Source organism: Urocampus carinirostris, chromosome 4 (genome assembly GCF_059441175.1).
Source record: "Urocampus carinirostris isolate Australia breed hairy pipefish chromosome 4, RoL_Ucar_1.0, whole genome shotgun sequence".
NCBI classification, from domain to species: domain Eukaryota; kingdom Metazoa; phylum Chordata; class Actinopteri; order Syngnathiformes; family Syngnathidae; genus Urocampus; species Urocampus carinirostris.
The window spans coordinates 14,002,538-14,229,415 of record NC_142352.1 but is presented as its reverse complement, the minus strand read 5'-3'; the positions used below and the strand labels follow the sequence as shown (position 1 = coordinate 14,229,415).

The window sequence follows — 226,878 nt, the reverse complement described above, 5'->3', positions numbered from 1 at the left end:
AGAGAGGGTTATGGAGTCATAAAGTGTAAGGGGATAGTGAGCATTAGACAGAGTTGAGAGAGAGGGTGAGAAAAATGAAAGAGTGATAGAGTGTTAGACAAAGTTAGAGAACGAAAGACAAAGAAGCGGGGGAGTATAAAAGAGTTTCAAAAAGGGAAAAAGAGAATAATAAATTATATGTAAACTATAATATTTTAAAAGTTGTTTTGTCTTTAATATTGATTTTTACGTCACCTATAATGTAACTGATATGTTGTTAGTTACTTTTTTGCCCTTAAATATTAAAATTAAAGATACTTTATTATGTTTTTATGGAGGACCCACAAGCATGAAGCAGAAAAAAACAAAAATATTGACAAATTAACAAACAATCATTTAAAAACAACAATAAAACTGCCTGACCCAAATAACAAACCTCAGAAACCAGGTGGAAAATTAAAATTCTACTTCCCATCATAGAAGAATTCGGCAATTTAATTTCACATAGTTGTGGGAACTGAAAAAAAAATTGAAATCTTTAAAAGATCGGTGTAATAGAAGAAGCTAATTTTCAGTATATAAGTAAGGGTTATTTTGAACATTTTGGAGAAGACATTTTATCGCCGGAAGAATATTTTCAGTGTAGAAGAAGAAAATTGTGCTATTTTATGGCAAAGATGGCACCAAAGTAGAAGCTAGTATTTTATGTAAACTATGCTATTTTCTGTTGTAAAATAAACTAATTTTCCACACTTAGTATAAGAAGACATTGCTAATTTTTGGCATAGGAGAGAAAGGTTATTTTCAGTGTTTTAGACATAAAAATAACACTACTTTCAAAGAGAAAAAGCTCTTTGATCATCACAACGCTAGTTTTCATCGTAGAACAAAAAGCTAATTTTCTTAGATAAAAAAAAACACTATGTTTTTGGCAAAAAGAGGACATTCATTTCTGGTATATAAGAAGAAGGTCATTTTAAGCGTAGAACATGACGGCCGCCCGAGTATTCGGCTGAGAAGATAACGCTAGTTTCTGGCACAGAAGGAATAGGTTTTTGATGCAGACAATAAGGGCTTTAGTTTTCATGGTTGATAAGCAAATTGTCTGAAAAGAAAAAAAGGGGAAGTTTTTCACACGAAAAAAAATAAATAAATAAAAAATTCTAATTCCTTGTTCAGGAGAAGAATGTAGTTTCCAGTGGAGAAGAAGACAACTGCACAGTAGTTCCTTGGATAGAAGAAGAAGCTGGTTTTCAACTTAGACTATTACAACGCTAGTTCTTATCATAGAAGAAGAAGCTTTTGCCGTGATTAAGAATAAGTTGCTAGTAATCAGTAGAGTAGATGACACAATTCTTGGGCAGAAGAAGCAGGCCAATTTAGTGTAGAAGAAGGATATGACAACATTTTTTTGCCAAGAAGAAAACGCTAGTTTCTGAAGAACCTGAAGAACTGCGCCTAAAGAACAAGCTAGTTTTCAAAGTAGAAAATCACAACACTTCTCATTCCAGACAGATTAGGAGCTTAATTCTAAAATTTTAAAAAAAGCTTTGTTTTCAGATGAATAGTCAGGGTTGGGTAGGGTTACTTTAACTTGATTACTTTCAATTACTTTTGGATTACTCCAATAACAAATATGCTAATAAAAGACAAAAGAAACTAAGTATGAATAAAATTACTGAATTTTGTACAGGCCTGGGGAGTAACGGAATACATGGAACGGCAAAAATGATGTTGGCAAGCTGTCCGGATTTATTTTCATTTTGTTTCTGTTCATTTGATGTTAGTTTTGCCGGAGATCAAAGAGATCAAAGCCAGGAGAGAAAGCTTACCACGTGTTGTGAGTCATCATTTTAAAAAAGAAGATATATCTCATCTCATTAGCTACACCGCTTTATCCTCAGTAGGGTCGCGGGGGTGCTGGAGCCCATCCCAGCAATCATCGGGCAGTGGGCAGGGGACACCCTGAACTGGTTGCCAGCCAATCACAGGGCACACAGGGACAGACAACTCACTCGCTCATTCACACCTTGGGACAATTTGGACCGGCCAATTCACCTGAAATGCATGTTTTTGGAATGTGGGAGGAAACCGGAGTGCCCGGAGAAAACCCACACAAGCACGGGGAAAACATACAAACTCCGCACAGGAAGTCTGGAGCTGGATTTGAACCCACGCAGGAGGTTCCCAAGACATGAACTGTGCCGCACATGCGCTAACCACTGCCCCGCCGTACTGCTTAAGAAAATATATAAAAAAATAAAATTATAGAGGCTCCAGTAACGGGATGGTTGAAGGTTCTTGCTGAAACAGGTAGCCGAAACGCCCAGGTCCCTCCATGCAGCTGTGGCAAGGATCCGAAGCGGTCCGGGACTCTTCTCGAAGCTGGGCCAGGAAGTCTAGTCCGCCGGGAACTCTCCACGCAGCCGGCTGGGAGCCGAAGCGACAAGGAACTCTCTTCGCATCCAGGACAGTGGGTGCTTCCCATTGTCCTTCTCTCACAGTCAGGTAATTTTCATTTTCCACCATTAAGATCACCATCACCCTTTTCATTGTCTTCCTGATTTGTTAGGTTTGGTTTTTGTTCCTGGTTGTGACAATTTTACTCTTGTTTTTGACCATGTGTTTGTTACTGTTGGGAATTATATGAAAATGTACCATTTACCAAATTGTTCGAATTAGTTATCTGACTCCATTAACCAAACACAACATACATTCACCCAACAATTTATGCGCGTTTGTTTCTTGATGGAAAAGATGAACAGGAAAGCCGACATTTCCTCACTCGGGCAGATTTAATCTCATTAACCATTTAACTACGTGTACTCCATCGAAGACGGCCGAATTAGTGTCGTTGGAGTCTCTGGGAAGCAAACAAACACCAGAGCGGTGGTAGGGAAGGCCCAGCAACGACTACATTTCCTGAGAGTGCTCAGGAAAAATCATCTAAAACAGCAGCTGCAGGTGTCCTTTTACAAAGCCACAGTGGAGAGCATTCTAACGTACTGCATTATGGTGTGGTATGCTGGGTGCACAGTAGCAGATAGGAAAACGCTCCAGAGGGTCATCAAAACAGCCCAGAAAATCGTTGGTTGCTCTCTGCCCAGTCTGGAGGACATTGCCTGCTCTCGATACCTCAGCAGAGCAGAAAACATCATTAAGGACTTTTCTCACCACCACCTCTTTGACCTGCTGCCTTCCGGCAAGCGCTACAGGTCACACAAAACAATAACAAACAGACTTAGAGACAGTTTCTTCCCAGAGCTATTACCACCCTAAACACACACCACACAAAAAATGGAAAACTCTTGCAAACACACTACCTCATACGAACGTAAAATATTACTCATGTCTATGTTTCTTGCACAATGTTGACTGCACTATGTTTACTACTCAACATTAAAGGACATTGCACAACGTTGACTATTTTTTTTTTTGCACTATGTTGACTATTTTTGCACCAAATGCATATTGCACAAACCCTTACAATACCAACTGTATGTAACATCCTACATGCCGTCATTTTTTTTTGTGTAAATATTGTGTAAATTATAACTATAACCTTATCGTCCTTGTTTTATATCCTTATCCTCTCTGTTCCTTATCTTTTTGGTTTCTTTACCTCGCTGTGACTGTGTGACACTGGAGTGTCAGGCCCAATTTCGTTGTCACAATATGTTAACACATTTTGTAACAATGAGAATAAAGGTATATTCTATTCAATTCTATTCTATTCTGAAGTCTTTTAGCTCTCTTCTCATTGGCCATCTCCCCGCACAATAGCGTGCCGACTCCTCCCATGGGCGCGCCAACGAAGCCCCCTGGGCTCCACCATCTCGGAGAAGAGCGCCGCGATGCCTGGAACACTCAAAACTACAACGAGCGTTTCTACGTCATCAGGGCTTTGTTCTCAAAACAAAATCTGCCATCCTCCGTCTGGATGTGCTGATTATCTTATCAGCATTCCGTCCGTTCTGTAAACATCTTCCACCACTCATGCCTGCCCTGAACTTTCACTGCTCATTGAATAAAGACACAGTCAGTAAATAACTACAGCATTAAACTCAATGAATGTAACTTGTATTCAATCATATAAAATCCTTTATAGTCAAATGTATAAAATCCTTTATTAGATTGTTGATGATTTTGTTATTAAATGCCATCTGTTTTTGAACACCTTGCCTTTTCCTGCTTCCTGCGTTTGTGTCCACTGCAAAATCACGCCACACTTACCGTAACATGACTTTTGTATTTTCTTCTTATATATTAGGATTTCACTGTCGTTTAGAGAAATAACTAACATCCACCGTGCACAATTCTGCTCAAATGCATGGAGCAAACCACCTCCAAAAACTGATAATTGCGTTTCTCCCGTGCTAGCGAGGGATGACTTGTGCAGTGACAGCGGCCATTAAGTTGTGTACGGGAAGCACAAGGCTGCTTGTCAGCCACCAGGGACGTATCAGAGCTTTTTAGTGGAAGGAAGGGCGTTTTTATTTTTTTTCTTGGGGAACGTGATGGACGACGACACCTTCGGATAGCTCCCACTCGATGAGGAGACGGGATAAGACAGCCGCCGCCCACCCCAAATCCGAAAAATGCTTGTTATGCTGTGAAAATTCATCAATAACACAACGTTAAAGTCATCAGGGAAACGTTGTCGTCTGGTAAAAATCACCAATCTGTTTTTGTGTGAGGGTGAATAATGTTGTTTTATATTTTATCAATTTTCTTCACCCCATTAGATAGATAGATAGATAGATAGATAGATAGATAGATAGATAGATAGATAGATAGATAGATAGATAGATAGATAGATAGATAGATAGATAGATAGATAGATAGATAGATAGATAGATAGATAGATAGATAGATAGATAGATAGATAGATAGATAGATAGATAGATAGATAGATAGATAGATAGATAGATAGATAGATAGATAGATAGATAGATAGATAGATAGATAGATAGATAGATAGATAGATAGATAGATAGATACTTTATTCATCCCCGAAGGGAAATTCACATTTCCAGCAGCATCCCTTCGCTGAGAACAATACAATAATAAAGCAAAAAGAATACAATATACAAATACCCAGTGTGACGTGCAAATGCCCACTGTAACGTGTTATATAGAATATCTAAATAGTGCTACACAGAATACATATTGCAATAAGATTCGGTAATATGCAATGTAGGTGGTGTGGTTTAATGTGGCCTTTTACTTTATCATTACTTTATGATAATTGATTTTTTTCTGAACGTATAGAGCCATAATAGAGACTTTGTTACAGTGTCCCTTGCAAACCATATTTTCATATTAAGTTGCGGAATAAGTTGCATTTTGGGCCCCGGGTTATGACATTTTCCTCACCATGCAAAATCAAGAATTGAATTATTTTGCATCCCAATAACTTATGACCAGGGTTGGGTAGGGTTACTGGATTACTTTCAATTACTTTTGGATTACTCCAATAGCAAATATGCTAATAAAAGACAAAAGAAACTAAATATGAATAAAATTATGACTCACAACACGTGGTAAGCTTTCTCTCCTGGCTTTGATCACTTTGATCTCCGGCAAAACTAACATAAAATGCGACAGAAACAAAATGAAAATAAATCCAAATAGCTTGCCAACATAATTTTGCCGTTCCATGTATTCCGTTACTTCCCAAGCCTGCACAAAATTTTGTATTTTTTAAATTTTTTTATTTTTTAGTTTCTTTGCCCTGCTATACGGTAATTCCAACCTCACAAATGATTAATGTCGTATCCTGGTGGTGTTGGGTCTTAACTTCAGCGAAAAGCATTGATATCTCTCTTCTGTTTAGAAAAAAAAATAAAAACTTGCTTTGACTTTGAAAACTGACAACCGTGTTCTGTATAACGCTACATATCTCGCATGACTTAGGGTTCATAATCCTCACAAGGCGGACGACAATAGCTCACTTTCCTTTTTATCGCCTTTCTGATGTCGCGCCTGCCACGCCATTCATATGCAAAATGGCAGATCGGCACATACAACCTATTAGCATGCCGACAAAATATCCATACACTTAAGGTCATTAGAGCAGATAAACACAAGCAACACATTTGCACAACGGTCTGCTTTTTTTTTCTCATAACATGTCACAGTCTCACATTACCATTTAAATGCCAAGAAACGGGAATAATCAAGAGCCGTGTTCTTCAGAGAGCTGAGAAAGCCCCACTCTGACACGATTAGCCTTTTTATCCCACTGCTTCACTCACTGTCATGCTGATGGGGGGAGCAAGGGGGGAGTCTTTCCTCAAGCCTTCTTGGAGATGGAGACATGCTAATCAGAGGTTTGTGTTCAGCATCCAGAGGCGACTTTGGAACACCCCTCCATGCCTTTTGACGTCAAGCGATTTGAATAATCACAGGCAGTTATGTAACTGTTGATTCCGGATTCTTTGGCTGGCTCAAAGAACTCGAATGAAGTGCTCAAGAAGAGATGCCAAATATCTGTATTGAAGGTTCTTGACTGTGATGAGAGGGGATTGGTACTGATTTAGAAATAATATTACGCATGTGAAAATGTAAGGAGCTTACACATTTAAGGTGGGATGGAAACAAAGTTTTTTGAGGTCTGTAAAGTAGGGTCGACGTCAAAGGATGAATGAAAAGAAGTATGGATGGATGGAGGGATAAAAAGAAATATTGACCAGGTTTCTACACCTTTCTCATAGCCATATTCAAGCACTTTTAAGGACTTTAAAAGCCAAATTTTCAGTTTCTCCACTACCATCAAAAGAAGAAATCCTGTGTGCATCATGTATTTGCAGATCCACAAATGTTCAGAGTATGAGATTTTTAATCTTGCGTGTGTATTTCTCAAGACATGGTATTTCGATCTATGGTAAAATGTCATTATTACCGATGTGAATCACCTGTGCCCGCCCATTTGGTGCCAACTGCTGCAGGTTCTGATTGGCTCCCTGTCCCTATATAAACCCAGTCCTGACAATCCCCTGGTGTCAGTCCGTCTGCGAACCTCTGTTTTTACAAGGCAAGCCTTTTACGACCCTGACTCCCGCCTGTCCCGTTTTTGCTCCCGTTTGTCTCCGGCTACAACCTGTTTTGATCCCGACCACGTCTGCTTTCCCGTCCGGACTTACGACCCGTTTCTGACCCCGACCACGTTTTTGCTCTTCTGTCCCAGCTATCGACCTGTTTTTCCCTTGACAGATCTCTGTATCGACATTATTCGACGGGATGATTATTTAGGCTCAGATGCAACCGCGGCTCTCACTCCCTTGCTTCCCCCCCTCTCTCAGATCCTACCCACTTTGCACCTCCTCATTGGATAAGCGATCAGGGGCCGAGCCACTGAAGCAGGAATAATAATATTAGAGCTAAATAAACAGCAGCATCTCTGCTAACTGCTGAGTCCCAACATGGCAGTCAAGACCGCTGATGATTTTTAAATTTTAAAAAGTTAGTGGAAGAAAAGCGATCAAAAGACAGCATAAAAAGTGTGGAGATGTTCGGGTGCAGACTGATATATTAGCTCTTATCATAACATTAGTTTGACAATTAAGTTGCTAAGCCTAATTGTATTTTTTGCACTGTTAGTTTTAGGTTTAAGGGAAAGGTAACCATGTTAGCTGTGTTGAGATTTTAATGTATTTACTGTAAAGGGTTTCAGAGAGATATTAAAGTTTGATTTTGAATTTATAACAATTTTTCTTTGTTTTTTGCATTATTAGAAATGTATTTGCCAATGTTTAAGCCATATTGGTCGATCAGTATTACAAACTAATGCCAGGTTCCCTTCTAAGCAGACATGTTGTGAAACAAGTCAACAACTTCAAGCATTTAAAAGCACTGCACCAAAAATTCAAAAACTCTTAAATCCTTGAAAACACAACATTAAAATTCAAGCATTTTCAATTATTTCAAGCACTTGTATCAAGACTGATGGATGGATGGATGAATCAAAGATAAATTGTTGAAGGATGGATGAATTTGTCAGGACCTGAACGGAGACAGGACCCACTTTCGTGCGTTTCTCTGGGTTTTATTGGGAAGAAGGGAAAGGATAGTACACACGATCCGTAGATCGCTGGTTGCGGGGAGCAGGTTGCTCAGACGCGGAAGTGGTATTTCCGTGGCGAGCGATGGCGGTGTCGAGAGCAGAAAAAAACAGATCAGTAGCCAGGACGGGGGAGCCAAATTGTAGTTTAGATCAGAAAAGGGGTCGGAGCCGGGAAACAGATGGGAATCAGAACAGGAGACAGTCAGGGTCGAAAAGCTTGCCTAGCGTAAGCTAAGGTTCGCAGACGGACTGACAACCGGAAAGACGGGGGTTTAAAAAGTGACAGGGAGCCAATCAGCGTCCGAGGCAGTTGGCGCCAAAGGTGCCTTGCATCAGTAATCATGACAGAATTGATGAATAGATCAATAGAAGTATGAAAGGATTGATGAATGACTAGAAATTGGAATACCGTATTTTCCGCACTATAAGGCACACCTAAAAGCCTTTATTTTTTTCAAAAGCTGACCATGCGCCTTATAATACAGTGCGCCTTATTTATGGATCAATAATAAATCGCAAAGTTTTCCAACTAACTTGCACCCGCCGACTAGATTTTCCCCCGAACGCCAAGTAGTACGCGGTGTATGCTGGGATTTATTTACCAGCGTTTCATTGGCTAACCAATGTGTCAATCATCATTTGAATCGATCACTATTGGCTTAAGTAATTCGGAGGTCAAGGGGCGGATCCTTTTTATCATTTACAGGCTGGCATTGGCTTAAACGGTGAAACAAAGCCTGCAATTGGCCGAAAAAGATGTGTCAATCATCAGTTGAATCGATCACTATTGGCTAAAGTTATTCGGAGGTCAAGGGGCGGATCCTTTTGATCATTTACAGGCTGGCATTGGCTTAAACGGCAAAACAAAGCCTGCAATTGGCCGAAAAAGATGAATGTGTATAGCACGTGGCTGACAGCATAGAGAAAGCATTTTTTTCTATTCTGTATTTGTAAATATTTTATTCTCCTGGATTTACTACCCTCACGGATATAAGAGGACATTGGCTGCACATTATTATGAACACAACGACTTCGGTGAGCTACTCCGGGTTTTATATTGTCCCTGTATCTTGTTTCAGACTGAACTCGATGTTTCTGTGATAAGCGATGCAGATAATGGATGGAATAGAGTGTCTATTTTTAAATTAAACTCAATTCCAAGTGTTTATTGTCATATGCACAGTAAAGTTGCGAGCGAAAAAGAAAATAGATACTAAGGAATGGTTAGCATTTCTTGAATCCCAAGACTTTAACCTTCCGAATGATGGAACGATGCATTTGAGTGACATCGTACGGACACCGCATCCGCACATGTTCTCGACACGTATTTGGGTCTTTGCAAGCTTTGGGAATGTTAAGGGGGTAATAAGTTTGACTGAACTATCTGACTGTTTTGTCGACGTTCCCATTGTAGCGCCTTATAATCCGGTGCGTCTTATGTATGCCAAAAATAGGACCAAAAACTATTTTTTGGGGGTGCGCCCTTTAACCCGGTGCGCCTTATAGTGCGGAAAATACGGTAATCAGTATTTTTCTTGACAAATAATCGATTGACCAATTAAAATAAAAAGCCGAGTGTTAGGTAAACGCGGACACTTAAGCAGCATTGACAATTTTATTTGGGGCAAAAGGGGAAACACACGTAAAGTGCTTCGCTCAGGGAGGAACGTAAAAAATGTAAAATATTGAAAACACAGCCTGAGTAAACTCACGGCTGGAGAAATAAAAGTCTTTTGGGTATGGCACAGGCGGCAAGTACGGCTCCAAGCACAACCATATGACAACTAAGGTTGTAAGTGTAGTCCATTTATACAAAGCCCCCGATGAGTAGCAGAAAAAGAGCCGACAATGTAGCAGGAAGCCAAGACTCTTAAGAAATCCCCCCTCAAAGGTTTTGGGATCACACGCATAGAAGGGGACCGGTAATGATTCGAGCTACTACTGGGAAATGCTTTACTCAAACACGGTATCAGCTTGTCCACTGTATGGGCTAATGTTGACAACCCCTGATGGGCAAGAAGGAGGGAACTTGAATAGAACACAAAAAAAAACCATCCATTATCTGCACCGCTTACCCTCACCAGGTAACGGGGTAATTGAGCCCTTCCCAGCCATCTTCAGGCAATGGGCAGGGGACACCCTTAACTGATTTTCCAGCCAGTCGCAGGGCACAAAGAGACAGACAACACACTCGCTCATTCAAACCTAGGGACACTTTGGACTAGCCAAATCACCTGAAATGCATTTTTTTGGAATGTGGGAAAAAAACGGAGTGCCTGAAAGGAAACCCACGAAACCACGGGGAGAACATGCAAACTCCGCACAGGAAGGCTGGTAGCTGAATTTGATCCAATGACTTCAGTGCTGCAGACACGCTAACCATTCAGCCGCCGTACCGCAGACCAAAACAAATCAGGAATGAGAAAATAGATCAAAGAAAGATCAAAATTAGTATTCTTAACATTGGCTTGAACTAAGTTGGTGCTAGGTATGATAAGCAAGCACCCTGTATGCTTCCGAGACATATTTATCTCTATGGAGAACGTTTTTGCTGTGTTAGTTGTTCTTTGTTTAGTTTGTTTAATGTACATTATATTTCATGAATAACACTATATGTTACAGCCATGGCCAGAAATGATGCATTAAGAATCATACGGGCCACAAAAGGTGAAAACCTATCACACAGAACACCATAGTTTATGTTGATGCAATTGGCCAGCCCCGAAATATTCCAGATAAAGATAAATTGCCAAAAACAGCTTTAACCTTTGTTCTTGCCTTTGTGTTGGCTTTTGCTTGGGAGGGGTTTCTGCCCTTTTTCCCATTGGGTTATTAGGTGCCAACTTTGCCACAACCCGAAAACAGGCCAGGAATCAGTCAACAGTGGAGAAAGCTGTCCAGAGTTGCATTGTCATTAGTGCCCCACCAACCAATGTGGTTAGGGATCCGATAATAGTGAACAGTGAGGGTTATTGATAGAATTCGCCCTCATCGCCACACCAATACCAATACTTAGCACGATGAACTGGACTGCAGTTCTGGTTCGTTGAAGGTGAAGATCCAGTCTGTATTTCCTCGGCGATCAAGTGGTGAGCAACCCTCAAGGCTGGAGACCCGGTCGGAAAGAGGAACCCGGGATGCAGCGTGAAGAAGCCGTGGCTGGCTGATGGTGGCTAGAGGCTTTCTTTGAGGTCGCTGGCTTGGTCCCACTGGTTTGTTCGCTGGCTCGATCAGGCTCGGCAAGTTTCTCTGATTGCTTGGTAAGCTGGAACTTAGTCAAAACTTTTTTCGTTGCCTATGAACCAGGATTTGGTCCTGTGCTGCTTGCTGGCTTCAGAGACTCTAGGTTTGTAGGCAGGTGGGTGGATTAGTGGACAGACGGACGGACAAATTGATAGTTGGATGGATGGATGGATGGATGGATGGATGGATGATGGATGGATGGATGGATGGAAGAAACAAAAGATGGTGAATGGGTGGATGGGTTGACTGATGAATGGATTAATAGATTGATGGAAGAATGGATGAATGAACGGATCAATAAAATAATGTGTGGATGGTTGGATGAATTGATAGAAGTATGGATGGATAAATGTTGTGATGAAAAGATTTATTGATGGATGGATGGATCAAAGTAAGTACGGATGGAAGGATGAAAAGAAAGATGGATAGAAGGATGGGTGGATGGATCAATAGAAGTGTGGATGGATAAATGTTGTGAAGAAAAGATTTATGGATGGATGGATGGATGTATCAAAAGAAGTACAGATGGAAAGAAGAAAATGATGGATGGACAGATGGATGGATGAAAAGTGTGATGATGGATGTATCAAAGATGGATGTATCAAAAGATAGATAGATGTACATTGTTGTACCATCTTGCATTCTTTTTGTCATTATTCAAGACAGGAGAGCAATTCTTTTTTTGAAAAAAACAAAAACAAAAAATAAATAATTGCTCCATCTTTTAAATTGGCGCATCACAGCTGCGATCACCTGGCCTACAAGTGCAAATTATTCTAATCAACTCAACTATGTCAAGTGTCTTCACTATTTTTGGGAAAAATGGAACAAACCAAATCCGATGTTGACGATGAAACACTTGATTGGCATCAAACAGACTTTGTGTACTTATGATTTTTAATTTCTCCAAGTAGCAAATACGATTAAATCCGGCCTAGAAACCCATTTTTGATGGAAAAATGCGTACACAGTATTAAATATAATATACATTAAAGTTGTGCACAATGGGTATAAAGTAAGTCATTCGTGGATGTGAGCGTGGTCATATACAAGTACAATTGTCTTGGCTTGTTTTGAACAGAAGCCCATTGAGTTTGGATTCACTTTAAAAAATGTATCTTTATGATTGATAAACGTTTCTTTTTTCAAGATTGAAAATACTTTTTCATCTTTGGATGTTAAGGGTAGGGTTGGAGATGTGAAACTTTGTTACTCTCTGCCGCCATCACCTGGCAAGAACATGCATTTCTTAGACAGACTTAAGTAAACTCTCTTTTTTGTCTTTAGGAGGGGTTGGGTTGGCGTTTAGACTACTAGAAGCAGGCCTTTTCTTACTTTCACCATTTTCAAGCTACACTAAAAAACAGAAATTAAAAAAAAACTGCAAGGACGAACATGATGTCTCTCTCCAGCATTCCCAACAGCCCCCTTTTCTTGAACATAATGTGTTCTTCCGCCCTGAATAGTTCTGTAAAAAGTGAGACAGTAACAGATAGGCGGAAAATAAAGCATACGAACTCTTTGAACTCAGTTGGGAATTGGTAACAAATACCTAATTGAGGAAATATTAACTTTCAAATTTTTAAGGACACCTTAAACAACGCGCTTGACCTTTAAAAATTAAAATAAAGTAAAATAACATGCAAAAAATATTCAAAATGAAAGATTAATATTAAAATTTAAATGAAGAAGTATATTAAAGAAAATAAAACAGTTGAAATAAAAATTCAATAAAGTAGAAAAAAGTATACATAAATTCATATATATGTTAAATAAATGATGAAATAATATTCAAAATAAAATATTACAATTTTAAATTAAAACTAAAAAAGTAGAATAAATAAAATAAAAATATATTGCCAGTTTAATCACAATGAGAACTTAGAGTAAAAAAATTAAATAAAAATATAAAGTAAAACAAATATACTACTATATGTATACTATATACTGCATATATATTGTAATGAACATTACAATCAGATAAAACCTAAAATACAATAAAAATATTCACAATAAAAAGTCAAAATGAAAATGAAGATCAAATAAAAGACAAAAAATATATATATATTTAAAGTTGAATAATTTTAAATGTATATAGAATGTCAAAATGAAAATCTTGATTAAATAAAAATCTGAAATAATGTTCAAAAAATATTTTAAAAACAGTTAAAATCGAAAATTAAATTAAATCATCAAAATAAGTAAAATAAAAAATATGAAGGAAAATATATTCTTAAAAATATTGAAAATAAAATATTATAATAATAAATCACATTTTAATTACTTAGAAGTTAATATTAAAATACACATACTTAAATCCAATCAATCAAACAGTTACAATTAAAAATAAAACAAAATAAAGTCAAATAAATAAAATACAAATACAAAGTGAAATAAATAACATTTACAAAAACATATAAAAAAAATATATATAATTCATCTCATCTCATCTCATCTCATCAGCTGCACCGCTTATTCTCAGTAGGGTTGCGGGGGTGCTGGAGCCCATCCCAGCAATCATCGGGCAGTGGGCAGGGGACACCCTGAACTGGTTGCCAGCCAATCGCAGGGCACACGGGGACAGACAACTCACTCGCTCAGTCACACCTAGGGACAATTTGAACCGGCCAATCCACCTGAAATGCATGTCTTTGGAATGTGGGAGGAAACCCACGCAAGCACGGGGAGAACATACAAACTCCGCACAGTAAGGCCGGGAGCTGGATTTGAACCCACGCAGGAGGTTCCCACGACCTCAGAACTTTGCCGCACTCGCGCTAACCACTGGGCCGCCGTGCTGCCTATGCTTTATAATTCTCATCCCATTCTCATTAGCCGTACCGCTTATCCTCATTAGGGTCGCGGGGGGGGCTGGAGCCCATCCCAGCCATCTCCAGGCAGTGGGCAGGGGACACCCTGAACTGGTTGCCAGCCAATCGCAGGGCACACGGGGACAGACAACTCACTCGCTCGCTCATTCACACCTAGGGACAATTTAGACCGGCCAATCCACCTGAAATGCATGTTTTTGGAACGTGGGAGGAAACCGGAGTGCCCGGAGGAAACCCACGCAAGCACGGGGAGAACATCCAAACTCCGCTCAGGAAGTCTGGAGCTGGATTTGAACCCACGACAGGTTCCCATGACATGAACTGTGCCGCACAAGCGCTAACCACTGCGCCGCCGTGCTGCCTATGCTTTATAATTGTTTTTCTTAAATTCATTTTCTGCTGACATTTTCAGTATATGCTGTGGGGCCCTGAGTTTTGCCACCCTCCAGTATATCTCAAAACAAAAATTTTCCAAAACATCTCATCATTAAAAACATTTATGCTCAGATATAAAAAAAAAAAAAAAGTGCAGTCACATCACGCCGGATGAAAAGTGCCTTTGTTCATCATTTGTGAATAAATAACGCTTAAGTGCCTCAGCTGTAATTTTATTTCTCTCCGGCACAAGCTCCGTGATATACAGTAGGGGTCTAAAAGGGTCAAAGCAACCTTGAAAGAAAAACAGCAGCCATTCAAGTCGGAGAGAAAAAGCCTCTCCCAGACATTTGAATATCAGGCAAGCTATAAGGGACAAAGCGAATGGAGCAGATAGTGATCTCTGAGGGGCTTCTGTGCAATGAAGTCATCTAAATGCATTTCTAGCCTGACGCAGCACACTTTCTAAAGAGGGGGGCTTGCTTTGCTTTATAGAAATGTTGCCATTGCCAAAATGATCAATAACCCCATTAACGGCACCAAAGGAAAACACTTTTCCCCGGGCCCTACTCCGGGAATTTGAATGGATAAAATGTGTCCACTTTAATAGAAGAAGGTTTCTCCATTTGGAGTTTTAATGGTTGGGGGTGCCCGAGCATTAACGGCCTAATGAAACAAATCAGACATACTCAGGACGTCGGGATAATACTTTACAGAGATTATGCGGTTTTCTTTTGCCGTTATTCTACCAAAGTTGTGTTTCCTAAATCTGTATTTTTTGGTTTGTGGCTATTTTGCAACCAAGTTTCAGAAATATTCCCCGATCCATTACCCTCTATCGTGTTTTGCTGTGGATCGGCATAGCGAACCTTTGTCTCGCATGGTGCTCCTTTTTGCCATTCTGCTAACAACAAAGTGAGCTGCACTCGTTATCTTTTATCCCCAATCACATATCGCTGAGAGCAGGACCGGAAAAAGCAATTTTGTCCAGCTTGGTGGCTCTTTTGTGCTTTTCTGTCCACCAGAAAGAGAACTGCGCTCGTGTAGCCAAGATCCGTTTTCCCAAATCGCAGAGACCAGCAGAGTACATTTTGTTGTTCTTTTTGGATTTCCGGATAAAATGAAGTCCATTATCCCCGATTACATATCAATGAAAGCGGATCCTTCAGAATGTACTTTTGTCGGGATATATGCCGTTATGGTCCGCGAAAATAAAAAATGCACAGTTGTGTCCAAAATTAATTACCCCGGATCCATTGTTGTTGCAAGTTGGGGCCAGCAAAGTGTATTTTTGTCGGGACTGGTGACTCTTTATGCCGTTCTGTCCACCAGAAAGTGAACTTCACTTTTATAGCCAAGATCCATTGTCCTTGATCGCATATCGCTGGGAGCGGGGACCAAGAGAGGGCACTTTTGTTAAGCCTGGCAGCTCTTTTTTGCTGTTATTGTATTTCCGCTTAAACAGAACTGCACCATAATTCCCGCATACATATTACTGCCAGCCAGGTCCAGCAGATGGCACTTTTTTGGGGAGGCATGGTCAGCCTAAAATGAAATGCACAGTTGTGGTAGTAATTATTGCCAGTCGACTATTTCTGAGAGCAGAGGTCGGCGGAGCATATCTTTTCTGTTTGGGACACCAAAGCCTCTAAAATGAACTGCGCTGTGATGGCCGCGATCCATTATGCCCAGTTGAGCAGGGGCCAATTGAGCACATTTGTGCCATGCGTGGCTGCAGCACCAAAACCGTTGCAACCCTTACGCCTGGTTGCTGCAAACAGGGGCCGGCAGAATGTATGTAGAAATACGGGTCAATTTTGTGGGTTTTTGCAGTACACCTTGATAAAGTGGCTTGCGAAACTATATGGCTCCCTTGAACTTTGTGACCTTTTGCCACATTTCAGACTTCAAACATTAAGATATAAAACTGCAATTTCTTGTGAAGCATCAACAATAAGTGGGACACAATCATGAAGTGGAACACACTTTTTGGGATATTTTAAACTTTTTTAACAAATAAAAAAACAAAAAAGTGGGTTTGCAAAATTATTCAGGCTTATTGAGTTAAGGCAAAATGTCTGGCTCATTATAAGGATTATTTTTCTTATTTCAATGGAGAAATAAAGCAGAAATACAGTAAAATAAAATAAATTAATCAATTACTTAAATAGTAAAAAAAAGTGATAAAAGATCACTATATAAAAAACATTCCTTAAATTCAGGTGCAATTTTCTTAAATATAAGAAGATATAATTTTTTTTTTTTATTTTAGTTGGAAATATTCAATGAAATAGGAAAAAAAAAGTAAGGACGTAGGAATTATTTTTTCTTTTCAAAATCATATTAATCATAAAATAATATTTAGAATTTTATTTATTATAAGGATCAATTCGGGTAATTTTAGCCATTTTTAAGGATTCTATTTCTGGTTTTAGTGGAGGATTAAAAAAAAAATGTAGTATAGGTAAGAGAAATATCACGTTTTCTGCCAATGGGGTAAGTATATAGTTCTTCTTACTTTTTTTCCCCAGTGTAACTTTCATGACACAATATGCTGAGTGCAGTGTAAAAAGGGATTTTAATCGATTAGTGTTATTATGTGACAAACGAGAAAGTACTCGCCAAAAAATGCCCTTCTTCCCTTATTCATTTTTACCCAGATGAGAAAAATTGCTTTGCTCGACCACACCTCGTAAGGTAAAGAAAATAGATGTTGCTGAGCAAACACTTTTGCAGGACTGCATCGTTTGCTGCGTTATATTTGCCTGTTAAATTAAGAGGCTATAAACATTGTTTGGAGTGTTTCTGGACTTTAACGATGTTGTCATTGCTTTACTGCAGAAGGAAGAAAACCTACTCTTTGAGAGCTGCCCGTTTTCATCATTTAGCTCCCAGTTTTTGATTAACAAAGTAAAAATCTGTAACCAGGTAAGCAAGGAGCTGACAAGGAAGATTATCGTCAATCTTTTGATGGGGCGACGCATTGTGCGTTCCAGTGACAGACACTCCGCTCGAGATTTCGGCGCTAGCATACTCCAAGACGTCTGCCAGACAGCAGAGATACAAATCGATTTCTTGCAGGACACCGCAGAGAGTGTAAGTGGATGAGGGCCTCCCTAGCAATGCTTTTATTAATTAATTGAGTCTCCGGGGGTGGGAGGGGGTAGCGTGATATGATTCTTGCCACGATTCCTCGGAAACTGACAATGGAGCGGATACTACAATTACATTGTGTGTGTTCAATAAATGTTTCATTGGTGGCAGGGGTGGAATATTAAATATCCAAATGCTGAGTTGACATATTTGAATGGTCACCAATGAAGCACAGTTTTGATATGAATTCCTCATACGTCAACTTTTCAAGTTATTACCACTATTCCTACGTTATTACCAGGTTTTTCAGTCGGTTAGAATAGTCACTATGTTCTTTACATAACCATTTTTTCTAAAATCTAAGGTTATCTTTTAAATAAGATATTTTTACTGTATTACTTATTACTGATTTCCTTTCTTGTGTATTGACTTACAGTGGAGCCTCGGTTTTCGAACGCCTCTCAGTTTGAACAAATCGGTTCTCGACCAAAAATTTCGAGAAATTCTTGCTTCGCTTTTTGTTCAAAAAATCGGAGTTCGAACGCCGGTACGCTAGGGGCGACGCTAGGGGCGACGCTAGGGGCGACGCTGAGCGGCGTACGAGTGTAGATTGCCCCCACCCCTCAAGAAGAACTGTTGTCACGGCAACGCGCACTCCTTTTCTGTTTTCGTTTTTCAAAAGCTGTGAAGGGAGTGTTTTAACCCCTAATTATGCCTCGGAAGAAAGTTGGTGCAAGCAGCAAAGTTGCTACAGGTGAAAAAAGAGGAGTAGTGCGTACAACTATTGCATTTAAGAAAGAAATAATAGCAAAATATGAAGAAGGTGTGCGAGTTTCCCTTCTTTCAGGAATACAGCATGGCTTCTGCCGACCGGTAAGAAATCCTATTCATAATTCTTTTCTTTATGCTTTAAGCGCTCACCACTTGTTGCGGAGACCCGGGTGCTAAATGACGTGTAAACGACCTGATTTTTTTATTTTTACACTTTCATGTTAGCGGAATCTTTCGTACGGAAGATTACGCTAACGCGAACGTACGATTAGCCTGGGTTAGCTTTACGTTAAATATTCAAGATAAACATTCAAGGTGTTGGAACGGATTAAAACAATTTTACATTACTTTTAATGGGAAAAAACGGCTTCGGTGATCGTACAAATCGGTTTTCGTACAAAGAAATGGAACGGATTATGGTCGAGAACCATGGTTCCACTGTATTTTTTATTGTTTTATTTATAATATTAATATTAATATTTAATGTATTTGTGTAACGATCTAATGAATAGTTTTTATATTTGATTAATTATTTGTCATGATTACCGATATGCTTCACCTGTGCCCGCTCCTTTGGCGCCAACAGCCTCGGACTCTGATTGGCTCTCTGTCCCTGTTTAAACCCACTCCTGTCCTCTGTTGTCAGTCCGTCTGCGAACCTCAGTTTACACGAGGCAAGTCTTTTTTTTTTTTTACCCTGACTCCAACCTGTTTTTTGCTCCTGTCTGTCTCCCGGCTTCGACCTGTTTTTGATCCTGACCACGTCTACTCTCCCGTTCTGGCTATCGACCTTTTTTGTCCACGACTACGTCTCCTCTCCTCTCCTGGCTTACGACTCGTTTCCGACCCCGACCACGTTTTTGCTCTCCTGTCCTGGCTACCGAACCGTTTTTCCATCACTCGCCACGGAAGTCCAACTTCCGCGTTCAGAGCGACCTGCTTCCCGCGCCTAGCGATCATCGGATCGTGGGGGCAACCCTTTCCTTTCTTCCAATAAAACTGAGAGAAGTGTATCGCAAGTGGGTCCTGTCTCCGTTCTGGTCCTAACATTATTTTACTTTTAAAATCATATTTATATTTTTACATAATTGTTTTTGTTTTTTCATTCATTCATTTTCTATGCAGAATTTTAAGAATTATATTTAAGTGATTTATTTAATGTCACATTTTATTTCATTATTTATTTTATTTCATTATTTATTAAGCGACTGATTTATTTAGTCGTGCATTTTAATGAATGTTTGTATTGGTATATTCGTTGTTTTATTTATCTTATTTTGAATCTCTTTTTCTTTATCCTTTTTCCCTTTTTGACTAAACAAACAAGTTAAAATGAGTAAAAGAGAATTAATATTTTCAAAAAACAACTATGTTATAACCATGTTATTATCCGGTAGTTACTATTAGAAGTGGGGTTTAAAATAGGCTCAGCACTGAGTATTTTACATTACCCTCACTTTCTAAAATCTAAGATTCATTTTTAGTTCAAAATATGCAACTGATGTCTTTAGCAAATCATCTCCCATTAAAAAAAACCTTTTTTTGTCATGGTTTTTGTTTTTAGCATTCATGGAAAGTTTTCAACAGAGACCACTACGTTTTGTGAAGCTGAAAACTGCTATTTTAGTATTTATTAGCAATATTATCATTAATATCTTAGAAAAACAAGTAAAAGCAAGTCCAAATATTTAAAACAGGATATATACCCAGAATCAAAAATAACTAAATAATATATATATAAATACAGTTGTAAGTTTGTAAGAAGCAATTTTTGTATTTTAATTATTTTATTTATGCGTGTTTGTTTCATCAAATAAAAAATTGTAAACGCACTATGAGTAAATATATGTTTTTTTGCAGGTAGAAGATTTTATTTTTGAGAATTATTTAGTCAATTCATCTAAAAAAAAGAATGCTTAAAATCCACCAATTAGGACAATTTTGCCTATTTTTATAAAAACAGTGAAATATAGTGAAATAATACAAATGAGATATAACATTAATAAGGCTTTGTGTGGTAACATATCTAGAAGTAGGGGGTTTTTACTATACCCTAAATTGTTTTTCTCGTAAAATATATATATATTTTTTAAATCCCTAAAATAGGTACACTTTCCCGCCAAAGGGTTGGATTTTTTATTTCTTAATACCGTCACTCAAAAATCGCCAATTTTACGGCATGATTATAGTTTTTGTGAAAAATATTTTTTTTTGTGTCAAAAATTATTTTCTGTTTGATGCTTGTTGGATGCTTACTTTAATGAAATCTTGTATTTGGCATCCTCCAGGGGTCAATCTTAGCACCAATTGAATTTAAGCTGATTAAGTTAGTTCCCATCTAATTTAAATATGTTTTCATATATTTAGTCTATTTTGAATGTATCTTATAAAAAAAAAATCAGGTTATAGGGCAAAAGGTTGTGATTAAAACCAATATAAATAAGGTCATTTTTAGAAGGGGCTTGTACATGTTTTATTTTTATTATGGGAAATATAGTTTGGTAACAATCGTGTCAGTTATTAAGTCATTCCAAAAGAATTCTACCTTGCTAAATATGATGCAATGGAGTGTAAGTCTCTCTTTGCAGGAAATGTGAGAATGTGAGCCATTTTTTATTCAACACGTCAAAACAGGGTGGTGTTTTGTTTTTTTTGTTTTTTTTTGCGAATTCGTCCACGCCGTTTATCACCTAAAATAGAAGCAGACAACACTTACACGTCTAATTCAGGAAACGCGCATGTAAAAATGAATTATTATTGACTGGTGGCGTGTGATGGCGAGGAGCTCCTGTTTAATATGAGTAAGCCGTGGCTGCAGGAGAGCAATTTCACGCTTGCGAGCGACCAATCGACTGCATCCTAATGTATGCTCTCTGTCGGCCTCCATCAGGACCTCCTTATTCAGCAACGTTACCTTTACGGTTACGTTCACCTTCATAGGTACCGACAATACACTCCCCCCCCACACATACACTCACTTTTTGCTTTTTCATCCACTTTTTAACCAGCTAACCCAAACTCCCATTAATTCATGATTGAATTCTGTTTATTGGCATTGATAAGAATGTAGTGAACTTTGTCTAACGAGGTTAGACGGGGCACTTTTAGTACTTATATTGGGTTATTTATGGGTATTGGGTTATATGCAATGTTCCCTCTAATTTTCCACGGGTCTGAGCATTCACACAAAGTCGGTGAGCAACGCTTGAAACAACAGTGAGCAACGGCAATCCCAAGTGTGGCAACTAAATCATTGTCAAACATGTCGAAAACTTGACATCATGTTACATTTTGCTGAGTTTCCGGCAATACAAAATAATTTTTCTCTTTTTAATGAATTGACTCATTTACTATTGCAATTGTTGTACGGCCTACAAACGTTGTTTGTTTTTACATTTCCTTCACAAGATATCCATTTCTTTTTTTTTCCTGATATATTTTGTCGCATAATACTAACATTTTTGGGGGCTTATTTACTCGGTTGCAAGATACAGAACTGTACTTAATCACATTTTTTATTGGAAGTACAATGTTGGCAACAAGATTCAGTTGATATAATTGGAAATTATTTGAATGCAACACAAACTTTTTCTTCTTTTTCTGTGTTTTTTTCTACTTTTTTTTAAATTCCTTTAAAAAAAATCTCAATGTGTGTATTTTTTCCGAGCTGTTACATTTTCTTTTTTCTCTTCCTTTTGTTTCTTTTTTTCTCAGCTTTTCACTACTTTTTCATTTTGGTATTTTTTTTTGTTCTATTCCCCCCTTTCTTTAAGTCATTTTGTGCATAATTTTACATAATATTTGGTCATGTTGGGATTAAAGAAACAAAAACAACCTAAAGAGCCGTTTAGGACCCGAAAGATACGGTTCCTTTTAGTGAGCCGAGCCGAAGAAGCCGGTTCTCGAAAAACTCTACTGACTTTACTCAACTACGTTCTACTTGGACTTCAAAATACAGCATTTAGAACACAGCGTCATGCACTGTAACTTTGACTTAATTTGCTTCTTAATTAGCAATTTTGAGCCCTCATTTTTGTGAGCTGGCTAGATTTTCTTGTGCGCTGAGAATGTGCGGGCAGTGCGCGATTGCGCACGCGGGCAGCTTAAAGGGAACATTGGTTATATGGATATTTTTTCTGTGAATTTTGTATTTTCCTTTAATCACAGGATGAATGGACACTTTCAACCAGGGGTCTCCAACGGGTTTCCCTCTGAAGGGAGCTCAAGTATCCACGGACCTGTTCTGAAAAAAGCTCAACAGTGCTGGGTCATTGTGATTTTCTGGTAAAATTATTTTGTTTTTAGCGGTTGACTGAGTATAGTTATCCCCACTTCCTATAACCTGGTAATAACATAGTAATAACATGATAAGTTGGTATTTTAGCAAAGCAAATCAAACTGGGTGCCCTTTGCACTAATTAGTAACAAAACTCTGCTCTCAGCTTGAAAAAGGTCAGAGACCCCTGCTTCAAACAAAGTTTCGTTTGTCTTGGACAATGATGATAAATATTTTAGATATTTAATGTATCTGAATCTGAGAAAGACTTTAAAGAGAAAAATGATGTTATGATGAATAGACAAAAATATTTACAAGGTAATGTTTGGAGACTGGCCGAATTTGTAATGAGAGTGCAATGAAAAAATAGAGCGTTCTAACAATAGTAAAATACTGGGTCATTATATGTATTGATTTTATTAATGTAATCATTTTATTCATTTTTTTTGTTAATTAATTCTAGTGTTTTGTTTAATGTTACCTATTTGAAGGTGTATTTATTTGGTTACCTATTTGTTTTTAATGTTTATTTGTTTGTTTATCGTTCTTAATGTGTTATTAATTGATGTATTTCTTTAATATGTTATATTGTTTTCTTTATTAATTTGTGTTTTATAAATTGGTTTACTTAATTTTTCTTTCTTTTTTTTCATCAATTTAATGTAATGTACTTATCTTTATTATCTTGTAACTATGTGTTTTTTTGTTTATGAAATAATTCAAAATATTTTCTGGGATTATTTTTCTGGATATGTATTTATTAATTTTTCTATTTATTTAATGTTTTACGTTTTTAATTACTTCTTTGTATTTAAGTTGTTATTTTTTATTTATTTTCTGTTTCGTTCCTGTTTTATCTTACATATTATTTTTGAGTGTATTCAACAGACATGGGGACTTGAGACTTAGTGACTTGGACTCGAGTCGACTCGAGTCGCTGTTTTTATGACTTGTGACTTGACTTGGACTTGGCAATCTAAGACTCGGGACTTGACTTGTGACTTGACTTGCCCAAGAAAAAAATACTTGGGACTTACTTGGGACTTGAAGGTGAAGACTTGAGACTTACTTGAGACTTGCACATGTGTGACTTGGTCCCATGTCTGGTATTCAACTACATCATTGATTTCGTTTTTTTGAATTAGTTGTATTTGTCATTGTTTTATCTATGAATCTTTTTCTAAACATTTTTTGATTTGTTTTATTTCTTATTTTTGATTTATTTATGCATTTTTCAATTGATTAATTTTTGTTTGATGTTATTAATTTGATTTTTTGTTTTCATATTCTATTTATGTATTGGCTGTTTTGTTTTAACATTTTTCAATTAATTTATTTTTTATATTTATTTATTTGAGAGTGACTTAATTTTATTTTATAATTGTTATATTCATTTAGCTACGTATTTGTTTTGTTATTTATTTTAATGGAAACCCTACTTTATGAACTGACATATTTATTGTTTTAATTATTTCATTTTTAATACTTTTTCGTTTGATATTTTTTTGCCAGACAAAAAGGATCCAATTATTACAAGATGAGATAAATAATACTTAAAATGAACAAATCTAATGTGCTTGTGGGACAAAATTTGGTACATGATTACTAATTAATCCATTCCTCCTCAACTTTTCTGTAAGAACTATGAAGGCCTTTGACCAAATTTTGCTTATTAATCAAACGTTTCACTCCTCCTCCCATAAGGCTCGAGCGTGTCGATCGTTTTTATGTGCAAAAAAAAAAAGTCTTTGGGCTTAATTATGACACACACGCGCCCACAACATCAATATGGACAGTTTTCTATGAGCCGCTCGATAATGTAAGTCAATATTCCCCCCTAATGTATGTATATGTTTATAAGAGATATTAAGACTATCATAAATTCAGCAACTGGCTTATATTCATAAACCCTCCCTTAACGATTGTGTTAAAGAAAAAAAAACACTCTTTGGGTCAAGAGAGGACAGGGTCTTTTCATTAATACCACCAAAAATATTATTGCAGTCTTCTTATTCAGACAAATAGACAAAATAATATAAATATATATATATATATATATATATATATATATATATATATATATATATATATATATATATATATATATATATATATATATATATATATATATATATATATATATATATATATATATATATATATATATATATATATAATGATTTTTATGCGTTCTTTACTTATGTACGGTACTGTATGTAACTATTTCATTGTATTTTTGGGTGATTTATTTATTCATTTTTTTACTTATTCGTTTGTTTGTTTTTAATTAATTTACGTCGTTTATGTATTTATTTAATAATTTCATTTTTTTGTGTTTCATGTGTTATATGTTTATTTACTCATTGTATCTTTTTTATTTCATGTATTTAATGTTTTTTTATTTTATATGTAATTAATTGTGTTTGTTGTTTTATTTATCAACTTATTTGTTTTTAAATAATTTATGTATTTTTGTGAATTTATCTGGCTATTTAATGGGGTTTAATATTTGAGTCCCATGGCATATGGAATATGCTCAATCACAAACACACACACTTGATTGACGAATTAATGTTATGATAAGAGCTAATAATTTCAGTCTCCACCTGAAAGTGATTTTCCTAAAACAAGTTTACTACACTTTTTGACCTCACTTTTAATCTCACTCACACGTTTCCTACTACTGAATTTTTAAAATCTCAATATCAGCAGCGGTCTGATTCACATACATGCTCGGACTCGGGAGCAGAGTTGCCACTGTCTACTTTGTCTAAGGTTTTTCTTCCTGCTTCAGTGGCTCTGCCCGGGTTGCTTATCCAATCAGAAGGCGCGGAGTGGGGCATCCGAGACAGAAGGCAGGAGAGAGGGAGAGTAAGGCTCGGCTGTATCAGAGACTAAATAATCGGCCAGTTGAATTAATCAAAATAATGATACCAAAATCCGTCAAATTCCCAAATATCGTGTCGATAATCGGCCTGCACGATAATCGGCACGCACGAAAGTCAGTCGACCTCTAGTTGTCGTTTTTTTTAATGTGTCATTATTTATGTTTTTATTTATTCAGTCACTTTAATGTGTCATTTATTTATGTATTCATTTAATTAATGTGTTTTTGTTTTATTTAATCAATTGCATTTTTAACATTTTATTATTTTCTTATTTGTTTTTTAATTAATTTTCTTATCTTTAATTTAGTTTTTTTATTCAACAGCTTTAAATAATAATTTGTTATTTATTTATTTATTTAATCATTACAATGTTTTTTTGCATATATTGTAATTAATGTATTTTAATGTAATTAATGTAATTTTGTGTTTGTTTGATTTAAATAATTTTAATGTTTTGTTTATTTATGTACGTTTATGTTTTTAAGGATCTTTAATTAATTTGTGTAATTTGTGGTGGCTGAGTGATTAGCACAGTTCTGAGGTCATGAGATCGAACCTTCCTGTGTGGAGTTTGCATGTACTCCCCATGCTTGCGTGAGTTTCCTCCAGGCACTCCGGTTTCGTCAGGTTAATTGGCCGGTCCAAATTGTCTCTAGGTGTGAATGAGCGAGCGAGTTGTCTGTCCCTGTGTGCCCTGCGATTGGCTGGCAACCAGTTCAGGGTGTCCCCTGCCCACTGCTCGAAGATAGCCTTGATGGGCTCCAGCACCCCCGCGACTCTAATGAGGATAAGCGGTGTAGATAATGAATAAATGTATCTATTTATTAAGTTATTAATTTAGTCATTTTAGACAACTCAAGTCAAGTCATGTATATTTGCATAACCCTTAATCACAAAATGTGTCAAAGGACTGCACAAAACACCATTGCACTGGCCCTTGATCTGAAACCTACATTAGGGTTTTCGTTGTCCAATGAGGTGCTGGCATTGAAACTAAATCAGTTTAGGAGAGAGCCATAATATAAAGCGAACAACATCTTGTTTACGTACAATAGTTATGAATTTTATATCACCGTGACCTAACATAACTTCTCTCAATTCTTAAACAGTAAAAATAAACACATACAAATGTATTCTATGCTATTTGTTGTTTGATTTGCGCATCATAATGTATTATTTGTTTAATTCATGTACTTTTTGACTTTTTCATGTTTTATATAGTTGATTGTATTTTTTTTAATTGTATTTACTCAGTTTTATTTTATTTTTTAAATTTAATTTATGTATTTTTTTATGTATTGAAGCATTATGCAAGTGCTGGCTCCCAATACGGCCAACTTTGCGACCCACTTTGGAGCAGTTTGTGTGGGTCAAGTGCAATTCTGAGGATGTAGTGCCTCCAGGAAATGAACGAGCAGAAAGAAAAAAAAAAATGAGTCTGACGCTAGAAGCTGTACTTTCACCAGACCAAAGAGCAGATAATCTACATTTTCTGACGGAAAGATGGAAAGTACTCTTAAATTCTTTGGTAAAAATCGTTGTTTCTCCAAAACCAGGGAAAAAAATATCAGATATATTCATTCAGGAACAAATGTTCATACTATATATACATGTATATGTATATATTTGTTTTCATATTTGTTTCCAAATGGATCATTTTATCAAATTGGTTTTGAAACACACAGAATGAAAACAAAATCATATTTAAAAATCCTTTTTGAATCGCAAAATTTGATAATATGCATTGAAAAAAGTGTTTTGTTTTGCAAGAGATTTGATGAATATCATGATATATAAAATACAAGATTAGAAAAATTATATATATGTATAAAGTACAGTTTAAAACACTAAATGCAGTTCTTTCCATAAGATTTGATCAAAATCTTAATAAATAATACATGATTAAAAAAATAGCAAGTATAGAAAAATGTATGGAAAATATTTTTTTTATTGTGGGGGTGGGACACTTGGGACAAGAATGGCCCCAAATAACTACAATTTTGTATGAACAGTACTGTTTCAACGTTATATATTTAAGAACATTAACCCTTTTTGAGGCAGTGGTCATAAAGTGAAATTGCCATAAAATTGTAAATAAATATACAGTACAGTAAAGGAAAATGTGACTTTAACTGTCGCAATGGAGTTAGCAGATTTGAAATTAAAACTTAAAAGGTTTCACTGACGAGAACTGCAATGCCCTGAATTTTTGTTGCTGCAATTTCTTCTTTATTATTAAAAATTCTTAATGGTAAATATGCATGTGCCTTTATCATATTTTTTACTTACCTCAAGCTTTGTTTCCATTGTTATCACGTTTTTGCCTCCTCTTTAGCATCACTGCAAGACTTGGGACCCACCCATTATTTTTTTAACTCCTGGCTGAGCCCCCTTAAAATGTTATAAACCAATGCATCTCTTAATCTTTGCCCACCCCTATGCTAGAGGGCGCGGATGACTTTTCTTATTTTATCCAAGAAACAAGGAAAACTTTTAAAAATAAGAAAAGGAAAACTTAAAGTAAGCAAAATCTTCTGCAGACAGGGAGATAACGTATTTTTTTGCAGTGCAGAGTTCTCCAAAGAGCAATCAAGCCACTTCTAAGTCCATGGAGTGTAACAACTTCCGAAAAAATAAGATCATTTGATGTGTTCACGGCAATTTCCTTTTAATGAAGTTATTATCTTGAAAAACCAAAACAAGGCCTTGAGAATAATAACCCTTAAGGTGTATTTACGTAATTATCCTTACCGCTTTGCCTTTTTGTCACAAAGATGGGATTAGATTTTGAATTAATCATCCCAGCCAGGATAAGCTTTCTCCTCGAGTCATCTGCTCCACAAATGTCACTCTCTAAAGTGGCCTTTGCAAATGAGTCAACCTTTCTCAAACAAATTCAATTACCGCTGATCGTTTTTCATCCTTTCCGGGAATCACAACAGTTTACAAAAACTGCCTCCGTCCTGTCTGTGTGTTGAGTTATGTGTGAGGATAAAAAAACATCAACATTTAGAGGAGCTACACAAGTGAATAAGCCCCGGGGTGTAATATTTTACCACTTGATGGCACCACATTGTTTAATGCGAACGAAAACCTGTGCCAAGAGTACAGCGTAACTGCAGGATGACAAAGATGGCAGTGACTATTCGGGGGTTACCTACACACTCTCAATCACTGGATATAAGAAGCACAACTCTAAAGTGGGGGGCTTCCTCGATGTGTGGACAAAGATCTGATCAAAGCCAATCCTGCCATCTAATTAATTAATTAATAATACTGAAATCAATCCCAGATGTCTTTTATAACTTAAAGGGACAGTGTGTATCATTTAACCCCTAGATGTCGTTGTATCGTGTAGAGCAGCATAAAACGAGTGTGATAAAGCACAATTATGAATAAAGACTACGGAGACTCTAAGTGACCAAACAACACTATTTTTGTTTTCATTTTTATTTTCCCAACGTTTCTCAAGGCTTTTGGTTTTTCAGGTTGTGGCACTCCAGGATAAACATAAAAATTCTAGACTTAAAACAATCAAATAAAAAGATGTTTCAGTGTCATATATGTCAGCCAGCTGAGGACAAAACATTGGCAAAAGTTAAGACTTTCGGTTATTCAATTACAAAGGAAAAAAAATAGAATTGTCTTTGTTGTCATTGATTACATTCAGTTATGTGGGGTATTGCTTAAGATGAATTTGTTTAATTTAGAATCGAGACAGTGGCCAAATCAGTGGGACTCAGCCAGCAAACTCAAAGCTCCTCTCGAGACTAAAAAAGGAACCACAGAGTCAACACCCTGCAGCCGGTGATTCTGGTCCAGGCCGGGCCTCCAGAACTGCAGCTCTACCACCTAGAACAGGGGTGTCAACCTCATTTTAACTCGGGGGCCACACGATAGAACAAACATTCTGTTGGGGGCCGGACTAGTAGATTAAAGAGAAAGAAAAAGAGAGAAAGAGAGAGAGCGAGAGAGAGAGAGCGAGAGAGAGAGCGAGAGAGAAATAAATACAAGTACAGTGTCTTTTATAGAGGCACCTGGCTTTGGCAACATCAAGTTGACATCCTGCAGCTTGTTTTTCTCTTGCACTTCTCTGAGTGTTGTCTCGCGGGACTGATTCAAACCCTTAGCGGGCCTGATTTGGCCCGCGGGCCGCCTGTTTGACACCTGTGACCTAGGACATCAGAACCTACCTGCAGCCCTACAGTGCAGAGGATCAGGGTTCTAGTCCAGCTACTGCAGCCTCCCCGTGTAGGTTCTCTCTGTATCCGCGTGGGTTTCCTCCGGGCACTCCAGTTTCCTCCCACATTCCAAAAACATGCATGTTAGGTTAATTGACCAGTTGAAATTGTCACTAGGTGTGAATGAGCGAATGAGTTATCTATTTGTGCCCTGTGACTGGCTGGCAACCAGTTCAGGGTTTCCGATCCCCACTAGTCGGAGTTAGCTGGGATGGGCTCCAACAACCCCGCGACCCAACTGAAGATAAGCGGTGCAGATAATGGATGGATAGGGAAATTCTATCAGATTACAATAACACCAAGTTGTCTTAAATTCTATCTACAGTACAAATTAAGCAAACCACGTTAGTTTTCTATCTGAATGGTGCCAGACAAGGTCCCAACTTATTTTTTCTTTGTCTTTTCTTATTATTCTTGTTTTGTGTTCTACTTAAATTTATTCTGTAGATGATTAATAAAAAAAAAGCTTTTAATCCGTATTCCTGATAAAATGATCTCCAAACGTACGTTGTACAGTACTCCAAAAAGGCGAGACAAGTTTTCTTCGGTAGACGATTAGGTCGGGAGACCACCGCTTTTGTTACGATTCTCCCGCCTACCGATCTGAGAGCAAAATCTACCGATTTCTATAAATTTCTTTTTTTTTTTGGGTCGCCGAAATTTTTATGTGAACAAAGTTTTGCCGATTAAAATGTAGCCGAATTATCCATAGTCTTTATCATCGTCTTTTTCGCCGTTCTGCACCGGAAAAAGCTTTGATCGAGACTCGGCAATCATAATCTCGAACTCCACGTGATCTCATTCCTTTGAGAGCAGCAGACAAAAAAGAGTGCTACATATGACTATGTTAAAGAACACCAGAAAATTTGGAATAATTAAACATTGTAATAATCACATGTAAACATAAACTAACAAAGTGGATTGAATAACGAATTTTATTGTTGTCTTTTCAAATACAGTGGAACCTCGGTTTTTGAACGCCTCTCAGTTCGAACAAATCGGTGTCCGACCAAAAATTTCGAGAAAGTCTTGCTTCGCTGTTCGGTCAAAAAATCGGAGTTCGAACGCCGGTAATGCGTGAGTGTGTCTGCTAGGGTGCGACTCTGAGCGGCGTACGGGTGTAGATCGCTCATTCCGTGACCAACTGTTATTGCGTGCGGACGTGCTTCGTTTTGCTTTCGCTTTTAATATAAGTGTACGAAGTGTTTTAGCCCCTAATTATGCCTCCGAAGAAAGTCAGTAAAAGCAGCAAAGTTACTACAGGTGAAAAAGGAAAAATAGTGCCTACAACTATTGCTGATCTTGCCTGCGCCTTCTGCTGACCACCACAAAGGTAAGAAATCCTATTCATAATTATTTTCTTCATCCTTTTTTTTTATTTTTCAGGTTCATGTTACGTACGAAAGATTACGATAACGCGAACGTACGATTAGCATGGGTTAGCTTTAAGTTTACGCTAAACATTCAACGTAAACATTCAGGGTGTTGGAACGGATTAAAACGATTTACATTATTTTTAATGGGAAAAATGATTTCGGTGATCGAACAAATCAGTTTTTGAACAGGGTTCTGGAACGGATTATGGTCGAGAACCGAGGTTCCACTGTAATAATAATAATAATAATAATAGCGTCGAAAAAAAAAAATCTCCCGATTTCCCATTTCTGAAACTTAACATGTATGGACGAATAGTAAAGAAAATGATTTTCTATCTGTATTCCTGATAAAATGATATAAAAATGTATGCTGTGCTCCAAAAAGGAGAGCCGAGTTTAAAAAAGAATAAACTCATCTCTTCAATTTAATAACTTTTGACGACCCAAATTCGCTTCATATTAAACTCAATATTGTTTTTTTTTTTGTTTTTTGTTTTTGCTTGTTTGATGAATTGAGATGTCTTGTTTGCCAACAGTAGGTGCTAAATAACACACTGTCCCTTTAAGCAAAATCTCCATTATACAAACAGAGCCTGTGGAGTGCACAGCAGACTATTAAAATCTCACCTTGGTTAAACTTCTCCGCCAGGGTAATTGTTCTGCAAATGTGCCCCGCGGTCCATTGTGGCACCGGTCCAGACCATTTCGGGCTCAAGGGGTGGACACAAAGCCAACAGCAGAACCTTCGGGACCTCTTCTGTGACAGAAATGATGGAGAGCCACATTTAGCAAACTTGTGAGTGCGTGCCAGAGAAATCTCCGAGGTCTAATCACTCATTAGTGCTGTTTTGTGTGCTGAGGTAGTGACAAGGATGAATGTATTGCTGCCCTTTGTCAGCAGCCATCACAAGTACAACAAATAATAGTGATGGAGTGACTTTGTCTTCTTCAAAATCATCTTTTTTCTAGGTTCACCACAAATCACAATGCCACATCTTCAGTGTAGTAGACTCCCAGGATACAGCGTCCCTGCGTTAAGACGTTTTTTCTTTAATATCTGGAACACGATTTTTGTTCGACCCTCTTTACGGCATTTTTCCTGCTATACAACATCAACAACAATTAAATGTTTGTAGTGACCGTTCAAGATGCCTGTCTGCAATTGGTTGAGGTCATATGAGATGCTGGTTTGTTTCAAAGAATCACGAAAATGTCGATATTTTAATAGCTGAGTAATAACACATTTTCACTTTTGAGACCAGTTTGGTAATTAAGATAAGATTTTTTATTTTAGAGAAAAGTGTGTTTACTGTGGTAGTTTTGTTTCGTGTAAAGTCAAGTCACATTTAATTGTATAGCCCTTAATCACAAAAAGTCTCAAAGGGTTGCAGAGACCACCAAATCCGATCCATGACCTGAAAATTTAAAGGGACAGTGTGTGTTTTTCTGACCACTGGATGTCGCTGCGTAGTGACGTCTGAAGCTAAAAAGCAAGAAGAAAAATGTAAACTATGGAGCCTTCGCTCTAAAAATGCTGGCCTACTAGTGATCCCAAGAGCCAAGAAGACATCCGCAGGTTCGAGAGCGTTCTCCATTCGGGGCCCGGTGCTGTGAAATTCTCTTGCCCTTGAAATTCGATCTGCAACCTCAGTGGAAATGTTTAAATCTAATCTTAAAACACACTTCTATTCTATAGCATATGAATAACCTATATTTTATGTTGACAATATCTGTGTATTATTGGTTATTGCAACATCCATTGCAGCCTGGTCCTCCTGGAAGGGGGGTTACCATATGTGCAGTCCCTTCTTATGGTTTTGCTTATTTTCCTCATGTTGAGGTTTTTGAGTTTTTCCTTGCCCTCATGTAGGTTTTAGATCAGGGGATGATTTGCAATAATCTGTGGTCTGTGCAGCCCTTTGAGACTCTTTGTGATTAAGGGCTATACAAATAAACATAACTTGACTTGAAACTTCTTACATAGGATGTGCAGATTAAATCAAGGCCTTATTTTTAGAATAAGGAATACAATGCATTTTAACACTTTTCAAAGATCGGCGGGAACCCTCAATACAATCCATTAGCGTATGTTAGCTCCTTTGACTGGCACTTTCTTAATACAAAGTGTGCAGACCGTTTCTTATTATTATTCTTGGGCTTGCTGCTGTCGCTCCGTATTAACCCACAATGTGTGCAAACTACTAAAGTTTTACCTGGTTTTGAATTTAAAAGTGATATCACCATAACAGGTGGACATATATGTGTCATATATGTATATATATGTCATATAAATCTTTACGAATCACTATCCTTGCAAGATTGCATGGCTGTATCCAATTGACGATCACGTCAATAATTAAAGGAAAATTGTGTGTTATTTATAGCTTCCTAGTGGTTAAAAATTATATTAATTAATTGAAAAACAAAACAACATTTATTGAATAAGAGGCAAAAATACATAAATGTGCATTTATTTAAAGAGCATAGGTTGAGAAATTAGTATTTCATTTTGTATAACATGAGAAACACTTAGAGGGAGATGACATAATCTTCAGCCATCTTTCTGCTACAAGTACCCCCAAAAAACAGTAACCTTTGAAGGATTTTATACATTTGACTATATAGGATTTTATACGATTGACTACAAATTATTCAGTTTAATGCAATACTCTGCTTTAGTTCAATGTACAAGGTCAGGGCAGGCTGGTGGAAGATGTTGTTAACAGGAACGGCAGGAACGGGACGTACTGCTGATAACACAATCAGCACACCCAGGCGCTGTTGACGCAGAAAGGCGCCGTTTTGTGAGAACGATGGGCGCAAACAATTCCCTGGCACGCCCATGGGAGGAGCCGGGACGCCATCTTGCAGGGAGACGTGGGCCAAGAAGAGAAAGTCAAAGGACTTCAGAAGAAAGCTTCACACAGACACAAACGCCGCTTCTTCAGCCGTCTTCGATGTAGTACACTTAGTTAAATTGTTAGGGAAAATAAATCTGCCCCCGTGTGAAAATGTCGGCTTTCCTGATCATTTTTCCCTCAAGAAACGAGCGCGCATAAATTTTCGAATGAATGTAGGTTGTGTTTGGTTAATGGAGTCAGATAACTAATTTGAACAATTTGGTAAACGGTACATGATTAAATTTATTTCCAACACCTTGTAAAAGGCTTGGCAAAGAAATGGTGCGGTTTGGTCACTTTCAGTCTTCGTAGTTTGCATTCTTCCTTGTGCTTTGTAGCACTCGTTTTTGATTGCACTAAATAATACAGCAAAATCTAGTGGAAAAATATTACACAGTGTCCCTTTAAAGATACGGATGCAAATCTTCTGAGGGCATGACTCACGAGTGAAATGTTTAAAATTAGTTTTCATTTAAATACACCATCGCCTCCCTCCTCTGCACCCACCCACTAACTCTTATCGACCAGTCATGTCGAAACAAAGGCAAATGGAATTTCATGCATATTTATTTGTTATTTGATTATATGTATTTATGTTTCATATTGTAAATTGTCTGTGTCAGTGGACTCTGCATCTGACAGCTAGTCAAGGGTGTCCCCTGCCCACTGGCTGAAGATAGCTGGGATGGGCTCCTTCACCCCCGCGACCACGAAAAAAGTACTTAAAAATACTGTTTTGTTATTTGAATTTTTTATCGGGGGCACAGTGGCTTTGGAAATCATTAGCTATGCATTACCATCGATTTCTATTCCCCGCAATACGGTAATTTCACATTACAACCAATGTTCCCTCGAATTTTCCACGGGTGTGAGGGTTAACACAAAGTCGGTGAGCAACGCTTAAAACAACAGTGAGCAACCATAATCCCAAGTGTGGCAAGATAATTAATTATCAAACATGTCCAAAACTTGACATCAAGTTACATTTTGCTGAGTTTCCGGCAATGCAAAATTATTTTTCTCTTTTGAATGAATTGACTCATGTACTATTGCAAAGGTTGCACGGCCTACAAACGTCATTTGTTCTTACAATTCTTTCACAAGATATCCATTTCTTTTTTTTTCCTGATATATTTTGTCGCATAATTTTAACATTTTTGGGGGCTTATTTAGTCGGTTGTAAGGTACAGAACTGTACTTAATCACATATTTTAGTGGAAGTACAATGTTGGCAACAAGATTCACTTGATATAATTGGAAATTATTTGAATGCAACACAAACTTTTTCTTCTTTTTTCTGTGTTTTTTTCTACTTTTTTTTAAATTACTTTAAAAAAATCTCATTGTGTTTATTTTTTCCGAACTGTTACTTTTTTCTTTTTGTTCTCTATTTACTTTTTTCCTACATTTCTTTCTTTTCTTTTTTTTCAGTTTTTTTTTCAAAATTGTTCCTTCTTTTTTTTCTTCCTTTTGTTTCTTTTTTTCTCAGCTTTTCACTACTTTTTCATTTTGGTATTTTTCTCTTTTTTTGTTCTATTCCCCCCTTCCTTTAAGTCATTTTGTGCATAATTTTACATAATATTTGGCCATGTTGGGATTAAAGAAGCAAACACAACCCGAAGAGCCGTTTAGGACCCGAAAGAGCCGGTTCCTTTTAGTGAGACGAGCCGAAGTAGCCGGTTCTCGACAAACTCTACTGACTTTACTTTTCAACTTCGTTCGACATTGACTTCAAATTACCGCATTTAGGACACAACGTCAGGGGAACCCGTGTATTTTTACCTTCATGCACTGTAACTTTGACTTAAGTTGCTTCTTAATTAGTAATTTTGAGCCCTTATTTTTGTGCGCTGGCTAGATTTTCTTGTGCACTTAGAGGGAACACTGATTACAACCCATACCTCAGAACTGATTAATAGCATATCCCGGGGATCTACTGTAAACTGAAATTGTTAAATGAAAGGCGTGTCTCATCCAGTCGTATCGGTTATTTTGACTTTTTTGTTTATCTATTTACAAGGAATATATTTTAGATGCAACATTTTAAACCGTTTGGTGTTAGCTTAGCATGCTAAGGTGACACCGTTTTCAAAGTCATATAACTCACCGAGTGTGACACAGGTAGTAAGATCAAAGTCCAGCGCAGTAAATGAAGAACAAACAGATCCTTTTTCGATGTTTCTTAGTATACCTCAAGTTGTTTTAGGGGTAAAATACAAGGTTGATATCCTTTGATTTCCTGGTTTGTCTTTCATTCGATTTACGTACTTTCTGTCTCTGGCGTTCGATTATGTTCAAGAAGCAGAGTGCGTGACGTTACCTGGCTGAATACACTTTATTAGTGCATCCCTACAATGCCAACAATGCAGTAAATTGAGAACAGATCCCCACAGATTAGAAGATATAGAATAGAATATGAGGTTTTCTCAACTTTTATTTCCAGGTTTGCTTTCTGTCTCTTTTTTTCAATGCCTTATTGAACAAAACACATACTATACACAATTTCATACAAAAATGTATTGCAACGTTTGTAATATTATAACCAGGGTTGGGTAGGGTTACTTTAACTGGATTACTTTCAATTAATTTTGGATTACTCCAATACCAAATATGCTAATAAAAAACAAAAGAAACTAAATATGAATAAAATTACTACATTTTGTGCAGGCTTGGGGAGTAACGGAATACATGGAACGGCAAAAATGATGTTGGCAAGCTGTTTAGATTTATTTTCATTTTGTTTCTGTCGCATTTTACGTTAGTTTTGACGGAGATCAAAGAGGTCAAAGCCAGGAGAGAAAGCTTACCACGTGTTGTGAGTCAAAATTGTATTCATATTTAGTTTATTTTATTATCATATTTGGTATTGGAGTAATCCAAAAGCCATTGAAAGTAATCCAGTTAAAGTAACCCTACCCAACCCTGCCATGTCCAGCATGGTCGCCGTGGCGACCGGCTGGCCCCGCCCCCTTGGCACCGGCTGTAGCAGATTTTCTAATTTGCGTGTGTGCTTCTTAAAGGCAGGCTTTGGGTATTGCCGGTTGCGGGTTCATTGCATTACTTTGCATTATTCTGTTCTGTTTGACTTGAGAAAACCTGTACTTGCCCGTTCTGAGTAAAAGCCTGTTTTGTGAGTATTCCTAGTCTGAGTTCCTGTTTGCCTGTAAGCCTGTTTTTGTTTTTATCCCTGAGTGTTGGACGACTTTTATTTCCTTAATAAAAGTAACTGATCGTTAACGCGAATGAGTTCACCCTTCCTGCCTCCTGCCTCCGATCTGGTCCGGTCTCGTGACAAACCCTGATTATAACCAACTGTACAACGACACAAATACAGAGGAAAATAATTAAAGATGGCAGGGGAGAAAACATAAGTTATATAAAAATACAGAAATGTTTACAAATATTATGAGTTTTAATGGCCTTTTAGAAATATTATGAGTTTTAATGGCCTTTTGGTCGGGGCAAAACTTGATAGAGAAGATTTATTGTTTTATTTCACATTGAAAAGTGATGAAAGAAATATTTCTGCCTTTGAATTTGCACTTATACAGCTTGTCATTAAGGTGTTGATGTGATGACGTAGAAGCATAAACAAGCGTGTCACCCGTTAGCAAAAACTGCGATTTAAACATGTAGAATGTAATTATGGAGCTCATAGTTAATCAAATTAACAGATTTACACACTAATCAGCATCATATTGTTTAAAATACAATGCTTTTGTCAGATTTCACAAAACTGTTGTTTTAATTGTTTTCAGTCCAGAGGTATAAGTGATTTACATTTACATTGACATGCTTTACCCATGCACAGTGCCTGAGGCTTGCGTGAAATTAGCGACTGATTCATTCAGTTCATTTTTCTTAATGAGGATGACATATATAAACATTCCCCATTATGCGTAAAAGGCCTGTCTTCTGCCATGGGACTGCGCCTTTTCCAGAGCAATCTCTGATCTATTAATCATGCCGCTTTTAATGAGGCTCCAGGTCTCGGGGCTCCTCGAAACAAAAACACAAAGACAAAGATCTGATTTTACATAGTGTTCAATCACAATGAACAAAATGCGGAGAATCGGGTTTTAAAATCCTCGAGCATTAGTAGAATGCTTGGAGAAAAATGCGAGCGGGTTAAAGAGAATATGGGGGCCAGTTTATTATTGGTATAAATAATTGATTGATAACTGTATTTTCATAAACATTAGGTGAACGTACTAAAAAGTGCTGTCTCTGTCACTATAGAATATAAAGTGTTGTGGAAAATAGACTTGCATTTGTAGAATAGAGTTGCATACATTTAGAAACGTAGAAAGACTTGCTTACATTGCTTACAGTAGTGAGGGAATGTTGACATCATTCGAGAAGATCCTTGGCAAGACAGTTGAGTTTCCCTAAAAGGGCATGGGACCTGCAAGGTCCCGCTGTGCAAGGTCCCTCTGAGCAAACTGAGGCGAACAACATGTCCTAATAAGGGTACGACAGCATCTTCCTTGTTTTTACTGAGGACTAGGGCCGCCTTTTGGGTTGTACTCAAACTGAAGCTATAAAAGAGTTGTTATGTCTGGAGTTTTCTGAGTTTCTTTGGGATGACGAAATAAAAGGCTCCCCCTCATGGCAAGCTCCGGTGCATTTTTATTAAATCACGTAAGAAGACTTAAAAGATTATCGAACCTACATTTTCTCCTGCATTTCACACTTAGGCCTTCAGTAGTGCTACGTCTGAATCAATCCAACACACAATAACTAATTTTTGGCTATAAGACATTTGCTGCAGCTACAGCTGTGACATTGTAGAGTAGAAGATGCATCAAAAATTAACCTCAGAAAATTGCAATATTATTTAGGAAAATCTTTAAGTTGGCCATGGTTCAAACATTTTTGTGTGTTTTTCACTACTTTTTACCTTTTTTATTTATTTTTTATTTTTCTATTTTTTTATTTTATTTTATTCTATTTTATTTATTTATTTTATATTTATATATGACCAGGGTAGATAGATAGATAGATAGATAGATAGATAGATAGATAGATAGATAGATAGATAGATAGATAGATAGATAGATAGATAGATAGATAGATAGATAGATAGATAGATAGATAGATAGATAGATAGATAGATAGATAGATAGATAGATAGATAGATAGATAGATAGATAGATAGATAGATAGATAGATAGATAGATAGATGGATAGATGGATAGATTTAGGAATATAGCCTCATTTTACTCACCAAAAATCTTTTTTATTTGTGTCCTTCCTTTCTACAAGAAAATTTCACTTACTCTGTCATAATTCTCTGTACGTTTCAGTTCCACCAAGTTATTTTTAATGGCCATCAAAGCTAAATGCTGAAAGGCGGGCCTTTCCTGTCATATTCCTATCAGATTTACGGCTGAAGATGTCCGTTCGACAGAAACAGTGGACACGGCAATTATTTCTTTACATATTTATAGTGAAAATTCTGTTACTACCACCTAGCCAATCATAGTCTCTGAAACAGATGACGTTTCCCTGGGCCAACTAGAAGACGCTGGCTTGCCAACTTGGAATCTGATTAAACCAATAGAATTCTAACCGGGGCAACAAATAATAGCGGAAATGTGATCGGTTAAATGCAGGAACAAGAAAGCGCACATCTGGAAGCAGGACAACCAGAGGAAAAGCATTGAATTTACACACCAATAAGGAGTCATGCAAGGCGCCTACCAGCTTATTGGGGGCAATAGGGATTAAGTGTCTTGCCCAAGGACACTTCGATATATAACACAGAGAGGCTGGGAGTCGAACCTGCGACCTCCTGATTCCAAGACGAGTGTTCTATCTCCTGAGCTAATGCCTTTGTGAAAAACACCTCATCCAGAAATAAGCACTGTGTTCCAAAAATAACATTTTCAGTTGCACAAAAAGCTCACGCTCACATTGATTTTTTTCATTATTTTTCCTGACTTATACTTTCCCCTGACCATGATTTTGTTTTTTTGCTCACGAACATGTTGCAACGTTACCTTTCCGAGGGTATCGATTCCAAATGCACCAGCAAATAATACACACGGCATAATAATCCGTCAGACTAAGGGCAGATTATTGATTCCAAACTAACCGCTTTCCTGTGCAGTCACTCCAGTCAACACAACTTATATCTTGGGGTTTTTTTTCTTAATTTTTTTTTCTCCGTTAATAAATGGAGGAATGGAGTGTTGAATTGTCGGAAAAAAAGAATGACTGGCAATTATATCTCAAGACCGAGCCTTTAAAAAAAAAAAGCCTTACTTTGATTCAGAACTAATGTCCTTGGCGTGCTAATTTATTCGATTTCTGTATTTTTATCGTGTATGAGACTCCCATTCATTTTTAATGCTTGATATTTGAATGGGTTTATGCACCTTGTAACATCAAAATGAAGTAAAAATCATTTTTAGCACTGTGTTTTTATGATGCAAGAACAAATTGTCAACTAAAAAAACAGTAGAGTGGGAAAAAAATACTTTTTAAAATTGTTTGTAATACAATACAATTTGAAGTTTTATGTTTTCTTATGTTACTAGAGAAAATACAGTACATTGATAAAATAATACCTTATGAAAAAGTAAAAAAAAAAATCATTTTATATATTTATTATTACATATTATATTTCAGATTATTTTTTATATTAAAAATGTGCTCTTATTTTATTTAGGAATTGTATTTAAATAGTTTGAAATAAGAAAAAAAAAGGTTTTGCACTTTTCAAGTAATTTTAATTATTTTAGGCAATATTCGTTTTATTTAAAGAAAACAAAATTCTAAAAGAAATTACCAAAACAAAAATTGAAAAATTTGAAGTTATTTTCTTATTTCATTCCAAAACTGTTTTTTTTTAAATACAGTAATATTTAAAGTTTTATTTAAAAAATACATGTAATAATAATAATAATAATAATAATTTCCTTGTATTGTCATTCTGTGTAACAATGTACACAGAACGAAATGTCGATTGCATCTGACCCGATGCAGCCGCAGCCAAGAGAGGGCGCCGCCGACCACTTTTTAAGTCTTAGGAATGACTCGGCCGGGGCGCGAACCCGAACCTCCCAGTCTCAAAGCGGGCGCCTTACCATCTAGGCTACTGAGCTGGTACAATGAAAACATAATACTTTATAAAAATGTATTAGTTTTAAGTATTATTTTTCTTATTTTACTAGATGGATTACAAAAAATACTTTATAATTGGAGAGGAATATGTTATAAGAAAAGTGAAAATACTCACGTATGTTTGTCAGGACCAGAACGAAGACAGGACCCACTTGCGTGCGTTTCTTTTAGTTTTATTTGGAAGAAGGGAAAGGGTAGTACACACGATCCGTAAATCGCTGGTCGCGGGGAGCAGGTTGCCCGGACGCCGAAGTGGTATTTCTGTGGTGAGTGATGGCAGTGTAGAGAGCGGGAAAAACAGATCTGTGGTCAGGACGGGGGAGCAAATCGTAGTCAAGTTCAAAAAAATGGGTCGGAGCCGGGAAACAGACAGGAATCGTAACAGGAGAGAGTCAGGGTCGAAAGGTTCGCCTAGCGTAAGCTGAGATCCGCAGACGGACTGACAACCGGTGACAGAAAGGAGTGGGTTTAAATAGGGACAGGGAGCCAATCAGAGTCCGAGGCAGTTGGTGCTAAAGGAGCAGACTCAGTTGCCTCGCATCAGTAATCATGACAATCTTAAATATTACTTTTCTTATTTAACCAAATAATGGGTCAACAAAAATACAGTATGATGAATGATCAATGAGAAATATTATACTTTTTAAAATAGTTTGTAATACAATACAATTTTAGGTCTTTTGTTTTCTTATTTTTCTAGAGAAAATGTTAAATAAAAATACAGTACATTAATAAAATAATACCTAATGGAAAAATTAAAAAAATAATATCATATTCATTATTACACGTTATATTTCAGATTATTTGTTAAACGAAAAAGGTGCACTTATTTTAGTAGGGAATTGCATTTTTAAAAACAGTAATAATTTAAGTTTTATTTTAACAAAATACAAGTAGAATGAGAAAAATAATACTTTATAAAAATACATTAGTTTTGAGTATTATTTTTCTTATGTTACTAGATAAATTACAACAAATACAATTGGAGACGACTATTTTGTGAGAAAATTGAAAATACTGTAATATTTTAAGAACTACTTTTTTGACTGAAAAATGAATGAAAGTGAATTATAAATACAGTACAGTGAGAAATATAATACCGTATTTTCCGCACTATAGGGCGCACCGGGTTATAGGGCGCACCCCCAAAAAATAGTTTTTGGTCCTATATCTTCCATAGATAAGGCGCACCGGATTATAAGGCGCTACAATGGGAACATCGACAAAACAGTCCGATGATTCAGTCAAACTGATTACCCCCTTAACATTCCCAAAGCTTGCAAAGAAGCAAATACGTGTCGTAGACACGTGCGGATGCGGTGTCCGTACGATGTCACTTAAATGCGTCATTTCAAATATCATTCGGAAGGTTGAAGTCTTGGGATTCAAGAAATGCCAAACATTTCTATGTTTCTATTTTCTTTTTCGCTCACAACTTTACTGTGAATATGACAATAAACACTTGGAATTGAGTTTAATTCACTCAACTCATCACAGCAACATCAAGATCGTTCTAAAACAAGATACCGGGAAAATATAAAGCCGCATAACTCACCTAAGTTCTCACGTTCAATAATGATACGCAATCATGGTCTAAGAAGACCGTGAGTGAAGTAAATCCAGGAGAGTAGAATATTTACAAATACAGACTAATGAAACATGTTTCTTTATGGCGTACTGTAGCAAGCTTGTTACACCATTGCTAAACTCGGCCGATTGCAGGGTTTGTTTTGGCCATCTAGCCAATCCGAGGCTCCGAATAACTTCAGCCAATAGCGATCGAGTTAATGGATGATTGACACATCTTTTTCGGCCAATTGCAGGGTTTGTTTTGGCCCTCTAGCCAATCCGGGGCTCCGAATAACTTCAGCCAATAGCGATCGATTTAACAGATGATTGACACATTGGTTAGCCAATGAAACGCCGTTATATAAATCCCAGCATACACCGCGGACTTGCTACGCCATTGCTAAACTCGGCTGATTGCAGGGTTTGTTTTGGCCATCTAGCCAATCCAAGGCTCCGAATAACTTCAGCCAATAGTGATCGATTCAAATGATGATTGACACATTGGTTAGCCGATGAAACGCCGTTATATAAATCCCAGCATACACCGCGGACTTGCTACGCCATTGCTAAACTTGGCCGATTGCAGGGTTTGTTTTGGCCATCTAGCCAATCCGAGGCTCCGAATAACTTCAGCCAATAGTGATCGATTCAAATGATGATTGACACATTGGTTAGCCAATGAAACGCCGGTATATAAATCCCAGCATACACCGCGGACTACTCCACGTTCGGGGTAAAATCGAGTCGACGGCTGTTGAGTACGTTGCGAGACCTTGTGAATTTAATATTGAGCCATATATAAGGCGCACTGTGTTATAAGGCGCATGGTCAGCTTTTGAAAAAAATTAAGACTTTTAGGTGCGCCTTATAGTGCGGAAACTACGGTACTTATTTTTCTTAAAGGTTTTTAAGTTTTTTTATATATCTTTTTTGTTTTAATTGAAAAGAATATTGAGAATATAGTAAAATAAGGATTTAAAAAATATGAAATATTAAACACATTCAATGCACTTGGAGTAAACAAGCATTTGCGTAATTCATGCGTTGTCTGCTTATGCTTTTAGTATATCTGCATTTTTTTTCTTCTGTATGAATGGTATATTTTCTCGCAGCCCTTATCGAATAGCGAACACCCACCCAGAGAGGCTAAGTGGTGATAAAAAAGAATCCACCTCTGCTCTCCTGACAAGCCATGTAAGATGCTTAATTTTTCATTTCACAGCAAATGTGAATCAAAGGACAGCTTCTTGATTTTTTTTTTTTTTTGCAGCAAAAATGTTTCTTATGACAGCGAGAATTTAAAAAGTGGCTCCCACAATCAAATACATTTCTGGATTTTTTTTCTCAGCTTCTGGTGATTTGTATTATATTCATTTAGTTTTATATTGTTTCTATAAGACATAACAAATGCAACTGTCAATATTATTGTCACGACCAGAACGGAAACAGGACCCATATGCGTAACGTTAACCACAAGTTTATTGAGAGAAAGAGGAAGGGCAGCGCCTGCGATCCAGTGCTTGCTGAACGCGGGAAGCAAGCCGCTCACAGAATCAGATTGTGTTCCAAATACGGAAGTGGATCTTCCGGAGCGGGGGATGGTGGTGCCGAAGACGGAAAAAACATGTCGATAGCCGGGACAGGAGAACAAAAACGTGGTCGGGATCAAAAACGGGTCGTAAGCCGGGATGAGAGCGCAAAAGTGGTCGGGGTCAAAAAACAGGTCGTAACCTGAGACAGACGGGGAATTAAGGAACGGACGGTGGAAAAACGGATGCAAAAATTCTGTACCGACAGGAGTCAGAGTCAAAGTGCTTGCCTTGTAGCAACAGATGAGTGGAAGGACTGAGCTTAAAAAGGACGGGGAACCAATCAGGTAGCCTGCAACGGCTGGCGCCAAACGAGAGGGCACAGGTGATACTAATCAGTCATCATGACAAATATGTTAGCTCTCGTAGTGTAAACGCGAATTTGTGCATCAATGTTTTAATCCGAGTCTAGATAGATAGATAGATAGATAGATAGATAGATAGATAGATAGATAGATGTGTATATATATATATATATATATATATATATATATATATATATATATATACATATATAATGATACTCGCTACAATAATTTTAATTCTGAAGGACAACGTCTGCGTTTTTTTGCAAATGGAAGATCGGAGGTCAACTGTGCAGCTAATGATCTCAAATGCGAGTAGCACGACCCTAATGATTCGCTAATGCAGTCTCCGCACAGAGTATAATATTACTTCATTCACTCGGGGTGTAAAATAACTCATATGACCCCTGAATGCAGAGGTATCGGATATTCATGGATGGGGGGGTGACGTCACAATTCATTCAGCAGCATATGGATATTTTTAATATAATTCAAAGGTTTTCTTTTTTTTATTTGTTATTTTTAGGGACGTTTGGGGAGGTTCCTTGTTGTGTGGGCCATGTCATTTCAACCTGCTTGCTGGTTGGGTAAATATCATACATGCTGTCGTCCCTTTTAATGTGGATGAGCCTTCTTCAGGTTTCTTTGCTTACATGGTTTCTCTATGCCTAGCCATATGTGTCCTTTTTCTATAATTGTATCTGTTTTATCATTTATTTTGGTCTCCATTTTATTTTAAACATTGTATGTATCTGTGTATTTGGTGTTATGGTTTGTTATTTTTTTGGTGCACTAAATCTTTTGATACAGCACTTTAAATGTCAAATCATTGAGTGAAAATATTTTAAATTACAATTTGTTTTAATCGTATTTGATTTGATAAATAATAAATCATACAAAACGTCCCCGTTCCTTCCAATAATCTGCAAGCAACGCCACACCGTCCTCTACTGATGTTTACCTAGAATTACAGCAACATCTACTGGTATATAGATAAACTGCAAAAACATTGGCAGAATAATTTGTTTATTTTACGCATAAATGTTGGGAATTGAAGACATTTATTTGCGTTCATTTTGGGAAAAACGAGAAAATGTTAGCCAATTTTTTCATCGTCATTAATTATTATTATTCAAAATGGTCTACAATGTGTTTGATTGAATCTAATTGAATTGAATTGTCTGTATTGTCATTGACATCAACGTTGTGAAACGTTGTATGCAACGAGATTAGACATAGCCTCCAGGGTACACATGTGATAAAGACTTTAAAGGGATAAAAACATTGTGAAAAATAGTCCATAATGTGAGAAAAAAATGACTTTGTGGTTTGCCAAACCAGCAGTCTTTGGGCAGTGGGCAGGAGACACCCCGAACCGGTTGCCAGCCAGTCGCCGGGGACACGGAACCAGACAACTCACTCGTTCATTCACACCTAGGGACAATTTCAACCGGCCAATTAACCTGACATGCATGTTTTTGGAAGGAAACTGGAGTGTCCAAAAGAAACCCACGCAAGCATGGGGAGAACATGCAAACTCCGCACAGGAAGGCTTGTCGCTTGATTTGAACCCATGACCTCAGAACTGAGCCGCATACGCGCTAACCACTCAGCTTGCATGCAATGAGTTTTCCCTATATAATTACAGACAGTAGGTAGGTTCAGGGTTCAAGTCCAGCCAAAGCAGCCCCTCCGTGAGAGTTTGCATGTTCTGCCCGTGGTTGTGTGGGTTTCCTCCGGGCATGTCAGGTTAATTGTCCCTAGGTATGAATGTGCGAGTGAGTTGTCTGTCCCTGTGTGCCCGGCAACTGGCCGGCAATCGGTTTAGGGTTTCCTTTTCCCACTGCCCAAAGATCGCTGGGATGGGCTCCGAGACCCTACTGAGGATAAGCGGTGCATGTAATTGATGGTTGGACTTTTGATGGCCTTCTTACTGTTGTGCTTGTTATGCCCATACAATACAAATTCAGTTTTCACGCAGTAAACACGCCATCTCAAACTGTTACAAATTCAGTTTTCATTTATTTCCATCACATGAGTTAATTGTACTCACTCTGACAGTCACTGGCTCAAGCAGAGAGGAGCTTTTGAAAATTAGAGTTGATAAAATCGTACCTGAGGCCAACCATGTCTCAGGAACGGTGGGGAGTAGTTTAGTTTAGAACCACAACTGTAGAAATCATACCTGTCAACCTGTACGTTTTTGCTGAACAAAGTATATTTATTATACATTTGAAGACGTGTACAATGTACAAGAAAATCTGTACGGAAAAAGGCAAATTTGTCAATTATGGGTACCATCCGGTATACACCGACTATCACGAAACGGCAAATCAATCAAGTCAAACGAGTTCGCCGCGGTAGCCTCTATCTCGGTATCGTTTTTTTCGTTGCAAACGAAGCGAGCGGTTTGATGCTACTGTGCGCATGCGTCTGCCGCCTCGGATTTCATGTGGTAGTTATGTAGTGAAAGAAAGTCAGTCTCTTTTTAGAGAACCGGCTTTATCGGCTCAACTTATTAAAGAGAGCCGGCTCTCAAACGGCTCACTTGCTTTGATGAATTATATTACGAATCATTATTGTTGTATGAAGAAGTTAAGGAAAAAATTAGTATAAAAGGAGAAAATTAAAAAAGACGTTTTTTGTTATCCCTTTCATCAGTATATTACTAACAATAATTTAATGCAAAAAATGAATTAATAATTTGAACGAGAAAATGTATTATTCTACTGAATTATATTTGCATGTATTTTTTCCTTCTACAGTGAACGTCCAAGCAACTTCATTTTTGAACTTTTTTTATAATTAACCTCATTCATTTTGAGCAATTCAGTATCTCACAACAAAATGTTAATTAACCATATGTATGATATAACGAAACACATGTACAATATAACTAGGGTTGGGTAGGGTTACTTTAACTGGATTACTTTCAATTACTTTTGGATTACTCCAATACCAAATATGCTAATAAAAGACAAAAGAAACTAACTATGAATAAAATGATGACTCACAACACGTGGTAAGCTTTCTCTCCTGGCTTTGATCTCTTTGATCTCCGGCAAAACTAACATAAAATGCGACAGAAACAAAATGAAAATAAATCCAAACAGCTTGCCAACATCATTTTTGCCATTCCATGTATTCTGTTACTCCCCAAGCCTGCACAAAATTCAGTAATTTTATTCATATTTCGTTTCTTTTGTCTTTTATTAGCATATTTGGTGTTGGAGTAATCCAAAAGTAATTGAAAGTAATCCAGTTAAAGTAACCCTACCCAACCCTGAATATGACACGTTAAACTACATAAATAAACACGATTGAAAAAAAAATACGGTGTAAAATTATTTTGTATTTTGTAAGGGAAAATACAACATTTTGTAAGGGGATGGAGCCCTGGAGCTTGACAGGTATGAGAAATGCTACTTTTGGGGGTGAAAACGAATTGGAAAATAATACAGTAATCAGCTACCTCTTTCTCCTTGCATTACCCCCAAATAGCCGCTAGGGGAAATCTCTCCACTTGTCTCTGCAAACTTTTCAGGGGGCATCAAAGTGGGCGGGGCTAAACTCCAATCCTCATTTTCTCATCTTGGGGGGGGCGACGCAAGCACTTCAGTTTCCGGACCGAATCGGACGCCAATTAATAAGGAACAGGTGAGCTTTTGCCAATTCCGGATTTTATTCCACAGCGTAAACCAAGACGTTACAGTTCTTTTATTCTCGTGCGTACAGTTGTATTGATTTAGATTTTGCGTAGAGTCCAACCGAACGGAACCGAATGGAGTGGCGCCAGCAAAGCACTTTCAGCTACGCCGATGCCTTCAACGAGGCTCGACGGTGGATTGAGGTGAGCGCTCTTCGCACTATTAACTCCTAAAACAACTAATTATTGATTTGAAACTAAATATTCTTTGTAACTAGTGTCAAACTAACCATTCAAGCTATCTTTATTAATCGAGAACTCATTAATTCAAATTTGGTCATGTGACGAATGTGCGTTGGGTGAAAGTAATTTCAACTGAATTTGATTGTTGCATAAAAACAAACCAAAACAATTTATTTATTTTTTGCTCATTTTGATAATATTCTCGATTTGTCTTAAACAATAGTTACTTAATACTGTTTGAAATTATTAGTCAAACGACTCAAATTTTAAAGAGACAATGTGTATTTGCGCCCCCTATTGGTAAAAAAAAATATTGATTTAAATGAGTTAAAAATCATGAACTTTTACATAAACAGGCAAGTCATGTTCATTTGTTCAGCCCTTAATCACAAGAAGTCTCAAAGGGATGCACAGGGGAAATTAAATCTGAAAGATATGAGAGGCAAGTCCATGCGCAGTTCTGTAAAATACCAACAGAACCATAAAATCACATCTTAAGCCGACAATATTCATGAACCGTACAATATATATGAAGGTTATTTCTGGTCAAATAGATTTCGGCAACCATCCATGCTCGTTTTGGGATCAAGAGGTCGTAGGTTTGATTCCTGGCTTATCTGTGTTACAGTATATGTCGAAGTGTCCTTGGGCAAGATAGTGAGTCCCTAAAGACCCCAATAAGCATGGTTGACGCTACTATCGGTATGTGAGTGTGTGGGAATGGATTTGGGAGTTCTTTATTGACTTGAAAAGCACTATATAAATGCAGTCCATTTACATCAGTGGTTCCCAAAGTGGGTGGTACTGCCCACATGGGGGCAGTGGAAAGATCTGGGGGGGCAGTGAGGAGGAAGGGGGCGGTAGGGCGGCAGCAGTTCGAAGTCAGAAGTTTGAACGTACGTTTGACGATTTGTACACAACACGTTAGGGCGGCACGATTAACTGAAATCGAATCGACATAGCGAAGTGACGTAGTGCGAATGTGAAACCGCAAAGCACTGCGTTTTTTTAAGGTTTTGCAGTGAGTGATGGAGTTTTGGCCAACCACAATTGTTATTGCTGGAGTTTTAAAAGCGCTGGCCAATCACAGGCAAATTTTAGTAATCGCACAAGCCAATAAACGCGATTCAAAGTTTACAAGCACCACACCATGCCACACCCATCTTGTGAGCTTATTGAGTATCATGGCGGACTCCATAAACATAGTCCCAGAATCAAAAAACAAGAAGGAAACGAAGCTTGCGCCGAAGAAGTCCGATACATCACCTGTTTTGGACCTATTTTGGTTTTGACGAAGCAGATGTGGAACAGAAGAAAATGACATAGTGCGGATGTGAAACTGTAAAGCACTGCGTTTTTTGTTTTGTTTTTTTTAAGGTTTTGTTATGAGTGATGGAGTTTTGGCCAACCACAATTGTTATTGTTCGAGTTTTAAAAGCGCCTGCCAATCAGAGGCAAATTTTAGTAATCGCACAAGCCAATAAACGCGATTCAAAGTTTTCAAGCACCACACCATGCCACACCCATCGTGTGAGCTCATTATCATGGGGGGGTCGAGGCGTTAGGGGGCGCTAGGAATTCCCCGGGAGCCAAGGGGGCGCCAGCCTGCACTGTACTGGGGTTGGCTTATTTGGTCTGTATACCATTTATATGAGGTATCAAATTTATACTCGTCAGTTGACATAACCTTAGCCTCACTTTAAAAAGAGCTGAATTAATTGTCTGTTATCTTACTGCTACGGGTACCCCAAAAAAAATAGGGAAAAAAGCTGGGCAAAAAAATGAGAAGAAGAATGGTGTGGTTTGGTCACTTTTCTCTGTAGTTTTGTATTCATTCTTATCTCATTTTTCTGTTGCACTACACAATAGAGCGACATCTTATGGTTAAATGATACTCACTTTCCCTTTTAAAAAGTTTAGTAAAATAAAAATATAGTACTATCAGTTTTATTTTTTATTATTTTGTTTAGTATTATTAGAAAGGAATAATTAAAACCAACCAAATTGTTTTATCTAGCAGATGATTTTACCTAGAAAACAAAGTCAAATGCAGGTTCAAAAAATAGAGAATTACAAAAACGACTTAAAATTGTGGTAAAATATATTTTTATTCACAATTTTTGAAAATATTTTTCTAAATTAAGTATATTCCTTAAAATGGGCACATAATTTGAATCAAATTTACATTTTTATTTTGATTACTCATTTTGAGGATTATTTTCTTGTTACTTTTTGAATAATTCTTCCCCAATAATTTTTTATTCAGCATTGCAATATATTGGGTTGATTATTATTTTTGGTGAACTTATTTTTGTACAATTTAACAAAAAAAATACGCAAACCATGGTTTGGTTGAAAAATATAGGCCAGAATTATCAAAAAAATTGTCGTTTACTTTTGTCATCTATTCGTTAAATGGAGATAATCGACAAATTGTGGGGGGAAAAAAATATTAAGGGCAACATTATTAATTTATTCATGTGTCTACCCAGTTAGCTTGCTAGCTAGCTGCTGCCCTTAACTTGTTTTGACATGCCAGCTGTTAAAGCAAAATGCAAATAAATGTATATGGTCAGTTAAATCCCTTGACCAATTCGGTCGTTGTGGCACCATTTCTCATGTTATGTCTTGGGCAACTACAGCCTGGTGGCGCCCATCCCTCTCCAGTCCAACATATGTTTCCACCTGGTCTTGAGCCGGGGACCTTTCGAGGGTAATCAGGACAATCATGCAATTGTAAGGAACAAACCCTAAGCGAGCCCTAAAAAGTTTAATTAGTTTTGAACAGCCAGGCTGATTTATAAACAGTGCTTTGTATGCAAAAATGTGGGACGTGACTATTTCTATTTATAGAAATTGTGGTTTGGGTGGGCTTGAACTTAGGATGCATTTCTTGGGGAGGTCCATTCCCACCTACAGAGCTGATTCAAATAATATGCATGGTAGTTAGTAATCTTCTTAATGGTGTCCTCATTATGATCATTGTCATTTACAGTAAACATAATTTAAATACGAGTTCATACCAATTTACACTCTCGCAATAAAGCGGTGATGTTATCGGTGCTATCTCTTCATGTCAGGAAGTGACTGGCCAAGCTTTTGGCTGCAGCGATTTCCGAGCCGCTCTGGAAAATGGCGTCCTGCTTTGCGAGTAAGTATTCTCTCCGATCATCTGCTTGTAGAAACAATAATTGTGTTCAGTTCAATTTTGTCCCTACCGACCACCAGTGGTGGTGCTTCAAGCACTGAATGTTGCTTTCGCGCATGCGTAGTTCGAGAAATGCTCAATTAAATTGCATTTTTTTCTGTCTCTTAGCCTGATCAACAAGTTAAAGCCTGGAATTATCAAGAAACTAAATAGACTGTCCACTCCCATCGCTGGCTTGGTAAGTTTTTGATACAACATTGCCAGGTGAAAAGATCATTTATTATTTTTGGGACCCTATTAAAGTAAGATGGCAGCAAATCCGCGGAGTACCTTCTCGTTTACAGCATATATTAAGTTGTTGCCGGTGTGGCTCCAGGCGGTAATTCAAATTTTTGGGAGTGCCCAGAGCAAGCCGAGGGGCTTGAGATGTTCGGGTTAACTGTGCTTGTATGCTGCAAATTATCCACACTAATACATTCAACATGGTACACCCTTTTACTAGCAATTTGTCATTTGCTATGTCATACCATCAATTTTGGACTATAGAGGGAACCTGATTAAAAAGCCACATGCTCAAATTTTAAAATGAAGCTTACGTTATTATTGTGCAGCACCAAATTTTAGGTGGCAGCCTTAAACAGCCATAAAAATGATTGTATTCCCGTTCATATGTTACATCCAAAGTGTGGCGCACAACTGGAGTTGTTTACGTCACATGTATTCAGATCATGTGACCGTTCAAGATGGCACATACAAAGATGAGCACACATATGTATCTGTGCCAAAAATAAATGTGAATGAGAGCTACCGAGTGTGAAAATGTGAGCTCAGGGCAACCATACTGTGCAGAATGGTGCGAGTTTGCAACACCTCTTGTGTTGGTTTCATCTATTGTAGGCATGGTAATGGACCAAATGACATTAGCTTGTTATCATTCCTCAAGGATTAAAGGAAATTCCAGCAACTTCACACTGACGCTGATGATAAGGAAAGAAGTGTAGCATTGTTGATAAATAACTTCCTGTTAGTGGGTGAAAAAGTTCGAAATATTGTGAATAGGTTTTAAATATTTAATAGAGTACTGTCAAACCTCCCGTCTTGCTCCTGTTATGTATTATATGAATAGTGTTGGCTAATTCCTCTTGAAGGCTGTCATTAATCGCTACATATGTCACCATAGTATTTTGTATTTATAACTCATGCATTGTGGAAAATAGCAGCCCGCTGCTTTCCTAAGTGTCGCCACGAATTAAAAAAAAAAAAAAGTGAGCCATATTTAAAGCCAGAGTGTTTAAAATGTAGTAAAAAAAGAGCGAAATTTAAGGTATATATCTGTTAAACTCCCTTTAGTTTTTAAGTGTTCTATTTTTAAAAGGACAGTGTATTATTTATTGCCTCCAAGTGGTACAAAATACTTTCAGAAAAAAAAAGATTTTGAATACTAGGCAAAAATACATGAACTATCACCCCAATGTTTATTTCTATATATGAAAAAAAATCATAGGTCGGGAAATGTGTATTTTTATTTATTTTTTTTACACAGTGGAATCCCCACGTAGGTCTCCGCTATTTGTGCGGCAGGATGCAACCAAGCTGTGCTCTTTGGCACTGTCTTACACTAGACAACGCAGTGCCATCTGGTGGTCAAATATTACACATTGGGACTTTAAGAGCCTGTTCCCTATAGAGCAGGGGTCAGCAACCTTTTCGGTGTAGAGTGCCACTTTCAAATTTCCTTGTAAATCTGTGTGCCACACCAAGATTAATGACTCGCACGATAATTTTTTTTATATCCATTTTGGCTGGCATTTTACCTGCCAAAATCTGACTCCCGTGCTAATATGGACCCAGTTTGAGATATAGACTTGTGACTTACTAGGGTAACCTGTGACATAAATATGTCAGCAAAGTTATTTTGGGGTTATTCAGACTTTTTATTCAGGAGTTAGCAGGGGAAAAGGATTTTGGCAGGCAATTTACTTCCCAAAATCTGACTCTACTGCTAATATGGACCCTGTTTGAGATATAGACTTGTGACATAAATATGTCAACAGTGATTTTGAAGAGTTTCAGAACGTTTCTCCTAATATTACTATTATGAATAATAATAGTAGTAATAAAACGAACTAGATTTGTCGAACACCTATTCAGTAACGCATCACAAAGTGGAGGTATTCCTCTGTAGTTGGATCCCAAAGCCAAAAAAAACACAATAGGTTTAAAGTGTGTCTTACTTTGCAAACAGTATAGGCAGGGAAGTCCGATTTTAAAAGAAAAAAAAAAACCCCGATTTGTTTACACCGCGGGATCCAATGCAACCAGGGTTTCATTCACAATAAATTACATTACATATGGCTATTATAGTACATCAAATAAAGGCTATTTGTGTACAATTAGTTGTGATTGTCGATATTATAGCATACATTGATTCGTCTCCGGTGTTTGTGACTTTTGCATCCGCGCTAACAAACTCATTTTGTAGAATACGATTGCGCTTTGTTTTAATAAACGTGTTATATAGACTACGATCGCTTAATTGTTTTAGTTAGCTCGCTTTATTGTTTTAATAAACTTATTATATAGAATGCTAACGCTTTTGTCGGAGCGCAGCAGAATGCCCGTTCACGCGAGGGGGAAGGATTTAGGCACTGAACACAGCGCGTTTTAATGTATCCGCCTTTTCAGACTCGTCCTTGAATTCATGTTCATATTTCGTCTCGTAATGACGTTTAACACTTGACGTGGGAGGTACAACAATCTCGAGGCATAATGCACAAACAGCACGGTCATTTTTTGCACAAAGCCCCATTCGTATGTCCCCGCTGGCTGGAAAGAACGAGATTTTTCAGCTCGAGGAGCAGTCATGATTTGGCTGTCGGGATTCGTTCATTTATCGCGCACCGGTGTTTCTGTGGGAGGGTTAAAACGGATCTCTCCTCCTCTGCGAGGCACCGCGCAGCTCACCTTAAAGCCGCTAAACAATGAAAGCGCGCAATGAAAAATGCCATAGGTTGCCGACCCCTGCTATAGAGTATAGACCCTTTCATTTGTTTGTAAACATTGTGACATATCCGGTGGGCGGAACTTAGCCTGCAGGCAAAAGTGTTCTCGCGCTGGTTGCAAGACGATGGAAAAAACACTGTTGTAGCTGCTAGTAGTCGTCATGTTGTGTGTTTGTGTACAAGAATCGGAAAAAAAACGTGATCGTAAATTCAAGTTTTACAGCGGACATTCCTGATCAGAGAAAAACAGTTGTACATTAAAGTGAAAACATTTGTTGGAGGCACTCAAAAATGATCGGGTTTGCAGCACACACTTCAGATCGAGTAAAGTAAATTAAACATTAATGATTGTTTCCATTTTGTCCATGTTCATCATAATATTGGCAAAATATCTTATTTTCTTAGCTTTAGCCAACTGTTGGGATTTAGCCTAAATAGCCTTGTAAACACTGCATGTGTCAATAAAAACACACGCATACTATCAGTGATTTATACGATACATTAAATTATTCATGCTTTTATGTATTTTTCTAATTTATTTTATTTATTGTATTCCCAAGGATTGGTCGCAATGCGTGCCTGTTTTTATTTTCGAGCCTCGTAGTGTTTACAAGGCTAAATTTGGCAATATAGGCTGAAGCTAAGAAATTTACAAGATACTTTTGCCTATACAATAAGTAATGTGGACTCAATAGCAACAATCATAGTTTAATTTCTCTTAACTAATTTGAAGTGTGCCCTGCAAACCCGAGCATTTTGGAAGAGTCCCTCCGTCCAATGGTTTTGCTTTCATGCACAACTTTTTTTTCTTAACCAGTTTTAGCTGGTTTCCTATAAAACTTTATTTATGATCACTAACGTTTCTTCTCCGCTTCTGCCACACAAACATATAACACGACGACAACAAGCAGCTACAAAAGCTTTGTTTTCTGTGTTTTCGAACCAGCGCAAGTATTATTTTGCCTTCAGCTTCGATCATGACGTCACATGTGACGTGGTCTATAATAACAGATTGGGTGTATATATATTTTCCTTTTTTAATTCAATTTCAATACATTGATACCTATTATAATCTCATCAAGTCTCATTTATTTGTATAGCTCTTAATTACAATATGTCTCAGAAGATTGCACAGGCCACAATTACACCTTCTAAGGTAAAATATAATAAAAATTGTGATTGAAAACTATGAATACTTTTAAAAGGATGAAAATAATGAATAGTAATTAAAATAATGTTATACAATAATAGATTTTTTTAATGTATACAGTACTTCATATAGTAAAATTAGAATTTTTTTTATGTATAATTTTATAAATATATAAAACGGTGGGTATGCAAAAATATAAGTAACAAACTAGATGATAAATTTCGATTTACAATGACAGACATGATAAATGGCAATACATCATATCAAATAAAAATCAAAATAGGAAAAATTTGAAAATGTATACATCAGGATGATAATTATTGTAATAATAGTAATACTAATTGAAGAGCATATAGTGAAAATAATAAAATTCTAAGAAATATAAACTGTAATGATGGGTATCGAATATAAGCGTTTGCTTCTGACTACCCCTTTTCGAACATATTATGTAGTATTATTTTGCTGTTGAGTTACTGTTTGTGTTCTGTTTTTATTTTGAATAAAGTTTTCATTCATAATTATATAATTGTATTTGTATATACAATTATATAATTACATATAATATAATTGTATATAAAAATACATTTAGACAAAATTTCGGTCTTTGTCTGATCTTTACATTCATGTTTACTATAGTGTTAACTTTCTCATTGTAAAAGCATAATATATTAGATTTCTTTTTATAGTATAGGAAAAAAATAATATGCCATATGATTTAATGACAAATTTCAGATACATTTCTTTTATGTAATTTGCAAGAAAAAAAACCTATTTCAACCAGCAATTTAAATTGGGAAAAAAAATAATTGTATTTGCAGTAAAAAGTGAAAGTGTGGATGTATCTTACTGTAACTTTTTTGTCACATTCACATTTTATGTTTTACATTCTTTCGATCCACAGGACAACATCAACGTGTTTCTCAAAGCTTGCGAGAAACTGGGACTGAACGAGTCGCAACTTTTTCACCCTGGAGACCTCCAAGACCTTTCGCATAGATCCATAGCCAGGTGCGCACGGTTCAAAATGACACTTTCTCATTTATCCTTTCTTATACTGTAATCCTTTCGCTACTTCACCATTCGTATTTTGCAGCATCAGTGCATCGCAGGTTGAAAAGTATTGTGCAATCTAATAAGCTCAATTACATATTGCTGCAAGCGTAGGCTGGCAGGAGGCACTTCTGTCGGGCCAGAAGGTTCTTTTTCGGCATTCTGTCCACCAAAAAGTGAAATGCACTTGTGCGGCTGCTATGTTATCGTTGATCACATATTGCTGAGAGCGGGCCCGGCAGAGTACACATTTGTCTGGGCTGACGGCTTTTTTTGCCATTATTTCTGCACAAAACAAACTGCACTCGTTTGTCTGTAATACATTATCCCCAATCACATTACTGCAAGCGGGGACCATCAAAAGGTTCTTATCTAGGAACATGTCAATCTGGCAAGCCTAAAACGAACTGCATGGTTACGACCGTGATCCTTTTATCTCTGGTTGACTATTGCTGAGCGCAGGGGCCAGCAGAGTGCATTTTTAGTGGGGTCCAGGCCACTGAAGCATGCCATTGTGACAAGCTTAAATAAAATTCATGACTTCGCCATGATCCATTATCCTCAGTTGACTGTTGCTAGAGCGATGGCTGAATAGCCACACTTGTCATGCTTCGCAACCTTTTTTTTTTTTCATTCCGTCTATAATGAACTGAACCCGTGTGGCAGCGGTCTATTATTCCCAATCCCATATTGCTGCAAACTGCACCCAAGGTTTGCGGTTCTGGCCTGCCTAAAATGAAATGCACACTTGTTGACTGGATCCATTATCCCTGGTCCACCATTCATAATTGCAGGGTCCAGCAGGGTTCTTTTTGGGGGGGTGGGGTGTTTCAGGCTGCTGAAGTATGTGTCCAATTGTGTCCCACCTAAAGTGAACAAAATCATTGCGGCCTCAATCCATTATCCCCAGTCAACTATTGGTGGAAAAAGGTATTTTAGAAATTCACTTGGAAAGGCTACTTCGCAGATTTATACCTAAAAGGAAGACGTGTGGTCCTCATTATCTGCGATAATTGAAAGATTACAGTAATATTAAAATATATATTACATTTATTAAAATAATTATATTTTGAATAAAATATGTGGAAATTATTAATTATACAATTGATTTTTTTTCACTTATTACAATCCATTATTGTGACCCTTCTGTTTATTGTAACTGATTTATAATTTGTTTTTTCTTCAGGCGAAAGGACAGCAGCCGACGACTGAAAAATGTAAGTCTTTAATTGTCCTAGTTTTATTTTATTCAAATTTTGTATCTCCTTTGCATATTTGTTTTATCTAATTTTGGTATACCCACGTGAATTCTTCTTTATTCTTGAATTATATTGATCTCAAGCATGTTTTAAAATCGCATAGATGATCATTTAGGAATTATTTTTAGTTATAAATAATAATAAATGAAATGATCAAAAAAATCAAATAATCTAGCTCTTTTTAAATAACATTTTCTTGTATTTGACCACATCGTTGCTGTGGATGGAGGAAAAAAAACACTTCCTCTACAAAACAAATTATTTTGGCCATTTTGTTTTTCTGAATGCAATGATACATTTTTATATTGACAGATTTGACAGCAATTACTCTTTAAATAACCACAGTTTGCCAATTTCTGTATTGCAAAGCCAATGATGCATGTGTATTGTTTCTTGACATGTTTTTCACGGGCACAGAATTCCAATTTGAATTCCCACACACGTTAATGAGGCCCTTTGTTAGGGGCCAGTCTCTTTGAAAAACCTTTTTTTCTCTATTAAGCAATTGGGGTCAATTTGTGTACAGTTGGACCCCGCTACGCTTTCATTTTAATACTCACAGTGAGTTTTGTATGCAACTCGTTTCATCATACAAATGTTTTTGACTCAAAAATGTTCCTTGTCAAAGTAATGAGCGTTCACGTTTTGTCCCTGCACTCTTCAGTCTTTGATTAAGAGCGCAGTTTTGACTTAAAATATTACAAGGGAGTTGTCTTGATCCCATTAAACTCTTTTGTCAACAAAGACAAAAGAGGGTAGTTCAAAAAGTGCTTTAAAATGAATAACCTGGCCCAGGAAGGGGGGGGGTTTTAAGGGTTATTGATCTATCTTCGTTATTCATTATCCATTATCCGTTATCGGTCAGTTCATAATACGCTACAAAGCCTAGGAGCCGGGACACTTACTCTCAGCCAAAAGGCTAAGCTAAGGTCCTAGCCCTAAAGCCTTGCTGCGATCATTGCGAATGCACCGTTCCCGGAGGTGCTGCAATACCGGGCCGATGCGTGGAGTGAACAGATACTACACTTGATCTAAAGGGGGGGGGGGGTTTAAGGGTTATTGATCTATCTTCGTTATTCATTATCCATTATCCGTTATCGGTCAGTTCATTATATGCTACAAAGCCTAGGAGCCGGGACACTTACTCTCAGCCAAAAGGCTAAGCTAAGGTCCTAGCCCTAAAGCCTTGTTGCGATCATTGCGAATGCACCGTTCCCGGAGGTACTGCAATACCGGGCCGATGCGTGGAGTGGACAGAGCAAGCTCTCATTCCATCTAAAGGGGGGGTTTTTAAGGGTTATTGATCTATCTTCGTTATTCATTATCCATTATCCGTTATCGGTCAGTTCATGATACGCTACAAAGCCTAGGAGCCGGGACACTTACTCTCAGCCAAAAGGCCAAGCTAAGGTCCTAGCCCTAAAGCCTTGCTGCGATTATTGCAGGCATTAACTTGGCCTCCAAAAACTTTGAGATGAGGAATTAACAGAAATGTAGGACAGGTATCAGGTAAACTGATGGTAGTGTCGTTGAATTTTAATCAGGCATATTTAGGCCACCATTGATGTATATCCATAGTGAGTTGAACACCTAGCTTAAATAATGATTATCCTAATAATGAAAATAATAACAAATGATAATAACCGAAAATGTATAGAAAAAACTATTACAATAAAAATTTGTATGAAATGATATAAATTGTGAAATTTAAAAAAAAAAAAGAAATATAAATGACGAGTAATAACAGAAATCATAATCTAAAATACTAATAAAAATGATAATAATTAACTAAAAAACAGCAAAAACAATATAAACAGTAAAAATAATAATGTTGTTTATGTTAATGAAAAAACATAAATATTTTAGAACTACAAAAATAATTTAAACTGTATTAAATAAATATAATTTATATTTATTTATATGTTATATTTAACCCTTTAAGGGACTGTTTAATATTTAGTGCCTCCCTAGTGGTACAAAAAACCCTTCATTCAGTGGAAATTAAATTAAAACATTGATTTGAAATAGCAAAAGTACATGAACTGTCATGCCAATGTTAATTTTTATGAGTATCCATCCATTGGTGGAGAAATTACTCTTTCATTTACATAGTGGATTCCACACCTAATAATCGCCGCCGTGTTTGTCTGGCATCTTGCTGCTACGCTATGCTCGTTTGGCAGTGATTTTCGTTCGCATTAGACAACACACTGTCATCTATTGGGTCAAATATTTCAAAATGTACTTTTTAATGATAATGAATAGAAAATAATGAAAGCCCCAGTGTGCAAGATTTGAACACTAGATGGCACTGTTGTCTCATGCAAAACCTGTGTCACAAACTGCAGAAAGACGCAAGGAAAAACATGGCAGAGTAGTGGGAATGGATTCCATCTTTGTAAAAGAAATGCAAATTTCTCAACCTATGATTTTTTTAATAGCATTGGTATGATAATTCATGAGCACTGCGGCGCAGTGGTTAGTGCGTGTGCGGCACAGTTCTGAGGTCATGAGATCAAACCTCCTGTGTGGAGTTTGCATGTTCTCCCCTTGCTTGCGTGGTTTTCCTCCGGGCACTCCGGTTTCCTCCCACATTCCAAAAACATGCATGTCAGGATAATTGGCCGGTCCAAAATTGTCCCTAGGTGTGAAAGAGCGAGTGAGTTGTCTGTCTCTGTTCCCTGTGACTGTCTGGCAACCAGTTCAGGGTGTCCCCTGCCCACTGCCCGAAGATAGCTAGGATGGGCTCCAGCACCCCCGCGACCCTACTGAGGATAAGCGGTGCAGATAATGGATGGATGTATTCTTTCCTAGAATTCAAATTAATGTTTTTTTTGTTTTGTTTTTTTTTGTTTTGTTTTTACTAAATGGAAATTTTTGTACCACTAGAGGCCCTAAATATTACACGCTGTTTCCTTTAATATATATAAATATTTCTTTTTAAAACGGGCAAACTTGTTTTTGTTACAAACTAGCTTTTTTAATATTTCATATCTTATCGTTAAATCCCGCGTGGCAAATGTGTACAATCCACAAAATATTTACACCCCTGTGCACCATTTTCAAGTTTATTTTATTTGTGTTACTAGAAAATGAAACGGTAAAACTGGTGTCAAGGTCTTTTCAATCCAAAAAGAAAACATTTTGTCAAACCTCTGCCAATGTTACAATATGTTTTTATGTTTTCTTTTTACAAGACAGAATAAAAGAGGGGGAAAAAAATACCTGCTTGTTTTTTGTTTTTCTATATAGGTCATGAATGCACTTTTAAAATTCGAGATCAGGGATCACCAACGGGACCACATAACCCCCAAAAAACAGCAGAGTAGCCCAAAGACCAGTTCTAAAAATGACTCACCAGTGACTGGTCTTCTGGGCTTTCTGTGAAATTAGCTTTCTAAGTGACATGAGAAATCATTGCCATGATCAGCGTCTTTAAATACATGTTCAATTCCCAAATGTGTATTTAAATCGGCTTACAATTGATGTATGTAAATCACTCGGTGCTCTTATGCAAGGCACATGATTCAGGGGTTGACTCAACCTATTATAACACTATTTGGAAGTAGAACACAGTAATAGCATGGTAATAACACTTTTTTCTTTCGTGTTCATAACGGATACTAAATAGTGCCATTTTTCAGGTGCGTCAGTGGGATTACTGGGCCTATTCTAACCTATTTGTAATTACAACGTGCAAACATAGTAATTACCTCAACTGTTTTTTTTAGAATATGTTTTCCCTTTCATCTGTAACTGATTCTAAATAACAAAGTTCCCTTATGGGAATGTGATATTTTAGTGGGTGACTAAGCTGATTATAACCCAGTGCTTCTCAATCATTTTCTGTCAAACCCTTCTTTTCATGTTCGTAAATGATTCTATGTAACTGTCCTGGGACGAGGCAAAAGTTTCAGTGATTGAGCCTATTTTAAACATTTTTACTGATTTACAATCTGCTAATAACTTGATGGACTTTTAAAAAAAAAAATCCTGTATTTGTAACTGGTCCTAAATGCAAAGTACCCTTATAAAGAACACTTTTCTAATGGTTGACTCAGCCTATTTAAACCCTAATTCCCATTATCTCAACCTGTATGTGTGCATTTTTTTAATGGCAATAACCTGATAAACTGTTGTAGAATTGTTTTTCTTTTTTCCGTATTCATACCCGATTTTAAATAGTGTCCTTTTAAAAGGCATATGTTTTTGTGGTTGCTTGAGCCTATTTTAACCCTACCTCTGTCAATTACAACGCGGTATTAACATGCTACATTTGTATTTCAGAATAGTCACAATATGTTTGTATGTATGTGTGTATAATATATATATATTAATATTCTAAATTGCCCTTACCATTTTTTTCGTGTTTGACTAAGACCATTTTAACCCTACTTCTGTTAATAACACCGCAGTAATAGCATGCTAAATTTGTATTTTAGAATAGCAATATCTATAATTATTTTTTTTTTCATATTCTAGAGTGCCCTTACCAAGAAAATATTTTAGTGGTTGACTAAGCCCATTTAACCCCTATTTTTAATAACAACCTGATAATAACATGGTAACAACATAGTTGTTAAATAAATAATTCATTGCATGTCACACTAAAGATTTTTTTAATTTTTGATTTATTTGTTTTTGTGCGGTGATATGAAAACTGGGGAATGATGGGTAAATAGTTTGTTCGGACTGGATAAGTCAGCTGAAGTTGCCAGGGCTGTTAGTGGTTATGTTTCTGTTCTTTGTTTCCTCACACTCCTTAGGGGTGATCTGAATTATGTATCGTTGAACATTTGTTATAAAGGGCTTTGGGAAGGGCCTTAAAACCGTTTAGCTTAGAATGGCTTCTCTCCCTTTCCTCATTGTATGTTGAAAATCCATTGATGTCTTCACTCCTTATTTTGAGTGTCTATAAGAGTTTAAACTTAACATTATATTGTTATTCATACTTTATATTGTATAGCATAATAACATTAAAAGATAATTAGAAGTTAATTTAGAAAAAAATGTTATGTGCCAGTGATACCAAATAACAAATTTCTTTTCGTGGACAATATTTCTGTATTATTTGTGAGTGCAACATCCTTTGCTGTCTGGTAATCCTGAAAGGGGGATGCCACATGTGCGGTCCCTTCTCAAGGTTTTTTCATTTTCCTCATTTTGAGGTTTTTGAGTTTTTCCTTGCCCTCATGTTTGTTCCAGATCAGGGGATGGCGTAAAAATAGTCTTTTTAATAACCTGGGAAGCCCTTTGAGACTCTGTGATTAAGGGCTATACAAATAAAAATGACTTGACTTGACTCTTGAAGGTTCTGATCACGTTGTACTGGTTGGGCCGCAAAGCCTACGCGGACGAGCGCTACCATGGCGCTCAGCTCAACTTCAAGGCCTTCGAGGGACTTCTGGGACTGGCTCTGTCCAAGGTACGATTCCGGTTTCTGTTTCGTTTTTTTTTTTTTTTGGGTGAGAAACTAACACTGAGCTCCAGCGGCAGAGAAAAACTAACCGTGTGCTCCCTTTGCAGACTCTGGACGAGGGCGGCAACGTCTTGATGAGGGAGGTGACCCACGAAACCAACCACCAAAGGGCGAATTCGTCCGACAGTTTGGACTCTTCGGCGGACTCGAGGGCTCCTCGTGCAAACAGTGAAGGTTAGGAAAATACATTTATTTTTATTTTTTTTTATTTAAAAAAAAAAAACATTTGATTTGTATTTATTTTTTAATAATTATATTTTAATATTGAAATGTTTTATTTATTTTGTTTTTAATGTAAACCTTTTATTTTGATATATTTAATTGTTTTAATTGTCATTTTTATTTATTTTTGATTAATTTTGATTCATGATTTAATAGTCACATTTATTAATATTAAAATTTAATTTTGTATTTAATATTTATTCAATGTACACTTTACTATAAGCAACATTTTTTGCTAGATTAAAATTATGTGAGAATAATGAAGCGATGGAAAACTTTTTAAAATAAGCTAAGAAATGTGAGCAAAATTTTGCCATTACATAAATAATTCGTTTTCTCATTTTTATTGTTCGTATTATACAAAACATGTTAAATGTTTAGAAAAATGAATACAATACCTGGTCATTTTATCTGCCTTTTGTACGTCAGAAATTGTGTTTACCTTTTTAAATGTATTTTATAAGGGAAGTTAAAGATGTGTAAATTTACATTTAACATAAAGTGAGCCCGATAAAAAAAAAAAATGCTGATTTTTTATTTTGCTAGAAATAAAGAAAAAGTAAAATACGAACCATACTAAAAATAAGCTGAGGTTTTATTAACTAAACAAATATTGTGTAATTATTGGCTTGCCCACCTTCTTTTTGCTTTATAATTGAATAAACTTGCCCTAGGTGGAATTTGTATTTTTTTATGAATATTTGATGTCCTTTTTTATGCCTCTTTTTAAAAGAACTACCTTTATGTTCCAAAGGTTGTGGAAGTGACGCCGAAGCCGAGCAAGTATTTCGGACAGAGACGACACAAATCCTACGCAGGAAACAAAAAGAACAAGATGAGAAAACTGACATTTCTGTCAGCAGGTCCTACATGACAACATTACTCAAATCTTTCAATTCTTGCTTGAATTTTATTTATTAATTAATAATAATACCGGAATAGCATTTTTCTCAAAAAGGTAAAAAGTGTGAGTGCGAGAGATGATATAATAAAAATAAAGTAAAATCTATAAAAATAATAATGGTAAAAAGGGCAATATACGCAAAAACAATCAAATCAAATGAAATGAAATGATTTGCATTTATATAGCGCTTTTTCAAGCCAATGAAGACTTCCCAAAGCGCTTTACGATGTGCTTCACATTTACCCATTCACACACACTCACACACCAATAGCGGCCGTGCCACCATGCAAGGCGCCAACCTGCTTATTGGGGGTATTAGGGGTTCAGTGTCTTACTCAAGGACACTTCGACATGTAACACGGAGGAGCCGGGATTCGAGCCTGCGATCCCTTGATCCCAAGCGCGCTACTCAAAATGAATAATAATTTTTAAATTGTAGAAATAAATAATAAAAACTATTTTTGTGAAAATATTGGTGTGTGTGTGAATGGGTAAGTGTGAAGCACATTGTAAAGCGCTTTGGGTGGTCTTCATTGAATTGAAAAGCGCTATATAAATGCAGACCATTTACCATTTGTTATACTTGTTTAATGACAATAAAGGCCATTCATTCATAAGAAAAAAATACCAACTGGATACTGTCAGAGAAATCCTTTGTTTGACAAATTAAACACACATTTTTACGCAGGTTTTTATTGTTAGATAGCCCTTTTTTTCCCCATAAAAAGGAACTCTATAAACAAACCAGAAAATAGTTCAGTATAAAAGGGGAACATTAGTATTGGTTTGTAAATCTCGCCACTAGATGGTGTCATTGTATTCTTCAAGGTTGTTTGTTTTTTGTTGATTTTTGTTATGCTTTTGATCTCGTTCAAGTCATTTTATCGAGTGAGTCTCTTGTCTGCTGTATAAAATTTGTATAGGTAAAATAATGATTTTATTGTGGGTCCAATCAACTAGCTGCTAACCTTTAAATACATATGTTTTTGCTTTTTTTTCTATGCAGCAGGAGCAAATCTTTAACAGACATTGCAGCGGTTTCCCCTCCGCGTTCTGAGGAAAACGTGTTTTTGGGCGCAGGCCAAGCCGTTAAATGGACTCAAGACAAAAAATGGAGGAGCTACAGTGCTAGCAGGGATGGCGAAGTTCGCTGGCAAGATGTACGTAGATTAATTGAATTACAAATGTGATTAATTTGTGGGTTTTAAAAATTATCGAATTAATGATATTCTAGTAAGTGTGAAAACGCATTCCTACGTATCGAATACAAAATTGACAATAAGTTATTTCGGAATTTTATGAGGAGTTTGGAATTCTGTGTTCTGTAATCCCTCTGTGGTTCATACTTTGCGGCCTCAGTGTATCGCTGGTTGATAAATATTCCACGATCCAATATCACTAATTGCATATCACAGCGAGCTTGTACAGACAGAAGACACTTTTCTTGTGTCGTTCTGGCTGTTGTATCTCTGCCTAAAATTAAATGCATGATTGTGTCCACAATCCATTGTCCCGGGTAGACAATTGTTAGGAGCAGGGACTGGCAATGCACTTTATTTCTCGGGCCACTGAAGTGTGACATTTTGGGTCACCTAAAATGAACTGCACTGTTATGGTCATGATCTGTCATCCCCGAGAGGATAATGCTGCAAGCTGGGAGTGGCAAAATCTGTTAGGCCTCGCGCCTTTTTGCTGTTACTGTTTTTTTAGCCTAATATTAAATGCACTTGTATAGCTGCGATCCATTATCACCTATCCCATATCAATGTGATTAGGGACTGGCAGAGGGCACTTTTGTTGGCAAGTGTGCTGATCAGGCCGACCTAAAATTAAATGCAAGGTTGTGGCCGTGATCTATTATCCCTGATCGACTATTGGTGAGAGCAGGGCTGTCAATGCGCTTTTTCTGTTTTGGGCCACTAAAGTGTGCCATGGTGGCCACCTAAAATGAACTGCACTCTTTTTGCTCTACTTGATTATTCCCAGACAACTATTGCAGAGAGCAGGGGCCAAAAGAGCAGATTTTTGTCATGCCTGGCGCCTTTTTTTCTGTTCTTTCAATCGAAAAAAAATACAACGATGCATCTGTGACCCATTATCCCCAGTTGACTATTTCTGTGAGAGGGGGCCAGCCGAGCGCATGTTAAAGATAATATTACTACACTGCTACTTTATGTATTTTAGCATATCGTTGGAAGCTCTGGTCCATATTAACCGCGATAAACAAGTGATTACAGTATCAGTTTTTATTATTTTGTGTCTTAATGATACTCAAACCCTTTTGGCTCCTATCAGGCCTTAACAAAGTGGAAGAACCTTCGCAAGAACGCCAAGTCCAATCTCCGTCAAAAGTCCCTGGAGCGAGAACCTGTCATCGACCTTGAAATAAAGGAAAAGCAGCAGCAGCAGCAGCTGGAAAGGTAAGTTGACCTTGTTTTTCTGGGCTGTGACATGTCCTCCATCTTTTTCATTTTTTTTTTCCCCATCATATTCCGATTCCCCAGCGAACTGTCAGTGCCAAGACAAGGCCCTGCCTCCCTGTGCCCACAATCGGTCTCCCTGCACCCTAAATCTGCTTCCCCTCCCTCCAAATTGTCCAACTTTTTTCTTCGGACGCTCGGTCGAGCTCCACTGGTTCGAAGCAATGCCACCGAGGGGCCGGGTAGCTCTACCCCCCCATCTTATAATCAACTGCCCGCACGAGTAAGTTTGGTTTGTTTTTTCTGGTTTGTTTTTTCTCTCTACATCTCTTAATTTCATACACACATTTTTTCTAACTTTCATTTTTCATATTTAATTGCATGTTATTTTTTTCTTATTTTGAATGGATTTAATTCTATTCATTTTTATATATTTGGGTTTTTTTTTCTTCATTTTATTTTGTTGGAACTTTTTCATTATGTATTTGTTTTTAAATAATTTAATTTTATTTATCTTTATTTTTTTCAAAATTTTACAATAGTTTCTATTTCATTATTAAACAATATTTTCATTTGTTTTTTATTTCTTTATAATTTGTTTTATTTTCTATTTTTTTAACTGGACCTTTTGCAGTGTGTATCTGCAAAAATATGGGGGGGATTCTAATCAGTTCTTTTCCAATGTTACCATTGTTTTTATCTTGCTATATTTTATTTAGGTTATTTTTCATATTGCATTTTTGCATTGTTGCACTGCAAGAATTGTATTTTTTTTTCTATTGCTCATTTTGCAAAGTTTTCAATTATTTTGTAATATTACCATTTCATTTTGGATCTCGAACATCTGCAAAAAAGTAACAAAACTCCAAGTAAATCTGCCCAAAAATTTTGCTCAAAATATTTTACCCTGGTTACTCTTGGTTGTACTATTTTTGTTTTTTTAATCTCTCTGCAGAATGGGTTTGAGGGTTAAAATGTCATATATCAATATGGTAAAAAATGATCATACTTTTTATGTTACATTTTTATGCTGGCGAAAAAGTGAACTTAATATTTTTATAATTGTTTTCAATACACAGAAGTAAAAGTGATGCATTTCCAACTTGCTATTGTGGATGATTCAGGCCCTGTCAGTGCGATCAGCGTCAGCTTCTGGCGGGAATGTGACAGGACAGGAAAGCAGCTTGTCATCTTTGGCATTAAATGGAGCAGTTGTGGGCACCCCAACGCAAGACATAACTAATTTCAACTCCCAAAAGTATTTAAGCCGAGCCTCCTCTTGGTCGGCCAGCCTCCCTCGCTCTTTCAAACGGGCTGAGGGGCCATCGCGTCTGTCGGCCGTCCTCACCCCCAGACCCTTCGGGGCATCCACGCTGCCTAGACTTCACACTGTGAGTATTGCTTTCTTTTTATTTGTAGATGGATTAAGTTGGTAAAGTATGTTACATAGATTAGATAAAATAGAATTGCAGTTTCTGGTCTGAATTCTATTAATGACCTATCAAAATAAAAAATGGCTTCTTTATTTTTGTAACACGGAGATTCCTCCCTACTTTGCACTTCTGTTATCTGTAAATCACTCCTTGGTGTGAAAAGATAAAAAATAAAGAAACAAAAATGCTTCCCGCACCCTCGAGGAATGTTTCGGACATCCAAGATTCAAGCTGGCCAGCACCCCTTTACTTGGACAATTCATATCGGAGCTACTGTACTGAGACCGGACACCTTCTCTGCATTCCTCTGCATAGCACTGAGAAGAAGTTGGGTCCTGCGCTTTTGTCATGCCGCCTAAACAATGCGTCTGTTGAACCCTCTGTTCGCTATCTCTCGCTCTCTGTCGGCAGGCCACCTAGCAAATTGAAAAATTTGCAGAATTTTCTGCCTGTTTCAAGATTGAATTTTCTGCAGTATTGTTATTACACTAAAAAATCCTTAAAGGGAACAAAAAACATCTGCTGCATCAGTTTTTGTACACAAAAAGAATTTCTTTTTGGAAAATATAAGTTTTGGTATATTTTTCCGTTTTTCTCATTTTGCATTATTTTTAGTTTATATTTGTCTAAATCATTTTCAACTCGTATCCTCTTATAAAATAAAAAGTATTTTAGTTATTAAAATGAAATTATAGGAACTTAAGCAACCCTTCCTGCCAGTGTCTAGATTTGTCTTTAATTTTTTTTAGATTTATTTTTACTTTTTGCCATGTATTAATCCCCAGTTCAAAGAGCCGCTGCATTAGCTTTTGTTCCTTTTAAGTATTTATTTGTATACATTTTGGTACAGTATTGCTATATATGTAAAACAAAAATATTATTTTTTTATTTAAAAATGTTATAGTAGTAACTTGAAGTAATAAATTTGACGAATATTCTCTAGTAAAGTAATATAGATGCTACCTAATTTAAATTATATAATGAGGAAAAAAATGAGCATAATTTCTTACATAGCTCTATACTATAAAAGACTCACTCAATGACATTTTATAGTTTTGTAATTTGTGTGGTCATGTAAAAAAATAGTATTTGTATTTAATTTTGCATTTTCTTTTTTCCTTTAAACTTCTCATACCGACAATTAACTAATGGTAATGGTCTGCATATACATATATATATATATATCTCTTTTCAAGTCATTGAAGACCTATCAAAGCGCTTTACAATGTGCTTCACACTTACCCATTCACACTCACACATCGATAACGACAGGCATGCAAAGCACCTACCTGCTTATCGGGGGCATTAGAACGCGTCGACATTTAACTCCAAGGACCCAGGAATCTAACATGCGACCTCTGTCTCAAGTTGAGCGCTCCACCTCCTGAGCTAATTGAGCAAATTTTCTCCATAGTGCTCCAATTTGATAAGGTCAAAGACGAGTTGGGAGTGAGCACAGCCGGAGCAATTTACTATAAATGGTGTGTATTTTTTTCACTCCCAGTCTCACGCAAGTCAGTATCCTGAAATGAAGTTTGAGCACAACCTGACAAGGACGGCCACACCTACCCCGCCAGCGCAGCCAATCCCAACGCTCAAAAGACAAACGGCAACGTCTTATCTACGAGTTCCTGTGTGGCGCCCTCCAGTGGAGGTCAAACAGACCTCGCAGAAGCTTTGCCGACAACTTCAAACCCAAAAAAGCGACCCCACCAATCTGTCAAGTCATCTCTGCATTGATGTCCCTCAGGTAGGTTAAAAATTAAGAATGCACGATAATTATCAGAGTGGTAACAGCCAATATGAAATCACGGTTCTTGGCTCAAAGGGAAAAAACCCTTGATAAAATGTCGCTCGATGCTAGGCTATATTAACTCGGGTGACACAACTTGTTAGATGGATATGAAGCGTTTATACTCATTAGTGTGTTTTTATTTTTTATTTTAAACAAATAGTCTCCTTTACCCTTCTCTAATGTACTTGTCACTAGAGAGCTTGGCCAAGATGCAGTATAAGTTTTTATGTTCCCCATTTTGATTTTCTATAGAACTAGTAACAACTTGATTTTGTTTCCACTTTACCTCTCCATCATGAGCATGAGGCACTTGAGAGACAGGATAATTCATGTCTCGACGCAGCGCAATAATCAGCAGACACTACTTGTTAAAAAAGGTTAAGCATTTTTGCACCACATTTAGCATATTTTGATTTTATGTACGGAAAGCTTCGCCAAGATGAGATTCTAAGCATTTATCTTCCTGCTTAGAAGAGAATATATTTTGATTTTTATTTTATTTTATTTCTTTATTTTTTTTTAGAAGTAGTACGATTTGGTCATGTCTCCTTTGCCTCTCCTTAATGTGCACTAGCCACTAGAAAAACCAAAATTTGTCTCTTGACGACACGCTATAATATCTAATCAGCCGACGTAACTTGTTAGAAAGATTCTAAGCATTTTTGTTGGTTGTTAGAATAGAATTTGACTCTATGTAAGTAGCACAACGTGGTAGTGTCTCCTCTTTACCCCCTCAGAATGTGAGAGAGGCTCAAGAATTCTGCCATAATCTATTGCTTGAAGCCACTTTATATTCACTCAGCTGACATAATTTTCAAAGATTCAAAGCATTTATGTTTCTGATTAGAATAGATTAGAATTTGGGGGTTGTAGCACAACTTGGTCGTGTCTTAATTATTAAATAATAAAAATAAATGCATATTAATAAATTTGAAAGATGTAAATAAATATAAATAAATAAAAATGATTACCAAAAATAACAAGTTAAATAAGTACATACAAAAAAAAGAATACAAAAATAAAATGGATTCGAGATTAAGATAATAAATGAAATACCCCCAAAAATAATTTTTTCTTGCAACTCTATTAAAAAATGCTGCCCGGATGCATTTTCCCACGGTAATTATTTACATTTCTATCATTTTTGTTTTAAGTCTTTTTGAAATTATATTTTCCTTCTCCGTTGTTCAGTAGCAACTCACCTGCTTTCAAATGTACCTGTTCAAGTATCCAATTTCCTTTCCGAAATGCAGGACATTGGATCCGTCAGTGCGAACTTGAAGCTTTTGTTTTTTTTTCCTTCCAGGTTTACCAGAGAGACATGGCGCTCAGTCTTGCACGCCCGCCAAACGCTGAACCGGACTTTTGTTTTCAGCCTTGTTGGGAAGCAACAAAACATACTCATCCAGGTAAATGTTTTCTTATAATACTTGAGTTATTCTCGCGATTTTACGGTTTCAACCTCAACAGGAATTTTGGAAGTTTTTTTTTTTTGTTTGTTTTTTGTTTTTTTTTTAAGCTGTGCTTCATTTTTTTATATTCGGTTTTAACATCTTTTTTTTTTTTTTTTCCCCAATGTTCGTAAGCTTGTATTACTCAAAATGATCCCAAATATTTTAAGAGACAAATCATATAATAATTAATAAAATAATAATGCTCGTTTTGAGTAATAGATCAAATGTAATTTTAAAATATTTAATCTATTTTTAAGATATTTCCAGTAAATTAAGAATTATTATATAAAAAATACTTAAAAGTATTGTAATTTTCCTTTAGTAAATATGTTGAAAGTATTAATATTTTTCATTAAAATGCTTGAAATAATGTTCTCATTTTTTGTAAAATGCAAAATAAAACTAAAAGAGGAAGTTCGGGAGTGACTTTATGCTAGTCATCGCCTACCCAAACCTTAGAAAATGAAAGAGTTTATTCGAACGCATCCAAGAAATGCACATACTTAAAAAGCTGACTTGTGCTGTGATCATGACTTTCAGCCAGAAGATGGCGGCATAGAGTAACAGTTTCAAATTCAGGACAGCACCTTTAAATATTTCCAGGAAAATATCAAAAATTTTGAGAAAAAAACTACTTTTAAAAAAGTTATTTTTACTAGATAGTGCATGTTAAGTGTTAAAAATATTGCACACAAATATTTTCTCATCAGTAAAGTAAGAAAAGAGTTTCCTTTTAAGAAAAAAGTCATGTTTGGAATAAAAAAATATTTTAAGCAAACTTAAATACAATGTAAAGGATTATCTGCATTGATAACAAAATTATATATTTTTTTGTTGTTATGGTTAAGGCAATTTTAGCATGACATAATCAAGTTCTGACTCTGGATTATTCGGCATCTATTGCTTTGGCCTAGTTCTCCAGTAACTTGACCAACTATATACCTTTTCATTAGGGGTATTTTTTTCTCATATTAATCATTTTTCTTTAAGAAAAAATATACACTTAGAATAAAAGTAGACTTATTTTTAATTTTGTGTTTTTTCCTTGAGTATTTTTTTAATTTTTTAGGAATTATATACTTTATTTACTGAAAAGTTTTAGTTTAGAATAGTGTTTATTATTTTAGTTTAGAAAAAAACATTAAAAATACTTTGTTTTTAACTCATTTAAACTTTTATTTTAAAATCGTACATGTATGTATACAGTTCATGCATATATATTATGCAAAAACAAATACAGGCATAATTTTACACAAGTAGAAGAAATTGGGAAATAACATTAATTATTATTATTATTATTATTATTTGTTCTTGCGTTTGGAAGGCAACCAAAAATATTAAAGCACACTTCCCTGCCTTCACAAGTTTGATTTTTTATTTTATTTTGTGTATCTGTTTTGGAATAAGTGTACCACAGCCTGTAAAAAAAAAAGAAAAAACACTACTGTACTAGAAAATGTGTTCAAAAAACACTAGACTCTTCAATAAACCAATTCAAACGCCCAAATTGTGCCTTTATTTTTTATTATTTAATCCATCTCTGTCCTTCCCCCAGCCGATGATGAAATCCAGACAGCCGATCCAGACCCTTGCTTATTTTCCAACCCCGGAGAGGACAGAAGGGTATCGGCCCAGCAAATCGGCTCTCTGGCCTCCGATGTCCGAGGATATCGAAAAAAAGGTAAGTTTCATCATCAAGGCTTTCCATTTCAAAAATACACTTTACCAAGATTAGTGTAGGCATTTTCAGTCAAATAAGCAGGTAACGTAGGTTTGTAATGACATTGTAATAACATTGTACCAATGTAACAACATACATAATATATTGGATATTTCACCGAGTTAAACTGATTGAATGCCTGACGTTTCTTGAAAAATGGAAAGAGTCCGCCAGAATTTTTGGCTCATTTTTAAAGGCCTGCAGAAAACTTCGCCAAATGGGGGCCACCTACACTCTTTCAATTGCTGGATACCCGTAGCAACACAAGGGAGTTAGACTTCCTGGAGGTGTGGATAATCTGATCAAAGCCACTCCTGCCATCTAATGGGGATTTATTATACTGAATTCATTCCCAGAGGCTTGATACTTACTGATGAGCTGCACCAAACCCTTTGGTTTTTGGGGGAGTTTTTTGTGTGTTTTTTTTGTTTGTTTTTTTAGATAAAACCAAAAAATGTATTTTGCGTTTTGGCACTGAGGAACGATGTTTCCGAAAACTTGAACTAGTTAATGTCACTCCATTTTTGATGATAATGTCTTATTAACTAACCGAAGAGACCTATGTGTTTTCTGCTGCCGTGGATTCTTCCCTTTTGAGGCTCTGCAGTGTTCAGCTCATGGGTTTACCTTTGTGGTAATATGCTCGTGCACTTCTTATATTGTGTGGAAAAACATTTGACTCCTTAAGAAATATTTGGTTTTGCTGAGGGACATTGAACACACCTCAGCAAATCCACTCCAAATTAATTCATGTGAGTTTTTGGGCAAAATAAGGACTTTAGTACTTGGTTTAATTCCAATATTACCATCATGACTTTAAATGTCAAAGTAAATGGTAACTTGGAGTTAAATCCTTAGACCTGTAATGCCAAGTTCAGTTTTTTTAACTCTGTTAAAGTGTTTGATTCTGATTAAAACTTTGACTCTGAGCTAAATCTATAACTTGAGTAAAGATTTCAATTAAATCTTTGATTCTGCAGTGAAGTGTTAGATCTTTGACTTGGAGTGAAATCTTTGTCTCAAGAGTTAAACATTTGACTGAGTTTAAGCGTTAGACCTTTAATGTCAGGTAAAAGCTTTAAATATGAACTCTGAGTTACTGTAGATACAGGTATATCTTTGTATCATTAAATATTTTATCTCCAGTTACATTTTTAATTAAATCTTTGAATCTGCATTGAAGCATTAGATCTTTGACTCGATGTTAAATATTTGACTCCAAGTTCAATGTTTTGCTCTAATTATTTGACTTTCAGTTCATTCTTTCACTCAGAGTTGTAGCATTGGACTTATAAGCTGAGTAAAATATTTAAATATGAACTCGGAGTTGGATCTTTGACAAGTTGATTTATTCAACTTAAGGAAAAATACTTTTTAAAAAGCACCTTCAATTATCCAAATTATCTACGAAGAATAAATCGCTTTGTTGGCATGACATAATTAATTAGCTAATCTAATTAACTGATTAATCACTGTTGTCTTAAGTATTAAGTATTTTAGTATTCAAGTCTTTGAAACCGAGAAATGTTTTTTAAAACTTGTTTTCCCTCCATCTCACAGGAGGTTCCGAATCTGCAATATCAGATGTAAGTATCATTTCAAAGAAAAATATATGGTGTGTGCATGCGCTAGTATTGATTCCTTATGCGCATGCGCAGCTGCAGGTACCCTCTCTTACTCCATCCTCGTTCAGCTGGTCGTGGGACTTGGAAAGCGACCACCAGCGGCAGCAGAAATGGCAGGAAGAGCAAGAGCGCCTCTTGCAGGTGACTTTGCGAATTGCCGGGTGGATCTGGAGAGGGATGGGCGCCACCAGGCTGCCTTGGGCACGACACACCACAGAAAATGTTGCCCTTTATCACCCTAGTGGTTAAAGGATCCACACATACACAGAATACAGTGCAATGTGACTAACTTGAATATCCCCGGGTTTTAGTATACTTTTTGTTACATGCCGAACAAGTTACCAGTTTGTGCAGTAAATTCTCAGAAAACAAACATAACCCAGCACTCGTTTTAAGAACTCTCCAAAGGATGTGCAATTGGGCAAATAATTCAGTGTTGTGTAAAAAAAAAAGGAAAAAAAATAGTAGTGTGGCAACTAATTTGAGTTCATCAATTTTGGGGTTGAAAAAAAAAAACAGGTGTGAATTGGGTGGCGCCGATTTAAGGATGATGAAGCTAGCACAGATTGAATATGCATTTGGGGAAAGTGGGTCGTTGCAGACACTGCTTCAAAGAACGGCATGCTTTTATTTAAAAGTTGATTGGAGCTGGATAAACTCATAAAAAGGTGCAAAAAAGTCTTTCTGTTCAGCTAAAATGATCTGCAATGCCTTAAATTGGGTAGAAAAACCAAAGACACGTGGAAGGAAATAGAAGCCAACTATTAAAATGGACCAAATAATAACCAGACTGGCAAAGGCTCAGCCAATGACCAGCTCCAGGACCATCAAACACAGTCTGCAGCTACCTCTAGGTGCTGTGACGTTTCAAAGCAGTCTGTGTGAAGCAAATTTATTTTAAAGGATCTTGCGCAAAGTCCCTCTGTTAAAAAAAAAAGGCATGTGCAGAAAAGGTTACAAATTGCCAAAGAACACAACAACTGGCCTAAAGAAAAATGGAAGAACATTTTGCAAACTTACCAAAGTAAAATTGTCCTTTTTGGGTCCAGAGGCCACAAACCGTGTGTGACACGACCCCAAAACTCTGAATTCAAACCTCGGTACACATTGAAGACAGTGAAGCATGGTGGTGCAAGTATCATGGTCTGGGCATGTTTCTCTTACTCTGATGGTGTGCCCGATTATCGCATACCAGGGATCATGGATCAGTGTGTGTATGTCAAGATACTTGAAGATGTTATGTTGCCTTATGCTGAATAGGACATGCACCTGAAATGGGCGTTTCAACAAGACAATGACCCCCAAACACACCAGTCGACTAGAAAATGATTCTCAATCCAGTCTAGAACTTGTGGGGTGTTGTAAAAAAATGCTGTTTTGTAGCATTTGCGCACTGCTCGCACATTCTCAGCGCACAAGAAAATCTAGCCAGCGCACAAAAATGAGGGCTCAAAATTACTATTTAAGAAGCGACTTAAGTCAAAGTTACAGTGCATAAAGGTAAAAATACACGGGTTCCCCTGACGTTGTGTCCTAAATGCGGTACATTGAAGTCAATGTCAAACGAAGTTGAAAAGTAAAGTTAGTAGTTTGTCGAGAACCGACTTCTTCTGCTCGGCTCACTAAAAGGAACCGGCTCTTTCGGGTCCTAAACGGCTCTTCGGGTTGTTTTTGCTTCTTTAATCGCAACATGACCAAATATTGTGTAAAACTATTCACAAAATTACTTAAAAGAAGGGGGTAATAGAACAAAAAAGAAAAAAAATACCAAAATGAAAAAGTAGTGAAAAGCTGGGAAAAAAAACAAAAGAGAAAAAAAGAAGGAAAATTTTAGAAAAAAAAAAGAAACGTAGGAAACAAGTAAATGGAGAACAAAGAGAAAAAAAGTAACAGCTCGGAAAAAATAAACACAATGAGACTTTTTTTAAAGCAATTTTTTAAAAAAAAGTAGAAAAAAAACGAGAAAAAAAAAAGTTTGTGTTGCGTATAAATAATTTCCAATTGTATCAGGTGAATCTTGTTGCCAACATTGTACTTCCACTAAAAAATGTGACTAAGTACAGTTCTGTATCTTGCAACCGACTAAATAAGCCCCCAAAAATGTTAATATGCGACAAAATATATCAGGGAAAAACAAAGAAATGGATATCTTGTGAAAGAATTGTAAGAACAAACGACGTTTGTAGGCCGTACAACCTTTGCAATAGTACATGAGTCAATTCATTCAAAAGAGAAAAATAATTTTGCATTGCCGGAAACTCAGCAAAATGTAACTTGATGTCAAATTTTGGACATGTTTGATAATTATCTTGCCACATTTGGGATTATGGTTGCTCATTGTTGTTTCAAGCGTTGCTCACCGACTTTGTGTTAACGCTCAGACCCGTGGAAAATTAGAGGGAACATTGGCCACATTGCACTGCAATTATTTTGAACAGCACTGTATATATGTCTATGTTTTTTGTCACTTTAGGCGCAATACGAGCGAGATCGGGGCAGGCTGGAGCAGGAGTGGCAAAACGCCAAAAAAGAGGTGTGGAGGATGGAAAATCATTTATGCAGTTCTATGGTTAGAGGTCTTTGTCTGTTTTTTTTTTTTAATGTCATAAATGAGCTCCAGTGATCCATGTTGGTTTAATGAAGCGTTTTTAATTCAATTAAAGGGCTCCAATAAATTAGTAGATTTTTTTTCCTATGCCCAGTGATGCTGTTAATCATTAAGGGTGAACTCAGGAGTGGATTTTTTTAGTTTGTACAGACATTTTATTTGTTTTTAGAGCAATTTTGGAAAGTGGAGTGACGTTGACAATCAACCGCATGGATTGATGCAGATAAAGGAGCATAGCTCAGAAGAGCCGGAAAATGGGACATTCAAGAATAGCAAAGACTGGTAAAAAAAAAAAAAATCTTTTACTATGTATTTCTCTTCAAAACACTCACACTCTTTTCCTCTGTTTCCATGTCTCATGCTCTGTAACACTATTCTCTTTTTGGCTCTCCTCTCTAACTCTGTTTAACTCTTTATTTTTATCTCCTAACTCGCTCACCCTAATACTTAACGCTTCTTTTTTTCAACTCCTCTCTCTGCTCACTCTTTCCTCTCAAACTTTTTCTCTAATATTTTAGCTCTCCTCTCTCTATAACTCATTCTCTTTAAGTTTCTCTTTCTAACCTCCCCATAACTCTCTAACTCTTTCAAGCTCCCTCTTTCTTACTGTCTTTTAACTCTCTAACACTTTCTATATCCCCCTCTTTGTCTCTTTCTAACTCGCTCTCCCTAACTCTTTTAACACTCCAACTCTTTCTATATCCCCATCTCTTGCTCTTTCTAGATCTTACTAACATTTTATCTCCTCTCTTTACAACTTATTCTTTCTTTTTCTTTATAAGTATCCCTCTACAACTATCTCAAACCCCTTTAAGCTCCCTAACACTTAGTCGCTCTTTTAACTCTCTTCCCTTTAACTCTTTCTGTACCCCCTCTCTATTCAACTCTTGCTCTCTTTCTAGATCTCGCTCTAATATTTGATTTCTCCTCTGTATAACTTCCTCTCTTTAAGTTTCTCCTTCTAACTCTGTCACTACAACTTTTTTAAGCTCTTTCCCTAACTCCTTCTCACTCTCCTCTCTCTCTTCTAACCCTCCAACACTTTGTATCCCCTCTTTCTCTTTCTAACTCTCATTCTCTCTGACTCTTTCTAAGGCTCTCTGTACCCCCTCTTCTGTTTCTCTCGCTAACTCTCCAACTTTTTCTGTACACTACTCTCGTGCTCCAACTCTGGCCCTAACTTTCTAACTTTCCCTCTTTCCCACTCTTTGTCCCAAAGTAATTTCATAAAGATGTACACAAAATACTGGATACTATTATCTGCTTGCCACTTACTCAGCTTGTTTTTGTTTTTCTCTCTCGTCTTTGACAACTTCCTTGCTGATTGCTGACACACCAGGGCCGGGAGTACCTCTGACTTTGCAGCGCTCTCTCTAGCACATAGGTTACAACATTTTTGCCTTTATCATCATTCAGTGTGTTATTCAACACAATTCATCTTTTCTCTCAATGTTTGCAATTGTTGAGTCTTTCTTTCCCTTAGGGCCAAGTCATTGTCGACTCCAGCGCTATCTGCCTCCTATAAACAGTCAAAAGGTGAGTCCGCTTTCTCATTCTTTATTCCATTGTTGGCTCAAACTTTTCTTTTCTTTAAATTGCGGAGGTGATGCGAAGAACATGCTCTCCAAGGCTGAACAGGAGAGGAAGCAAATCTTGGAAGAGATGAAAAAGAGAACTCAGCTTTTGACGGACAACAGCTGGATTCGACAGCGGAGGGCCACTTTTCATAAGGAGTCTGTCTATGTCGGGATGCCGCTCAGAAGGTGACCTAATTGGCAAAAAACTGTGCTCACTTTATTTTTTTATTTAAAATGTTTTCTGCTTGAATAAAAAAAATCAATTTGGCTTGACCACAGATTTTTAAAAATAATTTATCTCATAAAATAAGAACTTTTTTACTGTAATATTATTTTATAATAATTATTCATAATTTTTATTCAAAAAAAATCTAGTAAAATAAAAGTATAAAAATAACTGAACTATCGATTATTTTTTTAATTATTTCTCTGGTAAAATAAGAAGTTGGTGTTTTAAGGTATTTATTTTTTCTGGTGAAATAACAAAAATACCCTTTTACATACAATTTACTGGGTTTTTTGGGGGGGCAAACTTTTAAGTAAATAATGTTCATGTTAGTATAGGTTTATTTACTGTACTGTCATTTTTAATTTAAGGCATCATTTTATTCTATAAAATATAGAAAACACATTTACATATATTCATCCATTTTCCTGACTCTGGGTCGGCTTCCATACACAGTGGTAGGACTGCACAGTTAGTGATGCGACGATAGTTCTACTCAACCCGTGTGTCGCAACACCTGTCTTTGGGAGTCATTGGGTGACCAAACACCCTAATACCAAGCAAGGGGGCGATGCGTACCAATGTTGTAAGCCTTACGTATGATTCAGCCGAGGCCCGAACCTGCTACCTCCCAGCATACGGGCGGGCACCCTACCCCAAGGCCCACCAAGCTGGTGGATTACACACATGTTCTTCCAAAATTTCAAATTTTAAAAATATTTTTCACAGCTAAATACAAATTAGCATTAGTATTTTTAATGGTAAAAAAAACATATTTTAATAACAGGAATAATAACATTCATATAATTAACTCAAAATAATATAAATAAATAAAATTTTAACATAATTAAAACAAAAATACCTTAATAAATAAGCAAACATTATTTGCCAGATCAGTTTTTATTTTATTTATTGGTTGAGCAAATTTACAAAAACAATTCTTGGGAAAAAAGATGTCTTCCCCCCTTTTTTTTTTATTTAAGTGAAAAATATTTGGAAGTGGTAGATTTATCCTATAAAGCAGACGTTAAATTGGAAACACAAACCTAAAATTGTCTTTAAGAAAATTAAAATCTGATTTTAGTAAAGCAAATTAACCTGTTTTTTATATTTTTCAAGTTTAAAAAAAGATATCGAATATATATATATATATATATATATATATATATATATATATATATATATATATATATAAAATTTCTAATCATAGAATGACAAATGATTTCCATCCCCCACACCTCTTTTTTGGTGTTTTGCCACTCCTGCCCCAGTCATTCTCCTGTATGAACAAAAAATAGTCCATTTTGGCAGAAAATTCAGCTTAAGTATTTTATTTATTTTGTTTTAAGGTCCTTACTGTTATGTCACCCTAAGAATCCTAAATTGTGCTTCAATTTTTGCAGATACGAGTCTCTGGACACAATCGGAAGCTCCCGCTCAAATTTTTCCCAAAATTACCCTCGTCCACATTCGGCCGCTGCCGGCTTTCCAAATCTATCCCACGCTGGAAGCGCCTCATCTCTGAGAAACATGCCCCCAGACTCTCAACACGGCAGGTAACCCCAGCACAGTTGCTATCACGCCGTGTTAGCGACACGGTGCCGTTTTATCATGCAACGTTTGCCGTCCCAGGACGCGCGGTAATAGGCGGACTTGCTGCATGTGCGGCGGTCACCTGAGTAGTGGGGCGGCCATGGTTATTGAGGTGCTTGGTCTCTGCTACCATTTTGCCTGTTTTCAGGTAAGAAGGTCGTGACCTTGGTCAAGGTTTAAGTAATGGTGGAGGTCACTGACAAATTAATGTTGGCTGAAAGGGATTTCCCACTGCTTCACCGGTGTTCTCGTTCTTCTATGTGTGCACTCTGGCAATGGTGTCATGCACTACACAGAAACCCCTGGTGGTGTAGAATGTGAGGCTGTTTGAGAAGTAAATCATACTTATTGTATTTTCCGCACTATAAGGCTGGGTTATAGGGCGCACCCCCAAAAAATAGTTTTTGGTCTTATATTTTACATACATAAGGCACACCGGATTATAAGGCGCTACAATGGGAACGTCGACAAAACAGTCAGATAGTTCAGTCAAACTTATTACCCCCTTAACATTCCCAAAGCTTGCAAAGAAGCAAATACGTGTCGTAGACACGTGCGGATGCGGTGTCCGTACGATGTCACCAAACAAACATTTCTTAATTTCCATTTTATTTTTTGCTGGCAACTGTGTGGACAGCAAAGTAAGAATTTTATCGTACAGGGAAACGGGGTTCTTTACTGTGCATATGACAATAAACACTTTGAATTGAATTTAGTTTAAAAATAGGCTCATCACAGAAACATCAAGATCGTTCTAAAACAAGATACCGGGAAAATATAAAGCCGCATAGCTCACCTAAGTTCTCTTGCAGCCATCACGTTCAATAATGATACGTAACCATGGTCTTCTTACAACCGTGAGTGTAGTAAATCCGGGAGAGTAAAATATTTACAAATACAGAATAGTAAAAAATGTTTTCTCTATGCCGTAGTGCAACCCAACGTGTGATTCACATTCATCTTTTTCGGCCAATTGCAGACTTTGTTTCGCCCCTTTAGCCTATTGCGAGCCTGTAAATGATAAAAAGGATCTGCCCCATATACATCCGAATAACTTTAGCCAATAGTGAATGATTCAAATGATGATTGACACATTGGTTAGGAAATGAAACGCCGGTATATAAATCCCAGCATACACCGCGGACGACTTCGCCTTCGGGGGGGAAATCTAATTGGCGGCTGCTTGCTTTAGTTGCAAGACTTAGCGACTTAATATTGATCCATATATAAGGCGCACTGTATTATAAGGCGCATGGTCAGCTTTTGAAAAAAAATAAAGGCTTTTAGGTGCGCCTTATAGTGCGAAAAATACGGTAACTCTCCTATGTAACATGATGCACTCGGACATGCACAACTATACTCTTATACAGATATCTTTTACGTGCACAAATACTACCATACTCTCTCACACATGGTATTATATGCACATTACTTACAATACTTTGTATATATTTGTTCTGTACTTTTTTATTTAAAAACCTGAACAAAATCAAATAGTTGTTTTTATTAAAATAAGCTACTGTGAAAAATGATCTCCAGTTGGGACACTAGCTTCCGGATCAACCAGTGTTAAAAATTTAAAGTCATTGTATTGTCATCTTATGACTATATTTTATGTTCAATTACTTTTTAATGGCTTTTTAGTGATTAGGAAGATTTGTTTTGTAGCTATTTAGGGACCACTTGGGTGCTATTGGGAGGCTGGAAACGTATTGATTGATTACTTCATATGATTTGAGATACGAGCCAATTTCAAGATGCGAGCATACGTAATCTTTTATTTAGAGGTAACACCATATTTTATTTATTTGTGAGTTTGGAGGATTGGATTCTTTAATGGATTCTTGAGGGGTGTCTCCTGCCCACTGCCCGAAGATAGTTGGGATGGGCTCCAGCACCCCCGCGACCCTACTGAGGATAAGCGGTGGATGGATGAACATCGAGTTGATTCCCCCTTGCAACCTTCAACTTCATGAGGGCATTGGATTAGTTTCTCTTTGCAACCACATGAGATCACACATCTCTCAAACTGTTATTGTAACAAGAGTTCCTATTTTAGTCATCTGCATTGCTTTTTTTCTCACTTATTCCTCTCCCTTAGTGCGTGGGCTGCCAGCGATATCTGGGAAAAACAGACACTGCCGTGCAGGTCCGAGTTCGGAACAAGAAACCGTACTGCGAGCCTTGTTATTTCCAATTCAAGTGTGAGTATTGCACGTTTTGCATCCATTTTTGTGGGGAAAATAATAAATAATAATAGATAATTTGATAGCGGGTCCCTCGTTCGTGTGATGAAAGGAAAGCGCAGATGCCTGTACAGTGAAAGTGGAGGACGACAAACTGCCCAGAATGTGTCTTGTGTGGAATATTTATGAAGTTTCCAACGTTTAAAGATAATGTCAACATTTTAGCTATATGATCCAATAAATATGATTATATTTTGTTATGTAACATTAAAGTAGCCACATAACATGTACAAGCACACGTTTTCCCTTTTTTTTATTTCACAATATGCTCTACTTTAAAAAGAAGTACTAGCATGTTATACTTGGCGTCACTACCTATTGATGCCAGCAGATGGCGGTATTCATAAAGTAACTTTTGAGAGTCGCGCTTTTTATAAATAATTACGTCTTATATTTTGGATACATGTACTCGATACAGCTTTTGCAGCACTATTGTGGTTTCTAGGATGAACGACTGGTCATGTTTGTTTAATTTTAAACTTTTTTCTTTTCAATATTTTTCAATTCTTTTGAAATGTCTTATTTTCTTCAAAACTTGTTAATTGCCTTCCTTTTCTCCTGTATTTTTGTGGAATGTAAATGTATTTTGTGTAAAGCTTGAAATTTAATCTACTGTTTGATAAATAAAATCACATAGCTAACAAAATGTGGGGTAATTTTTTTCCTCATCTGTGTCGGTGTAAAAAAGAACAAGATCCAATTGCAAATAATTTTACATTTTTAATTGTACATTTTATTTCCTGTACTCTTACATATTGAATGAGCAAAACGAGCAGTTAATTTTCCTTTTTTTTTTTTTTTAACGACTAAAAAAAAATTTTTTTTTCTAATGTTTTTTTCTGAAATGATTTTTTTTTTGTTCTGAAAGCAGCAAATTCTCCTTTTATTTTGTGGAGACTTCAAATATTAGAAAAAGGACCAGATTTATTTTTTTTTTGTTATTCAATGACAAAAAAAAATCTGTTTCTAAATACCGTATAATTGGACCTAATGGCATGCATGATTATAAGCCGCACCCAGTGCTTTTTCAAAGGAAAAAATATTTCGTCCATACATAAGCTGCACATGCCCACATTGAAACATGACCTGTTTACAAAAAATGTATACAGAAAGAAATAATATACCGTAACCTTAACCCCTTAATGGTCTGACAGCACGCTGGTGGGGCCCTAGCGACTATTGGGGGGGAAAAAAAAAACATAAATTAGCCGCATCTTGGGCAGCACGGTGGCGCAGTGGTTAGCGCGTGTGCGGCACAGTTGTGAGGTCAGGAGATCGAACCTTCCTGTGGAGTTTGCATGTTCTCCCTGTTCTGGCGTCGGTTTCCTCCGGGCACTCCGGTTTCCTCCCACATTCCAAAAATATGCATGTCAAGTTATTTGGCTGGTCAAAATTGTCCCTAGGTGTGAGTGAGCAAGTGAGTTAGTTTGTCTCTGTCTGCCCTGTGACTGTCTGGCAACCAGTTCAGGGTGTCCCCTGCCCACTGCCCGAAGATAGCTGGGATGGGCTCCAGCACCCCTGCGACCCTACTGAGCATAAGCGGTGCAGATAATGGATGAATGGATAGCTGCATTTATGCATAAGCCGCAGGGTTGAAAGCTTGGGGGAAAAGCTGTGTCTTATAGTCTGAATTATATGGTGGTATTATACTTCAAATTGATTAAATAAATTATATGTACAATGATAAATGAGAATGTTCAAATATAAATCTTACAAAGAAAAAGGTCAACTTTTTTTCAAAACACACAAAATTAAATTTTGCTATTATAGGACCCCGAAAATTGAACTATTAAATGATATAGTAAAACATGTTTATTAACAAAATAATTCATTTTAGGAACTGAATAAGAATGATTTCCTGCTTTAACATGTGAAAATAGAAGTCACTATTTTTGGTGAGTGGTTTATCAACTCTGCTTTCCATCTTCCTTGGAGAATACTCTCGAGTGTTTCTTCTTTGTGACCTCCTAGCAAATGTGATCCTTTGTTTTCATACAATATACAGAGTTATTGCCTCCCTCCTGTTTTGGTCCCACAGGGTCAAACTTTTGATCCAATGTTCATTAGAAATTCACAAAATGACTTTCCCAGAAAATGTGTTTCCCTGAAAAAGTAAGAGTGGGGACTTTCCTTAAAAGGTTTATCTTGTGTGCACCAACTTCTTCCTGCCTCCCTTTTCATGGTCTTATCTTGGCACATGTTACTACTGCGGTTTATTCATCTGAATGTTTTATCTCTGGGGCCCCCATGCAATGAGTCTTCCACTCCTTGGAGGAATCGTTGCTCTGAAAAATGCGAAATAAAGTTGAGAGGGTTTAATGATGTGTCTGATATTGGTCAATAAAAAATAGAAATGATGAACGAGGTAGTGCCGATGTAGAGCAGAGGTCAGAAACCTGTGGCTCGTGAGCCAGATGTGGTTCTTTTCAGGAGTACATTTGCCTGAGGTTGACTATGGACTATGAAACGCCGCTTTCCCCTCATTCCAAAATTAGCAAATACGAAACCGATTTGTAATTCATGCAAACCTCATGGAATGTAATAAATATTTATAATATCTATACAGGGCACAGTCTCAAATACAGTTTACAGTCATGGTATTAGACCAGTGGCCCGTGTGCTACTGCTGGCAGTGCCGGACAATCAGAGGCAAGTTTTAATGGCACTCGCCAATAAAGGCAAAATTTGTAAGCAGCTCGCGATGCAACATACCCACGTGTGAGCAGACGGCAATCCGAACAAAGCTTCCCAGAAAAGGGAAGGTTTTCTTTAAAGTTAAAACCTGTCACTATGATTAAGTATTCGCCAGAAAACACTATTACAGAAAATGCACTTCTCTTTTAAAATAGCATAGAAATTGTAATTTGTGGTCTGAAAAGTCACAATTGTTTTTTTTTCCTCCAAAATCGTGCAGCCCTAGTTGAGACAATGATAAAAACCCACAGAACTAACCATACACCCCAATATGCCAGCCCAGCACCCGGAGCAATTTGTTTGGGTGAGTGTTGGGCGGATCTCTGCACACGCATTCCCTTCTCTCTCTCTCGCCCTGTGCCAAAGGTAAAAGCCGTACCCTTCTCGTTTGCAGTGTTTTGTGAAATTTTTACAAACGTACCTTGTTTTGAAACCATTTAATTGGTACGTTAGTATATTATTATTTTATAAATCGTCAAACAAATAAAATGCGATGAAGAATCAACTGTTGTCTGGTTTATGTGTTTGGCAGTTTTGTTGAATTTTGTCTTGAAATATAAGGTGTGGCTCTCTCGAACCCTCCCGAAAATCTAAATATTTTGCGTTCATGGCTCTTTGGGTCAAAAAAGGTTGGAAACCCCTGCTCTAGAGACTCTGTTGAGCAGGGGTCTCCAACCTTTTTCAAGCCAAGAGCTACTTTTTCTTACATTTAGCGCAAAGGGCACACAGTTTGCTATGCATTGCTAAAACGCCTTATGTTATTACAATGTCGTTACTATGTTAACATGTTATTACCGAGGTTTCGGAAGCAGGGTTACTCAGTCAACCACTAAAAAAACATTTTACTAGAAAATCTAAATGGCCAAGCACTGGTGAGCTATTTAAAAAATATATTTCATTACAAAATGGAGTTGAGTGGGTTTCACGATACATCAGATTTAAGTACGGTAAGCAAATAAAATGTAGAAACAAAGTTGTCACTTTGTGGTCAGAGTGCAGTCCCAGTGTCGTAACAGAGAGAGAAGGAAGAAGGCCATTTAAGGTCATTTTTTGTCTTAAAGTGTCAGTCCAGGAAGTCATCTGGAAAGTGTCTGTTCTCCTCGACATTTCCCATAAACTGTCAGGACTGACATTAAGTTACAGTAGACCCCTGGGATCCATCGTTTTTACCTCATGATTTAGCTTTATAGTTTGGAATAAGACTGTTTTTTGCCCCTTTTTCTTGCAATTATCCCATTTTACCACATCAACAAAAAGATGTGCATGCCCTGAAACTTGAAGATACCTGTCTGCTATTGTTGGACATCATCTAAGAAGCTGGTCTGCTATTGGTTTGCGTCAGAGCATCAGGAAAATACTGATGTTACTAGCTGAACTACCCATAATGCCTTTCATCTGCCAGAACCTAGTGTGCTTTTTAAAGACTGCGAGTCGGCGGTACAATACTGTAGTTTCAGTACTGTATTTATTCGGGACAGGTCCTAAGCTTTGCAGTGATGCTAAAGGGAGAAGCAAGTCAGTGAAAATCCATGCATAAATATGTTCGCCTATTTATCCTGAGTCTTTTGTTTCTCTTTAAAATGCACAATTCAATAAAAAAAACTAGATGAAAATGGAAAGAAAGCTTGCAATAACACTAGCCAGGGCCGTAGCCCCGCAAACACACGTACCACGCACTGCCTAGGGCATCAAGTGCCCAGGAGGGCACCAAAAGAAATCAGGGTTGTGGAAAAAAACGTTTTAAGTATTACAAATTATAATAATGCGCGCTAATAAACAATACAAAAGCAGCGTAAAGCAAATTTCTAGTGAAAAGGGGTGAATCTGCTTTGTGCTCCAGTCTCATGGTGCCTCCCTCGCCTCATTCGTAATTTGGTGAACACCTGAGCAAACATGGCCTCGAAACGACAAGATTTTGGAGTGGAGAAAGGAAGAACAAAGAAGAAACAAGATGAAACTGTTGCGTCGCTTGCCGGTAGTTCATGTTAAAATAAAAAAGCTCATTATTGTCCGGTACAGTAGAACCTCGGTTCTCAACCATAATCCGTTCCAGAACCCTGTTCGAAAACCGGTTTCTTTAATCACCGAAATCGTTTTTCCCATTAAAAGTAATGTAAATCATTTTTAATCCGTTCCAACACCCTGAATGTTTACCTTGAATGTTTAACGTAAACATAAAGCTAACCCAGGCTAATCGTACGTTCGCGTTAGCGTAATCTTCCGTACGAAAGATTACGCTAACATGAACGTGTAAAAATAAAAAATCTGGTCGTTTACATGTCATTTAGCACCCGGGTCTCCACAACAAGTGGCTCGCGCTTCATTGGAAATGGGGCTCCGTTACAACACCCTGAATGTAAAACATTTGTTCTTAGGGCATCCCCAAATGGCTAGCAACAGCCCTGACACTGGAGAACGCCACTTGAAAAAGTTGTGGCACAGCAGCTGAATGTTTTTATGTCTGAGAATAATCTTTTTGAAATTATGCAATCAGGATTCAGGGGTAATCACTCTACTGAGACAGCCCTGGATAAGGTAATCAATGATCTTCTACTGACAATGGACTCTGGCGCGTCAACACTGTTGCTACTGCTGGACCTTAGTGTTGCCTTTGACACTGTGGACCATAATATCTTACTAGAATGGTTGGAAAATTTGATTGGTCTCTCAGGAACCGTCCTCTTATGGTTCAGAAAAGACGAACTGTGTTAAATATGGTGAAATGACATCTGAGCCCTTTGGTGTTACCAGTGGTGTTCCACAGGGTTCAGTACTTGACCCCCTTCTTTTGAGCATTTACATGCTACCATTAGGTGATATTATTTTGCAAATATCATATCAGTTTCCATTTCTTTGCAGATGACACTCAACTATATCTTCTTCACTTTCTTCATGTTGAGGTTTTTGAGTTTTTCCTTGCCCTCATGTAGGTTTTAGATCAGGACATAGTGTAATAATAGTGTGTAGTTTGCAGTAGTCTGTGGTCTGTGCAGCTCTTTGAGACTCCTTGTGATTAAGGGCGTCATAAATAAACATGACTTGACTTAATATGAATGCTCCTTCACATGTATATGTACTTATTACATTTAATTATTTTGTTATTTGAATATCTGTATGTTGGAATGCTAATTAGCATAGGTTTCTATTCCCTGCTATATGAGAGTTTGACTCTGTGATCCCCACCTCATCCGAACGGAATCATACGGTGCACTTAATATTTTAGTTCTCTGTTCCTGAGTTGAGACATATAAAAACCAAAACAAAATAAGAGGTGTGAATGCCTTGTGAGATATTTTTCACTTCTGCCCGATTTAAACACAAAGGGCCGTTCTTTTTGAAAACGTTAAGCGACGCAGAAGGTACGAAAATGAATCGGAATGAGCGAGGGAAGAAGTGTGATAAACCACTTCGGTTTGTCCGACGCCAGCAAATCTGCAAAGTGTCTTGGCCGGCTTTCCGTCCTCCTCCAGCGAAAACTGTTGCCCTCCTACGTTGCCAGCTTTTAGTTTCCATTATTTCCAATCGTGGACCCAAAAGGCGCCATCGTCCTTCAGTTTCCGGCCCAGATGGTCGGATCGCGGCAAGACAACTCGTGTCCAGGCTGCTTCGTGCTCGGCCTGCTCAATGGACATAATATATCTGGTTTGATCAGTTTAATTTACTGGGGCATTTTAAAATGTTTCTTTTTTTTTCTTCTCCATATATGTTGAAGCCAAGTTATATTTTGGCGTCGGATTAGCACAAAGGGCTACTAGTTTATGCACATTTCCTAAAAAAATAGTTCTTATGCTATTACTTCCTCATTATTACTCGTATTACTTTGTTATCACTATTATTACTCTATTATTACTCTATTCTGCTATTACTCTATTACTCATTATTTTTATTGCTCTGATTTTACCTGTATTACTCTTATCACTGTGTTATTACTCTCATTACTCTATTATCAGTCTTTTGTTGATGTTAATACTCTGTTATTACTTTGTTATTACCTTAATTATACTTTACTCTTTCATTATTATTACTCTTATCACTCTCAATACTCTGTTATTACTCGCATTACTCTTTTGTTTATTAATCTGTTATTACTCCTATTACTATATTACTTTGTTATTACTCTCACTACTGTTGTTAATCTGATTTTTCTCTTATTTCGTTATTACTCTCATTACTCTGGTATTACTCTTATTACTCTTATATTACACTTTTACTATTGTTATAACTCTGGTATTACTCTTATTGCATAAGTATTACTCTTATATTAGTCTTTTATTACTGTTATTAATCCGCTATCACTCTTAATACTCTGTAATTACTCTCATTATTCTTTTATTAATCTGTTATTACTCCTATTACTATATTACTTTGTGATTACTCTAATATTACTCTCATTACTCTTATGAATCTGTTTTTACTCTTATTTCTTTAATACACTTATTACTCTTTTATTACCCAGTTATTACTCTCTTATTACCCAGTTATTACACTTATTACTCGTATTACTCACATTACTTTTGATAATCCGTTAGTACTCCTATTTATGTTATTATTCTCATTACTCTTATTAATCTCATTCTTACTCGTATTACTTTCATTACTGTTTTTATAATCTGTCATTACTCCTATTACTCTGTAATTATTCATTTATTATGCTGTAGTTATTCTTCTTTTTCTGGGCCAAACATTTTTCTAATAAAGTATTTAATCCACATTTACGTTATAGTTCTGAGGTCGTGAGATCAAACCCCCTGTGTGGAGTTTGCATGTTCTCCCCGTGCTTGCGTGGGTTTCCTCCGGGCACTCCGGTTTCCTCCCACATTCCAAAAACATGCTTGTCAGGTCAATTGACCGGTCTAAATTGTCCCTAGGTGTGAATGAGCGAGTTGTCTGTCCCTGTGTGCCCTACGATTGGCTGGCAACCAGTTCAGGGTGTCCACTGCCCGAAGATAGCTGGGATGGGCTCCACCACCGTGACCCTACTAAGGATAAGCGGTGCAGATAATGGATGGATGGATGGATATTGAATCCAAAACGGTACTTTTATGAGCATATTTGTTTGCTTTGAATTATGTCTAAACACAAATGCCACACTTTTGAAGAATGTTACTACAAAACTATTATTATCATTATTTTACTTTGGTGGGCTTATGAAAGGTTTTTTTTAAAACACAAAGTCTCAAAAAATATTTTGGGATCAGAATTAACAGCCATAGACAAAGGAATGTGTTGCATAGCATGTGGGTTTTGTTGTTTGTTGTTTATTTAAAATGTTACATTCAAATAACACTTTCGAAGAGTATGACCGATACTTTTTGGAACGTTTTTCGTCTTTAAAAAAAACGATGCACACGAAAATTGTTTCGAATAACTATATTGAGCGAGCTGTGTACAGTCGTCACAATATCCACCCAAAAACAAAATCTTTCTTTCATTTTTTTTTTCAAAATCTCACCCAACTTTTAGCATGTTGAATGCATTCTTTGCTGGTTACCTTTTTATATCTCAAAATGTTTACAAATGTCACAAAATGGTCGCAAAAATTGTCTAGGGTATGGTACGACAACTGACTTGCAAAGTAGTGAGCTACTTAGCATTAACTTTAAGTTAGAAATGTAACGTTTTAACCCTTGAGTTACTGCAGATTGAAAGCATCAACTGTAAGTTAAAGTCTTTTAAGATCGTTTAACCCTTGAGTTAGAATTCTAAATAGGGTTTAAACCTTGAGTTATGGCGGATTTGAGCGGTAGATTTGAGTTAAAGCTTTAAAGCTGTTTAACTCTTTAGTTGTGGCAGTTTTAAAGCATTAATTCTGAGTTAAAGCTTTAAAGATGTTTAACCCTTGCATTATGGCAGAGTTTAACCATTAAAGAAGTTTCAACTCTTTAGTTATTACAGCTTTAAAGCGTTAACTCTAAGTTAAAAATGTTACATGTTTTAACTTGTGAGTTATTGCAGATGTAATGCATTAACTGTGAGTTAAAGTCTTTGCAGATCGTTTAACCCTTTGAGTTAGAATTTTAAATAGGTTTTAAACCTTGAGTTATGGCGGATTTTGAGCAGTACATTTGAGTTAAAGCTTTAAAGCTTTTTAACTCTTTAGTAAAGGCAGATTTAAAGCATTAATTCTAAGTTAAAGCTTTAAGGATGTTTAACCCTTGCATTATGGCAGCGTTTAACCTTTAAAGCAGTTTCAACTCTTGAGTTACATCAGCTTTAAAGCGTTAACTCTAAGTTAAAAATGTTACATGTTTTAACCCTTGAGTTATTGCAGATGTAATGCATTAACTGTGAGTTAAAGTCCTTGCAGATCGTTTAACCCTTTGAGTTAGAATTTTAAATAGGGTTTAAACCTTGAGTTATGGCAGATTTTAAGCGGTAGATTTGAGTTAAAGCATTAAAGCTTTTTAACTCTTTAGTTGTGGCAGTTTTAAAGCATTAATTCTAAGTTAAAGCTTTAAATATGTTTAACCCTTGCATTATGGCAGGGTTTAACCATTAAAGCAGTTTCAACTCTTGAGTTACAACAGCTTCAAAGCGTTAACTCTAAGTTACAACTTTTTTAAATCTTCTAACCGCTGGGTTACCATTTTAAATAGGTGTTTAACCTGGAGTTATGGCATATTTAAGCTGTGCATTTGAGTTAAAACTGTAAAGCTGATTAACTCTTTAGTTATGGCAGCTTTAAAGCATTAATTCTAAGTTAAAGCTTTAAAGATGTTTAACCCTTACATTATGGCAACCTTTAGAGCAGTTTCAACTCTTGAGTTACATCAGCTTTAAAGCATTAAGTTTAATTTAGAAAATTAACATTTAAACCATTGAGTCACCGCAGATTAAAGCATTAACTAAGTTAAATCCTTCTAAGATTTTTTAACGCTTGAGTTAGAATTTTAAATAGGTGTTTAACCTTAAGTTAATGCATATTTTAGCAGTACATTTGAGTTCAAGCTTTAAAGCTGTTTAACTCTTTAGTAAGGCAGCTTTAAAGCATTAATTCTAAGTTAAAGCTTTAAAGATGTTTAACCCTTGGATTATGGCAGCGTTTAACCTTCAAATCAGTTTCAACTCTTGAGTTACCGCAGATTTGAAGAATTAACTGTAAGGTAAATCCTTTTAAGATTGTTTAACGCTTGAGTTAGAATTTTAAATTTGTGTTTAACCTTGAGTTATGGCCTATTTAAGCAGTACATTTGAGTTCAAGCTTTAAAGCTGTTTAACTCTTTAGTAAAGGCAGCTTTAAAGCATTAATTCTAAGTTAAAACTTTAAAGATTTTTAACCCTTGGATTATGGCAACGTTTAACCTTCAAATCAGTTTCAACTCTTGAGTAATTGCAGATTTAAAGCATTAACTGTGAGTTTAAGCCTTTTAAGATCTTTTAACCCTTGAGTTACAATTTTAAATTTGTGTTTAACCTTGAGTTATGGCCTATTTAAGCAGTACATTTGAGTTAAAGCTTTAAAGCTGTTTAACTCTTTAGTAAAGGCAGCTTTAAAGCATTAATTGTAAGTTGAAGCTTTAAAGATGTTTAACCCTTGCATTATGGCAGCGTTTAACCTTTTAAGCAGTTTCAACGCTTGAGTTACCACAGATTTAAAGCATTGACTTTGTTAGAAATTTAACCTTTTAAACCATGAGATCCCGCAGATTTAAAGCATTAACTCTAAGGTAAAAATGTAACATGTTTAAATCCTTGAGTTACCGCAGATTTAATGCATTCACTGTAAGTTAAAGCCTTTTAAGATCTTTTAACCCTTGAGTTAGAATTTTAAATAGGTTTTAAACCTTGAGTTATGGCGGATTTTAAGCAGTACATTTGAGTTAAAGCTTTAAAGCTGTTTAACTCTTTAGTTATCGCAGCTTTAAAGCATTATTCTCGGTTAAGGCTTTAAAGAGCTTTAACCCTTGGATGATGGCAGAGTTTAACCTTTAAACCAGTTTCAACTCTTGAGTTACCGCAGATTAAAGCATTAACAGTAAGTTAAATCCTTCTAAGATGTTTTAACGCTTGAGTTAGAATTTTAAATAGGAGTTTAAACTTGAATTATGGCATGTTCAAGCAGTACATTTGAGTTAAAGCATTAAAGCTGTTTAACTCTTTAGTAAAGGCAGCTTTAAAGCATTAATACTAAGTTAAAGCTTTGAAGATGTTTAACCCCTGCATTATGGCAGAGTTTAACCATTAAAGAAGTTTCAACTCTTTAGTTTCATCAGCTTTAAAGCATTAACTTTGATCTAGAAATGTAACGTTTTAACCCTTGAGTTACCACAGATGTAAAGCATTAACTCGAAGTTAAAAATGTTACATGTTTTAAACCTTGAGTTATTGCAGATTTAAAGCATTAACTGTAAGTTAAAGCATTTAAGATGTTTTAACCGAGTTAGAATTTTAATATTTTTTAAACCTTGAGTTATGGCAGATTATAAGCAGTACATTTGAGTTAAAGCTTTAAAGCTTTTTAACTCTTTAGTTGTGGCAGCTTTAAAGCATTAATTCTAAGTTAAAGCTTTAAAGATGTTTAACACTTACATTATGGTAGCATTTAACGTTCGAAGGAGTTCCAACTATTGAGTTGCAGCAGATTTAAAGCATTAACGATGTTTAACTCTTCAGTCATAGCAGATTTGAACAAGTACCTTTAAGTTAAAGTTCTAAAGCAGTTTTAACTATCAAGTTAAACCAGCTCAGAACATATACAGCACATTTTTAAATTTCTTACTTGGAAAAAATATCATTTGACTTATTGGTTTACTATTTAACGCACCGGAGCCACAAAACGTAACCGAAATTTGGCCCATCGGTGCCTCTGAACCGGTCATGGCGGTTCACCGGCTGAAGACGTATTCAGTATAGCTTGTCCACAATTTGTCCTCGCCGGGGTCGCCGCTGGCGCTCGAACAGGCGCCCGTGGAGTTGCAGGCCACCATGCGAAAGCCCGACTCGGCCAACCTGTCGAACGCCTGCTCCAGGAAGTTGTACTTCAGGTAGTACCTACGGATGCCCAGCAGGGCCAAAATGCAATTGATAAAATGTGAAAATAGGAATAAGTGAGAGAGAAAGAAAAATGAAGAAAAGGAAAAAGAGGAGAAAAAAAGGAATAATAATGATAAAAAAGCAAAGAATTTTTTTTTCGGGGATACACGTAGCAGCAAGATGGTCACAATGATGTGAGCTCCCTTTAGGTTTGGGTAATGATCTTCCCATTTTAACTGTAGATTCAAATAAATCGAGGTAAATCAATTGAATTGTGGTTTACTTTATTAAAATAAACCATAAAGTACTTCTATTAACAATAAAATGGCTGCCTCTGGCCATTGGTGTGTGATTATGTAAGTGTGAAGCACACTGTAAAGCGCTTTGGGAAGTCTTCAGTGACTTGAAAAGCGCTATATAAATACAGACAATCATATGTCAAATAAATGCAAATTTCTCAACCAATGAGCCCTTAAATAAATGTACGTTTTTATCCGGCTACCAGCCTTCCTATGCAGAGTTTGCATGTTCTCCCATGCGTGGTTATCCTCTCACATTAAAAAAAAAAAAATGCATGTCAGGTTAATTGGCCAAATTGTCCCTAAGTGTGAATGACCGAGTGAGTTGTCTGTCTCTGTGTGCCCTGCGACTGGCCAGAAACCAGTTCAGGGTGTCCCCTGGATGGACTCCGGCACCCCCGTGACCCTACAGAGTATAAGCGGTGCAGATAATGGATGTACTGTACATACTTTGTAGTTGGTAGCCATTTTTAAGGGGAGAAAATCGGCACTGTAACTGGTGAAATTGTAGTGTTGGTGAGTATACTGGACTGTCTCAGAAAATTAGAATATTGTGATAAAGTTCTTTATTTTCTGTAATGCAATTAAAAAAACAAAAATGTCATACATTCTGGATTCATTACACATCAACTGAACTATTTCAAGCCTTTTATTATTTGAATATTGCTGATTTTGGCTTTCAGCTGAAAAAAACTCAAAAATCCTATCTCAAAATATTAGAATACTTCCTCAGACCAAGTAAAAAAATAATTTTATAACAGCAAAACTAAATCAAACATTTGAAAATGTCCATTGATGCACTCAGTACTTGGTTGGGAATCCTTTTGCACGGATTACTGCATCAATCCGGCGTGGCATGGAGGCAATCAGCCTGTGGCATTGCTGAGGTGTTACTGATGCCCAGGATGCTTCGATAGCGGCCTTCAGCTCATTTGCATTTGTAGGTCTGGTGTCTTTCATCTTCTTCTTAACTATACCCCACAAATTCTCAATGGGGTTCAGGTCAGGGGAATTAGCAGGCCAATCAAGGACAGTGATGCCATGGTCAGTGCACCAGTTACTGGTGGTTTTGGCACTGTGGGCAGGTGCCAGATCATGGTGCAAAATGAAATCCTCAACTCCATAGAGCTTTTCAGCAGATGGAAGCATGTAGTGCTCTAAAATCTCTTGGTACACAGTTGCATTTACTCTGGACTTGATGAAACACAGTGGACCAACACCAGCAGCTGACATGGCTCCCCAAACCATTGCTGACTGTGGGAACTTCACACTGGATTTCAAGCAACTTGGATTTTGCTCCTCTCCAGCCTTTCTCCAGACTCTGGCGCCTTGACTTCCAAATGAAATGCAAAACTTGCTTTCGTCTGAAAAGAGGACTTTGGACCACTCTGCAACTGTCCAGTGCTTCTTCTCCATAGCCCAAGTCAGACGCTTCTTCCGTTGTCTTGAGTTCAGAAGTGGCTTGACCATGGGAATACGGCTATTGTAGCCCATTTCCCGGACACGTCTGTGAACTGTGGCTTTTGATACCTGGACTCCAGCTTCAGCCCACTGTCTTTGAAGCTCCGCCAAATTCTGGAAGCGGCTCTTCTTTACAATTTTGTTAAGGCTGCGGTCATCTCTCTTGGTTGTGCAGCGTTTCCGGCCACATTTTTCCCTTCCAACAGACTTTTTGTGGATATGCTTTGAAACTGCACTCTGTGAACAGCCTGCTCTTTGAGAAATTTCTTTTTGTGTCTTACCCTCCTGATGGAGGGTATCAATGATGGTCCTCTGGACAGCAGTCAGATCAGCAGTGATTTAGTTTACTGAACCAAGCTGAGTGTTTTTAAGGCTCAGGAAACCCTCGCAAGGTGTTTCGAGTTAATTAGATGATTCAGGTGATTAGTTGAGTAGCCTACTTGTATACTTTTTCATGATATTCTAATATTTTGAGATAGGATTTTTGAGTTTTCTTAAGCTGTAAGCCAAATTCAGCAATATTAAAATAATAAAAGGCTTGAAATAGTTCAGTTGATGTGTAATGAATCCAGAATGTACGACATTTTTGTTTTTTTAATTGCATTACAGAAAATAAAGAACTTTATCACAATATTCTAATTTTCTGAGACAGTCCAGTATTATTGGTTGTTTTTTATTTCTTGCATTTTGAACTTTTTGGGTTTCCGTATTAATTTTTGTTTGTATTTTGAAGCGCTTTATTTTCTGTTACTTAAAGATCCAGTGTGTAATATTTGCCCACTAGATTAAAACCAGTACCGATAGCACAGCAACTACTAGGTATGGATTCTGTTATGTAAAATGAATACTGATTTCTAAACTTATTAGTTTTTTAAATAATAAATTCACATTAGTATGATAGTTCTTGTATTTTTGCTTGGAATTCAAATTGTGTTTTCATACCTGTCAACCTGTACGTTTTTGCCGTACAAAGTACGTTTATTATGCATTTTAAGACGTGTACGGCGTACAAGAAAATCTGTACGGAAAAACGCAAATTTGTTAATTATGGGTACCATCCGAATACACCGACTATCACGAAACGGCAAATCAATCAAGTCAAATGACTTCGCCGCGGAAGCCTCTATCTCGGTATCGTTTTTTTCCTTGCAAACAAAGCGAGAGGTTTTATGCTGCTGTGCGCATGCGTCTGCAGCCTCGGATTTCATGTGGTAATTATGTAGTGAAAGGAAGTCCGTCTCTTTTTAGAGAACCGGCTTTTTGGCTCAACTCATTAAAGAGAGCCGACTCTCATACGGCTTACTTGCTTTGATGCATTATATTACGAATTATTATGTTGTATAAAGAAGTTAAGAAAAAAGGGAAGTATAAAAGGAGACAATGAAAAAATACAGGTTTTTGGTTATCCCTTTAATCGGTATATTCATCCATCTATCCATTATCTGCACCGCTTATCCTAAGTAGGGTCGCAGGGGTGCTGGAGCCCATCCCAGTAATCAGTATTGTCATGTCCTGCACGGTTGTCATGGCGCCCAGCTCGCCCCGCCCCTTGACACCAGCTGACCTGCATTTCCTGATTACTCCAATGGGTACTTAAACGCTCCTTTTGGAACTGCCCTTGGCCAGATCGTTGTTTACCCTTGTTGAAAACTTTTTGATACCTGTTTATTCTTTTTTTGCTTGTTGGACTTGGTTGCACTCCGATGTAACATTCTGAGAGATTCCTGCAAGTTCTGTTTAATCCCGTTAAATGCCTAGTCTGTAGTTTTGCCTGCATTTGAGCCTGCTTTGTTTTGTTTTGGGTCCGTTTGTGTGTTGGACAACTTTTCTTTCTCAATTAAAGTGACAGATCGTCTACGCAAATGATTTCCTACTTCCTGCTTCCTGACCCGTTTCATGACAAGTATATTACCAACAATAATTTGATGCAGAAAATTAATTAATAATTTGAATAAGAAAATGTATTATTCTACTTAATTATATTTGCATGTATTTTTTCCTTCTACAGTGAACGTCCAAGCTACTTCATTTTTAAAAAAAAATTTTATAATAAACCTCATTCATGTCGAGCAACTCAGGATCTCACAACAAAAGATTTTTTTTTGTATTTTGTAAGGGAAAATACGACAGTTTTAAAAGGCATGGAGCTGTGGAGGTTGACAGGTATGTGTTTTGTTCTACTAAATGGAAGATTTCCGTACCAATATGAGGCACTAAATATTACACACTGTCCCTTTAAATATGTTGTGTTATAGAACTTGCGTTTTGAACCTCTTGGTTTTCCGTAGTACCTGGATGTGTACTTGTCCGGGGTCCGATCCGGATCGCGACTCTCATTTAGCGTGTCCCCAAAGACCTCCTTAGCCAGACCGATTTTGCTGCAGACGGTGATTCGGGCCACCCTTCGGAACTTGGCGTCCGCTTGGATGTCCCGTCCGATGGTGTACGAACCCCGGTACCCCACCGTGATATACCCGCCCGCCGCAGGGGATCCAGGGGACCGCAGCGCCGCATCAGACGACGGAGAGGAGATGCTCGTCATACTAGCCGCGATCGGGCTGCTCATCTCGGCTTCTTCCTCTGTCGTGGTGGGGCTTTCCGAACCGGGTCCCGCCAGGAGGGTCACCAGTTCGGGAATTCGGTAGAAGTCCGCCTCCTTCTGCAAGCGCCTCCGCTCCTTGAAACTCTCCGGGAGGAAGAGCTCCGAATCCCGCAGGTAATCCAAGATGTAGCGGAAGAGAAAACCGTCCCGATCGAAAAAAAATCGGCCTTTGCTGTCTTTGGGGAGCTGCTCCGGAGAACTTTGGCCGAACTGGGTCCAGAGCAGCGTACCCGGTACGGATGTCAGCGTGGACAAGCGGGTCACGTAGACTTGGCCGCCCACGTTGAGCTCCACGATTGAGGGGAAAGTCGAGCCGAGGATCTCGGGTTGTGTCATCTCTCTTGGAGGGGGAGAAAGTTCGGGTGTTGTTTCCGAATTTTAGGAGTGCTTTTGGTTTTATAAGGTTCGGTTCGAGGGGGAGGAGAGCGAGGCGTCGCTTTTACGTTGTGCTGCGTTCAAGGACGCCCTTAAATCTTCCTCTTATATTGCTTCTGTGTAACAAATATAGTAGAGCCCCGGTAAACGATATAAATCATTTGTTTGGTGGGGATTGCAAAGTTTAATTTCCCATATGGCGGGGGATAAAAAACTATGGTTTATAGCTAACACCTTACGAACCCCTGGTACCCCAAAACTCCACCTCCCGTTCGTCCCGATTAGTCACTCCGGCATTGACTACGCTTCCTTATGTGCTTGCTGTGTGCTGTCACAACTGCTAGATAATAATAATAATAATAATAATTTCCTTGTATTGTCATTCTGTGTAACAATGTACACAGAACGAAATGTCGATTGCACCTGACCCGTTGTAGCGAGCCGATGCAGCCGCAGCCAACAGAGGGCGCCGCCGACCACTTTTTAAGTCTTAGGAATGACTCGGCCGGGGCGCGAACCACCGACCTCCCAGTCTCAAAGCGGGCGCCTTACCTAGATGGTAGTATCCCACGAATGGCTGTGGTTTTCTTAAATTGTAGCATGAAAATGGTGAAAGTAAGAAATGGACTATTTTAAATACAGTCCAAACGCCAACCCAAACCCCCAAAAAGATGGAAAAAATAACAATTTATCCAAGCACTGCTAAGAATTTCACATACTTGAACACGCAACAAAGGGAGCAGCAATGTCAAGTCAAGTCAAGTCATGTTTATTTGCATAGCCCTTAATCACAGAGTCTCAAAGGGCTGCACAAGCTCATCTCATCTCATCTCATTAGCTACACCGCTTATCCTCAGTAGGGTCGCGGGGGTGCTGGAGCCCATCCCAGCAATCTTTGGGCAGTGGGCAGGGGACACCCTGAACTGGTTGCCAGCCAATCACAGGGCACACAGGGACAGACAACTCACTCGCTCTTTCACACCTAAGGACAATTTGGACCGACCAATCCACCTGAAATGCATGTCTTTGGAATGTGGGAGGAAACCGGAGTGCCCGGAGGAAACCCACGCAAGCACGGGGAGAACATACAAACTCCGCACAGGAGCTGCATTTGAACCCACACAGGAGGTTCCCAAGACATGAACTGTGCCGCACATGCGCTAACCACTGCACCTACATTTTTAACTGAGTCACTCTGGGTGATATTACATTTGTCAATGTTCAGAGCAGCTTTTGAGAACAAGTCACTGCATTTAGATGGACCAAGAACTAACATTTTGGTCTTTTTAGAGTTAAGGCGCAAGAAGTTGAGTGATATCCATTCTTTTATCTGAGTGAGGCAGGCCTCCAAGTTTCCACAGTTTAGTGTGGCAGATTCCTCCATTGGAAGATATAGTTGAGTGTCATCTGCATAGCAATGGAAACTGATATTATAGTAGCGAATAATATCTCCTCACTGATGCCTTCCATGACATTGGGCTGGCATATACAGTAAGTTCTTGTTGATCCTTTCCTGTACTCAGGTTGCATGTGAACGGAGCTTCTCTGCTTTAAAATGTGTGAAAACTAGGCTTAGAAGCTCAGGAACCTTCAGGAGGCCTTCATGCTGATGTACAGTACACTGAAAAGAAAATTCTTGACGTTATCATTATCAAAGTTGCAGAGACCAGTGCTTTGCTTAGGAGGATTTTGATGTTTGAAGTAGCTGACTTAAAATGTGCGTAGTGAAGCTACCTCTGTGCTGTGAAGACATGAGAAACACCCTGTCTTCTAAAGGACAGTGTGTATTATCTAGTACGTCCCAATGGTTAAAAAAAACCTTAATTAATTAAAAAATAATAATTGATTTGAATAACAAGCAACATACTATAAAAACGAGCATTTTTAAAATACTCAAGAGATAAATTGCCTTTCTTTGATATAAGTTATATCACTTATATCATATAACTGAGCCTCACCTGGATTGTCCACCATCTTGTTACTACGGGTACCCAATGAGCCAAAAAGCTTGTGTTTGCATGCAGAAGACGTCTGAGAAGTAAATAAGAAGTACATTTGGTCACTTTGAGTAGCTGTAGTTTTGTATTCTAGTTGTGCTTTGTAGTACCTGTTTTTGGTTCCACTACACCAATGATTCCCAAACTTTTGCAGGGTGGCTCCCCAGTGTATTACTAACGCTCCCTCTTCTGTTGCACGTCCGCTTCATCAAAACCAAAATAGGTGCAAAAAAGTGATGCACCGCCCTTCTTTGGTGCAAGCTTCTTTTCCTTCTCGTTCATTGACTCTTGGACTATGTTTACAGAGTCCGCCATGACACTCAATGAGCTCACACCGTGGGTGTGGCATGGTGTGGTGCTTGCAAACTTTGAACCGCGTTTATTGGCTTGTACTATTATTAAAACTTCCCTTCCGATTGGTCAGCGCTTTTAAAACTTGAACAGTAACAATTGTGGTTGACCATAACTCCATCACTCACGACAAAACCTTGAAAAAAAACGCAGTACTTTGTGGTTACACAACCGCACTATGTTCAAACTTCTGACTTTGATCACCTTCTTCTTGCTAACCGCCCCCCCAGATCTTTCCACCGCCCCCAGGGGGGTACCGCCCACTTTGGGAACCATTGCACTACACAATTCAATGACATGTTAAGGTCAAATTATTCAGTGTCATTTAAGTCTTTTGTGACATGTTTACCCGGTTTATCCGCGTCTAATCTTGTTGTGAACGGTGTACGCTATGTTGTAATTGATGATAATAAAGATAATTCTGATTATAAAAGAGGCCTCAGTTTTTAATAGGTTTTATTTTCCAGCACATAATTTTACTTTAAGGCAGCACGGCAGCGTAGTGGTTAGCTCATGTGCGACACAGTTCTGAGGTCGTGAGATTGAACCTTCCTGTGTGGAGTTTGCATGTTCTCTTCATGCTTGCGTGGGTTTCCTCCGGGCACGCCGGTTTCCTCCCACATCCCAAAAACATGCATGTCAGGTTAATTGGCTAGTCCAAATGACTAAGTGAGTGGTCTGTCTTTGTGTGCCCTGGGACTGGCTGGCAACCGGTTCAAGGTGTCCCCTGCCCACTGCCCGAGGATAGCTGTGATGGGCTCCAGCACCCCCGTGACCCTACTGAGGATAAGCTGTGTAGCTAATGAATACATTTTCTTTATTGGGTTAATGCATCAGGAGGCATGGAATACAAGTGATTACAGGCACAACCTGATTTAGTTTTTGTCTTCTTCTGCAACTTCATCGCAGTTACTTTTCTTAGCATAGCAACTGCACTTTCTAGCGTAATGAATGACCGAGTCATTGTCTGCTGCTCTTCTCCCCCAAAACATTTATGCTCCGCTACATTAGTCTTTCTGTTAAGATTTCTCACACACGGAACAGACGAAAGGTTTCTCCCCAGTGTGCGCCTGCGTATCTCAGACTGCACAGAGAACAGGCAAAAGGTTTTTCCCCAGTGTGTGTCTGTCTGAGCGTCTTCAAGCGTCTGGTGTTCCTGGAGTATCTCCTCCCGCAGAATGAACAGGCGAAGGGTTTCACCCCAGTGTGGTGGGTAGGTAGATATTTGCTAGGTAATATTCAACTTTGTTCACTTACCAAATTGCAAACTTGTGTGTATTTCTCATAAATCAGCTGCTTTTTCCCAAATGCTGATTACAGTGTAAGAAATCAGATTTTTTTTTTCCTGAAAATTGAATATTTTTCTCAAATGTTTTGTCACCATTATCCCCAAAAATGTCAATTTTAATTGTTTGCTGCAAAAATAGTGATATTTCTTGTAAATCTCCAAATTTGTTGCTAACTCGAATTTTATTTTCCCCTGACCATTTTGCCCCCTCTTAACTTTGGATTTTCTTTTCGTCAGTTTATTTTGGCCGAATAGTAAGTGACTCCTATGAATATTCTCACATTCAACATAGGGTTTATTTCCAGTGAAGATCATTTTCACCTAAAATATAATTCCTTTCTGATTGAATCGCGAGAACTGACAAAAAATGTATAGCATTCGTTTAATATCCGCAATGTTTATACCTCTATGTACAGGTACACTAAGTATTATTTTAGTAATCTAGGGCAACTAATCAATTTTCTCTGCAATGTGCATTTTGTATGTCTTGCAAAAACTGTGTTTCGGGAAAAGGTTTTACCAAAAATTCAGCAGGCAAAAGGTTTTTCACCATAGTGCATTCGCGTATGTACAGTTAAACTCGCCTTTACAGAAAAAAACTTTACCACAAACTGAGCAGGCAAAAGGTTTTTTCCCATTGTCAAATTTGTCTCCACAGAGAACGTTTTTTTCTCTGTGTGTTCAGTTAGACTTGCCTTAGCAGAAAACGATCTTCCGCAAACGGTGCAGGCAAAAGGATTTTACCTTGTGTGTATTCTTGAGTGTCTTTTTAAATCTACATTTCAATAAAATGCTTTTCCACAGACTGAGCAAGAAAACGTTTTCTCTCCAGTGTGTGTTTTTGTATGCACTGTTAAATTTGTCTTGACTGAAAATGTTTTACCACAAACTGAGCAGACAAAAGGTTTTTCCCCAGTGTGTGTTCTTGAGTGTACTGTCAAGTGTTCGTTTCTGTTAAATGATTTCCCACAAATGAGGCAGGAAAAGGGTTTCTCCCTTGTGTGTGTGCTCATGTGTTTTTGAAAATAACATTTAACAGAAAATCTTTTACCGCATACTGAACAAACAAATGGTTTTTCCCCGGTGTGCGTCGTCATGTGCGTTGTTAAATTACTCTTTATGGAGAAACCTTTCCCGCACATTGAGCAGACGTAAGGTTTTTCTCCAGTGTGTGATCTTGTGTGAATCACCAGGGAGTCATTCTGTGTGAATCGTTTCCCACACTCTATGCAAGCAAAAGGTTTTTCTCCCGTATGTTTTCTTCTATGCATTTTCAAATGTCCCCTCTCTCTAAATTGCGAGCCACACACTGAACAGGCAAAGGGTTTCTCCCCAGTGTGTGTCCTTGTGTGCGCTGTCAGCCTCGCCTTGGCGGAAAACATCTTCCCGCAAACTGTACACACAAAAGCTGTCTTCCCGGTGTGTTTTTCTATGGTGTGCCTTTGTAGGGAATACTTGTTAATGAAGGTTTTGTCACACTGAGGACATTTTGTCTCTTTCGAGTCTCCGTCTTCATCCTCATCGATGTCAGTATTGGAGGACGTTACGTCATCGTCCTCCGAGAGTGGCCTCATGAAGCTGTCTGATTGCAATTCTTGACTCTCTTCTTTTTCAATTTTGACGGTGGTGATTGTCAAAGGAAAAATGGTGATTTCATCTTCCTGCTGTTCTTCTTTTATGTGAGTGGACTGTGGTTTCTCCGCCTCCTTCATATGCGGAAAAAACAGCTTCTGTTGATCGGAACGAAGTTCTTCATCTGCAGGACACAGGAAAAAGTCAATGATTACTCATGAGTCACTTTTGGTGATTTTCTGTCACTATATGTTCCATAGACAGAACACCCCGGGATATGGCTACCCCAGCATACGAAATTTTCAGTTTATGGTGAGAAATGTAATATTTTCCGCCCCCACTTTACGCATTTTCTCCACTACCACATCGACAACAAATTATTTTGGGTGCCCAAAAACAAGGTAACTCTTCAAGATCTAGTCAATGTTGCGTCATGTCGCTGGTCTGCTATTGGTTTTCGTCATAGGATCATGGAAATGCTGTTATACTGTTGGCTGAACTCCCTCCCACAATGCCTTCCCCTTCATTCAGTTCCAAATCTCATGTTCTTCATAAGACTTTGTGTGTCGATGATACAATACTCTATTTTCTTGTTCTGTATTCGCTATGAGTTCAAGGCTTGCAGTGATGCTTAAGAAACAAAAACATGACAATAATGGAAATAAAGCTAGCGATTATCAAGAAGTATGAAGAAAGCAAATGCATCGTAAAGTTGCAGGGCCGTAACTGCATGACAATCAGAACTTAATTAACTTTAATTTATAACGTTACAATTAAGTAGAAAAAAAGGAGGCAATTACGACAAGTAAATGTTACAAGTGCAATGTTTTAAAATCAGTTCAAATTTGAAACCACGGTTCCTTCATCCGCCCACATCCGCCCCCTCCAACACTGCATCCACCCACTATCTCCATTGTGCCAACAACCCGATCATCCTTTCATTTTATTTTTTATTATACTTCCATTATTTTATATCTTAGTTTTGTTTCTTAATACACCATTCGTTGAAGCCTGGTCATCCTGGAAGGGGGTTTACCTCGCGTACAGTCCCTTGTCAAGGTTTCTTCATTTTCTCATGCTCAGGTTTTTGAGTTTTTCCTTGCCCTCATGCAGGTTTTAGATCAGGGTATGGTGTCATAATAATCTGTGGTTTGTGCAGCCCTTTGAGACTCATTATTAAGGGCTATACAAATAAACGTGACTTGACAAGTAACGTCACAACACAGTTAAATAAAATGTCATTTTTACTTAACATTATGAATAAATGTACACGTGATTAAATCTAACACACAAATAATCAACATACGAAATACTTACTGTATACTATTTCATCATTTTATTGTTTTCATTTAGGGTACCGGCGGTTTGACCGCATTAGCTACAGTTTATACATACATACATCCCAACCTTTTGACATTTTGTCACACACTCTACCTTTAAGCGCGAGAAAATATAAAAAAAAACAATGACATGTGACTTTTTTGTATACGGAAGTGGCAAACTTTTACCAAAACAAAAAAAATCAAATGTGATCGGTGGAACGGGTTATTCAGGCACAAAGACTTATCTCTCTTCAAAATAAAGCAGCCGTAGACTAAAATACTACCCTCGAGTCTGTCATGGTGAAGAGGGAGCTGAGCCGAAAGGCAAAGCTCTCGATTTACCGGTCCTTCTACCTTTCTACATTCACCCATGGTCATGAACTGTGTGTTATGACCAAAAGAACATGATCCCAGATGCAAGTGACTGAAATGGGTTTCCTCCGCAGGGTGGCTGGGCTCTCCCTTAAAGATAAGGTGAGAAGATCAGTCATCCAGGAGGGACTCTGTGTAGAGCTACTGCTCCTCCGCATCGAGAGGAGCCAGTTGAAGTGGTCTCACCATTTGATAAGTGTTAGGAATTAAATATGAAAAAGTGTATCATTTACCAAATTGTTCGAATTAGTTATCTGACTCCATTAACCAAACACAACCTACATTCACCTAACAATGCGCGCTCGTTTCTTGATGTTAAAGATGACGAGAATAGCCAACATTTTCACACAGGAGCAGATTTAATTTCTTTAACTATTTAACTAAGTGTACTCCATCGAATATGGCCGAATTAGTGTCGCTCAAGTCTCTGTCAAGCCTCCTCTCTCGTTCTCTCGCTTTCTTCTCTCGGCCCACGTTTTTCCGCAAGCTGGTGGGCCGGCTCCTCCCATTGGCGTGCCAGGGAAGCCCCCACGTGGGCTACTCCATCTCGGAGAAGAGCGTCCCGATGTCTGAAAAACTCAAAAACGACACCGAGCGTTTCTGCGTCATCAGGGCCTTGCTCTCAAAACATCGCCCGCCGTCCCGCGTCAGAGTCCTGTTATCAACAGAACTACACAAAACATTCCGCATTCGGATCAGCGTGACCTGTCATTGAGCTTAAGCCTACTCGGTGAAAATCTTCATTGCACTCAATAAATGTAACTTGTATTCAATCGTATAAAATATTTTATAGTCCAATGTATAAAATCCTTGATAAGGATGCCTCCCTGGGCATGTCCCACCGGCAGGAGGACCCGGGGATGACCCAGGAAACGCTCGGGAGACTATGTCTTTAGGCTGGACTGGGAATGCCTCTGGATCCTGTCGGATAAGGTAGAAGAAGTGGCTGGGGGTAGGGAGGTCTGGGCTTCCCTGTTGAGAATGCTGCTCCCACGACCCGAACCCGGATAAGCGGAAGTTAATGGATGGATGGATGGAGTCAAGATTTGTGGTTGTTAAAAAAACGGTAGATTTTCTTTTTAATCATACGCGATGTTGAGGGGATGAAAAGCGGTAGTCTAACGTGTAAAGCGATCGTTTTGGTATGTATTAGTTATCACAGGTTTCTTTCTATCCCTCGCTATCAGACAATTTCACTTTGCTATTCCAACCTCAGAACAAATTCATGTCGTAGAAAGGGAGCCTACTCTAATAACCTTATAATATGTGTTATATGTATTTCGCGTACCAATTTTGCTATTTATCAGAACCACCTGTAGACGATTGTGTTGGGAACTTACAAGGTTGTGGCTGTATTTCCTCCCGTAGTCCGCTAAAGTCTTCCTTGTAATCGTCCTCCATTCTCGTGCACAATTGCGTGCTTTAATCACAATATTTAATCTCTAAATGAGTGTTTTGTGCCGAGTTGCAAATGCGTCGCGTCACTATGTTAGCCGCTAACGCTCTAAGCTAAACCAGCTCTAACGCGCTAGCTAAGACGCGCAACTGGAATAGTTTGTTAGGACACGAAAATTCTATTTATACCGTTAGCGTCAATTGAAGAAGCGACTAACTGATGACCCAGCAGCTTCAGTCCGCTCAATAATAATTATTTTGAGATTATTTGTTAACAACGATATGGTGAAGAACCGGCACGAATGAGGGCGCGCGCATGCGCACAGGGTTAGCTGGTTTAGGTAGGGACGGCAATTGCGTTTAGACAAAACAAGGGTTGGGTAGGGTTACTTTAACTGGATTACTTTCAATGACTTTTGGATTACTCCAATACCAAATATGCTAATAAAAGACAAAAGAAGCTAAATATGAATAAAATTATGACTCACAACACGTCGTAAGCTTTCTCTCCTGTCTTTGATATTTTTGTTCTCCGGCAAAACTAACATAAAATGCGACAGAAACAAAATGAAAATAAATCCAAACAGCTTGCAAACATTATTTTTGCCATTACATGTATTCCGTTACTCCCCAAGCCTGCACAAAATGTAGTAATTTTATTCATATTTAGTTTCTTTTGTCTTTTATTTGCATATTTGGTATTGGAGTAATCCAAATGTAATTGAAAGTAATCAAGTTAAAGTAACCCTACCCAACCCTGGACAAAACATACATCTTTTCCTGTTTTTGGCAGTATTAATTGAGAATTGTATTAAGTTAATCCATAAAGGGACAGTGTGTAGTATTTAGAGCTGCTTAGTGGGACAAAAAAAACTTTGTTTTTAATACTTGGCAAAATATACATGAACGATCATACCAATGTTAATGTTTTTATAAATATTTATAGGTCGAGAAAATGTGTATGTCTTTCACATAGCGATATCCGTGGTTATAGTCCCAACCATGTTTGTCTGGGTTCTTGCTGCTACGTTGTGCTCATTTGGCACAGGTTTTCGTTAGCATTACAGTGCCATCTAGTGGTTACATATTACACAATATACCTTTCAAAGCACGATTACCAGACTTTTCATAAAAGGAGAGAAACACTGAATTTTTTTTGCTACACATATTTAGTTTTTAGTGTTTGGGGGACTTAGGAAAGGAGGTAAGGGAGTGCGTGATGGAAGTGGTAGGAGAGATTTTCAGAAACACTGGGAATTTTGATATCGATCCGATCCAAGTAAATTCTGGCATGTATTGATCAATACCGTTTCGTTACGATACTTTTTTTTGTTCTTGACGAGTAAATACACATTGAAAGACATCCATTTTAACTTTTATTTGGACTTTTTGTTAAAAACAATTTGGAAAAACAATGACCTAGAGTTCGGCTGTGCACCATGTCAGCCATTTTGAGCAGGTACAACAACTGCATGCAGACAAAATATGTCGTCCCAGTCCGTTGTTTGTTTTGGGAGAATAGGTACTGAGTTATTTGACTAATGTTTGAATTTTAATAATGTTTCGAAATATGGTACAAAAGACGCTTTTCTGTTACAAAGGGCGAAGGCCCTGAACAGGAACATAGAGTGAAACTTTATCAGAAATATATGAGGGGGCAAGTCCATCCAAAATTTTGAGTAAGGCTTTCTGATCGCTGTCTAAAAAAATTTGGGAAATGAAAACATGTAAAAATGCAAAAATAAAAAAAATGAGGGAGCTACATAAACCACAAAATGAAGTAATAGAAAACAAGACATATTCAGAAAGGAGTGATAAGAGGCATAGCTTATTAGCTCTCATCCATTTACAAAAACAAAACAAATGCAAATATATATGTTTAAATTCCAAAACCTGACCATTTTTTAATGCTTCCCTTTTCAACCTTTTAATTCTAGATCCTTTTTTTTCTTCCTTCAAGACTTGAGCGTACCAGAAGAAATGTAGTCAAGGTTTACTCGAAAATAATCTGCAAATGTGTTTTGACTTTAAAAAAAAATATCTCATTTTATAAACTCCTTTTATCCTGTTGACCTTTTGGTTGTGTTTGCGGTAAGTAAATGCTTTTAGGTGACATCCAAATCACGATTAATCCATTTGTGTATCAAATTTCAAGATTTTCTTTATAATAATTTATACAGAATATCAAGGAAATGGTAATATTTTAAGAGATTTCTTAAGATCATCCACGTTAACTTCGGTCCACCTAGAAAAAATGTGTTCCGTTTCAAAAATGTTTTTTCTAGTATCAAGGAGGTGCATGCGTGTAGCTGAAATTTTATTTAATTAATACTTGAAAAAAGAAAAATGTTTGTCATTTGAATGCAGACAAGTTCTGGTATATGATGGTCTCCTTAACTCTAGTTGACCAAAGCAAGATAATGATGCTACATTTTTGCAAAAATTATAAGTAGTAGATTCGACAGGGCAGCACGGCGGCGCAGTGGTTAGAGCGTGTGTGGCACAGTTCTGAGGTCATGAGATCGAACCTCCTGTGTGGAGTTTGCTTGTTCTCCCCGTGCCTGCGTGGGTTTCCTCCCACATTCTAAAAACATGCATGAATCATGTTAGGTGAATTGGCTGGTTCAAATTGTCTCTAGGTGTGAATGAGCGAGTCAGTTGTCTGTCTCTGTGTGTCCTGTGATTGGCTGGCAACCAAGCTCAGGGTGTCCCCTGCCCACTGCCCAAAGATAGCTGGGATGAGCTCCAGCACCCCCCACGACCCTACTGGGGATAAGCCGTACCGATAATGGATGGATAGTTTCGACAATCCGCTCAACACTTTTTTTTGCCTAGTACGTAGGCGACATTATTTTCATTTATTTATTTTTTCTTTTTCTTTTTAGTACCAATTGTTTTAGCCTGGAAGCAGTTCATGAAGTTTGATAAATGAGTTCATAACCTCTAAATATCACAAATTAAGGCAAACATGTTGTTTTAGAATGTATTGCGTATACTCTTTTATACCTTTATTTCTATTTAATGTATACATCAACACCTCGTCCAATTGCTACCACCATATTACTTTCTTCTCTTCTCTTATTTTTCTTATTTGTTTTTTTTTTTCATTCCGGGAAGGATAGTTTCTCTTCAAAATGAGGGTCTCATAACGCAATTTTCAAACCTCGACTCAACTTCTCCATCAACTGCAACGCAAATTTTGACTATCTGTCGCCATCTAGTGGGAGTCCCAAGCAACTCCCTGGTTTGCCTGGTGAAACAAGATAGATACTTTATTCATCCCCGCAGGGAAATTCACAAATCGCCACTGAGGATATAAAAACACATTTGGGAAATTCTGAAAGATTGTAAGCTCACTTTTTACAAGGGACTTTCATAGCTATTCAATGTGAGCAAAATTGGTGACACGACACAAATCAAGCCGATAGTCAAATTCTTGCCAAACGCGTCCCAGCGTTGCATTGTCATTGGTTGCAACAGTTTCTGTTATTAATTTGCGCCTTCCGCTTATCCACGTCTGTTGGAATAGGGGTCATATGGACTAATCCTTTCAGAAAACTCCGCCAAAGAAATCGCATGGTGTGGGATCTGGAGTTTTAGATGGCCAGGACATGAGATCGTGATCATTCTGCTCTGACTGTCCAATCCATCTGTCTGGCAGTGTTGTGTTCTGAAACCGTGAAGCTCCAGTCCTGAATAATTTTCGAGATATTTAATGTCAAAAAGGCCAAAGACTTTTGGAGCATTTTCCTTGTAATTGATCATTGGCTGATCTGTGAACACTTCCTCATGTGTACCAAGTGTATGCTTTTTTTCACAATTTATGTGTGTACTAGCTGTTTAGGTAGAGTATGGCTTGGTTAAAGCTGCTTAATTACAACCAAATTAGCACTCATTTAAAACATCTATCCATTATCTGCACCGCTTATACTCAGTAGAGTCACGGAGGTTCTGGAGCCCATCCCAGCTATCTTCGGGCAATGGGCAGGGGACACCTTGAACTGGTTGCCAGCCAGTCGCAGGGCACACAGGTACAAACAATTCGCTCACTCATTCACACCTAGGGATAATTTGGACCGGCCAGTTAACCTGACATGCATGTTTTAGGGAATGTGGGAGGAAACCGGAGTGCCCAGAGGAAACCCATGCAGGCACGGGGAGAGCATGCAAACTCCACACAAAGAGGCTGTGGTAGGTGAACCTCGGCACCGTGGGGCTGCATGCCAACCCTACATCCATCCATCCATTATCTGCACTGCTTATCCTCAGTAGGGTCGCGGGGGACGTGGAGCCCATCCCAGCTGTCTTTGGGCAGCCTGAACTGGTTGCCAGTCAGTCGCAGGGCACACAGAGACAGACAACTCACTCGCTCATTCACACCGAAGGACAATTTGGACCGGCCAATTCACCTGACATACATGTTTTTGGAATTTGGGGGGAAACCAAAGTGCCCGGGGAAAACCCACACAAGCACGGGAAGAACATGCAAACTCCACACAGGAGATTCCATCTCATGACCTCAAAACTGCCGCACACACGCTAACCACTGCGCCGCCCCTATTATGCACTACATTTCATGTTAAACTCATTACTACATGATGGGTCAATTTTTTGTTGATCACACAAAAGTCTTCACTTCATAACTTTGGTTTTATTATACTGATGGAAAAACACATTGTTCAACACATGGAATACAAAAGTGGAGCTCTATAAAGTGTCACGAGGGGGATCAGCTTCCTCCTTACAGTTACATGACTTCCAAAATCTGCTAAATCATTTAAAGCCAAAAGAAATGAGAGTGTCTAAGATGGATGACACACAGTATGCATAACAACACATAAATCCTACCAATATTGCCTTTGACCAAATATTTCATGGAAAGTAAACCTCTATACAATACAAAAAATGCATCCAATCTTGATGGACTGTAAATGCAAGATGTACTGTCCTTGTACAACCTGGCAAGGCCTCTGGTGAGATGGACAATAAGGCAAATACAGCAACACATACAGTGTAAGACACATAAGGAGGAACTGTCTTGAATATCAGTGTGGGAAATGTGCATGTAAATCGAGTCTTTTGAGCTCATGCCTTTTTGAACACTATATATTTCAGTGAAGGTACTTTATTTGAAGTTATATTAACAGGCTTGAGATTAACACCCCCCCCTCCCTCAATTACATTGGGTGTTTGTAAAAGAAGCATTCATCCAATGAGTATATGATAAGTGCTGTGATGACAAAGCAAGTAACAGAGAAGCCTCTTTTTCGGAAATCTTTTTCGACCCAATTCCGTGAACTGAAACAAACAAAGATTGAGAGACGCTGGGCCGGGCAGTCGGACTTGTTTGACAAGATGCGACCGAACGAGTCGGTGGCAAAGATTACGGCGTTACAGTGCACGGTAACAATGATGGCATGGGCAGGTGACATTTAGCGGGACGGAAACACACAAATATTTTGAAGAATACTCCATCAGTAGACGAGAGGATTTAGATTATTTAGGTCAAACAGCATGATATGAGAAATGGCTGTGTAAGTTTAAGAACATACTGATAAAATTTAAAACCAGCAGAAATATATCCTTGACTGGCAAAAAAAAATTGATAATGATGATTTCATAGTCCCAACACACTGATGTCCATATTAAATCTATACGAGGTAAGAATGAAGCGCAAGGTTAGTTTTGTCTATATACGTATGCGAGTCCTGAGCCCCAAGCGTGTTGTTACTTTTCGGAAAAAAACAGCTTTAAGTCTTCCTCTTGAGATCTTCGAAGCGTCGTGTTAGGTCGTCAAAGTCGATGTCATCGGTAGCGGTTGTGTTCGCGCCCACCGAAGTTGCTGGGAGTGTGTCAGGGACGGAGGGAAGTTCCGGAAGGGCATTGTTGTCGTAGATTCCAGACGCCGGGCCTGCGGCACCATATGCGGGCATTGTCAGGCCGTTATTTGAGCAAAGAGATAATGTGTTAAAACTTCCACCCATCCATCCATTATCTGCACCGCTTTACCTCAGTAGGGTCGCGGGGGTGCTGGAGCCCATCCCAGCTATCTTTGGGTAGTGGGCAGGGGACACCCTGAACTGGTAGCCTGCCAGTCGTATGGCACACAGGGACAGACAGTTCGCTCATTCAAACCTCGGGACAATTTGGACCGGCCAATTACCGGAAATGCATGTTTTTGAAATATGGGAGGAAACCGGAGTGCCCGGAGGAAACTCACACAAGCACGGGGAGAACATGCAAACTCCACACAGGAGGTTCGATCTCATGACCTCAGAACTGTGCCGCACACTAACCACTGTGCCGCCGTGCTGCCCGTGTTAAAACTTGACACATAAAAATCCGATATGGGAAGCACTGACACTGGAATACACTTGCACCCTGTCCACAACTAACCTTATCCAGCCTGTTATTTATTTTTAACCATTATTTTTAACCATTAGTGGCCTGTCAGGCTTTTTAATCCGGCCCGGCAAACAATGGTTAACGATATAATGATAATCTATCAGTGGTGAGCCGCGAGGGCCTGCAAGGCCTTCTCTGATGGCTTAAAATATCTGAATCACGTGATGTTTATTATATTTTGTACATTCATACTTATTTAATAATTTCAAATTTTGCTGTTCCAGATGTATACTTTCGCATTTAACCATTACATTTCAGCCAGTTCGTTGTTGCAAGGCTCAGAAATCTATCCGTAAGCCTTCACAAAAAAATCCAGTCTTCACGAAAGCCGGTGGTTTACCCAATCAGTTGGTGTCTGACAGCCTGCTAGCAGTAGCGAAACGCCATTAGTTTCACATACTATGATTGGCAGGGGGGTGGTAATCCACCAAAGCAATTTTGCCAACAGCTGTTTAACTTAAAGAGACCTAGCTGCACAAGAAATTATCTTGATTTAATAGGGAGGCATCAAGACAACTCAGAAACCAGCAAGCCTTTCACAAGCGGAAAAGGGTTTTGTCAACCACTTTCAGCCAAGATGTAAGATCTTAAGCCCAAGCTCTAGCCAAACCCGATCTGAAATTTGTGCCAGGTCGGTGCTTTCTATTCACGCTAATCTTTTCTCCCACATTTCTCATTATTATTATTACCCACCCATCATTTTTCTTCTTTGTCTTTTTTATTACGGTCTTGTTTAACTTGGATTTTGTTACAAAAGACAACCTTTACACATCTGTGCAGCACCATTGTGAGAGCTTACCTGTGGCCTGAGAAGGAGAAGAGTGTTTTAGGTCATCAATCTAAAACAGAAAAAGGGGGCTTGAGACAATAATTTCAAATGATCAATTTATGTATACATACATTATGCTGTGTTAGTGCTTAAAGAATAGAAAAACATAGTAAAATGGTTGTGGGGCTCAATGAGGAAACCGCCACCGCCTTTCGAGTCCCCATTGCAGCACAATACTCCGTCCAATCTAATCCTAGGTCAGTTAGTGGGACCACTGAGTTGTTAGTGCTTGTTATACGCATCAGCTATTTGTGCTACCTACATTTGCACATACAAAGCAAAAGAAATTAAATGTAGGTAAAGATATAAAAGTGCAGAAGTAATAGCGGAAGCTGAGTGAACAACTCTTCCCTGAGTGGTGCCCTGCCCTGTCGGTCTCTCCGTCTGTGGGAATGGGGAGGGAGACTCATGGATGGGGCGAGTCGGGTCACTTACGGACTCGTATGTAGGGGGAGAAGTGGGCAGCTGAGGAGGCTGCCCTCCTCCCATGGTCGGCGGAAAGCTGTTGTAGGATCCAATGGCTGGATTGAATGGTTCCTGGTAAAAAATACAACAGCCGTTTACTAAAGATGAAAATAACATTTTACAGGGTTCGTACAAGGACTTAAGGCAAATTTTCTATTTTCTACAGTACCATTGAAAGGAGAAATCCTATGTGAATCAATGCATAGCCCTGTTGTTTGAGGTCATCGAATGCTGCCTATTGTGGTGTGCATTGCGTGGACGACATTTGCTACACGATTTTGTAAAATAACCCGATCGCGGTTTTTCAGACCCATATAACAATTTGAATGCGATTTTTGCTTTATAAGCTGCATTTTCTGTGCTAATTTTGTTTTCTGTGAGTACTTAATAATAATGACATGCTCTAACCTTAAGAAAACAGCGCCCTCTTCTGGGGAGCTTTGTTATGGTTGTTATCTGCTGACCATTATTTAATGTTTGATTCCTCGTGTGAGGCATAGCTTGCAAACTTTAGTTCGCTTTTATCGGCTAGTGCCGTTAAAACGCCTCCGATTGTCCGGCACCGTTAAAACCCGAAATGTGACAATACTGGTAGTCCAAAAACTCCATCCTCAGATAACAAATGGGGAAAAAAAACATGGATCTTTAAATCCTTGGGGATAAAAATGCAGTGTTTTGCGATTACACAATCTCATTTCGTCACAAAGTATCTATTAGATTTCGGTTAATGGTGCAGTCCTAGTCTGTGCAGTTGCATTCAACACTCATTTTTGTGTCATATACGATTGGATGCGGTGTGTGTTTAGTAATTTGGTGCCGAGTGTGTATATGTATATATGTTTATCAGGAGAGAGGTCTTAAAATATTCACACATGTGTTTTTCAGATGCACAACTTATTCATGTATTTTACAAATGCACAAATATACAGGGTTGGAAAAATAAAATTACTAAATTTTGTGCAGGCTTGGGGCGTAATGGAATACATGGAACGGCAAAAATGATGTTGGCAAGCTGTTTGGATTTATTTTCATTTTGTTTCTGTCGCATTTTATGTTAGTTTTGCCGGAGATCAAAGCCAGGAGAGAAAGCTTACAGCGTGTTGTGAGTCATAATTTTATTCATATTTAGTTTCTTTTGTCTTTTATTAGTATATTTGGTATTGGAGTAATCCAAAAGTAATTGAAAGTAATCAAGTTAAAGTGCGAATATATATATATTTTTTTTTTTCAAGTCCTCAAATATGTACGCAATCTTTAGGTCCACAAATCAATCAATCAATCAATCAATCTATCTATCTATCTATCTATATATATATATATATATATACATACATACATACACATAAGGGATTTCTAATCTTACGTGTGCATTTATCAAGACATGATGTTTTCGTCTTAGTAAATTGTGAATATACTTGTTGATCTGAACAATACATGTGTAAATGTGTTTTTACCCGAATCATTACTAACCATCACTAATACAAATTTCAGCATTTTGTTTTTGTTTTGGTGTAGCATGTAGCAAAGGGTTAGAAAAATAAGATAGTAATCTCCGTATTTTCCCTTTCATACGCCTGGAGAGACCCGATTCACCCGTGATATGGAGAGTTGGTTTTATATTTTGCATATTTTACAGCATGCGGTGTGCAGATTTATTCCACGTTTTAGCCATTGTTTGTATTTTCTGTTTTCTAGCAAGAGTCCATAAAACAACAGTAGCTCGGCGTCTTGGTCTTTTTACTTGTCCTTTTGATGCGTTATTTAGGGTGAGATGACGCCTCATTGGACAATGCCATAAAAACTAATGCCAGCTGCCGTTAATCATGAGAAAAACAGAAATACAATGGCAAAGCTAAGCCACCAAAGAGCGTTGTCAGTGTCGTTTTCTAGCAGACTTGTTGATAAACACGGCAAAAATTTCAAGCACTGCACACAAAATTTAAACACTTTTCATTCCTTACAAATTTTCAAGGATTTCAAGCACCTGTGCGAACCCTTTAAACATTTAAATTCAACAATATTTCAAAAAGAAATTTGATTTGGTTTTCACCAAAATACATATCAGCATGATCATATGTCTAGTTATTGCTTTTTACTTATTCTCCTACTAGCCACTTTCGTTAGCTGCTAAAGCAAGATCCTGCTCACCACTCTGACTGATGATGACAGGTTACTCACTCACTCACTCACTCGCAAATAATAAATTTGTAGTCATTGAAAATGTGTGTTGTGCGAGGTACTGTACTGAATTGTTAGGTCACATTGAGTATGCGCTAAATTTCACAAACTGTACCTTGAATGGAATTAAAATCTATAAAAAACAGTCTAATGTGTGAAATAGTGTAATAAATAAAGCAAATTACTTGAATTTTACTTAAAAAAAATATATATATATATCAAGCTTACTCCTTTGGGAGTTGGATAGTTGAATGGTGTTGGCATGGGCATTGGCATGGGCATAGGCATGGGCATGACTGGAGCTGTGAATCCGCCACCACCCCCTCCTCCACCTCCCCTTCCTCCTCCTGACTTTTTGTCATGATTCATGTCAATCAGGTCTTCATCACATCCCACCTCAGGCTGTCAGACAGAAAAAATATTGTCAGTAACTTAACAACATGATGAGATCCAGATTACAGGCACGGTCCCTTCTTACCCGAACCATGGCGTCAGGTTCATAAGGAACGTTGTAGTTCTTGGCTATCTCAATCAGATAGCGTTCCACTAAAATCTTGGGGGGAGCTTCCACACTCAATTTGTGCATCAGCTGCAGACACAGGAAACATGTTATTAGACTTGTATTAGAGACAGTCACAAGAAGGAAAACATCTCCAACCCTTTCATTGACTGTTCCAATCTGGTTTGTCCTGCATAGCTTGCCATACTCCTTGCTGTATTTTACGCAGAGCTGTTCAGACACCTGTTGAGATGAATAATTCAAGACTAAAGAACAACAGACATTTCTGCTGAATGTGTTATTTGCTTTAAATGAGTACTTACCATTTTTAATTCAAGCACCTCTGACTGGAGCCGAGGAGCTGCCCAGATAAGCGTGGACACCGCCTCTTGTAATCCTGGATCCAACTCCCTAAAACGATGAACACGCAATCATTATTATAAAAAAGGTGTTTCTGATTTTGATTTATTCTTCCGAATCCCCTCCTTACTTCATACTCTGGATCAGACCGAATCGTGTCAGGAGCAAGTCACAGTAAAGCTCCAAGATCTCCATGGCTTCAACCATGTAGTCCTCTCGGATGATGTGCTCCACCCGTATTCGCGCCCGTTCATCTTTCCCCGAAGACAAGTATTCCGAGATCTCCTTCCGAGCTTTTTGAGCAAGCTCGGCTGTGTTTTTGAAATTGTTAAGAGGACGGATCGAATTAAAATCAGGAGTTGTGCGATTATATTACATCAGGACTCACTTTTCTTTTTCTCAAGGAGTTTCAGCCTGTTGATGACAAGCCGCAAGTTGACTCTTAACCTCTCAGATTTGAAGCCACCAGGCATCATATCGGCCGGGTCGTCTGTGTTGTGAAAAGGGGACAAGACGGCGTTTCTCATGACTCATACTCGGAAGTGCGGAAATACTTGTTTGTTTTCCACCACTATGAAAACATGCGTCATACTTCTAATCGCAGATTTCAAATGTATGGTTCACAAACCAACTCAATTTTAACGGTAAATGTAAGGGCGTTTTCCGATTTATGGGACGAACGGTTGGCCTTGTGATTTTCATACATGGCATTTTCTTTTCCTTTCCATCCTAACTGCTTTATGTAATGTGTCAGAAATTACTGGAATACAGGGTTCCTAAAGCTTAAAGCAAGTTTAATTCAAGACCTTTTAAGACTTATTTAATGCCTTTAAAATCAAATTTAAGACCAAATTGACAAAAAAACACAAATATTTCTTGCGCACAATACATTGTGCCTTGTACACGATACTTGGCAACGCTTTTAGCCATGAGAAATTTGTTGTGGTCGCCACATGTTATCATCTAAGTCAAGTCATGTTTATTTTTATAGCCCTTAATCACAAAGAGTATCAAAGGGCTGCACAGATTATTGCAAACCACATACTATTATTACACCATCCCCCGATCTAAAACTTCCATGAGGGCAAGGAAAAACTCAAAAACCTCAACATGAGGAAAATGAAGAAACCTTGAGAAGAGACTGTACATGAGGTAATCCCCCTTCTAGAATGACCAGGCTGCAATGGATGTTGCAATAACAAGTAATACACATATATTGTCATCATAAAATATAAGATATTCATATGCTTTAGAATATATGTGTTTTAAGCCTAGCTTTAAACATTTCCACTGAGTTTGCAGATCGTAAGTAAATCAGTAAATTATTAGAAAAGACAATAAATATCTATGATTCTTTCAGTTCAACGAATATAAATGTTATTAATGTGTTCAAAGTTTTAAGACTTTTAAAATTGGATTTAAGACTTTTTAACGCCAATTAAGGCCTTACTTTTAGAATAATGAATTCAATGACTTTTAAAGGATCCGCACGAACCCTAGAATGCTATGTAAAAACACGCATAGCTTACTTAAAAATATATAAAAGTATATGTAAATAAAAGTATATGTATATGTAAATACACCTAGGCCTTCAGCTCCAGTCCGTATTAATTGGGTGTAGTTTGCAGACAAACCAGCTTTATTTCATCTGTGAGGACTGGGACAGGGGAAAAGTGATTTTGACCGACACCGCCCAGTTAGTTGACAATACAGTCTACACGAGAGGGGGATTCGAAGGATGCTGCGCTGTGCGATCTGACAACACGCAAAGCCTGTCTTTTGTAATAAAACCCAAGTTAAAACAAGACTGTGTAAACTGAGACAAAGAAGAACAATGACTGGTGGATACGGGAAAAAAGGCAGTGAGGGAGAAGCTCGGCCCTGATTGACGTTTTAGGCCCGACCGGCCTAAAAATTGGATCGAGTCAGGCTTGGTCTCGGGCAAAAGAGCTTGCCTATAGGCAAAACCTTTTCCTGCCTGCGAAAGGTTTGCTTGTTTGCTTAAGAGCTGTCTGACCTTTTGCCATTAAATCAACACACCAGTATAAATCCTTGAACAGCTTTGTCATTTCAAGTTTAACGGCTGCGATCGCTGAGGTAGATTACCGCCCCTAGCCAATCATAGTTGGTGAAACCGGTGAAAATACCAAATAGCTGCTAGGAGGTGCTCAGAGGCCAACTCGGAATCTGATTGGGTAAACAGACAGCTTTCTTGAAGACTGATTTTATAGTACGTGGTCTTCGGGAATTTGGGTGAAGGCCAATGGGTAGATTTCTGTGACAGGGAACAACCAATGGGAGATAAGTGATTGGTTGAATGCTTAAATATGAAAGCACACACCTGGAAGCAGCATAAGAAGGGAGAAGCAATCAAATGAAGCTGACTGACAATTTCTAAGTATTGATGGACAAAAAGTATTTAACATCAAATGATTCCCGTGTTTTTCAGCCAGCAGAGAAGGCCTTGTAGGCCCTGACAGTCCACCACTTCGTAAATATTGTATGCCAGATGACCAACTCTCGAAGTGAAATTTAACATGGCTCACTCAACACCCTCTGTTTCTGCAAGTCACTCAATCATGTGAGCGTGACTAAGCCATGGTAGGAAAACACAAAAACAACAACAAATCCAAAATAATGTCAAAATACACTCCATGAAAGGAAAAAGACACAGAACTACCTCAACTGTTAGCATTACCCAGCACGGTATCCAAACAGCAGGGTAATTTTACGAAGTGAAACACCATTGCTCATATAGAAATAGTAATTTCAATTTATCTAATCCAAACATATAAAATTAACTCGGAGTAAATAATGTTTTGACTCTTCCTGTCCGTCATCTGGCTAGCTAAGCTATATAGCCTTCGCGAGTGCTAAAGCAGACCAAAGACGTCTGAGACGGTGTGATAGTTAAAACTTCGCTCATAAGTCCAAGAGCGGTCGACGTTTTAGTCAGTCTTAGAAAAATCAGTGAAAGGGGAAAAACGTACCTTAAGGTAGAAATCGAATTCAGAGCTCGGTGCTCGTTTCTGTGTTCGGTCACCAAGATCACTTCCGCGATTACCAGTTGTGACGTCATGGGTATTTCTTTGGCTTTTTGGGGGAGGGCACTTTTGAACAAGCTCAGGTTCCGTCACTTCACTCAACAAAGTTGCCTATTTTCTATGCAAAATGACTCATCTACTGGTTCTATTAATAGTGACATACAGGTTTGGAATACATAACCTGCCAACACTCCCGCTATATCACGTGTTTTTCCTCGATTGCTTTTATTATAATTCCTCTCGTCTCGTACTACTCTCCGGTCTCCTGAAGTCCAAAAACAAGAGCCTGCATCTTTTACAATATGCTGCAGTGAGGCTTTTAACTAAGACATGAAAGTTTGATCACATTAGTCCAATTTTAGCACTCCTGCATTGACTTTCTGTTGAAGATGTGATTTTAAGGCTCTGCTGGTCTTATACAAAATTTTACATGGACATGCACCCTGTTAGAAATTAATTATTAAAAATGTACCGTTTACCAAATTGTTCGAATTAGTTATCTGACTCCATTAACCAAACACAACCTGCATTCTCCTAACAATGCACGCTCGTTCCTTGATGGGAAAAGATGGACAAGAATAGCTGGCATTTTCACACGGGGGCAGATTTAACTTCTTAAACAATTTAACTAAATGAACTGAATCAAATTATCTGAATTAGTGTCGCTTGAGTCTCCGTCAGGCCTCCTCTCTCGATATTCTCTCGACCCACGTCTCTCCGCCAGCTGGTGTGCCGGCTCCTCCCATGGGCGTGGCAAGAAAACCCCCACGTGGGGTCCAACCCCTCGCCTCGATGTCTGAAATGGTCAAAACCTCCCTGAGCGTTACCACGTCATCAGGGCCTTGTTCACCAAACATCAGGGTCCCTCTGCGTCGTCGGATGTGCTGATTATATTATCAGCCTCACGTCCCATCTAGGGGTCTCTTCCTCCATTTGTCGCAGGACTATGAACATTCTTTGTAACCACTCAGTCCGTGCAACTTTACCACCACAGCTCCTCCTCACCAACTCAGAGCCAGTTCCACTCAAGGATGTGTGCTGAGCCCTCTGCCATTCGCCATCTAAACTTATGAATGATCACTGACTCGCCTCATTAGGGCGGCATTAGCTCAGGAGGTAGAGCGCTGGTGTTGGGATCAAGAGATCGCAAGTTCGATTCCCGTCTCCTCCGTGTTATATGTTGAAGTGTCCTCAGGCAAGACACTGAATCCCTAATGCCCCCAAAAAGCAGGTAGACGCCTTGCATGGCTGGATGGCCACTATTGGTGTGTGCGTGAATAGGTAAGTGTGAATGTGGGAGAGACATTTTAAAGTTGGCTGATACATCAGGCATTCGACCTTTTTTTTACAACTGCCAGTTGGAGAGGGAGAGGAGGAACTTACAACCATCTCCACGGCCGCGCTCCTAACTCTGGGGGGCCCTTCCCCACCAAACTGCATTTATTTAGGAAGAACAAAGAAAGAAAGAAAGAAACGCCCATTTGGGCAGTACCAATATTTGAAACAGAAACGTGATACCATCTGGTTTCAAAATACACACTTTTGTGGAACTAGTTTAAACCCACTTTACAGTGAAGCACATTGTAAAACGCTTTGGGGGGGTCTTCATTGACTTGAAAAGTGCTATATAAATGCAGACCATTCACAAACACAATTGTCAAGTAAGCTGGCGACATCATCTTGGTCGACTTAGTCTCTGATGGGGATGAGTAGGGCTGTCCCGAATATAACATATTCATCATTTCCACCCTCCTTTTTGACCACCCTTGACTAAAATGTCGAAATGACACGCACACGCAAGAATACATCCACACTTTTGTGTGGTCATTATAGCAGTGCAACTTTTTGTTCCAACACAACACATCCCTTCAGTATTTGACATATTTTGAGTTTATACCGAAGAAACTGTTTCAAGAAGGTGCCAGTGAAAGGAGCTTACACAACTTATCTCAATGAGCATTTGGAGTCCAGTCCTTCGGCACAATTCGCCGAGCTAGTCGGCTAAGGAAGAATGATAAACAATCCAGGGGTTGCAACTTGTCAATTAGATATACGTGGAGTTTATTTACTGGTAAAAACAAGACGGTGTAAAATGGCGCTAACCGATTGCATTACACAAGACATTGCGCCTGAAATGCTGCAGTTCAATGTGGTTGACAACTCAGCGTTCAGAGGATGTACAAGTTTGAAAATTTGTACGAGCCGCCGTAACAAATTTAAGTTAACAAGTTCATATTCAAGTTGATGTCATGTTAAGAGCTTAACATGTAATGTCTTTTTAAGTCAAATTTATTTGAATAGCCCTTAATCACAAAGAGTCTCAAAGAGCTGCACAGATCAAAGACTATTGCAAACTCCAGACTATGATGAAACCCTCCCCTCATCTAAAACCTACACAAGGGCAAGTAACACATATTATCAACATATAAATATAGGTTATTCATATGCTAAAGAATACAAATATGTTTTAAGCTTATATTTAAACATTTCCACTGAGGTTGCAGATCGAATCTCAGGGGGAAAAGCATTCCACAGCACTGGGGCCCGAATGGAGAACGCTCTCGAACCTGCAGATCTCTTCTTGGCTCTTGGGATCACTAGTTTTGAAGAAAACTTATTTAGTTTACCAGTCTTTGTTTACTTTCTCTGCATTCACTTTATAAGTGTTAAAATCTTAAAACTTGAAGTGAAGCAGTGACATTTAACTGATCTGCTGCTGTATTCACTTTAGATAGATAGATAGATAGATACTTTATTCATCCCCGTAGGGAAATTCACAATTTTAAGTGTGTGTTGAAAGTATTTTTTTCTCATCTGTGCGCCTCATTTTTGCCCTTTGTTGAATGTTGCACTTAATTACTGAAAAGTGGAGTCAAAGACCTTGCGACCGGTTACCTCACCTGTGTTGTTCCTAAATAATATTTTATCGCAACAGACTGAAATTCGGCACTTGTTTTAATAAAAGGAACAGAATGTTAATGATTCCCTGACCATTACATTGCTCTTCTTTATTAAATCAATGCATTGGTTAGCACATTAGCACAAGATCTCTGGTTAAACAGGGTGGAAACATTTGTCGGCCTGGAGAGGGATGGTTGCCTCCAGGCTGTACTTGCCCACGACACACCAGATAATGGATGGATGGATGTATTATTTGTGTGACAATTAATCGTCACAAGAAATTTCTATAATCGTGACAGCCCTAGGTAGGAGGCGGTATAAATAGGGATAAGGTAGAGATACTGAAATCAAGGTGTTCAAAAATAAACCTAGTGAACACACCACAAAATCCAAGGAGGTCATACTCAACAAAGACACTCTTACTCAAACTTTTTGTTTTCAGCTCTCCTCCATAAATATCTGGTGCAAAGTTGGCTTTGAATAAAAAACAAATTAAAGCATTTAAATCTGTGTTTTATTTTAATATAAAACAATTTCAAGAATTCAGCGACAGAAGTTAATAAAAATGAACTCTGTACAATATAATTAATAGGCAAAAAAACACGAGTAACTATAATTTCAGTTTACTGGCAGAAACCTCCTTGCGTTTCTTTTTCGTAGGCTGCCCTTTGGTCATTTTGATCTGACTTTTCACTTGATCCTGGAGCTGGGAGAAGAAGGCTTGAGACGAGCGAAGTGCTTTATCCTTTCCATCGTCCTGAATCGAGAACAAAATATCATTTTTGTCGCTGTCAAAATGTCATTATTAGAAATACCACTGCTTACAAAAAAAAATCTAACATCTGCCGTATTTTCCAAACTATAAGTCGCAATTCTGGGCAGCACGGCGGCACAGTGGTTAGCGCGTGTGCGGCACAGTTCTGAAGCCACATTATTAGAGTATGTCATTTCACAGCATACGTTATCCGGGCTAACGTCATCCAAATAGCTTTGTAGCTCATTTTGGAGGAAATATAATTGAACAGTAAAGCACAGAGCATTTGCATGTACAGAAATCCCTTTTGAGCAGGTTAAAAATATTTACCTTGGCGAACTGTCACCGCCTATTCTTACTAATCGGGACATGAAAGTTCTTAAGAAAAAAGCATTTCGCCAAACTAAATATTTTCAACTTGCTCAAAAATAAATTTACTAGTAAAACCAACTGAACAAAAATGGCACAAAAAAGAAAATCATACTGCAGATGACAAGATGTAAGTGGTGAAAAGCAGAAAAATGGGGTGATGGTGAGTCTTATATAAGTGACGTAGAACCGAAATACGGAAGTTCTGGATTGTTTACCGTGAAAGTGAGTACCAAAATTTCATTGGATTTTGTGATTTGGCATGAAAATGACAGTTTGGAAGAATATCTCGTGATATTTCACGTTGTTACTGAAATTAACAGCAAGTCATTCATGTTACGTTTGTATACCGTAAGTATCAGCCCGTTGCTCTTAAAATTTTAAATTGCCTTTCAGGATGACATGTTTTTGGTGTTGGGTTTTATTAAACAAATTTCCCCCCAAAATAAGTTTTATATTGTGGTGCGACTTATATATCGTTTCTCCTGCGTAATTGTGCATTTTTTGGCTGGTGCGACTTATATCCTGAAGCGACTTATAGTCAGTAATATACGGCAATAAAAGCATGAAAGTGTGCTAGCAGATTGTCACGAGGGATACTTTTACATGACATTAAGAACTCACCTTGAGTATTGTGGCTTTGCCTTTTTTCTCGAGTTTCTTCAGGTCTTCCCGTACTTGAGCCTTTGATGCTTTTTTGTTATCGGCAAGGTTACTTTCTTCCTTGAGCTTCCTTTTCCTGTCTTTCTCCTTGATCTTGAAACGCTTCACCTTCTTTTTGAGTCGCCTCTCACGTTTCTTGTCCGTCGCTGTTTTCTCAGAGTTACCCAGAATATCGCCGCCTTTGCTTTTCGCCTTTGGTTGGGAAAAGGAATTTTTACATTTAAAGCATCATCTGCAGAATTTTCTGTACACCCCCCTAATTGATGATGTATTCCAAACCTTGATTTCCTCTGGTGCAAGAAGTGTAGCATCGCTGGCAGTGACTGGAGCCACATCTTCCATTGTGATAGACGGCAAGTTCGAAACCACCTTAACTTCTGGCACAGCCTTGGAGGAACAAAATAAATCACTAAGACCATGTCAAGAAAATCACAGCATAAGAGATGGATTGGTCATTTTTTTATCAGGTTTTGTCACCTTGCTTAATAGCTATATGCTTTTTACAGTAGATTTTACATTTTAGCAACGTTTGCTGACATTTTTTCACCCTCCGCACGTGTTTCAGCACCGTTTACTATTTCTGAACAGGGTTTATACACCTTCTTCATGGCCAAATTCAAGCACTTTTTGAGGGTTTTCAAAGCCAATTTTTTATTTCTCCAGTACCATTATAAGAAGAAATCCGGTGTGAATTATGCATTTGACAGATCTCAAATTAATATAGATTTACAAATGTGATTTTTAGTCTTGCGGGTGCGTTTGTCTGGACATGATTTTTATATCTTGAGTAAATGGCGAATATAGTTGTTTTCGAGACAGAATGACAGTTATATGAAGATTTTCAGTTGCAGGAAGTTGTTCCCATTACAATTAACCACTGGGAAACAATACCTTAGTTTTTGCATGGCCTATGATAAGTGTCCTTAATTGATACAAAATCCTTGCACTGATATACTAATTTATTTGTACCATGCCATGAAAAAGTATTTGACCCCTTCCTGATTTGTGTTTTTTACATTTTTATCACTCAAAAGGTTTCAGATCATCAAACAAATTTTAATATAACACACAGACAATCCAAGGAGATACAAAATGTAGTTTTTAAATGTGGATTCCATTTATAAACGCAACAAAAACAAAAAGTCAAAGCCTATTGGGATCAAGAGGTCACAGGTTTGATTCCCGACTCCTCCGTGTTACACGTCGAAGTGTCCTTGAGAAAGACACTGAATCCCTAATGCCCCCGATAAGCATGGCTGACGATGCTATCGGTGTGTGCGTGTGTGTGAATGGATAAGTGTGAAACCCATTGTAAAGCGCTTTGGGAGGTCTTCATTGACTTGAAAAGCGCTAATTAAATGCAGACCATTTACATTTATGTGATCCTGAACACACACAAATGTACTCTCTGCAGTGGCCAAGTCAAAGTCTGGTGATAGATGGCGTGGTGTGACCTTAAACCAGAAAACCTTCCAATATGGCAGATTTAAAAGAAAATCCCTCCTCAGCGTAGTGCAAGACTGATTTCCAATTACTGTATCGTGAACGTTTGATTTGTATGATCGCTGCCAAAGGTGGCCCAATTCCCCATTACGTTCAGGGGACAATTACTTTCACATAGGGCCATTGATTATTTTTAAGCTTTATAAATGGAATCAACATTTCAAAACTGCATTTTGTATTTCCTTGGGTTGTCTCTTGTGTGAGATTAAAATTGGTTTGATGATCTGAAACCTTTGTGAGTAAATATGCAAAAAACACAGAAATCGGACGGGGCTAATACTTTTTCACCGCACTGTAGCATGCACCTGTCCCCTTGGATGTGAACCGTCGGGGCAGATGATGCTTCATAGCACAATGCCGTATAAACTAGACCGGCTGCAGTTTATCACAAGGGACGAAAAATGCTATGGCAAAGCGAAGCCACCAGAGAGCAGTACCCGCATCATTTTAAGACAGACTTGTTGAGAAACATGGCCACAATTAATTACAAACCCTTCATCCAAATCCAATAAAGTTTTAAAACATGACAGTAAAATGTAAGCATTTTCAAGGATTCCAAGCCCCTGTACGAACCCTGAGACATTATTTAAAGTATGCTTAAACAAAGTATACCTAACAAAATTTTTTATGTGATATCTGAAAACCAAACTTACAGGTTTAGGTGTAAAGTGGTAATTTGAAAGTGCATCTAGCTTTAAGAACAGTGAGTCCATCAGTGTTTGTATTTCCACATGGGCAGGGTTCTCCACTTCCTCTTTCTTTGCCTTAGAGATCACAGTAAAGATGTCAGACATTTTTAAAAAAGGGTTTCTTAAAGTGGTAATATGAGAAAAACTCGAACCTCCATCTGCTTGAGGTATTCCTTCTCATATACTTCTGCTAGACTCTGCTTGCTCTTTTCATGGTCCAAAGTTAGTCTTTTTTTGTACTCAAACACATCCTCTTTGGGCTTCTCCTTTCGGACCACGTCGTCGAACACCTAAGAAAAGTGAAACCCGCAAGCATAACATACGTAGGTAAGAAAGGTTTGGCAATAAAAATTACGACTTATTGAGATGTGTACACCCACCTGGTCTTTAATTCTCTGTGTAATGATGCTTTCAAGGTTCAGTGTGGTTTCTTCTGTGATAGCAGGAGCTGGCAAAAAAAAACGATAAAATTTTATAGGCAATGAAGTCAAGTCACATTAATTTGTATAGTTCTTAATCGAAATAAGTCTCAAAATGGCTGCACATACAGTGCTGTTCAAAATAATAGCAGTACACTGTGACTAACCATAATATCTTAGGTTTGAGTATATTTTGTATTGTTACATGCCAAACAAGCTATCAGTGGGTGCAGTAAAAACAAACAAGACCCAACATTCGCAATAGAAATGCTCTGAAGGCTGTGCAAACTTTAAAGAGACAGGTTCAAAAAATTGCAGTATCTGCTGTTGACTGTAAAAACTCAAAACTATTTCTTCATTATCCTCATGCAATGAGGCTCTTTAACTCCACTTGGGGGAGTAAGAGCCCATATTAAACCCCACCCATACATTTGCGTATTACCCTATTTATATTACATTTTCCTTAGCACTATTTAAATACTCTATATCGACACGTTAAATTGGGTATTTTTGTATTCTATCTCTTTTATTTTATTATTTTATTTTTAAACACAAGGATACTGCTGGAAGTGTGAATTTCCCTACGGGGATGAATAAAGTATCTGTCTGTCTGTCTATCTATCTATCTTCAATTTCCAAAAAAAAGGTAGGAAACCAGTTTTTTGATACAACTGCTTCACATCTTTGTGTCAGAGTCAACCAACTTGTGGCACCTTTCAGTTGTTATTTCACTCCATGATTGCTTAATAACATTCCACAATTCATTTATATTTCTTGATTTTTCTTCTCAAACCGTTTTTTTATTTCTTCCATTTTACCAAAATTGATGAACTCAGAGATTGGTTGTCACAGTGCTAGTTTTTTAACACAACCCTTAGAATTTTTTGCTCAATTGCACAGCCTTTGGCGAGTGCCTATTATGAATGCTGGGTCTTGTTTGTTTCCTAAAACTCTACTGCACCTACTGGTAACTTGTCTGGCGTTTAACAATAAAAAATATACCAAAAAACAGGGATTTTCTGGGTAGTCACATTGCACTGCTATTATTTTGAACAGCACTGTACCACCATTACAACATCCCCTGATCTGAAACCTACATGAAAGAAATGAAAGGAGAAAAAAAAAACCAAGAAAAAAACCTTAGTATGAGAAAAAAAAAAAAAACAAAACTTAAGATTGAATGGGTCGCACACGAGGGAGACACTTTCAAAATAATACATTCGTACAATCAACAGTGTGAGTAGAGCTTTATATTTTCTCCCCTTTAAATTCATAGTTTTGGCAGTACCAGTATTTGCTTTCTTCTGTTATGTACTCTATTCTAAATATTTCTTTAAAAAAACAAAAATCGGTGGGGTTAAGTCTTGAGTGTTATGACTTATTTCTACATGAGAATGGTGGTAGATTAACTTAATTGAATGCTGCTTCATTTTACCCCAAAATTTGATCTTGTTTTCATTATGGCATGTATACTATGCTTATTTTGTCATTTATTTTTTCCATGTTAAGAATAAACTTCACCACAATATTCATCATCATCTATGTCAATAGTCTATCAAAAAAATGAAATAAATGATACTATTTTTATTTGTGCAACCACATTTCTGAATATGGCTTACCTTTCCGAGATTGCTGCTCAAAGTCCAAATCTTCCTCAAGCATACTGTTCTCCGGGCGGCTTTGTGCCTTCACCTCTCCAGAAAGCTGCCACGACTTCTCCGCCAGGGAGGCTTTTTCCAACTCTTGGATCTTCTGTGACATCTGCACATGAGTGAATGGTCAGCGGTGACGGATCATTTTATCTGCTCACCATGACAGCCAGTAATATGGGAAATCATCCATTTCTAATTCACTAAACCGAAAATTATTATTTAATTATCACAAATTGTGTGTAGTTGTTAATGAATCAAAACTGTAGACCTGGGCAGCATGGTCCCACTCGGAATGCAACGATGTTCTTTAATGCAACAGAACTTTAGCATGCACTAAATGCATTTCAAACCATTACAATGGCACAATAATTACCTTTTCTTGAATTTTCTCATGTGATGACTTGGATTCAGATTTTTTCGCACTAGCGCTTTTTCCGCCAAAAATATCCTCAAGGTCCTCTCCTTCACTGTCTTCATCTTGAGGAACATTAAAGGTCACCTTTTTAAGGGAGGCTTTTGCCAGGCCTCTGTCTCCTTTCCTTGTAAGAAGCAGAAAATAAATACATTGAAATGTGATAAGATGATCGATCTGAGATATGTAAACATACAAAATCAACAAAAATGTTATAAGTTTTACTTTTGGTCCTGGTCCATGCCAGGGTCATCATCATCCTCGTCATCAGATTCTTCCCCACCATATTCTTCTTGATGCATGCTGCTGCCATCCTCACTATCAAACTGCTCGTCTTCATCAGCAGCGGCCCCTTCAGCAGCACTAAAGTAGTCCTTGTACTTAAGGTCTCTGGAGCTCTTTTCCCAAGAATAATACACATCTAATAAATTTCAATTGACAACATTGTAAATACTATTGCACAAATGCATCAATACTTACATAGTCTTTCTTTTTCTTTATCTTAGAGATCATTTCAAGGTCAAAGTTTTCGTCCTCATCTGATAAAATGTCCTGAAAATAATCCACATCATTTTCTTCATTGTTCTCTTTCCCCTCATTCTTGTCCATGTCATCCAGAAATGACTCCATCTCTGACAACTTGAAAAACTTATCATCAACTTCTGATGGAAGCCCTTTCATTTTGGAACTTTTCACAGATGGTTTTCTCTGTTGTTTCTCACGCTTCTCTAAAGCATCAACATCAAAATCCAAATCGGAGTCCTCATCTGTGAAATCTTCTGCTTCGTCGACAGTCTTTCTTTTTAGCCTACCACGTGATACATCTTTGTTGTATTCTATACTTTCATCAGGCTCGCCTTCTTCTTCATCCATATCTTCTTCCTCCTCCAATATTGCTAACGTTTCATCAGACACAGCATCATTAACTCCGATTGTCAAGTGTTTTAATACAGCAGAGTTTTGCAATTCGAGCTCCTGCCAGATTTGCTCTTCATCAAAGTTCTCCACCTCCAACTGAACCAATGGGCTGCCATTGTAATGCGCTGGCTCCTGGGCTTTGTGCAGGTCATAAAGGGTTTTGGTGAGAAATCTAAAGTCAGCTGCCACAGCATCTTGAAGACTGTAACAAGAAATAAAAACAACAAAAGCCATCTTATGTTATTTTGAGATGTTTGAGAAGGGAGTCGAGAACCTTTTTGACCGAAAGAGTCATGAAAACAAAAATATGTTATTTTTATTCAGAACCACACCACACAATTCAAGAAAACCACCGAACCCGTTCTCCAAAGCTAATTCTTGAGCACATTTTATTTCACTGTGTGACGTTTGATGATATGCAAAATCTATGAAATAATAATGCCACAGACTGTGTCCCATAACAACAAATATACCACTTAAAATTAGTCTCTCCTGCAGTTACTTTAGCCTGAGGAGGCTCATTTAGACGGTCATGTTTGTTGTACATAATAGTTTTAAAACAAGTTGCAAGCAGATTTATTTTGTAAGAATGGCACAAAATACATCAAACTAGAAGGATCTAGTAAGGATCTATTAGACGGAGTGTGCTATATGTGCAGAGATCCACCTCCAAATTGCTCAGGGTCCTTGCTTGGCGTTTTCAGGCGTTTACAGTTTCTACAGTTCTGAGGGTTTTCATCATAACGTGTCTCAAAAGTGAAAATTAGAGCTGCACAATTTTGGGAAAAAAACCCAATTGCAATTCTTCAGACCAGTATGAAATTTTGATGCGATTTTCGATTTAAAAGAAAAGAGCATTTTCCTTGCTCGTTATGTTTTTTAGTGTATACTTACGTTGGCTGCATGACTTTTTATTGGCGTTTTCAGGGGTATTTACAGTTTCTACAGTTCCGAGGGTTTTCATCGTAACGTGTCTCAAAAGTGAACATTAGGGCTGCACAATCTTGAGAAAAAAACTATTTGCAATTCTAAGACCAGAATGAAATTTCGATGGGTTTTTCAATTTATAAGAAAAGGGCATTTTCCTTGCTAGTTATGATTTGTAGTGTATACTTACGTTGGATGCATGACTTACCAGTGTATACACTCTTCCGTGAGAATAATCAAAAGTTAGTGGGGAAAAAAAATACTAATGGCATCATGTAATAAACATGTTTTATAAGGAATACAGACACTCCCCTACTTACGACCATTTGATGTACGTAAAACGGTAGATAAGAGCATTTTTTTCAGGATGTTTTAATGAGCCTCCAAATAAAGGATTCTTAAGAGACATATCGCCAAAACAGGGTCTGTTGATCAACTAACACTGCGAGTGTAAACTGTAGTGGAAACTTTGCCTTATATCAGGGGTCAAGAACATATGGCTCGCAAGCCATGTATGGCTATTTTCATGAGTACATCTGGCTGTGAAATCAATTTTAGCTCAAACAAATCTTCTTTGTCGTTCTAATTTTAGAATGTAAAGAGTGATTTTAGTGCACGTGAAGCCCAAACAACGCTGTGTAAGCAACTCTTTCAGTCCAGTATATATAAGGCATAGTCTCAACTATAATATATGGTCAGGGTGTCACACCAACATACCCTGTTTCGGCTGTATGTCACTAAGGAATCAAGTTACAAGGGAGGTCATTCAATAATGCATGTTCACTGTTACGCCACCTCATGATGAAAACCCACAGCAGAAACTGTAAACACCCCAAGTTAGTGAGCCGTAGGAGTTGGCGGAGCTATGCACCTTCTTATCTCTCTCACCAAGCCCAGTCTGCGTCAAATGTAAATAACCCGGTATCCTTCTCGTTTGCAATATTTTGGGGCATTTAAAAAAAAAAAAAAAACACCACCGAACCTTGTTTTGAAACCGCTATTTAGGACATGTTGACAGTCAAATAAGCCTATACCCTCTTAAATTACTGCGAGAAGGATACACATTTTAGGTAGTATAATTCTATTGATAAGGGACACAGGCTCTAGCATTATCGTAATTTGATATATTTTATCAACATCTTATATCAAACAGTGAAATAAAATGCGCTGAAGAATCAGTTTTTGTTTGGAGAGCAAGTTTGGTGGATTAGTCGAATTATATCTTAAAATATATGGTGTGGCTCTTCTTTTTTTCTTTTAAATGTTTTGCATTAATTGTTTTTGGGTCAAAAAGGTTCCCGAGAACCGGTCGAGGGGCTCTCTGTGTTGCATAAATTGCACTATAATGGGAAAATTATAAAGAGGATTATCATGGTCCTTATTTGATCTCAGAGCCAGATGTGCTCATGAAAAGAAACATACAGTATCTGTATGCCTCGCGAGCCATACATCCCGACCCCTGGTTTAAGGAGATACACGATACAAGACATGATTACCGTGTCTTAGAACACATAATAGTAACTGAAAGATCCTAATATAAAATATTACCATTAATGAATCCACACTTCATCTCAAACACAAGCGTCACTGTGTATTTGCATAGTTAGTGTAAGCTAACAGTTAGCTTGGTCTTAAGATGACCTAAATGCAACTATGAAACAATGATCTCGCAAAAGTGCAACAAAACAAAAAAAGTAATACTTGCCTGAGAAAATTATCCGGATTCTTAGTGTTGACGTCAACTTTATTAAAACATTGTTTTAACGTATCATTTTCATTTACTTTGGCCATCGTTGCTCACACATGGAGAGATCCCTGTGTCGCACACGGAAAGGTCGTGTAGCAAAGTGGTTGCTTTGATTTTGTTCCGCCTGTTGGAATTCAAACATGGCGCCCACATTTCTGAAGGTTGCAGGTTGGTTTTTAATCTATAGGAAATGAAGTATTTTGGCAACTTTACTGTTTTTTCCCTCCACGTTGATATTAGTATATTATATATAATAAGATGTGAGGCTTATTTATAATTATAATTTACTTTATTGTCGTATGTGATAACAAAGTAGTGAACATTGTTTGCAACGAGATTAGACATGGCGCTCCCGGACATAAACCTAATAAAGACTAAAAATATACAAATATCAGGATAATTACTCAAAAATATCTACAAGGTAGTGCTTGGAAACTGGCTTAAGTTCAAAGTGCATCGCAATTAGAGTGCAATGTGAAATTATGTATCATAACAATAGTGCAATGGAAAAGTAGAGCAATAACATTTAGCAGTAACAAAATGAGATGTAAATAACACATTTTCTATACAGTGCACGTTTTTCAATATAACTCGCAAGATATTTATTTTCACAGACTTGCGCTCTTGTTTATGGTGTTGATGGCCCTAGGGAAGAATTGTCTCGGAGCCTGTTGGTCCTTGTTTTAAGGGACCTGTAGCCCCTACCAGAGGACAACAGGTCAGGGAGGTGGTGGCTGTGGTGAGAGGAGCGCTATACGAAAGACAAAAAAGGATGAGGGGGGGAAACAAACATCCATTTGTTATAGTCCTTATTCTTTGCTCAAGTCTCCCAGGTGGCAAGGAGCAGCCCACTTGATGGAAAAGCGGTCATCTCAGTAAATTGCGAGACTTGGATGAAAAAGTTTGCTTAATATAAAGTTAACTGACATGTGCGGAGTCCTGATCTCAACCCAACACAACGCCACAGGCGAGAAGACAGTCAAGAATACTGAGAGGGCAGGCCTTGTGTTCCATCAGTATGCAACTTATTGAAAATATATTGCATCATAATTAGCTATGGCACTCCGGAGTAAACACATAATAAAGACGTAATATAGAAAAAAAGGATTAAAAGAATTTCAGTTTAAATAGGCAAACATATTTACAAGGCATTGCCTAAAGACTGGCCTAAGTTGTAATAGTTCAATGAAAAGGAGTGGAACATTTAGCAGCAACAACATTTTCAAATGAGTGACCAATTTTCAAAATAATAGTATAGATTTATATTTTTCACAGTCTTGCGTGTATGTTTAGAGTGGTGATGGCCTAGGGATAAAAACGGTCTCTAAAGCTTTTAGTTTTTGTTTTAAGTGACCTGTAGTGCTTAGAGCAAAGCGGCGCCGCCGCAAGCGGCAGCCTTTCCAACAGCGCCCTGTTATCTCGCACTTTTTGTGATTTATTGTTTTTATTGTCTGCTTCTATCTTCGGTGTTTTTCGTCCCGTTTGACAACTACACTTTGGGTTACTTTCTATCCTATGGACATGGGATTTTACGCACAAAATACCTTTATTCGAGGAATCAACTCCTTGCCCTGAAGAATTCTCGTGCCGGCGTGATTAGATGGCCCTATCGTGGATGGAGAGCCCGGGCTAGCTAAGCGGTTATAAGTCTTTGGTACTGTCCGTAATCATGGTAAATGTGAACTCTCTACCAAATAAGACCGACAAACTGGCTGTGCTGGTGAAAAACATCAAAGCGCACAGGGAGTGCAGTTTGCTGTGTTTTACGGAAACGTGGCTCACGTCTAGCATCCCGGACGCTAACGTTGTAGCCACCCGGACCTGCTATCCGGATTTATCTGGCTTCAACGCTGTTAGACAGAGACACGGAAGCCTGCGGGTAGCAGGGAGGAGGTGGACTCGCTAACACGAGGTGGTGTATCCCTGGGCACAAAGATTTACATCTGCCGCAGGGACGTCAAACTTTTGGACTAGCGTGTGAAGTCATCCACTCCCCTGTGGCTAAACTACAACAAAGCACCCCGAGGCCATCCTGTCAATCTGTTAATAAACAACAAGGGAGACTGCTGGAAGTGTGCATTTCCCTTCGGGGATGAATAAAGTATCTATCTTATGTGTCTATCTACCCGGGGGCAACAGGTCAAAGAGGTGGTGGCTGAGGTGAAAAGAGTCCTTTATAATGTTGGCTGAGTTGCGGTATTGTAAACCGGCAATGTCCTCCAAACTGGAAAGACAGCAGCCAATAGTCTTCTGGGCATGTCTTGATTACTTTCTGTATGTTTTTTCTGCCCGCTGCTGTCCTCCCAGCATATCATATTCATATCATCATATCATAATCATGGTGCCATATGCCAGGATACTCTCCACTGTAGCTTTGTAAAAAGACACCAGTTCCAGGTATTTCTTCCTAGGCCCTCTCAGGAAGTGGAGTCTGCTGGTCCTTCCCCACCACAGGCATGTTGTTGGCAGACAAGGAGACTACGTCTGAGGACGTGCACGCCCACAAAATTGAAGGAGTCTATTCGCTACACAGTGTCCATTGATGATGAGATCCACAGGATCTGTGCTTGGATTTCATGGTGTTCAGTATTAGATTATTTTTCCAACACCAGGTTGTCAGCATTTCCAACCCCTTCCTGCCATTTCATCCCCATCAGAGAATAAGCCAAGTTCGTTTCGTCAACGTACTTGACATCATTTTATGGGATAGGTCGGTGAACAGTCCGAGGTATAAAGGATGAACTGTAGAGGGCTCAGCATACATCCTTGGGGCGAACCGGTGCTCAGCTATATAGTGGAAGAGACATAGCGGCAAAGTTTCCCAGCCTTTTGGCAGTAGGAGAGCAAGTCCATAATCCAGCATTTGCTTATGTATATGTGTGCTTGTTACGTAGAATTTAAGATGGTCTAAAAATCATTCAGAGAGTAATCAATACAGCCCAGAAGAACACTGTCAGCTATCTGCCCAATCTAGAGGACACCGTCAGGTTGCGATACCTCAGCAGAACCATCAACAATTTAAAAAACTTCCCATCCCGACCACAACCTCTTTCACCTGTTGGGGAGGCGCTATAAGTCCCTGAAAACAAGGAAAACAGGCTTGGAGTCGGCTACTTCCCCAGAGCCGTCACCACTCTAAACAAGTGCACAAAACTGTGAAAACATATTGCGTTTTATTTTGAGGATTTTTCATTTTTATTGGTGCTGCTAAATGTTATTGCACAAAACTGTGGACATATATGTCTTGCGACTTACTTGGGAGATTTTTGTTGCTACTTAAATGTGATTGCAATTATTTTTATTACACTATTGTTACAATGCCCTATTCTTTTTCATTAATAAACATTTTACTATTAATATAATGTAGGTCAGTCTCTGAGCACTTAAATTCCAGTAGACAAACTATTTGTCCTAAGCTCATTGTCTTTCTGCTCCCTCCGCCCCAAGTTTCCAGTGTTTTTAGATATGCTCATCGCATACTTTTGAGACACCATTCGACTTCAGCATCCCTGCATCAGGGCATCCCTGGGTCAGTGTGGAGCTTGGGCAAGCTGAACCATATTGCCATTGCTGTGCCGGACATAGAAAAGGCCACAGCCCTGTATCGAGACGTGCTCGGGGCCAAAGTGAGTGAAAAAGTACCTTTGCCTGAGCATGGTGTTTTCACTGTGTTTGTGGAGCTGGGGAACACAAAGCTGGAGCTTCTCCACCCTCTTGGCGAGAAAAGCCCAATTTCTGGATTCTTGCAGAAGAACAAAGCTGGCGGAATGCATCATATTTGTATTGAGGTTAGCACAAGAACTGCATACTGTATACTTTCCGGCATTATTAGAAAGATTACATGAGTTTACACTGTTTAAGATTAGATAATTATACAGTACCCTGTATATTTAATTAAGTCCAAAACTTCACGCATTTTGATTATTGTACAAGCCGGTTAGCAAATTAAAAATTATGGTAATAATAACTGGTCCGATTCCCCTTATCTCTACTAATGGAATATTCTGTTGCAGGTTGACGACATCAACGCCGCGATCAAAGACCTGAAAGAAAAAAACATCAGAACTCTTTCTGCAGAGCCACGAATAGGAGCTCACGGGAAACCAGTCATGTTTCTTCACCCCAAAGACTGCGATGGTGTACTAGTCGAACTGGAAGAAGCATAATAGAAAATCAAGTATGTCCATGGTTGATTTTTCCAACTCCAGAAAAAGCACAAGCGAAAATTGGCTTTGACTTTTAAGACTGTGGATTCTGACACTTCTCATACGTCAAATCAGAGGTGGGCAAACTGCGGCTTGAAGGCCACATGCGGCCCCACAAGCTTTTTCACTTGGCGTGCTAAACAAAAATGGTCAAATTATGATGAAAATATATATATAATAGTAAATAAAGTACTAATAAAAAATATTTCAGTACCTTTTCCTTGTTGTCTCTTTGTGTGTCTACAACAAAAATACTACAAAATTACTCAGAAAATATCAAATTAAGTGCTTTAAAACGAGCACCTACTTATTTTGCATTTTATTTTTTAATAATACAAAAATAATACAAGAAAACAACTAGAGCAGTATTATAAAAATACTCCAGATATACTACAGAAATACTAGTATGGAAACACTACAAAAATACTACTATGGGAACACAAAAAAATATTTCTGCAGAAATGATACAGAAATGCTCCAAAACTAAAACTAAAGTGATACTACAAACATTTTACATATATACTACAAAATTACCACTACAGTGATACTATAAAAGAAAACTTCTTCTACAGAAATATCACAAGAAAAATACTACAGACATATTACATTAATTCTACTTTGGTAATACTACATAGATACTACTGAAATATTACAAAAATACTACTATGGAAATACTACAAATATTCTACAACAATAAAACTACAGTTATACTTCAAAAATACAACAGAAATACTACAGAAATAATAATAACTACACCTACAGCAATACTACAAAACAAAATATCAAATTTTGGGTTTTGTGTATTTTTTTTTTTTGTGACACGTGTTAAAAAAAAACACACCACATTTGTGATTTGTAATTCAACTACTTGGGGGAGACAGAGGAAGTTAAAAACAAAACAACCGGATCCGGAACACAAGCCGTTGTATCAAACTAGTTCATTTACTCAAGGACCCCATCTTGAGGCCAAAAGTTGGAACTGCCTCGGTCTCAACGCCAGCATCAAGTTGAAAAACGCTTAAAACTTGTCAGGGTAATTGAGAAAGAATTCTCCAGAATCTGTCTGATTTATTTTATTGGTGAGGATTTTTTCCCAGTGTTTTTCTGTTGCTTATGAATAAAAATTCGCGTTCTTGAACCGATTCGAAACTCGGCTCTTGCCGGTGCAAAACAGGGCTACACAACCAAAGGTTTACGGGCAGAAAATGGATACCCTCATATTAGCTTGGGGCCACAAGGTAGAGAACATTCTCACGGGGGCCAGAGTAGTAATCAAATGGAATGTATAGTGTGCAATAGACTTGATTTCACAAAGGTGGATTCATTTGTGGGGCAGCAGTGGCTCAGGAGGTAGAGCACCCGTGTTGGGATCAAGAGATCGCAGTTCGAACCCCAGCTCCTCCGTGTTACATGTCGAAGTGTCCTTGGGTAAGACACTGAACCCCTAATGCCCCCAATAAGCAGGTTAGCGCCTTACATGGCTACACGGCCGCTATTGGGAAATGTGAAGCACACTGTAAAGCGCTTTGGGAAGTCTTGACTTGAAAAGCGCTATATAAATGCAGATCATTTCATCATCCGTCAGTTGGAAATCCTTCATAGATCTTAACTAAACATCTGGGGTCAGTTTCACCGAAACAGCTGTAATGTTGCACGCCCCACTTTTCAATATATTTCTTAAAAGGTATAAAATGTTAAATGGAATTTTATCCCACTTCATGATTATGTCTCAATTGTTGATTTGATTAGAAAAACAGAATTTCTCATTTATATTTGAAGAGGTCAGAATATTTTTGTAAGGCACTGTAAAATGTCACTTAGCATCTGGTTACTTAAATTAAATGGACATCAACCACCGACATGTTTGTTTCACTTGTTTTCCCCCTCACTTGCTGGATTGACTTCTTTCAGGTGGCCCACATCAGTAACAGAAAAAAATGTTCATGCTAAATATTAAGTGAGTTTTTCCAGTATTATACTTTATCCGTTTCTACTTGTAGGCTAGCCTAACCTGCAAATTATCAATCCGGCTGTAACGGGATATTTTCTAAGCACAACACATTTATTCAACAATGGAAAACATTTTTTTCCAAGTTTACTGAACGTGTTAAAAATGTGTTTAACAGTTGAGTACATGCGGCTTTACATCTGAACAAGTTCACCAAAAAAACAGTCAAATGGGAGCTATGAAGAAAAATATGCTTGCCTCAATTGATACACTGCTTTAAAATATGAAACACACAGGTTTTAACAGTACACGGGAAATAGTATCAAGGTCAAACTACAAGGCTGGACCTATTGAAGCTGAAAAAAAAAAAAAAAATCTCAATTGCCTAACATGAAACCAGACTGGAAATCAGCTTTCACACCATTACTATACTTTAGCGGCGAAACCAGCATTTGGTTTGTATTTATGATTAAAATGACAGATGAGGTAGAGACTTTTAGATGCCTGCTTCACAGACTACAATAAAAAAGGGAGACAAAACAGCTTTAAGGTGGTTTATTTGTTCTTATTGACAGCTCATAATGTTAATCAGTTAAGAATACAAATACCAAAAATGGGTAGCTGAGGGAACCAGCTCATCGTTCTGAAAACACAAGCTCACTTAAGCGAAACCGGCATGACAGAATAAGTTATCCGATGATTTACATACTGGACACCAAGCCTTATAATGGATTTACCTTTTCAAAACAAAGCAATATGCAAGTGTCCCAATCGGGAGGAATTTAGCCGCTGCTTTCCTTCCCCATTGTATGTTTGTCAAACAAGTACTCTGCCATGCCATTCTGTGGTGCCCCCATGCGCCGCAGGTTTGACACCCAATCCGCCAGCTCTTTGATGGACTTAACCTGCTCATCCAGGAAGTGAGTCTCGATGAAGTCACACATCTGAAAAGATATCATTGGTAAATATAAAGCGCTCTCCTGTGCATTAAACTAGTGTTTCAATCTTTTTGGGAGCCAGGGCACACCGTCAATCAAAACATTTTGTTTTTTTGTGCGAGTTTTATGTTGTTTTTATTAAAACCTTAAATTATCACATTGCTAAGTTGATAGTAGAAATCTTTAAACATTTGTTGTTGTCACTGTAGCTCAGGAGGTAATACACATTTAATTTTACTGTATTTTAAACATGATGATTTTCATAGTTTACTAGAAAAATACTTAAAATGATCCAAAATTATTTACTAGTGGAATTTTTTGTTGTAAAATCAGAAAAACTAAAAAAAAAAAAAAAAAAATAAGTTATATTCACAATTCCCTGTATTATACAATGTAAACTAAACAGGCCTACTCAAAATTTGGTAAAAATGTAAAAGTTTCTACCCAAGGACTTAGGATCTCTGACTCTTCTTGCTTGTCCTGCAACTGCTAACCATGTAAACCAGTACAATCGGATCCATGTGGGGGAGCACACTTCTACCCAAAAACTGGCCTGTAGAGCGGGATGGGTGCCACCAAGATTAACTTGCCCAAGACACACCTAAGGAATTTGTGCCCAAACATCCCTGGTTAAGAGAACTGTGAAAAAACATGAGCGAATAGTAGTATGCAACAAATAAAATACGACAGTAATCTGATGGCACCTACTGATATGGACGTATGCTACTGTCACTCGGCAGATTACTGGAAGAAAGCGAAGATGCCTAACAATCGCATGTGTTTTTGAAAAGATAAAATTGATAAATTTCCTGTGGCACATCATACTGGTGTGCCCCCGGCCCACAGATTGAAAAAACACTGAATTTAACAGCTGACATTAAAGAGAAACATTTTTCTCCATTCTTGTCATGTTTAAAACTCACATGTGGGTCATTGTGATCAGAGCACAGTTTGTGCAACTCCAAAAGCGACTGGTTGACTGTTTTTTCAAGCTGCAAAGCGCTCTCAAGAGCCTCGACACCGCTGCCCCATTCATCACGTTCAGGCTTCTGCAATGCAAAGAAGGACAAAATAATACTGTTCAAAATCTTGAAAGCCTTAAAACAAAGCATGTCATGCACTTTCCGGAAAAAATCAACATACTAACTTTGTGTACTGTAACTCAATGCTAAATCTATTCCACCCTGGTCATCCTGGAATGGGGATTACCACTTGTGAGGCCCCTTCTCAAGGTTTCCTTTTTCCTCGCGCTGAGGTTTTGAGTTTTTCCTTGCCCGCATGTTGGTTAAAGATCAGGCGATGGTGTAATTGTAATCCTGTGCAGTTCTTTGAGACATTTTTGTGATTAAGGGCTATATAAAAAATGTGACTTGACTTGTGTGACTTAAACAGATGGTGAATAATATTCAGTCAGGCTTATCGCGAGTTTGCAGTTCAACGGTTTTATACTTTGTCTTTGGCCTGTTTCTGAACCTACAAGAGATAAGCAGCTCCCAACATCCCCCACCCAATCAATATCTTCAGTCTTTACTGCACTCGCATCTTGCCGCTTCTGATAACGTTAAAGTAAATGCAAAGCCGGAATTATTACCATTAGTGTCAGTCGTTAAAAAGAAAACAAACAGGAGAAAAATGAAATCAATACCCGAACATCTTGAAGGAAGATCCTCCCACCACGCTGGTTCTGCAGTTTCATGAGTTTCTCCGCATGCTCGCGCTCCTCGTGCGATTGGTTGAGGAAAAACTTGGCAAAATTGGGTAAAGCCTGGTCATCACGATCAAAGTAGTAACTCTGCCAACAGGAAATTCGGATTGTTAAAGTCTGAGGTACTCATTAACTTTAAGCTTTCCGTAGAAAACAAACATGTACTTTGAAGTTAGCATTTAACACAAACCCAATGAGTAGAACTAGTCTAATAATTATATTTTTAGATCCATTTTTTTCTATGGGGACCACATGCCTTTCTGATTTCTGAGGACTGGCTGGGGTCGAATTGTAAAAGAAAGTGCCACAATTGCCAGAGCACCCAAATGTATTGTTTTCCAGAAAGTCACGATCAAATAACCCTTCTGGATTCTTTACAGAACAAAGTACAGACAAAATATAACACTATTTATGAAATTAATATCAGTAGAATCTTCACGAAAAAAAAAAAAAGTCCATGGAACATAAATTTTACGTTGTGTTGTGCAGTCTTACGAGGTCCAAAATGAGCTTATTTATCAGAGCACTGGACCCCCACTTCTTGAGAAAAGGCAGTATACTTTATCTTCTTAGAACACTTTTTAGTCACGGTACCAGAGACTGATGTTAATTTCATTATGCATTTCACATACTACAATTACAAACTATTCAATTATATTCTAAACATCAGAAATAACAAATTTATTGTAATTGCAACGTGAAACACACAATGAAATTAGTCTCTGGTACCGTGACTAAAGAATAAGGAGACACAATCCAATTGTCTTTACTATTGGACAACTAGTAATATCGGCGACAGTCGAGAGACCTGCTCTCTGACCACCACGACCCGGGATTTGTTTCTGTTACAACAAAAGTCTGTCTTTTTTTGTGACAATTGTTAATTAAAAATGCTCTCTGGTATGTTTAGGCGGTCGGAGGAGGGTCTTATCCGGTAGTTTGACAATTATTTTTTTTTAATCATTTTTGTGAATCATCAATGTTCAGTTGCAACTTTAAAAGGGTATTTCAAATGACAGTTCCCTCTTCCTAGCCCTGGCTTTGTGTTCTAAGGGAGAGTGACAAACAAGACAACCTTATCTAAACGAGCTTTAACCTTTGATAAAAAATTACATCACCACCAATGAGCCTCAGCTTCCACATTTGCAGATGCCATAGTGTGTGGAGAGAAACAAAATGCTTAGGAGAAAATCTAACAAAACAAACAAATAATAAAAAAAAAAACCACTAGAAGGCCGTGCCTTTGTGAAAGGTGTTGAGGACACACTCACCATGGACAGGTAAACATAGGAAGCATACAACTCCAGGTTGATCTGCCTGTTGATAGCAGCCTCGCAGTCCTGGTGGAAGTTCTGTCTCACCTGGGAACTCATTGTCCTTGAACTACAGAAGACATTCGTTTGATAATTATTCTCGAGCGAATGCCACGCGCCATTGATACACTCCCACAGTATAACCAGTGTGCAGGTGTACCTAATGATTTGGCCGTGTAATTATGTAACATGACGCGAAAACAAAAACATTCAAGCGAAAACTGATAAACAGCAGTTACGTTTTCATTAACATTTTCTTTGTTGAGAATATAAGGCGGGTGACAGTTAACAAAGAATTCGAAAATTTAGAGGGAAGGAGGTAAACAAGCGCACAAGGTTGTAGGCCTCACGAACGACATCAAAACATCTTTGTTAAAGATGGCGGCCATGAAAATAAACGTTCATACACACGAGTAGAAAGAGTTTTCGTCTTACCTTATTGATGGCCTTAGTTTGCGAGAAGGTCGAAAAAAATTAGGAGGAAGTGCGTAGTCGGGATAAACAAGCAAGTTAGCTTAGCGTGTAGAATACCCTAGTTAGGTTGACTACAAGTGTTTAGTTTTGGTAAAATGTGTCAGTTTGGTCTCAGTGATGAAGATAAAGACAATGAAAAGGTTGCCGTTCAAGCACTGTTGAAGCAGGTAACCTTCACTGTCAGCAAGAAGACGTGACTGGGGTGAGTAATGGCTTCTCGGCTTTAACGTCATCCGGAGTGGGCGCGATGTATGACGTATTCGTCCCTCCTTTGAGGGCGTAACCGAGGCACCGACATGACGGTTATTCGGTCTTTCCAATTCTTTTTATGAGGATTCTTTTTCTCGGCAACGTGTTAATGACGCTAAAAATACCTTACGTTTTTAAGTACGAGACCAGGTGGAAACATTTGGTGGCCTGGAGAGGAATGGGTGCCACCAGGCTGTCTGTGCCCAAGACACACAGTAGGAAATGCCCCTACACCCACATAAACAGGGTTGGGTAGGGTTACTTTAACTGGATTACTTTCAATTACTTTTGGATTACTCCAATACCAAATATGCTAATAAAAGACAAAAGAAACTAAATATGAATAAAATTATGACTCACAACACGTGGTAAGCTTTCTCTCCTGGCTTTGATCTCCGGCAAAACTAACATAAAATGCGACAGAAACAAAATGAAAATAAATCCAAACAGATTGCCGACATCATTTTTGCCGTTCCGTGTATTCCGTTACTCCCCAAGCCTGCACAGTATATAAACATACTGTATATATATTTATTTTATAAGGTATATGAGGTCAAGTTAAGTAATGTATATTATGTTTATTTGTACAGCCCTTGGCAGCACGCTGGGTGAGTGGTTAGCATGCCTGCGGCACAGTTCTGAGGTCATGAGATCAAATGCAGCTAATGGCCTTCTTGTGCGAAGTTTGCATGTTCTCCCCGTGCTTGCGTAGATTTTCTCTGGGCACTCCGGCTTCTTCCCACATTCCAAAAACATCCATGTCATGTTAATTATACGGTCCAAATTGTCCCTAGGTGTGAATGAGCTAGTGAGTTGTCTGTCCCTTTGTGCCCTGCGACTGGCTGGCAACCAGTTCAGGGTGTCCCCTGCCCACTGCCCGAAGACAGCTGGAATGGGCTCCAGCACCCCCGCAACCCTACTGAGGATAAGCGGTGTAGATAGTGAATGGATGGAAGTATAGCCCTTAATCACATAAAGTCTCAGAAAGAATTTTGGTATTGATTCAATCTAAGTAAATACATGCTAGTATTGATCGATACTGATCCAGTACCAATACTTAACGCTTGGAAATGTCATGATCATGAATTATTTTCAGCCCCACCTCAGTTAGTTTATATTTAAGATGAACACAGCACCAAGATTTCAGGCCCTGAAATGTTTTATTCATTATAACGAAAACACTACAATTTAAACATCACAGTCCGAGATAATAGAAATATTTCTATTACAATCATTTCAAAGGGCAGCACGGCTGGATGGATTTCGTAAATCTTTGCCCCCTGGCTAATCATAATTTGTGAAACGGTAGCTAGCTGGCGTTCAGACTCCAACTCAGAGTATGATAGGCTAAACCAACAGTTTTCTCAAAGACTGATAAGGGTTTTTGTGAAGGTCTCCGGTTAGATTTCTGAGCCTAGCAACAACAAATGGCTGAAATGTGATTGGTCAAAAGCTTAAATGTGAAAGCACACATCTGGAAGCAGCGCAACCAGGCGAAAAGCAATGAAAGGAAGCTGACGGATATTTTGGAATGACTTAGTATTGATATAACAGTGAAAATATAATTAACATCACACGATTCAGATATTTTTTAGGCAAGAAAAAAAGCCTTGCAGACTATCACAGCCCACCACTGCTATTAGGTTGTTAGGATTTGCTATTACGAAATCGTAAAGATTTTTGTCAAGACAAATGTCAGAAATTGCAAAACAAACTCACCGGTTTGTCATGTTATTCCTTTTCAGAACAGAAGTGGGAGTTATGACTAATTCATAGTTTTGAAAGATCTGTTTTTGCTCAATTGACACTTTTGCAACCTGATGAGGTATTATAACATGATTACAGAACCTTCTGAAGTCAGAAGCACTACTGTTGTGCCAATTCAAATTTGAGAACTGAAATCATTTTGAGGATTTGATAGAATGCACCCCTCCAAGTCAGCTATAACACGACTGAAGCTTAAAACATTTTTTGATGTGACTGGTAGAATTCTTGACGCACGTTTAACATGATCTGTCATTATTAGTTTTACTTTACAACGTAGCAATTGTACCACACAATTAAAAATGTTTATCAAAAATATTTGCTTTAAGCTGCTGTAGAAATGTATTGGATTCAGTAGTTTTACCTATCTTAATGGACTTTGAGCGTTGTAGACTGCATACTCACTGATAGTAAGCTAATTGAGGTCACACAAACTATGTTTACCCTAAATACACCCATAAAGGTCAATTCAGTTTTCTCGCAGGAACCTGTTCCTTGAGGGACTGGAAGTCTTATCTTTATGTGAAAAATAAGATTAATCAGAGTTTTGATCATTTGAGAATCTTGTGAGTTGAAGGATTTTATTATAAAGGATCTTAAACGAGTAAATACAAGTTACATTTATCGTGTGCAATGAAGATTTTCACTGAGTGGGCTTCAGGTCACGCTGTTCCAAATTCAGAATGTTTTGGCTGGGGAATTTTGATAGCAGAACTCTGACAGAGGACATCAGGTATTGTTTTGATAAACGCTTGGTGTTGTTTTGAGTTTCTCCAGACATCAAGGCGAGGGGGTGGACCCCACCTGGGGGCTTTTATTGGCACGCTCAGGGGACGAGCCGGCACACCAGCTTGCGGAAAAAACGTGGACTGAGGAAGAAAGGCAGAGGATCAAGAGAGGAGGCTTGACTGAGACTCGAGCGACACTAATTCGGCGATGGGAGTTGACTTAGCTAAATTGTTTAAGAAATTAAATCTGCCACTAAGTGGAAATGCCGGTCTTTTGTTCATTTTTCCTTCAAGAAGCGAGCGCGCATTGTTAGGCAAATGTAGGTTGTGTTTGGTTAATGGAGTCAGATAACTAATTCTAACAATTTTGTAAACGGTATATATTTTAATATTTAATTCCTAACAGAGTGGAACACTGTTTTGAAATATATCTACTGATGCACCTGAACACATCATCAGTCATGTTTCGGGTCTCATTCTACACCATCGCTAGGTCTATCAAACAGTACTGTGAGGTCTCTCTTGTACTCCGTTATGTTATGAGCTGAGCCACCTCCACAGTGTGTTCTAGACAAGTGGTTCTCAACCTGCGGGTCGCAGGCCTTTGACGTGGCAAAATGATGCCAAGAAAAGAAAAAAAAAGTAACTGAGGGTAATTTAAATGCGAAGTGAATGAAAGAACAAGCATTTTTTTGGAAAACCTTTTTAATCCATATGGAACACTTAGTCAAAAAGACCGAATCCCATGTCATCGTCAGATTCTTCCGACTCCTCCTTTTTCTCTTCCTTCTTTGCTTCAGCTGGGGGAAAAAAGTGAACATTTTTGTGTCAGGTTCGAATTTAGAATGATTGAACTGCAGTTTGATTTAATACGTGATTATGCAGACCAACAAAATTTAACAGTACACTGTGGATAGAAAACACGAGGCAATCACGAAATCAGTTGTAATCGGTGACACTCACCTGCTGGTGCTGCTGCTGCTCCTCCTCCTGAACCTGAACTGGCAGCAGCAGATGAAGCGACAGCAACAGCGCCTCCTGCTGGCATGCTGGCCAACTTGCCCATACCTACAAAACAAATAAATTGCACTCAGCATGTGGGGCAATTTGGCCACCTTGAGATAACTTGGGCCCTCTATGTCAAATTCAAGGCTTGTAAGACCCTCTACAAGATACACCACGAATCGTTTTGCATTTTGAAGAAAATAGTAGTTTTTTATGTTCTCTAATGTATTTAAGTCCAATTCTATTTTAAACTACACCAATTAAGTGAATGACAAAAACATGCTATTATTCTTTTTCCCTTGAAGTCACAGAGGCTCACTTTTGTTATAATATAATCTATTGGCTACTGATGTTGTGTGAATAATACCAACTTATTTCATTTAATGTCCATGTTTTGTTACATAAATCAATTGTCTTTTTTAAAAATACAATTTTACTAAGAGAACCAAAGAAAAATAATGCCTTATTTATCTGACTATATTGAATATATTTGTTAGCTTTTCAGTAGGTGAAATTAGCCCCATTTGAAAAATGTTCAACATTCCATCAGTCTGGCCCTCATATTGCAGCCACGTGTTTTAATTGGCCCTTTCACCATTTGACTTAGACACCCTTTTAGCCGTAAAAAAAGGTGAAAGAATCCCAAGTCGAAATTGTCACTTCAGTGCTTCCTAAGCTATTTGTTAGTTTATTTTTGTATCAAATGTCAACAAGAACGACTGACAACACAGCAGGTATGCACACTTGTCCTCTAACGTGGAAAGCTGCAAAGATGACAATAAGTGTGAAGGAAACGTGTTTTAAGTTGAACCGTGTTCATTTAGTTGCGCACAAAAAACAACAACTTTGGAATCTTACTACAAGTAATTGTCACCCATGAGTGTAAAATGCAGCACGGCGGCACAGTGGTTAGCGCGTGTGCGGCACAGTGCTGAGGTCATGAGATCGAACCTTCCTGAGGGAATTTGCATGTTCTCCCCGTGCTTGCGTGGGTTTCCTCCCACATTCCAAAAATATGCATGTCAGGTTAATTGGCCATCCAAATGGTCCCTAGGTGTGAATGAGCGAGTGAGTCGTCTGTGTGCCCTGCGACTGGCTGGCAACCAGTTCAGGGTGTCCCCTGCCCACTGTCTGCAGATAGCTGGGATGGGCTCCAACACCCCTGTGACCCTACTGAGGATAAGTGGTGCAGATAATAGATAGATGGGTGTATTCCTGCAATAAGGTGTTTAACAAAAAAGCCAATTGCCATGAAACTGTGGCACTCACCAGCAGAAATCACATCGTTCACTTTCTTGCCCTTGAGCTCGTTGAGGACCTGTTGAAGGAAAATACATTCATGAATTACACTCTAGTTACTAGAGTCTAGTACGACCTATGCATCTTAAGTACAGTGATACCTCTTTACATATGAGATTAATTTGTCCCCGGATAGTGCTCATATCCCGGACAAATTTTCTCTGTGTGTCTTATTTTCTAATTAGCCCGTTTTTGGCTGCTTGCCCTTTGTTGTATTACCACACGGTGAAACATCCTTAGACAATGTCCCCTAAACACAGGCGAGCAGTTGCAATATTTAAAAACGAGGAAAAAAAAAAACCTCAAGTGTGCGAAATGAAATGAGCCAGTGCTGGCGGTGAACAGTCGCTAATGATAGCGTTAGTAAATTCTTGCAACTTTCCTCTTGTATAACGGGTAAAATTTGATATCTCGAGTAGCTGTACTTAAGAAAACAGAATTCACCTTTTCTAAGCGGGTGTCATCAGCCTCAATGCCGACGCTTTCCAGGATCTTTTTGATGTGTTTGGCATCTGGATTTTCATTGCCACCGAGGGCAGATAGAAGGTATGCAGCAACGTAACGCATTCTGTAAAATGTGAACACTTATTAAAAATTCTGTAACATGTTAAAACAACTAATCTGCGTCCTCCTATAATCATATTGATTATATCAATTCAAATAAGTTTAAAAAGTACAATATTTTACACACCATAAGGCCCAGATTATAAGGCTCATGGAATTAAAACTCCTGCAAGTGACTTGATTAACCCGTCAGAATAGTAACATTGATCTCATTTGCATAACTTTGGATGCATCAGAAATCAATTACAGATCACAGTGTTCAGAGCACCAGATCCCACCCACTTGACCACCAGAGATGCTGACAACACATGGTAAGGCATTAAAAGTTTTGTCTCATCACCACACGTTTACTCACGGTGCCATATTGTCAGACATTAAACCAGTCTGAGGCACTGCCAACTTGCGGTCTTTAAAAAGCGCATAATGTTCTGAACTGATTAACAAGAACTCTAAAATAATGTAGAGAACGGCATTGTGGGATGTAATTTGGCTGTCCCTAAAAATAAAGACACATGGCCGCACGTAATAAATATAACTATCACTTATAATGCTTAGTTTAGGCTGAGAAAAGGTGAAACATTTATCACTTACATAACTGGTATTGTGACTAAAATAAGGGTGATGAGATAACCAGCTCAGTAGCCTAGATGGTAAGGCGCCCGCTTTGAGACTGGGAGGTCGGTGGTTCGCGCCCCGGCCGAGTCATTCCTAAGACTTAAAAAGTGGTCGGCGGCGCTCTCTGTTGGCTGCGGCTGCATCGGCTCGCTACAACGGGTCAGGTGCAATCGACATTTCGTTCTGTGTACATTGTTACACAGAATGACAATACAAGGAAATTATTATTATTATTATTATATATTATATAAGACAAAATGCCTTTTCACATCATGTATCTATGGGGGCAGAGATTGGATCAGGCGTTCACTTCATGTAGATCTGGGATTGAATTGGTTGCATCCAATGTTGTGCAATTGTAAAGGACCATCCAGGTCCCAATTGGCCTGGTACTTTTGTTTTGCAGATTAAAGCAATTGTGGTCAGTGACGAGATTTGTTGACATTCCCAAAACCGCACCAATATAAGACAATTTATCCACATAAGGGACACACAGGATTATTTCAAGACGCACGTTCAATTTGGGTTATTTTAGGGTACACATATCAGTCGGGAAAATACAGTAATTGACTGTTTAAAATGTTCTGGATGTTAATTGTTGGAAGTTAAACATGCATTTTCAAATTTACCTCAAGGAGGGGAAAAACCTAGCGTAACATGTACAACTAAGCTATATTTTTCTACCTTATACTGGTTAGGTAAATTGAAATGAGGTGTGAAAAAAGTAATTGACTGTCAGAAACAAACTGGATGTTGATTGTTTAAGTCAATCATGCGTTTTCCATTTGACCCCAACGAGGAAAAACTACATCAAATTGACCTTCTCAACTACTTTGCAATTATGACAATCAGCAAAATTTCCATTCGGGGAGAATTCATCGTAACGAGTCACTGAGTTAGTTATCATCTGGGGCAATGGACGTGAGGTAGTTAGCCATGTGGCAATTCTCTTCGGTGCCGATAATACGGCTTATTAATAACTTTAGAGTCGTCAAAAACATTTTCGCAAGCACAATTTTTGTTTATTTACATGTTAATCGCGATTTTCGGTACATTTGACCGCTTAGAATAGCAAAGAAGTGCCTTTTACAGGCCACTTACTTGAGCGATAAAGGCGAGCGCGTGCTTACGGAGGTTAGCACAGACAGAAAGGAAGTGACGTCACACGCATACGCCGAAGGCGGACTCATTTCTTCTTCGTTTTGTAAAATCGCTTTAGCGCCACTTGCTGTTGGTCCTTGAGAGGGGAGCGTTTGAGTGTTTTAGTTAGGGTGAAAGCTGTCTCTTTCCGTTCCCACACGGCTCATCAGATTGTTGTTGTTGCTTTAATACATAGAGTACCAACAACTATTTAACATTATGCATGAAATAACTTATAGAAGGCAGCCCTCTAAAACACTTAAAAATGGCGAGATAATAACAGAAGGAAATGTGTACACTAACCTTTGGAGGCAGCAAACCCTTCATTTTTCTTGGCCTGGACAATCTTGAGAGTTTGCAGAGGAACACTTTGCCAAGACACTCCATATCAATGTTATCTCTGGGCTTAAAACCACTAGAAGATCTCCTTCTCCATTTCTGGGCACTGTCCAGGGCATTTCATTTCTTTCTCAAGGCATTTTATGTAGTTGAATTTGCAAAAACCAAATCATAAACTGTTGTTCAACGTGCATTTTGCAGAGAATTCGGAAAGCAGCCACCCGAGATGAAGTACATAGTGAGATGGAATAGGAAATCAATATCGCATTGAGTGCCAAACCCGGATCTAGGTTCACGCATCAAGGTGGGCAATAAAAAATCTTGAGGCTTTTTTACATTCAATATTTCTCCAGGCTTGGGGGTCAGTGCACGTAGGACACTGTCTTGTTTCCAGTTCAAGTTGGAAACTTTTTAAAATTATTCTCCTTTATTAATCTACCTACCAATCATGTCTATCTCTTGTCACACCTTTCCCTCTGTCATCATATTTATCATGTTCATGTCTGTCTGTCTCTCTAGCATCATATCTATGATATAGGTCTGTGTGTGTGTGTGTGTGTCACTTCAGTTTCACTCCTAATGACCCCACATTGTATGCTGTTCTTTGTAATCCCATTCCTATCGTCACTGAATGCCTTTGGTTCGGACGGATACGCGAGGTTGGGCCCCCCATACTTCCGGCCCCGATAGGTGCTTATGTCCAGCTAAAGGAACGTGATGCCCCTCAATTTCAAAATATATGATTAAGCAAGTTCTTACTGCTTTCCAGAGATTGTTTTCTTCCTTGGGGCATGACAGAAAATAGTTGAGAAGCACTGAGTTAGTCCAACAGTCGAAGGAAACTGATAAACCAGCTTGTTGTCACTTTTGTATTGCAATGTGAGAAAAGACGGATGATATTTTTGATGACCCGCTTGTTTTTAGCGATGAGGTGACTTTCCACGTAATTGGCAAAGTTGAAAAGCAAAAAAAATCGCATATGGGGGACTGAGAACCCACATGAACTTCTTGAGCATCAACGAGATTACCCAATGGTGACTATGTGTAGGACATCTAAAGTTGGGTCAGAATTCCATTTAGCAATGTCAAAAAAAATGATGAAACAGTATCAGAGCACGCACATTCAATGCTATGCTTTAATTCAATTAATCACAGTGACTGAGTTATCTGATGGCAGCTGGGCATGAGGGTTGGTGCGATCTTGCATGTGTGAAGCAAAAGTTGCCTTGACAACTTCCCTCAGGGGGCCAGGCAGAGCGGTGGGAGCCCCCTCCCATATTTCACTACACGTTTTTTGGTATGTCGAAAAAAACTGTCTATGATCCATTCTCCTTTAAAAGAGCAAAGAGCAACAGTTATGTACCTTGACATGCTGGAAATCTAGTTAATGGATAAATGGAATGAGAGACTTAATTTTCCAACAGGATGGGGCACCACCACACTGAAGCCTCATGTTTAAACAGTTTCTGAACACAACAGCGCCAGACAAATGGACTGGACGGTCTGGGAAGAATGACCACGATCTCATGCCTGGCCACCCGGATCTCACACAATGAAATTTCTTTTTGTAGGGGTTTGGGAAATTATTGGTGTAAGCGCTCAAATTCCATGAGATGTGTGTGAGCTGAGGGCATGGATGACAAAACCTGTTGCAATGATTGACAACGCAAAGCTGGTACGCGTTTGGCAAGAGCTACACTTGGCTTAATGTGTTGTGAGACCAATGGTACTCACATACAACATCTTTGAACATTCCATATTAAAATTGAGATTACAAGCTTTCTGAATTCACCACATGTGTTTTTATATGCTCAATAGTTTTGAGATATTCAATGTCAAATGTCCCAAGACTTTTGGAACACCCATTATTTTACCACTAATGATAAAGCTCGAACATTGCTTTCCCAGTTGCTCCTGGTTTTCAAAACAGTTGTATGCACAATTTTCCAAATGAGATTTTAGTCCCTACGTTGTACAAAAATATGTACTAACTCAGACAAGACTGAAGTCATTGTCTTTGGCCCACAAAAACCCAGAGAACCTGTCATCAGTCATCTGGAATCACTTAGTTTAAAAGCTAAAAATCAGGTTAGAAATCTCGAGGTAATAATGGACTCAGACCTAAACTTTAACAGCCACATTAAATCCATAACATCATCAGCCTTTTACCATCTCAAAAACATTGCCAGAATCAAAGGTTTACTGTCTAAACCAAACTTAGAGAAACTTATTCATGCATTTATCTCTCAGGTTAGACTACTGTAACAACCTTCTGACTGGACTTTCTAAACGAGCTGTAAGACAGCTGCAGAACATCCAGAACCCTGCTGCTCGGGTCCTGACTAGAACCAGTAAGTACGACCATATTAGTCCTGTGCTCAGGTCTCTGCACTGGCTTCCTGTCGCTCAGAGAAAATACTTGAAAACAGTTCTGCTGGTGTATAAGTCTCTTCATGGTCTAGCACCAAAGTACATCTTTGACAGGTCGGTCCCATATGAATCATCTCGGACCCTGAAAACCCCAGGGACAGGCCTTCTGCTGGTGCCCAGAGCCAGGACTAAACAGTACACGGGGGCGGCAGTAGCTCAGGAGGTAGAGCGCTCGTCTTGGGATCAAGGGATCCCAGTTCGAATCCCGACTCGTCTGTGTTACATGTCGAAGTGTCCTTGGGTAAGATACTGAACCCCTAATACCCCCAATGCAGGTTAGCGTCTTACATGGCTGCAATACAAGGCCGCTATTGGGAAATGTGGAGCACATTGTAAAGCGCTTTGGGAAGTCATTGACTTGAAAAGCGCTATATAAACGCAGATCATTTCATTTCATTTAACAGGGTGAAGCTGCGTTTCAGTTCCATGCAGCTAAACTCTGGAATAGTCTTCCAGATGACGTCAGACAGGAGTCTACTCTGACAGTGTTTAAGTCCAGGCTGTTCAACTGTGCATACAACTGAAAGGGTTTTATCTGCATTCACTTCACTTTTACTTTATTTTAATTCATTGATTTTATTATGTTTTATCTGTGGTTTTAATGCATTTTAAAACCACATTTTAAATTTTCAATGTCTTTTCTTCTATGTTTTAACGGTAATTGTGTGTTTTTACCTGTCTCTTTGCCATTTCTGTAAAGCACTTTGAATTGCCTTGTGTATCAATTGTGCTATACAAATAAACTTGCCTTGCCTACTTTACAGTATTAGCTCTTTTTAAAGCTCATTTTAAATTGATATCCGAATAACAGTTAAAAAGTGTAAATTCACTTCGATTCAGACTAATCCAAAGATAAAAAACTGTCAAATCATGAGTTTAGATTTCACTTTTATTACTACAGTTGACATTCAACATAAACAAAATAGAGTAAATAAGAAAAAACACAAAAAATACACAAACTACAGGTAACTAAACTAAACGAGCACGACTGAAATATGTTAAAACATCCTCAAAAACTTCACATATGTAGCAAATTTGCTCTTGGAATTTGAGAGAGCACAAAGACCAGTTGAGATCTCAGAAAGGAGCGGAGGCCTGTTTGCCTGAGGAGTATGGACATCCAATAAGCTGACGAGCACACCCTTGCTACACACAGCACAGACTCACATTGTCCCTACAATTTTTTCCCCTCAGCAAAATATACAAAAATCGAGAGAAAAATATCAAAAAAAGCTATTGTAAAAAATCTATTGACAGTCCCAATGGATGGCTAGAATTTAGTCACATTATTTTTCAAAGTCAGATGACACCTAGTGACATTCGGTGTGTTAAAATGAGTGAGTAATAAATGTAATATGTTGGGATTAGGTAAAAGTACACATTATTAACTACAATAACATTCCACGGATTGGTGTGCCAGTAAAACAATAGGAGATGTGTCGCTAAAAAATGTAAAGTGAAGCCCCTGAAATTTTAAAAAAGTTTTGTTATTCAAATACATATTATTGTGCTAGCTAAATTGCAAAGCCTGGGGAACATTCGAGATGGACATTCTACATTTAAAAAAACTGCTTTGCAGCAAATGAGGACGTAATTTGCATAGATTGGAGAGTGCATTTTCGATTAGGTGTTCTCCAGACGGTCATATCCATTTGATGAGCTTTCCAAAAAAGCGCTTTATGGGTAAATTAGAAATACATCTAATAAGATCAACAAACGTGTTACAATCGCTGTTCTTTACGGATAAAGCAAGGCAGATCTTGGTCATATTCAGCTTGCGTTTAGTGTTCCACTGCTATACAAGAAAAGAGCGGTTTGAAAAAAATGGGCCAATTATCAAGGCTGCACTCGCATTTCAGGTTATGAAGGACTTATCAGAGGAATTCACAAAACCGTTTCATCTTATTGCAGACGCCGAGTAACCACAACACAAAAACGAAAAAGATTAAAATCATTAAAAAAAAAAGCCGCTTTATGTTATAGTGTGATCTGTTAGGAAAAACGTCCAAGTAAATATGTGAACATTTTGCAGTGGTCAAAATCATTAAATTGGATAGTATTGTGTAGTTCAGATTAGTGTAGAGACATTCATCACAACGTCGGATGCGTTTGTTGTAGCTTGGCACACCAGACCTCGCGAGCTAATCCACATTAATAACCCTTTTCTAGTCTTACATCATAAATATCTGCTTCTTTCTCTATGCACATTTAATTTAAATACATTTAACACATGTTAAGAAGTGTAATGAACAATCAGTGAAAAAAAAACCCAGAAACATTCTATTGAGTTGCATTGAACCATTCAAACTGCTAATTCCCCAAATAATGCACAAGATGTGAGTCAACCATGCAGACAAAACTTTCCAAAATGCACATGTTGCTTATAAAAGATCAAAAATTTCAATTACGAGGTTGGTAAGTGATGAACCACAAGTAAAGTCTAATACCAGCAAACCAAACTTGTGGGAACAAAATATTTGCTAAACCTTATTTCCGACAGTAAAGACATTTTGAATGGCTATGACTCAATCCATGCAGCTTTTCAATTATGTGAGCACGGTAATAACAAAAAACCCTGTCTGAATCTGTTGTCTTGGTTACAAAGATGGCTGTTGAGTGGCGATGTATGCCAGTGCTTTGGCTGTGGCGTTTTGGGAATTTATTTTTGAACATGTACGCAAAGCTGAAAAGGGCAGAAATAACAAACCACTTTATACCTAAGGGTGGATCAACTCAAATGATGTGTGTGTAGGTTCAAGTGTTTTTGAGCAGTTATAAGAAGAGACCAGAACAGATGGCCTGAAGGCTGGATGAGGAGAGCTGTAAGAACTGACGCCGGCACGAGACAACCCTACTGGGGATAGTTGTTCTGTTGCCGACGTTTAGCTGACCTCATTTTCTCAAAACGTGACTCCATCTCTTCAAGAACTTTGGGGGTGTACCTCACTACCAGCTTTACTGTGCCCTGAGCCGCTTTGAGTAGTTCCACGGCTTTCTCGTGGTGCTCACCTTCCACGCTCTGGAGAGGGAGTAAAAAAAGGGTAAACCAATTTGAGAAACCCACAAGAAAAAACTTCACTTAAGGCAAAAAATCTTGTATTTATTTATTTTTAAACAAGAAGCATTTGGACCTCAAAGTTTTCTCACATTTGCATGAGCCTGCGTACGAATCTAGTTTTCAAATAAAGGTTATCAACTCTTTTGGTAACCTACCATGACATTAGCCCTACCATTCAAAAGTTTAGAGACAATTTTGTGAATCCCACAAAAAAAAAATTCACACCTTTATTTATCAACGGAATAGCAAAATAAAAAGGATGTATATAGTTAAAAACAAGGTTAGATATTATTTTTTTTTAATTTCCTCCAAACTTTGCTTTTGTAAAAGTAGGCTCCTTTTGCAGCAATTGCAGACCTTCGGCATCCTAGCCGTTAATTTGTTGATGTAATCTCAATAAATCTCTCTCCACAATTCCAGAAGCACCTACCACAAGTTGTATTGGCTTTAAAGGCACTTATTGCATACAATACGGTTCAGCTGCTCCCACAATAGCTCAATGGGGTTGAGATCTGGAGACTGCACCGGCTACTCCATTTCAGACAGAATACCAGCTGCCTTCTTCTTGCCCAAATAGTTCCTGCATAATTTGTTGTGTTTTCCATCATTGCACTGTTGTAGGATGAATTTTGATCCAATCAAAAGTTGTCCACAGGGTATGGTGTGGTGTTGCAAAATAGATTAATAGCCTTCCCTATTCATTTGATATTGTACAAATCCCCCCTACTTTACCAGCAACAAAGCAACCTCGGACCGTAACATTGAAAGATGGCGCTAGGCATCTTTTCAATTATTCTGGGTCTCACAAATATTATTTTCTGTGATCCAAACACCTCAAACTTTGATTCATCTATCCATATGACTTTTTTCCATTTACCCGCTGTCCAATATGTGTGTTCTTTTTCCCATATTAACATCTTCCTTTTGTTGGCCAGTTTCAAACATTGCTTTTTCTTTGCCACTTTGCCTTGAAAGCCGGCAACTTGGAGTCGCCTCTTCACTGTAGATGTTGACGCTGGTGTTTTACGCGTACTATTTATCAAAGCTGGTAGTTGAGGACCTGTATTGCGTCTATTTCTCGAACTACAGACTCCAACATACTGTCCTCTTGGTAGGTTGAGCAGCGGGGCTTTCCACTTCTCTAGTAAGAGCGTGTTTGTGGTGTTCTCTAAAGGGAGTAGTGCAAACCTTTGTAGAAAATGATCTTCAGTTTCTTAGCAATTTCTCACAAGCAAAAGCCTTTATTTTTTGGTACAAGAGTAGACTGTCGAGTTTCACATGAAAGTTCTCTTTTTCTGGACATTCTGAAAGACCCACAAGTAAGAGCTAGCGCAAAGCAAGGTCAGTTTACAGCTTCTATAACCAGTTAAACTGTTTTAACTGCACAAGGGTTTTCTAATCATTCGTTAGCCTTCTAACACAATTAGCCAATACAATGTACACTTAGAACACTGAAGTGCTGGTTGCTGAAAATGAGCCTCTAAGGTTGGTTGGTTGAATCTCTTAACCACTAGGGTCGTAGGGTGGTTAGTATCTTCCATTAACCACTAGGGTCGTAGGTCCACCATTTCCTATGGTTTGTCTTGGGCAAGTACAGCCTGTTGGCACACATCCCTCTCCATGCCATACACTTATATAGATATCTATATAACGACATTTCTAAGCGACAACAAACTTTTGAATGGTAATGTATGCACAGATCACAAATTTTGTAAAGTACAAATATTAAACCACCTTTAAATTTACCTAGACACAATTTTCACTTCCTTCTATAAAACATATTGCAGCCACTCAGAACAAACAAAATGTGGCAATGGGAGATTAGATGCAGTGTGACTTTTGTGTACGCAACACAGTCATGCTTGATTTCTCCTTTTTGAGCTTTCCAATACTTTTGAAATGTTGTTTGAAAGAAATCAAGTCTTTGAGAAATCTTTGTGCAATCGCTCTTTGATATTGAGACGGCACACTCCATCTTCTCAAAGTATATTTTTAGACACAAACACAGATGCAATGAATGCAGTGTACATGGTCTTCTAGTGGTTTCTATGCAGCGTCAGTAGCGCATCCATTACGGTTGCAGTGTGCATTAGGCATAAAGCCCAACAGTGTATTTTGTAGTGTTTCACTTCATATACACATGATCTTTTATATAAAAACCAAATTATTGACACTACCGTAATTTATTATCTATCAAAAAGCACAGATAATGTATAAGGCTGTAAATAACACTCAACGAGAGAATTAAAAGTACTATTTTAAAAGTTTTGGAAAGAAATTCCTATCTGCTAAGAGTAACTGACATTTTAAATCAAGAAGAGAGCGAGAACAACTTGGAAAAAAATCTCAATTGCCTGCAATAGAATTAACTGTGAAATATTTTGACAATGACACAAAAAAGCTTGACAGCCTTACGGTTTTCAGTAGACACTACAAAATAAAATTGATTCAAGGTTACATTAACAAAGCAGATTTTATATGATTCAGTTACAGTGAGCTCTAAGATACAAAATATTTTTCTAGGAAATGCGTGGAAACGTTTTAAGTGGAAGAGATCTTACCACTCCATTGACGGAGAGAAGCTGATCACCTCTCTTCAATCCCCCGTGTCGGTCAGCTATACCTCCAGGGATGATCCGTGAGATGTAAATGGGAGAGTTCTGCTCCTTCCCGCCCATTATGTTGAAGCCCAGGCCTTCTTCCGTTTTGGGAAGTTCCACCACACGTGGGTGCGAGTGCCCTTCACTTGCAGCAAAAGCAGCGACGGTTGCCTATACAATTGAAAAATTTCCCAGGTAATATCTAGTGTTGTTGCACAGCAAATGTAAAATGTTACCTTTGCTGTAGCGTTTGCTCTGACTTCAGGACTGCTGTTAATGTCCACAGTCTCATATACATGCTCATAAACCTGGAGAAACAAATCAGCTTAGGGTCAAACTTAGAATGAAAAATAAATTATAATATTTGTTCAAAGTTCTAACCATGACACTGATAATATGTAAAAAAAAAAAAAAAAAAAAGATAAAAATAATAAAAAGCAGTTTTAAACAAAGCTTTTATAATTAATACATCGTATACAGTAAACCCTTGCTGTATCACAGTTTTGCTACTAGGTGGATTTTCATTGTGCATAATGTTCTGCATCCTGATTGGCTAATTGTCTCCCCACCCCTTTCCTGCCTGCGTCTGCCATTGCGTAAAAGACATTACAGTCATTTGTACACATAACTAAAACAGCTTGACAAACCTTAAATGTATGCGCAAATCTTTTTCAATGTAATGTTTCTCTAAAAGCCATCGTGACAAAAGCATTGATGGCTGGGGCGAAAAAGGCACAGGAAAAGGCTTTCTATCCCCAAGAAAGTTGGACCTCTCCACCTGCCAATTTGCTCTGGGGCCACATGCGGTTTACTTCCTCTACCTAGTGGCTCCCTGGCTCTTTTTCTAAAATGTTTGGTCATGGAAAAATATATGACTTCTGTAAGATAGAAACAGGACACATTTTTAACGTTTTCCAATGAATATAGATGGATATATTATGCGTTTCCTTCTTTATAAGGCTTTTTTTGCAGTGTCAGACACATATGTATTTTTTTGGTTTGAATTTTGGTCCAGCATGGCTTAGGTTGTTGACCGGAAAATAAGTGCAGTTTTTTATATTGTGCAAATAATGGTAACAAAGTATCATGTGAAGTAAAATGGATCGTGCCTTTAACCAATAGAGTAATGCAATATTGAGGCAAGATTATTTTCAAAATCATAAATTGACAGTGAATAGTTCCCTTAATTATTAGGGTCATATGGGCACCATTTCCTGTGGTGTGTCTTGTGCAAATGCAGCTTGGTGGCGCCCATCCCTCTCAAGGCCAACAAATACAGTATTTTTTTATCAGTTTAACAAATACTTGAGCTTGTCAATTAGGTTTCTTCTGTGTTTTTGGGAACGCAACCCCTGCAAAAACGAAAGATTACTGTATATGCATCAGTTTAAGGCTGGAACTAAATAACTTCACATTAGGTCCCATAAAAACATTTGTCTAGTTAAAACTCATGTCATGAGACATATGTTCAACTGAGGCGGTACTATTGTAACCAAAACCTTCAGGAACAAGACTAACCAAACCCAAGCAACTGAATTATTCAGAACAATCACTCTGAAAGTGTCCTACTTCTCTGACAGCGTTGCAAAATTCACTCTGTAAGACCCTCTGCAGGGCCTGCAGCTTCTGAGGAGGAACCTCCCCTGTCCTCTGAAGCTTGTCAAGTAGCTCAATGGCACGGTTAATATCTGTCAACATATAAAAAAATAAAGAAAAAAACATAGAAATGTTAAGAAATATTACACAAACTCTTACAGTACAAAAGTATATGCATTCACTGGTGGGGAGGGTTTATATTTTTAGAGTAAAATAGAATTGGCTACATTTATAACAAGTTTTTTATGTTTGTATTAAAATTTCAAAGAGCAGTTTTGAAGGAAAAAACATCTAAAACAACTGATGTAAAATTTCTACAAAATCCTCCTACTCCCAAAAAAGGACAAATTAAAAACAACAATAAGAAAGATTGATTCTCTTTAAGTGTCTGCAGGTCATTTTTGTTACAGGCGTTGTGGTTGACTACTGAATGTTCTTCACAGCATGGACATTAGATTTGCTTTATTTATTGCTATTTATTTGCCTGCCGCTAAAAAAATTGACAAAAGTTTATATGTGGTTTTATGTCTCTACTGACCAAGCACTGTGCCTCTAATTGGTTTTAGACAGTGCGTTTTTATCCATAATTTTCCTATGAATCGGGAGTATGTTCAATAAAATATATTATTCTTATTGTACACATTTTCTTGTTCATTATCATATTCCACGTATTTAAATCAACATCGTGCTAATTTTAAGGGAAAAAAAGATCAGATTAATTGACTAAATCGTTTCAATAGTGGTGATTAATTGACTATTATAGTAGTCATCAGTTGCAGCCCTAGTTTTTACCTTCTATTCTATATACCTTATGAATGATCTATATTTCATGATGACAATATCTGTGTATCATTTGTTATTGCAACATCCATTGCAGCCTGGTCATCCTGGAAGGGGGATGTGCGGTCTCTTCATTTTCCTCAAGTTAAGGTTTTTGAGTTTTTCCTTGCCCGCATGTAAGATTTAGATCTGGGGATGGTGTAACAATAGTTTGTGGTTTGCAATAATCTGTGGTCTGTGCAGCCCGTTGAGACTCCTTGTGATTAAGGGCTATGCAAATGAACATGACTTGACTCGACCTTGCATTTGTGTAAGTTTCAGATCAAGGATGTTGTAATGGTTCTCTGTCCAACCCTTTGCAGCCCTTTGAGACTCTTTGTGATTAAGGGCTATACAAATAAAAATGACTTGACTTTGGGATTAAAGACCATGTAAATAGATGTGACTTGACACTGCAGATACCTATGACAGTAGAGATCGCTAATGCCCTTTTGCGATAACTACCAGTCCAAGGTGTTATTCAATTAGTGTACTGTTGGAATCAAATATTACGTTATCAATATTATTAACCGAAGCATCACGGTGAATGCAAATCTCCGGGACAGGAGGTACGCTAGCTCTATAGCTACGGTTTGACTTCATCCGACCGACAGAGTTAATCGTAAGAATCAGAAGATTTCCTAGTTTTCAAATTTGAGTTCAGGGATTGCATCCATAGTCCAACTTCGAAGTGCAGCACCACGGTATTTACCTCAGGATGCAGTAACGATTGCGTGTGTAATTGGCTAGCGCTAGTTCAAGGCGAGATGTTTGTCATGGATACATTTCAAAGCTACAATAGCTAGCCAATTCACTTTACCTCTCTCCAGACGTACAGGCTCTCCAAGCGACGCCATTTCCCCAAAGAGACACGGTTGGTGTTCTTTCGTCGAATTGTGGCTCTGGAGGAAACTAAATTGAGTTTTCCTCGCTAGCGTTACGTGCACTCAACAAAGACGATAAATCAGATTAGCTAAATTAGCAGGGGGCTAGGCTAGCGGCCGATGTCAAGATGCGTTCAGGCAACGCTGGAAAACAGACTCCACGAAAATGTGAAATAACGAGCTCATCTTTGTTTCATTCTTCTGAAATAACACAACTATTAAACAGCATAATTCATAGGATAACTGAGTGATGCAATTCTAACACTTTTAATACATAAAACAAAAAACAAATGTATAAAGATATTCATATGAAAATGTGTCAACAGCAAAAATTATGCACATAATTTCAATATTATCAGTGTTAACACGTAAAGTGTAATGTTAATTTTATGTTGAATATGTTCATTATTCTGACTGTGCACCAAAATAGTTAATAATCGCACCTATAAAACCTTTTAAAACCAGACACCGCAAAAATAAACACTCTTATGTTCTGCCGCGATCCAGAAATATTAAACCAGCAACATGAAACAGGCCATGTCTGGCCCACTGTGCATTTCTTAGTATGGCAAAATTAATATACCTGTCAACCTGTACGTTTTTGCCGTATAAAGTACGTTTATTATCATTTTAAGACGTGTACGACGTTCAAGAAAATCTGTACGGAAAAAATGCTAATTTGTCAATTATGGTACCATCCGGTAAACACAGACTATCACGAAACGGCAAATCAATCAAGTCCAAATATTATAACAAAATAAAAACTACCGAAACTTGGCTTAAATCACTCGTAACCATCTATCCATCCATCCATCCATCCATCATCTGCAACACTTATCCTCAGTAGGGTCGCGGGGGTGCTGGAGCCCATCCCAGCCATCCTCATGCAGTGGGCAGGGGACACCCTGAACTGGTTGCCAGCCAGTCGCAGGGCAGACAGGGACAGACAATTCGCTCCCTCATTCACACCTAGGGACAATTTGGACCAACCAATTAACCTGACATGCACGTTTTTGGAATGTGGGAGGAAACCGGAGTGCCAGGAGGAAACCCACGCAAGCACGGGGAGAACAAGCAAACTCCACACAGGAGGTTCGATCTCATGACCTCAGAACTGTGCCGCACACGCGCTAACCACTGCGCTGCCGTGCTGCCTTCACTTCTAACCTCTTTGTCTAATCAACAACTAAACCACTATGGTGAATGGCTAGCTAGGGTGCCGGTATTACTCACATGACGTCACGTCTCAGTAAATCAAAGACGAGACAGGCTGTCTTCAAGATGCATTATCTTGGAAAATAATTTGAATACACCGATGAAATCTATATATAGATTTTATGCAAAAACCATGAACAATTTTCCCACATTTTGCATGTTTTAGAATGTAAGAATACTTCTAAATGCATCGTTTTGTCACGGTTGCCATGGCACCCAATTGGCCCCACCCGTGTGGCGCCAGCTGCGGCTCATTAACAGATTGGCTTTTCGTCTTTTTAAGCTCAGTGCGCTCTCACTTTGTCAGTCCGTCAACGAACCTCTGCCCCGCAAGACGTGGGTTCTCACTCGGTCCTGGTTTTCTGTTGGTATTTCCATTGCAGTATTGTTCCCGTTTATTATTGTCCTGTTTAATATTGGTTTCCAGTTTCGTTCCCATCTATTTTTGTCCTGTTTATTATTCTCTCCAGTTTCGTTCCCGTCTTGTTTGTCCTGTTTATTTTCGGTATCCTGTTTCGTTATCTATCCTGTCTGTCCCGTCCTGTCTGGTATTGACCCCATCAGTCCAATATCAACTTGGGCAATTGGAATCGATCTCGTCGGTCTTTCCATGCCAGACCGCTGTCTACCGTGCATGTTTCCCCATTTCCCGTAAAATAAAAGGCTTGTGTGAGCGTCAGAGACTGAAGTTATAATTATAGTGCAATGGGAAAAAATAGGTATATATTTTCACATTTATGTCCAATAACAATAAGCAGTAACAAAACAACAAATACGAAAAGTAAAATAAGTCCCAAGATATGTTTTCAAGATTTGGTGCGCTTATTTAGTGCGTTTTGGTCCTGATCCAGTTTCTGGTTCCTGACACGTTTGTGTTGGTTAGGATGAATCATAATGATAACGACAATTAGTAAATAATAATCATTATTAACAATATAATATATTATTATTATTATTATTATTATTATTATTATTATTAAATTTGTATATTATATAAAGTATGTTAATGTTAATAATGTAATTATTGTTGTTATTATAACTATTATTATTATAAAGGGATTTCATTTTTTGTTGTTAAAAAGAACGTCGTTTTTCATTAAATGCTATCCGATTGGTTTCCATTACCCATCATGCCTTTTATCGTTGACATTGAGTCTGGCAGAGATCATGGCGATCAACACCAACAGTTAAGCGGCCTTTCTTTTTGATGGTTGGTTTATTTGACAGGAGTGAGAGATATGGACTCGTGGAAAGAAAAAGACAAACACAGAGGGGAGAAAACACAAATGGTGCGTGAAGCAGAGCCCGTTACTTGGAAAAATTGAAGGACAGTGGAGACAAGGATCCCCGAAAATTCAAACCAACACCTACTCCAATGTCGTCCACCATCTCATGAACTCTCCTGTCTACACTCTGGACCTGGCTTCCAAGTCATTACATGTCTACGATTAGTTTGTAAGAGGAAGGGTTCAAGATGTATGGTAGCATGTGATTGGTAATGAGTGTGGAAATGACAGCTCGGATAAGAAGTTCTAACATGTAGGTCTTTCAATCAATCCTGAGTAATAATAAAAATAATAAAATCATTTTGGAGCCTTTTAACTTTTATGGGACAGAAGAGTGAAACCGGAGAGTGGGGCAACTGATGATGATGTGGTGTGGTGTGGTGCTGGGACTTCCAGCTTTTTTTTGGGAGAACCGTGTCACGGTTGCCATGGCGCCCAATTGGCCCTGGCTGTGTGGCGCCAGCTGCGGCTTGTTGACGGATTGGCTTCCTGCAAGTATTTAAACTCTGTCCTGTCAGTCCCCTTTTGTCGGTCCGGAATCTCTGTTTTTACACGGAAAGGCCTTTTTCGCCGGTCCTGGTTTTTTTGCTCCTGTTAGTCTGCCGTTACGATCTGTTTTGAGCTAGACCACGTCTGTTCTCCGCCCCGAATAACGATTGTTTTTTTTTAAATTCCGATCACATTTTTTCTTTTCCACCCCGGCTACTGACCGTTTTTTTCTGCTCTTGACACTGCTATCGCTCGCCACAGAAGTTCCACTTCCGCGTCTGAGCATCCTACACCCCGCGACCAGCGATCTCTGGATCGTGTGTGCGCTTCTTTCCCTTCTCCCCAATAAAACTGTGAGTAACGTTACGCGAGTGGGTCCTGTTTCCTGTTGTGGTCCTGACAAACCGGCTCTTTTTTCTCCCAAACGGCTCCGTTTTTTTATTTCTTTAGTTAATATATTACCAATAATAATAATGTCATATTTTGCACAGAATGATTTCAAAACAATACAATTTATACTACGTTATGTTAACTTTTAATTTTTACTCTACAAAGAAACAGTAACTAATTTAAACTTTGGAGCCATCAATATAATTTAAATTAGTCAGAATTTGCCTTTATGACTATTTGGCTCCTTTTCCTGTTTTGACTCATTTCTTGTTGACTTTCTTTCTTTTTGTAATCAATATTGCACTCTTCTATACACAGAGACGATACCACTTATATTGGCCAATCAAATGTGCCTTCAATTAAAAAAAAAAAGCGGGAAAGATGGAAAAGATGTGTCTCGAAGGGAGCCGGCTCCTCAATGTTGAGGAGTCGGCTCCCATTGTTCACTTCAAATTATGTGTCACTTCACTGGAACTTTTAATTACGGTGTTACAAAATGATCCGAGCAAACTTAGTAGAAGTAAGATCCTGGGCCTGGACCCGGCCCAAGTTTCAAGACCGGATTTGGGCATGAAATGTGAATCAGGAAGTCGGGCTGGGCCGGGTTCTCGCTCTTGTAGATTTTTGGCTCCGGTTGGATTTTTTTAAGGTCCAATCTTTAATTGGCAGTAAAGCCATCACAATTGTGTCTGTTCCTACGAAGGCGCTCAGTTTTACCTCCCGTTTTACAACAATTTTTGTAATATCAAAAAAAAGAAATCACGCTGTGATAATTAACCAGCAATCTATCGTGATCAAGTTTGATAGTTTCTTTAAAATATTTGTAGCCACTGCGAAAGTGCTGTTGCAGCGACAAAATCGACAATTCATCCTACTACTTGTCTTTGGGCAATCATGCAAAAGAATGATTGTTTTTACCTTTTGAGTGTAAGCGCAGATTCTTCCTCTCGTTTGAAACAGCATTGAAGTCGACACCTTTGGCAGCGTCCATAACTTCTTGAGGGATTTTACTTACCTCTAAACAAGCAGCGAATTTAAAGGGTAAGTGTGTATTGTTTGACCACTAGATGTCGCTGTATAGTGTAGTGCAACCTTCAATAGGTGCCAAAAAGCACAAGGAAGAATCAAAATGACCAAAACGTACCGTTTACATTTTCATTTTTCTTGCCCAGTCCTTCACAAGGAATTTTAGTTGTTTGGGCATCCCTAGCAGCAAGATGATGGACGATTGTATCAGCTCCCTTTAGGCAAGGCTAATGTTATGTAAAATAAATGCTAATTTATCAACCTGTTAAAAATGCTAGTTTATATGATGGATCTTAATCAATCCTGTTTTTTCCCTTTTAAATAACTAAGGTTTTTTAACCACACACTGGCCCTTTAATGGAAGTTTTGCCTGCAATACAAACGGACCTAACATGTGTTTTTAGGCTGTTTTCATTTAAGTGCACTGTCTAAAACAGGGGTCACCAATATGGCGCCTGCTGGCACAAAAAATGAATAGGATCAAGGTATTTACATACATGTTCAATGTTTAATGATACCTCTTTTTAGAATTATTGGCGCTACAGATCCCTTGAAACAAGGACAAACAGGCTTAGAGCCAGGGCCCATCCATCCATCCATCCATTATCTGCACCGCTGGTTCTCAGTAGGGTCACGGGGGTGCTGGAGCCCATCACAGCTATCTTCGGGCAGTGGGCAGGGGACACCCTGAACTGGTTGCCAGCTAGTCGCAGGGCAGCTCATTCACACGTCGGGACAATTTGGACCGGGCAATTAACCTGATATGCATGTTTTTGGAATGTGGGAGGAAACAGGAGTGCCCGGAGGAAACCCACACGAGCACGGGAGAACATGCAAACTCCGCACAGGAAGGTTTGATCCCATGATCTCCAAACTGCCGCGGGAACCACTCTACTGCTGTGCCACCTTCACCAGGGACATCAACACCCTAAATGAGCGCATATTTGTATATTGTATTCCTTTTGCTTTATTATTGTATTGTTCTCAGCAAAGGGATGCTGCTGGAAATGTGAATTTTCCTGCGGGGATGAATAAAGTATCTATCTATCTATCTATCTATCTATCTATCTATCTATCTATCTATCTATCTATCTATCTATCTATCTATCTATCTATCTATCTATCTATCTATCTATCTATCTACCTACCAAATTTGGAAAACATATCTTGTGACTTATTTTACTTTTCGTTGTTGTTGTTTTGTTGCTGCTTATTGTTATTGGACATAAATGTGAATATATATACCTATTCTCTGCCATTGCACTATAATTATAACTTCAGTCTCTGAACACTACGTTATAAATATAATAATAGCGATTTATTATGTCAGTTTTTATCTTGTTTTTCTCTTTAAAGTATTTATAACATGTTTACCCTGGATTGCCATGTCTAATCTTGTTGTATACTCAATGTTTCACAATGTTGATATCATAAAGACGATTGAAATAAATTCTAAATGCATAATTATAAATGGTCTAATATCCTTTTCCAGGAACATTTTGTTGCAGTTAGTTTAGCCTATTTTTAGCTGCCCCAACCTTTGAAATTACACCCTAGTAGTAACATAGTAGTGACATAGTAATAACTTGATAGTCATTATTTCAGGGATGCACATAAAACTGGTAGAAATAGTGCTCCGCTATAAAAAGATTGGTGACCCCTGTATCAAACTGTGAACATTGGCAGCACAATAAAATTGTGTTTCATAAAACGTTGAAGGGGAATACACTGCGGCAAACTTTCATCTCCGAAAGAAGACAAGTCGGCCACTTCAGATCTTTGCGGCTGTGTTGCTCGATGAATGACGCTTATTAACGATCTTTTGTTGAAACCATCACCATCGGATTTAAGTGAACTGTTGGCTATAGTGTGCACAGATGTTTAGGCGGCTAAGCCTTCAAGTATTTGTCAAAAGCAGCCAAGGCCAACACTACAAGTCCAAACCCGTTGCGCAGACACTTTCTTCGAGAAAGTAAGGATTATTTCTCTGATAGTCGGATTATGGTGCCGGTCATGTGACACAAAATCATGGCTGCAAACATTTGGGAATGTTTGGGACTGTAAAGCCAAATAGTTGTTGGTCTGGGTTTGAAATGCAGCTCCCAAAAATGATTCGTTTTCGGATAATACCTTGTGTTAGGTAGTCGATTCATTGATGTTTTTATGGATTTCAATAGTTGTGCACATGACTAAATGTGTGAAAGTGAAACTGTATCAACATTGTTTTTTCTTCAGTTGCCTATAGTCATTTTTATTTCTTTTAATGTTTCAGTTTAATATTGCAAACAACTTCACAACATATTAAATGAATATTAACCCAGAAACATGACTCAATATAAAATATAATATATATATATATATATATATATATATATATATATATATATATATATATATATATATATATATATATATATATATATATATAAATAAAATCATTTTTTCCCTAAAATATATCCTTCTGTGGTTGTAATAAAAAAATAAACAGCAAAGCTTTGACAACAGTACCTTGATAGTGAATGTAATCCCAACTTTTTACCTTGAGAATGTTAAAACAGTAAACACATAAAGTTTTTTTCCGGCAAAAACGTAGACTGAAAGTTTTTTTGGGGGGGGATCAGCTCCTTATCATTTTTTGTAAGTGTAGAATTTCTATAATCACAATTGAAGCAGCATGCAAGTTTTTGAAGATGGAGCTGTCCCTCTTTTCCTTTGCTTGTGTCTTTTTCTTCCACTGGTTTTTGTCAATCTTTGATACAGAAACAAATCACAATGTCCTGCGGAATGCAATATAGTAATTTAAAGTGGGAGCAAATGACTGATCAGATTTTTTTAATCGTTTACAAGATCATGAATATGTTCAATAAATAGACTGTTATATCACTTTTACTGTATAAACTTCATCTTTTTTTTACATGCAGTCAATAAAATTTTAATCTGATGGAATAATTTACCCTGTTATGTATATATACAAATAGATATTTTCTCTGTATTCTCTTTTTTTAACTCTTCAATAAAATCTATACATTTTGTACACTATCTCCCTCTTTTTATGGTCAATGTGCATACACAGGAAGTGTCTATCCTTATAAAGCGCCAGCCGATCTTCTTTTTGCTATCCATGGTGAGAGCTCGCACGTAGGACTGGGTTGTCCTGCATTGGGAATTATAATGGCGCTTGTCTATTCCTCTGCAGCCGTCCTTGGTGTACCCCATAGGGTTGCATTTGGTCTCGTAAAAATATTGCTTCAGTTGGCCGTTGGGGACAGGAACTTTCTCCATGACGGTCACCGTCTGCCCCGACATGTCTATGGCTGTCTTTTTATCCACCGCCGTCACCCATTGGCTAATACTGTCACAAACGCTGAGCTCGCCGCGCCGCGAAGGGTCAGAGTGTCGCCGCACCCTCATGGACATGTTAGCAGCATCCAGGTAGTTTTTGTATTCCTCCAGGAGAAAGAGCAACGGCGGCTCCAAAGGCACTTGGTTGCTGATCACCACCCGCGAGTCGTACACGTCGACATCCTTGCTTTCGGCGGCCCCCGCGGGATCCGGACCCCCGCCACCCTGGCTCTTATCCGCCCCCTGTCCCCTCTGGGCCGCCTCTGCCTCCCCTTCCACCTCAAGCAGCTCCTCTATCACCTGCTCGAAGGTGTCCGTGAGCGAGGGGATCCCGCCTCCACTCTGCGGAGTCCCCCGGCCTCTCGCGACCGTTGCGGCGGCGGCTAGGTAGCCTTCCGTCCGGTGGCCCTGCATGCCTGGGCCGTCTCTCAGGGGCGCAGCTCTCATGCAACTGAAGTATGAAATAACCATAGTAAGGAACAGGATGGTCATCACTCTTCTAACCTGGTGGAACTGGAGAGACAAGAGGGGAGGGAAGAGAGTACAACCAGTTTGTTAGTGGGGTGCGTTTGGAAAAATGTTGTGATCACAGGTTTAACTTTCCATTAGGCAAACCAGGCAATTGTTGGGGCCCTTCTGGTTAGCAGGTGCCCTCAGAGCCATATAGTTCCCGCAAAGTGCATTCATAAGGCTCAATCCCATTAGTCCCCCCTCCCCACAATTTTCCTTCTTGGTCAAGCAAAGTAGGTTCATGAGGAGACAAACAATGTCCTTTTGCAAAATGTGGTGCAGGGGTGCGCAACTATTTGGAGTTGTGGGCTGCATTGGGTTAAAAAAATGGCCAAGGGGCCTGTTCTATGTTCTTTATTTATATATTTTTAAATAAATTAGTTTTAGCAAACTGGTTTGAAACACACATAATTAAAACAAAAACATACATTAAATCCCTGTTTTAAGCACTTAATTTGAATTTTAGTTTTGTAGTATTATTGACATTTTCTGTTTTAGTATTTTTGTTGTATTTTGGCATAGTCTATTTCTAGCATTACTGTAGTAGTATTTTTGTATTACCTGTGCTGTATTTCTGTATTATTTGTTTGTAGTATTTCATTAGTTGTATTTTTGTTGTAGAAGTATTTGGTAATATTTCTTGATATTTTTGTTATAATACTGTAGTAGTATTTCTGTTTTAATATTTTTGCATTGGTATTTTTCTAATAGAGTATTACTACAATAGTGTTTTTGTAGTATTTCTATAGTATTTTTCTTTTCCAAAATGAAAGCAAAATAATACATTAGTTCCCTCTTTTTAAGCACTAAATTTGATATTTAGTTTTGTAGTGATTCTGTAGTATTTTTGTCGTAATTATGTTGTGTTCTTTTAATTTTGGTCAAACAAAGTGACAATGGGAATAGAGTGGACAGCAAAAATATTTTTATTAATAGTACTTTTATTACTATTATACATTATATTCGCTTGGTGATCCGGATGAAAAAGCCTGACATGTGTCCTGCGGGATATAGTTTGCCCACCCGTAATGTAGAGGGAGGTGGAAGGGTAAGGGTTTTCCACTACGCATGCGCTCTAAATACAAACTACTGCGGGAACGTCTGAAAACATTTATGATGCTCTTCTAGAGGAGAAATTAGTTGATGTGTTTGCCAACATTATTCATATAATAAATAACAGGAGCAAAACAGGGGGTTTGATTGTACTGTATTCATTAATCAGGTCCAGTCTGTAGTCCGAAAATACGGGATTATGAGTTTAAATTGTGTCGTGCTTTGGAAAGTAAATTCCAACAGAGGGTGCTGTGATACAAGAAAAAGGCAAGAGTGAGAGGTGGTTGCGGGAAGCCAAGGGGGAATAGGAAGAATAAAACTTGGTACTCATTTGGGAGCATACTTCTTCGTTTTGCAGGTTAAACACTACATATTATTTTGTACGCATGACTAATATTGTTGTTTGAAGCGAGACAAAAAATTAGTCCAAAAACAAAAAAATGATTGACAATTGTCACACTTTTTCGTTCTGAGCAGGGCTTAAAGTGTTGATGTTAAGGGATGGGCGGATCGATCAAAAAAAAACCAACAATTTTATCTTACTAAGGAAGTACATGGATCGGATCGAAAAAATCAAAACTTTACCCCTTCACAAATTTCCTCAAAGCTCCCCTTCTATGTGTATACAGTGCAGTTCTCTCTCTCACACCCAGCGCCCTTGGCCACTAATTTATGCACGTTTGCGTGACTGACAATTTCAGCACCTCTCCCTACCTGGCCTGCTGCTTCATTTTGCCTGCCAGGTAGGAAAGAAGATCAAATATTTGCACACCCTTGTCAGAAGCTAAAAGTGACAGAGAGAAATGGGCAGCGCAGCACTGTGTGGACCTTTTTTTTCAACAACAGAAAAGGACAATGCCAGGTGTCATTTATGTGGTAAAGTGGTCAGCTCCTGTGGCAAAACGGATTGGCATCGATTGATCCTCCTATGTAAGTAATGATGTGTTAAGCGGGAAGTACGTAATCAATTTCTGGAACACCTATTCCCTTGTCTTCATAAAATAATTGGAAGATGAACAAGAGGAAGTGGGTGGGTGAAAGGGGAAGTATTGAAATTTGGACATTCTTTCATGTTAAAACTGCCAAGGTACGATGAAAAATTGATCATCTCCAATCCCCTTTAAGAGGTCCAGCGTATCAAAATTGGATTCAAAAAGGAAGTAACACCCAAAAATTTCCTCACCAGTTGAAACATGGCAGTTGAGTTACGTTTGTGGGAAATTGGAGCAATTCAGGGGAAAGAAGTGATCATTTTGGTAAAACACAAACAAGCAGGAAAGCACAATAATAATTGAGTTGATAGTTGTCGGACTGATAACAGCAAAATATGCAGTTACAGTTATTGGTCTGATAATTGCTCAAATGGAGCCGGACAATAGTATTCTTTTAGTCGACACAACTTGTTGGAAAGATTTCAAAAACTACCATTCCTTGTTATAATATATTGTAACACAACTTGGTCATGTCTCCTCTGTACTTCTTCATAATGTGCATGAGTCATTGGAGAGTTTATTCATTTCATTGTTGAGCATGGCCTGGGATGTAACTGTGCTTTTGTGATTGACTGGGCTTCTGAACTTTATACAGTTTGTTTATAAAATGTTTCTTTTGTTTCACTCTAGTGTGAGTTTGTGCTTGAGTGCCTATTTAACAGCTCCAAGCTAGCATGTGGATCAGGATTGACAGTTAAGTGCGCAGTCCACATACAATGTCTTAGTTATGACACAATGTAATAGATGTCTTTATAATGATGTTCAAAAAATGTAGAGTTCATATCTTTAAGGTGTGTAACCTTAGGAGAATCATCACAATGCTACATTTCTAAAGATTTGTATTTTATAAATTGAGAAAGTATGCATTGATCAATTGATCCATTGACAAAGTTAAGCTCTTGTTTTTCACACACTTCTTTTTATGGACATGTCTAATGGAACTGTATAAAGCAATTTTAATTGTAAATAAAAATAGAGACACATGCTTTTAAAGTGGGTTTTGTGTGTGTTTGTTGTATAATTCCTCCTAAATAAAGTATGCAATTAGAATTAAATGAAGATATTGGTATTGGTTTCTGGAAGTAGGTTTTTACTGGTTATTGGGATCTGTAGTAAGTAACAGTTACCATGCATCTCAGAGATATATATATATATAAATTCTTAGTCCTGTTCATGCTTCTATATAATTTCATATAAGAGATTTTTTTTTAGCTTTATTGCGTTGTTAACAGAAGAATAAACATAATAAATAATTGTTTTTAATCTGTTTTGGATTTATTTGAAGTGAATTTGAAGTCTAAAAAACCCCTACCGAATCCAAAACCAAAACATTAAGGAGATAAGTATTGATACCCAGCCCTGTAGTCACCCAAAGCGGAAATACTGCACCTCTCTGGACTGCCTCACTTTAAATAAAAAGTGTGTCCAAGTTAATAGAACTTTGTTGCAAGCAGGTGGATGACTCCATAACTCTCCAGGCTTAACCCAGCATGACACGAATAACTGGAAAATGTGTCATGTTCGCTTCTCCTGAAAGTGCCAATCTTTACACTGACACGATGATGATTAAACACTGCTTGGTGTCAAACTGTGCACGCCAAAGATCCGAGTACACACAGTCATGCTGGAAGACGGAAGGATTCCAAATGGGTGGATTATCAAGGGTGTACATACATAGATGGACACACGGTGGTGCTATATCTCTGGCCCATCTGCCCTATCTATGTAAAGGTATTTTTTTTCTTTTTCCTTCTTTCTAACTATTGAAGCGTTTTTGAATGTAACATGACTGAAAGGGGTATTATATGAGAAGATAAACTTTTAACTGTTGTGCAGAAGTTTTAGAATCATTTTTGTTTAAGTCGATGAAAAAGATTCTATGTCCCAAATGCCAGATTTGGATCAGTCCACCAAGGTCCCCTCACTTAGCTCCTGACAGGCTTTCTATGCATCCGAACCAATTAGTCCCTTTCCAATGTGGAAGGAGGGACCCATGTAGTCCCTTCAATCTGAACATTTGGGCGCAGGCCCGACCACGAGGTGTATGCCAGTGAACCCCACCTTCAGGCCTGGCCCCAGAGTAGGGGCCTGTTAACCGGGGTTTAGGCGAGGGTAATTCTGGACCAATATTGTTTTGGCTCAGGCATCTGGCAAGGGACGCCTACCTTAGAAAGTAATTCGGACATGTCCGGCCAGCATAGGCCCTGCGGACAATCGGGGAAACGCTGGAGAACCTATTACTCTAGGTTGACCTTAGACTGCCATAGGATCAAGTCAATTCAAGTCAAGTCATGGTTATTTGCACAGCCCTTAATTACAAGAAGTCTCAAAGGGCTGCACAGGACCCACAAGATAAGCTGGACGATGTGGCCCGGGAATAGGTAAGTCTGAACTTCCCTGGTGAGACTGCTGCCCAAGCAACCCGACCCCCAGAAGATTATGAATGGATGATAAATCAAAGAGAAACATTGGGGAAAAACCTGCAGCAAGTTCGTATAGAACTGGTCTTCAAAAAAATGGCACATGCTCATCCTTTTAAACTAATTACAACTGGAGCAAATTAACCTCCTATTGTAATTCCTCATATTTTGATCAGTCATTGCAGGTACTGTCTGGAATTTCAAACTTTGGTACTCTCTGCCGTGATCACATGGCTTAAAGTCATGATCAAGAATGTACATTTCTAAGACATCCTCAAATGAACTCTTCTTTTAAGTATATTTTGGGGTTTGGGCTGGCATTTGGACTGTATTTGATACAGGCTTTCTCTTACTTTTACCAAGCTACACCAACAAAAACTGCAATGACGAGTATAAAGTCCCTCTCCAACCCTCCTCGCCTCCCCTGGTTCCTCGTTTCTCCGGCGCCGTCACGAATGGCAGCCACTCCAGCAGCTCCCGTGTTATTTTCGATTGTTCTCAGCTCAGGGATGCTGCTGGAAAAGTGAATTTCCCTTCGGGGATGAATAAAGTATCTATCTATCTATCTATCTATCTATCTAATGTGTTGCGTGTCCAAGAACAGCGTAGCTAAAAGTAAGATAAAAGAAGATAAGTCCGGTGGGAGAAAAAAATGATAAAGGCTCTTTGAAATCAGTTGGGCATTGTTAACACACACTTAATAGAGAAAATATTTTACTTTCAATTTTTCAAAGACATCCCAACCGACACACCTTACCTTCAAGTTTTGAGGGACACTGTGTAATATTTGACCACTAGATGTCACTGTATCGTGTTGTGTAACTGAAAACCAGTGCTACAGGGCAAAAAAGAATGCGAACTATGGAGACTCAAAGTGACCAAATTGCACCATTTCTCTTCTAAATTTTTGCCCAGCATTTCATAAGGTTTTCTTGTGTATCCATAGCAGCAAGATAACAAATTCCTCTCGGTGAGCCTGATATAATGTTAAATACATTCAAATTGTTAAGTATTTTGAAATGCACGTTTACATGATAGTGCATGTCTTTTTGCTTGTTATTAAAATCAATATTGGTCTTTCTACCACTAAGGGGCTTTAAATAACACACAATGTCCCTCTAGAAGTAGAATGTAGAAAAACATTTCTCTATTTCCAAGAATATGTCCACAGTCAAAATGTGTGCACATTTAAGTTGTTTATTTTATTATATGAATGAAAATGTTATAAAGGAAGGCAAGAATCCATCGTTCTTTACCTATGAGCAATTGCCCCCCATAAAAAATGTTCGTACACGCCAATGCAAGATTGTACAGGAAAATGTAACCAACAAAAGACAAGCACACACCCTGGACTCCTCTCAAGATCCTTTACCGTAAAGGAGTGCGGCCCGCCCACAAACGCATTTGTTTCCTTCTTAATTGGTGTCTTGGGCTGCAATTAAACAACACAGGTGACTGCCATAGAGATACCAGCTCTAAAAATAGACGTGCTGGGAGTCTCCCAGTCTATTCCGAATATCACACACTTCTTAATGAGCCGCTCATTCCCCAAGCTCAGGGACGTGGCTCCTCCACAATGTGTGGGTGCTGCCAGTAGGACGCATAAAGGGGGACATTTTTGGATGTTGAACGTGTGTGGTCCGTTTTTTTCATGTTTAAGTCCAAAAACAGATGTCTAAAATTGGATAATGTTTAGCTCATCTATCATGGTGTAATGTGGTCCAAAATTACCCCCGTCCCCAAAGCTCATTGTATAGTAGACACTAAAAGGAGGAAAGACATCACTGAACTTTGAACTTGAAGGAGAACATGGGGTTACTGTGATAAATACCTCCACAATGCCAAATTCCAAATCAAAATGAATCTCTTCAGTTTTAAACTTTTACTTTTCAACCAATTGAAAACTTCTTTCGAATGGAAGACATGTGTCTTTTGAAAATCTTTTCAGGAGGTAGAGCACTCATCTTGGGATCAAGAGGTCGCAGGTTCGATTCCCGGCTCCTCCGTGTTATATGTCAAAGTGTCCTTGGGCAAGACACTGAATCGCTAATGCCCCCAATAAGCAGGTAGGCGCCTTGCTTAGTTGACTCCCTATTGGTGTGTGAGTGTGTGTGTGAATGGGTAAGTGTGAAGCACATTGTAAAGCACTTTGGGAGGTCTTCATTGACTTGAAAAGAGCTATATAAATGCAGACCATTTACCATATACCATTGAACATACTTTAATCCGTTTTAGCCAAGTAGGATGAAATTGAATTGAAGCAATTTTGTCGAGTTCACCTTGTGTAATTTGGTCCAAATTGAACCCTCAAAATGTTGTCTTTTCAACATCTTGAAAAAGTATTGTTTTCAACTTTTAAATTTTACTACATAAAGGCTTATTTTTGGAGATCTCAATTATCGTATTTTCAAACTGAAATTAAATCAATTTTGCTGTGTCTAATGTGGTCCAGATTTAACCCCTCAAAAGTCGTATTTTCAACGTCCTGAAAAAGTATTTCTTTCAACTTTCACTTTTTAACCAAATAAAGACCTCTTTCTGAAGATGTTAATTACACATTTTCCACCCGTTTGTGTTAGTTAGGATGTAATTGAATTCTAGCAAAATTGTTCCGTCTACCTCCTCTAATGTCGTCTTTTCTTGTAAAAGTCTTGTTTTTAATTTTCACTCTTCAACCAAACTAACACTTCTAATGGAAGATGTCCCTCAATGTTATTCCAACCCACTTTTGTTGGTTGTGATCTCGTTAAATTCAAGCAATTATTTGGATTCCAATCAGGGGACGTACGCGGGCATTCCCAGCACAGAATATCGCCTCGTTTTACGGGACGGATGACAGTTACGAGCCTAACGTGTATAGGATGCATTTAGGCTGATATTATTATCAGTGCTGCACACAAATGGTTCCACTTCCACGCGGAGGAAATGAAGGGAGAGGGCTGATTACTGTTAGGCGTCAAACTTCATGCTGGAAATGGCGCAGACAAAGTGCTGCATCTTCCGTAACCGACCACAGGGCTAATATCGCACAAGCGGATGGGGAAAGTGGGGGTAGGTTGGGGCGGGCGGCGTCGGCGTCATTTCGCAGCATAACAACCGCTGATGACGTCTCTTCCAGGTCTCCACAGGGAAGAGAAGGCAGAGGAGAAGGTTGCTGGGGGTAATGCCACTCAAGAGCGCGCAATTGCACGCAATTCCCGTGGGGTGCCTCACGCCGGGAACAACAGATGATTGTATTTATATCTCTGTGATTTCCTGTTTCCATCAGGACGATCAATAAGGCTTAAAGTCTCAATCAACATCCTGTAAAAACGCAATATAGCCGACAAATCATTTAATTGCTGTGGGGCGGGCTGGGGATGAGACGAGATGTGAAAAAACTGGCGTGTGTAGGGATTATTGGGAGCATCTTTGACCTCATATCATTTTTGTTTTGTTTTGTTTGCTTCCGATAATGAAGTCCTTCCATTCATAAGGATGACACGGACACAAAGGCCTCAATGGGCGCTGCTCAAACACGCTTTTATGCACGATCAACAATGCCAGCAGGTGAGCGCTCGGGCGTCCAGCCTCACAAACACCAAATGACCACCTGCTCGCCCGCTTTTCAGGCCCAGCCCCGTGTGCGACGTAGTTTCCCATTCATTCTCTACGCCAGGTGGGGATTACAACCCTAAATACCTCAAATGACAGACGAGGTTAAGTTTCTAAAGCGCAGCACGGAGTGAACATTCCTTGTGATTTTTAACCAGACACTAATGTAGCTTACACTATCACAAAGCCTCCATGTGAGAGATAAACTCTATAGCAGCATTTGTCATCTGTCATGCCTCGCTTGTTTTTTTGCACACTTTCCTCAATTCCGCAACAACCTTGCCAAGTGGAAGTGTTTACTGAGCAGCATGTTTGGTCACGTCCAACCTGCACATAATGCATTGCCAAATGTTCAGCTAGGAAAAACAAACACGTGCCCATGATATTAGATACAGGACATCCCCTGTGCAGTAAAAAAAACCTAAGTAATCAACCTACCAGTGCTAATAGTTGACACATGTACAAGATTGCAGCCCAGAATCTGACACTATTTCACAGCATATTTTGCAGTAGGAGTACTGACATCAGAAGCTAAAAAACAAGTAACGCTGAGAAAAACAACGTCAAATTTGCATCACATTCGGGTCAAGAGGTTCCAAAGGAACCCATATATAGTAAGATTGCGGCAGAAATCTTGAAAACGGGGCACTGCCGTTTGCGTCTTTGTACACTAGATGGCGCCCAAGACCGTTGAATATTATCGAATTGGAATTTTAGCCTATATCGGGTGGATGGATAGATGTTCTGCTGGGAAAAATAAACGTGCAGATAATATTAGATACAGGATATCCCCTCAGCAGTAAATATAAAAAAGAAAAAGAGAAATCAAAATGAATTGGAAGGATGGGTGGATGGATGGATGGATGGATGGATGGATGGATGGATGGATGGATGGATGGATAGATGGATGGATGGATGGATGGATGAGTAATTTGAAGACAGTCAACGCTAACACTACACCAAGAAGTGGACCAAAGCGGCCGGGTTAGCTCTGGTCTCGGGTTTCTCCATGAAGTCTTAATGAACGAAGAGTCCATCAAAGTTTTTTCCCTTCTCGTTCTATTTCTTGTCGTTTTTTTCACTCCTATACGGTTCTGATGAGAAGTACGTGCTGTGGTATTAGCAGTGACGCTCTACTCCTAAAAGGTTATTTATATGCTGATGGGTTCTATTTTTATACAGATGCACCCTTAAACGTAACTACTTATTCTTAGGAACCAATTGAGACGCGTATCACGGTGTAATAGTTAAACAAACTCATGTTTTCTGTTAGATTACCCCGAAGGGAGCGACTTTTCTCTACTTTGGAAACACAATCAACATAATAAATGGGGTGTTTTATTTATGAGCGGGAGGATAGATTACACACACTCCCTCGGGTCTGTGGCGTTGCATGTTCGCAAGTCTTGTCAGGGCACACGAACAGAAAACTTGTATCTAATATTTTTAGCTATTATACCTCAACAAAGCCAAAACCAATCAATACTTGGAAATAAGTTGCAAGCCAAACATACCTTGAGCTGCCCAGTCGTAAAAACAGACCATTCAATAAGACAGAGTCATCTGGGCCGTCCTGGCCAACTCCTGGAGTAATTTAGACTTTCGCGATACTTTTTTTCCTCCACGCGTCCAACCAACAGGCTTCAGGATATCTCTTCAGGTTTGGAGCAAATATGTTAAATTATTGATGGTGGAAATTGCATGGGTGAGGTCATGCACTCCCATGGCTGGAGGGCTCCGGTGCAGGAGATGTGTGAAAGCCGAGTTGTCGCCCGCATGCCGCCGCAGTAGCGGCAGCTGAGTAAGAGGAGGAGGAGATGAGGAGGAGAAGGAGGAGCACACAAAAAACAGTGGCGGGATGAAGACAAGCGAGTCGTGAAGCTCGGAATGGGGAGCCTGCGTGGAAGTCGAGCAACTTTACTACACGATGACGCTGCAACATGTGACCAGCGGCTCCGACTCGCCTTTCAAGCCCTCAGGCGGAAGTATTAGTGCGCCCTCGCTGCGCATCTTCTCCTTTTTGTTCGTGCGCATTCACACCCACAACCATTATGTCTGACCATATACATGATTTTTTTAGCGTACATGTGGAGCATGCAGGGAGCCTCCTTGCTTACGCATTTAGCCCACCAAACATGGTAGTGGGTTTATTTCTAAATGATGGGAATTCCGACTCTTTTTTACAGGAACGTCTCTTTCTGCTCGGCTCACTAAAAAGAGACGACTCTTTCGGCTCCTTTACATTTTATGTTTGTTTCTAATGATATGGTTGGCCAGTTGGTTGGATCCCTTGACCAATAGAGTCGTAGGGCCACCAGTTACCGCGGTATGTCTTGGGCAAGTACAGCCTGGTAACACCCATCCCTCTCCTGGCCTACATGTTTCCATGGGTCTCAAACTGGGACCTTTCATGTGTCAGGCAAATGTGCTAACCACTACACAGAAGAAATATTTGAAATAATATACTATAAATAATAATGAAACATCATGCACCTAATTAATTAATGAAGTGGAAAATGTTGGCCTGGAGAGGGATGAGTGCCTCCAGGCTGTACTTGCCTAAGACACATCATATGAAATGGTGCCCCTACCCTTGTGGTTAAAGGATCCAACTCAACACAATTATGCTCCTTAATTATAATAGTCTTTATTATTTCAAAATACATTTTTTTAACCCAACTTTTAAATTGTTTTCACCCAGGGTCAGCAACCTGTGGTTCTAGAGCCACATGTGGCTCTATTTAGCATTGCCCTGGAGGCTCCAATCAAGATTTTTCAGATTTTTTAAAAAATGGAAAGAGATGAGGGAGGGTAATACATATCTATTATTTGTGAAATGGTTTTCTCAAGGATACGTTTCAGATATTTACTGATTAACATTTATGGAGGAATCACTTTTTCCTTTATTTTAAGAATAGGTCTTAATTAAGAAAGGGGTTGCGGATAGGGGAGGGGGTGTTCTCCGAAATGGGTCTCTTAAAATCTTTGTAGAAAAATATAAACAGAGATAGTGATAGAGTGTGAGAGACAGAGAAAGAGTGAGATAGAGAGGGGGAATGATGGAAAGAGAGGAAGAGAGAGAGAAATAAAGACAGATAGAAATGGAAAAAGATAAAGAGAAAAAGAAAGAAATAGATAGAGATAGAGATATGAAGATAGTAACAGAGTGAGAGAGGGAGAGAGACAGGGAGAAAGAAAGAGAACGAGAAAGGGAGAGAGACAATGAAAATGCGAGAGAAAGGGAGATACAGAGAAAAAGAGAGATATTGATAGAAAGAGAGAGATAACATTTGAGAGAGAAAAGGGGCAAAAAATAAAGTCAAAAAGAGAGAGGAGATGGAAAAGGAGAAAGAGAGAAAGAAAGAGACAGAAAAAAGTGAGGGAGCAAGGGAGAGCAAGAAAAAGGGAAAAGGGAGAGAGACTAAAAGAGAGCGGGAAAGAATGTTAAAGAAAAAAAACGGGAGACATTACATATATTTGATTTGACTTAATTTGATTCAAAGGGAGCCAGCCTCTATTTGATGGGGGACCGGCTCTTTTCGTTCACTTCAAAGAGCCGGCTCATAGAGCCGGTGTGTTTGCAAACGACCCATTGCTACTCTAAATGGCTCTGCGTCAACTTGCAAGTCGTGACCCAACGCGGAGAATCATCGCCTGTATTTATTCATGAGCAAATTTAGACTTAGTCATAATTGCGTGGATACTTTTTTGAGAAAAGTCTTCACGGAACGTGGTTTATCACTATGTCACAAATCGTTTAGTACTGTGTTATCACACATGTTGTAGCCAGCATTTTCCACATCTGTATCCTGAAGTATACGTTTTGGGGAAGGAATCTTTCATTGTTGCTGTCAGAATTCTCCCCTGCATTGGCTCACATTGGTATAGGGAGCTCCTGTTTGGCATGCAGCAATAAAAGAGGGGATGCTCACACCTGCCTAATGAGTCAGCTCCACCTCCAACAACACCCAGGGACGTGCCAAGATAGATATAGCCCTCCCTGGAGAATCAGGCTTGAGGGCCAGCTCAACATGACAAAGACTTGCACCAGCAATCACTAAGGGACTTGACTCCGGCGAGGATACATAAAAAAATGCACACCGTTCCAAACAAGTAATTCATAAATAAATCACTCGCCATCTCATTAGAAGCGCATCCAAATGCTAATGCAGCAAAACGGAAGCCGGTGCATGTTTGGGGAATACTTTTTGTGATTGGGTTACAAAAAAACATCCCAGCTTGCAGGGGTGTTCGAGGCTCGTATTGAAGCAAGCCGGAGTCCTTCTGAAAACCAAGCCACCACGGTGTTCGATTTCCTCAGGTTTAAGATTTCTGCACGAACAATGACTTCAAACCGTCTGAAGCGTATGGATGAACATCTTTTGTCTTTGGGGCGATGGGGGTTGCAAGTGTCTCAGGTTTTAATCCAAGCATGTTTCTAACATGTGATTCACATTTACACTTCTCTCTCGCTTCACTTCTCCCTTTCGTTTTGGTCTCTCGGTTAGTGGGTGATACAATTGCCCCGGGATTGATACTTTGTTCCAATTTCCTTAAATAGCTACTTTTCTGCGGAGAATTATATTGTTTACTCTATTTGAACATTCATAATATTGTGCAATGGAAGTTATAGTTGTCATGTTGGCGTTGTTAAATTTTGTATTTTCGTTACCTTGCTGTTTTTTTGTTTGACTCTCTTGATTTGTGTTCTCAAACCATTTTGCATTCCAGTTTTGTTATGCATTTCACATAGAATGAAAATAAACTAATGTAATGGAAATATTTATTGGTTATACTGTTAAAGGAACAATGTGTATCTTTCAGCGCTTCCTAGGGGTAAAAAAAAACTAGAAAAGAGTATACATATTGACCCCACTTTTCAAAATGTTATCAACAAGTTTTTTGGGGGGCTAAATATTTAAACGTGATAAACAAGTAAATATACTAATGATGTATTATATACTTAAAGGGACAGTGTATGTTGGTGCCTGTCATCAACACAATGTTAATTTTTCAGAGAAAACGGTTTTTCCAATGATCTATCTCAGAAAAAACAACAGTGCCCATATGATGAAGGTCCTGTATCTGAGTCAGATCAGGAGGCTTCTCTTGCTACTAGCAACCATGGACACCAGTGCTATCTCTTTCATGTGAGGGAGCAAACCCCTTCCTCCCTGAAAAAGGCCTGGAGAGGGATAGGCACTGCCAGGCTGTACTTGCCCAAAACACAGCACAGGAATCGGTGCCCCATAAGACCCAGGTAGTTAAGGTATTCGTGAGCCAAGAGTGAATGTTAAAAAACTCATGCATTCAAATAAAGTTATATTGATTTGAATAATAAGCAAAAATAGACAAAGTATAATGTAAAAGTGTGATTTTTCAAAATGCTCGTAGGTCGAGAAATTAGCATTTATTTGACACAATATGAGCCTCACCTAAAAGGGAAAGGGCCGTAATTGTCCGCCATTTTGCTACAGATACCCTAATACCTCAATTAGGCTGCATGGGCAAAACAATTAGATGTAAAATCTTGCATTTTTGTCACTTGGGGTCACTAGAGTTTGTGGCATTCTTTGTGCATTTTAGCACTTGATTTCAGCGGCACAACATAATACAGTGACATCTAGTGGTCAAATATTACACAGTGCCTCTTTAACTCTTGAGCGGAATTTCCACACATATTGTAAATGATTTTTACATCATATTTAAACATTAAAAAGAGAAGGTTCCGGCCAATTACGTTTTGAGAGCTTTAAGTCAGTTTCAAAATGTCCTTTTAAAATTGGTCTTGTAGTTATTGAATAGGAAAATGCTCTTTGTGTTAACTCAAGATGGGGGGTTTATTTTTCAATAACCATACAATTTCCAAGCAAAAAAAGTATCGGATCGGTATCGATCGATACTACCTTGCCCACTCACTACCCCCTCAGCCTGCAAGAACCGAAACTGCGTAACACCGCCGAAGTCGGAAATGACATTTGAAAAATTGTTCATTTTCGCCAGGGAGATGATAAAGGAAAGGAGATGAGGAGTGCTCGGATCAAAGAAGGAGCACGTCCGCTCCTCGAGACGAGTAAACACTTTGTATAAGGTTAGATGACGTCAAACAGAGAAGGAGGGGCGCTGCGGGGCCACTTGGGACGACAGGTGAACTCGGGTTCGTTCATAAAAAAAATAAAAAAAAAACAATCGCTGGGATTTGGGGGCGGGGCCCACAACATTTTTTTATGATAATAACGCGCAAGATAAGACGCTCTTTCATTTTTGACTGCAATTCCAGCTTAAAAAACTCGCAATTCCTTCACTGCACGAACGTTTCCCCCCCTCCTTTTATTGTCGAAGCATTCCTTTAAAAAAAGCACGAAACTGAGAGCAACCATAGCCTCGCCTCGCTTGTTTAAAACAAGCCTGTTAATTGGATGAAGGTGATGATGACGATAGTGACTAAAAACGGCGGCTCGATTGCCATCGTGATTAAGATGATTATTCTTCCTTGCTCGAAATAATCGTGACGTCCGCCCGCTCCCGCGTGGAGATTTCCTCCATCTATAGCACAAAATAATCGATAGCACATTTCTTATTTATGTCATGCAAGAGAGAGCCGCCCGTTTTTTTCTTTTAAATAATTAATACGAACCGGACCAGAAAAAAGGTGCAATATGGAGGAGGGAGTGGGCGGGTCATTATGATTAAAGATAAACATAATTATCAGAAAAAACTGAATTCAAATCGAACTAAACGAGGGACACACACGAGGCAAGGCCGAGAAATGAAATACTAAAAATAAACGATTTTTTCCTTAAATGAATAAAGCCTAGCAAAACAATTTGATGTGAATTTTGACGCCCACCACAACTCTGCGGCGAGAGAGAGAGAGGGGGGTGGATTCTCAGCAAAGATAACGCGTGCACACGCACCCTCACGCGCGCGCAGCCCCATTTATGGACTGATCCGCTGACGTACATTGCAGAAAAGTGCTATAAAAAAACCTTCATACATACAAAGTGTGTCGTGCCACCCCACAGACCCCTCCTAACCCGCCTCCGCTCATCCCTCCTCCTCCACCCAACACGCCCACGCCCACACCATAATCCCACGTCTCAGTGGGGAAAAAACGTATATAATGCAACATATTCACAAAGATGCATTTTGCTTTAAAATACATTAAAATGGAAAATAATTGGAACAAAGCGATGGAAAAAAAAACATTTAAACCTTTATATTTTTAACAATGTCGTGTATTAACAGTAATGTAAATTGAATACATATTTTTGGTTTCATGAGGTATGTCTGCCTAATAACGAAACCCTAACGCGATGGTTATGACGTGGAGTTTATTTGCGACCTATTTTTGAAGAGTATAAATAATCTGCTTGCACAGAAATGAGGATTAATACACTGAATATTATCGGCACAGGTTGCACTGCCGGAAAATAACCGAGCATGGACGTCTGCGACACTAAAATGATTTTTAAACGTGATGACCATTTTTTTGACGGACTATTAACCGAACGCTGATTAAAACACGACCACGACTCCGTGGGCGGTGGGGATTTTCCCTCCCTGTTTTGTCTTGGACCAGAACATCTTAAATCGAAGTGGAAAAAAAAGACGAGAGGTAGTGAGATGAAGATATGGGGAGCAGGAAACAGATATAACCAAACAGCGCATCTCGGGTGATTTTTGAGACAAAACCGATTATGAAATAAACGATTAAATCGTTTTGTTATTAAAGGAGCAGGAAAAATGCTACCAGATTCTCCAACACATCTGTCAGTGGCGTGCTGGGGCCACGCCCATAGGCATTCTTATTTTGCTTCAGATATTTTTTTGTTGTAAGAATATTTTTTTGTGTTATAACAGGCGTGATTATGTGCTTTATGAATGTTATTTTTCGGTGTGCAGCCGATGATTATGAAAAAAAGAAAGAAACACACACACAAAAACAAGGGAGGTAGTAGGGGAGCAGGTGAAGTGAAAAGTACCTTATGAATGAAACCGTGGAGCGGTCGTAGTAAAAACACAAGTGATTTGATGGCGATGATGGGAGGGGTGAGGGTGGGGTGGGAGGGGGTAAAATCGTAGCGCTATATTTGGACCGGCAACAGAATTCATAGCCGTCGAGACTTAAAATGAATGTAGCAACGCATGCATACAAAATATGAATCATTAAAATAATAAAAATCATAAGATTGAGTGCCGCACATACACGTCGAGGGTCGGTCTTCCGGTTCAGTTCCAGAGTGACTGGATCACTGCAGCGTCTCCCCTCTCACATCAGGAGCATGATTAGGCATAACGAAAGCATTACGCACATAGTGTTACATCTTTGCAAACTCCAAAAGCTCTCAAAAGAAAAATATCACAATCAAGTCTCGTTCCTGTTAAACTCACAACGCCTCGCCCGATGAGTTCAGTTGACGTTTGAATCGAACCGGAGTTATTTCGGTGACTGACGCCGACAATGCAGGCGGGGATGCGGGATGCACGCTGTGCTTACGAAGCTCAAGTTTGTAGGAGTGATATGAAAGGAATAGTTCTTACCTTTACAAGGGATGACAACCACAAAGCGTGGTTAGAACTCCGCGAGCAACGCTTGCATGTTCCAAAGTTCAAATGGGGCTTAAAGGTAGTGACAATGACAAAAATAAAAAAGGCAGCCTATGTCGGATAGAAATCTGCATGAAAAAACGGGCGTTTTGTGCAAAAGACAACAGGCTCCCCTTGAGATTAAGCTTACCAAAAGTTGGAAAGGGTTTGGCAAAAGCGAGCTGGCGTCCACCGCGTGCCAGTTTAGTCCATGTACGGCTTTGGTGCCTCTGTCCAGCGTGCTGAAAGCATCACACGGCCGGCTAACTACAGTCTGAGGGGCCACGGAAATATCGGGATACTTTTGTTGAGTACCCACTTACGAAAAAAATAAATAAATAAACCTCTGCCGCTGCTACAGCTTGTCACGTGTATTTCCCCTCTCTTGCAAACCCGAGGGTGTTAATATTTGATCACACATAGGGTGGACATTTGCTTCCTCATTTAGAAGCTCCTATTAATGCAAACAAAAACAAACCCCAAAGCCGGTTGAAAATCGCCTCGAATGCCAGCTCTGAATGGCACGTGTTGCTTTAAAACAAACATACGTGCACGGATCTTAACAAAAGCCCCTGAAGTGCAAAACACGCACGACCCGTGCTGAAGTCTGAGCTGCGTCCGCGCGCGCGCGATGGCCGTCACGTTTACCCCGGAGCTCGCCTTACCTGCCTCGGTGTAGCCCCCAAACGCCACACAATCTTTTTTTTCCTCCACGCGAGCTTTGTCAACATGAGTGTCCAAAACACGCGGCGAGTCTCGCTGTACTGTCGCGACTTTGTCAAGTAAAAGCCGAGCCAGCATGCAAGAGCCCCCCGGCGGCAATGCAGCCCCCCTCCCCCCTTTAAACACCAACGACGACTATTGCCCCCTCAGAATGCTGCGTTGCCAAACGCTTACTTACCATTTCACCCCCCCTCTACGCTGTCCTGGAGATAGAAGTGTCTTAATATCCACTCACTCCAACAGATGCTGGACGGTAATGTGTCTTGTTTGAAGTCATCATAGGAGAAGTTCTGCTGTGCTCAGTAGATCGCCCACCACTTCGCCTGACTTATGAATCTAATAACCCTTCGCAATATCGCCGTGCTTAAACTCTCTTAGGCAAAAAAACACTGATGGCTCTACGGGAAAATACAAATAATCAACAAGCACACGCAAGCATGCACACACATTGTCCTAGCGCCCTCTCCATTGTGAATGATATAAACTCAACATATGACTGGAATGCGTAGTGGGGTAGCGGGGTTGGTCTTTGGCTGCAACCCCAACTCGTCCAAGGCCTATTGCGCTTTCCCAATTAACTCCACCGCTGTGTTGCGCTTCCCGCATCTAACTTGTTGCTCACTCGCTCGCTCGCAGTCCAATCATACTTACGTTGCCTCACACGGCTAGGATCGAATTTCCCCGAACCCCCTGCGGAACAGTTCGACTCCTGAGAGTTTGAAGCGGATGCACGATATACTTTTACTTTTACGAGGAAGTTCAAAGGCGTAATGTGTTTTGAGTAAAAATTCCATTAGTCGCAGTGCCAACGCCAAGCCATCTGATTGTTATGCAGTGACGAAGCGCAGCGCTTGCAAGCCGTGCCCCAAATGTACTAAACTACATGAGTAATAGGTGAGATTTGGTTGAGTTGACGCCAGCATATAAAACTTTCTTAAAAGTGGCTGTGTCATTCTTGTGTTACGAATGACTTTCTTTGGTCTTTTTTTAAAAACTTATCACAGCCGCAGGAAATCACACCGCAGCTGTATGCTAGAACCTGTAGGCGTCTCGAAGGGACAATAGCAGCAACGTGACAAATCATTGGACACTTGTGTCACAACCAAGAAAGTTGCGAATCAAAGCAGGAGGACATTCCTAGCGGGGCTGCCCTGAAAAAGACTTCGCCATGATAAGGAAAACGTTTCCAAATTAAGATGTGATTAAGACAATGTAGAAAAATAGGGGAGAATCTATCCCTAAAATTAATTCATATATTAATGTCCTCTAACTGCTGCGAACGCAAGTACCCACCTTGGAGGTGCTGTCCGGAATTTTGAAATATTCTACCCACCGGCGCCACTTTCTGGCTTAAATTATCATTGCAGCCTCTGTCAACCTGCCTGTTGGCCCGTGTAAGTACGTGCATTTCTTAGACACAATCAAATAAAATCGTCTTTTTCCATCTTTTTTTGGGGATATGGTTGGCATTTGGACTGTATTTGAAACAGTCCTTTTCTTACTTTCACCATTTTCATGCTACACTAACAGTTAACCACAAGCACGAGTATGAAGCCACTCCACAACCCCTCCCCCTTTCCTGCTTCCTAGTGTGTTGCAAGTCCCAAACAGCTCTGATAAATGTAAGATAAAATAAAAGAAGCGTGATGGAAACAAATTATAAAGGTACTTTGACCTCAGTTTGCCATAGTTAATACAGACGTAATGGAGAAAATATTCCACTTTCCACATTTTAAGGACACCTCAAGCGATACACCCCACCTTTAATTAATAACTGATACAGATACAAAGTACAGATACAACCAGGAAAATCCGACGGTTGTCACAATTTTGCTACGTTGAAATTATAATCCACAGAAGAGGGCACCACTACAAAAATGAATAATTTACAGACTAAATTTGAAAGTGATGAATGCTACATTCAAGTACTGGGACCTTTCAACCCAAGCAAAATATTTTTTTTACTTAATAACTAATTAGTTCAGACCCACCCATCTACATTTGTTTTAAACTTGGAAATGCTAAAGATTGCAATTAGATTCGACCAAAAAAAGGAAGAACTGTTGTTTGAGAAGTCTGCTACACACATTCTGAGCACGATCAACCAACGTCTCCACATACAAGGTAAAAAAAAACAAAACACCTTGATTTAACAGTGAATTTACTTTTTTTTTAAACTCCTCGTAGGAAACAAACATTATCTGTTCAGGAAGACCCACCCCTCTTTATTGCGAATAGTTCATACTGATTTTTTTTGCGTATATGATCAGGGGCTGTGTCTTATCTAAGAAGGGTTATCCCTCGCTATAACGCGGTTTACTTTTCATGGCTTTGTTACTTTGCATCGCGCATTGTGTTCAGCATTCTGATTATCTCAACAGTCTGCCCACTTATTTTTATTTTACAATACATTAGTTATTTATGAATAAAATAAAATAATGTCTATACAGATTTTTATCTAGTAAATTAATGCTTGAGTTTGTAAAAAATGTTTTGTTTTAGCTTTCACTGTATATGGTATATAATTGTATATTTACAGTAAAAATAATAAGGTTTCTACTTCACAAATTTCTTCTATCACGTTCTTTTTAGCATAACCCCCGTGAAAAACAAGGGATTAGTGTAAGACATTGTAAATTAATATAAGCGCCTGTTTACAGTTTTAGTCAAGAAAAAATGACAAGGAAAAGTCTATAGTGGAATCATTTACAGATTTGCTAAACATGTAATTATAAAGAAATAATAATTTGATTTCAATATCCTTGTTGCTGATAGGAATGAGTGGAGAGGTGTTGTAAAAGGTTAGTGGGATGTATGGACGCGTTCTAAGGGATGGGCAGGGCACCTGTGAGATGCGGCAGGGGTAAACCAGTGAAAACTGTCGGGCCCTGCTGTTGAACATAAGAGTGTGTTGTGTCACCCTGACCCGAGTGACATGGCCTCTTTCTTGTGTCCCGTTTCATCTGGAGGGACGAAAGCATGACCAACTTAGGTGCCGAGGTGCCTAACTTGTTTGGGTGTTTGCGCATTTGGGTTGGCCATGGTCCAAAAATGTTTGTGTGTGATTTTTGCTAATTTTTTCCCTTTTTATTTTCTTTGTTATTGTGTGTGTTTGTCTTGCTGTCGCTCACCCCTTTTGAGGGATATGACCAAGGTAGATAGATAGATAGATAGATAGATAGATAGATAGATAGATGGATAGATAGATGATAGATAGATATATAGTATCAAGAGACCAGAACAGACCAGGAAACCCCAGAGCATTCGTTTCAGTGCTTTATTTAAGGAAGCGTTCAGGGCTTGCGGGAGATGTGATGGCCGTCAGACGTCAGCAGCGGAGCCGGAGAGATAGCTTCGGATCAAGTGGCCAATCGGAGTGCGGAGGTCAGGCAGGTCGAGTTTACCGGGGCTGGAGAGGAGATCAAAGCGTGGGAGGGAAAACAGGTCGGATCGGAGGCAGGCAGAAACAGGTAAGCAGAGTACTTTGACGAACGGGAAATCAGGAGAGTCACACAGAGTTACAACAGTACACTCTGACGAGGAGGTCTGGGCGCAGCATGCTTAAGAGCGAACTGCCAGCCAATCAGAAGGCACCCACATGATTGCTCCAGGTGATCAGAGTTAGTAATCATGACACATATATAGATAGATAGATAGATAGATGGATAGATAGATAGATAGATAGATAGATGGATAGATGGATAGATTTCAATATCCACAAGGGGTTCCTTAAAGACACTATCCTTTATCATTTACCTCAGTAAATATTATTCAAATAAAAATGCTTCTAATAGGGCCTTTTTTTAATATGGCAGAAAGACAAGAGCACTTGCAGCACAGAGTGTCCATCTGTCCAAGGCAATGTTTTTGCAGCTTACTTTACGTACTGTATGTGATAATTGCTCTTTGAATGATAAGTCTGACAATTGAGAAAGATATTTTTTGTAATTTTATCTTGAGTTGGTTTTCTGGTAGTGCATTGGCCACAAGGGGGCAGCTGATACCTGCTACAACAAAGTTAGGTCGGATATTTGCCCGATACTTGGTATCGAAACTTTACGATCCATTGTGATTATTGTACTTTCATCTGTTTTTTCTTAGCTTCAAATTGTATATTTTCCTCAATTGTGTTTTAGGTGATTTCACACCCTAAGTTGATGCTTTTTTACAACAAACAATATTCTTTATTCAAATATCATTAACTCTGTGCCATTTTTCCCAAGCTACCAAGTAGAGAAAGGATTTTGCTTTTGGATAAAGTGTGAGTGGAGACAAGCAACAGGTTCCTCCCCATCCAGCTGATCAAGCGCATCTTTCATTTGAAGTTCAACCCTAAATGGGCGTGCTAAATGTAGCGGCAGCACACACAGGTTTAAATGAGCGCGTGACGTAAAGATGGGTGAGCGGTCACACATCAAGTCGTTGGGGACTGCATGCTGAGGATGAACAATTCACCTTGATGGCCGCATATGATTTAATGATAAGGATGTATGTTTCCAGTCACATCTAAGTGCTCCCTCACCTCCTCCTCCCTCTCTGCTTCCTGACGTGGTATCTTGAATGGCTCCTACTTGTGATGTTGTTAACACTTCCTCTGCTCCCACAGCTCCTGGCAGACCGGCCACTTGACTCATGCTTGTCCCACGAGTTGAGCCTTTGCTGCACTCTAGGCCATCGTATATCTCATTGCTGGGCCGGAGTTTGTGGATTAAATGTTTATGCGCCCACCCTGGCGTTCTGCTCCTGGGGTAAGGCAAGAAGTTCACTGTTGTATTTTGTCCCTCCCGACCGCCAGAGGCGGCGTGTTAAGCACTGAATGTTACCTTTACGTGTGCGCATTGTTAGAAATGCATTCCTAAACCAAGTCTTACATTCACCACACCTGTACCAGCAGGAATGTCTATCTTCTCAGCTGGCGATTGTATACTGCTCTCTTCTTCTTGGAGTACCGTAAATTCCGGACTATAGAGCGCACCTGATTATAAGCGGCACCCACCACATTTCGGGAGGAAAACCGATTCTGTACATACACAAGCCGCACCTGTGTATTAGCCGCATGCGCCCACATTGAAAAAAAATGCGACACAAACACAAAATTAACCCATACCCGAAACAGTCTAAAAATCACAGCCGGCAAAATGAACAGAAAATTATACAGATACTTAATGTTTGATGCAGACCTGCAGAGTCCGGGTGCCCATTGAAAGTAATCCAAGGAAAAAAGTGTATATTTCCAAAGGTAAGGGTGGGAAAAATATATATCCACTATTGTCGGCCACGTCCACAAACACGTCTCACCTTTACTCCACTTCCCGTCAGCCCGCGTTTACCCCGCCCCTTCTTTCTCATTTGCTCGTGCAAAACATATCTGAAAAAGTTTGTAAAATAAATACATTACAAAAATATACAGTTGCAAATACATATTAAACATGGTTCCTCATATTTACAAAGAAAGACGGTACACCGAGAGAGTTTTCAAAGCTTTAATAATAATATTATAACTTTCATCCCAAACCGTGCCTGTGAAGGGTAGCAAAACGCTACTAGCAACACGCTCGCGACACAGTAAATGGGTCTGTTAAAAAAAACCATACCATACATGGAGAAACCACGGTAAACCATCCTCATCTTCCTCCTAATAATTGACGTCATTAAAGTCGTCTTCCTTCAGTATGGGAAAGAGAATTTGTCATATAGACGTCGTCCCATGCTCCCTTATTCAAAAACATGCTAGCATCACGCTCGCAAAGTAAAGTTAACGTGCAGTAGCTCTTTTTCCTTCTTTACCGGACTGCTCAATTGCGTTTGGCCTTAAAGTTGCGTCATGTGCCTTTCTTTTTGCAATTTGCATGATGAGAATATGTCTACGCTAATTTAATACGTGCACAAGCTAAGAAGTTACAGTCTTCCTCTGCGCATATATTCCACCGGTCTAAATCTTACCTTTTGTACTCGAGCGCCGCTGGCGGCCATTAGAAAAATTACATAAATTGGCCGCACCACTGAATAAGCCGCAGGGTTGAAAGTTTGGGGAAAAAGTTGCGGCTTATAGTCCGGAATTTACGGTAAAAAAAAATTCTACAGCAAGTGGCCTTGCAACTTTAGTTGGAGCTGTGCATTTTGGCCTCCAAAGGCTGCGTATAGTTTGTTTGCCTGCCGCTGTTGCGGCTTGCTTTCCCGTCTTGCCTTCACCTCTCTTTCGGGAGGTGATTGTAGCCTTTTGTTTGCCATGCAGGCGATGCTTCGTGCACCCTTTCTTGGCATACTGTGTCTTGACTACTACTTCCAAGCGTCCATACAGCCCAGGGTTGTCAAACTCATTTGTACTCGGGGGCCACACGATAGAACAAACATTCTGTCGGGGGCCGGACTAGTACATTAAAGAGATAGAAAAAGCAAATACACTCAGTGACAGATTTTTGCCTCAAGCTGTCACAATACTTAAATATGCACTGAACTCACACACTTCCATTTTCCTCAAGTTGAGGTTTTTGAGTTTTTCCTTGCCCTTATGTTGGTTTTAGAACAGGGGATGGTGTCATAATAGTCTGTAGTTTGCAATAGTCTGTGGTCTGTGCGGCTCTTTGAGACTCCTTGTGATTACGGGGTTTACAAATAAACATGAATTGACTTTATTTTGTCATATCAATTAATATGTATTAGTATGGTAAATAACCAATAACCTGTAAATTACCAATATTTATCATTTTATATTGTGTTTTGGTGTTGTGTAAATTTAGATGCATTTTTTTAGCAAAGAAGAGGGAAGGAAAAGGAGGGAGGGCGGGACAAAGAAAGAAAAAGAGAGAGAGGGAGGGAGCGTGAGAAAGAAAAGATAAAAAGTCGTGAAAGAGGGGGAAAACAAAGGGAGAGGAAGAAAGAAATCCAAAGAGAAATAGAAAGACAGAAGAAGAGAAAAGAGAAAAGAAAGTGCAAAGGGTATGAAGAGGGAAAGAGAAAAGAGAGAAAAGGAAAAAAGGAAGTTAGAGCAAAAGAGGTTAAAAGACACAGAGAGAAAAAGAGACAAAGAGCAACAAAGGAATAGAAAAAGAGAGACACAGAGAGTGAAAGAGATAGAGACAGAGAGGGTGAAAAGGGGTGGAAAAGAAAGAGAGAGAGAGGGAGAGAGAGAGAGAAATAAATACAAGTACAGTGTCTTTGTGAGAGGCACCTGGCTTTGGCAACATCAAGTTGACATATTTCAACCTGCAGCTTGTTTTTCTCTTGCGCTTCTCTGAGTGTTGTCCCGCGGGCCAGATCAAATCCCTTAGCGGGCCTGATCTGGCCCGCGGGCCGCCTGTTTGACACCTGTGATATAGCCTGATATGTCCGATAGCCCTGCCTGATGCTTCTGCCGGAGAATCAGTGATCTCCTTGGCGGCATCAACATCTCTCTTTCGTGGGGAACCGGTGACTTGCTCCCTAGTTTTCTTGGTCCGGCCTCCATGTCGGTGCTTCTGCTGGAGGATGATACTATCTTCTTGGAGACATCAGCATCTCTTTTTTGTGAGAGTGCTTGTGATTCGCCTCCTGGCCTTCTTCGTCCGGCATCCCCACCATTCTTTATACCAGGACACCGTCTACCCAGCTGCACTACGACAACATGTTTAAGTTATTTACAGCATGTTGAGGGGCTGTGATCTGGACGCGTTGTTTTGTTCAGTGCCCACCATTTTGGGCATCCTGCGGTTCCCTCTCGTTCTAAGAGCGCCGGTCTTCTGGTGATCCCAAGAGCCAAGAAGTGTTCCGCTGGTTCGAGAGCGTTCTCCATCCGGGCACCGGTGCTGTGGAATGCTCTCCCCCCTGAGATCCGATCTGCAACCTCAGTGGAAATGTTTAAATCTAAGCTTAAAACACACTTCTACTCTATAGCATATGAGTAACCTATACTTTTTGTGGACAATATCTCTGTATTATTTGTGATTGCAAAATCTTTTGCTGTCTGGTAATCCTGAAAGGGGGATGCTACATGTGCGGTCCCTTCCCAAGGTTTCTTCATTTTCCTCATGTTGAGGTTTTTTAGTTTTTCCTTGCCCTCATGTTGGTTCCAGATCAGGGGATGATGTAATAATAGTCTGAAAAATAGTCCGTGTAATTACCTGTGCAGCCCTTTGAGTCTCTTTGTGATTAGGGGCTATACAAATAAAAATGACTTGACTTGACTCAACTCGATGAGGGACTGGCTTAGTCTACCCTGAGGCTGTATGTGGCCGCAATTTTGGCTTGACTCTCTAAGGTTGATCGTATATCTGTGGGGAGTCATGACCCGGTGTCTTTGTTGCTTAAGGCACTCTGCAGCTTCATCTCCTTACTATTCCTCACGTCCCATCCTGGGATCTCCAGCTGCTCCTGGATGGGCCGTGTCGGCCTCTTTTTGAGCCGTTTGCAGTGGAAGACATTCATTGGGTTGTTCACCTTGGCCTCTGCTAACCTGCCAAACGCCACTTTCTTTCCCAAGGTGCTTTTTGGCTCCCATTTTAACAGGCTGCTATGGCTCCTATGTTACGCTCCCCCTTTGGGTGGGGGCAGGGACAAGCAGGAGCTCTTGTGCCCTGTGCGTACAGTGCATTGTTACATCAACGCAACAGCAAGTATTCATTCCTCTAGCCACCTTTTTTGTTATGGTGGCTTGTCTAGGGTTTCTTCCTTGTCTAGTCACCGTCTGTCTCACTGGATTTTAGAGGCCATTTGCCAGTCTTACTTGACTGTTGGCCACGCCCTGCCTTCAGGGGTGCGCATATATTTGACCGGGGCTGTTGCCACTTCCTGGGGCGCCTTGTAGGGGGTTTCCCTGGAGGACATCTGTGCTGTGGCTTCTTGGACGCCACCTAGCACTTTTGCCAGGTTTTACAGCGTTGATGTGGCTTCCCCCACTTTGCTTTGGGTCGTCTTTGGTCTAGTGAGGTTTGTTTCTCGGATTTCTAGAGACTACGCTGGTATTAGTCATTCAGTGCATAAAGCACTGCCTCTGGCGGTCAAGAGGGACAAAATAGAACGAAAGTTACAAATGTAGCGGTTTCATGGGTCCCGTATGACCGCTCGAGAGTCTTGTCCCTTGGAATCCTCGTGTTCATGTGAGAAAATTCTGAAAGAAACGTGCCTGTGGTGAGTGACGAATCTATAGACGCTCCTTGTGGCACAGGTGGGATGGTGAAATGACTAATATTTGGTATGTATTTCTCAAACTGTGCATGCGCAAACGTGACATTCAGTGCTTAAAGCACCACCTCTGGCGGTCATACTTGTAGAACCGTAGTTGCATTCGTAACTTTCATTTTAAGGGTATACCAAAATTCTAAAACATGTAAAATGTGAGAAAAAATTACATGGTTTTCAGACAAAACCTTAAGTGTACATATATTTTTCAGCATTTTGAAGACAGCTTGTCTTGTCTTTGACTTCCTGAGCTGTGACATTATCAGAGTAACACCGGCACTCTTGCAAGCCAGTCCCCATATTGATTTACGAAGAGGTTAGATAGATAGATAGATAGATAGATAGATAGATAGATAGATAGATAGATAGATACTTTATTCATCCTCGCAGGGAAATTCACATTTCCAGCAGTATCCCTGCCCTGGAGAACAAAACAATAATAAAGCAAAAAGAATACTATACACAAATACCCAATGTGACGTGTTATATAGAGTATCTAGATAGTGCTACACAGAATCCACACTGCAAAAAAAAATACGGTAATATGCAATGTGGGGGGTGTGGTTTAATGTGGGCCTTTACTCCGCCGGATGGAGTTAAAGAGCCTCATGGCATGAGGAAGAAAAGATCTCCTCAGTCTGTCGGTGGTACAAGACTGTGACAGCAGTCTGTCGTTGGAGCTGCTCTTCTGTCTGGAGATACGAGTGTTTTAAGCCAAGTTTTGGTAGTTTTCGTGTAGAATCCCATGCAATCATGGTACAAGAAAAGGCGAGCAACAACGAAAAGCAAACACAAACCCAGCTTGTAATAAAATATTCGACACGGCAAGATAGCTGGGTGCTAACCGGGGCCAAACAGAATAATTAATAAAAGTCGTCTGCAGATTTGGTGGAAAACGCAAGGCTGGATGACTAAAAACACGCCGGGAGTAGCCATACCAACCAGGAACCAAAGACGAAAAACGTCTAAGGCGACAAATGCAAACCCGGCCGGTAATTAACCAATGAAAACAGCAGGGTAGCTGCCTTCTAACGGGGGCTAACCGGGAGCAAACAAAACAGAAAGCCTTCAGCAGCTTCGATGCCAACTAGCCGGACAATATTTTACCGACGGCAACAAACGCAGCGAAAAATGCTAACAAAAAGCCACAATTGCCTACCTAAAAGAAAGAGAATGCTAACGAGAAATTCTCCAGTGACAGGATAAGCAAAGTTCCAATTTCTACAAGCAGAAATGAGCTGTATGCAATCACTGTTCACTATAATCACCATCTATTTTGCAGCTGCCTCATATGTTGTGTTAATGGACTCGCCGTTTTAAAAGTATTGTGTTCATTTAATGAGGTCCCAGCTCTAGAAGATATGAGCCAAATTAGTCAACTTTGAGACAAAATTTCTTGAGTCCCATGGTGCGTGGAATATTTTGCAACATACCTGGATAATCGTGGGGAGGACCACTACACGTTCTTTGCCTGATTAAAATTTTTGTAGAGTTTACAGTAAAATTTAATTTGTGGCAGCACACTTGGTTGGGTATGGAGATTATTATGCACAATTGTATTTGTTGTACTCTCTAAGGCAGCAGTTCGCAACTGGTCTGACTTCAGGAGTTACCATCCAACTCTAATTACAAGCAGTGACCCAAATCAAGAAAAATATTCCACTACTATATCAGAATTAAAAAAAATATATACCATAACGCTTCACTTAAGTAGCTTCAGCCATTTTAAACCGTCTCAACACGCACATTTATTAAATGAAAAAGTTCAACTACTATTGCACTAAACACTGTGTCTTCCTTTGTCCTCAAAAAAGTAAAATCCATATCTCATATATTCTTCGCTGTAACTGCACTTTGCTATGCTCAACATGTGTAAACAAATTTTACCATTCTTTTTCTGAATTGAATTTTACTGTCTTCATTGTCTTTATTGTCATTTAGAACAGCACTGTCAGAACCAGAACAGGATCAGGACCTATTCGCGTGACGTTCTCACACAAGCCTTTTATTTTACGGGAAATGGGGAGTCATGCACGTTAGGAAGCCGGTCTGGTGTGGAACGACAGGAAGCCAGAGACCGACGAGACCGATTCGAATTGCCCGAGTTTATATCGAATAGATAGGGGTCGATACCGGACAGGAAGGGACAGACAGGATTTACAACAATCAGGATATCGATAACTAACAGGAGAAACTAGACAGGAACAAAAACTGGAGAAAGTAATAAACCGGACCTAAATAGGCGTAAAAAAAGCTGGAACCCGAAATTAAACAGGAGGTAAATAAACGGGAACAATACAGGACTGAAGATAGCAACAGGAAAACAGGACCGGGTCAAAACCCACGTCTTGTGGGGCAGAAGTTCGTTTGACGGGCTAACAACCGAAGCAAGAGAGCGCTAAGCTTTATATAGACAGAAAGTCAATCGCTCAACGAGCCGCAGCTGGTGCCACACGGGCGGGGCCAATTGGGCACCAAGGCAACCGTAACACACACACGGGCGCTGCTAATTGGGCGCCATGGCAACAATGACAAGCACAGTGAAATATTGTATTGTATGTATTGCTTGTTTAGGGTGATAATAGCCCTGGAGAAGAATCTGTCTCTGTGTTTTGAGGCACCTGTAGCAACTGCCACAGGGAAACAGGTATAGAGGTGGTGACCAGGGTGAGAAGTCCTCTACAATTTTGATGACTCTGTTGAGGTATCAGTGCTGTGAAATGTCACTTCTCATTTGCAGGGCATTATCATTTACTGCTAAGGCGTGTACAGATATTTTCTTAGCATTATTTTGCAGAGGCGAAGGTCAGCTACCAACTGAAAATAGGCCTGCAACGGACCCACCAGTCGAGAAGCACTGCTCTAATAAGGGTAATGTGTTGCAGATGTTTAGCGTTACCTCTCAAGTATTATCACTATTTAATAGCGAGCTCATTTTACCACTTTGCCGTTACTTGGGGATTTTTTTTCTCCACAACCAAAGCAGCAATTAAAGAAGTGATCTCGTTTTGTTTAATCCAATTTTTGGCGTGGTGTGTGGGAAAGCTATGACAATATGAGCTTCAAAAGCAATCTGGGCTCCTCCTTCTATGAATGATATGAAATTAATTGCCAGAAAGGTATTTTTGTTATCAAACTTCCCTGCTTACACACACTAATTGCTTTTGGATCTTGACTGGTCTCCAGAATCATTACGGAAACAACAAGTGCAAGCCCAACATTTTGTCAATAGGCACTTTGATATCTTTACCCACAATGACAATTTCTGTGTCTTAGCTACATTGGTGACATCTATCACCCATGTTGTCCTCATCAGTCTTTGTCTGTCTATCTGTCTGTCTGTCTGTCTGTCTGTCTGTCTGTCTGTCTGTCTGTCTGTCTGTCTGTCTGTCTGTCTGTCTGTCCATCAATGTTGTTTGTCAACTGTATGTATCTGTTTGTTTATCCAAGCTTTTATTTTGTGTTGAGTGTCATATGCAGACATTTTTGTTTGACTCAAATGTATTTATTTTCTGATGATGAATCAGTATGGTTTACACATTTGGATTAAAGATATTGTCATGATTACTCATTATATTCACCTGTGCACACTCGTTTGGCGCCAGCTGCCGCTGGTTACCTGATTGGTTCCTCATCCTATTTAATCTCAGTCCTTTCACTCGCCTGTTGTCAGTCTGTCAGTGAACCTCTGTTTTCACAAAGCAAGCATTTTTGACTCTGACTCCCGTTTTCCACTCTTCCGTTCCTGATTTCCCCAGTTGTCTCCTGCTACGACCCGTTTTTTGACGCCGACCACGTTCTGATCTCCCGTCCCGGCTAACGACCTGCTTTTCTGCTACGATCTCCCGCTCCGGAAGATCCACTTCCGCATTCAGAACACGCTCTCGTGAGCGGCTTGCTTCCCGCGTCCAGCGAGCACTGGATCGCTGGCGCTGACTTTCCTCTTTATTTCAATAAACTTGTGAGTAACGTTACGCATCTGGGTCCTCCTTCTGTTCTGGTCCTGACAGAAATATTTTAATATTTTTCAGCTTTTAAAGTGGAAGTCAACACTCATATTTCAGAAGCATATCATCTTGTATCTAAACGTAGCACTTTAGTGCAGTGGTTAGCACATTTCGTCTCACATGCAAAAGGTCCCCGTTTCGAGACCGAGTGGAAACACATATTGGCCTGGAGAGGGATGAGCGCCACCAGGCTGTACTTGCCCAAGGCACACCACATGAAATAGTGCCCCTACAACCCTAGTGGTTAAGGGATCCAACCAACCAACCAACCAACCGACCAACCAACCAACCAACCAACCGACTGACCAACCAACCAACCAACCAGAATACAAGCAACAACCACCTGTTTGTATCTCAGGGATAGCCAATTTTAAGAGCTGCTGTCATGTGAAGATGACATCACATGTCATTAAGCTTCAGATAATGACCAATCATGACTCTGCTTCAGAAATTGTTCGAACCGCCATTGGTTGTTATCTTGCCCGAATGTAATATTCTTTGAACACCAAGTCTCAAAAAGCCCACCCCTCAGAGAAGGATATAAACAAGTGGAATGCTTAGCTGATATTTGACAAACAATAGCAATCAAAAGGACATCTTTAGAATAATGGAGGCCAGTGCTACAAATTATGACTAAATCCTTTTTTCATGATGACTGATTAGTTTCACCTCTGCCTTCTCGTTTGGCGCCAGCCGCTGCGGGCTTCCTGATTGGTTCCCCGTCCTACTTAAGCTCAGTCCTTTCACTCCCCTGTTGTCAGTCTGTCACCGAACCTCTGTTTATACAAGGCAAGCACTTTGACTCTGACTCCCGTCGGTCCCGCTTTTTGCACCCGTTTTCCACCCGTCCGTTCCTGATTTCCCTGTTTGTCTCCGGCTACAACCTGTTTTTGACCCCGACCACATTTTGCTCTCCCCTCCCGGCTTACGACCTGTTTATGATCCCGACCACGTTTTGCTCTCCTGTCCCGGCTATCGACCTGTTTTTTCCGTCTTCGACACCACGATCTCCCGCTCCGGAAGATCCATTTCCGCATTCGGAACACGATCTGATTCTGTGAGCTGCTTGCTTCCCGCGTCCAGCGAGCCCTTTCTCTTTCTCTCAATAAACTTGTAGTTAACGTTACGCATCTGGGTCTTAATTCTGTTCTGGCCGTGACACCTTTAGGTTGACTTCCATTTAAAATGCTCAGCATCTTGACCAATGTTCAATGAAAATATTCTATCAAAAACAGTAAAAATCTAAATAAAAAAACATGCATACTTGTGACAACGACCTATATTGTTAACAACATTTATGCAGAAAAAAACACTAATAAAACTTATTAAAAAGTAAAAAGGAGAAAAAAGGAAAACTTCCACAATCAGTAAGGAACTGAAGACAAAATGTAAAGCAGGGATTACTTAGTTTTGATTTAGTAGGCTTTATGTTCCCATCCCAGGACTGAAATTTGATATTTTGATTTTATAGATCTACAACGAGGAAGAAGAAAACAACCAAAGCTCTGATTACCTGCCCCAACCTCTAATAGAAAACAAATATTTGGTATTAATTTCCTTATAAGGAGTTGGGCCCGAATCACAACGAAAACCTGTTGCTGATGCGCTCCACATCACTGTAAAGTACCTCTGAAAAGGCTGGAAATTAATTACCAGGCTCAGTCTGTGACTCAGAGTTTAGGTCGTGTGGAAGTAATGCAGCCTGTAAATGATCGCCCTGCAGCCACCGTACTTCAAGCTGGTGCTAAATGCCACGTTTGTGCTAATTTAGCGGTTCTGTGTACAATGTGACGGACGGTGTTTGGAAGGTTGTCTGGCTTCCACTGGTGTATCCCCAGGCTAGTATAATACCAAAGTGTAAAGTGTGGATTTGCGGCAATGTCATCAATATTTCAACGACAAGCCCAAGACCAGGTAATATGAATACTGTTTTAACCAATTTTATCATGAAATCAGGAGTGGGTGTAGCGTAGTTTGTGTTTTTGGGTGCATATGATCCACACAGAAGTAAGACATCTGGGTCATGAAAACCATGCCTCTCCTGGGATGAACACACACTCAATTCTGTGCTTAACTGGTGCATTTGAAGACCACACATGCAGTAAAAACTCTCAAAAATACCAAGTAAAAGCTCTGGTGGCTAATTTTCTACCACAGGTTATATTCCAGGTAACTGACATAATGAAATGAAATGATCTGCATTTATATAGCGCTTTTCAAGTCAATTACTTCCCAAAGCGCTTTACAATGTGCTCCACATTTCCCAATAGCGGCCTTGCAGCCATGTAAGGCGCTAACCTGCTTATTGGGGGTATTAGGGGTTCAGTGTATTACCCAAGGACACTTCGACATGTAACACGGACGAGCCGGGATTCGAACTGGGATCCCTTGATTCCAAGACGAGCGCTCTACCTCCTGAGCTACATCTAAAACATTATTTCCCAAATAAGCTTCTCTTGATAGACACTAATCGTATCACCATATTGCTTGAAGAATAATAGGCAAGCATTCAATTTGGAGAAGACTGGACCGGAGACTAATGTAGACACCTTTATTTATTAATGTTTTCATTTTTGGGTTTTATAGGACATACAACAAACTAAATCCAATGTCCAGGTTTTATGAAGCGGATGAGCAAAAAATGAGCATCTGGCTACCTTTTTGGCTTTGCATCGAGCTTCCTTTCTACCATTTTAGCTATTTAGCAAGCTATCTCGATAACGTTTTACATTCTTTTAATGCTATATCGCTAACATTTTACCCTTTTTTGCTAAAATTTGGCCTACCTTTCAGCTAGCTATATAGCTTTTTTTTAGCGTTATATATGACTATTTAGATTGCTTTTTACCCTTTCAGCTAGCTATCTAGCTCCCTTTTGGTTTTTTAAACTTGTCTACCATTCTAGCCAACAATCACGCTGCTTTTTAGCTATTTAGTACACCATCTAGCTAGGTGGCAATTTTAGAAATGTATATCAAAGTGGGTGCCCTTTGTGCTAATTAGTAACAAAAGGTAGTTAGTCGCTTGAAAAAGGTTGGAGACCCCTGTTTTACAATCAGAAGATAGAACATTGACGTCAAGTTAAGTATCAAGAGGTACCGGAATGAATATGTTTTGCTCAAATTAGTTTTTTCAAGCAAAGGCTGCTTTGACCTCAGTCTAGCCGGCCTCTGCCAGAGTAGAAGATGCTGCTTGTCTGCCAGTAGTTTTATGGCCGCCCTGCTCAGATAAGTAATCTAAAACTGCCACCAGACCGAAGGGCTGCCAAAAGCGACGAGATCTCAAGATTGTCTTTGCTGCCTCTGATTTTGCGGTGACGACAGGACACCGGGAGACCAATCCGAATCTACCTCAACTATAACTCAATCTCGGACGGTGACACTTTAATGGCACATGTGAATGGATGTATTCATCATGTGCAGCATGGTGCACTGAGGGGTGTTTTTCTATTCCTTTTTTTTTCACCTTTTAGCTTGAACATATATTGAGATCTGGAAATTCGAATCCAGGTTCGCATATTTGCATGTTGCTCAGTGGTGAAAGCTACTGCTGGCTCCAGTTGGATGAGACTTGAGAATTTGCATATAAGGCAACTTATAACGAAGTGCAAAATATGACATGATGTTTGTGTGATGTACTGACTTGTATTGCAGCACATGTTTGGGACATCTGTTGACGAAGATGGCCACATTTCATGATTCAGCCCTTCCTGGTTTTCTGAGGAACCCTATACAAAACATGGTTTTATTATGAGTATAAGGATATTAAAAAAAATTCTTTCAGACAATTTTAAATACCTGAGTACTGTTTTTTTCCTAGAATTGCAAGAAATTATGTGAATTTATTAACCGTCTAATTCAAACTTTTGTACGGACGCTGCCCCACTTACGATCGTTCATAAGTTGAATTTCTTTGTTAAGTTGCTTCAGTGCTATATTTTGTATGGAATGTATGTTTAAGGTTTATATAAGTATGTTTAGTATACTGTAGGTAACCTGTATTGTTTTGACACTGAAAAACAAATGTTTCATAAAATAATATGCTCTATAAAGATAAATAAAGTTGAGTTTAACTTACTTTTGGAAGATGCACTTCAAGAGGTTCTCCTCCGTGGTAAAAAGTGTCCGAAAAAAGCATTCCGACCATTTTCTCAACCGCGTCAAGCTTTCTTATTCCATTTAAATTTCAAAAGAAACAGCTCGCCTCTTCTTTACACTTTACTCCAACCATATTGAATGGATTTGTATTTACTTTCCTATATCGTGAAAATTTGAGTTGTAGTTATTTAACCCCTTAAAGTTCCGCCTGACCACGGGTCTTCAGACTGTTGAGAAGCAAACACGTGTCTGTATGATGTCACCAGTCACTGGTTTTTGGAATCTCCATATGGTAAATTTTGGAAACCCCTACATATACCCTTGGAAAAATTTGTAAAATACTAATGTTTAGTTTTTTTAGATTGTGAGCAACTTGGCACCAGGTAGGGCTTCATGCAGGTGTTTTACAGCCAAGATGCCCATGCTCCACTCATCTTCAGGCATGAAATTGAAAAAAAAAAAAATTAAAAAATTGTGCAAAAATAAAAACTTTCTATTTCTGTGTGTTAGATTACTTAATGTTAGTAGCACTTGGAGTGATTTTTTTCATATGGGGACAGAACTTCACAAAATTCTCTTTCAAAAGAGACCACAACCGTTCAGATTCTCTAAACAGTTCAACAACAGCATTTAATTTACTTTGGGTATGTCTTGGATTGGAATTTTAGGTGGATTTCACAGGATTTTTAAGGGGTTAATAAAAATGAAACATTTTTAGTGCCTTCAATCTTTGTGCTGTGTTTTTCGTAAATTAAGCAGTCTTAATTAAGCAGTGATCATGACATCTCCAAGCAAAAAGTATCCGTATTAGATCGGTATCAATTGACACTACCACATATTCACTTGGATCGAATCTATACGAACATTCCCAGTGTCGCCCACCTCTAGTAGATGGACTCAGTCCACTGAAAAATAATTTTACCAGAAAATCACAATGACCCAGCACTGGTGAGCTAATTTAAGAATAGGTTGTGGGCACCTCAGCTGTCCATAGGGGGCACTACCCAAGTGACCTCTCCTTTAAACATTGTAGGCCAACTACAATTGTGTGAAAGTGACAGACGGAAAGTAGGCGCACAGATGAGATAAAAAAATGGAAAGCTTTTAAATGAGGCAGGAGCAGGATTTCTCATGCTAGGGATACCCCGCCAAGGCCTTTCCATACATCAAAGGGCTGCCACAAATAAAAGCAGGACTGAACAAACTGTCTCCTTTGTGGCATCGAGCAGCCAAATTCATGTAAACAAAGCCCCTAGATGTCCAATGCCGCAAAAAGTTCCTCGTATCAAAATCTTTTCAAATCTTTTGAAACGACTCCATTACACCCCCTCCTACTCACATTGTGCTATTTATTCTTTATTTCAGGACCAGAACGGAAACAGGACCCAATCGCGTAACGTTTCTCACAAGTTTTATTGGAAGTCAAGATGGCGGCGCCCCTGTTCGGCTGCGGCTACATCGGCTCGCAACAGTTTTTTACACTTCGGTCATAAAACCCAGTCTTCGACTCAGTTTTGACAGCGAACAAAGTCAACTCAAACCGCAGATTAATATACGATCGCAGTTTTTTTGCTGGATATGCGATCATCCAGAAATCAAGCGCTCGGTGCTACGACCACTCGGGAGTGTTTATTTAGCCACGGACTGCTACATCAACAAGACCCAGCGGCCTATAAAGCAGCGAAGCAGAGTGGCAAGAGAGCGGTGTGACCGGAGGAGGAAGCGAGGTTGTAGGCTAAACCCTTCAAAACGTCTCTCCCATCCATTTTCCTCTCCAACGTTCGCTCTCTGGACAATAACCTGGACCATTTACAACTGGAACTAACATCGAACCGCGAGATGACGAACTGTGATGCGCTATAATTCTGACGAACACATGGCTGACGCTCAAGGAAACTGCGGGTCAGATGTATCGACATTTCGTTCTGTATACACATGTACACGAATGACAATAAAGTATATCCGAATCTGAATCTGAATCTGAAAAAGGGCTGCACTCACGAACGGGTGTTCGCTAGACGCGGGAAGAAAGTCGCTCTCGCAATCGGATTGATACGAATATGGAAGTGGATCCTCCGTAGCCGGCGATGGCGGTGTCATGGACGGAAAAACAGGTCGATAGCCGGGACAGGAGAGCAAAAACGTGGTCGGGATTGGAAACGAGTCGTAAGCCAGGAGGGGAGAACAGACGTAGTCGAGATCAAAAATGGGTCGTAAGCCGGGACGGGAGAGCAGGCGTGGTCGCGATCAAAACAGGTCGTAGCCGGGGACCAACAGCAGCAAAAAAACGGGACAGGTAGGATTCAGTGATTCGTGTTTTTTTTATACACAGAGGTTCACAGACGGACTGACAACAGGGGACAGACAGGACTGGCTTCAAATAGTGACAGGGAGCCAATCAGAACAGGCGGCGGTTGGCGCCAAATGAGAGGGCACAGCTGATTTCAATCAGTAATCATGACACTTTACTTTGAAAAGTAAACTTGTTCCTAGCAGATAACTCTGCCCCCAGGCCGGATGTCTTAAAATTAGTCTCAAATTTGTCCGAGCATATTCGCCTGTATAAATGACGGACAGGCGGACCGAATACAGTTCACCGTGACTGACTGTAAACTATTCAGTTGACAATTCCAACAAATATCATGAGGGGGATAGAAAACAGCAGGAAAACATCAACGTAGGTCTCACAAACACCGGAAACCTCCTGATTAAGATAACAGTTGAATTTTGTTGAGAGAGGGTCAAACTCAAAGTCTTCAATTATTTATAGCCACACATAAAAACATACACTTTTTATGGAGGGTAGGGTGCTAAGGAGATATCCTACCCAGAGGTAAATAGGCAATGTGTTTCTAACCACGTGTTCAAGGTAAACTGGTTTTGTCTTTGGTTGAGTTTTTCTTCTGGGCTCCTCATCTTTAGCTGATTATTTAAAAAAAGAGTGTGATTCTCACGCTTTCAAACGTGCCATCATCATTGTCACAATAAGCCACATTGTCCAAAACACTCCAACTAAGCTGCAGGGCTATAAAGCCAGCCCAGTTTGCCTCCAGGTCTCAGCCAAGACAGACACTGTACAGACACTGAATCCCACTCAGCAGCATACCAGTGGATTCCAGGATTTTAGACAAAAATTCAAGGGCCGTAAGGGGTATGCTCCATTTTCAAGACTCAGCCGCTGCTGGCATCCTGATTGGTTCCCCGTCCTACTTAAGCTCAGTCCTTTCACTGGCCTGTTGTCAGTCCGTCAGCAAACCTCTGTTTTCACAAGGCAAGCATTTCCGACTCTGACTCCTGTCGGTCCCGTTTTTCGCCCGTTTTCCGCCCATTCGTTCCTGATTTCTCCGTTTGTCTCTTGCTACGAGCCGTTTTTTGACCCTGACCATGTTTTGATCTCCTGTCCCGGCTAACGACTCGTTTTTTCGACCCCGACCACGTTCTGCTCTCCTGTCCCGGCTAACCACCTGTTTTACACAGACTGAATCCCACTCAGCAGCATGCCAGTGGACTCCAGGGTTTCAGACAAAAATTCAAGGGCCTTAAGGGGCATGCTCCATTTTCAAGACCTATCACCTTTGCTGAATTGTGTTTTTCCAACCTAACCTTCCACCAGCCTTCTCACCGGGTGATGACCAAACCATACTTCAATCCAAGCTAAAACAAAACAAGTCAAGCTATTTGTGAGTTGCACCTTTGCAGACCTGGTGGTATAAATTGGTGCAAAATGGGTTTTTGAGTGGTTCGGTTCAAGCAGCTGTGTTGATATTCTCTCCTGATTTCATGAGCGAAATCCCACTGTTATTTAAGTTTCTTACTTTTTTTTGCTCTGCTGAGATAGCGAGAGCAGGCAATGTCCTCCAGACTGGGCAGAGAGCAACCAGCGATACTCTGGGCTCTGTTGATGACCCTCTGAAGTGTTTTCCTGTCCGCTACTGTGCACCCAGCATGCACGATGTGGACCCACCTTAAACATTTATGACTGATTTATGACTTTATTCATTTGTTCTTCTGTCACAACAATCAAAGGACTGATGAGGTGCTCCGAAAGGCGGGACAAGCTTAATATAAAGCTTTTTTTATACACACCTTTCTCTTCAGTTCAATTAATCAGTCAATGATTTATTCAAATTGTGTATTTACACCAATATTGTCCTGAGTATTTTACTGTAACTCACATACAAAATAATACACTGTAATAGCTAGCCTTGGTGAAAGTCTTTTTTATTTTAAGGTACCGTATTTTCCGCACTATAAGGCGCACCTAAAAGTCTTAATTTTTTTCAAAAGCTGACCATGCGCCTTATAACACAGTGCGCCTTATATACGGCTCAATATTAAATTCGCAAGGTCTCGCAACTTACTCAACAGCCGCCGACTCGATTTTACCCCGAACGTGGAGTAGTCCGCGGTGTATGCTGGGATTTATATACCGGCGTTTCATTGGCTAACCAATGTGTCAATCATCATTTGAATCGATCACTATTGGCTGAAGTTATTCGGAGCCTCGGATTGGCTAGATGGCCAAAACAAACCCTGCAATCGGCCGAGTTTAGCAATGGCGTACCAAGTCCGCGGTGTATGCTGGGATTTATATACCGGCGTTTCATTGGCTAACCAATGTGTCAATCATCCGTTAAATCGATCGCTATTGGCTGAAGTTATTCGGAGCCTCGGATTGGCTAGATGGCCAAAACAAACTCTGCAATCGGCCGAGTTTAGCAATGGCGTAGCAAGCTTGCTAAAGTATGCCATAAAGAAACATGTTTCATTAGTCTGTATTTGTAAATATTCTAATCTTTTTTTTACTTTTTTACTTCACTCACGGTTGTAAGAAGACCATGATTGCGTATCATTATTGAACGTGAGAACTTAGGTGAGTGATGCGGCTTTATATTTTCCCGGTATCTTGTTTTAGAACGATCTTGATGTTGCTGTGATGAGTTGAGTGAATTAAACTCAATTCCAAGTGTTTATTGTCATATGCACTGTAAAGTTGTGAGCGAAAAAGAAAATAGAAACATAGAAATGTTTGGCATTTCTTGAATCCCAAGACTTCAACCTTCCGAATGATATTTGAAATGACGCATTTAAGTGACATCGTACGGACACCGCATCCGCACGTGTCTACGACACGTATTTGCTTCTTTGCAAGCTTTGGGAATGTTAAGGGGGTAATCAGTTGGACTGAATCATCTGACTGTTTTGTCCACGTTCCCATTGTAGCGCCTTATAATCCGGTGCGCGTTACCTATGGAAGATATAGGACCAAAAACTATTTTTTGGGGGTGCGTCCTATAACCCGGTGCGCCCTATAGTGCGGAAAATACGGTACCTACCTACCTAACTGCCTGCCTGCCCGTTTGTCCGTCTGTCCGTCCGTCCGTCCGTCCGCCTGTCTGTCTGTCTGTCTCTCTGTCTGTCTGTCTGTCTGTCTGTCTGTCTTTCCACAGGGCGTGCAGTGGTTCCTGTAAGCTGCTGGAAAGGGTAATGAGCACACGCCAATGCACAATGGCAACATCTCGTAGTGCTCGGTTTGGGACTCACGCTGTCTCCATGGCAATTGCCGCAATGATGACAAATTTGCAGTTTCAATAAAGAAAATACAATTCTCGAGGTTCAGCTGATACCTTACCGTCGTGCGCGTCACTGATGTTGTTATTATGCGAGCAACAGAAACAGGGACACAGGAACACAGGGATTATTTTTCTTGTTCTCGGCTGAGTAAAGCAGCACTGGCGTGTCAGTTGTCATTTGCAGTGTGTGGGTTTGGATTTTAAGTACTTTTGCTGACTCTGCAATTTAAGAAACATCAGCAATACTACCTGCAACGTATAGCTCATTCACCTGAGGATGAATCATCCACAGGCTAACATGGCGTACACCTCAGCTAGGCTTTGTATAAGCAGGAGGAGAATTGAAAGGGGCAAGTCCCTCTGCTGTGCCATCACCGGGTTACTGATTTTCCGTCACAATGTTTCACAACAGGAGACAATACTTACAAGAGGAAACTGTAACACTTTCCTCCAATTCCACATTACCTACAACACAGTGTCTTACCAACGGCAAGAGTATTGATGAGTTGTGTGTTGCAGTTGACTCGCAACGCCCTTAAAGGGACAGTGTGTATTATTTTGAAACCTCACAGTGGTTAAAAAAACTTTATTTATTATATTAATTTGACATAAAATGAGCCTTGCCTAAAGGGAGTTCACTGTCGGTCACTGTGTTGCTACGGGTAACCAAAAAAAAAACTTTCAAAAGGTTAGGCAAAAACATTTAAAGAGAAATTGTGAGGTTTGGTCACTTTGAGTCTCAGGAGTTTGTATTCTTCTTTGTGCTTTGTAGTGCTCGTTTTTGGTTGCACGACACAATACAGCGGCATCTAGTTGAGAAATAATGAGGTTACCCCTTCAAAAGGAAAAGGCTTGCTGCTTAAAACCTGATTGTTTGTTATTGAACTTTTGGATGAGAGGAGACATTTTAGATGCTTTAATCGATTCTCATAGGTATATAATGTTCCTAGTTTAATTTGAAATTTAATCAATTTAATCAAAGAGAAAAGTTATAGTAAGTCATTGGTTTATTTCCTCAAATGCTGTTTCCGTCACGGTTGCCAAGGCGCCCAATTGGCCCCGCCCGTTTGGCGCCAGCTGCGGCTCGTTGACAGATTGGCTTTCCTTCTATTTTAGATCAGTGCTCTCACTCCTCCTTTGTCAGTCCGTAAACGAACCTCTGCCCCGCAAGACGTGGGTTTTGACTCTGTCCTGTTCTCTGTTGGTATTTCCGGTCCGGTATTGTTCCCGTTTGTTTTTGTCCTGTTTAATATCGGTTTCCAGTTTTGTTCCCGTCTAGTTTGTCCTGTTTAATTACGATATCCTGTTTCGGAATCTATCCTGTCTGTCCGGTTGTTTAATATCGGTTTCCAGTTTCGTTCCCGTCTAGTTTGTCCTGTTTAATATTAATTTCCTGTTTTGATATCAATCCTGTCTGTCCCGTCTTGTTCGGTATCGACCCCATCTGTCTGATATCTGCTCGGGCAATTGGTATCGATCTCGTCGGCCTCTGGCTTCCTATTATTCCACGCCAGACTGCTGCCTAACGTTCATGACTCCCCATTTCCCGTAAAATAAAAGGCTTGTGTGAGAAATGTCACGCATTTGGGTCCTGTTCCTGTTCCGGTTCTTGAAAGTTTCTAAAAAACGGTTAAGTTCAAAGAAATACTCATGGTTTTAGACACCAAAGTGCTTAACTTTCCCCCCTAATTGTTTTTGGATGATGAATTGAATGATTAAAAAGACAATAATATTTTAGAACTCTTTAGAATAGTTCAATTGACCCATCCTAGCAGCACGGCGGCGCAGTGATTAGCGCTTGTGCGACACAGTTCATGTCATGGGAACCTGTCGTGGGTTCAAATCCAGCTCCAGACTTCCTGTGCGGAGTTTGTATGTTCTCCCCGTGCCTGCGTGGGTTTCCTCCGGGCACTCCGGTTTCCTCCCACGTTCCAAAAACATGCATTTCAGGTGAATTGGCTGGTCCAAATTGTCCCTAGGTGTGAATGAGCGAATGAGTTGTCTGTCCCTGTGTGCCCTGCGATTGGCTGGCAACCAGTTCAGGGTGTCCCCTGCCCACTGCCCGGAGATGGCTGGGATGGGCTCCGTCCCCCCCGCGACCCTAATGAGGATAAGCGGTACGGCTAATGAGATGAGATGAATTGACCCATCCTGTCGGATAAGTCAATTTAAAATTCTATATAAAATTATAGCAACAAAAATATGTCACATAAAAAATGATCCTAACTGCCTGTTCTGTGGGGAGGCAAAAGAGGATCTTAGACACTTATTTTATGTTTGCCCACTTAAGGCCATGTTCAGAAGGACAGTGCTGCTTCAGTTGAAGAACATCCTTCCATCCATTATCTGCACCACTTATTCTCAGTCGGGTCGCGGGGGTGCTGGAGCCCATCCCAGTTATGTTCGGGCAGTGGGCAGGGGACACCCTCAACTGGTTGCCAGCCGGTCACAGGGCACACAGAGACAGACAACTCACTGGCTCATTCACACCTAGGTTCCAATTGGCCAATTAACCAGACATGCATGTTTTTGGAATGTGGGAGTGCCCAGCAGATAACCCACACAAGCAATGGGAGAACATGCAAACTCTGCACAGGAGGGTTCGATCCCATGACCTCAAAACTATGCCGTGGACGCGCTAACTACTCAGTCGCCGTGCCGCTTTTAAGAACATTGGATTACATTTTTAAAGACATCTATCACTATTATTTTAGGGCTTTTGGAAAAGAACATTAAATCTATTTGAATATTACAGTGCTGTTGCTTTTTAAGGAAAAACTGCATCAAAAATGTTTAAAATATTCTAAAAACGACATTTTATCTAAGAGTGGCAGCCAGCAGCCTCCTTCGTGGAGTTCTCCCCATGTCCTAGGATGAGCAGTTGGAAAATGAATACATTTATCAACACTGCAGTCTAGAAAAGATAACAGATGCGAAAATTGAACTCTCTGATCATGGTATTAAGTGGAGTATTTGCCTAACCGAGTCAGCACTATAATCAAATGTACAAAATTGCGTTTGTAAGGTAGGTTTTTGTATTGTTTTTCCTTTTTTTATGTTCGTTATCATACTCTTAGTCATCGTGGGTTTGTGAGAGAATTATTATGTTGATAATCTTTGAAACTGAAGGTGATAACGACAGTAATGCTGTCTGTGGTAAGTGGGTTAAGCCTGTTGTGGATAGATGTATATTTTGGGATTGGGATGCGGGACTGATAAGTTTAAACTATAGTAGACAGTCAAAATAAGGAGAGAATACGTCAATGGATTTCAAACTTGCAAGGAAGTCTGAGAAAGAAGCCTGCAGATAAGAGAATTCCCTTCCCTCCTAAATCCCACTTTTATTTTTATTGAATATTCAAATTTACAAAAAAAAAAAAAAAAAACAGCCCTAAGGGGTGTGGAGGTCAAAGAACAGCAACAGGATTGGCCAATAGCGACAAAGAAACGGACAACATTGGACAATTATAAGAAATAAGGGACTGGCATCCTATGAAATCTCCTTTTTGTATGTCCAATATTAAACACAAAAAACTGATCCTGCCATCTGTAGAAAAATATATATAAAAACCACAGACAAGAGTGCCAGATAAATAAACAGATAAATAACTCACCTAATATCTAAAAGTGTGTCATAAATGCAATGTATTCAATCATTTATGCATGTTGTCATTTATGTAGTTACAGACCATTCATGACCATTCGACTTACGAAAAACGATAGATCCGAACATTTTTTTCCGGGATGTCGAAAAATACCCGGACATTGCTGTAAGTTAGATTCCGTGTTGTGTGCACCTTTTTCCGAGTGCAGGACATTACTGTAGTGCTTCTTTCCGCCGGTACCGGCGTGTGGCGCTGTTAGAGGTCACCCAGCATCTACCCAGTAAAACAATCCCCTTTCTCTTTCTAGTTCATGTGTAAACATTCTATACTGTGTATGTCTATACCATCTCCAGCACACTAAGAACTTTGACATTTTGTTGTTTAATATTTTGTGCATCCATATAATATGGTTGGTGTAAAGTGTAAAGAAGAGGCGAGCCACTTCTTTTGAAATGAAAGTGGAGTAAGAACAATTTATGCGGTTTAAAAAATGGTTTGAACGCTTTTTTTTGTTAATAGAATAGAATAGAATATACCTTTATTGTCATTGTTACAAAATGGGCTAAAATATTGTGACAACGAAATTGGGAAATTTTTCGGCCTCTTGAAGCGCATGTTCCAAAAGTAAGTGAAAATCAACTTTAGTTATGCACTACGGAAAAACAGCATGACTTTGTAGGTCATTATATGTTTATACATTTGGCAGGATCTGTCCTCCATAGTTTGGTTCAGCTTTTGTCATGATTACTGATGCGAAGTACCTGTGCCCGCTCATTTGGCGCCAACTGCCGCGGGTCCTGATTGGCTCCTGGTCAGTATTTGAACCCAGTCCTTTCTGTCCACTTTTGTCAGTCCGTCTGCGAACCTCAGTGTATACTAGGCACGCCTTTTCGACCCTGACTCCCACTTGTCCCGTTTTTGCTTCCGTCTGTTTCCGGCTACGACCCGTTTTGATCCCGACCACGTCTGCTCTCCCATCCATACTTACGACCCGTTTTTGATCCCGACCACGTCTGCTCTCCCGTCCTGGCTTAAGACCCGTTTTTCCGTCCTTGACACCGCCTTCGCTCTCTACGGAAGATCCACTTCCGTGTTTGGATCACAATCCGAGTACGAGAGCAACTAGCTTCCCACGCCTAGTGAACACCGGATCATGGGCGCAGCCCTTCCTCTTTCCTTTAATAAAACTTGTGAGAAACGTAACGCAATTGGGTCCTGTTTCCGTTCTGGTCCTGACAGCTTTCGTGAATCGTGTTTTTTTTGTTTGTTATTTATATGTGTACATACAGTATTTGGTGTGAATATATGGTCGGATTTAGGGGGAAAATCTCATCGTTGTAATAAGAGAATGCCAGGGTCAAGTCGAAGTCTTGCGAAAGGCATAATACACAAACAATGTAGGACTGCTTATGAGTCATATGCCTGTTTTTAAAATGGCAGTTGCACATGAAGATGCACGTGTCTGGAAAAAACAAACTAATGGTGTACAAAATTCCAGTGGTTAAGCGATTGCTCTGCATACTATTGCATAACATTTTCACAAATCTCATAAGAACAAACATTATTATTAGTATTTTCATCCTTGGTCGTCGAGGGTCACGGTCCTGTACTTTTTGGGGGGGATTTCTTTGTCGCTCCAAAATACTAAAATGACCAGGATCATTATCAAACTCCTGCATAGCTCCCTAATGAGATGATTATTTGCATCAACCGAGTTGGAGAAGAGAATCTTCCAAAGCATGCTTGGCATGAAGCCTTCGAGGACAGTTTACCCACACATGACTGAAGAGATTTTATTTTCACTAAATGTTTTTTCTTTTGCAAAGAAGAGTAAAAATGAGGGCAAAAGTAAACAGATGATAGGCTGACAAACAACTACCCAACAAAACTACTTCAATTCAGTGGGCGGGTTGTGGATTTTACACCCAGGCCTTCAGCTCCAGTCTGAATTAGCGATGTGTCGTGCACAAATGAACTGGCGCTATGAGCCGGTTCCTGGAAGTGAAATTTCCTATTTTATTTGTGAGGACTCTGGTGGAAGAGAGGTGATATTGGTTTGACCCTCGGCAGATTGCGCGTTCGGATCTCTGGGTCCGAAAACACGGGCTGCCGTGGAGAATGGTCTGCTCAGGGAGCTGCCTGCCAGCTATGCAAAGGGCCACGTAAAGCCTGTCATGCGTAACTAAATACAACTTAAACAAGACTGAATCAATCATGTGAGTGAAGCACCAGTGTGCTAAATCACGATCAGTCGCATCATCGCATGGGTCATTATGCATCCGGCGCTGTCATGAATGTATATAGTAGCTTCAGAACTTTAGCGAGTACAATGAGTTTTGGGTTGTTGATAGAATGTCTTTTTCTGTCCCACTGCTATATGTGTGAGTTTGTATGTCAAAATGTGTTACTTTTCTGTATTCATGGTGTGGTGAGGAATGGCCGCCACTAGGCCGTACTTGCACAAGACACACTACAGGAAATGTAACCACTACGACCCTAGTGGTTAAGGCACACAACCAACCAACCAACCAACCAACTCCATTAGCATGTCAACGCTGCAATAAATTTCTTACATGGGCATGCCAATGAGAAACCTACTCAGCCACTATTGGTCAAATGTCATTGTTTGATCAGTAGTTTTCTTTCATCGCTTCATACATTGTTTATTTATTCTTTACACTGTACTTTAAACATGTATTTTCTTACTTTCACCATTTTCATGCTACACCAACAGAAAACAGCAAGCAAGAGCATGAAATCTCACTCAAATCCCATCCCCCAACAACCTTTCCTGCTTTCTTATGTGTTTTGAGTTTCAAACAGCTTCAACAATACAACATAAAAACAGAAGGGCATGGTGGAAACAAATTATAAAGACTCTTTGAACTCAGTTTGGCATTATTAATACATGCGCAATAGAGTAAATATTCCACTTTAAACCTTTTGAATACACCTAAAACAATGCACCTTATTTATAACAAAATTATAGACATACATACCAATCAATTATTTTGTGTTTTTTTCTCCTTTATTTTACTTCTTTATAATATTGCAGTAAAAAGGTTATTGGTTTTTGTATCCATCTCTAGAAGCAGATTTGATCAGTAATCATATCGGTAGGGAAAAAAAACAGTTACTGTGCGTCCCTAATAATTTGGACGACTTCCAAATTGTAGATCATTTGTTTCCTGGGCATTTATATGCGGAAAATTAAGTACTTTATAAATTTTAACTAAGTTTGAAGTTTCTTCTTCTACAATTTACCAAATAAGTAAATAATTAGCCTATTGTTACTTGTTAAAAATGTTAAATATTTTTATAACTAAAATCACTTACCCTATTATCCCTTTTGCTTATTTGAATTTTCCAGCTGGCTGACGTATCCTCCAGTATTTAAGAGATACCCTGTAGATCATTTAGGTTTGGAATTGTTCATTTCTTTACTTTCAGGAGTTTTCTGTCGTGGACAATGAAAGCTAGGCTTGTCAACAACAATCCTCATGGTCCTGCTTTACATGGCAAATCCAGTGAGCATCCCAGGAATTTCCATAACCCCTATTTAAATATTTGCATCATTGGACGGATTGAGAGAGGCACTTTAGTCTTTGAATTGAAGGCGAGGAAACATACTGTATCTATATAAAATCTAAAATTAGGTGGGGTGTAGCACAATTTTTCACTTTTGAATCAAGTCAAGCCCATTTGAAAAGCAAACTTATAAAAAGTGCAGGCTGCAGATAGAAATAACACAAACTAATCTCAACAATTAATAAGGGAAATATAAAAACATATGAGGAGAAAACTCTTTGAGATGGAGAAGCTTATGTTAAGGGTGGGCGGTACTTAATTACAATAATATTAAATTACAGTATGTGTCAATGCTTTAACACAATTAAAGGAAATCATTAAATAAATCCATCACACCACATGACTCGTGACAGGGAGTTGAATATTTTGGCGCAGAATGTAATTTATTTGCTGTTTTGGGGATGTTGCTTACACTTTTTTAACAGCGCTTCACTGTCTTAGTGGAGAGAGGCAAGTTTTGAAATTACTGCACTATTTCACTTTTGTTTTTGAAGTCTGTAAATAGGGGGTTCTGATGTATTTGTGAATAACTCCTTCATTCATCTGTGAACAGTTTTCTCTGCTTTATTATCTGCTTGGTTGCAACAAAACTCGTGACAGTAGTGTAGTTTGGATATGCAAACTACTTCTAAAATCTACTTTTTTTGGTTTCTCCAGAAGTAAAGCAATCACACTTTTTCTCTCACATCCAACTGGGTACTCTGCTGGAAAATTATCATGTCAGGACCAGAACAGAAATAGGACCCAATTGCGTTACCTTTCTCACAAGTTTTATTGGAGGAATAGAATAGAATGGAACAGAATAGAATAGAATATAATAGAATAAAATATACCTTTATTGTCATTGTTACAAGATGCGTTGAACATATTGTGACAACGAAATTGGACGTGGCACTCCAGTTACACATTTTACATTAAGGATAAATGAAAACAAAGAAGATAAAGGAACAAAGAGATGTTTGTATTGTCCTTGTTGCAGGCTTTGTTTTCGTCCAGAGGGGGGTGTATGGGGGGGGTGAGGGATAGACAGAGAGGAAAGAGAAAGAGAAAGGGCTGCGCCCACGATCCGGTGTTCGCTGGAGGTGGGAAGCAAATCGTTCTCGTCCTCGGATTGTGCTTTGAACGCGGAAGTGGATCTTCCGTAGCAGGCGATGGCGGTGTCAGGGACGGAAAAACAGGTCAGTAGCAGGAACTGGGAGAGCAAGGCGTGGTCGAGGTCGGACGCGAGTCGTAAGCCAGAACGGTAGAGTAGACGTAGTCGGACAAAAAAAAGAGGTCGTAAGTTGGAACGAGAGAGCAGACGTGGTCAGGATCAAAACGGGTCATAGCTGGAGACAGACGGGAGCAAAAAACGGGACAGGTGGGAGTCAGGGTCAAAAAAGGCTTGCCTAGTGTTCACTGAGGTTTGCAGACACCTGACAAAAGGGAACAGACAGGACTGGGTTCAAATACTGACAGGGAGCCAATCAGAACCTGCGGCGGTTGGTGCCAAATGAGTGATCATGACATAGCATACTTTTTTTTTTGTTATTTGTTAACTTCTCTCTAAAGGGTAAACATTCAGGCGATCCATCCGCATTGGCAATGAATGCAAATAATTCTGTCCGGGAAACATTGAATCCTCTGTTCTCTCCTCTGTTCTCAGTTTTATTTCTCTTTAGACCATTGGGGTCCATGACCGGTTTGATGAAAACAGTTGCCGGCTTTGCTGGTGACACTTCACCTTTAAAAAGGGCTGAGCTTGGGCCACACTGCCACACGGGACGGTGGAGAGAGAAAGCATTGCACCGGACTGCAGCTCGTAGCTCATGGACCAGCTCCGTTGAAATAAATAATCTCTTCCTGTCATAATTTGATGCCTGCAGTCCCCCTTTTCTTCAAAAGATTGCAGCTTTACCTAATTTTCCCCTTCTCTCCCCAGGTGTTTTCAATTAGACAATCAGCCTTCTCTACTATGAATAGCCCGGGCTCCCACCTCACTTTGCTGAACTGTTTTTATTCTTGAAGACTTTCATTCACCAAAACGTTAAGGTTCCTCTCCCACAACCTCCTTCTTCAATTCCTTCCTCGGTCTAGCGTCCCTTACCTTAGGACAGGGGTGTCAAACTCATTTTAACTCGGGGGCCACACGATAGAACAAACATTCTGTCGGGGGCCGGACTAGTAGATTAAAGAGAAAGAAAAAGAGAGATAAAGAAATAAGAGAAAGACGGAGGGAAAAGGAGAGAGGGTGGGACCAAGAAAGACAAAAAGGGAGAGAGGGATAGAGTGTGAGAAACAAAAGAGATAAAAAGAGAAGTCGTGAGAGAAGGGGAAAGAAAGTGAGAGGAAGAAAGAAATCAAAGAGAAAAAGAAAGACAGAAGGAGAGAAAAAGAGTAAAGAAAGCGGTATGGGTATGAAGAGAGAAAGAGCAAAGGAAAAAAGGAAGTTAGACCAAATGAAGTTAAAAAGACACAGAGAGAGCAAGAGACAAAGAGCAACAAAGGAAGAGAAAAATAGAGACACAGAGAGTGAAAGAGACAGAGACAGAGTGGGAGAAAACGGGTGGAAAAGAGAGAGAGAGAGCGTGAGAGAGATAGAGAGAGGGAGGAGAGAGAGAGAGGGAGGAGAGACAGACAGAGAGAGAGAGAGAGAGAGAGAGAGAGAGAGAGAGAGAGAAATAAATAAATACAAGTACAGTGTCTTTGTGAGAGGAACCTGGCTTTGGCAACATCAAGTTGACATATTTCAACCTGCAGCTTGTTTTTCTCTTGCGCTTCTCTGAGTGTTGTCTCGCCGGCCGGATTCAATCCCTTAGCGGGCCTGATCTGGCCCACGGGCTGCCTGTTTGACACATGTGCCTTAGGTCATGCCACACAAAACTCCTTCTCGGGTTCCCTCTTCGTCCCATGATCCATTCAAGCCATCTTTCTTGAAGGTAGTCCCAAATCTCCACTCCAAGATTTTCCTTCACCCCAAGACCCCCTTTCCAATTTCCCTTGAAAGCCTCCCTCTCAAGATATTCTCCTCAGCTGTCCCGGTCCCACACCACCTTCTTACCAGTAAAGTTTTTTTTGTTGTTGCTGTTAAATAAATGTCTAGTAGGTTTCCACCACATCCCTTGTATTCTGGTCCCCTTATGTCCTGCATTTGGGTCTGTCCAACACCTTGTTATAACCCCGATCAATTTTAGAGGACTTAAAACCGTTACAGTGTTTGTGTCATGTTTATCGTCCTACAAACCCTATTGATATTTCCCTCACAGGAAAAGGGCCAGGGAGCCACCCGGCAGCGCTAAGGAGCCGCATGCTGCTCCTGATCCCCGTGTTGCCGACCCCCGCGCTATACTGTTCAATATTTAGGTCCAGCTACGTGTAATGTCTCTTTGAGCAAAAGACACAAACATTTGCAGCAGCATGTTCAAAGTGTTTGTCAACACACGGTTAAACTCGCTGATTCTCATCTCACAATGTAAAAATAGAGTTAACAACTTTGTGACGCATTTGACAGATGTGTAGCTCCCTCTCCTCCCCCCCACAAATCACAACATAGATCATGTAACGTCTCCCTGGGAAGCGAGATAAAACAATGGGTCCAAGACGATCAGAGATTCTACCTGCAGTTGCTAAGCAACACCCACCTCCAAGCCCTCCATCTATTTTATTGGTCAGCAGGAAAAACGCACAAGGAGTCTCATTGGCCACAAGAAAGTTAATAAACTTTCGCCGAGACCGGCTTCATGCTGTGTGCGCACATCCACGCACACAATGAAGAGGTTCTTGTGAATGAGTGTCAGCGCTTGCGCACTACACTGCTGACATACTGTATGCATCGAGCCACTGTGCTAAAAATAAAGATCACACTGAATGTGCTGCTGCTGAAAGTTGCACGACCGAATTAAAAGTGACAAGTTCACTTCTCTCCAAGACAGCAGTTTGGTCCCGCACTCATTCACCACTTATCAAGGAAATGCATTTTCAAGTGCTAAAATAGAGGACTGGGATTATTGCAAAACTTGAGTGATGCACTCCAAATAAGCGTATTGGGTGTAGGCAAATTTTGTGTGAAGTTTCCTATTTGATTTATGAGGACTCGGGTAGAGTAGAGATGATTTAGGCCGACCCTGGACCCCGCCGCATGTCCGGTTCTCTGGGTCCGCTCAGGGGAGCCAGCAATGCAGACTGGGCATGAGGGGGGAGGGATGCGAAGGGCGGGCGTGACAAGTAAGGCCTGTCTTTTGTAGCAAAATCTAAGCTAAACAAGACTGTATAAACAAAGACAAAAAGAACAATGACGGGTGGATAACAACAATAAAAAAAGTAAGCAAGAAAGAAGCTCAGCCCAACCCGATTGAACCAACCTGGCCCAAAATTTAGATCGAGTCAGGTTGGGCTTAATATCTTACCTCTAGGCTGAAAGTGGTGGACAAAACCTTTTGCGAAAGACTTGCTCGCGTCAGATCTTTCGCTACTAAATCAACACGATATATTTGCTTTTACAGCTCAGTCAAGTTTAACCTCTGTTGGTTCGATCGCTTTGGTAGATTACTACCCCCGGGCCAATTATAAATTGTGAAACTGGTGATGTTTCTCAAAGCCCTTCAGAGGTCTCTCAGACGCAACCTCATAATATAATTGGCTAAACCAACAGTTTTCTCGAACTGATGTTACGGGACACGGCCTCAGGGTAGATTTCTTAGCTTAACAACAACTAATAGCTGAAATTCGATTGGTTAAATGCTTGAATATGAAATCACAAGGAGTCTTAAAGGACTGCACAGACCACAGAATTATTGCAAACTACAGGTTATTATGACACCATCCCCTGATCCAAAACCTACATGAGGGCAAGGAAAAACTCAAAAACCTCAACATGAGGAAAATGAAGAAACCTTGAACAATCCACCGATATTGAAGAAAGTACACAGCAGTGCCTCCAACAGACATTATTTCAGAAGTATATCCATCCCTTATCATCAATTATGTTTGAGAGCAAGAACTGGTGACACTTGCAAGAACTGGCTTAAATTAATAACAAAAATCTTTAGTAGGAGAAAACAAGCAAAGCTAACATATGCAAAACAATTTAAAGCAACCATCCAAATTCCAGATCATGGAAGTTAAGTATGTACAATACGTCACAAAAGTGAGTACACCCCTTATATTTCTTCAGAGATTCCATTATAATGTTTAATAGAACAAAAATGAAAATAAGTCTGTGTAAAGTTTATATAGCAGAGTAAAATATCTTTAAAAAAACTCAAAATACATGAAATGATCTGCACTTATATAACGCTTTTCAAGGCAAGACTTCCCAAAGCGCTTTACAGTGTGCTTCACATTTCCCAATAGCGGCCGTGCAGCCATGTAAGGCGCTAACCTGCTTATTGGGGGTATTAGGGGTTCAGTGTCTTACCCAAGGACACTTCGACATGTAACACGGAGGAGCCGGGATTCGAACTGGGATCTCTTCATCCCAAGACGAGCGCTCTACCTCCTCTACCAAAATTCAATTTCATCTTTTCAGCCCCCAGTGAGAATTGAACTCACAACCTCTGGTTTACAAGACCCGATGCTCTAACCACTGAGCTATGAGGCCTCATAGAGTGTCTCTTTCATAATGTCGATGGCTCTGCTACGATATCGCAAGCCGGTAATGTTCTCTAGACAGGGGAGAGAACAGCCAAGCATCTGAATAAATCAAAATGAGAGTGAATAAGAAACGGAATGAAATTGTCATTTTTGGGGGCTTCAGCGATCAATAACATGCTTCCCCTGGCATCATTTAATCCTGCAAATTGTTAGAATAACGATCCATGTTTTACTCGCTTCTGTGTGAAATGTCAAACAGAATATCCAAACCTGCTGTTTAAGAAAATCTGCCATTTGCGTCACTAACCTCACCTTTTTCTGTTTAATATGTCAGGAACTCTTCGCAAAGTCCGCCCTCAACATTTTATAACCCCGCCCGCCACTTCCACCTACTTGTACAAAGACTGTGCACGTTGATAGAGGACAAATGTAAGCTAGCAAAAGCCACAGAAAAGACAAATAAAACCTACCTTTTCTCTGAATTCCCCCCCCAAAAAATAAATTTAAATACAAGAGTGAGGCAACCAGAATATGCTTTCCTTTCATTGTGGGTGATGAGTACACAAATTATCATAATTCCATTATCTGCACCACTTATCCTCAGTAGAGCCGCAGGGAGGCTGGAGTCCATACCGGGTATCTTGGGGCAGTGGGCATTGGACACCCTGAACTGGTTGCCGGCTAGTTACAGGGCAAACAGACAGACCACTCGCTCACTCACACCTAGGGACAATTTGGACCGGCAGGAAACCGTAGTGCCCGGAGGAAATCCACATAGGCACGGGAGAACATGCAAACTCCACACGGGGTGGCTGCAATAGCTAGACTTGAACTCTGAACCTCTGCACCGTGGGGCTGCGCGCTAACCACCCATCCGCCATGCTGCCCTTCATATATACATGCATTCATGCAAACTTCTCGTAGGTCAAGAAATCTGAATGTATTTCATTCAACATCAGGCTAAAATCAAGGGCAGCACGGCGGCGCAGTGGTTAGCGCGTGTGCGGCACAGTTCTAAGGTCTTGGGAACGTCCTTTGTGGGTTCAAATCCAGCTACCGGACTTCCTGTGCGGAGTTTGTATGTTCTCCCCGTGCTTGGATGGGTTTACTCCCAC

The 226,878-nt window shown here is 39.1% G+C and overlaps 10 protein-coding genes, 1 long non-coding RNA gene, 1 other non-coding gene and 1 pseudogene across 17 annotated transcripts; 3 read left to right on the top strand and 10 right to left on the bottom strand.

The window, feature by feature from the left end:
• Positions 1-48,292: 48,292 nt before the first annotated feature.
• LOC148366895 (uncharacterized) lies at positions 48,293-84,075 on the top strand. The gene is made up of 26 exons (XM_088333336.1): positions 48,293-48,479; positions 51,599-51,669; positions 51,835-51,904; positions 56,720-56,826; positions 58,055-58,085; positions 63,439-63,552; positions 63,654-63,780; positions 64,583-64,691; positions 65,739-65,892; positions 67,028-67,152; positions 67,237-67,435; positions 68,277-68,543; positions 70,090-70,335; positions 71,687-71,789; positions 73,390-73,515; positions 75,115-75,140; positions 75,213-75,320; positions 77,653-77,748; positions 77,957-78,069; positions 79,127-79,206; positions 79,255-79,323; positions 79,391-79,550; positions 80,994-81,146; positions 81,223-81,331; positions 83,285-83,387; positions 83,456-84,075. Exons 1-26 carry the CDS (start codon positions 48,411-48,413, stop codon positions 83,473-83,475), a joined length of 2,955 nt encoding a protein of 984 aa, XP_088189462.1. The 5' UTR covers positions 48,293-48,410; the 3' UTR covers positions 83,476-84,075.
• Positions 59,327-59,539, bottom strand: LOC148366896 (U2 spliceosomal RNA; annotated as a pseudogene).
• A 7,286-nt stretch (positions 84,076-91,361) lies between the features above and the next one.
• On the bottom strand, positions 91,362-102,830 carry LOC148366894 (BTB/POZ domain-containing protein KCTD12-like). Its single transcript, XM_088333718.1, has 4 exons — positions 101,792-102,830; positions 99,148-99,949; positions 93,284-95,114; positions 91,362-92,473 (listed from the first exon to the last, which is right to left on the bottom strand). Exons 2-3 carry the CDS (start codon positions 99,792-99,794, stop codon positions 94,949-94,951), a joined length of 813 nt encoding a protein of 270 aa, XP_088189844.1. The 5' UTR covers positions 99,795-99,949; positions 101,792-102,830; the 3' UTR covers positions 91,362-92,473; positions 93,284-94,948.
• A 147-nt stretch (positions 102,831-102,977) lies between these two features.
• On the bottom strand, positions 102,978-108,443 carry LOC148366893 (uncharacterized). The gene is made up of 2 exons (XM_088333717.1): positions 108,076-108,443; positions 102,978-105,225 (listed from the first exon to the last, which is right to left on the bottom strand). Exons 1-2 carry the CDS (start codon positions 108,134-108,136, stop codon positions 104,252-104,254), a joined length of 1,035 nt encoding a protein of 344 aa, XP_088189843.1. The 5' UTR covers positions 108,137-108,443; the 3' UTR covers positions 102,978-104,251.
• Positions 108,444-112,761: 4,318 nt separating this feature from the next.
• On the bottom strand, positions 112,762-122,011 carry ist1 (IST1 factor associated with ESCRT-III). The gene is made up of 10 exons (XM_088333716.1): positions 121,857-122,011; positions 119,255-119,356; positions 118,997-119,177; positions 118,830-118,917; positions 118,666-118,749; positions 118,486-118,596; positions 118,236-118,409; positions 115,800-115,901; positions 115,335-115,374; positions 112,762-114,041 (listed from the first exon to the last, which is right to left on the bottom strand). Exons 2-10 carry the CDS (start codon positions 119,340-119,342, stop codon positions 113,881-113,883), a joined length of 1,029 nt encoding a protein of 342 aa, XP_088189842.1. The 5' UTR covers positions 119,343-119,356; positions 121,857-122,011; the 3' UTR covers positions 112,762-113,880.
• A 3,296-nt stretch (positions 122,012-125,307) lies between these two features.
• On the bottom strand, positions 125,308-134,991 carry mphosph10 (M-phase phosphoprotein 10 (U3 small nucleolar ribonucleoprotein)). The gene is made up of 11 exons (XM_088333714.1): positions 134,823-134,991; positions 131,753-132,392; positions 131,498-131,670; positions 131,234-131,399; positions 130,828-130,969; positions 129,170-129,237; positions 128,942-129,079; positions 128,754-128,864; positions 126,877-126,984; positions 126,559-126,789; positions 125,308-125,568 (listed from the first exon to the last, which is right to left on the bottom strand). Exons 1-11 carry the CDS (start codon positions 134,906-134,908, stop codon positions 125,422-125,424), a joined length of 2,010 nt encoding a protein of 669 aa, XP_088189840.1. The 5' UTR covers positions 134,909-134,991; the 3' UTR covers positions 125,308-125,421.
• Positions 134,944-139,287, top strand: mcee (methylmalonyl CoA epimerase). Its single transcript, XM_088333715.1, has 3 exons — positions 134,944-135,032; positions 138,312-138,652; positions 138,878-139,287. Exons 1-3 carry the CDS (start codon positions 135,005-135,007, stop codon positions 139,028-139,030), a joined length of 522 nt encoding a protein of 173 aa, XP_088189841.1. The 5' UTR covers positions 134,944-135,004; the 3' UTR covers positions 139,031-139,287.
• A 2,270-nt stretch (positions 139,288-141,557) lies between these two features.
• LOC148366889 (ferritin, heavy subunit) lies at positions 141,558-145,683 on the bottom strand. Its single transcript, XM_088333712.1, has 5 exons — positions 145,409-145,683; positions 144,932-145,037; positions 143,601-143,747; positions 142,879-143,004; positions 141,558-141,961 (listed from the first exon to the last, which is right to left on the bottom strand). Exons 2-5 carry the CDS (start codon positions 145,031-145,033, stop codon positions 141,800-141,802), a joined length of 537 nt encoding a protein of 178 aa, XP_088189838.1. The 5' UTR covers positions 145,034-145,037; positions 145,409-145,683; the 3' UTR covers positions 141,558-141,799.
• Positions 145,684-148,830: 3,147 nt separating this feature from the next.
• LOC148366888 (uncharacterized) lies at positions 148,831-152,909 on the bottom strand. The gene is made up of 5 exons (XM_088333713.1): positions 152,773-152,909; positions 150,937-151,060; positions 150,463-150,511; positions 149,152-149,256; positions 148,831-148,988 (listed from the first exon to the last, which is right to left on the bottom strand). Exons 1-5 carry the CDS (start codon positions 152,859-152,861, stop codon positions 148,912-148,914), a joined length of 444 nt encoding a protein of 147 aa, XP_088189839.1. The 5' UTR covers positions 152,862-152,909; the 3' UTR covers positions 148,831-148,911.
• Positions 152,910-156,451: 3,542 nt separating this feature from the next.
• On the bottom strand, positions 156,452-164,688 carry lin7c (lin-7 homolog C (C. elegans)). Its single transcript, XM_088333711.1, has 5 exons — positions 164,474-164,688; positions 162,808-162,926; positions 161,475-161,546; positions 161,200-161,409; positions 156,452-158,599 (listed from the first exon to the last, which is right to left on the bottom strand). The coding sequence occupies exons 1-5, from the start codon at positions 164,508-164,510 to the stop codon at positions 158,432-158,434; spliced, it is 606 nt and encodes a 201-aa protein (XP_088189837.1). The 5' UTR covers positions 164,511-164,688; the 3' UTR covers positions 156,452-158,431.
• On the top strand, positions 164,077-167,338 carry LOC148366886 (uncharacterized). Its single transcript, XR_015850249.1, has 2 exons — positions 164,077-164,222; positions 166,980-167,338. It is a non-coding gene; the product is annotated as an uncharacterized LOC148366886 (long non-coding RNA).
• A 4,420-nt stretch (positions 167,339-171,758) lies between these two features.
• Positions 171,759-190,847, bottom strand: bdnf (brain derived neurotrophic factor). 6 transcript variants are annotated; one of them, XM_088333705.1, is made up of 2 exons: positions 190,345-190,847; positions 171,759-172,798 (listed from the first exon to the last, which is right to left on the bottom strand). In XM_088333705.1, the coding sequence occupies exons 1-2, from the start codon at positions 190,345-190,347 to the stop codon at positions 171,980-171,982; spliced, it is 822 nt and encodes a 273-aa protein (XP_088189831.1). In that variant the 5' UTR covers positions 190,348-190,847; the 3' UTR covers positions 171,759-171,979. The 6 variants fall into 6 exon arrangements, with proteins under 6 accessions (XP_088189831.1, XP_088189830.1, XP_088189835.1 ...); XM_088333704.1 differs by lacking the exon at positions 190,345-190,847 and adding an exon at positions 190,109-190,263; XM_088333709.1 differs by lacking the exon at positions 190,345-190,847 and adding an exon at positions 189,595-190,025.
• A 34,849-nt stretch (positions 190,848-225,696) lies between these two features.
• On the bottom strand, positions 225,697-225,770 carry trnat-ugu (transfer RNA threonine (anticodon UGU)). The gene has a single exon. It is a non-coding gene; the product is annotated as a tRNA-Thr (tRNA).
• Positions 225,771-226,878: the final 1,108 nt, after the last annotated feature.

What these genes read in the sequence shown, in the direction of transcription:
- LOC148366889 (XM_088333712.1), bottom strand. Translation starts at nt 145,033, where the DNA reads ATGAGTTCCCAGGTGAGACAGAACTTCCACCAGGACTGCGAGGCTGCT. An exon ending in CCTATGTTTACCTGTCCATG is followed by an intron (nt 143,748 to 144,931) that starts GTGAGTGTGTCC and finishes TCCTGTTGGCAG; the next exon opens with AGTTACTACTTTGATCGTGA. An exon ending in CTGATCACAATGACCCACAT is followed by an intron (nt 141,962 to 142,878) that starts GTGAGTTTTAAA and finishes ATATCTTTTCAG; the next exon opens with ATGTGTGACTTCATCGAGAC.
- mcee (XM_088333715.1), top strand. Translation starts at nt 135,005, where the DNA reads ATGGCGCCCACATTTCTGAAGGTTGCAG. An exon ending in CACATTTCTGAAGGTTGCAG is followed by an intron (nt 135,033 to 138,311) that starts GTTGGTTTTTAA and finishes CTCCGCCCCAAG; the next exon opens with TTTCCAGTGTTTTTAGATAT. An exon ending in TGCATCATATTTGTATTGAG is followed by an intron (nt 138,653 to 138,877) that starts GTTAGCACAAGA and finishes ATTCTGTTGCAG; the next exon opens with GTTGACGACATCAACGCCGC.
- bdnf (XM_088333704.1), bottom strand. Translation starts at nt 190,174, where the DNA reads ATGTTGACAAAGCTCGCGTGGAGGAAAAAAAAGATTGTGTGGCGTTTG. An exon ending in TGGGGGCTACACCGAGGCAG is followed by an intron (nt 172,799 to 190,108) that starts GTAAGGCGAGCT and finishes TTGTCTCTCCAG; the next exon opens with TTCCACCAGGTTAGAAGAGT.
- lin7c (XM_088333711.1), bottom strand. Translation starts at nt 164,510, where the DNA reads ATGGCGTCGCTTGGAGAGCCTGTACGTCTGGAGAGAG. An exon ending in TTTGCAACGCTGTCAGAGAA is followed by an intron (nt 161,547 to 162,807) that starts GTAGGACACTTT and finishes TTGTTTCTCCAG; the next exon opens with GTTTATGAGCATGTATATGA. An exon ending in TTCTCTCCGTCAATGGAGTG is followed by an intron (nt 158,600 to 161,199) that starts GTAAGATCTCTT and finishes CTCCCTCTCCAG; the next exon opens with AGCGTGGAAGGTGAGCACCA.
- LOC148366894 (XM_088333718.1), bottom strand. Translation starts at nt 99,794, where the DNA reads ATGACACAACCCGAGATCCTCGGCTCGACTTTCCCCTCAATCGTGGAG. An exon ending in CCGGACAAGTACACATCCAG is followed by an intron (nt 95,115 to 99,147) that starts GTACTACGGAAA and finishes GGGCATCCGTAG; the next exon opens with GTACTACCTGAAGTACAACT.
- ist1 (XM_088333716.1), bottom strand. Translation starts at nt 119,342, where the DNA reads ATGATGCCTGGTGGCTTCAAATCTGAGAGGTTAAGAGTCAACTTGCGG. An exon ending in ACTATCCAACTCCCAAAGGA is followed by an intron (nt 115,902 to 118,235) that starts GTAAGCTTGATA and finishes ATTTTTTACCAG; the next exon opens with GAACCATTCAATCCAGCCAT. An exon ending in TTCTCCTTCTCAGGCCACAG is followed by an intron (nt 114,042 to 115,334) that starts GTAAGCTCTCAC and finishes ATGGTGCCGCAG; the next exon opens with GCCCGGCGTCTGGAATCTAC.
- LOC148366888 (XM_088333713.1), bottom strand. Translation starts at nt 152,861, where the DNA reads ATGAGTCCGCCTTCGGCGTATGCGTGTGACGTCACTTCCTTTCTGTCT. An exon ending in ATGACACCCGCTTAGAAAAG is followed by an intron (nt 150,512 to 150,936) that starts GTGAATTCTGTT and finishes TTCCTTCAACAG; the next exon opens with GTCCTCAACGAGCTCAAGGG. An exon ending in GAACGATGTGATTTCTGCTG is followed by an intron (nt 149,257 to 150,462) that starts GTGAGTGCCACA and finishes TTTGTTTTGTAG; the next exon opens with GTATGGGCAAGTTGGCCAGC.
- LOC148366893 (XM_088333717.1), bottom strand. Translation starts at nt 108,136, where the DNA reads ATGGAGGACGATTACAAGGAAGACTTTAGCGGACTACGGGAGGAAATA. An exon ending in GGAAATACAGCCACAACCTT is followed by an intron (nt 105,226 to 108,075) that starts GTAAGTTCCCAA and finishes TGTGTCCTGCAG; the next exon opens with ATGAAGAACTTCGTTCCGAT.
- mphosph10 (XM_088333714.1), bottom strand. Translation starts at nt 134,908, where the DNA reads ATGGCCAAAGTAAATGAAAATGATACGTTAAAACAATGTTTTAATAAA. An exon ending in TAAAGAAAAAGAAAGACTAT is followed by an intron (nt 131,671 to 131,752) that starts GTAAGTATTGAT and finishes TCTTGGGAAAAG; the next exon opens with AGCTCCAGAGACCTTAAGTA. An exon ending in ACCACTTTACACCTAAACCT is followed by an intron (nt 126,985 to 128,753) that starts GTAAGTTTGGTT and finishes TGTTCCTCCAAG; the next exon opens with GCTGTGCCAGAAGTTAAGGT.
- LOC148366895 (XM_088333336.1), top strand. Translation starts at nt 48,411, where the DNA reads ATGGAGTGGCGCCAGCAAAGCACTTTCAGCTACGCCGATGCCTTCAAC. An exon ending in CTCCTATAAACAGTCAAAAG is followed by an intron (nt 79,324 to 79,390) that starts GTGAGTCCGCTT and finishes TAAATTGCGGAG; the next exon opens with GTGATGCGAAGAACATGCTC. An exon ending in GTCGGGATGCCGCTCAGAAG is followed by an intron (nt 79,551 to 80,993) that starts GTGACCTAATTG and finishes CAATTTTTGCAG; the next exon opens with ATACGAGTCTCTGGACACAA.